We start from the raw sequence: 288358 nt of genomic DNA on the forward strand, positions 1-288358 counted from the left end.
TCAGAGACTTCCTTTTGTTAGCTGCAGTTTACAGTGAACTATTAACTGTCCTCAAAGAACTGCGTACACACTTCAAGGTATAGATCAGAGTGTATAGATTTTTTCCCCAAACTTTCATAATTCTAATGTTGCACTGTTCTAATGTTGGGTACAAATCATTTCTTGTTAATAAAGAGAGCCCCAATCCATTGTGTTACATTTTAAATTCAGAGTTTGAGCTTCTCCAGACCAAATACTCTTCAACTATACTGTCTTCCTGTATGGATGATATGTGCATCCACCCCTTGTTTTCCTCTGTCTTATGTCACATTTTCTATACACTGATTTACACACCCATGATTGATTGTCTCTGTTTAATATGTGTGTTATGTAAAGTTCTCTGACACCCTTTTAGTGTTATGAGTGATGCTATAAAATTAATGATATGCATCTGAGAGAGAGTGGTTATGGAGACTGTTAATGGGTGGGGGAGGGAATCCAGGGAGGAGGTGGTCATGGGGGGGGGTGGCGCCAAAAAACATTGTCGCACTGGGCGCCATAAGTGCTAAAGCCGGCCCTGATGACTACTTATCTAATATTATACGGAAAGCTTGTGTCCTTTTTTTCTCACGTTTCTTGTAGTGTGAGGAAAAGTGTGAGGAAATTAAGGTAAAACTGTCTGCACTATCAATAGCTTTAAGACAGACTTCCCACTGCTAGAGTGGGATTGGAGAAGTGGAAAAATGTGGTTGGTTGGGATAAAGAACCTTCCTGTTTACCTTCTCAAATTAGACTTCAAAACATACTTTGTCAACCCGAAAAGGACACTCGAAATCAAAACATTCTGAAAGTTGGTGAATTATGCAGAAAAGGAAGAAAGGAACCCTGGATAGTTCTCAAGTTTAGGTGGAGAGCAGCTCCTGTATACAGCTTTCTACAACACCAACGACACTCTGCTCACCTCAAATGTCTGGATGCAGGATTAGATAACGAGAAGTGGATGTGTTACTTTGTTCTAGACAAGCTTTTTAAATGTGTTATGACTATTGGTTTGCTTTTTTCTGTTTTTGGTTACAACAAGAACACGCACTTGCAATGCAATAGGTCTCACATTTGCCAGAGTTTAAGCTATTGGCATTGTAATGACAATGCCTTTTATGTATTTGTTTTCAAAACCACACATAAATAAAAAAGCATTGTAATTTACAATACCAATTGCTCAAACGCTAGCAAATGCGAGACCTATTGCGTTGCAAATTCTTGTTTACTTTGAATACAGAAAATTAAACTAGACATTTTAGATACAGGTCTGTGGGATGGGGCACTGCCAGGCTCTGAAAAGGCACAGACTATCGCGCAAACAAAACATGGCACGTTCCCTTTGAGTACGATAAGGAAAATTACCGTTTGCTTTTTCTTTTATTCATTTAATCTCTTTGTTACATTTACAAAGGCCTGTTAAATGATACGATAAGATCCTATGTAATTATTGCCACTTTACATGTTACAAACCGAGTGGTCGAAGTGGGCGGGATCAACAAGACTCAACATTCAGCAAGTAAACCGGGCACTTTGGTTAGATTTTCCATTATCTTGAATGTGCCAGTATTTAATTTGGAATTCATGTTAGAATGATTTAGGTCACAGAGCTGAGCTCAAAGGCACATCCGAAAGGAGGGGGCGCTATACACATCAGAACGGTCCCGAAACTCGGATTAGCATGTTAATACATTTGGAATAATTTGAATTTTATGGGAATGTTGATATAAGTTATATTGAAATTAGTTTTTAGAACGTAATAACAAATATGATGAACAATAAACACAAAGCAAATAGCAAGCAAATACTGTACTGCCCAGTTCTTTCGCACCTCTGTCTAATATGGAGCATGTCATATTTTAAGCAGCATCAGAAGCAAAATGTCAGATACGATTCCTCAAACTGATATATGTTTCCATGAAGCTACTATTGACTGGCAAGTCTTGTAATAAATGTAATAGAGTATGTGTTTTTTAGCTGGCATTATTTCCTGAAAATGTTCAATGGTGATGTTCCACGATATGCTGGAATTTGTTTCGGATGATCTTGCCAATTATTTGCATTTGCACTCCTAAGAACAGTGGAGATCTGAGACTAAGTGAAGAGATGCCCTGAGGAGATCCGGCCAAGGGGCGTGAAGCCTGTCATCGGAATCACGATTACAGATAGCGCCTGGAGAATGAGTGCTCAAAAACCAGGCACTGACCACCGACACGAATGGCCTCGGGTGTGAGTGTGAAAGGAGAGGCCCGACTGCCAGCACTTATTTCTTTCAGGCCACAGAGGGTCGGAAACACAGCCACAGTCCAGGTAGTAGGGCCCGACTCCCAGCTGCACAACTCCCTGCCTGGATATTAATAAGCCTTGGGCAGTGCTGAAAGCGGCACTGCACGGGCACACACAAGGAGCAGTGCACAGACAGGGGCCCGCGCATCGAGCCGTACATCATAATGGATGGATGTCGTTACAACGCATGCTTTTACCACGCATGCCTTAACAACGCAGGTTTTACAACGCAAGTCGTTACAACGACTTGCCTTGGGGGGTGCTGGATAGTGAATAGTTTAATTTACTATTCCAACTCCAGTCCCCGTGGATAGTAGGGAAGGTTTTGGATAGTAAATTAAACTATTACCTATCCTACAGCGCCCTCCAGCGCAAGTCGTTGTAATGACTTGCGTTGTAAATCCTGCGTTGTAAAGGTACTGCTTGGTAAAAGTTGCGTCGTAAAGGATGTTTCCCATCATGATGTGGTCCGGCAGCCCATCTGCTTGATGACTGACACCCACCCCTGCACCAGTTTTGTGGAACAGAAACGTCAAGGGGGGGCTGTGCCCCGCTTGGACCATCGTATCCTCTGACTGGGAGTTGTGCACCACAGGAGCCATCCCTGAACCTCTGTAGAGCGGGGGGAATGTTGTGCCTGGGCAGACAGCGGTGTACCTGTCCCTAGCTGAACCCGAACAGGGAACTGTGTACCGGAGCCTCGCTGCCCGGACAAGGAGGTGTGTACGCAAGCATCACCCTCTGCTGACCCGACAGAGAGGCAAGTTAAGTAGCTGCTTCTGCTGCCCGCACAAGGAGTGCTCTGCGAGGGATATCGCAGGAGCCGGCAGCACTCTCCCTCTCTGAGCAGCCCGGCCGGGGGCTGCACGGTTTTATTCCTCTCCCGCCTGTGTCTTATCCCACGCCCGCCGTTGCAGCAGCTGGCAAGGTTGTCAGTCTCCCAATAAGTATGTCTACCTCCGGACAGGCGGCAGAGGAGGCGGTCGAGTGAAATATTAAGCACGGCTATGTCTTTGTGCTATGTGTCTACATGGGAAACCATTTGGTTTCGTATGAAGGCCCTTACCCACCAACCTAGTTGGTGGCATGCTTCATCATCGGGCCCCACCCGAGGCACCGAGTGCGCCTCAGGTGTGCTGCGATGCCAGATTACTGCAGAGCGGGTTTTTTGGAAGGTGAGTGTGCTGTGCAGGTGTGTTGAGTGAGATTTTAAAATTCTGTCCTTGGGGTCCCTAAAGGTTACTTTATTGGTGGGCCCCAGGCAGAAGCTACAAAACAAAGGCTTAGGACGTGTAGGGTTTGACTTATGGTCTTCCACATCCAGTGTGGTCGACTAGTTTCAGCCAGGCCTTTTTATTAAACTGGCTTTCTTCAGGAACTATGTGTGGGGGTGTACCAGGGATCTATGTGATTATCAATGCCCTGTATGTTATGTTATGTTATGTTATATACATTTGTAACGCACACAGCTACTCATGAGTATCCCGGCACAGAGCCTAGTGGGGAGGGAAGGAAGGTGAACTACTTGCAGGAGAATAGATGTGTTTTCAACTTCCTCATGAACACAACTGGATCTTGGATAGTCCGTAAAGCGAGGGGAAGAGCATTCCAGGATGCCGCCGTCCTCACTGTGAAGGAGCTGCCCCCTAGTCTCTGAAACTTAAAACGAGGGGTCATAGCATAGCAGAGGGACGAGGACTGCAAAGAGCGTGCAGGGACATAAAAGGAAAAGCGTCTCTGTAGATATGTATGTGAAGCACGCGCTAAGGTTCTCATATATGTAAAAGGTATTTCCTCTCAGTTTGTACCTGTAACGAAAAAAAAGACAAACAAGAGACACATAAAGTTAAAAACGCAAAATTGTCAACCACGCACATGGGTGGGTTAGCGCCTGGTGCCTAGACGTGTGAGCGAATAAGGTGCGGGTGTAGGCGCTTGTGACGGAACGTGGCAATTGCCGGTTTGGTATATGCGCTACAGGTGCTAGTACCTAAATGCGTAAAATAAATGTGCAAGTTATCTACAAGTAGGGTGCTTACTTCTGTCTACAGAGGACAAAACTCCCTGGACTTCCGCCGGAGGGTCGGGACTTATTAGCACTCTGGAAGTGGAGAAAAAGGAGAAAAAGCTAATGTCTAAAAAGGAGGGGAGGTCACACGCTGCTAACGGTAAAGTGCTGCATGCTCAGTTATTTTTACAAAAAGACAAAGGAACCCCAAAAGGTATGCCATAGGGACCTTGGGCAGTATCATGTTACACATACCAGTGGTCCCTATTAACGGACACAATAATATGAAAAAACAATAATCACACACTTAATAAGTGATATGTCTTTTGTCCAGCCGGACAAGAAATTTATTTTTCGTTCAAAGGAGTGTTAAGAAATGTGAGAACCATTAGATGCCAAGCGGGCACAGCCGTGACCCTTAACATTCAAGACAAAACAACAGAACTGGTGGCCAAAAGGGCAAAGCAAAAATACATCTGTTTACTTTTAGTCAGTGTTACAGACTTAAATTGTTTACAACACACCACTGCATTTTTCAATATTTCATTCATATATTGCATATGGGGTTTTTTGGTCGACGACGTTTCGATGCCGTTTTACATGTGGGGCATCATCATCAGGACAAGGAATGAAATGAAATGAAATGAAAATGCGTCTTATATAGCGCGAAGTAGCTGCCCGGAGGCGTCCAAGCGAATAACATCATTGTTGTCTTAAGCATGAATTTTTTACACTATGCCTTTTGTCACATTACTTCACATAAAATAATTACATGGGAACAAAAAGAGGGGGGGAAAAAACAAAGGATAAACGTCAATTTTAGGCATGTTACTTCGAAACTCCAAGGTCAAGGTGAAGTGGTGAAAAACGGCGAGTGAAGAGGTGAGGACCATAACGAAATAATTGCGCCGGAAGAAGTCGTGAGGTCGGAGTCGAGTGATTGGTGAAGTGTATGGATATCAGCAATGGTTCTAGACCCAAGAGCTCTGTTCACAAAGGGGCGAAGTGGGTGTTCTAACAAAGCGCGAGAGAGGGATAAGGGTGCAGGTCTATGAGTGGTAAAGGCAAGCACTGGTAGTGTTGCCGTCATTGTGCAGAATTTAAAACTTATGGGTGGTGGTTTCTTCGAACTGTAGGGTGGAAGTTCATGGTCCGTGATGAATGCTACATGTGACATGCAGACTAAGTTTTCGGGGGGCAATCGGGGTCTCTTTAAACGGTAGCTAGAGTGACATGCACCGAGTGGAGGATCAATTGGCAGAAGACCTACGTGCGTGGTTTCCTCGTGGTCTAATTACTGCGTACAAAATTTCATGGCTTCCTTAGTGTTTCTGAAAAATTAATAAATAAGGGAGACAATAAGTCAAGGTGCCCGTGTCACTAGCGTTCCGAAGTGAGGCAATCAATTCGGTATATTTACCATAAAGAAGTGTGTCTGGCTGAGAAGATTCTCTCCGTTCAGTCAAAATGTGAGCGCGATCACTCAGTTCGACATGGTTTAGGCACAATGGCTGGATCTAGAAGAGGGGAGGCGAGGCTGGGTACCAGGGCAAGCCAAGAGGCGATGTTTTAAAAAAACATTCAGTGCCACAACTCGGAGTGGGGTTAACTTACTTTCAAGACATGGCAACGCAGCGACAGTGGCGGCGGATGAATGAGGATCCCAGTCGGTACTGAAGGCTATCAAGCCTCGTGGGTAGTAGAGAGCGCAAGAGGACTACAGTAATGCGTGTCCAGTGAAGAGAACGGGTGAATGCGGCGGCCATTTTACAGTGGTGCAGTGATAGAAGGTGGTGGGGGTGCCCATGGACAATAGTGCACAGGACGGCGCATGTGACTTGACCAGAATACATTATAAAAATTGCAGATTACGGCGCATTTTAAACAGGAGCTACAATAGGGAGGTCCAGTCTTCAAGGCGGTTTAAGCCATTCCGAGTGCTGTCGCATTTCAAAATCCAATGGAGTTCTTCCTTGTTGAGCAATTGTGATACATCTGCCCCTCTGGGGGGTGGTTTGATGATGGTAACCACTGTCCAAAGGAGGTCTTTTTCTCTATGGCCCTTTACTGTGAAGTGCTCCACAAGGGGTGCATTTGCCGTTTTACACCTGATCCTGCTGCGATGCTGTCCCATTCTGAGTTTCACCTTTTGGCTTGTTTGTCCTATGTAGATAAGCATGCAGGAACATAAAATGGCATACACCAGGTTTGCAGAATTACAGTCGGAAAAATATTTGCGATCAAACTTAATGGTGCCATATTCAAAACGTTTACCTACAATAGTAGAGTCACAACAGATACAATTTCCACATTTAGTATGGCCTGTAAGAGGTGGGAGACCCCATGCATCATTTATTGTAGTTTTCAATGGTTGTTGGGGAGAGCTGCCCTTACCAGATGATCTTTAATGTTCTTAGCCCTTTTAAAAGCGAACATTGGGCGATCTAGTGTCAATTGACTCGCGTTAAGGACTGGCCAGTGTTTAAGCACACTTTTTCTGATGGCATTAGACACTGGTGAGAATGTGGTGACACAGATTAACCTGTCTTGGTCTTTTTTTTCGTTAGGCTCCAAGAGAGTTTTCCTGGGGCAATACCAGGCCCTTTTGAGGGATCGGCGCACCAATTTGCGCGGGTAACCTCTGCTCCTGAGTTTTTTACTAAGAGTTTTTGCCTCAGTAAAATAATCCTCCTTAAAATAGCAATTACGCCTGATGCGTAAAAATTGGGAGAAGGGGAGGGAATCTCGTAAGGCTCGTGGATGGTTGCTAGTGTACTCTAGCAGAGTATTGCGCTCTGTAGGTTTGCGATGCAGCGAGGTGGTTAGGCGGCCTTCAGTATGTTTTATTTCTAAGTCTAGGAATGGAATAGAGTCTTTACTGGTGGACAATGTGTATTTTAAACCTCCACTATTGTTGTTAAGCCAATGTTGGAAACAAGCAAGGTTGTCAAGAGATTCAGTCCTTAGCAGGAAGATATCGTCAATATATCTTTTCCACAAGGAGATGCCATTGAGCAAAGGGTTAGACGTATCCAAAATGCTGCTAGTCTCCAGGTGGTCCATGTACAGAATAGCCAGATTAGGGGCAAAAATAGCTCCCGTGGAGGTCCCCCTAACCGGCCATAGAACTGTCCTTCGAAAAGAATGAAATTGTTCGTCAGGCAAATTTCTAGTAGCTGGATGATGATAATGGATGGAACATTATGGGGACGCGTGCGTGTTTCTAAAACCTTTTCAATAACACGCAGGGATTCGTATTGTGGAATGTTAGTGTATAGTGATTCCACATCCAGCATGCACATGGTGCTGGATGTGGGATCAAATGGGTAGTCTTCGATTAAATATATCATGGCCATACTGTCACTGATATAACATGTAGTATCAGGGACAAACGGTTTGATAAAAAAATCTATGTAGTGACCCAGTGGTTCTAAGACAGAACCACACCCCGAGACAATGGGGCGGCCTGGCGGTGATTGTGGATTTTTGTGGATTTTAGGGAGGCAATACATGACGGGGATCCGGGGTGATTTGGTGTTAAGAAAGTTGAACTCTTTTTTGGACAGGAAGCCTGAGTCAAGTGCCTCCGTGGTGACACTAGTAATCAATTCTTGGATCTCACCAGTGGGATTATGTGGGAGTTTGCAATAATGTTCACTGTTGTTGAGTTGGCGTAATATTTCATTTTTGTAGAGTTCGACATCTTGATTTACTATGCCCCCTCCCTTGTCTGCAGGTTTTAGAATCAGAGACTGGTTGTTTTTAAGGGAGGTGATGGCATTTTTTTCATCGAGAGTGATGTTATAGGGCGTAAAGGACCTCTTATTTTCAAGTACAGTCAGGTCCTTGAGAACCAGTTTCTCAAAGGTAGGTATCTCTGGTGGAATCATACCAGCTGAGGGAGAGAATTTGGAGGGGGGCTTGAAGGGGGTGTTGCAAGGTTTAGATGGGGTGGGATTAAGACTGAAGAAACTGTGTAACCTAATCTTCCTGAAAAATCTCAGGAGTTCTGTTTGTGCGTCCTGGAAATTGGGGCGTACTGTAGGGACAAAAGAGAGTCCTCTACTTAGGAGTGAGACTTCATTACTGGACAAGATATGCTCAGTAAGGTTAAAGATTGGGAGAAGGCCATTCTCCAACTCATTATTGTTGTCACTAGTAGTGTGGTCAGATATCGCTACCAACGGTAGTGCTGGCGGCGTGTGAACCGTTCTCCTGGGGGGTTCGGTGGTTTGGACCATGTTTGGGGCTGCTTGCCCCTGCCTCTTGGTTGGCCCCGGCCTCCTTCTAAAAGATTTCGATTAGAAGGACCCGGACTATCACTTTGATCAGACTGTCCAGACGAGTCAGCTGAGCTGTCAGCGAATCCCATGTACTGTTGTTTTCTATTGAACCTCCCCCAGGGTCTTTGGTTTTGAAGACCGTTATAGGGGTGATTGGTATAATAGTCCTTTGCCAAGTAAGGGTACGTTCTTTCCTGATTAAAGTTCTTGATGTCTTTCCGTACTTTAATCGTTTTTTTGTTCAGTTCAATTTTATGAAAATCTTCTATAGTTTTATTTATTTGGTCAAAAAGTTTGCTGGTTTCAGAGCTGGTATTATTGTCTTTAATCTGCTTTTCAAGATCAGTTATTTCTGTATTCAATTTTTGAAGCTCTTCTGCAGGAATGTCAATTCCAAGCACCATCCAGTGCCTGGAACATGTTGTGCTAATATAGCTGAAACCATTCAAATATTTAGGGTTGCTGGTAAAGACCCCTGGTACATTACGTACCTGTAGCCCCAATGGAATAGTATTGAATCTTAGGTAATCAGTTAATAATCTGATCATTAAAGTTAAGCGTACCTCTTTTTTCTTTAGTTTCTCTAAGTCGTCCACAAGTGATGTACTAGACCCAGATGGTGTTTCTGCTGAGTCTGAAAGGAGAGACGGACCTCCTAAAATGTTGTTAATGTATTCTAGATTGTACAGTGAAGGGTGAGGATCAGACATGCCTGGAGGGGGAATACAAGGAGGAAAAACTTTACAGTGCGGAATTACAAAACAGGGGTGGACAAGGTGAACCCACTTGCGAGAAAGGGGCTAGGATTGCCTGAATCCCTTGCAATCCGGCGATTGCGCTAATTACTTTTACAAAAAGACAAGGGAACCCAAAAGGTATGCCATAGGGACCTTGGGCAGTATCATGTTACACAGAACAGTGGTCCCTATTAACGGACACAATAATATGAAAAAACAATAATCACACACTTAACAAGTGATATGTCTTTTGTCCAGCCGGACAAGAAATTTATTTTTCGTTCAAAGGAGTGTTTAGAAATGTGAGAACCATTAGATGCCAAGCGGGCACAGCCGTGACCCTTAACATTCAAGACAAAACAACGGAACTGGTGGCCAAAAGGGCAAAGCAAAAATACGTCTGTTTACTTTTAGTCAGTGTTACAGACTTAAATTGTTTACAACACACCACTGCATTTTTTTATATTTCATTCATATATTGCATTTGGGGTTTTTTGGTCGACGACGTTTCGATGCCGTTTTACATGTGGATATCCGACCAAAAAGACATGCCTAAACTGATGTGTGGATTGAACAAAAACTTTACTCTGTCAGGTAGAAAAACTCATTTCAGCCTGCAATATTTCTAGCAAATAGCGATTTATTCATTCAATTTGAAAATAATTTTTTTACAAAAAGTTTTTCATTTTATATACAATACTACACCATTATTTCATACAAAGGCTCATTCAGCTAATCATCCATATCACACTCATACAAGACCAAACATACATATGTACAAAAACCAAGGAATGACAAGGGAAAATTAAAGAATTACCATGGGGAAAAAGGGGGGGAAAAAACAAAGGTTGCTCAAAACATAGGGATCTGTAGTATACCATATATGTATATATACACCAAGAGATTAATCATAATCAGCTTCAACGATGGAACACAACGTATATACTCAAATTAACATCTACAGGTTGTTACTATTTAGATTTCTGATTATGGAGAGCAACACTTTGTACAAGGGCCTACGCGTTTCGAGTCCTATAAAGTGAGGGGACTCTCATCAGGGCCAAAGGAAAGATCTGGAAGAAAAAGATATATATCTCCATGTAAAATTTTTAAGACCTTTAAGGAAATATTTGAGCAAAAACCAATTTCCTCTAACAGCTTACCCCACTGGTCTGCAAGGCCACTTAAAGGGTGTAGAAAGTATGGGCGCAGCTGGTGGTGCTCTGTTTATGGAATGGCGGGGTCACACTGAAAGGTAGGTAGCAAGCATTAGCCTCCAGTGTTCTCACTGTACCAAAATGTAGTGAGAAATATCTACAAGGAATAGTTCTTACCTCGCTCAATTAAAGTGGTTTCCCGGGGTCGAATGCGGAGTCGTTCTCCCCTTAATCGTCGAATAGGTGACTCAGACGAAGTCAAGGCTGGTGGCCTAAGAAGAAACCCAGGGAAGGGTCAGGGGCAGTGTCTTAACAACGGACACCCACCCAAAGGCATACTGTCGCCCAACAATCATGACAACATGGCCCGCTAGTTGGGCATTCAAAAACCGGTCGGTAAAAATCACCTGTGTTAGGACAGCACCCGGGCTCTGTTGAAGGGCGTCCCCACCGTATTTTTGAAGAGTTGTACTGATTCTGTACTTGACTCCTGTAACAGAGTCCAGGGCATTAGTATTTACAATTGCCTCAAGACACTTGTAGAAAATCAGGCATTAGTCTCAGAATTAGGCTCACCAACTAGTGAAAGTATCCTCGTCTTGCTCGGCGTCTCCCCAAACACTGCTCCCTCGCGCATGCGCCGTAAATCAGGGATCAGATGGGAGCCGTCTACTGAAATAGCGGAGTCCGCCCGGGGAACTGGTCTCTTGCGCGTGCGCACTAGAGTGAGTCCGGGGCTAATAATAGATACAGGAACATTTCGCTGGCAGTATACTTAACATTCAATGGACAAAATCGCCGTCCGTGGGGAAACTGATCTCTCGCACCTGCACACTAATAGGTGTCAGGGAAGGACCAGCTTTGGCACGACGAACTGAGCTGCCCCTGCGGGCAAGTCACTGGCGTATATGCTTACCATGAGCAAAATAGATGGTTAAAACCTCTAATTGCAGCCCATGATGGCGACAGGCCTAGGTAGAATGTGATCATATGCAATGCAAAATAGTTGCACAAAAAGGATTGGAGGAGGACCAACTTGGGCATAACGTCCTGAGCTGCCCCTAAGGGCAAGTCACTAGCGTATATGCTTAGCGTCCAATGGGCGAAATACATGATTTGCAACATCTAATTACAGCCCATGTCGGGGACGGACCTGGTTGGAATCTGGCCATATGCAGTACAGAAAGGTTGACCCTGGAGTTGATCAGAGTTTATAAATCTCTGAGAGTTCATTCAGGCCTATGACGGCCGTATTGAATTTGACAATAAGGAGTGCTTCCCTTTTGGAGAGCCTGGCATCCCAGTCACCTCCTCTGGGGTCGCACTCAACCTTGGAGATTATGGTCCATTGAAGATCCTTAAGCTGATGGGACATTCTATTCCAATGGTTAACCAATGGTGCTGTCTCCACCCGGTTTCTCAGTCTAGATTTATGCTGGCAAATTCTTTTTCGGACCTCCTGATTCGTTTTCCCAATATACAGGAGTCCGCAAGGGCACAAGATCCCGTACACCACATATTTTGATTTACAATTAGTATGGGTGTCATGTTTCCACGAGATCCCTCTGTATTGGAACAGAGAGCCCTCTATTGTTGACTCACAACAGGCACAGGTGCCACATTTATGGTGCCCTGTGATGGGAATTAACCCCATCATTTGTCTGATGGTGGGAGGTGCTTGTCTCGGGGTGGCTGCTCTTACCACAAAGTTAGCGATGCTCTTATCTTTTTTGAACGCAAAAAGGGGGGGTTCCTTTAGGCGTTCTTGTAAGTTCCTTACGAGGTGCCAATTTTGGTTTATCACTTTTTTTAGCTGATTGGCATTGGGACAAAACGTGGTAACGCACACTTGACGTTTAAGTTGTGGTTTATTACGTCGTTCCAAGAGGGTTTCCCTTGGGGTCCAACGTGCCCTTTTCATACAGTTGGAAACCAGTTTTTTAGGATATCCACGGTCACATAGCTTAGTCACTAGGTTGTTAGCATGATATTTGTAATCGTTACTCATAGCACAATTTCTTCGGATGCGAAGAAATTGGCCCAGCGGTAAATTCTCTCGCAGACTCCTCGGGTGATTGCTTGAAAACAACAGGGCTTTATTCCTGTCGGTTGGTTTGACGAAAAGGGATGTTGATAATTTACCCTCATTGGGGAAGACTTCCACATCCAAAAAGGATATTCTTTCTTTGGATGATGATATGCTGAACTTAATGTCCACTGTCCGTGCGTTCAACCAATTGTAAAAACATTCCAGTTCGTCCTCATTGCCCCTCCACACCATAAAAACATCATCAATGAAGCGTAGCCACGCCCCAATGTGATCTTTAAAGGGATTATTGTCATAAACAAAGGTGTCCTCGTAAAGGGCCATAAAGAGAACAGCCAGTTCTGGGGCGAAGGGACACCCCATCGCTACTCCTTTTGTCTGAAAATAAAAATCTTTCCCGAAACAAAAATAATTCTTTTTTAAAGCAAAGGATGCCAGATCAATCAGAAATTTAGTTGGTACCTGTACTGGTCGTGTCCTTAACTCCAAAAAATGTGTAAGTACTGCTATGGCTTCATCCTGCGGAATCTGAGTGTATAGGGCATTGACATCCAGGGTTACCAGGATGTCGCTGCCTTTACAAAACTCTATGGAATCCAGTTTATTAATGAAATCCGTAGTGTCCTGCAGGTAAGATTTCACTAGGCTCATGAATTCCTTCAGGAACACGTCGACATATTTAGCAACGGGCTCAAGTAGTGAATCACAGCCCGCTACAATCGGTCGCCCGGGAGGTTTGTTGGCGTCTTTGTGTACCTTTGGCAAGATATAGAATAAAGGTATCTTAGGATGTTTTTTCTGTAAAAAATCCAGTTCTTTAGGGCCCACAAAACCTTGATCGTGCCCTTCCTTGATAATCGAGAAGAGTTGGTTCTGTAATTCAGATGTTGGATCTTTTCCAATTTTCCTATAGCATTCCTGATCGTTTAGTTGCCTTAGGACTTCCTTATTATAGTTGGTAGTGTCCCATACCACTATAGCACCGCCCTTATCGGCTTGCTTTATGGTGATAGTGGGATCATTCCGTAAGTCCATCAGTGCTTTCGTCTGCTCTTTCGTGGTGTTAAATTTGACATATGTTTTCTGCGATTCCATAGCAGAAATTGCAGAAAGTACAGTTTTTTCAAAGACTACTATCTCCTTTGGTATTTTATGCCCAGGAGGGCAAAAGGAAGATTTATTACGGAGCCCTGTAACTTCAGGACTCGCAACAGTGGGATTATCCGCAAAGAAAGTGGCAAGTCTTAATTTGCGGCAGAACTCTATAAACTCAGTTTTCATTTTAGTGAAGTCAGTACGCTTCGATGGAACAAACGAGAGTCCCTTGGAAAGGACACTCTCTTCTGCTTCAGTGAGTACCTTAGGAGAGAGGTTGAAGATGGGTGACACTACTGATTTTGGTAGTGTTGGCGCAGGGTTTTCATTTCCCATCTCACTTTCGCCCTCGGGCGTGTTTGACCTCTCCCTAAAAAAGAAGGATTCTGAGCATTGGTCTGTTGTTGCTGGTTCTGGTTCCATTGTCGGTTTCTGTTTGACCCGCTGTTACTAGTGTTCCCACTATTATCACTTTCGCCTCCTGATGAGGAAGTGTCTGAGAAGGTGATGAATTGATTTCGTGATCTACCCCGGTTCCCTGGTAAAAAACGCCTTGAATCCGATTTGGTGTAAAAATCGGTTTGTAGAAAGGGGTACACGTTTTCGAGGGAAAAGTTCTTTTTGTCCTTCTCGAACTGATTGGTTTTCTGAGTCACACTGTAATCTTTGAAATCTTGTATTTCTTTTGCAACCTTGTCTATTAAGGCCTTTGCGTCAACTATTGCAGGATTGCTAAGTATCTCAGATTCAAGTTGGGCTATTTGTTCTAGTTCTTGTCTAGAGATTCTGACAGCTGTTTCTACAGTGAGGACCATAAGATCTCTACTGCATTTGGTCTCTATTTGACTAAAGCCTTTTTTGAATATAGGGTCTTCCGTAAATATAACCGGAATATTTTTAATTTGAAGACCGCCCGGGATCGTACCTTCCCGTAAATGTTGCAGAAGGAAATGACCATGTAGGTCAGTTCTAATTTGTTTTTTTCTCAGCCTAAGTAATTTGTCTGTCTCGTTTTGTGAAGTGGCCGAGACACTGAGGGTCACTGAGGAGAAAACTGGCGGATTACTCAAAAGATCTTTTATATGGTCTTCAGAAAAGGCTAAAGTATCCTTTTCTGCCATGAAGAACTGGAAATGACAAAAGATGACAACAAATTATACCAAATTACAACAAAAGAGGGGTTGAAACACTGTGTGCGTTTTGTATTCGGACGCACGAGGCAAAATTTGCCTGTTGTCCGTGTGGAGACTCGAAAACAGTTTTCAAGTCATTCACAATGAATGTGACAAACAATAGAACTTCGCGAGAATTCTCCCGCTACAAACTGTATAAACAAAAAAGAGTTGGCTCATAATCAGTTAGGCTGAGCACTTCTACACATCCGACCAAAAAGACATGCCTAAACTGATGTGTGGATTGAACAAAAACTTTACTCTGTCAGGTAGAAAAACTCATTTCAGCCTGCAATATTGCTAGCAAATAGCGATTTATTCATTCAATTTGAAAATAATTTTTTTACAAAAAGTTTTTCATTTTATATACAATACTACACCATTATTTCATACAAAGGCTCATTCAGCTAATCATCCATATCACACTCATACAAGACCAAACATACATATGTACAAAAACCAAGGAATGACAAGGGAAAATTAAAGAATTACCATGGGGAAAAAGGGGGGGAAAAACTGAGCATGCTACACAGAACAGTGGTCCCTATTAACGGACACAATAATATGAAAAAACAATAATCACACACTTAATAAGTGATATGTCTTTTGTCCAGCCGGACAAGAAATTTATTTTTCGTTCAAAGGAGTGTTAAGAAATGTGAGAACCATTAGATGCCAAGCGGGCACAGCTGTGACCCTTAACATTCAAGACAAAACAACGGAACTGGTGGCCAAAAGGGCATAGCAAAAATACGTCTGTTTACTTTTAGTCAGTGTTACAGACTTAAATTGTTTACAACACACCACTGCATTTTTTAATATTTCATTCATATATTGCATATGGGGTTTATTGGTCGACGACGTTTCGATGCCGTTTTACATGTGGGGCATCATCATCAGGACAAGGAATAACATCATTGTTGTCTTAAGCATGAATTATTTACACTATGCCTTTTGTCACTTTACTTCACATAAAATAATTACATGGGAACAAAAAGAGGGGGGGGGAAACAAAGGATAAACGTCAATTTTAGGCATGTTACTTCGAAACTCCAAGGTCAAGGTGAAGAGGTGAAAAACGGCAGCTAGAATTACAGACATTGGAAATAACATTAGCGACTGCGGATTCAAGACACACTGCGGACCCAACCCATGACACTACACGCCAATTACATGAGGCACAACAGCAACACAAAGCGCACTTGGAGGAACTCACTAAACAGCAATTATTTCATACGCGACACAAAATATACGATGTCGGCCACAAGGCAGGAAAATTATTGGCGTGGCTAGACAAAAAGGAAAGAAAGGATAGATGGATAGCAAAGATTATCACTAGAGCGGGGCAATCCTTGATTGAGCCCCGCAATATAGTGCAAGAGCTGGCACACCACTTCCAGGCCATATACTCGTCGAATTCAGACATGGATGTCGATGAAGCGCTAACCTATATCAAACACCTAGACATGCCCACATTGACACCTGAAGAAATGAAGGGAAAAGAGGCTGATCTCATGGAAGAGGAAGTGAGGGCTGCCATTGGGGCACTTCAGCCGGGCAAGGCGATGGGTCCCAATGGTATCCCTATTGAACTTTAAAAAAAAAAATTCTGACTCTGTGACACCACATCTGCTACAGATGTACACTGAAAGTCTGCAGAAGGGAGAACTTCCACTGGACCAACGCACTGCCACCATAGTGGCAATTAGAAAGTCTGCGGATGACTGCGCCTCATATAGGCCTATCGCCCTCATAAATGCAGAGGCTAAAATTCTCGCTATGGTGCTAGCGCTCAGACTCATGCCACATCTCACAAAGCTAATACACCCGGACCAATCGGGCTTTATACCTGGTAGGAGTACGGTGCTCAACCTCCGATGGTTACACGGGGTAATTGCACGTTCTGTATGTGTACAGGAGCCAGCAGGGGTGCTATCTCTGGATGCACATATGGCATTCAACATGATACATTGGCCCTTCCTTTTTGCGGTGCTTCGTCACCTGGGATTTGGACAGAAGTTCTGTTCCTGGGTTCAATTGCTCTATACTAAACTGATAGCGCATGTCACTGCAAATGGTCACTTCTCTGAAGATTTCTCCCTGGAAAGAGGTACGCGTCAAGGCTGCCCTTTGTTACCACTGCTATTTGCGCTGGTACTGGAACCTTTGGCAGTATGGATACGGTGGGACCCGACGATAAGAGGTCTTAGATGGACAGATACATGGGAGGACCGTATTTCCCTCTATGCAGATGATATTTTATTGTATTTATCCCAACCCAGACGTTCCATAATTAGCCTGTTGCACATATGTACGACGTATGGTTGGGCATGCGGGTTACACCCTTAATTGGTCCAAGTCTCTTTTATATACATTACACGGCCCGCCACTGCAGATGCCTGAAAATTGCCCGCTTAAAATAGTCGACAACACGTTTAAATATTTAGGAGTCCATATTACGGCAGCCCCACGGGAATTCTATACTATGAATTGGCAACCCCCATTGGACTGTCTCAAGATGGACATACACCACTGGGAAACATTGCCGCTGACCCTGTTGGGGAAAGCAGCCCTTTTTAAAATTATGGCCCTACCGCGGTTCCTCTACATCTTGGAAAATACCCCATATATGGTGGCACCCTCCTATTTCAAAGCCATTGCTGCTCAGGTATCCAGTCTACTATGGAGCAATAAGCCGGCGCGTAATGCACAAACCAAACTGGTGCGTAGTTGGTATGATGGTGGGATAGCGCTTCCAGATGTCAAACTTTATTACTGGGCCACCCAATTAAAAGTGTAGAATCAATGGGTACACCTACCACTGACAGACCCGGCGCTGCAGGCAGATAGGGCGCAATTGGGAGTGAGGGAAATGTTGGCACCCCTTTACGAAAAAAAAATTTTGTTTGGCCCGCTGCGACACACCCTAGAATTGTGGCATGCAGCACAGGCAAGATTAGGATGGCAGGGAGTAATAACCCGGCTTACTCCATTATGGGACTTGAGACGGTTGGGAAGCATCAGACACAGTAAAGGATTTGACCATTGTGATGACATTGGGATATCAACGGTCGGTGATATGTGGCAAAAGGGAGAGGTGGTGTCCTTTGACAGCTTACAACGACAGTACGCACTAGCCCCTTCCGAACTGTTTAGATACACGCAGATACAACACGCCCTGGTGCAGGCCTTGAAAGCTGGCTCTGATTTCCTGGAAGCATCTCCAATGGACTATTGACAGATTATATGCCGAGGAGGGCCACCTCTCACACTTATCGTAAACTTGTAAATAACCTCCCTGATCCAACGGGAACACTGAGGGATAAATGGGTGTATGGCCTGACTGACATCGATGAATCTGACTGGCAGGAGGCACTGGCATCCCCAAGGGAGGTGGGTATCCCCTCACAACTCCGACTTGTACAACTACGTATTTTACACTGCTCCTATTACACCAGACATACCCTACACAGGATGGGGAAAATTGCACACCCCTATTGCTTGAGAGGCTGTGGGGAGGAAGGGACCTTTTTTCATACCATATGGGACTGTCCCGTGCTCATGGACTACTGGACACAGGTGATGAGGACAATCTCCCAGGTAGAGGGGGTGTCACTGATACCGGAGCCCAGACGATGCCTTCTGAACATATGGGAGCCTAATGACCTTACACGTATGGGACAAAGTTGGGCTACCCTGGGCATGATGGTGGCAAAAAGAAATATAGCACAGAAATGGGGAGCCGTGGAGGTACCGACCCTGACACAGTGGAGTAAGGACATGGATGCAGCCATGGTACCTGAGAGGGCAGTATACCGTACTAGAAGGTGCCCAAAAAAGTGGGGAAAAGTGTGGGGTGCAAAGAACACATACAGGGGTGAAATTTGTGATCCTCCCTCGGATTCTGAAGACAGTGACACTGACTCGGATGGTGATTGATAATCCAAGGAAATGTCTCAATGGTAGGGATTATGATGCTATAACAATAGAAATTGTGATGTATGTTCGTAGATAGGCGATGTCTGCTGTTGACTTTAAATTCAATGTATTGCAAGGTGGGCTCTCAATGTATTCTAAGATGTTTTATTTTGTTTGCACAACGAAAATCACCAAGCAACCCATTTTGAGACTCAATGGTTTTCTGGCGTCGGTACATCAACGACATCCTCATGGTATGGACTGGCACTGAGGGGTCCCTAAACCATTTCCTAACCTGACTGAACACACGGGACCCATTTCTGCGTTTCACGAGCACAAGCAGCAGTAACCAATTACCTTTCCTTGATCTAATGATCAACTCAAAAGGCGGCAAGTTAACCACCACCACGTATTACAAACCAACGGCAAGGAACTCGTTACTCCAATTTGGAAGCTTTCACCCGCTCCCCCTCAGGGAAAACTTGCCCTTTGGGCAATTTCTGCGCATTAGGCGAAGAGGACTATAACAAACAGGCAGCCGACCTGGCCCAGAAATTACACCAACGTGGTTATCCAAAGAGAATAATTGCCAAGACAAAGAAACGCGCTAAAAATCAAAACCGGGACGCCCTCCTAGAAGTGTATGAACACACTGAGGCCAGCCCGCCGCTTACCTGTGTCACAACTTACAACCACATCTCAAACCAAGTGGCCAACATAATAAAGAAAAACTGGAGGATCCTAAACACAGGCAGTCGTGAATGGCCACAACCACTATTCGCCTACAAAAAATCCAACAGCCTGAGGGACCAACTGGTGTCGACACAACCAAGAACCAATGAACGTACAGCAAGCACCACACTACACACTGCCTGGGGCCTGCCTAGAGTGACGGGACACTACCCCTGTGGAGACTGCAGCATCTGCCATCTGACACAGCACAGCAAGACCCTAGACTTGAACCCAGGAAGGACATGGCATCAACTGAAGCATACCAATTGCAATTCCACAAATCTAATATACCTCATTGAGTGCCCGTGCAAACTCTGATACATAGAGATGACAAGGAGAAAAGTGCGCACGCAGATCACAGAACACAAAAGCACGATCCGGTGCAAAAAGTCCAATAGCAGACTCTTGGAACACTTTCTCATTACAGGTCACACCCCTAACGATATGCGGTGGACAGTAATTGGACAAATTCCGGTCCACCCCACTGACAATGAGAAAACCTCCTCACCAAAGATCAGCGCTGGATCTATAGACTGTCAATACACATCCAGGGCCTAAATGACAACATTCCTTGGAACAGCCTAAAGAAATAATCATCTTGCCTCGGAATAGCTTAAAGAAATCATCCCTTGTCCCCTCCAGCCACCTCTACAAACCCAGCAAGGACTGTGCCAAACATACATGCCTCTATTCCATGCAAAGCCTAAACACTACCAGTAACCACTGATTTGCCCCTTTACCGAATACCAGAGCATAGCTCACATGAGCGCAACACCGACCACCACACTGCACTGACTAGGGGTTCAAGTCAGCACTTCTGCCCAGTCATACACTTTTTATTTTATTTTTTTATTTTGTTATCCCTTATTCTTTAGTAACACACAAGGCAGCAAATCCCTTTATTGCTTAAAAATCCTTTATTGCATAATTTTTTTTATTATGTAACCATTGTGGAGATTTATTCTTTACTACTGTCACGCCACCGTCTAGGGCACGAGCGCGTGCATCTTTCTTCTCTGTCTATCCCACAGATGCTGGCTAGAGAGAGACACGCCCACTGAGAGTAGCACTGGGAGCACCCTACTCACACAGACCACGCCCATCCTCAATGAGCTACACCTGTGATCAAGAGAGGGTATTTAAAGCCTCCTTCCCCAACCACTCAGTTCCTTCGCACCTTGCGACCGGATCACAGGTGTTCCATTGGGCCTGGAGATACAGCCCAATAAGTAAGGAGGACGGTCCCCGCTCGCGGTACAGCCGCCAGTCATGCTTCCTTTGGCCATAACTGAGCATGCAGCACTTTACCGCTAGCACCGTGTGACCTCCCCTCCTTTTTAGACATTACCTTTTTTCTCCTTTTTCTCCACTTCCAGAGTGCTAATAAGTCCCAACCCTCCGGCGGAAGTCCAGGGAGTTTTGTCCCCTGTAGACAGGAGTAAGCATCCTACTTGTAGATAAGTTACACATTTATTTTACGAATCTAGGTACTAGCACCTGTAGCGCATATACCAAACCGGAAATTGCCACGTTCCGTCACAAGCGCCTACACCCCGCCTTATACGCTCACACGTCTAGGCACCAGGCACTAACCCACCCATGTGTGTGGTTGACAATTTTGCATTTTTAACTTTATGTGTCTCTTGTTTGTCTTTTTTTCCTTTACAACTGAGAGGAAATACCTCTAACATATATCAGCACCTTAGCGCGTGCTTCACATACAGGGCATTGATAATCACATAGATCCCCGTAGCACCCCCACACATAGGTCCTGAAGAAAGCCAGTTTAATAAAAAGGCCTGGCTGAAACTAGTTGAGCACACTGGACATGGGAGACCATAAGTCAACCCCTACACGTCCCAAGCCTTTGTTTTTAACCTCTGCCTGGGGCCAAACAATAAAGTAACCGTTAGGGACCCCAAGGACAGAATTTTAAAATCTCACGTAACACACCTGCACAGCACACTCACCTTACAAAAAACCCGCTCCACAGTAATCTGGCATCGCAGCACACGTGAGGCGCACTCGGTGCCTCGGGTGGGGCCCGATGATGAAGCATACCACCAACTAGGTAGGTGGGTGAGGGCCTTCATACTAAACCAAATTGTTTCCCATGTAGACACATAGCACACAGACATAGCTAGTTGTCTTTTATTAACCACTATATCCCAGGGGAAACGAACTAGCTACTCTAGTTCCGCTCTCTCCCCTTGATTAACATAACATTAAGCACGGAGCTGGGGGCGGGATGGGGGTGACGGGCTGCGAGCCATGGGCGCATTGTTAAAAGTGTGCGCCTGTGTTATTCATAAAGCATGGTATGCTTCCTGGTTATAAATGAAAAGTAAAACATAAGGCGTGCCCACTGATCTAATAAACAAGGAGCGAGGGGCGCAAACCAGGCGCCATGGAAAAAAGTAGTCCCAACATTAAAAGATACCGCCCTACAGCGTATGTTAACTGTAGTTGGTCGCTACTGCTTCCTCCAGAAACGGAAGTAGCCTATCAGACCAATAGTCAACCATGAGCAAGATAAGAAGAGAAATGCCTGATTACACCAATAGCAAGCTGCAAAACAAAGAGAAACTCAATGGGTGGAGTTTCACTAGTAATACTTATTAATTAATGCCTCGGAGAGGCAGCTTGCGCTGCCTATGCGAGACCTAAAAATAGTTCCCATGAACAAGGAAATATCTCTTGACAATCTTGGGTGAAACTAGCATCTGGATGCTCCTGCACATAACTAAAAAGCCAGATCATTTGTGTTTCAAGTCGATCCAATTTTTTTTACCCCACTGCTTACATTTGAAGAAATAGTTCCTTGATCATGTGACCCATAGTTAGAGGTTCCTACTTGAACAGTCCTGATGAAGACCCCTTTGGAAATTACTTTTATATGGATCAAAACTTTGCTTGTATGTATTGTACATCAATGAAGCTTCGGTGAACAGAGGCATATTTATGTGGCACTAAGTCACAATGCTGCTGTTTCTCGTATTGAGAGCACATAAGTAGTTTTCGCTTATTGCAAGAGTTTGTGGTTTTAAGCACGCTAGAAAATCAGTGAGTTGCAGTGAGTTCCCAGGTGTCACTGGTGGTCGTGTCAATGTTGGTTCCTTTGAGTTATGCTAATAATGTTTCGGTTATCATTTGACATTGTTATTGACATTTTGTTTCTATGTTTATTTAAACATAGTGGCCGCAGAAGAAGGGACCTTGAGTCCCAAAATGCATTGGGCAACGAAAATTCTCTAATGTGGAACATACAGATGAAGATGTATGTACTTAATACAACCAACGGAATGATGTTAAAATTATGATGTCAAAATTATATCAGACATTGTAGACTTTTATTGATTTTGAATACATCAATCATGTTGAAAAACAATTCATTGTGAGAAAAATTCTTATAATGGTGTACACTGCATGGTGCTTCTCTTGTTGACACTGTATGCTAAATACACTCAGGCTTTTTAGGCATTGTTTGTCCTGAACACTCCTACTATTATAAGATAGGGATACAGGAAGTTCCTCAAACCTGCCTTGCACGCTTAATTTAATTACATTTATAAAACTGATTGAGAAACATAGAAGGTGTGCGCCACTCATCGTACAATTGATCAAAATGTTGACCCATTTTTATGTTTACTTTAACTGACATTGTATGTAGTATGTTGAACTTGTACTCAAATTTTGAGTCCTTGCGTGTGAAATTTAGGGGACATTAAGTCAACATTATCTGCTTCGCTGCATACTACTTGTGCACCTTTGTCACAAATCACGATCACTGCGCTGTTTTCTGGCACACCCACTTTTTACACTGTTATATTGAATAAGTGTAAACAAAAATTAAATAACTGTTTGAAAACAAAGTTTTCACATGTCTTTTGAATAGGAAGCCGAAGCTAAGAGCTTTCTCTGAAGGAACCATTTCTTTTTGTAACTATTGTGTACCCAGGTTCTCAGGAATATTGGGTTGCACTATAAGATGTATTTTGCTTTGGAGGTGGTGTCGGATGGGACTTTGTTGTTGCCGCAATCCAAGAAGATAGCGATGTAACTGCTCGTATGGGGTTAGGTGCAGTAATGTTCAGATTACTTTAGGTAATCTGATTACTCTGATTTGCTCTTCCTAGTCCTAGTCCTTATATTAAAGGAGGCCCGGTCTCCATGTACACACTTAAATAAATACATAAAAAGATCAAAACTAGCACGTCCCATAATATCCAATATTTGGGTGCATAGCCCATACCCTTTATTGTACAAGTCGAAGGACAACGCTGGATGCAATAGGAAGGGCGGAGGAAGTAAGGCATGGAATAAGGCAGAGAAAATCAGAGAAATGGGAATACCTAAAAAAACTGAACATTACCTCCTAATTTCACTTCCTCATCCCCCTCATTACTTTTGAAGGACATTCCCAAGCCTCACTCAGTTTCGGTAAAAAGAGCAACGCAAAGATGAAAATCAGATAGTAACACCTGTGTGGAAGTTTGATGAAATCACATAAAACACTTCTACCAGACACATTTAACGGACCACTGTTGTAAGGTATTTTCTTGTCTTCCTCCTTTTCACCCTGTCTTTCCTTCTTGTTCAGTCTGGGGACATGAAGAATGTTTAACGATGTCACAGAATGTGGGGTGACTCATGTTTGTCAGTTGACTCCTGGCTGCGCTGAAGGAAGCAGCTCCTGGTGAGGCCTTCTTACCAACTTACATCTTGGCCTACCTACTACTCTGGCCTACCTACTTACCATCTCTGTAACTACATCCTAAATAAAGATACTTCCTGAAATTACTACTTGGACTCCTGTGATGTATTTACTTTCAACAAACACCAACATCAAAGGAAAAAGGATTCTGACACTGACAATTCAGTCTGTAATGGGCACAAAAGTAGAGGATGCTGCCCAACTAGGAGCCGTGTTGATGTCTGTGAGAAAGATTGCTTGTAACTGCAGCCATGCCCTTAGTAGGACGTTTTTTAATATGACTAGTCAACGTCTTATCTAAAAGATCATACACCTTAGAGATGGTAGATTTAACCCAAAGATTCACGGTGGAAGTAAAGAGAGCTAATCTCCTACCAGCCAAATCAAAATTAACAAACAGATTATCCTACTGACTGAATCAGGATACGTTATCCATATAAATGGGCACTGCTCTTCAAACGTTCAAAATGTGCACAGTTTCTCTTTATCAAGAGACTTGGCTAGGATAGAATACTGGGAGACTATTTTAACTTCACTGTGAAATCCAGACAACATTTTGGAAATGTACCCAGGACCTCAACAAAGAACAAGAGAACATTCTGCCACAAAAGATACAAAAGACACCGAGGATCCCAAAATCCCTAATCTCCTGGCCAAGGTGATAGTGACCAGAAACAAGATCTGGAAAGTTATACACTTAAGAGTTACCTAGTTTAAAGCTTAAAAATGTGCTCCTTGAAGCCCAGCAAGGCCATGGGTTGGTGTCATGGAGAGCATGGGCCAAAACGTCCCTTCAGAAGATGAGAATCAAATATCTGCAAAGATTGAACCCTGCCAAGAGATTCTCCAATGGCTCTGATGGCTGCATACTGGAAGAAACAACTCCTGAACAGAACACAGGAAGAAAAGCATTGGTTTTGGTGATAAATAGGTTTGCCACAGGATTTCAAATGTTCCTGCAAATCTGATGAAACACTGACTGAGCTAGAAAAAGCTTCCAGAACAGGGAGATGCTTTGTTCAGGGAATCTGTTTTCTCAATGTCCAACCCCTTATGTGAACTTCTGACAGTGCTAACAGATTCACCTCTGCCCACTGTAAAGTCTGGACTACAATTCTGCCATATCCCTGCAGTGAGTGCTATCTTGATGGTTTACATAGGTCCTGGACATTGTGTTGTTTTTTTGCAGGATCACAGAGTTTTCCTGAACTGAGAGGTCAAAGGCATTTAGTGTATGGAGATCACCAGACAACTTCGTCACTTTGTAGACATTTCCTAACTCCTCCTCCTTCCACAAGCCGTGACCACAGGCCCAGAGATTACATCCCATCCTATGCCTGAGCTATCCATGGTCAGAAGGACTGCTACAAGGAGGCCAGAGTAAATCCCTTCTCTAGATGTGATGAGATCAACCATCAATGATGTTCTTGGGCAATTACCTGAGTCACTTGAATTCTTGAGCTCATAAAAGCAATCCCACCAATAGAGAATGTGTCTCAAAGCTGAACCTAAGTGGAAACATGCCCCTGGAACAATACAGACAGGGGAAGCCTGGAACAAGAAGAGAAGTAAATTGTTAGAATATTTTGGTAAATAAATGAACAATTCTATACCCTCTAATGAAGGGAGAGTAACTCATCATCTTTCCATGGATCTGCATCCAAATTTGAGCGGGACTAATTTGAGAACCAGTAAGGGCATCAAGTGGGAGCAAAATCGGCCAACGCAGTCTGCGGTAAAGACACCATTTCCACATCTCTCTGGAAATGAGCTCGAATAAACTGAAGGCACATCATTGAATGCTGTCTGGAATCGAGCTCCAATAAATTGAGGTCACTGCTTTGGATTCAATATTGCTTTCTTCAGGTTGATCAGGAAACTCGGGAAGAGACAGAGATTTCAAACCAACTCCACATCTGCCATTAATGGCCATCTTAATGGTGCATGAATTAGATAGCCATCAAGATACAGATGTAGGGCTATCTTGTTGTTGTGCAAGCAAGTGAAACCGGGTGAGTAACTTGGAAAAGACTCACATGGCCAAATTCAGATTGAAGGGAAGAACTTCAAGCTGCAAATGGAAATTCTGTTTCATTGCCTGGATATCAAATAGCAGATACTTGTGATGAGATCTTGAGATATTTATGAGTAGCAGGTAGAAGCCCTTATATATAGGTTAAAGCCTGAATAGGCCTTACTGAGAAATCCAGTCTCCTTTCTCTCTGTGACACTTAACGGAGTAGAGTCTTCAATAACCACTGTAGATTTCCCCACCACAGACAAGGGCAGGTCTGTATCCACCACAGGATACGTCCTCGTTAGGCAGTGAGGAACAGATATTTTTTCTATCTCTTCCTACACTTGCAGAGTACCATCCTTAGCCACGGGAATAAAAGGCATGAATCTAAGAAGCAGTCCCTGGAATGGAGAAAATAGGGCAAAACTGTTCCTTTTCTAGTTCCTAGGGAAGTCCCAAATTCTCCCTTATGTGTGAATGAACCAAATACAAACCCTCTTCAGCCACGAACCTTCCCCTAGGAAGAGGCAAGGTTGAAATGTCCAAATCTTTCATATCATCTATGGTAGTGGACAGTGAGAGGTTTTTGGCTTGTGACCCAGTGGTGATTGAGAGGCAGAGAATGCTGTATACCCGCTGGAAGAAAGATTGACGATGTTTGGAAACATTTATTGGAGGGGCTGTTTAAAGGGGTCATAGAAGCCTGAATGAAATTCTGCCTTTTCAAAGCAATCCAAGACCAGTACAGGACCCCAACAAAATTGAATACAGTGGCTGTGTTATACCACACATACTGCTGAAGATGTGGGTAGGCAGGACACAAAGCAGAGGAATGTTGCTGCTTCCCCACAAGAAACCTAGTTGACTCCATAGACTAGAACAATGAGTGTAACAGTAGCATCCACAAGGTAGGGGACTGATTGATGCATGTCCTGGGATGGATTTGAAAACGATGGTGGCCTTGTCTATATAGGGTGCCCAACTTTCCATTATCACTTCCCTGCGGATGTATGACGTTACAACGCATACTTTTACAACGCCTACCTTTACATCGCAAGTTTTACAACGCATACCATTACAACACATAATGCTTTTGGGCGCTGGATAGTGAATAGTTTAATTTACTATTCCAACTCCAGAACCCGTGGATAGTAGGGAAGGTGTTGGATAGTACATTAAACCTATTCCCTATCCTAGAGCGCCCCCCAGCGCTATGCGTTGTAATAGTTTGCGTTGTAAAAGTTGCGTTGTAATGGTATTTCGTTGTAAAAGTTTAGTTGTAAAGGCTGTATACCCTTCCCTGCACACTCTGCACAGGAAAAGCCACTTTAATGGTCGGATACACCGGAAGACGTCTGTTGGTGTGTGAGGGTGGCTGAGTCTAGCGGTTCTTTTTTGGGGTTTCAATCTATAACCAGTGCCTCTTAAAAAGGCCCTTTTAAAAGATATATCTAAGCTGGATATTGAGCTTAGTGAGTGCAATATACTGCATTTGAGTTTCAAACTCTTTAACTCCTTCTGGAGTAAGCATTAACTGCTTAATATTTTTTTCCAAAAGAAATTACTCTGTTAATAATATGTAATTAAATAATCTTCACTGAAACACCAAATGTAAACAGCAGTATACATCATGGTTAATGCCCAGTAACCATCTGTCATGAGGCCTTCCTGGGCCCACTCTGGTTCGCCTATTTATATTTTATACATTTTTGTAGAAATCCTTTTAGCAATGTTATTTTTACATGTTTGTCTTGCACAATATTATTCTAAGAGGATGCTGTACATGTTTCTAGTTTTTAGAAAGCCATTCTTGCTATGCAATCAGTACACTCTGTACGAAGGTAGGAACATAGAACAAGACATCCTAGTGCTTGTATTGCCCGTTCGGAGGCAGCTTCTAACATCAAGACATATCATTGCATCAGAGCTGTACTTCTAACACAGTGTGGTTTTTATTATATAAGCGGTGCACTGCCCTTTTACAGGTCAGAGGAGCACCTCAATAACTGTACTGAAACGAATCCTGTGTTCGACATGCAGCACTTCTGACAATGATCTTCCAACCTGCAAAGAAGGATTGCCAATTCCACTTCAGGCCCGTTCCCGTGAAAAGTTATCCAGGTAAGGGGGCTCAGGCTAACCTTAGAGATCGGGCAGAGGGTACACCTACTATGCTCTCAGAGTAGGGGGTAGTGATAGATAGAAATATATAGAAATCAGACTGCCATGGTTGGACTGTTTATTCTTTTCACCATGTGCATCATGCTATTTACACAGGTTTTTTTCTGCCTAATAATCTCTGCTCATTCTTTCTATGTAAGACTACAATTGTTTCAATAAATGTATTCAAAACTTTATTTGTATCTTTCTTGTGTTTACTCTGGGCAAGCATAAGTAAACAACGAAAGGGATAAGATCTGTTCCCACAATTCCCTTAGAGATCAGAGTGTCATGTTCGAGGTTACCAAAATCACCTACCACCCCAGGAAGGTTAGGGATTCAGGTGAGGCACTGTGACCTACCTAGGAAGTAGGCCAATATTCTCTGATGGCGTAGTTGGGCTCAGCCCCTGCATTCTGAAGTTCTGTCATCCTAATACCAGTCCTACATTTTTAGTGGGACCTGTATAACACACCTACTACTCGAGGCCCTAAAGAAAAACTCTCACGGTCTGCTTCTGCCTTTTTCCCATGATGTGAGCATATTGGGGAGCTTAGAAATAGTCTCATAACAGGGAGTGGGTGCTGGAAAAAACCTTGACAGCCCACTAGCAAGGTGGGCAATTCACCAACAGTGGACTGACACCACCATTGCACGTGGTTCCGTTTTAGCTATGGAACTATGAGACTTGACATCTAATCTTACCACTTTACATAAATATTCTGAAAATAAGAACTGTATTACAAATCTAGGCAGGGCCTACAAAAAAATACACTTCCCTGGAAAGGGTAGTCTCCTGGCCTTGTCATCAGAATCAATTCTACCCAAATAATGGTTTCCCCTTTTCTAACTGTATTTGTAGAGTAGTTATATTTAACCTAAACCCTCCTGTTATGTAGGAGTGTGCAACATTTGCATAATTTACTTTTAGATATTTATGTGATATCTAAGGCAAAATCGTGAAATGCAAATCTTTCATTTGCCACTATATTTTAATGTGAAATCAATCAATCAATCAGTCCATTTGTAGAGCGCACTACTCACCCATGAAGGTCTCAAGGCGCTGGGTGGGAGGGGCTGCTACTGCTCGAACAGCCAGATCTTGAGAAGTCTCCTGAAGGTCAGCAGGTCCTGGGTCTGTCGTAGGCGGAAGAGGAGGGTGTTCCAAGTGTTGCTGGTGAGGTGGGAGAATGATCTGCCTACAGCGGTCGCTCGTCGGAAGCGGGTGACGGTGGCGAGCGCAAGGTCAGCAGAGCGAAGCTGGCAGTTCGGGGTGTAGAATGAGTCGTTCGTTGAGGTATACTGGTCCGGTGTTGTGGAGTGCTTTGTGAGCGTGGGTGAGGAGTTTGAATGTGATCCTCTTGTTGACGGGGAGCCAGTGCAGGTCTTTCAGATGGGCTGTGATGTGGCTGTGGCAGGGGATGTCGAGGATGAGGCATGCAGAGGGGTTCTGTAAGTGTTGTAGTCATTTCTGGAGTTTGGCTGAGGTTCCCGCGTAGAGGGGGTTGCCGTAGTCCAGCCTGCTGCTGACAAGTGCCAGGGTGACCGTCCTTCTGGTTCCGCTGGGGATCCATATGTAGATCTTACGAAGCATGTGGAGGGTGTTGAAGCAGGAGGAGGAGACGGCGTTGACTTGCTGGGTCATTGACAGCGAGGTTGACCCTGAGAGCCCAAAACAACTCAGTCTTGGAAAGAAAGGCCTCTTTTGTGGATGATGATTGGAGGAAGCTGAGCCCAAAATTAGTGGAGCCTCACTTCAGTACTCCATCTCAGCACCAGCCTTTCTCTTTGACAAAACACACCACAGGTAGAGATTCCCTATGGTGGAGACCCTCAGACACCCTTAGGGTGAGGGATTGCTTAGTGGACCATGAGATAGGGGGTAACCATGCCAGTGCTGGTACTTCCTCATATGGCCACTCAGGCAATATAGGCTTACCTGGCAAGGCTAGCCTTATCTCCTTTCGTTTGGGGGGGGTTATGTAGGAAGGTAGATCCCTGACTATGGTTGCCCCCAACTTTTTGCCTGGTGTTTTGCTGGTTTTCTGACTTAGTTGACCTGGGGCCCTGCTATTCAGGACCCCAGGCCTACTGCTCTCTCTGTAAAATGGATTCCATGTACCCTAGGTACATATCCAATTGGATACTGAGTCACCTTATCAGTCCCTGTACAGTGTACCTTAGGTACCCAGGGCATAGGTGTACCCAGGGCCTACCAGGGGCTGCAGCATGTATTATGCCACCCCTGGCTGGCCATCCAAATCTGACACAACTGGCTGCTTGACAGCTGGGGCAAGGTGGTGTAGTCACCCTTTGCTTTAGATATAGTATACCTATATCTAACCCTAAAATGGACACACAGATCTCCTCTCAGTCACTCCTATGGCAGGCCTTAACAATCCTGAAGGCAGAGTGCTTGGAATCGTGTGAGATGGTGCTCTGGCATGAGCTGAGCCTGTCTACGGCTTTCGGGATCCATCCCTTAGCCGTTTCCATGATATCGCATACCATATACTCTTAAGTGCATTATAATCCTCGCGGTTATATGCCAACTCTGGTATCGCTTTATCAAAACATGTCGAGTAAGGTGTCATACGAATTGGAATACTAACCCCTCGCCAATTCTGGCGACGGGGTTAGCATTCCACCCTTCTAGAGGGACACGACATGTATGTAACCCCTAACCCCGGTTAAAGTCAGACAGAGCCTTAGCATCCACAAAATGGATGCTGCCACCGAGACACAAGTCTGCCCTCCTGCTGCTGGGAGTCCTCCCAGAGCAGGAGATAAGGACAAAGGGTTTCCTGCCAGGGGCGGTGCCAGCACCGTCCCAGACAGGATTTTGTGTATTGTAGGTAGGCAGGGCTTCAGAGGAAGGTGACTGCACGTGGCACCCCGGTGCTCACTGTGCATAGGCTGGCTTGAACCAGTTCCAGGGACACTCCAGACCCTGTGCTGGGGAAAAGCCCGCCAAGGAAGTGGGTGTAACCACCCCCCTCCTGGTCCCACCCCTAGGGCAGGACTTAGTCGCGTGCCAGCCCCCTTTTCCCAGATAAAGGTAGGAGCAGGCCCCCTTCCAAATGAGATCATCTTTGAATCCTGAAACTACTTTCTACGAAAGGAACTCAAGACTTCTTCCTAAGATTTCTCCCTTGTGACTAAGGAGTAGTCACCCTGCATCCGCAGGCACCACCTTAAGAACACTGCGGTCTGCTGCAAGTCCTTCCTCCGGAAGCCGACTGCCCAGCTCGACGAGAACCGGCTTCCCTGGCACCTCTGACCTCTACCCACCTCTACAGCCCAGCTGAGAACCGTGGGTGCGACGAGACCTCGAGGGACCGGCCATCTGCAAGACTGCACGACTTCTGCACAGCAAGCCCGCCGAGTAATTTCCTGGTGAGTGCTTTGGGGTCCGAGAAGCCCCGACCCTGAGCAGCTCCAGCACCGAAGTGCAGCCTCCCAGCATCTCCACGATCTGCGTGGGGCCCTTCTGCTTTTTGCTGCTCACCGCGTTGTTTGGCTACTAGCCCGCTGGCTTGTGGCCTTCTGAACGACGCCCGATGACATCACTGCTGCTGGTCTGGTTGCTCCAGACTGGCCCTTGCTCCCTTCCCGAAGAGGAGCACCCAGGACCCTCCTGGTCCACTCAAGACGCCATTTTGAGTCCACCGCGTGGGCTTGAATTAGCCAAGGCTTGTTGCCCAATCCTGGGTAACTTCGACGCCGACAGCTTCATCCATCGTGGGACAGCTCGCCTCTCCATCCTGGTCGCCGACAACGCCTCCTGGTCCGTGAGATCTGCAGAGCCAGCGTCGCCCACTCACCTAGTCGAGGTGACTACCATCCGGTGCCCTCCTGGTGCCCACTGACTACTGGCTAGTAGTCACGAACTTGGTCCCCTCTGCTTTCAGGTGTCATCCATCTTCCAGATCCAGGCTTGGATCAACTCGAACTATCTTCACTGGTCGCCTGCCAGCATCTTTCTTCCAGGCTCCTGGTCCGGCAACGAGGATTCCCGACGTCTTTTGAGACCTATGCAGCTGCAGCCCCTGGGCTAGGTAACTTCGGCATTTCGGTGCCCCAGCATAGCCTCACTATCCAAGGGTCAGGATCCACTGTCGTTTTCTCCCTACCAGGTCGGGTTCGCCCGTGAACACTAACTTTAGCGTTACTAGCTTCCATAGACTTTGTCCCGCATCCCGCGTGAGAGTGCACACTCTGCACCCGAGTCCCCTAGGTCTCCTAGAAGTAATCTAACGATTCCCTAGTCAAGTCCTAGCGATTCCAAAGCCTATTAGTACTGTACTTACCTGCTAGTAATTTCGCATTCCACTTTTAAAGTATATGGTTTTTCGTGCCCCTCGGGCATTTGTGTATACCGTGCTAACTTAAGTATTTTCGTAAGAGTTTTGTTGTGTGCTTAGCACCCTGTCCTCATAAAGAGTACAGGGTTGTTGTGATTCTAATAAATACACTGTTTATTTTCATAACACTTGTGTGGTGTCCTTGGGTGTTCAAGGGGTAATGTGATGGTAAAACAGCTGGCTTAACACGCCCTCTAGAGTCTTAGCCTTAGACTGCTCGTATCCATGCTACTAGGATAGCTGGTCTATAAGGTTGACTTACAACCAATCATCAATAAGGGTTGTTTGGACTGATATATAGTGATCACTAGAATAGTGAACACTGCACATCAGGCCAACTTCTCACATTGGTGGCAGCGGTGGGATTTGAGCTTGCTGTTGTTTTACCACACATATCCTAAGAATATCTTGTGAAAGATCACATAAGTACTAAAGGTACATATAACTTAGCTTAGAATACTCTGAGTTCTACTGAACCAGCTGTTGTAGCTCCTAGGGCCTAGCACACCCTAAACTACAACTCTAGCAAGGGATCAGTAGGCAAACACATAGTGTAGGTAAGTGCACCACTTACACCTCACTAGAAAAGCATGTCTACCCAGGGAGAATCTACTGAGACTCCCCTGGTCAGTGTTGACCCTCCACAGGTCACTTCAAGATATGCAGCTCTCAGTTTTCAGGAGATGAGACAAGTCTGTACCTCCAGGAAACTGAAGCAGGGGTCTAACCCCACCATTCCCTTTCTGATAGGTCTCTTAGAGACATATGATGCCAGAAAGATTTCTCAGTTACATGAGAATATGCCAGCCTTAGAGGGAACCTCTGGGGATCCAGACCTCCCCAACACTGCTACTGCAGTTGAGGAGGAGGATCAAGAGGAACTCTCTGGGGATGAGGTAGACAAAGGTCTTGAGGTAGTCAGAAGGCTAACCAGGGCCAACTTAGACTTACTTGGGCTAGGATCTGGGGGCCCCCCAGTACTAACCCGAAGTGGGCCTAACCTTGGAGTTAGGAGAGATAGATCTCTTTCTAGGGACTCCAATAGATCTCTGCACTCTAATGCCTCTTCCCAGAGGAGGAGAAACTCTCCACAGAGGAGAGTGACTTCCCCTCAGAGAATAGAGCATGAAGCTAGAATGAGACAGGCTGCTCTGAGGATTGAAAGGGAAGAACTTGCCCTGGCCAAAGAAAAGCTTGCTTTTGCTAGAGAGCAGCAGATGAGTGGGCTAGCTCCCACTGGTGGCAGCAATCTCCCAAGAGATAGAGAGAAGGGTTTAGATACTAAACACCTGACTAAAATAGTGCCCCCCTTTAAACAAGGGGATGACATCCAGAAATGGATGGCTGCTTTGGAGAGGGCCTGCACTGTACAGTGCATCCCCCAAAGTCAGTGGGCAGCTGTACTGTGGCTCTCCTTTGATGGTAAAGGTAGAGATAAGCTCCTCACTACAAGAGTGGAGGATGCTAATGATTACCAGGTCCTGAAAAATGCACTGGTTGATGGGTTTGGCTTAACCACTGAGCAGTACAGGTTGCTGTTCAGAGACACCCAGAAAACTCAGTCTCAGGACTGGTCTGACTTTGTTGATTGTGCCACTAAGGCTTTGGAAGGCTGGCTACTGGGTAGCAAGGTTACTGACTTCACAGGATTGTATAATCTTATTATGAGAGAGCAAGTCTTAAATAATTGTCAGAACCAGTTATTACACCAGCACCTGGTAGACTCTGATCTGACCTCTCCACAAGAATTGGGTAAGAGGGCAGACAAATGGGTCAGAACCAGGATTAGGCCCAAGAACCAAGGTGGTGACCAGAAAAAGGAATCAACCAAGCCTCAAGAGAAGGGTGGGAATAAATCTCCAGATCAAACCACATCAGGGCCCCAAAAATCCTCTGAGGGGGGTGGGTCCCAGAATCCTTCCAATAACCAGAAAAGGCCTTACTGTTATCCCTGTAAACAGGTGGGTCATTTAAAAACTGACAGCAGTTGCCCAAAGAATAACAATAAGGAGAACATACCCCCAGGTAACATTCCCAAACCTCCTGTTACTACTAGTAGTAATCCCCCAGGTGGTGGGAGTGCCCCCAAGAATTTGGGTGCATTTACTTTGGGAGTTCCTGGGGACTCTGGCCTAACCAGGTCCCCAAACTTAGATACTCTTGTCTGTGAGACTGGCATGGGGTTTGCCAACTTCACAACTTGTCCCAACACTTTGGGCAAGTACAGACAGGAGCCCCTCATCAATGGAATGAAAGTTGAGGCCTATAGAGATACAGGGGCTAGCATCACCATGGTGACTGAGAGTCTAGTCCCCTCAAGGCAACTTTTACCTGGTGCCACATACCAGGTGGTAAACATTGATGGAGTGAAGAAAACTCATCCCATGGCAGTAGTAAATCTCAGCTGGGGAAGTGTCACTGGCCCCAAGAGAGTGGCAGTGTCATCCAACTTGCCTGTAGATTGCCTACTGGGGAATGATTTAGAGACCTCAGCCTGGGCTGAGGTAGAGCAAGAAACCCATTCTAGAATGGTAAACCCCCATGGTAAGGTTAGTGGGGCAGTGATAGCCACAGCCCCAGTCCAAGATGTCCTCCCTGAACAGGTCAGGAGGGCTGTGCCAGTCACAGCCCAATCTCAGACAACTTCCTTCCCAGAACAGGTTGTCAAGGCTGTGATGGTCACAGCCCACACCCAAACTGAGCCCCCTCCTGAAAAGGTTGGGAGAGTTGTGATGGCCACAGCTCAAACTCAGACAGATGATAGTGTTGTGAAGCCTGAAACTATGGATCACTCCACTCAGACAGAGAGCATTGAGGAGGAAGAGAAATCTCCCTCCCACCAGACTTTAGGAAAAGATCAGCCTCCTCAGGGAACTGATCTGACCCCTTGTGAAGAAACTGCCACAGAGGTAGTCAGGCCTAACCTGGCAGAACCCCTGATGCCAGTGGACCCTTCCAAGGTGGGACCCAGTCTGGAGCAGGTAACCTGCCCCTCTCTACCCTACCTCAGTCAGCCCAGGGCTGTAGAGGTCAGGGAGGCCAGTGTTGGACCCCAAAGGGCCCCCTGTCCAAAAGAATTCCCCAATCAGCAGATTAAGGGCACTGAAGCTAGTAATCCTAGCCAAGTGAAAATAAAACACACTCCTGAGGGATCCCCCTTAAAATTAGTTAGGGACCTCCCCCAGATGGACACTGCTGGGCACAGCCAAACTTGGGACCTGAGGGCCCCAGACCTGACCTGTCCCTCCAGTAACCCAAACAGAGGGACCCAACCTCCAGCTGTAGGTAGTCAGAGGTTGACCCTGAGAGCCCAAAACAACTCAGTCTTGGAAAGAAAGGCCTCTTTTGTGGATGATGATTGGAGGAAGCTGAGCCCAAAATTAGTGGAGCCTCACTTCAGTACTCCATCTCAGCACCAGCCTTTCTCTTTGACAAAACACACCACAGGTAGAGATTCCCTATGGTGGAGACCCTCAGACACCCTTAGGGTGAGGGATTGCTTAGTGGACCATGAGATAGGGGGTAACCATGCCAGTGCTGGTACTTCCTCATATGGCCACTCAGGCAATATAGGCTTACCTGGCAAGGCTAGCCTTATCTCCTTTCGTTTGGGGGGGGGGGGTTATGTAGGAAGGTAGATCCCTGACTATGGTTGCCCCCAACTTTTTGCCTGGTGTTTTGCTGGTTTTCTGACTTAGTTGACCTGGGGCCCTGATATTCAGGACCCCAGGCCTACTGCTCTCTCTGTAAAATGGATTCCATGTACCCTAGGTACATATCCAATTGGATACTGAGTCACCTTATCAGTCCCTGTACAGTGTACCTTAGGTACCCAGGGCATAGGTGTACCCAGGGCCTACCAGGGGCTGCAGCATGTATTATGCCACCCCTGGCTGGCCATCCAAATCTGACACAACTGGCTGCTTGACAGCTGGGGCAAGGTGGTGTAGTCACCCTTTGCTTTAGATATAGTATACCTATATCTAACCCTAAAATGGACACACAGATCTCCTCTCAGTCACTCCTATGGCAGGCCTTAACAATCCTGAAGGCAGAGTGCTTGGAATCGTGTGAGATGGTGCTCTGGCATGAGCTGAGCCTGTCTACGGCTTTCGGGATCCATCCCTTAGCCGTTTCCATGATATCGCATACCATATACTCTTAAGTGCATTATAATCCTCGCGGTTATATGCCAACTCTGGTATCGCTTTATCAAAACATGTCGAGTAAGGTGTCATACGAATTGGAATACTAACCCCTCGCCAATTCTGGCGACGGGGTTAGCATTCCACCCTTCTAGAGGGACACGACATGTATGTAACCCCTAACCCCGGTTAAAGTCAGACAGAGCCTTAGCATCCACAAAATGGATGCTGCCACCGAGACACAAGTCTGCCCTCCTGCTGCTGGGAGTCCTCCCAGAGCAGGAGATAAGGACAAAGGGTTTCCTGCCAGGGGCGGTGCCAGCACCGTCCCAGACAGGATTTTGTGTATTGTAGGTAGGCAGGGCTTCAGAGGAAGGTGACTGCACGTGGCACCCCGGTGCTCACTGTGCATAGGCTGGCTTGAACCAGTTCCAGGGACACTCCAGACCCTGTGCTGGGGAAAAGCCCGCCAAGGAAGTGGGTGTAACCACCCCCCTCCTGGTCCCACCCCTAGGGCAGGACTTAGTCGCGTGCCAGCCCCCTTTTCCCAGATAAAGGTAGGAGCAGGCCCCCTTCCAAATGAGATCATCTTTGAATCCTGAAACTACTTTCTACGAAAGGAACTTAAGACTTCTTCCTAAGATTTCTCCCTTGTGACTAAGGAGTAGTCACCCTGCATCCGCAGGCACCACCTTAAGAACACTGCGGTCTGCTGCAAGTCCTTCCTCCGGAAGCCGACTGCCCAGCTCGACGAGAACCGGCTTCCCTGGCACCTCTGACCTCTACCCACCTCTACAGCCCAGCTGAGAACCGTGGGTGCGACGAGACCTCGAGGGACCGGCCATCTGCAAGACTGCACGACCTCTGCACAGCAAGCCCGCCGAGTAATTTCCTGGTGAGTGCTTTGGGGTCCGAGAAGCCCCGACCCTGAGCAGCTCCAGCACCGAAGTGCAGCCTCCCAGCATCTCCACGATCTGCGTGGGGCCCTTCTGCTTTTTGCTGCTCACCGCGTTGTTTGGCTACTAGCCCGCTGGCTTGTGGCCTTCTGAACGACGCCCGACGACATCACTGCTGCTGGTCTGGTTGCTCCAGACTGGCCCTTGCTCCCTTCCCGAAGAGGAGCACCCAGGACCCTCCTGGTCCACTCAAGACGCCATTTTGAGTCCACCGCGTGGGCTTGAATTAGCCAAGGCTTGTTGCCCAATCCTGGGTAACTTCGACGCCGACAGCTTCATCCATCGTGGGACAGCTCGCCTCTCCATCCTGGTCGCCGACAACGCCTCCTGGTCCGTGAGATCTGCAGAGCCAGCATCGCCCACTCACCTAGTCGAGGTGACTACCATCCGGTGCCCTCCTGGTGCCCACTGACTACTGGCTAGTAGTCACGAACTTGGTCCCCTCTGCTTTCAGGTGTCATCCATCTTCCAGATCCAGGCTTGGATCAACTCGAACTATCTTCACTGGTCGCCTGCCAGCATCTTTCTTCCAGGCTCCTGGTCCGGCAACGAGGATTCCCGACGTCTTTTGAGACCTATGCAGCTGCAGCCCCTGGGCTAGGTAACTTCGGCATTTCGGTGCCCCAGCATAGCCTCACTATCCAAGGGTCAGGATCCACTGTCGTTTTCTCCCTACCAGGTCGGGTTCGCCCGTGAACACTAACTTTAGCGTTACTAGCTTCCATAGACTTTGTCCCGCATCCCGCGTGAGAGTGCACACTCTGCACCCGAGTCCCCTAGGTCTCCTAGAAGTAATCTAATGATTCCCTAGTCAAGTCCTAGCGATTCCAAAGCCTATTAGTACTGTACTTACCTGCTAGTAATTTCGCATTCCACTTTTAAAGTATATGGTTTTTCGTGCCCCTCGGGCATTTGTGTATACCGTGCTAACTTAAGTATTTTCGTAAGAGTTTTGTTGTGTGCTTAGCACCCTGTCCTCATAAAGAGTACAGGGTTGTTGTGATTCTAATAAATACACTGTTTATTTTCATAACACTTGTGTGGTGTCCTTTCACTGGGTGTTCAAGGGGTAATGTGATGGTAAAACAGCTGGCTTAACACGCCCTCTAGAGTCTTAGCCTTAGACTGCTCGTATCCATGCTACTAGGATAGCTGGTCTATAAGGTTGACTTACAACCAATCATCAATAAGGGTTGTTTGGACTGATATATAGTGATCACTAGAATAGTGAACACTGCACATCAGGCCAACTTCTCACACACAGGTAAAGTTGTATCTTTTACAATAAACACAAGTGTGCTGCAGTCTTGGAAGTCCTACTCTACTAAAATATTTGATATTGGGTAAATCAGACTCTTTCTGCTCCTATGTGTTGTAATCTGACAATATGTAAGAACTTTGAAGCAGCCTGAATGGACAAAATAAACACCATGTTCTAAGAACCAATCAATCAATCAGGAGTTTGTTAAAGCGCGACTACTCACCCGTAAGGGTCTCAAGGCGCTAGGGGTGGGGGGGGGGTTGGGGGGGTGCAGGTTCCATTCCATCAAGGAGGGGGTCTGTCGAAGAGCCAGGTTTTGAGGTTTCTTGCGAAGATGGGGAGCGATGTTGTCTGTCTGAGGTGGAGCGGAAGGGCGTTCCAAGAACTGGATCCCAGCATCCTTTTCAATCACACATTCTTTGAAAATGCAACTTTTATAAAGTTGGCATTTTACTGCCTGACCCATTTATGCCTGCAGCCTGTCTCTGGGTCACATAACTGGGTGTAGTGGACGGTTGGGCTCTGTGTACTTCTCCTAGACAGCCACACACAATAGGGAGCTTAAGTGTGCCTGGATGGGCCATTACTGGCAGGATGGAAGGGAGGAGCTGGGCACAGCCCCACTTACACTTGAATAAGCTCTGTTCTGCCTCCACACAAAGAGATGTATACTTCCTGTAGCTAGTCTGGAGCCCATGCAAGGAAGGCAGGGCATATTTGCACTTCAAATGCATTTCTCCAGAATCTTCTCCCATCTATAAAGACGGAACTGGGTATAAATACTGGACCTCAACCACCAACTCTTCAGTACCCTTCTGTACCTGTGGATACTTTGCCAGAAAGAAGGGCTGCTGTGCTGCTAAAAGGACTGCCACTCTGTTGGACTGCTGCTCTGAAAGAACGTCTGACCTGCTGTGCTGACCTCCTGCACTCTTGCCAGGGTTAAAAGCGAACTGGACCCGCAACTTCATCTTTGAACCCAGGTCACCAGAGTGACTTCAAGGGCTAGTTTTCTGGTCTCCTGATATGAGCCTCAGGGAAATAAAAGGCTCCCCAACATCCTTCTCCAGCCCTCGGAACCAGCTGAAGTGAGTTTTTTCTAAGTTGGTGTGGGATTTTTGATGTGTTGCTTTTTCACTTTATTGCTGTGTTTGTACCGCATACATACTTTACACCCGCGTCTCTAAGGGATGTATGTCGTTACTACGCATGCATTTACAATGCATGCCTTTACGACGCAACTTTTACAACGCAATTCGTTACAACGACTTGCGTTGGGGGGCGCTGGATAGTGAATAGTTTAATTTACTATTCCAACTCCAGTCCCCGTGGATAGTAGGGAAGGAGTTGGATAGTAAATTAAACTATTCCCTATCCTGGAGCGCCCCCCAGCGCAGGTCGTTGTAACGACTTGTGTTGTAAAAGTTGCCTCGTAAAGGCACAGCGTTGTAAAAGTTGCATAGTAAACGCTGTTCCCCGTCTCTAAGTTAAGCCTGATTGCTTTGTGCCACGCTATCAGGCACAGTTTAAAATTAGGGTTGGCTTGTGCCTCAATCTGACAAGGATTGTCATTGCTGCCTGACCAGGGCTCACATCCCAGTCAACCAACAATCACATTTCTTGCAGGCAACATTTGTAATCTGATTTGAAGCATCAGTCATTGCACACTATGAGCAATATTACAAGTCAGCATTATTTTAATACTAAAGGAAGTGCATACTAACGTGATTTTCAGATTTAATAACGAGGTGGCGTTGTCAAATTTCAAACTCAGCACAGGGATACAATTTTTAAGTAATATCTGGATTTTCCGACACTGACATAGATGCCATTTAGCCTTGGTTAATTTTAAAGTGGGCTACGGTAGCGTGAAACATTTTCCCAAAAATGCTGTCTTGCCTCAGCTCAATGAAAACCTCTTTCCACAGTAGTCTCCTTTGGAAATTGTCATCGGATCATCAAGAATCCCCACCAAAAAATGTGTGCTAGGGTCAATGCAAATGTACTCACCAGACCCATTTCTAAGCGCAGAGTCACTTTGGTGTTCAAATATTTAATCTATGAACAAGTTTATCTTCAAGGGAGTCCAAGAAAGACCAACTAGCAATGCTCACAACCTCTGGATAGCCTTTGACTCGTCTAGCCGCGCTTGTCCTTTCACTTGAACGTTCACTGACCTGTGGGTTGAGCAGTGCCGAAACTCGAGAGCTGAGGTGTACGGCGGGCTGGTAGAGCCGAGAAACAGCTGCCGGAGCCTGGAACCGGAGCCTGGAACTGGCGCCGCGACCTGGGAGCGGGGAGCGGGGAGCGGCTCCAGCGTACAGTGCAGTGTTGAACGGTGGCGAGGAGCCGCAAATCAAAGCCGCGAGCGGTGGTGAGGATCCTCCAGTGCCGAGAGCAGTGGCAAGCGGCGGCGAGCGGTGGTGAGGAGCCGCGGGAGCCATAAGTGAAAAGTGGCCTCCTTCCTCCTCTGTAGCATTTCTCTCCTTTTTGGCGTGGCGGGAGCCTCGAGCAGAGTGGAGCATTTTGACTGCTGATTGCTATTGATTCACCAGAGCTGGGCAGGATAGGAAAGGCGAAGTGTGGAGTCCAGGCCCTACTGGTTTCTCCCACCGCTTCCACTGCGCCTCTGCATTTGGATCCATTTCGTGTTTTCGCAACAGCCAGCCACCCCAGGCGCTGGGCAGTGTGAGCGGGTGGAGGGAAGGAGGAGGACGCCTCGAAGACGCCGGCAGCCCGCAGCAGCCTCGCAGTTCTCTACACCACGGTTTCCACGGTTTTCTATACAGACAAACCACGGGGGTCTACTCAGGCGTGGAAGGAAGGCACTCCCCGCAGAACTCGGAGCATGGAGGACCGGGAGACCGGGGGCCGTTAAGACCATCTCACGTTGGCTGTATCAGCTTGGAGTCCTCGGGCTGCATAGGAGACCGCTTATACGGGTGAGTCCCTGCTCTGGGACCGACGAAGATTGAAACTGCGAAAAACAGAGACACCAGGACTGTGGGTTACGTGATACTGGAGCGAGAGGCTCGAGACTTGAGTCAGGGGCTGGAACCCTGGAGAGGCTGAGGGAGTGGAGTGGTGTGGCTCACTGGTTAGAGGCGGCAAACCCGGAAGCAGAGAATGGCCCGGGACAAGGGTTCAATTCCCGATGCGGCAGGGTCGTGGACCAGGGTCAGCGGACTCGATAATTCTCGCCTCGGTGCCTACTCTAACCAGGGATCACACTCAGCAACTCTGAGCATTAGCTTGCCTCATCTCTACAACGGCACCCCACATTCGCCGGGGATGCCTGGTTTCACCTTGGAGGTACCCAGTAGGGACCATCTCACAGGGGTAGCCAGGACGAGTTCCCCAGCGGTCTACAGCGCCACGACACCTCAGGGCAGCAGTGCGCTTTACAAGACACATACATTTACAGGGGGTCGTATAAAAGGGGTGAAAGGGGTGAAACTGCTGCAGTGGCAGTTCGTGTTACAGTTGCAGCGGGGAGTTACTAACTCTTGCCGAATCCCACTCTGAACTCCCGCCAACTCCTACCAACCCCTTATAAAACCAAAGCAGCTGAGAAAAGAGGAAGAAAAGGAGACACAAGGAGATATAAGGAGATAAGGATACGAAAAAGGACAAAAGGACAAAAGACAAAGGACAAAAGGACAAAGAGAAGAGAAAATACGCGAAATGAGGTCTGGGAAGCCAAGGAACAACGTGGCACCTACGAATACCCCAAAAAGATTAAGAAAAGCAAAGAAGAATCTTAAGAGGGATTTAATGGATGTGTGTAATGAAGGTACTGGAAATGGAAAGGACAAGGGAAAAAATGAATGTGGGGAAGGAGAACCCTCCCTGCTTTCCCCCCTGTTCACCAGTCCTGGAGGCTCTAAAGCTGGTGACTATACATACAGCCCTTCCAGCAAAAAATCGGGCTTTCAACAAAAATTCTATACAAAATTTGCATTCATTAAAGATCCCAACACAGTCTTCTACTTAAACAATGCTAGCACTAGCGACCTACCAACACCGCTCCAACCAATCAAAACAAACAGGACAATTTCTCTAGAGCAGGAGCTAGAACGAGTGGCGAAGGAGGAAATGAACCAAGCCATCCCCCAAAAGAGAGAACACATCTCTGAGGAGGGCGCATCTTCAACCAGCGGAGAAATGAACAATGGATCCCCAGGGGACCAATCATCACAGGCCTATGGCTAAAGACAAGAGTGGGCTGACCCAAATGCAGAAATAACAGCAAAAGGCAATGTGCAAGACCACTCAAGAGAAATCATAAAAGCGGACCTAAGGGTGAACCCATCCCCCAACCTCCCACCAAACCTCCCACCAAAAGCAAACCGGGAGAGGCGTTCCACAACCCCAACAAGCTTTATGAGACAAAACGAAATACACAATGGCACTGAGGAGGTATACCATGAACGCCCAGCACCCTAGGGCAGAAGGCAAGGCTCTCCAGGAACCTCTGCGGGCTACGGCGGACCAGATAGGTCAACAAACTGGGGGCCCTAGGATCTCCTCTTGAAGGACGACACGTAGGTGAGTGAACTCACGCAGAATATAGACCAAGCAACACAAAAAGAAACATCAACCCACAAATACATAGTGACAACGCCAGCGGACAGACAAGTAATGCCTGCATCCAGGGACATGAGAGAATCAACAACAAGGGTAGATTCTAACGCAGCAGGGCAAAAAACCACCATAATACCTCAGGAAACAAGAGACCAGGGCCAGTGCTCACTCCAACTTAATGACCAACCACACGAGAAACTCGACAAACCCGAGCTGCAAAATGGCGGCACTGAGCAAGGCCGTGCCCCAATAATTACCGGAACAAATATCCTGAGTCAACTAACTGCCTCTAATACACAACCCAGCACAGGACTTACAATACCCAGGATAAACGACCTTGAAACCTCGTACCTCACCCCGGAAGAGTGGGAAGAACTGGTAGCATCCTACCCCGTGGAATCGAAGCAGGAACTGCCAGGTGAGAGTATCTGCGAAAATCCGGGGAAGGAAAGACTAAATGCCAAGGTAGATATCTGGGCATCCCTTCTGCACACAATGCAACTAACAGCAAATGCCATTCAATACCAGTCTGATAAGATGGACTTACAACTCTCTGTCCTTAACTCCCTGTCAATATTCGTTGCTAATATTGACGGTAAGTTAGCAGAGCTGAACGGCATGATAAAAAGGGCGCAAGCTGAGACACAATTAATAGAGCCGCACTGCTCTTGCATTACAATAGTGGATAAACTGGTAACACTACCAACAGCATTGGATAATCTCCTCTCCGACATTAAGGTCGTAGTCAAAAATAACTATCCAAGTAATCATGTCAAGAGCAGACAGGAAACTGCCTTGTCCTCGCAAGCTGAACCACAGTCTCTAAATCAGGAGAACCCAAAGACAATCTCAGACCCACTTCCGCTTAGGGAAAAATTCGACGATAAGATCATAACGGCCAATAACAAACAACAACCCGTAGGAGCCGAAACTTCCCCTACAGAGAGCACAGCGCATCCCAAAAAAAACTGTCAAAAAGACGGAGCGTCAACCCCTCTCCAACAAGGAAAAGCAGGAAGAAAACAGAATAGGATGGGAAGAAATCAAAGGAAAGCAACAGGGGTTATAGCATGGTGCAAGGGCTCCATTAGTGAGAAAAACCAGCAGCAAATCCACTACAATTCAGGCTGACAGAAAGGAGAGACGCACCAGACCACGAGCCCACCAACACAGAAAACAAAAAAGGAGCAGGGAAAAAAGACGTTTCAAACCCATCATTAGAGAAAAGGCCAACCAATAGCCCGCTACCAAAAGCGAGAAACCTACACCAAACTCGCCACAAGCACTGAAGAAGACCGGCAAAGACGATATTGAAAAGGGGCACAACCCACAAGTAGCTACTGATCCAATTGACAGGGAAAACTTCGAAAGAATTCGACCGTGCGATCAAGGTCACACCAAAAATCCCCCTCAGATAAGGGAAGACAAACAACCTCGAACAAGCACCTAGTTGGCCACGACAACCAGGGAAAACACCCCTAGACAAGAACTGAAGAAAAGCAGTAAAATGATAGACAAAGGCAACGCGGTAGGATCCAAGGAATCTCTCAGCCGAGGGGAAGCCACAACCAACAACACCGACAATATCCAGACATACGATAGGAGGCAAGTCAGTACGACCATAGTAATGTTTCGCCCAGAGTATCAATCAAGAGGCCCAATGGATATCCTAAATAGGGGAAACATACTACGGCTACTGAAAACCATAGTGTACATCAAAGGGAAGGGAGTAAAAGTAGTTGATCAATGGATCAACGGACACGGTTATCCACACAGAAGGTGGGAGGTCCAGTTACAGCTTGTGTCCGTGTCTTGCACTAGGAAAACAAAGGGGGGTTGCTGCACTGTTCCTATGGTAAGTGAGGGAAGTGTTTAGCTGGCATTACCACAGATGTTAGAGTAACATACTGGGGCATCCATTTTGTTGGATGTGATTGCCTCACACACCCCGAAGGATGTCATGCTTCATCATCGGCGGTTGCTCCTCGTCGGGGAGGCGGTGCAATCCCCGACGGGCTCACCTCAAAGAGGGGCTCTTTGGCGGAGATCTTTTTCCAACTGCCTTATGGTGAGGTGGGGGTGTGTGGGCTGGGCTAGATGTGGTGGTGTGTGGGATATTAAAATGTAGCAAGGGGTACCGGAATTAAGTTTATTCTGGGGGTCCCCTGGCTGCCGTTAAAAAAGTGGGGTTAGCTCACTAGGTGTCAGCAGGTTAGGTCAGGTGAACCTAGATGAGACTAAAGGTGATGTTGGTCGACATGTTTCACGCTGTGGGTATAGTCACCCGCGATTCATCAGGACCTAAATAATGTGCAAGGAAAACATGCTAGTGTCATGTATGTTGTTACCTCTGTGGGTTCTCCTATGCCTAATGGTTAAGAATTACATGCCACATGAGGGGTCGGCGGGACTAGACATCAGGGAAGAGCCCAGGGGTTTAGCTCCATTTCACCGTGTCCGCGCAGTCAGACCTACCCTTCTCCGCCGAGCTCCTACTGAAAACCATAGACAGCCTCAATACCATATCATCAACTGACTTGGAATCAGTCGAATTTATGGAACCCTTGGAGTACCCCGGAGTAGAATCAACAAAAACGGTATGGGCCACTGCAGAATTCCCGGAGAGACTACTAAAAGAAAAAGCAACGTTCTACTCCTGAGGAATAAAATTACAGCCCATCTTTCAATCAAGATATCCAGACCCTCTCCTGTATGACAGTCAACAAAAGGGAAAAACAAAAGAACTGTATGACAGTCAACAAAGGGAAAAAACAAAAGAATCATCTCTTAAAAAACTGTCCTAAGAGGAGCTCGAAGCAAAACCCCAGAGAACTTAGTGCACAGAGATCAGCACGATAACAGAACAAGGGTTAATGACAGTCTGCCCTCGCCTAACTGGAGCTGGCTCTCTAGGACCTTAAACGTGAAAGAGTCAAAACAATGACAAAGCAGCACAAAATCAACAAACACAACCAGTACCCTAAGCTTATGTTCATGGAACATCAACGGCTTAGGAGATAAATTCTCAGACGTGAACTTAAATAACTACTTGCAAAAATGTGCAATCATTTCTTTGCAAGAAACTTGGTCTGACTCTCCCCCAGTGCTGTCAGGATATAATTAGAATTTTCTACCGTCCACACAGAGCTCATTGTTTGGCCATAAGAAAGGTGGTCTGGCCATTTACAGTGAGTTATCAATGATAACGGAAGCAGTTCCATTAATTTACAACATAGACGCCCCAAATGCAATACCAGCACTACGATTGTCACTCCGTGAGCAAGAAACAAAAGAGGATATAATTTTAATACACCTCTATTTGCATCCCAGGGAGAAAATGAAAGGAGCACAACAGCTGAATGAAGAACTCGTAAAACTAATCAAAACCGAGAAAACAAACAGCATAATCATCACAGGGGACTTCAACCTAAATATGCTTAGCATCCCAGCCCCGGACACCACCGACGAGGAGGATCCGTTTGTCTGGGAGAAAAACCGTCAAGACTGTACTTCGGGAGGCAGAAGGAGAAAAATAGCCAGGAGCCTGCTGGCCAAACTCGAAGAGCTGGGCTTCAGGGCACTTAACGGCAGATTTTCAGGTGACAGACCACACTCCGCAACATTCCACAATACACTGGCAAGCTCCACAATTGATTTTACATTCTTCTCTCGCAGTTTGTACCACAGGATAAGAGACTTTCAAATCTGTCCGATGGACTACAGCGACCACCTGCCCCAGGAAACGATAGATACAGCGAAAATACCAAGCCCGCCATGCGCCAGCAAACTAGGCTTGCACTTCACAATAAATGAAAGACGGATAAAATGCAAAACCACCGAACCACAAAACCTCTTAGCGCAAGCTCAACAAGCTCTTGTTGAGGCACAATCCGCATCCCCAAATCTAATTATATGCTGGGAGTTATTCACATAAAAAAATGAGAGACACAGTTGAAAGAAATGGGCACACAAATCCAGATGGAAAGGGCAGCACCATGACACACAAGAGTCATTATGATGTCAGAAAGGACATTAGGCTAAAAAGACAGAAGACTCATATCAATCTCACCCTGCGAAGAGTAAAAACAGACCCTACCACCTGCCAAGCGCTGAAACAGCTAAAAGGCAACCGCAGGAAACTAACATGGCAACTAAAAAGGGACGCAGACAAGGCCTTCTGGGGAAAACTCCTACACGATGCCAGAACAAACAACAGCGCACAGTTTTGACAAAAGACCAACAGTGTGATCAATGAGCAAAGCCAGGGGATCGAATCGAACATGACGGAAGAGGCCTGGACAACTTACATTAGCACCCACTTCAGCGACACCCAAGAATCATCGAAACCACACATAGAAAACCCCAGAAGTAACAGGGAACTACTAATCACGAAGCTACAAATAACCAACAGAATCTCGAAAGGGAGAACAGAGGGAGCCCCTGGCCCAAATGGCATACCCCCAGTCATATTCAAGCAAGAACCAGAATATTGGGCCACTGCCTTCAAACCCATGTTTAAAAAAAATGGCAGACCTCAATAATTCCACAATCATGGAGGGGGGCAATAATCTCACCAATATTTAAAAAAGGTGATAGAAAAGACCCTGGAAGTTACTGGTTAATAGCCTTATTAGACAATGAGGCAAAGTACTATGCGGGCCTCTTACTTCAGGAGCTGACATCGTGGGTGGAAGAAACATCAGCAATCCCATTCAATCAAACTGGCTTTAGGAAAAACATGGGGACGACCACAAATACTCTAGCCTTGTCACTTCTGATTGACTCAGCGCTAGAGGGAAAACAGCCCCTATACCTGTGTTATATCGATTACAGCTCCGCCTTCGATCACGTAAACAGAAATCTGCTGTGGCAAAAACTAGAGAGAATGAAAATCCCTTCAACACTGCTGAATCAACTAATCCTCTTGCACAGCGACACGTGGGTCCAGGTTAAACTAGGAACCGGTGACTTCTTAACTAAGAAAATCCCAACCAGCACTGGAGTAAAGCAAGGATGCGTGCTAGCGCCAAATTTATTTAACCTCTTTATGGCCGAATTATCAACCACACTAAATGAAAACAACTCACACGCACCAAAATTAGGGGGCACCCAGTTGTGTAATCTATTCTATGCGGACGATTTTGTGCTAATCAGCCAGACTCCGATTGGCTTACAGCGGCTCCTTGACATCACCTCGCAATACTCCAAAACAAATAAACTCAGCATCAACTATAACAAAACAAAAGTCATGTGCCTTAACCATCGCAAAAAGACATCAACATTCAGCTGGTACCTGAACACAATGAAATTGGAAGTTACAAATAAATATTGTTACCTGGGAGTGATTATAGATCATAGGGGAAGCTTTACACCACAGCGCGAGGAGATAAAAAAGAGAGGCCTAATGACAGCTGTATCTCTAAGGAATCTGAAAAACAAGATCACTGGTCCAACCTTCGCCCCACTACTAAAACTGATCCAAATAAAATTTATACCATCTATTACATACGGAAGCGAAGCAATGAAAGGCAGGGACGCCGGAACATTAGAAGGAGTAATAACAAGAGCGACACGGATGATGTTTTGCCTCCCGAGGTACACTTCTCCGGTGCAGATCCAACTCGAATTTGGGTTGGTAAAGGAAGAGCTTGCATGCAAGGGAGCATACCTCAAAAGCTGGTACAAAATCAGTAGGGGATTACCTTTCCACACCCCTTGCCTGCTGAACTGCACCTGAGCTGAGCGCTGGAGGACTGTCATACAGCGTCCTGTGTTCGTGCTGAAGCGCATTTGAAAGCGCTACTTTTCGCCGGACCCGCTTCGCGGGTCCCGCTTCACTGGGACAGCTCCTTGCTGCAACTGTCATCTGAGGAATAAGGGCTTGAGGCACTCAGGGCTGCGAGCGTGCAGACTGCTGGACTCCAACTCCCAAGAGTCCCAGCAGCTGCCTCACCGATCCCACCTGGTGACGCTCTCCCTCAAGGCCACGCCCCCTTCTATCCTGCAAAAGGCGCCAGATTCCAAACAGCAGTGATTACCTTTCCACACCCCTTGCCTGCTGAACTGCACCTGAGCTGAGCGCTGGAGGACTGTCATACAGCGACCTGTGTTCGTGCTGAAGCGCATTTGAAAGCGCTACTTTTCGCCGGACCCGCTTCGCGGGTCCCGCTTCACTGGGACAGCTCCTTGCTGCAACTGTCATCTGAGGAATAAGGGCTTGAGGCACTCAGGGCTGCGAGCGTGCAGACTGCTGGACTCCAACTCCCAAGAGTCCCAGCAGCTGCCTCACCGATCCCACCTGGTGACGCTCTCCCTCAAGGCCACGCCCCCTTTTAAGGGCAGTCAATAAAAAGAGTCTTCGAACCCCGCTGCGCGGGAGCGCGCGGGTAGCGCCCGGGAGAAGCCCGGGACAAGGGCGGGCCCTCAGTGGCCGAGGTAGGCCGGGCTGGGCCCCGGTATCTTGACTCTTCAGTCGTATGTGTATATATACTAGTCTGCGTTATTATATTGGTTGGTAACGCTAATGCTGACAGAAATATTGGCATAGAGTAGTAGACTGTTAGTATCTCTCTCACTTCATTTCATTTTGTGTATTATTTTTAACTGTTATTTTATAAGTTTGGGACCTTTATTGTAGGCTTTGTTATATCTTTAATAAGATGGAGGCTAAGACATTACGATCTGGGAAGGTTGTAATGGAGAATCTTGGTACAACACACGGTCCGATTCATTTGAAAAAAAAAACACAAACTAACGGTGCTATTATGAAAGGTCAGTTGCATTTAAATCAAATTTGGGAAAAAAGCTTAGATAGATCGCTTGAAGCTTCCAGGAAATTTGATAATGATTCAGTACAGCAATTAAATCCCTGCATAAGTAAGGTGGAAGGTAGTGAGGTGACTCCCATGGTGGAAATAAAGAGATCATTAAGCCAGTCTAAGGTGGCGGTTCTGCCAATTAGTTCTGAACATATGGCTGTGGTTGATCCCCTGTTAACATCGCAATCACTGATACATGATGTCTACAAGGGGAATGATATTTTGGACGATGATAAGGGTGATGTGTCCATAGCCACTAGTATTGATCTTGAACTCTGTGGAAGATATGTGGAAAAGTCATCTCTGCCTCCCACTGTAGTTAATAAAACGCCAATTGGAGAAACACCGTCTGGTCTGCTATTATATAGCAGTACCCCTTCTGTCAAATCCACAGATAACTTATCTCCACTGAGCAATGATCAATCCCGTCATTTTAATCTATCGGGGATTTGTCCTCTTACATCTTCAAGTTACCCAATGAATGATAAACCCATCTCTGAGTCACTCATAGCCTTGGAGCAAATTTTGTCTTCCATTCTATTGTTAATGGGTAAATTTGCTGTAAATTCTGATTGTATTCTATCCTCTGTTACTGAAATACTACAAGTATTGTTGGCACAAAATGTGAAAAAGGTTGTAAATGAACCTGTGTCTTTAGTGGCCCCTTCTAACCCTGAGCCTGTTGTACATCAAGAGGCTATTTCCTCTACTGAAGGGAAGGGAATTGCGCCATTGGGATTACCAATGGAGCAGGAGACTTGTAAGCCCACTATTCCATGCTCTTCATCGGTCCCGCTTTTGGGAACGGAAACATCCCTAGTTGAGCAGGTAGAGAATGTGTGTCAAGAAGCTCAAACGGGGGCCCATGATCTCTTTCCCATTTTTGTGCCAGATAAAAAGGTGCCAGAAAGTCTCTCTGGGTCTCCCCGAGTTTCCAAAATGACAACAAGAGTAAAAAAGGGGAAACCGATGCGTAAATACAAAAAGAAAAGACCTAGACAAATTATTTTTCCAAAACATGTAATAACTGAAATGCCCGCTTCCATAGGAAGAGGGCATAGTCCCCGTTCTGTTATTCTGGATAATGTAGAGCCGGAAGGTATCCTAAATGACTCCAATGATACCCCAGCTGAAGTAACTACGAATGGGGTGATTTTTGGATTAGTAACTGAGGCCACAGATGATGCAACTCCGAATTTGTTGATTTCTGGGTCTGCAAGTGGTGCCCATGTTTCCCAACCTATGAATGTGACTGACAGACATTCTTCAATAGTAACAAGAGTATTTAATCCCACAGCCCCTATTTTTCTGCCTCAGGTGGAAGTACCCAGAAATGTTTCTCAACAGACATCTAAGGGTACTACTTCCTATGTGGATACTTTGTTACTGGATTTTTTGCCCTTACTTGATTCTGATTTGAGAATGAATAGATCTTGGCTACTAAGCTGTTTTAATGAAATTGAAAGCTTAAAGTTGGTCCAGACAAATGATATTGATTTAGTTTTTCCTATAAGAAATATAAATGGCCAACGAACAAGGGTCAAGTTTTATTCAAAAATTATTGCTAATCTGGTCCTTCAACAAGCAGAAGCCTTTCAACGTAGAGGCATTGACGTGTTACCTTTTGTTAACAAAAACATATGTTATTCTTTCGTTGAAGGAATCACAAGGTTATCCTCTGGTCAGGATGATCATCCTGTAGGTAATAATGACCTGAAAATTTGGCTTTCCAGAGGTAAACGTATGGTTTCACAGGTTTTGCCTTTAACGGGTAACACGGATAACCCTCTAGATGAAGATGCTTCAAGGTGGAACTGGTTACCGGGAGTTCTCTCAAACACCACCTCGAGAAACCCACGATCATCTTCATATCTTTAACCAGTGTTTAAATATAGTGTCTTGGAATGCTGCTGGATTGTCTAACTGTCCGGAGAAATTTGATTATCTTCTTTCTCTGAAGGCAGATATGTACTGTATACAAGAAACATGGTGTGATACTCTCCCGTATGGGGGGAATGATTACTTCATCCTAGAAGCCGCTGCAACGTCTTCCAAAAGGGGCCACGCTAAAGGTGGAATTGCTTGTTTGCTATCTAATACATTACAATGGCAATTCTCACACCAAAAGGATGAAAGTAATCTATTTCAATCTATAACCATTTCTAATCTGGATACTGTTGTACAACGGTCGTCGTTTATAATATTAAATGCCTACATCCCTCCTGAAGATATTTTTACTCCAGTGTTAAAACGTATGTTTGCCTACATAAAGCAGGTATTAGAGGTGGATGACCCACCGTACTTATTACTGGTGGGGGACTTAAATTGTAAAGTGTCCAATACTTCCCTAGACCTGTTTCGTAACAAAGTAAAAGAAGAAGTTTTTAATATTCCCCAAGCTTGCTTGCCTAATAATATAAAAACGAATAAAAGGGGCAAGATCCTTCTTGGGGAGCTTAGTGCTATGGAGGGAATTATTATAAATGGTAGAATGCCCTCTGATTCCCCTGCTAATTATACACATGGCTCTATCAGGGGTGAATCCATTTTGGATTATGCAATAACAGATTTTGATACGTTCTCTTGTTTTAAAGATCTGGTAATTACACATACCCCTCTGAGTGACCATAAAATTATTAAACTAACTGTCTCATTAATACCCCCGGAATCTGACCGCTGGTCTCTAATGAATAAAGGCTTTTCTATCAATTGCGTTTCTGGGAGATGTTATTGGGGTATCAACTCTAATAATAATGTACAAAACATCCTTATTCAATTTCTAACTAATCTTGACTCTTGGCAAGGTAGGGAATTTATATTCCTTGAAACGCTTATCCTAAAAATCACTGAAATGGCTAGGAGTAAAGGAAAGATTAAAAAGAAATACTTCTCTCCTAGTCCTTTATTAAAGTTAAATAAAGAGATTAACAAACTTGTTAGGACGCAATATCTATTCAGATCAGGAGAAATTGGGAGACAGCTAGCGTTACTAAAGCGAAGGAGGGTGAGATTGAGAGCCAAATTAAAAAGAGACAAAGAAGATATGGTATGGATCAGTTTAAGAGAAGCATCTTGGTGTAAAAACTCTAGAGCTTTTTGGTCCATAATAAGACAAGGATGTGGGTCTGTTAAAACATCCACTCCCACTGTTATTACTGAAGATGTCTGGATCCAATATGTGCTCACCTTATATGCATCCAATGGAGCAGGCGGGGACACTTGGGTTCCAGACGGTAACATTGATGATAAAATGGAACTCCCCACTGAGTACTCCATAGCCACCGCAATTAAGAGCATGCGTTCTTCTGGGGCTATGGGTCCAGATGAAGTGCCCATGTCTATAATAAAGCAAGACGTAACAAATTGGAGCAGGATCCTGCTTCCTGTGTTTCAGGCATGCTTCAAAAAGCGAACAGTTCCTGACTCTTGGCGGGGAAGTATTTTAATCCCAATTTTTAAAAAAGGAGACCGTGAGAATCCTGCTAATTATCGCCTAATTGCGTTATTAGATGCGATTGGAAAAATCTTCGCTAAACTGCTATTAATATTAATAACAGACTGGGCTTTTGTAAATAATGTTATTCCCAGGGAACAGACAGGCTTCCGAAAAGAGCATGGAACTTTAGATAACCTAACTATGTTGCATGTAATTACGGACAAATACGTGCGTGTTCGTGGTGGGGGCATATATGCAGCATTTATTGATTTCTCCGCAGCGTTCGATAGGGTTGACCGACCGACGCTGTGGAGAAAATTGATGTCATTTGGTATGCCGCGATACTTATTGGAGTTAGTTATGTCCCTGCACTGTAACACCTGGTGTAAGGTGCTACAAGGCGGAGAAAGGGGTCTTACGCAAGCAATCCCCTCACGCAATGGGTTAAAACAGGGTTGTATACTAGCACCCACATTGTTTTCCCTGTACATGGCCGATCTGCCTACGGTAATTGCAGAAAGTGATGGTTTCGCCCCAGTAATTGGAGGGACTGCCGTATCTATTCTAATGTATGCTGACGACATACTAATTTTAGACTTGACTCCTAAGGGTCTCGCTAATCGTCTACATACTTTGAATGATTTCGCGGAAAAACACTGTATGAAAATTAATAGTTCTAAAACCAAGATCATGTGCATCTTTGGTAAAAAGAAGTGCAGATCGAGGAACTATAATTGGTCATTAAGCGGAGAAAAACTTGAAGTAGTTAACTCCTATACATTTTTGGGCAAAATTATATCTTCTAACCTTAGTGAGAAGCCTCACATTGAAAATAACTCTAGAAAGGCAACTGCCCACGGTATGGGATTATGTTCATTGTATAATGCGACAGGGAAGAGGCACTTCTCCTCTTGCTTGGAGGTGTTTCGTGCGAAGATTCCTGCCACCCTTCTTTATGGAATAGAATTGGTGGATCTAAAGCAATGGGATTTTATGCAAAAAGTGGAGGGAAAGGTATTAAGGAAAATCTCCTCACTTAATTCAGCCTGCTCCACGACTTCCTGCAGACTAGAATTTGGTCTGCGAAGTTGCTGGGCCCAAGGGCTGGCTGCTCTTGTGAGGTGGATAGCTTCCCTGGCCAGAGCTAAACCAGGAACCCTACGTGAACTCATAAAAAAAGAGCTTTTAGGTACCTTTAATGAGTTTTCGCAGCTGGTGAAAAATTTTAGAAAAGCTGTTGTACTACTGGAATTAGATGAAAGTATGTTATTTTCTATTTCTCCATTAGAATTAAAGCAAAAGCTAAAAAGTAGGTCCTGGGAACTATGCTTTAAGATGGATATACTGGCCCAACAGAAGTATAAAGAAAGGGAAGCTCTGGTCCTAACTTATACACCTAAACTTGCACAACAATATTTAAGGTGGAATATACCTCATGGTGTCCGTAGGATATGGTTCCTCTTACGCCATAACTTGCTTCCACTTAATACACTTCTTGCAAAATGGTATGATGTGACACCTTTATGCAATCTATGCAATAATGCTGCTCAAGACCTCAACCACGTATTGTTTGTTTGCCCGATATTACATGTATGGCGCAAAAAATGGATAAAACCTATCTGTTTACAGTTGGGAATTTTGAATATAAAAATGTTTTGCCATGCTCTGTACTGCCCGCCTAACGAAATGTTCTGTTCCAGATTATTTAATTATTTTAAAGGATTTTTAGATATATATTAATATGAGTTTGGGAGATGCTGCGGAGTTTATTATTTGCTTATATTTACTTGTTACTTCTGAAGTTGTCTGTATCGTGTCCTTATTTTGTTATTTGATATTATGTATGTTATTTTATGTGGCCCTCGATGAGAGCCAAATCATAATAAATAAAACTTGAAACACCAGTAGGGGAGAGGCAAACACCCTCAACGCACTCCTATGGAGAGGCCTACAAAGAAAAGCCAACAGCCCAGCAAGGCTTTTTCTGGAGGATGCAATAAAACAACTGGGGGTGCAACAATTGTGGGATCTGCAAGGGAACCTGGCAGGCTTTACAAAAGCAGTAAACAACATCGTCAGGAAAGAATCTCTCCTACAAGACAAAGCTTCACTAACGAAGCAAGCACATGGCTGGCTAACTGTACAAACTTACAATAAACTCACACCACAGACATATCTTTTGAATAGTTTTACCAAAAAAACAAAAGAGTCATTCCCAAAACATCGTCTAGGAGTATTGCCCTCAGCAGACCACATGGCCCCTTGGCTACGTCCCCCAAAGCCAGCAAAATGTCGCCTGTGCGGGAACCATGAGGAAAACATCGTACACCTCATCACCATCTGCAAAGAGCTGCAGCAAGACCGCAGGAACCTGTTGAGACCCCTATTTAATAAAAAAGGAATCAGGTCATGCAGACAAGCACCCCTGGCCTGCTTTTCGGGCGATGAAGTCCAAATGGCCTGCCGACTGGTAAAATACTTCGAAGCCGTAGAAACCAGAATCAACACAATGAAAGAACAAACAGACAAAGGCCGTGCTCCCTCCACAACCCTAGAGTCAAAACATTAAGGCTGCTCAGAGTCACAAATGGCTAACAAAATTAAACAACAACGGATCACTTAGAGCCATGAGCATACAGGGAAAATGATGGACTTACCCCCATAAGCAATGGAGATTGCAAATACGTCCCGGAATGGGAAAGGAGGCCAGGATAGACAAAAGAAACCTTCTCTGAGGAAATGCAAAAGTACTCAGTGGCAGACTAACACTTCCTTTTTAACCATTTTTTATCCTAATTTTTATTACTGTCCAAACTGAAAATCTCTTTTCTCTTTTAACTTACCTCAAGGACCACTTCCTTTGCTGCTATAAATATTCATAATTGTTTTTATGGTTTCCGGTTTTGTAATGGTTTTTATTAACTGTACAATAAAGTATAAACATTCAAACATTCACAACCCCTAAAGCATAAAATGAACAGGGAGAGATTTTTTGCTGGTTTAGCTGAAGAAAGAAAAAGTGCCTACAGCCATGTATGTTATAAAACAATCTCAGCCTGTTAGCATGATTCATGGCTTTGATGCGCACGTGGTCATAGTTTATGTGCCTTCGCTCAGATAAATTAGAACTAAAAAAATTCCTAGATCGATATATAGCTTTACCTCTTCTAGGGCCAGATGTGGGTAGCCCAATAACGGTCGGTAAAGGCCGAATTTTTTGAATTTCGGCCGTTACCGACCGGTATTTAGGGTTTGAGATGTAGGAGGCAGGTATAAGGATTCGGTAATTTACCGAATGGTAATTTAAGGAATCGGTAAATTACCTGGTAGGGTTCCCTACAGAGCGAGGAAGACACAGGCGCCCATGGGGAAGGGGAAACCTCGAGGTTGCCATGGCACCTGCTTGACTCCCGCCTGGCGCAGCAACGCCGGATAGGGAAGCAGGCATGAGGGGGTAGGTGGGGTCACCGACGGCGGCTTGGGGGAACCCAAAACATACACATGGCCCTCGCCAGGCCTGGTGTCCCTGGCCACCAGGGCCACAGGATTAGCAAGTCTCATACCGTTAGCTGTCAAAGAGAGAATCTGGTGGAAGGAATTCATAGACATAGATACAGCTAGAAGGGCTAGACTTGACAACTTGTGACAAAAAAGAAGATAGGAGGGAAAGGAGAAGGGAGAGGAAAGGGGAGGACCTTTGATAATTGGTTGGATGCATTCTGGATCATGGCATGCATCATAGTAGAAAAGTTCCCGCGCTGCGTAGCCGACCTACGGCTATATGAGGCAAACATACACAGCGCACAGAGGCAGTTCCAAGGTGACGCATGGGTAGAATATGATAAGGGGTTTTGGCTAAAAATGCAGACGCACCCAGAAATGGAGAGGAACGAGGAAGATGTGTCTGGTTTCATCCACAAGATGATGGTAGCGAGGGAGGTCAGGACATGGGGGGAGGAGCGGGCATTCCTTTCGAGGGCCCTTTCAAAAAGGGAAAGGGAGGTCTTTTCAAAGACACAAACAGTTCAGCACGGGAAGGGAGCACACTCCAGCGGCCCACCGGTAATATGTTGGAAATTCGAAGGCAAAAAATGCACCTACGGGGCAGCATGTAAGTTCCAGCACATATGTACAACTTGCGGGGGAGGACACCCGACTGCAGGACACAGGCGCAAAGATGACCCAAAGCGGGAGAAAAGGGAGAAAAAGAAGCAGTGCCCCAAGCATAGGGGACAGCAAGGGGACGGCAGGACAAGGAGGTGCCACACTAGAATGGTCCCCCATTGACACGAAAATACTACGCGTGCTAGCCAACGGGTACCACAATAAGACAGACGCAGAGATATTAGTACACGGTTTTGAAAGCGGTTTGTCCCCCCCCGCCACCCCCCTCCCCCCCGGCTGCGGGAGAAACCTAAAATCTGCAATGCAACACCCAGGAGTGGCAAAAAAGATTGAGCAAAAAGAAGCGCTTAGGCAGGATCGAAGGCCCCCTACCCACCGCAAAAGTCAGGGACATGGTTATCTCACCATTGGGGGTAGTGCCAAAAAAGGAGCAGGGCCAATTCCTGTTGATCCACCACTTATCATTCCCAGACTGCATGTCAGTAAATGATGGAATCAATTCAGAGGTTTTCTCAGTGAGCTACTCCACAATTGATGACGCAATAGACTTGGTGAGGGCGACTGGCCGAGGGACCCTCATGGCAAAAGCAGATATCGAGTAGGCGTTTCACTTACTCCCAGTACACCCCAATATCTACCACCTGCTAAGTTTCCAGTGGGAAGGGAAGTATTATTATGATAAAGCTATGTCAATGGGGTGTTCAGTATCATGCGCATACTTAGAAATATTCAGCACTTTCATTGAATGGGCGCTGCACAACAGGCACCCGGCGGGTGGAAAAACATGGCTTGGCCGTTCGGGCTGGACTGTTCCCATGAGGCACAGGGTCAAGACTGATTTGCATATGTACATGTCTGAACTGGGGCGGCTTGGTGAGCAAAATAACGATGGATTAAACCCAGATCTGTGACTGGGGGTGAATGTTTTGCCATTGTGCAACATTCAGTCCATCATCTTGTGTGTTTTACTTAGAGATATTCAGCACTTTCATTGAATGGGCATGCACAACAGGCACCCGGAGGGTGGAAAAATCCATTACCTAGACTATTTCCTGTTTACTGGCCCAGCAGCGTCCCCGGAGTGCAGAGATACCCTGAGGGCATTCATAGGCCTAGTGGGTGAACTAGGGATCCCCCTGCAAAAAGAAAAGACAGAGGGGCCAACAACAAAAATAACATTCCTAGGGACCGACCTAGACTCGGTCGCCGAGACATCCAGACTACCCCCAGAGAAAGTGGAGGATTTAGACCTACAGCAGCTCATAGGGAAGTTAAACTTCGCAACCAGGGTCATCCCAGCAGACAAGGTCTTCGCCAGGCGGTTGACACAACTGACACGCGGCCTCACCCAGAAACACCAGCACGTCAGGCTCGGGGCTGAGGTAAAGAGGGACCTGGTGATGTGGGACACATTCCTGACAGACTTTAACGGTTTGCTGATCTGGAGGGAAGGTTGGGTGACCAGTAAACAAATCGAGCTATACACTGATGCATCAGGGAGCACAGGGTTCGGCGCAATCTTGAAGGGCAAGTGGTGTGCAGGGCAGTGGCCCAGCAGCTGGCGCAGACAGGGCATAACAGGCAACATTACCTTTTTGGAGTTATTCCCGATCATAGTGGCATTGACAATCTGGAGGAAGGAGTTACAAAACATGAAGCTAACGCTATGGTCAGATAACAAAGGCATAGTACAGGCCATTAACAAAGGGTCGGCCAGGTCCAAGTGCCCAGACACACTGCGACTAATGATCCATCTGGTTACATTGCAGCTGGAGGGCAACATAGACCTAAAAGCAAGGCATGTCCAGGGGTGGAGAATAAAATAGCAGACGCCCTATCCAGGGACAAGATGGACAAATTCAGGGAACTGACGCCCGGGGCGGAGCTGAACATGACCCTCTTCCTGAAACAGCTGTGGGATCTGGCAGGGTAGACCTATCGGAGTTGGTTCTCCACGCGCTCGCCCCGGCAGCGGCAAAGAGATATGAAAAATACATAGCAACTGTGATGAGGGTGGGGGGCATCCAATCACCAAACAGTGAGAGAGACACACGCAGGACAGCGGAACTGTTCATTGGATGGGCATATGAGGGCAAGAAGTCCATGCCATGGGCGCAGGCCCACCTGGCCGCCGTGGCTCACCACGCAAAGTTAGAAACAAGACAAAACCCAATTGCATCCCACTACAACAGGGCAGCAATGAAGGGGCGGAGATGGAAGAAAGGCAAGAAGGCTGACACCAGGCGTCCGATAGATTTCAAGAAGCTGGGGTTGCTACTTAGGGCCTTGGAGGGAATAACAACAGACGACTTTGAGCTGTTAATATTTAAAGCGGCATTCACCACGGCCTTCTTCGGTGCATTTTGCCTCAGCGAGTTACCAGCCCCGGCTAGGGAGGGCCAGGCAGAGCACTGCTTTCAGGCGAGCGACATAACACCCAGGGCAACGGGAGTGGAGATTGTGCTAAGACGGTCAAAAACAGACCAAGCTGGCAAAGGGACCGTAGTGAGACTACAGTGCATCAACGACCAGGGGTGCTGCGCAGTATGTTGTCTGCTCGCCTTCATGGCAGTGCGTCTGGCTGTAGCGGGCCCTCTCTTCAAACACAGGGACGGCACCCAACTGAGCAAGTTTCAATTCACATCAGTCATATGCCTCGCGCTCAGCAGGGCAGGCTTGTACCCGAGAGGTTTTGGGTCCCATTCATTCCGGATAGGGCGGCCATGACTGCGGCACAGCATGGGATGAGCGGGCAGGAACACAGGTAGTAGGGAGATGGTTGTCACAGGCATACAGCACATACGTGAGGCCTCAACTGCTATGACCAGAGTGGCACAGCAAGGGAGCAGTGAGCCATCCCCCTTCCCGGGGCAAACAAGGGAGTGCCTGGTCATTTTCCATTACCTTGACAGGAAAGAGACCACGCCTGGTATGGGTGGTGGGGCACTCATTTATCAGGCGAATGGATGCCTGGTGGAAACACGGGGCCGCACGCTCAAAGACCGGCCAACAAGCACATGCATCCTTTGGTTCAGCCTTTCAGGCATGAGATGGGACCAACTGCTGACCACACACAAGGACCTATGGGAGGACTCAGGGTGGCACCCGGATGTATTGATCATACACCTTGGGGGGAACGATTTGGCCAGTATCATGCGGAGAGCACTCCTCTATGGAATACAAAACCACCTAACGGAGGCGGCCAGAGCCTTTGGACACACGGCAATTATCTGGTCCGAGCTGATCAGCAGAAGGGAATGGCGCTGGGCAGAATCTCACAAAGGCGTTGAGAACTCGCGGAAAAAGTTAAACCTCACAGTGAGCAAATTCTGCAGGGCAAACGGCCTGGGAACAATCAGGCACGGGCTCATCCACACGGGCCGCCCGGAATATTATGCCAGAGATGGGGTGGCACTTCTCGGAGGAAGGCATGGGTATGTTCTGGAACAACCTGTGGGGCGTGATGGTATTGGCTGGCTGCCAATAATGAGTTCAGGGTGTAGTTGGGGGAGCCGCGAGGAGACGGCAGCCTCACCGATGGCGTGGCGAAGAACTATCGGCTGGTACGGAGGCAAACCGGAGCGTTGCGCCAGAATAGGTCCACTCAACTTCAGATGCCTCACGGCTGGGTGAGTTGGCCTAAGGACAGCGACTCTGGGATGCCTCACAGCTGGGTAGCCTGGCCTACCAAAGGAGAGCGTAGCAAATGGAGACGGCGCTCGCAGCCCAGCCCCTGCTGGGTGGCAGGGCACAACAAAGTTGGACAAGGTAGCGAGTCGGCCTAACTCCGGGACAGAAGCTACTCTCTTCCCGCGCAAAACGGGCACAAAAAGCCAACCTACAAAAAGAAATGGCCCAGAAGGGCCAAAAAGACAATACCAAGGAAGTGTGTGATGACATAACATGCAAAGCGCAAAAGTATATACCTGTTTCCTTGTATTCCTAATAAAACTGCCGCCAACAAATGACCACCACAAGACAAAAATGTGTAGTTGGCTTTCTTGGCGGCAGAGGGAGTACTGAAAAAGGAAAGATGTTATTGCATACCTATGGGACTATGGGAGTGGGGCAGAGTGTGAGGGTTATTGTTTAAACAAAGGTCACCGGCCAGCTTCTAGTAGACAATGTACAGAGTACATGGGGTGAGATACGGTAGCTCCCTCGTGTGGCTGGGCAAGGTGTTGCATAATGCCAAACGATGAGTCACTGATTAAGCTTATACTAAAAAAGCCTTCGAAATTTTCCTGAAACCTCCCATGTCAAGTAAACATTGTAGAAACACCAGAATCAACAATTTCAAACAGAGGGCAGGAACAGCTGAGATCTGATCAAGAATGTGCTAGTGAGCTGGATACGTTGCAGATTCAGCATGAACTGAGCAAGATGGACGGAAGTGTTTTCTCGATAAATTAGATTATAGTTAGAGACAGGAATCGTCCATCCAGTGAGTCACAGAGATGCAAAAAGTTGCAAGTTGATCCAGAAAAGTAGTACATCAGCGACCAATTTAAAAATGTGCAAAGGGACACGTAAAAGTGCAAAGTCTATGTGCAACAAAGCAAGATTTGCAGGAAAGTCTTCCCCGTAAATTTAGTTTTTTGTTAAGAGCTAAGATCACCAGCCTGTACCTTAGAGCATAGGTCTTCAAACTGGGGGGTGCGCCCACCCACCCAAGGGGGGGTTCCTTAAGTGATCTCAGGAGGGGTGCAAGGCTCTGGCCAAGAGAAGCATCATACTTTGTTTTATCATACTTGGTTTTAAGTGATAAAAAATGAGTAGCAGTAAGCCATGTTGTAATGGGCCTCACTAACATCTTTTAACATTTATATCCTGACTGTGAGTGTGCGCAAAAGGGGTAACAGAACGTAACTGCAGTGTTTAAATATTTGTAGACATATTTAAACATTGCCAATTTAACAGAATAATTGTGAAAGATTGAGGGGGTCCAGATGATTTTTCTTTTTAACACAGGGGACGCAGCATTAAGAAGTTTGAATATCTCTGCCAATGTGCAAATTAGCAGGGTAAAGTGTGGGCTCTCCCTCATGCAGTTGTACAAAATGTCACATCCGTCATGGGGTTGCCCACTGATTCCAATGGTGCAAAGAACACAGGGGGAGCTTTTGCAATAGATTTTTATATCATTTATGCATTAGACGAGGGCCAGAGTCAGCATTTTTAGGCAGAAAAAGAGGAACAAATTAAACCGTCTTAAAAGGATGTGCAAGTGAAAAATACAAAGTGCAAAGACTGCGTGCAAAAGTGTGATATGGGCAACAGAGTCTTCCAGGAAACTTGGGCAGGTGTTAAACTTTTGTCTTTATTGACACCTTGCCCCATATACAAATTGACCTCTTGTTTTCACACATTTAATACTTTTGTGCAATTGCCTAAATTATGGAGATTTAGGGCCCGATGTAGGTAAATATGAAATACCGATTCCTAAATACCGAATTTTACCGATTCGGTATTTAGGAATCGGTATTTCATATATAGCTAATAATTCGGTAAAAAATATCGAATCGGTAACATTCGTTATTACCGAATCGGTAATACCGATTCGGTAATAAGGAATCCGCTTCCCATTCATTCCTAAATGAGAAGCCATTCACTATTACCGATTCTGTAAATACCGAATCGGTAATAGGGGAAGCATATTCAAGGGTGGCAGGGTGTCACATTGACACCCTGTTGCACCCCTGAATCGTGCATGTGTGCACATGTGGCGCACATACATGCCCTAAGGGCATGTATGTCTGCCACATGGCACTGAGGAAAAAGCAAAAAATTGCTTTATTTAAGGTATTCGGTATTTACCACCAACTTGTAGTTGGTGGTAAATAACGAATCCTTAAAGCTAAAATGCACTCACTTGAGTGCTACCTACATTGGCTTTAGGGAATCGGTAATTTACCGATTCCTTAAAATAAGGATTTCGGTAAATTACGATTCCTTATTTATAGCCTCCTACATCTCAAATGCCTAAATACCGGTCGGTAACGGGAAATTTACTGCATTTCGGCCGTTACCGATAGGTATTTAGCTACCTACATATTGCCCCTTATCAAGGGTAGAACAATTAGCCCTAAAGCCAGCTTGTTCTCTTGGAAGGATTTCCTTATCAACTACACATTCTTGTAGATGTTCAAATAAGCTCTTGGAAAAGAGCTTCCCCGCCGCATCCAGGAGTGATATTTGGCAATATCTACTATGAGAGCCTGTATCTCCCTTTTTAACCGGCATTTGCAATGCAATTGGTCTCACATTTTTTAGAGGTAGAGCTATTGGCGTTGTAATGTAAATGTTTTTTACTTATATGTTTTGGAGTGAAGAATATGGTTGTGATGGCAATTGTGTGTGTTACACTGCATCTAAAAGGAAGGAACCTGGGAAATTGCATGTGGAAAGATGTGCCAGGCTCAGATTGCAGCTGTCCAAGGCACAGTTGATAAACACCTTTTGTCTTTCACAATACCTTTTACAGGGAAACATAAAACGAATTCCAAAAGAGAGGCATGAAACCAGAACAGGTCTGAGCAAACCACAAGTACAGGCATCAACTGTAACAGACTGGTTTACAGTGCCACTTGTATGCCTCTATTTAGGATGACAGAGCTATGGGTTTTAAAGTGCAGTAGCATACAGATCCGAATAAGGTTTTAATCAGAACTTGAGTTTTTGTAAAAAAAAAAACATATTCACCACAATAGAGTTTCTTGACACAATATAACCGCTGTTCGTATTTATACAATTCAATTGTGCCAATTTTACTGAAAGATGAGAGGACACATCAGGATTCAAACCCATGCCCTCAGGGTAAAACACTGATGATGGATGCTGGTGCATTCATTTGATTCAGTGGCCAGGCCCAGCGAAAGTGCAATACCTTGAAGAATAAAAAAACAATTAAAGGGAAAAATATCTAGATATGCACACATAGACGCAGGCATGTATGTAAAAATTGGAGGTTGGAAACACAAAAAGTTCAATTTCCCCTCTTTGAAAAACATTTTGTGAACAACATGAGGGAGGAGGGTGGTAAGCCATCGGAGGGCAGTGGGGGTGTAGACTTAAATTATGGGGAGTGGGGTGCAGGGATGCAAAGCACAGCTTGTTCTGAAACTTCCAAATAGAAAATAAACACAAACAAAGGCAGATTCGCGAAGCCACAAGTTCGACAGATTGTGCACGTAAAGGGTGCAGCAAATATTACATTTGACAATAGACTCAAGTTGCTGTAGACATTTTGCCTGGCTCTAGTAAGTCTGCCTTTTCCTGATGCAACGCAGTACGCAAGCGCAGTTCAGTGCATGTTGATGCTTTTGTTGTTGTGAGCTTTATAACTGAAGCAACACAAAAGAGACCTTAACAAGATGTGCTTTTAAAGAGAAGCGTATTGTGGCGAACATGTTTAAGAGTTTAAATAATTGAGGATTGAAGGAAATATCTACAGGAGCAGTAGAGTACCAGTGACATGCAAAAGGTATTGATGGATGGCACTGGGAGATATGGTCATTTACAAAATACATGAAGGGCAGCGTCCGCCGTGCTGATAAAAGGCTTGCGGTGCACACCCGAAGACAGAAGTGCTGTCAGTACCAGAATCCAAATTGGATGCCGTTGGAGCAGCAGCGACTTGCGGCAGTTAGTAGGAGGCAGCGCGGTGAGATAAGCTGATTAATGCCAAACATGAAGCGTGGTGACCCTCCTGCTGATATAAGGCATGCGCCCACACACCCGCAAACAGAGGTTCTAGTTGTAAATAAGACCATTACAAAAGCAAAACTGGGGGCCGTCGGAGCAGCAACGATGTGCAGGAGGTGGTAGTGGAGGTCACAGTGAGATAAGGTGATTAAGGCCAAATATGACGAAAAAAGTAGAGCCCACGCTAATACACATGGCAGATAGTGAAAGGATCCATGTAGCAGGGGCGGTAATCAGGGCAGGAACAAAACAGTCAAAATGCGGGACAAATGTAAGCTATCACCAATGAAACCAAAGGAATTTCTAAAGGCATACAAAACAACCAATCAAAAGCAGTGGCGTGGTCAAAGTCCTGAGAGTAAATACAGCATGTCTTGCAGACAGTGCATGTGATATCTAGTCTGGAAAAAAAGGGGTGAAATGATATTTCCTTTTCATGAGGGCACAAATGCTCCCTTTTCATAACAATATTGAAATATTGAGGTGAGAAACTGGGACCAAAGTAAAATTGAGATCTCATCTGGCCCTATAGCACTCGAACGCCATGATTTGAAAATGTAATATTTAATCTGGGCAGCTGAGGGAAGGCAATACTCACTAGAGACACTAGCCTCAAGGTTTTCTACTGAAAAAGCTGCACTGAAACTCTAAGCATTGTCTGCATACAGTTCTTTTGGATAATGGGCCTACGTTACACTGCTAATAGAACAAGACACAGCACCCTTTCTAATTGCACTCACTTCTGCTATCAAAGCTCAGAACTTCCTGAAGTTCTTAGTCATCTCAGGTTGTTTAAGAGATATCTATTTTCAATCAACTTACTTTTTTATTAAAAATTCATCTAGATCTTTTCTTTGTCTTCTTCGGTGTCTTCATTATTTTACCTCTTATGTAGGAGTAATAAAAAAATTGACACCTGGTCAGCTGATTTACAGTTTTAGATATTTCCTTGGCTACGTTAGGGCCTTTGTTGAGTTGAGTACGATCTGTTTTTCACCTTACAACAATGCCCTTCCACTTGGTTATATTTCTCTTAAGGGTTAAACCTCAGTCTCTTTAGATCTTCTAAAAACTGTCTAAGGAAATTATTTATTTCAGCCAGTCTTCCCTCATCCCAATGTGTGCGCCAGTTACAGATGTTCAACGAGAGATGTGCCCCTTATTGGATCCATAATGAAGGTTCCTCAATGGTAATACCTACTTTAAAGTAAATTATTTTATGGCTGCTCAACGAGTTATTAATAACTTTGAGATTCGAAAGAAGCCCAAACATGGAGAACGAGGCTATTACATAATCAAGGGTAGAGAGAAAGGTGTTATATATACATTTGTAGCTGGCTGGTATATTATTTTCCATTCTAGGGCGCTCGACCTCAGACCTGGGGATCTGGGTTCGAGTCTCGGTAACGACGCCAAAACCTCCTGTGATTCTGGGCAAATCACTTAATCTCCCCGTGCCTAAAATGAAAGTGTGTCCTCATGTAACGTAACTGGAAAATATGTAAAGCGCTCCGCTACCTGATTCGGTTCGGGTCTAGTTCGCGCTATATAAAACTCTGAATTTTTTTTTCAAAAAATTAAAAAAATTAAACACTTCCTCACTTTCCAGTTTAGCCTTTCCAAGCGTGCATGCTTTGTTGTCAGGTGGGCAGCACGTTTGGGAGATTATGTCCATAAATTCCTGTTTGATTCAATATACAATATTATATCTTTATGCACGAGTAATGACTTTGTCGATACATTCATAGAGTAACATAGATCAATGGCTATTGGGGGTTTCTTTATGGTATGCAGTTGTTAGCAATCGCCCTTCCCACATGGGCCTGAACAGGATCAAACCCCATCTTGTAAAAAAAGAAGAAAAAATGGGAATTCCTTGATTGCCTCCTCAACAGTAACTCCTGTCCATAACTCCACTGCCTACAGCCCAGACCTGAAGAAACTTGCAAAAAAAACTCATGCCTAACTCCAGCAACCGCTGTGTGTTCTGCCTAACTGCAGCAACCTCTGTGTCACTGGCCCAGCCTTACTCCCCGACCTTCACTTTTACCTTAAACCCCTAAAGCCCCGCCCCTATAGCAGACTGACCAATTGCTATTCCCGAAGTCTCTGGACAACACCAACCTGCCCTCACTGTACATCTGGCTCTAAATATTATCAGCATTTTACTCTAGAAACCGCTCTTACTGTAAATTGACACTTCTGTATGTCTGGTGTGCACAGGGCCGGCTTTTAGCACGTGGCACGAGCCCATGCCATGGGCGTGGACCTCCATAAGGGCGGTGCAGCTCCCTGTAGCCAGGGGTGTTGGGACCATTTTCAGGTGGGTGGTGCTGCCATCAATGGTAGATCACAGAAGTCATAGAGTCCGGTGGCATAACACAGGCCCCCCGCAGCCCCTGCAGTGCATGGGGGGCCGCCAAGCTGCAGGGGGGGCCCTCACCACAGTACTCTGGTCAGAGAGCTCATGAATAAATCCGGAGTGGGGCCCCTCCATGTACCTTGCAGGCGGGCCCTCTCAAGTTTCATTATGCCACTCAGGGCCGGCGCTAGGCTTGGGCAGTGTGGGCAGCTGCCCAGGGCCTGGCACTCTGCCTGCCAGGATGGGGCCCCCCAGAATGGCAATTAACACCCCACTAGTCTTCGTGTATGTCTGCCGATCAGAGTGAAAGAAATGCTTCACAAACGGGCTCATGGGAGGGCCCACCCCCCCCCTCCTGGGGCCTCTAAGGGATGGTGTGGGAAGGCCAAGGGGAGGGTACACCTCTCAGGCAGCCAGTTCAGAGACTCGGCAGGGCGCCCATTGTCAGCACTTTAGCCCACACAGGTTTAACTCAGCGCCCAAGCAATTCTCACACCTTCAGTTCCAAAGGGGCTGTACAAGAGTTGCTTGGGGTGGCTGAGAAGGGGAGCTGCGGCCAAAGTGGAGTCTGCACAAAGCAGCTTCCCTGAGATCAGAAGGTGTCACTTATATAGATTTCAGGGGCCTCCCACATTCCCTTTTGCCCAGGGCCCCGAAAATCCTAGGACCGGCCCTGATGGCACTGATAGAGTGGTACAAGTGTAGCAGTTGAGCCACACCCATTCAGTGAGAGAGCTGTAAGGGTGTGATATGTAGCCAATGATGCACTATGCAGCATACGTGTAAATATATTACCAAAGCATGGTGTGATAGTGCACTCTCGTTTACAGATAGCACACTTTCCATTGAAATGGCCACTACATTTGATCAGTTGAAACTATATAGTGCAAAAACATTCAAATGTGGAAATAGGGTTTTAGTGAATATTTATCATTTGCGCATCACAAAGTTAAGTGTCTTAATTTGTTTTGAGTCCATTAAAATCTTTGTTTTTTCATCACACATCAGAATTACAAGAAAATGTGCTTCAATTGTGCTTTCCTAACTGCTGCTATATCTTGAAATGTTTGTACAGGTCATTTATAGGCATTTAAATGTTGTTGTGTACTAAAAACAAATTACATTCTACAGCCTACTTTTCAAACTTCCTGTACCCCAGCAAGATTGTCACATAGTAAACTTCACAAAAATCCTCTCACTTTAAAGTCAGAGAAAGAAAAGCAAGCACCAAATCCCCATGTTAAAATAATAATCAGCAAATTGTCAAAGAGCTATCCTGACATTTGACCTCTGTCTTTGAAGGTACAACAAAGGTGACAAAATAAAAACAAAATATGAATGCATTGTTACTACTTAGCCACCTTCTGAACTCCAGCATCATTATTTCAGGGGTGCTGCAGCAGCTCCCTGTCCCCCACCACTACTTCCAGCGCCTACGCCTGCAGCAGTCTCCTTATGATTTAGGAACAAAGAAACATGTTTAAACACTTCTTCTAAAGGCTACTGGCGTAACAGTCTTCTTTTTCATGGCATGATGCTCCTCAATCTCTTCTCTCACACACACCCAGTGCTTAATTTTCATAATGAGGCAAGCGTGCCAGGAGCTCTGCTCAGAAGAAGACATCAACCCCCACATGCATCAACCTATTTAGGAAGTGCAAACGGTGCGAATCGGTAAATTCGGCCGTTTGCGCTTCCTAAATACGTTTTTGGGATGCATGAAACATTTTTTCAAAATTCGGTTTTTTTGCATTTCCTAAAAATGCAAATGCATTTAAGGAATCGCATTTGTGCGATTCCTTAAATGCAATGCATCAATTTTTTAAAAAAAAAAGCGAATTTCGAAATAGGAAGTGCAAATTAACACGAGGTTGACCCTCGTGTTAATTTGCGAAATTGTTTAAAAAAGCACAAAAATGCATTTTGAAAAGTGACATGTTACAGACATGCATGTCCTTAGGACATGTGTGTGTGAAACATGCACTTTAAAATACATTTCAGGGGTGCAGGGGGGGTCCTTTGACCCCCCTCTGCACCCTTGCAATGCATCAACAAATTGCGATTTCCTAAAAAAAGAAATGCAAAACGGCATTGATTCCCATGGGCCTCTAAGCCCATAGGAATCAATGTAATGCCATTCCTTAATTGCGATTCGCAATTAAGGAATCGCAAATTCCAAAATTTAAGAAATCCTAATAAACTTTAGGATTTCTTGATGCATAGGATTTTGCAATTCCTAAATAGCGATTCCTTAATTTTCGCTATTTAGGAAATGCAAAATCCTAGATTGATGCATGTGGCCACAAGTGCCTAAAATCTATGCTGGTAGTGTTAAATCCACGTCATGCCACTTTAATCCATCAGACCAGTGCTTATTTCGAGCAGGTGGTTTCCAGGACTCACGGGCATTTAATTGTCAGCACCAGTTCTAGTGACAGTCCACCACACGGTTGCGCTGTCACTTTAATTTAGAGATTAGCACAACAACCGGTGTTTATTAAGGCAAATCGCATTGAAAATGAATAATACCTGCCTCTTCCGGCCATTATTATAGTTTTGTCTAGCCTGAAATAGTTTGAATTGTAACTCTTGTAGGAGTGCGATGGCTAGGTGGTATGTTGGTACTGTTATTGGCAGCGCTGGCAGGGGCAATAGGCTGTAGTGGCCAACGGAGAAGGGCCCTGACACTTAACTTTTTACAAATTAAGCACTCCAGCAGACTTCCCTTTATCTCACTTTTGCAGGCCCCTGACTTTTCTTTTTGCTGGGGGTTTGTTGTCTTTCACTTCCTCCCTCATACCGATCTGAGTACATTTTCCCTTTCTAGCACTGGATAAATGTCTGATCATGTGACAAAATAAGTGCCGGTACCCAAATATAAGTGGCGGCACCACCTCCCCCACCTCAAATTAAGCACCGAATTCATACACCTGCCCAGAATCACGACGCCAGGACTCAAACATGGTTCCCTACTTTCGACGCTTATAGCACTTGCTCTAAGAATCTTCTGCGTGTCCGCTACCCGGGTGTCACAACAGAGGCAATTACGTCACGGGAAGAAGTGAGTGGAGGTGAAGCAACAAGTGTAAGGAGTGGGGGTTTGGTTAGGGGGAAGGAGGGCAGAGGGCACATGAAGGTCGCGGCACTCGGGGAGGTATAAAAGAGAGTGTTCTCGGTCTTTGGCTGGCCCCTACTCCTTATTTGTGCACTGCATAGACGAAGGACAAGTCCCAGCCAGGCCTCTCTTAAAGGCGCTGGAAACTCGTTTCTGGGCGCACAGAACGGCTTTTATGGACCACAGGACGATGAGGTTCTTGTACTTTGTGGCAATTCTAGCCCTTGGCCGAGGTGAGTGGCTATAAAACATGTATTCGTTTTTGTTAATTAATTCTTGTTAAAAAGTGTAGACCAGCAGAGCGTAAAGAAATGGACACGGCCGCGTACTTGTTCGCTTGGTTTTTATTTGAACACCCGAAAACTGACGTAAGCATGTCAATGGTTTAAAAATAGGATTAAATACGTCTAGGATTTATGGTTAGAGGGAGACCAGACAACGCCCCCTTTTACGATTGCAATATTATAACAGCCATGAATTGTTTGGTACAGTTAATTTTTCTATCCGACATACCGCTGGTGGCGTGGTAGAGTGGGCCCTCCGACAGGACTAGCCCAGTAAGTTTACCATCCCCCCAGACTACTCTTGTTTTTCAGTGTTCGACATGGGTCATCACACCTGAATTCTCCATCACGAAGCCGCAGACGTAAAGGGAAAACAATTCTTACAAGTTCACCAAAACGTAAGGTCCTGGCAGAGCAGTACCTCGACATGTATCCTACGCCGAGTAGTGTCGACGTGGAAGAGGGACGGGCACCAGTGCTTTAAATGAGCCGGTAACGGCAGCTGTAATCAGGCCCTTGGGGGGAGGGGTGGGCGCCATACTACCCTCAGGAAGCGGTGGAATGGATTCAGCGGAGGTGGTAGGTCATCGCTTCCTGCGAGTAGCAGGGCGTCCACACCTCCCCAAAGGGCCCCCTTCTTTTTCCAGATGTATATAGCGCGAACTTGACCCGACGGTATTGGGGCGCTTTCCACGAGGACAGTTTAAGAGCCACAGTGGTAGGTAAACAGAAGGAGGGTGGGAGCACCCAGCCTCACATCCCAGCTCTCCGTTTGCCCCAGTGCATCATGGTAAATGTAGTGCGTGTTAACACTTACCTCAGTAGTAGCCTTCAATGTTTCACTCTGGTTGGTGCAGCCTGCGCTGTGTAACTCTAGACACGTGTTCTAAATACAACACCATATGGGGGTTGACGTACTAGTCCTATTATCAAACCAGGGATGTGCAACTTGCACACCAAATGGGAATGCAAATTGTGATGCAATATTTGTGGTAATAGGCTTGAAGGAGGTCACAAAACAAGCAACCTGATGAATATTAATAAGGCAGGTCGTAGTTTATGACTCTGTGATTGGCTACAAATGCAGGAAGAGAGGCCGGCAATGGACAGCAGACCTCCTCCACCCTGCATTTGCATTCCTAAATGTTAAACCTCCTCTTTTTTTTTTTTTTTTTTAAGCAGCCCGTGTCCCTTAAAGAGTGCTGCTGCTTTTGTTTAAAATAATATATATATTTCAATTTCTGGAAGACATTATGGGGATCAGGCAGTGGTCCTATGTAAGTGAGTCGTGGTCATATAATATTGTATCCTGTTTCCATTTATTTTGTGAGCGCATGATGTTTACGTAATACTTTACGAATCTATTACAGAAGCAGGATATTGCTCTATTTTACAGCCTTCTGGTCTTGTGTGCGTGCATTCACAGTTGCAAAAGAAGTACATGGGATGGGGGAGGGGGTCAACCATGGCCCTGCCTCTTGCATATGAACAGAAGCTGTGCAAAAGGATGCAGTGCTAGTATATATGGGAAATTCTCGAATTTAAATGTGATATTCATCTGACCGAGTGGACGACTTTATTGCGAGTATTAAAGATATAGGGCCATCAAGACTGACACATCACTTTCTTACTATGGTGTGGTGTTTGTGTGTGTGGTCTTTTTTTTTTGTTGTAATTTAAAAAAAAATATTATTTGTAATATATCCATTCATTCCACACTTTGCTATTTCCTAGCAGGACTTCCTAATGGTCAATTTAAAGAACAGTTTACCGTCCTCAGAAGGATGGGAGGCTGGGTTAGCTTTATGTAGATTTGAACCCATGATCTGCAGAACAGAGCTGATGTCAGTTGCAAGGGTTTATTAAGTGATTCATCTACCTGGAGTGCAGATGTCCCCTTTATTGCTTATCGCTCATGTCATATACAACAAGTTTTGACCCCTGTTCTATCTCGTGGTAAGCAGAGAATGTCACTGGACAGCTGTTAGAAGGGCGATCCCGGGGGAGGCAGAAGATGTCTGACTGACCACCCCTAGGTCCACCCCTCCGTCGAGAAGTAGCCGAGCGTTAGCGAGAGGCCTCCTGGGGGAGGGTCCTCTCCTAGGTTCGTACAGCAGAGTAATCACACCACTACAAATGGACACCACACCAGAGGATAAGTTCTTAGGCTTTTATCAAGAATAAAAGGTTGTTTGTCTGCAGCGATATGCACAGGCAGATCGGGGGATCTGTAAAGTCTCGTAATTAAGGGACAGGGTAGCGGGACAGTCTTAGTACTGAGGAAGGAAGGGATACCCTGCGCACAGCTCTCAATCCTCGAGCCGGGGGGTTCCGAGAGGTCGGGCCGCGGCAGCGCCAGCAGGCCTCGAGGTGGTTACGGCGAGGATGGACGGCGGCAGCGCCAGCAGGCTCCAAAGATGGTTTAGCGAATAGGGGCCGCGGCGACGCCAGCAGGCTCCAAAGATGGTTCAGCGAATATGCACTGCGGCAGCGCCAGCAGGCTCCAAAGATGGTTCCGCGAATATGGACCGCGGCAGCGCCAGCAGGCTCCAAAGATGGTTCAGCGAAGATGGACCGCGGCAGCGCCAGCAGGCTCCAGAGATGGTTGCAGGTTTCAGGGAATTGAGTTCGTCTCTGGGTCAGCCGCGACAGCGTCAGCAGGGCTCTCGACTCCAGGATACAACTGCCGTCCTACTCCGGGGCTGGCCCAGATATAGGACTGGAGTCCTTTGATGTCCGGACCCTCTCGCCTGGGGGGGTCAGAGGGGCCGGGATGATGGGGTCTAGACACCCAGCAGGGGGGTGGAGCCAGCGCCCAGGGAGGCCGGAGGGCGATCGATACCAGGCGTCCGGGGACGGCTGGAGGGCCATCGAAACTCCCCTCCTCTTGGATTCGTTGAGTGGCCACTCTGTCACCCGGGGGGATCTTGGTGCCTCGATGTCGGGGCTTCGCTGGGGCCTTGGCCGGGGCCGAGGCCACGTGCTCGGGACGTGATGGGCTCAAGATGGAGTCGGGCGAGGCCTCGTGCTCGTAACGTGATGGGCCCAAGATGGAGTCGGGCCTGTAGGGGTGGTCCGGAGCGGTAGCCGGACCGGCAGCGTTGGGGGCGTGCAGGGTCCGCCATGTTCCAGGAGAGGAGAGCCGTGGTGTGTCAGGGGGGTTGCTCTCGCCGGTAGTTCGTGTAGGGTCGGGCCAAGGGGGTGCCCGTGGCCCGATGGAGGGCCGATGTCGTCCTGGGCTGCCATGCGGGGAGGGGTAGGACCACGCCATGGGGCCGGGTCCAACACGCGTTCCCCCCCAGCTGAAGGCAGGGGAGAGTCACCCATCTTCTTGGGGGTTCTCCTCGCCGAGGCGGAAGAACCGGGACAGGCCATCAGCATTGGCGTGGTCGTTGCCAGGGCGATGCTCCACAGTGAAGTCCATCCCTTGGAGGGAGATGGACCATCGCAGTAGCTTCGGGTTCTTGCCCCGCATCTGCATCAGCCACCGCAGGGGCCGGTGGTCGGTCTGTACCCGGAAGTGGGTGCCGAAGAGGTAGGGCCGGAGTTTCTTTAAGGCCCACACGACGGCGAAGGCTTCTCTCTCAATGGTGCTCCACCGTTGTTCCCTAGCCAGCAGGCGCCAACTGATGAAGGCCACGGGAAGGTCGATTCCCTCAGGGTTTACTTGTGATAGGACCGCCCCAATGCCGTGCTCTGAGGCGTCTGTTTGGACCACAAACTCTCGGCTGTAGTCGGGGGCTTGGAGCACAGGGGCGGTGCACATGGCAGTCTTTAGGGTTTCAAAGGCTGCTTGGCACTCTGGGGTCCAGTGTACCTTCTGTGGTAGCTTTTTGGAGGTCCGTTCTGTGAGGGGCCCCACAATGCTCCCATAGTCCTTTATGAAGCGCCGATAATATCCTGTGAGCCCCAGGAAGGCTCGGACTGCGGTCTGGGTGACCGGCGGCTCCCAGGCCCGGATGGCGTCAATCTTTGGCTGGAGGGGAGCCACCTGGCCGCTCCCTACTTGGTGCCCCAGATAGGTCACGGACCCTTGGCCGATCTGGCACTTGCTGGCTTTTATTGTCAGTCCGGCCCGTCGGAGGGCCGCCAGGACCTCCCAGAGGTGTGCCAGGTGCTCGTCCCAGTGGAGGCTGTATATCGCAATATCGTCCAGATATGCGGCACTGAACTCTTCTAGCCCCGCCAGCACTCTATTCACGAGTCTCTGGAAGGTGGCCGGGGCGTTTTTAATGCCGAAGGGCATCACTTTGAAATGGTAGTGGCCATCAGGGGTCGAGAAGGCAGATCGCTCTCGGGCACCTGGGGTGAGGCCGATCTGCCAATATCCAGCCGTGAGGTCGAAGGTGCTGAGATACTTGGCGGCCCCCAGGCGATCGATCAGTTCATCCGCCCGGGGGATGGGATGGGCGTTGGTCCTGGTGACGGCATTCAGCCCCCGGTAGTCGACACAGAACCGGAGCTCCTGGGGTGTGCCGGGGGCGGCGGCTTTAGGGACCAGGACAACAGGACTGGCCCAGGGGCTGTTGGAGGGTTCAACTACCCCCAGAGCTAGCATCTTGGCAACTTCGGACTGAATGCAGGCCCGAACTCGGTCGGGAACTCGAAAAGCCCAGTGTCTACATCGTGGACACACCACCGGGTGACTCCGGGAGTGAGGGAGAATAGGTCTGCAAATTGCCCCAGCAGCTTCCGGCAGTCGTGGCGCTGTTCGGGGGTCAGGGTAGAGGAGAGCGTGACCCCTTCGACGGAGCCGTCCCTCTCGGTGGAGCTCAAGAGATCTGGCAGAGGCTCTGAGTCGTCTTCAGCTCCGTCATCTGTAGCTAGCAGTAGGCTCAGTTCGGTGCGGGCAAAGTGAGGCTTGAGCCTGTTGGCGTGTAGAACCCGTAGGGGATTCCGGGGGGACTCCATGTCCACCAAGTAAGTGACGGGGCTCTTGCGCTCCACCACTTTGATGGGCCCCGTCCATTTGTCCTGGAGGGTGCACGGTTCGACCGGGGACATGACCCAGACCTGCTGGCCCGGCTCGAACTCGATGGACGAGGCGTTCTGGTCATACCAGCGCTTCATTTCCTCCTGGCTGGCCTCAAGGTTGGCCTCGGCAAGTTCCCGGAACTTCCGAGTCTGGTTGCGGAGGGTCAGGAGGTACCGGTAGACGTCCGGGGGCGCATCTTAGACAGCCGTCTCCCAGGCTTCTTTGACGAGGCTGAGGGGACCTCGGACGGGATGCCCGTACAACAGTTCGAAGGGGCTGAACCCCAGGGATTTCTGGGGCACTTCTTGATAGGCGAACAGGAGGCAGGGCAGCAGGACATCCCATCTGCGTCGTAGCGGCTCTTCTAGGCCCTTGATCATCCCTTTCAATGTTCGGTTAAACCATTCTACCAGTCCATTTCTTTGAGGGTGATACGGGGTGGTGAACTTATGTGACCCCGCACGGTTGCCACAGGGACCGCATATATTTAGATATAAAGTTGGTGCCCCGATCACTCACGACCTCTCGGGGGAAACCGACTCTGGAGAAGATCCTCATTAGCGCTCGACCCACCACGGGGGCCGTGATGGTGCGGAGGGGGATGGCCTCCGGATAGCGGGTGGCATGGTCCACCAGGACGAGGATGAATCGGTGCCTCTGAGAGGTGCGGGGGTCCAGGGGCCCCACGATGTCGATCCCCACTCGCTCGAAGGGGGTTGTTACCACGGGAAAAGGCTGGAGCGGGGCTTTGACTTTCCCCCCGCTCTTCCCGCTGGCTTGACACGTCGGGCAGGTTCGGCAGTGATGGTTCACTTCGTTGCGCATTTTCGGCCAGTAAAAATGGGTCACCAGGCGGCTGTAGGTCTTGTCCTGCCCTAGGTGCCCGGCGAGGGGCACATCATGTGCCAGGTTCAAGAGAAAGTCTCTGAATCGGGAGGGGACGACCAGCACCCGGCTGGCTCCCAGTTCGGCAATCTTCTGTTCGCTATAAAGGAGGTCGTGCTCCCAATAGACCCAGTGGGACCCCGAGGGGTCTCCGGCGGCTTGCATGGCGGCTTGTTGTCGGATTCCCTCGAGGGAGGGACACGTTTTCTGTTCCTGCCGGAACTGTTCGTGGGTGGGGCCACCTTCTTGGCGCCATTGAGCTAGTTCTGGAAGGTGGCCGAGCTCGGTGAGGGCTTCAGGGTTGGGCCCCTGGGGCCCGGGTTCAGGGTTGGCGTCCTCGGAGACGGTGGGCGGCGGAGGTGCGGGCCACTCCGGTTCTTCAAGCGGGATGCCTTCGTTCGGGGTGGAGGCCCGGGCGGTCATGGAACGAGTGGTTGCACAGACCCACTCGGGAAGGCCTAGCATCCCCAGATGCTCTCTCCGCTCGACATGGGCCCAGGGGGAACTTTCCAGGTCGTTCCCGAGGAGGCAGTCCACGGGGGCATCGTCCCGGACAGTTACTTTCCGCATGCCCGACGCCCCTCCCCACTCGAAGGGAATGCGTGCCATCTGGCACAAGCTCTCGGAGTTGTCCGCCGACCGTACTGGGCTCAGGATGTTGGGCAGGATTTGTTCAGGGGTCACTAAATGGCAGCGGACCGCCGTCACTGAGGGCTTCGGCCCGGTGTCCATTAATGGTGACCCACTGGCGGTACTTCTGCGTGTTGTCTGGGATCGGGGCTCGGGGGACCATGTCTCTTTCGCCCAGGCACACCAAGGACATAGCGGCGGCCTCCCACTCGGTCTGTTCGGGGACTTCGTCCTCTTCCTCGCCTCCTTCTTCACCCAGGGCGGCGGCCATGATCTGGCGGTTTGGAGGGCCGGTGGTGCCGGGTCGCTGGTTCATCGGGCAGAGGGGGTCATTAGCATAGTGACCCAGCCGCTGGCATCTGTGGCAAGTAACGTTCGGACGGGGCCCCGGTCATGCTCGAGGGGCCCCCCTTCGGCCTAGGGATGGCGACGTGGAGGTAGGGGAGGACCCCGTGGGGGCGTCTCGGCCCCTGCTCTGACCTCCTCCGCCGCCTCGGGGTCCGTAGTTCCCCGGGGATCCCCGGCCGTAGTCTCCCATCTGGCTCCGGGGGACTCGGGTGCTCGCCCATCCATCAGCCTCGACAGCGAGTTTTCGTGGCTCTGTCAGTTTGCTGTCGAGGAGATGCTGCTGGAGTTCGATGAAGCAGTTGTTGGAAAGTTGTTCCCATATGATGAGGTCGACCAACTGCTGGAAGGTGGTGACCTGACTGCCTTTGATCCACCCCTCGAAGGCTCTGCTATAAAAGTTCAAGTATTCCACCCAGGTGGTACCGGGGATTTTTTTACAGTCTCGGAATCGCTGCCGGTACATTTCGGGGGTGAGTCCGTAGTGAGTGAGGAGGGCGGTTTTCATGTGTTCGTACGAGGTCATCTCGGCATCGGGAAGCTCTAGCAGAGCGTCCCTCCCTTCGTTGACTAACTTCTCCCACAGGCCGGCGCCCCAGTCCTTGAGGGGTACTCGATGGGCGGTCATGGCTACTTCATAGGCTTTGAACCACTGTTGGATGTCGTCATTCTTATAGTACTCCTTGAGGACATCCTTGGGTATGTGCACCTTCGTGTCCACAGGAGGGGGCGAGGTCTTGCCCCCGGAGGCGCTGGCCTCGCTCGTTTTGGCCTTGATCTCTAGTTCCTTTAAGCCACGCTCATGCTCGTACGTGAGTTTCTTTTCTTCGAGTTCTCTTTGTCTTCGTTTCTCCTCCAGGTCTCCTTCTAGCCGTAGTTGCTCGAGGGCTATTTTTCTCTCTGCCAGCTGTAGTTCTCCGTCTAGCCGGAGTCGGGCTAGTTCTAGTTCGTGCAGCCGGTTCCTCTCTCGTTCTCGGGCGTCTTCGTGGGAGAGGCCCGTGTCTAGGTTTGCGGGTCTTTACCCCGCTGGGGTCGTGTTGGTCTCCGGGCGTCCGTTCGGGCCCGGGTTATCTTCATTCTGGGGTGGCGTGTCTCCGGCTTCCACCCATGCTTGTAGGGCCGATTTAAAGTCTTCCTTGGTGCTTAGGCCAGTGGTAGCGATGCCTAGATCTTTGCAGAATTGTTTCAACTCCTTATGACTGTACTCTTCCATTTTCTCTTTCGGGAATTCTGCAGTCGGTCTTGTTTCTTGAGTAGTCATGCTCGCGGTGTGTTTTTTTCTCGGTAGCGGTTGACTCACTCTCTGTACGAATTGCGTTAGCTCTGATCGCACCGCCTGCCACCAATGTTAGAAGGGCGATCCCGGGGGAGGCAGAAGATGTCTGACTGACCACCCCTAGGTCCACCCCTCCGTCGAGAAGTAGCCGAGCGTTAGCGAGAGGCCTCCTGGGGGAGGGTCCTCTCCTAGGTTCATACAGCAGAGTAATCACACCACTACAAATGGACACCACACCAGAGGATAAGTTCTTAGGCTTTTATCAAGAATAAAAGGTTGCTTGTCTTCAGCGATATGTACAGGCAGATCGGGGGATCTGTAAAGTCTCGTAATTAAGGGACAGGGTAGCGGGACAGTCTTAGTACTGAGGAATGAAGGGATACCCTGCGCACAGCTCTCAATCCTCGAGCCGGGGGGTTCCGAGAGGTCGGGCCGCGGCAGCGCCAGCAGGCCTCGAGGTGGTTACGGCGAGGATGGACCGCGGCAGCGCCAGCAGGCTCCAAAGATGGTTCAGCGAATAGGGGCCGCGGCGACGCCAGCAGGCTCCAAAGATGGTTCAGCAAATATGGATCGCGGCAGCGCCAGCAGGCTCCAAAGATGGTTCCACGAATATGGACCGCGGCAGCGCCAGCAGGCTCCAAAGATGGTTCCACGAATATGGACCGCGGCAGCGCCAGCAGGCTCCAAAGATGGTTCAGCGAAGATGGACCGCGGCAGCGCCAGCAGGCTCCAGAGATGGTTGCAGGTTTCAGGGAATTGAGTTCGTCTCGGGGTCAGCCGTGACAGCGTCAGCAGGGCTCTCAACTCCAGGATACAACTGCCGTCCTACTCCAGGGCTGGCCCAGATATAGTACTGGAGTCCTTTGATGTCCGGACCCTCTCGCCTGGGGGGGTCAGAGGGGCCGGGATGATGGGGTCTAGACACCCAGCAGGGGGGTGGAGCCAGCGCCCAGGGAGGCCGGAGGGCGATCGATACCAGGCGTGCGGGGACGGCTGGAGGGCCATCGAAACTCCCCTCCTCTTGGATCCGTTGAGGGGCCACTCTGTCACCCGGGGGGGATCTTGGTGCCTCGATGTCGGGGCTTCGCTGGGGCCGAGGCCGGGGCCGAGGCCACGTGCTCGGGACGTGATGGGCCCAAGATGGAGTCGGGCCTGTAGGGGTGGTCCGGAGCGGTAGCCGGACCGGCAGGGTTGGGGGCGTGCAGGGTCTGCCATGTTCCAGGGGAGGAGAGCCGTGGTGTCAGGGGGGTTGCTCTCGCCGGTAGTTCGTGTAGGGTCGGGCCAAGGGGGTGCCCGTGGCCCGATGGAGGGCCGATGTCATCCTGGGCCCGCCATGCGGGGAGGGGTAGGACCACGCCATGGGGCCGGGTCCAACAACAGCTAAAGGGCGAGCACATTTTAAGTGGGAGCACTACACCACCCCAGTCTGTAGGAGGACTGGAGTATAGTTAGGGAGAGAAAGCTGTTTTGAGATTTTGTTGGGGAGAAGGTGAGTGACAAAGGACTCAGATCGCTTTGCTTACTGGAGCTGACTCCCCAGGAGGAGAGGGGCTGCCTGATGCCGGGGTAGGCAGAGTCTGGTGGCTCATTGGACTAATGCATCCACTGTAGGGGTCTGTTCAGCCCCATGGGCAAAGGTTCAATTCTAGGGGATGGGGGTCCACTCAGCTTTTCATCCTTCTGAGGTCGATACGAGTACCATGGAGTTGGGTATCAACCATCTGTTATTCAGCCCCCAGATACCCTTCTGGGTGAATGTGCGCTTTACAAATACACGTCATGCTATGTTAGGAGTGAGTGGTGCATATAATCAGTGCCTGCAGTGGAGTTTGTTCCGTGTTTCTCACCTTGGTGATGGTTCTGTGCTTCACTACAGGGCTTTGAACCCTTATGAATTCTGAGGATGAGCTAGGAATCTGATGAGGCACCTGATGCATCAGGACGGGTATAAACCTGCCAAAACACAACAATACCATAGATGGTAAAAGGCTACAACAAACACCATACGCAAGTTAGATAAACCACCTGCATCTTTAATCACCAACCTTCGGAGGGAATCCAATGTTGCTGAATGCAAACTAGGCCTGGGCAAAGCACTTAGCTACGCTCGCGTAGTTTGTGCAACTTCACACTACGCGAGCTGCACGTAGCACAGTGCGAACATGCATAGCAGTCCTTTTTTGCTTGCTCGCGGTCCTCAACGTCAAGTGGGTGACCGCGAGCAAGCAAAATGACATCCTGGCGAGACTTCTTCCTCGTTCGCGATCAGCAACAACAAGTTGCCGATCACGAGCGTGTAAAATAAACCTCCTGCGAGATTCTCAATGCAGGGAGGTCTGTTTTCTCATTGAGAGTGGTCACGTATGCTCGCGACCGCTCGCGATGAGAAACTACCAGTCCACGTTGAGAAAGCTGCCGCTCGAGGAAAAATCTCCTTGAGCGGCAGAAAACTACAGCTCTCACTGTGCAAGATGCCGTTTTCAATGATTGCACAGTGCAGGATGCTTGTCCGCACTGTGCAATCATTGAAAAAGGCATCTTGCACAGTGCGAACCTACTACTACGCAGTTCGTGTAGTGTTACGCGTAGCTCGCGAAGTGCACTTCACGTAGCTTCACGAAGCACTACTTCGCAAACTATGCCCAGCCCTAACAGACCACCAGGGAGGTAGTGTTAGGTTAGGACATCAGTCAGTACACAGTCATCGAGACACACACATGGCACAAATCCCCACAGGATTGCCCACCAAGCTATTCATCTAGGGTTAGCCGACCACAGTTGGAGTGCTTCGGAAGGAGGAGGTCTTCTGATGGTCTAAGCGGGGTCCCACGTCCTGACACCCCTCAATGATAGATGAGCTGGAGAAAGGTTGTACAGGGATGACAACAACAATGTAAGGTTGCAGAGATGGATAGGTTGGTAACCAGATGTTGGAGTGACGAGAAGCTTGTCAGAAGCCCCGCAACATGCGGGGCATCCAGATATGGGCAGGACCAGGGAAAAGACTAGAGAAAACAGGAAGCTCTGCAATGAATCTGGCTACATCCAATTGGGCCGTCTGGAGATCCTCCCGCCTGTTTGGCATGCCCCGTCGGGTGAGAGGGTTAAGGGTTCCATTTCACCCTACCTCGCTGAGCAATCTTACCATTCACTTCAAGGGAAACTCCGAGCTCTTCAGAATGTGCCTGAACAGGACCTCTAGGTTCATTATTAACAAAGAACCGGATCGAGCCTTATGACTATGGGAATCCCTACAGATTGTGGTGTGGCGAAGATTTGCGCTGCACAAAGCATGGCTGAATCTCTGACAGACGTGCGACCAAGATACAAATATCTGGTGCTGGGTTGGCCTGCTGCACTGCATTGCGAAGCACTGCCCAGGAGCAGAGATGGACTGTGAGCTGCTCAGCCCACCCAGTTGAATGAATCCAGAGAGCCTGTTTGTTCTACTCCTCTTGGCTCATGTCTGATAGATCATGAAGCAACTGACTTGCCGCCAACTTGCTCCATCGTTTCCCTTAGGAAGAGACTCTACGTTTTTGTAAACCTTGGGCTGGTTAGTTCACACAGCCGTATACATTTTGTGTAACCCTTGGGCTGGTTAGTTCACATAGCCGTATGGGGACCTCTTTTTAGGGTTTACTGGAGTACCTACACATGTAAAGGTAAATCCCCAGTTCTCAACTGTTGCCCCCATCTTGCTAGTGAAGAACAATACAGTTGCATGGGTCCTGCACTCTCAAGTACCAGCACTAGCATCTAGAAGTCATATTATTTAATCTCCAACCCTAGTTAATGACCTAACCTAGAAAATCATGATGATGATCGGCCTAAGATGCCGTGTCCGTGCAGGAAGCATCACCCCCTACTCCACCAATGCAACCCTCTGGCAAAAAAACGAACCACTCTAAGGCTCGTCTGCCATTATTTGTTCCTGACCTGGGTCTCCCAGCTTAGTTTGCAGGTGGGTTTTCCAGGGGATGGGTGTCTGCACTGGCTGTGGTTACCTCCAAGAGCTCACACTATCCCTCTGAGACAAACTTGTGCATGGCTGGGTAGCCGGATTGCCTTGTCCTTGTCGTTCCTTGAACTGTTTAATCTGAGCCTCGATGGGAAACATATTCTGTGAGCCCACTGGATTATGTGACAAGACTGTGAATGCATCTGGAACCCAAACTGGAAGTGCCACACTGACCACAGATGCTTGTTGTGTCAGGCACACAATGTTTTACTGGTGGAGGGATCCAATGGTAAGCCTTCAATGGGTGCTTCAGATCTGTCGAAGAGGATTCTTGATTTGGAAAGGAACACCGCCAACAAACTACTAAAGTACTTTGCTCAGATCCCAACACAGTTCTAAGAGAATCTTTGCTTAGATGACCCAGCCAGCAATAGCACACGCGGCAGGTTGTTTCCAAGAGAAATACGTGCTAAGTTTAAGCAGGGCTGAATAACCCAAAATTGAAAATCACTCAATAACATTAAAAAAACAATTTTTCAAAACAATCTTAAACTTAGGACACAAAGACAGCATCAGGTTGCACTATTCTTGTGCTCAACTCAACGCAAGCAATGTTCTTTGAAGTCTCTCCCCATCCCCCACCAATCACAACTTGTGCTTAGAACGAGGACCAGTGGTGGAATAAGAGAAAACAGAGGCCCAGGACTCCATACTGTGCCTCTTCACCTCTGTGGTAAAGGATGTTTACATATCTCTACAAGATAAAGAGATGGCTTAAGTAACTTGTTATTGGAATACTAAGCATACCAGTAAATGTGAATAGATACACTATACCAATATCTCTGTATAACCAGCTCCCTATGCTTCTATAGGTAACTGGGATATCCTGTACACTAAACACAAGGACGCATAGATATCTTGCATAATACCTGTAGACTCACACCTCTCCCTATGTTTAGATTAACTACATTAAGCTGTGTTACTATGCATCCTTTGTGGAAGATGAATATAGTTTCCACTTAACTTCAGTAAAACTGCAAAAATAAAGAATGCCATTAACATCATGTAAATCGATACTCTTAGAAATATATACACAAACTGGAAATCTAATACCTTGTACACCAAAGACTTTAATATAAATATGTACAATGTCCTCTTAAGAATCCACCCTGTTTCTTTACAGGAACTCATGGCGGAACATACAATCCCAGGCTAGAGATAGCAGATAATTATTACCCAGAGTTCAAAGTAAATTCATCAGGGATTAGTTCAAAGTTTGTTTTCAATCACACACGACTACAGGATACTTCTCTGTAATCTAAAATGTCTATAGAAGAATCCTGTTGGAAGCAAGAGGCCGTGTACCTTCACCACAAGGTCATGCTTAAGCATTTTATTATGCAGCTAAGAGTGGGACAGATCTGTTAGTCTTGACTGCCAAGTGGGTACCATCTTTCGGGTAATCTTAGCACCATATTCGGTCCACTGCAGGTCAAATTACGAGCTAAGGTGCAATAACGTCTTGATGTTGGGAGCCGCTCCTCCTTTACACTACAGCCATCCGGTCCTCAATGCTTCCAGGTACCAGGTCTCTCTGTGTTGTCCACTGAATTTTACTCCAATCACGAAGCCCTTCTAAATGTTGTCTCTGTATGCCAACAGGAGGCCAGCCAGATGACACCTGGAAAGTTGGCACCAGCAGTACCAGGAGGGGTGTTTTGAGAACTTAAATCTTCTCTTCTAAACACTAACCATCCTATTTTTCTTTTAATCCTGGCTGTGGAACCCACTAATAAAGGTGCAATTGGTATCCTCAAACCAGTTTGAAACCACTTCCCTATTAACTGCACTTTGTCGCATCACTAGTCCTAGTCACAGGGTGACACTCACTGATCAATCACTAGATATATGTTGTGTTTGTTTTTGTATTGTGTCTTTTGGTTTTTAGGTTTACCCCCTCCCTTATGCTCCGTCCTGAGTGTGGCTACACCAGGGCGTTTTGTAAGCAGACCCAATGATGAAGCATGTCATACACTTCGGTGTGTGAGTTTTCCAAAACAGTTGTATTTTTTCAGTTTTGTGGTGTTATATGTGTATTTGAGTCTCTCCACCCCTTCTTGTGTGTATAATGTGACTTAGGGGGTTCGGGGTGGTAGAGTTGTAGATACGGTTGACCCTCTTCCCCTCTATTGTGGTTAGTGACCTGGAGAGTAGGCCCAGTCCCTGGGTGCCAACAGGAGTCCTTCAGGCTGCTTTCCTCAGGAGTCAGTAAGGCTGTTCTTCTTTCGGGTGTTTTCTTGTTGCAGAAACATTCTGAGGGAGTTGCAGTGAGGTGCCACTCTTATCCTGTGCACTAACCTGTGACTGAGAGAGAGAGACTCATGGCCGTGTTCCAGCTACAACTCCGCTTTCTTTTGCAGCTTTCTATGTTTACTGCAATCCATCCCCAAATCCATCATTTAAGATGCTCCTAGTCTTCCTCCTGTAGGAGCCTGGTGTTCCAATTTGGATACATCCCTGTTGTAGGTAGGGGGCATCTCCTCTCCCTCTAAGGAACTGGGGTTCTCTTCTGTAGCGGGCAGAGATGAATGTCTTATTTTATAATATTTATTTTATTATCATTTATTTTTTATACAGAAAACAATCGCAACCGCTGTTACAGGGCTAGCATAGCTTGAAAAGTTGCCGTTTACACATCGATGTTTATACGGCTAACCCACAGATGTCAAACAAAGCTTTGAAAGTTAACATTTTTAGTTCCTGCTAACCTTATTTTGGCTCTCCTCTGTGCAGCAATCTGTTTGCATCCCCTTCCAAGTGGTCTCTCTTGGCACCAAGGCAGCCTTCCTGCTCCCAAAGATAGGCCTGTTGCCAGTGCTTAATTTGAAAAACATTAAGTGCCAGGGCCCTCATCCGGAGGCCACTGCAGCCTTCATCACCCATTGACCCTGCTGGCGCAACCAATGGCAGTAACAAACCAGCTACTACAAGTGTGACAGTTCAGACTATTCCAGTCCATAAAGTTGTAAGATTAGCAAGCGCGGCAGGTAATAGGCATTTTTTACTTGTATTAAGTTAGTAAACAACTGCTGTGCTGTCTGTAAATCAGACTAACAGCCGACCATGTGACAGACTGTCATAAGTGCCGGAGCTGCCAACTAAGTGCAGGTGCTGAGCACCGGAAACCACTGGCTCAAATTAAGCACTGCCTGTTGCCCTCCAGAAGGACAGTTGTTAACAACGTCGTTCCAGTTACTGGAGTGTGGCACAAAGTAAAGTTTTTAAAAGTCTCTTTTCCATTGCTTTCATTAATGAACTACATGTTTGGTTAAACGTGAAATTGAATTAAAATGAAATATCGAGCATTTTCACAGGATCAATTGTGAAAATTGATCTTTATTCACAATCTGGCCTGCTCAAGGAAAAATGAGTTTGGCGTACAGACACAGTGACAGTCTCTGGCACAAGAGTTCACGTTCTCTGTGGTTATCTACTTTTGCTTAATATTTAGTATGTTCCACTTTCCCTGTGGGCGAACAAGGTGACTTGGTACTTATCATATGCATAAAAGTAGGTTCTCTCCATTGCTAAGCACTTTCTATGCTATGTTTCACTGCAGAGGTTTTGAATAGCAGGCAGCCGGACCACAATCGTGTTCTGTGGGTCAATGCACTTCAGTCAAAGATGTGAATGGTGCAGCCCACATATGACATTTAACTTCTGCGCCTTTGTGTAAATGAAGGGCAGTGTTAAAGAGCACAGTCTTAATACATTTAAAAACAGGTCTATACCAGGTGAATTATCAAGGGATGTAAAAACCTGTTTTGAGTCGGGGACAATCGAGATTTGCCCGGCGGTATTGCCTCTGTGACCCACGAATTATTAATTAATGAAGAGGCAGGCGCTGGAGGCTGGAAAGCAGGAAACGAGTTTTATTCTCTCTGGAGGAGAACACAGCAAAACAGACAGCAGGTATCGTTCTGAGGTGCTCTAACTTATTTCTGGGGCCTGGCCCTTATATTCAGTCTTTAGCGGTTTTATTACAGTTTACATACTCATGACAATGCTTTGATGTACGGAAAAGACATTCCCGGAATCCCCCTTCGGGCCAGTTCCCACACATATTTACAGTAGAAGTCCCCACCCTGGTCACAGCAGGTGATGACTATTGCGCAGCTGGATATTCCGCCAATTCATGGAATGCGGGGTTCGATCGGATCTCATGGGGTGGGGGCTTTGATCAACTCGGGGGTCCTTTGATGAGGGAAGCTTTCTATTGCACGGGGAGGGGTAAGGGATAGTATCGGCAGAGCTGGGTGTCGGCCTGGGAACGAAGAAGACAAACGGGCACACGGGGAAAAAGGATTTGCATCAAAGGGCCGGGGACCAGGAAAGGGAAGAAGGGAGGTGTTGCGCTGGGAACAGGATGGGGGTCTGAGGCAGAGCAGCGCTGGAGAGGGGTTTATGATTCAAGGCAGGTGCAAGCAGGGGGTTGGTCAGCGTGCAGGCTTGGTGAGGGCGAAGGGCCATGTCGGGGGCCAGTGGCATAAAAAGGGCTTGTTCTGATCAGGGCATTTAAAAAATGGCGGGTGCGCACGAAAAGTGTGGCATCGGGGGAAGAGGCAAGATGGCGCAGATAATGTTCACCAAACCGTGCTAATTTTCCACAGTCCTCCCTTTAACATATTCAAGACATCTTGCTGATTCATTTTCTACTCAGTTCTACTCTGCTAGGCATAAGGAAAAGCAGTAGGAACCCTAGGTGAAGGAGTAGTAAACATTACATTTAAGATCTCTAGTTTTAGGAGGCGGACCTATTGATAAACTTTGATAAACTTGTGTAGCAGGAAAGTCATAGTAATGCAATACAAAAATGATTCGAAGTGCGTACATTTCATAAGGTGAACTGATGGATTGTTACATGATTAATACAATGCGGGCTGGGAAAGAAACGAGACGTAGCAGAAATGATAGTGAAGGAATGTTCGAAGTTTAGTAAGTTGTCGGCAATCTTTCGTCTTCTGTTGGCACTGTGGAGTACCGGCGGTGGAGCTACGAGTCCAGCTCTATTCTGAGTTCCGTGTTGCAGAGCACGACCTTTTCCTCGCGTTTCTGGTCAAAAAAAGGTCCTTTTCGCCCTGCGTCCTTTGGGATCAATAGTCAATAAGTTCAGGAGGAAGAAGAGTGCTCAAATAGTCCATAGGGTAGGTTGGAGGAAAAAAGGGGGGGGATGGAGCAAGGCCAGATCGGGAACAAATTAGGGAAACGAGAGATTCAGGCGAGTGGGCTCATGACCGCGTCTAGAGAGCGGGGACCTTTCGGCACACATTCGAACATGGAGCGGGGGCATCAAGTTAGCCCTTTCCTCTCCTTTTGTTGTAGATAGTGCCTCGCCCTGTAGCTCTGTTCTGTCGTGGTCTCGCCTTGGCCCATGTCGCAGACGTTCCATAGTCCGTAGTCAGGCCACGTGCTCCCACATCCGGTCCTTCTTTTCCTCCGGCAGCCGTACCCTTGCAGGAGTTCGAAAAAGACAGTCTTTTAGAGAATTGGTAGAGGAAAGTAACCACATAAGTCTATTTCTCTCCCAGCCCCAAGTAAATGAGAATAGAGACGTCCGTTATGTTAGGGTTCACAACTGACATATAAATGATCGATGGTGCACCTGCCGGTTTTACTATGACTTTTCTTCACGATTGTTTAATATAATCATGACAGTTCATCTGAATACAAGCCTGACAATGCGATACCGTTCTCTAGGGGTCTATATTTAAAAAGGGTGTCGTGAGCTATCAGCACAGTACTAACAGGCATCTCGATGTGGGACGAACATAGGCAAAACATTTTTTTCTATTATCACTGCCTCCTGCCTTTTACCTAAACATTTTCGCTTTTCGACAATGTTCATTGTAATGGTTATCTTTGCTTCGGTCTAATCTTTGACTTTGTAAAACATCATTCTGGTTCCTATGCGGCCTCTCACGGCCTAATTACAAAATTAGAAAAGACAGGGATCTTATGGGAAAACACCTAGGGACATAGAAAACGGTGGTGGGGGATAGTCAAAAACTCTTATCGGGGGCAACTGAACGCAATACTGGGCGCGTCCTGGGAAGATGGGGGGTTTCAGTTACTTTTATGGTTTGGGTATCGTGACAATTCGGAACGGGGAAGGTCGCGCTATCTGGGGCACTCTATTCCATCAGGGGAGCCGCTGACGTAGTTCCCTTATTACGGGTCAGATTAGGGAACCTCAGTCGTCTTACCCGTCCTTTCCCTTATGGCCAATTCAAAATAGTTTTCGGAAAGGAGAGGTAGTGACACAGCGTTAGGGCGATTGCATTAATGACAAGTTTGAGCAAATACTGGCGGTATTTGAAGCCAATTGGGTGGTGTGCTAGGGGTGGTAGTCTGCCAATTTCGGAGCTAATCGTTTGGAAGAGTGGGAGTGTGAAAGAGAGAGAGAGAGAGAGAGAGAGAGAGAGAGAGAGTGCAACAGCAGGCTAAATAGTACACGTGCGACAGGAGGGTAGCAGTGTATTCGAGAGGCTATTTAGTGCATTACACAGCAAAGGACAGTTATGGGTCTGCGTTAGAATCTTGAAAGCATGCAGTTTGAGGCGGACGAGCATTAGACAGGGTAGAGGGGGCATGCTTTGAGGAAAAGAGGAAAAAAAGAGGAGGTACCGTTGTGTCGCACTTTCTTGCACTCTTGGTCCTTCGACCAGTTGAGTCAACGCTTCAGTCACACACACACATTCTCTCATAGTTTTGAATCATACGTGACATGGGTTCATTCGCGCAGCCTGGTTTAAGGGTGATCATTTTTCATCAGATCATACTAGTTTTACGGGGGTGTGCTACAATGAGTAGTTTGCAGGCGTGCTTATGTGCCATCTTGCAGCGTTGGTCCGCTTCGCGTATTAGACGGGGCAAGGCTTCAGATCCTCGTCATACCTCGGTTGCGGCCCCTGATGTAACCTGTAGAGGGAGGAAAAAGAGGGGAAGGGAGGGGGACAACATTCGCGCATATAAAATACATGGATTCGAGAGTCCTTTACTGACCTCATACTCGTTTTTCCTCATCGGGGTAGAGTCCCCGGGGATATGGTTTCTGGAGTCGGGGGGGGGGGGGGCAGTGTGTCCTTATAGGTCGTGTGCGGGGAAACGTGAAAAGGGAACCAGAGGTGCCTAGTGCGAGGTGTCTAGTTAGCAGATGTATCTCACTATCGGGGTCCTTAAAATCTCCTTCAACGCTGTGACGTTCTAGGGTTCTTCAGTTCTAGGGTCAGCTCTGTTCCCTAATACCTTTGAGTCGTTGTACTTTATAACATTTACATCGTTTTATTTTACCCTTTCTTTTACATTCCCTCATTTATACCGTTCTTTTTACCCATCCTTGGAAGTCGAGGTCTTCCTCCATGCGGGAGTTCATGAGTCAGTCGCGTACCTTGAAGGCAGAGTGTCGTGTCGTAGACCCGATCCGCCCTCCAGGGCTGGGCAGCCATCTTATTAATAACCTTAAAGAGGGAGCATAGTAGGGTGCACAGAAAAGAACTCTCCCGCCCATCCCATATTTTCAAATAAAGCATGCAATACCCGTTCATCATTTCGAAGACCTTTATTTTTGCAAAATCATAGCACGTGGACTTATGAGGGTGCGTACAGTGGGGTGTCGTCTTGCAGCAATAAGAACGTTAGAAAGTTTTAGCAATTCATTTGTAGCAAGCTTAGAACGTCTATCAGTTGGCCGGGGGCTCGGGGGCGTTTATTTCATAATTTAGAAGCATAGTTCAGACTAGTTGCAATCAGATTTTCCTATATGCATACCGTGTGCGTGCATCATAAGCGAGGTTATACATCGGCTATATTTATATAAAAAACATCGTACATTTATAATCATCATTTTTAACGGGACCCGTTTACATGTTCCCCGAGTGAGCTCTCCTTTCTTCTTGTCAAGTGTACAAAAAGGGTCATATATGTCTCAGAACATTAAGTTTGTATAGTACAAAGGGACACCACGAGGTGTTCGTAAGTTCCTATCGATACCGGCGCCATTTTGGGCGGGGCCGGGTTAGTCCGGAAGTAGCATCAGGGAAAATGTTTCCTACAATCGGCAGTTGGACCAGAGTCCTTTTCGGCAGTTCTAGAATTCATGCTAACAGAAGGAGTGGCAATGTCATGTTTGTTTCGTTGGCGATCAAGGCAGTTGTCCCTTACCGGAGGCCTGCAGTGGCCGAGGGTTCCTCCGGGGACCTTTGCAGAATCTTCAAGGCTGTGGAGATGTTGTCGGAGGTGGGGGCTCGTGCTCCGGTGGGCGAGCGACCGAGTTACATTGCCGTTCAAAGTTACTCTAGTGGCCGAGGCCCGCCTTCCAGCGGACCCAGACGCCATTTTGAGGCCCTGCAGCGGTCCCCTCTCGTCGAGTCTGCAAGAGTGGAAGTATGGCCACCTGTGGCGCACATTCGGTGCTGCGCTAGTATCGGTGCAGTCATTGCATATTCGGTGCTCCGAAAATATGGGTACCATTGCACGTTCGGTGCTGCGCAAGTATTGGCGCACCATCACCTGGCTGGGGGTGCTCGGTGTTGGGCCGGGGGCTGGGAGACCTCCTATCCGTGGAGGTGGGAGAGGCCCGTCCGCGTCGCCTCTCCCTCCCAGCCCAACTTGGACAAATTGTTGTGGAGGTACGTGCAGGACATCCCGCCGCCCCAGAGCTGCTGTGGCTGTTACGGAGGGGAAAAGAAAGAGGTGTCTCGTTCTTCTCTGGACCGGGCTTCCTTAGGTTATCGGCTGCAGCCGGACTCAGTTGGCCCCGGTCCCTGGCCATTGGTGGCCGGACCGGGAGGACATGTGGCGGGACTGCCTGCAACTATCCAGGGCCGTTGTGGCTGGGCCGGGGAGGCAGGTGGCGGGACTACCTGCAACTATCCAGGGCCGCTGTGGCCGGACTCCGCTGGCCCCTGCCTCTCCTCCGGCTCCCCCATACGTTAAGATTTCCTGACCAAGTGTTGGCAGCAGGGCCCGCCTTATATGGGTTGCCGCCGGTTGGGCGTAGCCGTAGCCCTGCCCTGCTTTGGAAGGTTCCAGAATGTGGGGGGTGGTGTTCTGTTGGCTTTCATGTTCTACAGTTTACCGTTCTTGTTTTTCTAGCGTTATTGTGTTTTTCTTTGCTTGTTATGTTAAAATAAAAGCTCATGTTCATCAGTGGCTTACTGATTTCGTTTCCCATTCCTTTCTTTCCAGGTTGCTTCAAGCTAAATTTCTGTTAACAGAGTTTATGTAACATGGAAGCACGTGTAGAGGGATGACGCAGATTCATACATTACGTACACACAAACTCAAACGGGGGGTGCGCGGGACAGTAAAAAGCATGATACACAAGATTCAAAGACAAACATAGAACAGTGATTGGCCATAATTTTTCTCTTTCTGTCTGTTAATTTAGAACTAGGCTGGGTTCCCGTCTTTACATTGTCCGGTCCTAGGAAAATTCGAACATGTCGCTGAAATCGTTCTGGCGAAATCTGTGCCATCGGGCATAATCAAACGTGGTGGTTCTATCTGGTCTGTCCATGTGAGTCTGATTCTTCTTTGCCTCGCGCTTTTTCTCATTCTGCCGGCCTGTCGATCCTGTCGGCCCTCTGCCCCTACTCACGCTCAGTAGAGTCGGGCATTGGGCTTTCCAGTGTCCGACGTATCTACAAAAAGCGCATTGGTCTTGCCCTAAGTCTGGCCGTCTTTTGCGTAGTGTCGGGGGATAACTTTTGGGTCGTGGTGCCTCGGGGTTGTCCTGTCGGTATGTTTCTCTACCTGATCTGTCCTCGTCTTTTCTCTGTCGTTGCATAGCCTCTCTGCGCCACATACCGAGACTGTCGAGCATAATAGGCGTTGTCTTATTATTGCGAAGGGCGATTTCCAACGTTTCTATTTTACCAAGGTCAAAGGACCCTACCAGTGGCCACTGTTTGTCTTGACATTCTTTGGTATACCTGTGCCACAATTTATTATAGGCTATGGTGACTAATCCATAGTTTATGAACATGTCCTTATTAGGGGTGCCTTCCAGTGGAGCTATATGGTCCACCTCTAATACACGGTCCGGGCTGAACCAATTATCAATCAGTGGGGAGAAGACAGACATGACGGCTCGTAGTGAGGGACAAAAAGTCAGCACTGCCTATCTTATCACTGGGCGCAAAGACTAGACAGAATATTTCTATTCTACGTTGTTTGCGGGCAGTGAATACCTCATGAACAAAAAATAAAAAGGAGTAACCAGTAACGAGGAACAATCAATAATAAATAAGATAGAGTAGGATCAATGGGGAGAGTAAGTAGGGCGCAAAAGTCTGCGTCCTCTACCCTTTCACTATCCACAAAGAGGAATCTGTTATTTCCGGTTTGCAGACAGAGAATCTCCAGAAGACAATCTGCGACCAGTAGTTCGGGGTCAAAGAACCCAGTTAATCAGTGAGGGAGAGGGAATCTCCCAAAAACCGTTTAAGAAATAATAGAGTCAGTGGGGGAGAAAAATAGGCACGACGGCTGCGTTACCTATCCTTCACTGTTTGCAAGAGGGAAAGAGCCTACTGTTTCTCCGCGTGCAGACAGTGAATCTCCAAATAAGTTAACAAAGAGTAATACTAGTATATATATATATATATTTTTTTCTTTAAACAATCAAGCAATCATTTCGCAATCCGTCGTGTTTACACGACCTTACCCGGACCGTGTGGACAGTTTCTTGTCTTCCGAATCCAGCGCCTGTTCGTCCTCTTTTTCTCGTATTTCTCACGGCACTCCTAATGGTCCCCAGTCAGGACCGTAGATCGCTCGAGAGAGAGGTCTGTTCGGAACTAGTGAAGTTCGGATGATCGGCTGCCAGACGAGGGTCTATTGGGCAAGAGCTCTCCCGATCGTTGCAGTCGTTCACTCTGTCGTCGGGACCTCTCCCACTGGATCCACGAGTCGCTGATGGGCCCCACGCTTGGGACGCCAATTGTAAAAACCTGTTTTGAGTCGGGGACAATCGAGATTTGCCCGGCGGTATTGCCTCTGTGACCCACGAATTATTAATTAATGAAGAGGCAGGCGCTGGAGGCTGGAAAGCAGGAAACGAGTTTTATTCTCCCCGGAGGAGAACACAGCAAAACAGACAGCAGGTATCGTTCTGAGGTGCTCTAACTTATTTCTGGGGCCTGGCCCTTATATTCAGTCTTTAGCGGTTTTATTACAGTTTACATACTCATGACAATGCTTTGATGTACGGAAAAGACATTCCCGGAATCCCCCTTCGGGCCCGTTCCCACACATATTTACAGTAGAAGTCCCCACCCTGGTCACAGCAGGTGATGACTATCGCGCAGCTGGATATTCCGCCAATTCATGGAATGCGGGGTTCGATCGGATCTCATGGGGTGGGGGCTTTGATCAACTCGGGGGTCCTTTGATGAGGGAAGCTTTCTATTGCACGGGGAGGGGTAAGGGATAGTATCGGCAGAGCTGGGTGTCGGCCTGGGAACGAAGAAGACAAACGGGCACACGGGGAAAAAGGATTTGCATCAAAGGGCCGGGGACCAGGAAAGGGAAGAAGGGAGGTGTTGCGCTGGGAACAGGATGGGGGTCTGAGGCAGAGCAGCGCTGGAGAGGGGTTTATGATTCAAGGCAGGTGCAAGCAGGGGGTTGGTCAGCGTGCAGGCTTGGTGAGGGCGAAGGGCCATGTCGGGGGCCAGTGGCATAAAAAGGGCTTGTTCTGATCAGGGCATTTAAAAAATGGCGTGTGCGCACGAAAAGTGTGGCATCGGGGGAAGAGGCAAGATGGCGCAGATAATGTTCACCAAACCGTGCTAATTTTCCACAGGGAGACCACAAAGACAGAAGCGAATTGGTACAATAATATTATCCTTGACTGTACTATGCATTCCATTCTTGTCTTGTTTCTGCACATAAGTACACAAAGGAGCACGTACCCGAACACATGCCATTGTGCATGACTGATACGCCTCCTATGCCCTACTGGTCACTTATTTATTTGTCGGATTTATAATACGCATAGCTGCCCCAGTGACGGGGCGTCCCAGCGCAGACCGCAGACTCCAGAACAAAAACCAGAGGTCAGAATAAAGCTTAGGCAGGAAAAAGCCAGGCCTTTATGGCCGTCCGAAATGCAAGATGGTTCTGGATTGCTCTGATGGGCACAGGAAGTGAGTTCCAAAGTTGTGCGGCCAGGCTGAACTGGGGTGGCAGAGTGGGCTAAAGAACGGTGATGGATTAAACCCAGATCTTTTGACTGGGTGTGAGTGTTTGATTGGTTCAGATGCTCCGTCCATCACCACCCCCTTTTGTACCGCTTTTGGCCGCCATAAGTGTGGCAAGGTATGCTCAGACGTGAGTCCCTTGCTCACTTTACCACTGGATTCAAGCAAGCCGGGCTGAGGACGGCTGTAATGCCAGAAACCGGTCCTCGGAAGCATGGCTTGGCAGTTCGGGCTGGACTGTTCCCATGAGGCACAGGGTCAGACTGATTAGCATATAGCCATGTCTGAACTGGGGTGGCAGAGTGGGCTAAAGAACGGTGATGGATTAAACCCAGATCTTTTGACTGGATGTGAGTGTTAGATTGGTTCAGATGCTCCGTCCATCACCACCCCCTCATGTACCGCGAAAAGAACAGCCACCCGCTCTGGCTTTCCAGACACACGGGGTGCAGACCAGAGCTAAGGCGGCAGATCTTAAAGGACGCCGTGGCACGTAGAACTGTGGAGAAGTGTGGCTCAGGGGTTAGAGGCGGCAGACCCGGAAGCTGAGATCGGTCCTGGACCAGGGTTCAATTCCCCGCCTCGGCGGGTCTTGGACTAAAAAAAAATTCCACAGACTCGATAATTCTCGCCCCCGTGCCTCCTCGACTCACGGGTTCACACTCTGCGACTCTGGGCAATAGCTTGCTTAATCTCCACAACGGCCCCTCGCGGCGGGATGCCTGACTTTCACCTTGTGGATACCCTGCTATCTCACAAGGGAATATCAGGACGGGTTCCCTAAGCAAGCGCCGGGACACCCACTGCGGGTAGCCGTGCGCTATATAAGCACAATCTACATTTACATTTACATTTACATTTACAACTCAAGCAACCCCGCTAACCCCACAGGTGCCTGAGGTGATAAGATCTTATGCTTCAAACAAAGCGCCTTAAATTGAATGCGCTTCTCCACTGGTAACCAGTGGAGTTTCTGAAGTACGTGGGAAACAGAGCAAGGGTTCGGGAGGGCCACCAGCATGCGGGCGGCTGCATTCTGTGCTCTTTGAAGACGCTTGACACTGGCCTTGTACGCGCCCACATATAGGCAGTTGCCGTAATCCAGTCTAGACAAAATTGCAGACTGAAGAATGATTTGGCGGACTTTTGGAGGTAAAAAACCCAACAGTGGCTTCAGGCCCCGCAGCAGCCCAAAACTAGCCCCAGCCACTGCCTTGGATTGGGCGTCGAACGTCAGGCCACTATCAAACCAGATGCCTAGGTTTTTCACTGTCTCCTTGGGCAAGGGGGCAGGTTTCAAGTGGTCCGGCCAGCAGTGCTCGGACCACAACCCCAGATCCTTCCCAAACAACAGAATCTCAGACTTGCTGGCGTTGAGCTGTAAGCAGTTCGTCACCATCCAGTCCGCAATCGCGGAGAGGTCCTCTTTGAACGTGATCAGATTAGTGCACCTTTTTTTGGAAAATGCAATCACTAACTGGGTGTCGTCGGCATACGATACCAGTGACAAGCCCCTTCCCTTCGCCAACAAAGCCAAGGGCTGGACGTAAATGTTAAACAGTAGGGGGCTTAACACTGAACCCTGAGGTACACCCTGTCGCAAAGCAAGCTCTTGTGAATGGAAAGGAGGGACATAAACTTGGAAGGACCTCCCCTCCAAAAAAAACGGAGCCACTCCAGGGCCGCGTCCTTGATGCCAATTTCCTGCAGGCATCTTAAGAGTATCGCATGGGAGACGGTGTCAAAAGTGGCACTTAGGTCCAGAAGGACCAAGGCCGCTGAGTCTCCGATATACAAGTTCGACCGAATGGCCTCCGTAACTACCAGCAGAGCAGACTCAGTACTATAGCGGGCACGGAAACCATGCTGAGATGGATCGAAGATGGCATTCTGCTTGGAAAACTTGGAGAGAATGGAATTCACGTAAGATTCTGCCACCTTTGCTAAGAACGGCAATTGGGAAATAGGGCGATAGTTGCCTGGCTCTGCAGGGTCCAAAGAGTGTTTTTTAAGCAGAGGAATAACCTTAGCATGTTTCCAAGTCCTCGGTACAGACGCTGAGGCCAAAGAAAGATTGACCAGGTTGAAATTCAGCAGAGAGAGGAAAATGTGGAACTGACGAAAATGAGCAGGAGTCAGCGGGTCCGCTGGCGAACCCGATTTGATCTTTGAACAGAGTGCCTCGAACTCCATCTGTGACAACGGAGGAAAGGATGACAGACTTGTTGCTGCATGACCGAGTGCAGGGAGCAGTGACCTCTGATCCTCAGATTTCCTCTGGCAATGATGTGACTGGAGTCACAGTTGGGGAGTGAATGGCGCAGAGTGAAGGCTGCTGCAGCCTGCTGAAAACCACATGGGACACAGGATGTCTGGTCCAGTCTTCTTTGTAGCATCATGGACGCTGGGAGTTAAGTCATTGGAGGACTTTGTTTACCATATAAAGTGCATGATTGAAGATAGTGGTCTGTCTTTTTGGAGTCATTGGAACTTCCTGATCCATGATTTGGCATGAGGCCAGTTCCTGTTTAGTCTTGGAGCATTACCTGGCTGGTGCTGCGAACGACCGTTGGCCATGGCAGCCCCGCCCGTTCTTCGAACGTTCCGCACTGGCGCGGAATGTTCGAAGCAGTCTAGGGGTTAATGCAGGTAAGAGGATAAAATATGCTGGTGTATGATTATGATTGGCAGGTCAAAAACATGTATCTATAAGCTAACTAAGCATTAAGGCATTGCACTGTACATATTTACTCAGATTGTATCAACAATTGGCTCACCGCCGGCACTGACGTCCTGTCCCCCCTCAAACATAGCAATACAATAAGATCTAGACCCCAGACCCGCTGTTACACAGAGGAGCTCTTATTGATGACACTCCACTGCAAACAATTGGGCCATAAATAGAGAGTGAGCCAGTACAATGCAGACAGGAGCACGTTCAAATCGGCCCCACCCACTGTGCCCCGATCAACAAAAAACTGAACAGAATGCTGCAGACTTCTCAGAGACAGAATCTCTCTCAACCTCCCATGCTACACTCTTGTTTCCTCACACCACACATGGAGCACCATTGGCTTCCAATACTTAAACCAGCACATTTCAATCTCCCCACCCACCCATTTAAGACCCTACATAACACTGGCCCAGCATACCTCAACAATCGCATCTGCTTTCATAAACCTTCCTGACCCCTCCAATCGTCTAGACTCTTGTTTGCACACATCCAATGCATATGGAAAACCAGATCCAGCGATGTAGCCTTCTTGTACATCACTTCTAAAGCATGGAAAGACTTGTCACTACACATAAGAGCTTGCTCCTTACTACTTGACTACTGCAAGTACCTGCAGACCTGGATTTTTGAGTAGTCCCACTCGGCCATAGGTTTGACTAGATGCACTCCATCTCAATGCCAGCATGCCCTCCCAGGTGGTAGTGTGCTCTACACATCTGCTTAACATAAGCGTGTCAGTACCATTCAGCTCTTTCCAGTTGTATCATATGACTTCAGTGCCATTTTAAAATCTTGGAGGGAGTTCATGGCCTGAATTCTGGGTGGTAGAGGTACTAAAAGGTAAAAAGGCATGAAACTTGGAAGCAGCACAGTATGAATTTGGTGTTGCTAGAAAGGAATGATTTGTAGAACTCCAGTTCTGATGCGGTTTGTAGCATGATAAGGTGTAAGAGGTAATTAACTGCTCGCGCGCTAGCGGTTTTCCCGCTGCGCGCTGCGATTTTAAAAATCCCGCGTTACGTGACCAGGTCAGCTCGTCATCCGCGTAGCGCAGGTAACGCTCATGATGAGCTGACCTTGTCATGAGCGTCGAAGGGGTTAAGGGCCAGGTAATTTACTGTTTTCAACTTGGGAAACATTAATTTCTATAGGCACCGATGTGTGGTGGACAGGCAGCTGTCTTGGTGCATTATGATGAGATTGGGATGTGCCTAGGTGAGTCGAGCAGAGTTTGGGTAACAACGTTTAGAACCTTCTCTAGTGGTGGATTGGAATAATTGGAGAGGGTTATCAGCATACGTTACTTCTTACCCTACATAGAGCCACCAATGACACAGTGAATCTGATCAGTCTCCAAACGAGAAACTATTACTCCACTAATGCTCCCATTGACAACTCTACTCAACACAACCAAACCTATGCCCAACCTAGTATAACTACACCCTATGTCTCCCTCCCGATCAACTCCATTCATGATAGTCTATCCTCCATCTCTGGGTCAAAGAGACCAAGCGATCATCTTTCCGACAGTGACATTGATGACCTTCTTACATCCTATGCTCTGGATTCTGACAATAGTAAGTCTCATTGCAGCGCAATTCAATCCATTGTAACCAACCCCCTCAGAGAACCTACACTTAATAACAGAGCGGTTAACAGAGATAACCTCACACACATCAATTTAGGACTGACTGCCTCAATCCCCTCGTTCAACAAACTGAAGTGTGGGCTTTTAAATTGTAGATCTGCCAGCAAACATGCTACTGATATCTTCAATCTCATTTTAGATGACAACTTAGACATTCTGGTCCTCACAGAAACTTGGCTAACAAACTCCTCATCTCCCATTCTCGACCTACTGGTTCCTCCCTCCCATGATCTAATTCGACTTGATAGGATTGGGAAAACTGGTGGAGGGGTAGCCTGCATTTATCGTAACTCTCTATCAGTCAAACAAGCAGACTCCTTTGAACTGACGTCGTGCGATTATCTTTGCATCAATATCTCAGACTCTAAGCACATCACTTGTAAGTTACACATATTTTACCACCCTCCTGGTGATAACTTGACTTGTATTGATGAGATTATGGAGATCATGGCATCCAATTCCAACTCCCTAGTTCCTCATATTTTCTTAGGCGATTTCAACCTCCATTGGAATAATTCTAGTGATCATATTGTAGGCTGTTTTAAAGAATTTCTATCAGAGCAGGAATTATCCCAATTCTGTGACAGCCCAACGCATAACAAGGGAGAGACTTTGGACCTCATCATTGCAAAATCTAACATCATCCTACTGGAATCCATCACTCCCTGCGATTGGTCTGATCATTACCACATCCTCTTCTCCATCAATACTGAAGCAATGCATAAAAGGGGACAACCGTCAAAGTTAAAGCAATGGAAACGGAATCTACAAAATATAAATCCCATCTCCCTAGTAAACCAGCGCAACTCCGTGCTGTCCCTAATGTCTGACATAACTGATGTTCATGAGCTTACAACCTTCTACAACGACAAGATGCTTGAAACTCTGGACTCCACAGCTCCACTACAGGAAAAAAAAAAAAATTCCACCAAGAGGTCCAAACATTGGTTCAATGAAGACCTGAATTTGGAGCGTAGACAGCTAAGAGCTGCTGAACGTCTTTGGAAATCAGTTCCTAGCACTTCCAACCTTGATCATCTTAGAAAATTGAGGAACTCATACAATAGGAAGATTCTTAAGGCAAAGGCAGACTTCTTCCAAACTCAGCTGAACTTAGCGAGCAACCGACCAAAAAAACTCTTTGAAATCATCAAGGAACAATCTTGCAATACAACTAACTACAGTGAGTTAAATGACCTGGCCACTCCTACATGTGGTGTTCTTGCCAGTTTCTTCCATGAAAAGACTAGAACTATTGAGCTAGACATCCAATCAAAGCTGGCCACCCGCCATCCTATGGCTCTAGATCCCAAATTGGACGGTTTATCTGAAGACCTTATTAATTATATTAACCCAAGGGAAGTACCAAAAAACAATGCCTCCTGGCACACCTTCTCGCCAATCTCTCAACAAACTATTTACAACACTCTACAAGCAATCAACCCTTCCAATCACTTTTCGGATCCCTTGCCACCTGCCCTATTCAAGATTTTAAAAACCGCTATACTACCTTTATGGTCTAAAATTGTAAACGCCTCCTTGATTCAAGGTGTCATTCCGGATTGCCTTAAAATAGGACAGCTCACTCCTATACTAAAGAAGGCTGATGCTTCTCCAGCTGATCCTAACAACTACCGTCCTATAACAAATATCCCCACCTTGGCTAAACTATTGGAGAAATGCGTTCAAATCCAATTATGCAATCACATTGAGAGTTTCAACCTCTTAGACAGTCACCAACCGGGCTTCCGTAGTGGGCACAGCACTGAATCTGCACTCACGCACATTATGGATGATATACTAATCATGCTTGATCGAAATGAATCATGCCTTTTAATACTCCTTGATCTGTCTTCTGCCTTCGGTCAAGCACGATAAGCTCCTAGCCCTATTGGAAAGAAGGATGGGCTTCTCGGGCGTTGTGCTACAGTGGTTCTCCTCCTTCCTGAATAACAGATCTCAAGATTGAAGATGAAGAACTCACTCTCGCAACCATCCATGGTCACTCTTGGTGTACCTCAGGGATCTGCCCTTTCACCCATTCTCTTCAATTTGTTAATGGAGCCCCTGGCGAATGCTCTGAATTCTGCGAACATTCTATATCACCTTTATGCGGATGACACGCAGCTATACCTTAAAATCACCTCGCCAGATGACTTTGTTGCGCTTAACACTACGCTTCTGAACACGCAAAGCTGGCTCACCAACAACCATCTCATGCTAAACACCAAAAAAACGGAATTCATCCTCATCTCACCACCAAACTACACCCCAAAGATAGACCTTTGGTTAAAACACCTAACCTCCTTTGACTGTGTCCCCCTCATCATAGACTCGGCTAAATCCCTAGGTGTCACCATTGACAAACACTTTCATATGCAGGCGCACATCTCTACTGCCACCTAGGGAGCTAATCACAAAATGAATATATTAAGAAAACTTAAACCCTTCCTCCCCCAGGCTGACCTAAAAGTTGCTGTACAAGCTCTGGTACTACCAAGACTAGACTACGGAAGTACCACCCTCGCTGGTCTCCCGAAATACAGGCTTGCACCGTTGAGAGCAGCTCTGAATGCTGCGGCTAGACTGGTATCAGGAACCAAAAGAAACAATCACATCTCACCAACCTTGAAAGCACTGAACTGGTTGCCTTATGAAGCAAGAATACACCTTAAAGTGGCGTGCATGACGCACAAAGCAATTCACAACAATACACCCAGCTACTTGGCGCTAAAGTTGGAAAAATCAGGAGGCTGCAGACAACTACGAAGTGCGACCACTCTACTTCTGAAACCCCAATCCTTCAGAAAGAAGAGAACAGGCTGTAGAGCCTTTTCAGCGATTGCTCCAAAGATCTGGAACTCTCTACCACCCACAGTGCGTGGAATCACATCTCTTACTGTATTCAAAAAGGAAGTAAAAAGTCTATTAATGAACAAACTAGTGTCCTAAATCCAAGTATGGGACGTATCTGGCTGCATGTCTTTTATCACATCCCCTGTTGCTCCACAATTGTTTGCTGATTAATGTTTTTCGTGGGATATAGATCTGTGCGGCTGACAGCACAATGTCTAATGTAATTTGTTCTGCAGATGCTATTGTTCTATTATGACAATTTGACATGTTGTTTGTATTGACTACCTCTTCCATGGCTTATTCTTCTATTGTAAAGCGCTCTGATACCCTCGTGGGTCACGTTTGCGCTATATAAGATTTTATAAATAAATAAATAAATACGAAGTCTACTGAATACTGATGTGTTTGTGTGCCTTGACAGTACACAATGGTATGAGTGAGTGTACCTTGTGATCAGTAGACAGAACATGCTAATGAGGCTGTGTTTTGATAAAGATTTGCATAATTATGGATGGGGAAAAAGAGAACACCCAAAGGTTTCTAGCCAATGGGATAAATATCTGGGAGACAATGGGAAATGGATGGAGTCTATACAAGCAATAGGTTCAGTAATGGAGGAAATGTAAAGGGCCTTTGTTTTAAGGTAGCTATGCATGATTGACTGTTGTGCCTTGTATATTGGATGATGGTGAAGCCGTTTGAAATGTGTGACTGAACATTAGTTGTAAATGTCGGAAAAGAGGTATCACCTGGGTATCGTCAGGGTAGAGTTAATAAGATGGCCAATGACCGAGCCTTGTGGGATGCTCATTGGAAGGTGTGAGGTGTGAAGGTCTGGAGTCCTATGCAACTGTGTAAGAGCATCCAGAGAGGTAAGAAGAGAACTTGTCTTGTCCTATTCTAGTGATAACTTAAGTGTAAAACAATGAGCAATGATGAAGTTTGATGCATGTGGCAGTGCAGTGTCCATGGAGTAGGGTGAATGCAAGCCTGAATGGATGGAGCGGAGTAGGTTGTTTGAGGTGAAGTGTGTGAAGTGATTAAAAACTAATTGTTCAAGTATCTTGGAGAAGGATGGCAGATTTAGAACAAATGGAGATTTAACACATGTAGGGTACATGTTGGCAGCCGCGGGTGAAAGGAGTGGTTAAAAAGAGTACATCATTGGAAGTGAGCTAGAAGCTTGATGGCCTGAGGGTTTGAAAAGGTCAGATAAACCACAGGATAGGTAGGCACTTTTGTTATTGGAATGTGTTTGAGGATGTTTTTGCTAAACGGGAAGATTCAGGTTAGTGTGAAAAGGGTTGTATTGTACGTGTAGGAGTGTGTTGCGGGAGCCATGACTAGTATTGTTGAGGTGTTCCTCCCTGAGGAAGTACATTTTTTAGGAAGAACAACAAAGTGAAGTTGTTGCCTGATGATGCGACAATGTTAGCTGAGGGAGATGGAGGGTCTTGATGGTGTGTGCTAGACGTTGTGGATGAAGCTGGAGTGAGTTGATTACGGTCTGGAAATATGAAGTTTTTGCACTATTGAGTGCGGAGATAATGAGATCAAGCCTTGTTTGTACTTATGGGAGAGAGGCAGGGGAAGTGATTCTGTCATCTTGTCCCCATCACCTGTTTCTAAGAGAAGGCCTAGGCTGCTGGACCACGTTATCCCCTGGGAGTCACCACACAAATCCGCTGCAATGGAGTCAATGTATCTAGACTGTCCCAGTGACCGTGGTAATTGTCAATATGTTTTAAGTATCTCTGGTGCCTTTGAAGACCTTCAGAATCCATGGAATTGGACTAATACCAGCCCCCAAGTTACATGTGAAGGGTTGTAACTGTCAATCTGAGTGTTGTGCCAGATGTGCATTCAGCACTTCCAGGGCCTCTATTATAAATATTATTTGAATTTGGCATTGAGTAGATGTGGCATTAGTAAGACATGGACTTTTCAGGTTGAGGGCTGAGTGACCAAAGACCAGTGCAAGAGCTATGGCAAAACATCCACCACCCCCTGTCTGGTAACTATCTCAGAGGCAAACCAAACACCGCTTAATAGAAAAACTGTCACTCTTGGAGAGTGGGCCTAGCACTAGACTTATTTTAAGGGGGGTAGTGTGGATTTCAAAGATCTACACAGGAAACAAGTAATAGAATGTAAAAGAGCTAAAATAATAACACCGAACAGCAAAAACTCAGTTGATAATTTGGTAAAACATTTTCCCTTTTTATCAAGAAAATTTGAAAACTCAGTCTTGGGTGAGAAACATGTTTTTAACCATTTCAGTGACTTGGGCCTTATTGAACTCCATGCATATAAATAAGTAAATGCAACTAGCGTCTGAGTTCAAATGTGTCCTAGCGCTTCAAAGAATGTAACCACATTTAATAAAGGACTACAAATAGTCAAGTTTTCAGTGCCTTCCGAAAGGCCGGATAAGATAATGACCAAATGGAGATTGGAAGGGAATTCAGGTCTTGATGGTCAAATCTGAAAATAAATCTGGTGCAAGTACTATTGGTGTGAAAAATAAACCATAGGAAAAAAGCATTTTGATGGACTCTGTGATCTTTCCAGCAGAAAATCTACCTGGCCAGAGAAGGAGATAGTAGTTCTTTGAGACCTAGATGAGCAGCCCAGATTGAAGGAAATGGACCACGTTGGGGTCCTGATGCTTTTAGAACCAATCCCATTACGTCCTCCTTTTTTCATCGAAACCAAGACCACTAAAGTGATTCCAGTGGGGATCTACGCTTTTATCTTTATTTAACCTGCGAATGAGACCTCTTGAGAAATCGTTCCATCTGCACAGAGCATTCAATATGTATTCTGATAAAACAACATTTACTTGCACCATATGCTGTTGCCAAAAACCCCAATACCAGTATAATTTCAATAACTGATTTGCTGTCACAAACAGGCGGATGTCTGCCAATGGCTCTGCATACAGCCTCTGATATGAACCAGTGAAATAACATTTCATGGCCCACTGTCATGGGTCCATGCCGCAATCCCGCAGCTCCTGTAAGGAATCTGGGAATGTATTTAGGTACCTCCCTCTTGCTGGTTTACAGGCTCAAAGGTGGCCAGAAGCAGCTGAGATCAGCTTTTGGATCTGAAAAGATTCCTTTGTTTCCTAGATTCCCATATTCAAATTCAGTTGAATTCACTTATCCAATCCAGGCTGATGGAGGAAAATGAATAACTCCAAGTAGGGCAAGTGGACGTTGGATGCTCTGAATATATTATCAGTAGATTCTTTTTTGGAGGGGCATTCTGTGCCTTTTCACTTTCTCACTTGCAGAGGTTGAAGCTAAACATGGCCGCCACAACCTTCAAGAGCTGTTTGAAGCTCAAGGACCAGAGATTCAGAAAGCTCTAACCTGTTCTTCATGCTGAAAGTCCAATAGCGAAGCGTCTTCTTGGGATTGGAAGAGGCACTACAGCTTTCCCTTTTGAATCTTTCCATGGTTTCAGAGATACTGAGCAGCATTCTTTGGAAATATGCAATTGGCACATAGTGAACTTTGCTTTCTTTGAATATGTCCCTCACTCCTTTACAAAGCCAAGTACAGGGATGAGATGAAGAGGTTATAAGGTTCCCAAGCATGTCCCCTCGATCTCTGGCTTCTCTGTTCCCTATGGGTTTCAGGTCAACATGTCCCACTGAGCATCTTACACTTGGAGGCTGCACAATTCGTTGGCAGTCCATGCAGCAGGCAGAGTGCCCGCTCTGGAACAGGACGTGTATTGGTGATTGCCTCGTGTTATCTTGGTGGGTACATTCTGTGAAGGAAAGACCGTGCGCTCAAGAGAATATGTTCTTTGCTCTTGATTCGCTAATCAATCAATCAGGGGTTTATAGAGCACGTTACTCACCCATGAGGGTCTCAAGGTGCTGGGGGGGAGGGGCAGATCAGTCGAAGAGCCGGGTCTTTAGGTCCTTCCTGAAGGTGTGCTGGGTTGGAGAGCATCTGATGTTAACGGGGAGCTCGTTGCAGGTCTTGGCTGCGATGTAGGAGAAGGCTCTCCCTCCTGTTCTGCTTCTGTGGATGCGGGGGACCTCCTCCAGGGCGAGGTCTACGGAGCAGAGGTTCCTCTTGGGTATGTGGAAGGATGGTCTCTCATTGAGGTATTTGGGTCAGATGTTGAGTGCTTTGTAGGCGTGGGTGAGGAGGACCGGGAGCCAGTGGAGGTCTCAAAGGTGTTGGGTCATGTATTCGTGGTGTGGAGTCCCGAGGGCGAGTCTGGTGGCGGCATTTTGGATGGTCTGGAGTCTGTGTGGGAGAGGTCTGGTGATTCCTCCGTATAGAGTGTTGCCATAGTCCAGTCTGCTGGTTATGAGTGTTTGGGTGACTGTCTTTCTGCAGTCAGGGGGGATCCATTTGAAGGTCTTGCGGAGGATGCGCAGGCAGTGTAGTGTAGTTCCTATTATCCCAATAGGCTCTGCGCATTGGAATAATACCTTCAATAGTATAGGCCTAGACCAGACGTTAACTAGGTCTTCTATTGTCGATATTAGACTTAAAGTTTTGGGTTTGCCAGCTAGCTCAGAGTTCACTAGAAACTTTCTCGAATAGGCAAGGAGGAGTTGAACCTCCCTGGATAGACAAGAAGGGATTTAGTTTCTGACAACCATAGAACATGACAACTTTGCTCTCCCCTAATCAAGAGTGTATCTCTAGAGTCGTGTGAAAACAAAAGACAACTTATTTTACTCAGTCAGTACGTGCATTCTTAGTCTCACCTGATTGTAGAGAAAAGGAAGAGACGGGCGTGTTCAATAAAAGATGGTATTTATTGATCAGTCTCTTTTCTCATACAAGAGAAATGAATCGATATTATCGCAATACTTATGGTTAAGTAAAGTGCATACAATAAAAGCAGAAGTATAAAATAGTACTGTAAAAACATTTATATGGTTTCTAAGCCATATGGTGGTTTAAAATGGATAAAATAGATACATACACATATACATTTGACTAATCGTACTCAACTGGTGTTTCTAACTACGCCTACCCCGGTGTACCTCGCCTAAGCCTAATACGTGGGCGGGAATAGAAAGTAGCAGTTTAAGTTAAGTTTGTTTTGCCAAGTGACTGACTCAAGAATTCTCTGCAAGGGGTTATTCAGTTCTGTACCTGGAATCTAGGATGGTTGAGGGATGGTATCTCTCGTCTTTGGTCTCGATATTCCAGGCTGCCTGCAAGGGCTGCCCGGAAGCGCCGGAGCTGGATTTCTCGGCAGGAGAAAGCAGCGTCTCGTTCTCAGCGCGTCAGGAAGGCGGGGCTGCGCCAGCGGGGTCTGCTCTGCTCTGGGCTTCGGCAAGTCTGGCTGCTCTGATCTCGTCACCACCGCGTGTGTTTGCTTAAGGCAATATCGGTAATATTTATACCTGTAAGGTGCCGAGATTGACGTAAGGATGGACATAGATACGTCAATAAGGATGTCATACGAACTGGTCGTTAGCACATTCTTTTGCTGAAGTTCTCGGTGAAATCAAAACAATGGCCGCAGGGTTTTTCCCAGGTTGTCATAGGTTTGATTTGTTTTGAGAACTCCGTATGCCTTATCAGGGGCTGGAGGAATATTGCTTTGCCTAATTAGATGGCAAGCGTTATGACCTAATCAGATAACGCGCTCCTGTGCCGTGGTCTGGCGTAATCAGATAACGGTTTCTGCATCATGGGATGGCTGCTAGTTAACTTGTTAACCAGAATAGGGTCAGGAATAGGGGGATCGATACAGAACCTATAGGAATACATCACACCCACTCCACGCTAACTATGGCCATATTTACAAATCTAGGCATAGTAAAACATACTGTAGAGTATCGTGTATACCTTACCACCCCAAAATACATATAATGCATTTCGAAATTATGTAATATACGGAAACAAAATAGTCACATGTACTATATGCACTCAAGCTGTAGAATAATGCTAAATTAATCGCGCATATGTATACATTATTACTAATTTGAATATGAGAATTACACATGAAATGGCTCTTAATACAGAAGAAAAGTTCGAGACCATTTCATCACAGAATAAAACAATTATGAACATACCAGCGGGCAGCTAATGTCTATAAAGTTTCTAAAAGTAGAAATTTTAGTTCTCTAAGAATAGTTCTTACTTTAAGCAGAAGATAAGTGTCCCGAAAAATCGTAAAAATATTTTGGGGCTGCTGAAAAAATTGCTGTCCGTGAACTGGAGGGAAAATTGTTCATGTCACTTTATTATTAAAGTTGAAGGCCAAATTCAGGGTGTTGGGAACGCCGTGTGCTAGCTTGCTCAAAAGTTATTATTTCTGCTCTGGTGAGAACATCATATCATTGAGACTGTCGAAAAAGCTGTCAACCGCTTCCTGTGAAAGTTCCACTAACTCGGAAAAAGATGTAACCATGCATTCGTGTGCATGATTGTCTCCATTGACGTTTTGATTAGTATTGCTGACAGAAGGTCGTACCTGATCGATGCTGCTTTCATCTTGAACTTCACTACCCCTTAATCGTAGTGGTGAAGTTTCCACGAATGCCGTCATCAGGATTGGCAGCCGTTGAGGGCAGCACAATGCATGGGCCGTTACCGGACCCAACAATGCTTCTGCATCCATTGGCGCATCCGATTGTAGCGTCAGACAGGTGTCCAACACGCATTCTTCTCCGCACAGCAAGCACCTTAATACAGGTAAAACACATCGATGCCACATTGGTCGAAATGAAAGAAACCAAGTCATGTTTAGGTCTCTAAGCCGGGATAGTCCCAGGATTTTCGATATCCGGTCCCGGTATCCAATGGCTCGGATTGTTTCTTCCCTTGTCGCAGGTGTTTTGTCTGTGACATGGTTTGCCATAACGAAATATAAGGACCAAGAATAGGATTCCTGCAATTAGTCCCAAAATGAGGGGAAGTCCGCCAAAAATCGAATGGACGAAGTCTGGAAAAATACCCAGTATGGCTTTGAATGGTGTTAATGCCATCGAAAATACTGTCTTAAATACATTTTAGACTCCACTGGTATCATAAATATTTAAGATTTCATTCAGGATTTCTGCGAAATGTATGGGGGAATTAGTTGATAGCAATGAGTGAATCTCTGCAGTCGTCCTTTCGACTAGGAGATCATACGTTTCTTTTGATGACGTGAGCCTGGTCAGCGTCTGAAGAAGCACTGTTTTCATTCTGCTTAAAGTATCTATTCGAATAGAAGTAATTTTCAAATTAGGCCATGCCCTTGCCTCCCTGTCTGGAAAGGAGCTGGGGAACAATAAGCGTCCACAGCACATGACCTTCGCAGTCGTACTTATGAGATAAGGAACCCCGGGCAGTAAACTACAACATCTGCGATCCACAATTAGAATGTAACTCCCGTTATAGAGTCTTTTAAAGAATGGTTCTATCTCTGTTGCAGGTGCGCCTAGCTAGTGACATGAAAGGTTATTTGAGTTCCCTTCACAGGCTCCATGCAAACTAATTCCATTACACAGAAGTGTACCGCTTAGTGACATCGCACAATTATTGCCACTAAGAAACACTTTCTGTCCTTTATTACTGACACATGCATGTGAATAGGGCAAGTTCCATGTTGTCTTAATGTACCCTTTTCCCAATTTTTCGTACATGCCAGCCTGTATATATTTTTGGCAGTATTGAAACCTGAAGGTTGATATTGGAATATTAATTATCCCATGTATTATCCATTCACTGACAGGTCGTTCTGACATTGTCACTGGTAATCTCTCGAGTTTCTCAATGCTCAGGATTGTATAATCAGCACCCTTTTGTGCCATACTGATTTGTTTATCAGTAAGGTTAAAGATATTGAATAGTGACGTTGTGTTGATTAAACGCCAAGGCACATAGCCTGAACGCAGGTTTTGTAACGTCCAGCCAAGCTGTACAATAGAACGCAATTGAGACTGACCGTGTTGTAATAACAGTAAGTCTTGCGATATTATGTCGATTGCTGAAGACAATGCTGTCCAAAGAAAAAATTCTGGAGGACAGAGTCATTAACCCATTGTCCACTACAGAAAGCGATTTTTCCAAATTAATACGGTCAATTTCTCGTATACTTTCTGCTGTCTATCTCTTCATCTGTAGAGCTATTGCTGTTCATTGTTGGCTTTGGAATAGACGGTTTATTTAAGTCTTTGATTTTGGCTAGGCCAAGACAGGTAGTTTGTTGAACAGTGTCATTCAAAAATATAATTTGTTCTGGGATCATGCAGGCTCTAAACAATGATTCTATACCTTGTACTTGCCATTCTTTTGTACCCCAAACACTTTTTACTTCAACATTTTTGTCCCAATAATCAAAACCAAAAGTATTCATTTGTTCAAAAAATGAGTCTGAATATATCAATTTCGTGTTTGTAAGCATGGTTTTTGTTCCTGTCTTATTTGACAATTTGAAATAAAATGTTTCAGCATTACTTGTGTTGAACCCTGAAAAGTATGAATATTTGTCATAAAAGGTTCTTGAGCTTCCTTTTGGAGGGGTTGCACAATGTTCCCATTGATTATAATTTAAAACATTTCTAGGTTGTGCAGATTTATGTAAAAAATGGTTACCATAGTGGTTGTAACAGTACATACTATCATAATTAGACGAACCCTGCAAATAATCATGTTTGGTAAATTTAGCAGACATCACTAGGTCAGACATCATATTATTTATACTTTCAAAATCCCAATCATCAGCAAATGAGCTTGGTTTTACAAAGTCACTCAACGAGTTCTTGATTTGGTGTGGATATTTGAGGATTTCGACCGGACCATAAATTTCATAGTCCGTGTTGTCCCATGCTACCCCACCCGGTATAGGATTAGCTGTGAAGTTGACTGAAGAAAGTTCTCTTTTCTCGATGTGTGAAGATGTGTGTGGTTTGAGGATCAAGTAGATTTTCTGGCTTGCTGTGTCCATTTTAGCATATTTTCCCTCAATGAAGCGTCCCAAGCATAGTATCATGATGAGCCAAAGTATGAGGATAAATGCACCAAAGGCCACCCAAAATTCAATCCATGGAGAAATCAGATAGGTTTCTTTCAGTTGTTTCAAAAGTGCCTTAGCTTTATCTTTAAAGGTTTTTGTTGATGGCTGTGTCTTTGATTCACTGAGGTCTTCAGAGGAATCATCGAAGTTTATGAAGTAGCCGGATGCCGTTCTGTCAATTGTTCCAATTGCTTCAGGATTACTGTTTCTTTCATATTCGTTTGTTACTTCATTGTAGGTTGGTGTGTCTCTACTAAATGTTTTTATTTGGGTTTTCAGAGGTGCGAGTTCCATTGCATTGTTGCATAGTCCTTGTTGTTGTTCTGTAGGCGTTTCGAATGTGATTAGCCTTTTAGTTGGCACCTCTGTATTGGTAGCAAATCTTGGTGTTCTGCTACTTATTGGGAGTCCACTTGGCCTACTATTTGTTATCGGCCACATGATTGTGGTTTTACCAGGTCGATGGATACAACTCGGTCCTCCTTTTTACCAGCAAGTGGCGGTAGTACAACTGATCTTGTCCCGTTGACAGACAAGACAGGAAGTGCTTTTCTGTAAGAAGGCCCAAATTCCTTCTTTACCGCGATCTTTTCTCTGACTAGATCCCCGACTTTTGGAATCCAGACAGGTCTTGCTGGGACAGGTGGTGGTTCTTCAGTGGTTGTTGGCTGCTGTTTCAACTTTATGTTGCTCAGGTCTTTTCTTGTTTCGTTTAAGTCCTGCAAAATAGCCAAACGATCTTTGATATCAAAGCTTTTTTCCTTCACCACTGAAGTCTGACTGTCAAGATCTAAGACCAACATCCTAGTTCCAAACAATAATTCGTACGGACTGAATCCCTTCAGAGAATTTCTTGGCAGGTTGTTTAGACTACGTTGGACACTTATTAGATGTTTGACCCACCCAGCTCCCGAACCTAATATCCTTTCCGTTATAGATAGCTTTATGCCTTGGTTTTTTCTTTACACCATCCCGTTCCCTCAGGTGGGAAGTGAGAAGAGTCCCGCCATGCTATGCTCATTTGACCTTGTTTTTCCATGCGCAAATAAGGCACGTGGAAAAACTTTAGCCTAACGTAGCATGCTTCTAGCGTATATGCCATTATAGACTCGCAAATCTTTTTATAACAGTTCAGACGTCAGCCGAGTGTTGGGGATCTACATTATAAGTGGAAACTAGCCTGTATATGTTAATCGGACGCTATGCTTTTTACTGTTGATCCTTTCTGGAGTGAAACGCCACGGTAGTATGCCGTTTCTTTCGCCACTGCGATCTCTGTTGCAGTTTGGGCAGTTTTTTACAAAAATGGTATGATGCAGGCTCATGCCTGGCCACCAGTATACTGATTGTAATTCTTCCAGAGAATCTTTTAGTTTGAGGTGTCTGAGACCCTCACCCATATGTGCGTCTGCTATTAACAAGCTTCTCCTGTCCATGTTTGGAATCACTCTATCCCCCACTCCAGGGATTCGAGCAAAAGGGACGGAGTTTGCATCGATTATGTATAATTGAGTGGATAGTTGATCGGTAGCGCTGAGCAGTCGCCTTTTGATGACGTTTTCACCGCCAGCACTGTTTCACCGTCAATGTATTTCACTGTACGCTTTTTTTCTAGCTACGGAAGCCGATTTAGCTGCTACCGCTGTGGCTGTCTCAGCCAATGAATTCCCTGCAACGTGAACGCCATCACGCTGATGACTCAGTGAGTGTGTCACGTGAGTCTTTGGTAGTTCTTTTTGTAAAAGAGCTACTTGTTCCCAAAGCAGTTTTTGCTTTATTGTTGCACCTGTGTCATCTTTGTAACCGTTTTGAATCCATTTCTGTAAATCGTTGTTATATGATTTGACGCAGTAATATGAATCGCACACTATAAGTGTCGGGAATTCGCGATCTGCATTATCTAGCGCCATTTTCAATGCTATTATTTCAGTCTGTTGTTCTGAATTAGTTTCTACTGAGTGTGTTTTTGTTAATAGAGGTCTTAGTTTACCTCCGCGCCACACCTCTTTTGTAATCTCACATGTGGGGTTGTATGCTTGTTCTCCCCAAGCGGAGGGTTGAGCATGTCCGTCTGTATAGATTACACACGCGTACTGTCGTAATGGCAGAATGTCGATTGGCAGAGGGAATGTTCTTTCATATTCTAGATTTTTTAATTCTTTTAATTCTGGATCAAGGTAGTATTTTACTCTGTCCGTTGTAATTGAATTCACCCATTGTATCCATTCCGGATTCAATGCTGTTGTTGGTAAATTACACGGTGTTGTTAATGCCTCAAAGGCTGATTCTGCTGTTCTGACTGTGATATGTCTACCGTCAGCTTTATCTTTTTCTCTAGCTATTGCGGTTTGAACTGCATGAACAATGTTTTCTTTAATGCTGAACTTCTTTTCAGCTTCTGTGTACAAGTGTGATTTGAATGCAATTGGTACCTTTTCTCCCTCATTAGAGGTCAGGTATGTGAATCCGCATCTTCCTGGGATGACTCGAATCACAAGATTGCGTGTGTTATCACGTGTTTCTAATTTTGTTTTAATTAACATGTCTGTTTGTAAGGATCTCAGAATTTCTGTGTGGATTTGAATCCAATTCGTTCTTTTAAAATCTGGTTTTATTAGATCATAAAGGGGTTTCAACCTTTCTGCGTAATTTGCAATGTATGTTCTTCCGAAATTTAGGAAGCCTAGAATTGACTACGTTTTTTTAGTGTTCTAGGTGCTTGGAGTACGGCACATTTCTCTAGGAAATTGTCAGCCAGGCTTTTGCCTTCACTTGATAATTCATATCCTAAGAACAGGACTGTTAGATGGGCTATTCTAGATTTTTTAAAGTTGAATTTGTAACCCTCTGCTGCGAACCCAAGTATTATGGTGTTCACTCTCTTCAAGTGAGTATCCAAGTCATCGTCTGTTAGGTATATGTCGTCGACATAAGATAATGCTTCGTCATCATATGTTTGTAGTAACTCTGTTACTCTCGCTGAGAATAATCCTGGGCTGTTCTTGTACCCCTGGGGTAACCGACAGAATTGTTTTTGAGCGCCATTTATTGAGAACGCAGACAAATATCTGCTCTCTGGTGCTATATTTTGACAAAAGAATCCATTAGAGATGTCTAATGTTGTTTTGTATTTTTTGCGCACTATGTTATTCATTAGTGCAGCACTATGCGAGTTTTGCACTGCAAAAGTTTTGCAACATGAGTTAAGGTGTCTGTAATCCAAAACTAGACGATATGAATTGTCTGGTTTGGAGACAGGAAACAAAGGGTTGTTCATTTGTGACGTGCAAGTTTCAATCACCCCCTGGTATTCTAATTGATCTAGGATTTCTTTTACCTGTTTTTTAGCTTCTTGCTTAATTGGGTACTGTCTTTGTGCAGTAGGTTGTGATTTTAACTGGATTTTGTGAGGAGGAGAGTCCTCATCCCATCCTACATGATTTTTATATAAAGCAGGAGCTTGAGCTACTGCCCACTTTCTAGCAAGTGTGTATTTTTTATGAATTGGGATATGATTTGAGAAGGCAGGCATAATTATTTCTTCGCCATGAGGACAGTCCCTGACAAACTCTGGTGGCCAGTCTTTTTCAGCTAGAAGGATGTCATAGCCCTTGGAGAGATTATCCCAAAATAGTCCCCTTATTTTTCTAGTCTTATCCCCTTCTATACGTAAAGTTATTTCATATATTTTGTGAGGTTTGCTAACTCTGGTGTCTGCAGTTTCCACTTGAAGATATTCATTCGTGTCCACTGTCTCCAAATGATTCATAAGGACTTTGCGAGCTATGCTCACTTCTGCTGCGCTGTCTAGCATTGTCTGAGCCCATTCTCCGTTTTTCAGTTGTGTCCTCAGTATTCTCGGCATTGTTAATTACTTTAATACTGGCTACCTTCTTTTTTGGAAATTGTAATTTCTTTTTTAGATGAGCAGGTTCCTTGTCTTTGGACTTGACGTGCTCTTCTCTTTGTTCTGATCGTCCTCTTCTTTCCGATTTCTGCGAGGAAGTCTGAAAAGATTGAGAGGGGCGTGTATCAATTTCTTGATATCTATCAGGCTTCTTTATATTATCCCTATTTCTAAGGTTGTATCTTTTCCCAGAGGGCTCACTTTGGGGAGACCTGTGTCCTTGGTTTGGAGATCTTTCTCTCCGCCGAGGAGACCTTCCTCTGGACTGGAATTTCTTTTCTTTAGGATTGGATTGTTTGTTTCCATCCCAGCTCTTTTTTTGTGATGTTAAATTATTATTAAAAAATACTTTTTCAGGACTTTCAATCAGTCGGGGTTTTACTGGTATTCCACCTAAACTATCTCTACCTAGTTCCTCATAGGATTTTTCTATAATTCTGGCAATTTCAGCTGGTTGGTCTGCTAAATCAGTCTCTTTTAACCTTTGGCGGATCGCCACGTTTGCTGCTTCTCCCTTTGTTGGCTAGTAGTATTGCCGAGACCTGCTTGAAGTCTTTTAGTAATTTCATACCAAGAGTTAAAGCGGGTTCTGGACCGTATTCATCTTGAATTTGTTTTAGCACATCTGGTATTACCGAGATGGATGGAACACCATGCGTTTTTGTGTAAATGGAAGCAAAGACTGTACCCCAAGTGTCACAGTCCTCCACGTGTGGTGCAATTCCCATTGGAAGACAGATAGTCCGAATCCTGTGTTTTTCTAACGGGGTGGTGTCTGGAAACACCGCCTCTATTTGGGTGATTTTTTGTGCTAACCAGAATGGTATTTGTTCCCGTTTAGCTGGTACTTTACCTAGGCAGGACTGTATGTTCTGTGGTGTAATTTTATTTGTGTTCCCCTGATGAGGGGTCAGCTGTGGAATTTTAATTGCTGGTTGTATTGTTGAAGTCCGCATTACATATTGGACTAATTGTCTATGTACTTTTGTTAATTGTTTTAGTTGTATTAAAAGATCTGCTGCAGACATTCTTTCGATGTCTGGATGTGGTGTGTATCCGGCTAGGACCGGCCTCGTTGCTCCTGGTCTACCTAATGGACCGAGCCTGGTGATGTGATTATTATGTTTTAGGGCGCCATTAAACAAGAGCAGGTGCTCTTGAAATTTAAGTGGTACTTCCACCTCCTCGAAAGGAGTGTATTCATTAGGAGGTTCCTCTATTTTGTAATAGTGGAAGTGCTTTGTTACAGCGTTTGCTGCTGGAAAGTGTATCCATGAATAGAATACCTCTGTCTGCCGATATTCGTGTGCCTCTATTACGAATATGACTGTGCCACCTCTAGGTGTCAGTCCATTTTCTATAAGTTTTAAAGTTATAGATTTTCTTATGTTGACCGGGATGAGTATTATATCCGGGTCTGCTTCCTGCATAGTATTATCAGCTGCTACGAGTTCAGCTGCTAATCTAGCTGTCTCTCTTTCTTCATCACTGTCTACCATTTTACCGACAGGAAGGTTTTACCGTTTGTTTGCAGATCAGGTTTCTTATGGAAACAAAGATTAGATGCACAATATTTTGGAACAGTGTATCCTTCAACGTTGACTAAACCAAGAACCATACATAGGAGTTTCCTCCTGCGAGGTTTGGCGGATATGACCTTTCACCCACTCCAGACGTCTTTGGAGTATTATGGGAAAAAAAGGGGTTTCTGTGTGAAAAAGCACGACTGAGTTACTCTAATGTCTTGCGTTAGTTTTATCGCCTTTCCAAACGTTTGGGCGCCATGTAGTGTAGTTCCTATTATCCCAATAGGCTCTGCGCATTGGAATAATACCTTCAATAGTATAGGCCTAGACCAGACGTTAACTAGGTCTTCTATTGTCGATATTAGACTTAAAGTTTTGGGTTTGCCAGCTAGCTCAGAGTTCACTAGAAACTTTCTCGAATAGGCAAGGAGGAGTTGAACCTCCCTGGATAGACAAGAAGGGATTTAGTTTCTGACAACCATAGAACATGACAACTTTGCTCTCCCCTAATCAAGAGTGTATCTCTAGAGTCGTGTGAAAACAAAAGACAACTTATTTTACTCAGTCAGTACGTGCATTCTTAGTCTCACCAGATTGTAGAGAAAAGGAAGAGACGGGCATGTTCAATAAAAGATGGTATTTATTGATCAGTCTCTTTTCTCATACAAGAGAAATGAATCGATATTATCGCAATACTTATGGTTAAGTAAAGTGCATACAATAAAAGCAGAAGTATAAAATAATACTGTAAAAACATTTATATGGTTTCTAAGCCATATGGTGGTTTAAAATGGATAAAATAGATACATACACATATACATTTGACTAATCGTACTCAACTGGTGTTTCTAACTACGCCTACCCCGGTGTACCTGACCTAAGCCTAATACGTGGGCGGGAATAGAAAGTAGCAGTTTAAGTTAAGTTTGTTTTGCCAAGTGACTGACTCAAGAATTCTCTGCAAGGGGTTATTCAGTTCTGTACCTGGAATCTAGGATGGTTGAGGGATGGTATCTCTCGTCTTTGGTCTCGATATTCCAGGCTGCCTGCAAGGGCTGCCCGGAAGCGCCGGAGCTGGATTTCTCGGCAGGAGAAAGCAGCGTCTCGTTCTCAGCGCGTCAGGAAGGCGGGGCTGCGCCAGCAGGGTCTGCTCTGCTCTGGGCTTCGGCAAGTCTGGCTGCTCCGATCTCGTCACCACCGCGTGTGTTTGCTTAAGGCAATATCGGTAATATTTATACCTGTAAGGTGCCGAGATTGACGTAAGGATGGACATAGATACGTCAATAAGGATGTCATACGAACTGGTCGTTAGCACATTCTTTTGCTGAAGTTCTTGGTGAAATCAAAACAATGGCCGCAGGGTTTTTCCCAGGTTGTCATAGGTTTGATTTGTTTTGAGAACTCCGTATGCCTTATCAGGGGCTGGAGGAATATTGCTTTGCCTAATTAGATGGCAAGCGTTATGACCTAATCAGATAACGCGCTCCTGTGCTGTGGTCTGGCGTAATCAGATAACGGTTTCTGCATCATGGGATGGCTGCTAGTTAACTTGTTAACCAGAATAGGGTCAGGAATAGGGGGATCGATACAGAACCTATAGGAATACATCACAGCAGTTGAAGCTAGTGGATGCGATGGCGTTGACCTGGTGGTTCATGGAGAGCGAAGAGTTGACGATGATGCTGAGGTGTGGGTGTAGGAGTGGGTGGGTTCCCCAGGGTGGAGGGCCACTAGGAGTTGTCCCAGGCGGAGTTGCAGGGTCCGAGGATGAGGACCTCATTTTTTTTTCTGAGTAGAGCTTGAGGCAGCTGTCGTTAATCCAGGGTGCCACATTCTTCATTCCCTCGTGGAAGCAGAATCTGGTGTCTTTGGGGTTCTTCGTGAGTGAGAGGATGAGTTGGGTGTCGTCTACGTAGGATATGATGCTGAGCCCATGCTGTCTGGCAATGGCTGCGAGGGGGGGGGGGCATGTAGATGTTGAAGAGCATGGGGCTAAGTGATGAACCCTGGAGCACTCCACAGTTGATGTCGGTGGGTTCGGAGAGGAAGGGAGGGAGTCTGATCCTCTGGGTTCTGCCAGAGCAGAAAGATCAGATCCAGTCAAGGGTGGCTCCTTGTATCCCTGCTAAGTGATGAACCCTGGAGCACTCCACAGTTGATGTCGGTGGGTTCGGAGAGGAAGGGAGGGAGTTTGATCCTCTGGGTTCTGCCAGAGCAGAAAGATCAGATCCAGTCAAGGGTGGCTCCTTGTATCCCTGCTAAGTGATGAACCCTGGAGCACTCCACAGTTGATGTCGGTGGGTTCGGAGAGGAAGGGAGGGAGTCTGATCCTCTGGGTTCTGCCAGAGCAGAAAGATCAGATCCAGTCAAGGGTGGCTCCTTGCATCCCTGCGTCGTGAAGTCTGGCTGCAAGGGTGCGATGGGAGATAGTGTTGAAGGCTCCGGAGAGGTCTAGAAGGATGAGGGCAATGGTGTGTCCCTGGTCGAGTAGCAGGCGGATGTCGTCTGTGGCAGCGGGGAGAGCGGTCTCGGTGCTGTGGGTGCTGCGAAATCCGGACTGGGAGGTGTCTAGGATGGAGTTCTCTTCGATGAAGGTGGTCCGCTGAGTGTTCACGAGTTCTCTGTGACTTTGGCTGCGAAAGGGAAGATAGAGATTGGCCGTTAGTCTTTCAGGTCTGTTGGGTTGGCCGTGGGCTTCTTGAGGAGGGGTTTAACCTCCGCCCGCTTCCAGTCGACTGGGAAGATGCCGGACATGAAGGAGGTGTTGATGGTCCATTCTAATTCGGGTGCGATGGTGGTGGCCCTGTGGAATATGTGAGGTAGGCAGGGGTCCGTGGGGGCTCCTGAGTGGGTTTTATGCAAGGTCGCGGTGATATGTTCAATGGTAGCCGGCTTCCATGGCGAGATCGTTGGCTGATCAGCCGCGATGGGGGGGGGGGGGGTGGTTGATCTGCGTTGATTCACTGTAGTTGTCGTAGAGGTCCTTGGTCTTCTGGTGGAAGTATGTGCTGAGCTTGTCTCAGAGTTGCTGGGAGGGTGCGACGTTCGTGGCTTGGCTGGGTGACTTCGTGAGCTGCTGTACTAAACTGAACAGTTCCTTGGCGATGGTCGCGTTGGCCTGGATTTTGTTCTTCATGAAGGTCTGTTTGGTGTCCCTGATGTGCTGGTGGTCCTCCTAAGGGCACTCCTGTGGGTATTCCTGGCTTCTGCGGTTTTCTGGTTTTGCCAGGTTTTCTCTTCATGTCTGCACAAGCGTCTTTCTTCCTGTAGTTCCGTGGTTAACCAGGATGTCTTCAGCGGGCGTTGCTTGGTGGGGTGCCGGAGGGGTGCGAGTATGTCGGCGCAGCAGGCGATCCAGTGATGGAGTTCTGTGGCTGCGGAGTTAGTGTCTGTCATAGCACTTGGGGGTCTTGGAGGAGGGTGGTGGTGAGGAGTTCCTCTGTGACCTCGCTCCAGTTTTTTTGTGTTGAAGGTGAAATGGATGCAGTGGTGGTCTGTCCAGAGGGGCTGGGTGGTGTGACTGAACCGGATGTTTGTTCCTCCTGCGAAGATGTGTGTGGGTGGGTCGACCAGCTGTTTCAGTCTGAGGTTGGTGAGGCTGTCGAGGAGGGTGTTGGAGTGGGAATCGTTGCGGTTGTCGAGGTGGAAATTGAGGTCCCCGAAGATGATGTAGTCTGTGGAGGTGATTGCGTGAGGTGCGGTGAGGCTGTCGAGGAGGGTTGCGGACTGGGTGTGAGGGCCCGGAGGTCTGTAGATGAGGGTGCTGCGTAGCGTGGTCCTGGGACTGGGCTGGATCTGAAAGTGGAGGTGTTCCGTGTCGGAGTGGGGGTCACTTGTGCTGGAAGTGGAGAGTCGTATGGGTGTCTTGTGTGCGATGGCGAGTCTTCCTCCTGGGCGGTGGGTGGATCTTTTCTCTGGACACTGTAGCCATCAGGGATGGCAGTGGTGATGTTGGGTCCGGAGGTGGCGTTGGTCCAGGTTTCCGTGAAGAAGGTGACATCAGGCGAGAGGGTATCGATCAGGTCCCAGAGCTCTATGGTGTGTCGGTGTGGGGAGCGCACGTTGAGGAGGATGAAAGTCAGGGTGTTGGTGGTGTGTGCATCGGGTGGGCCTTCGGTGGTGGCAGGGGTGTTGTCGATGGTGAAGGATCTGTGGCTAGCTCTGCACGCAATCTCTACATGTGTTGTGTTCGGGAAGGCTCCTGCGCAGTTGGTATGTCTTGCGGGGTTGAGTGCGTTGAGGGTGGAAGAATTGTAGTGGTGGGTCCTGGGAGAGCCAGGGTTCCTGGCGCTGATTGCGTCCGGATCGCGGACGGGCGCAGACTGGCGTGCCTATCTGCGCGTCAGCGGTGCGAATGTGCAGCGGTCTGCATTATGGAGGGGAGGGGTGGGACACTCGGCTGGGAGACAGGAAAGGGCACAGGGAGAGGGGAGGGGATGGGTGTGCAGTGGCAGGAAGCATGGGAAGGGGACGGCGCAAGGGGGCAAGAATCTGGTGTGGGCAGAAAATAAAATGGAGGCTTACAGGTAAAGCCTCCAAAATCCAGAACTACTAAAAATGCAGCAGTCCCAGCTCGGCACATTCTGAAATGCTATGGACGTCAAAGTTGAGGTACAGAAAAATGTAAACGTTGTGGCAATCCTTATGTACCCATTTTCTGCCCCACAGAACATCTATAACAACACTGCATCTGCTCAATATAAAACATTTTTCAATATCCCCACAATATGTATCCTCCAAACTCTGTACAATACCCCCATAAAGCAAGCGGTAGAGCTACTGGAAAAGGTTCTCATGGTGACAGAAGGGTGGCCTGCAGACTGCATGTGCAGGGTCAGGTAGACTGTGTGGGCAAGATAAGAGAAAGGTGGGCAGACGTGAACATTAGATGAATGTTTGTGAGAATGAGAACCATGTCAATGGTTATCACTGCCTGCACTCTTTGGAGTACTCCGTTGTAGGGCTCTTCCAGGGAGGAGTCCCTGCATATCCTGTCGTGAAGCCCAAGAATAGGGCCGGGCAGGAGACTACGGCGCCATTGGCACAGCCTTGTGACTTCAAAGGAAGTTTGTGGCCAGAGTCCAACTGTCAGGACATCCTAGACTCTACAGGAAGAGCAAGGATTGGGCAAGGATTGGGCAGATATATTGGGTCACCACTGTAGGGTCACTACGCCCGAAAGTGTATTTCCCCCCCTCCCCCCCTACCAAAAACATTGCAATAGGGCTAGTCTGTGTATTGACCCCAAAGAATCAAGTATGTAAGCCTGGTACATTATTACCACGCATGCAAAAAAAGTCATCAGAGGAATAATACAATTTCCAGCATAAGACACCCCCAAGTCAGAACATTGGAATGTTGAGGGGTGTACTGAAGTTGAAGTGGAGAAGGGCCTATAATGGCTGGTATGGACCTTCTGCTCCAACATACCAGTTTTTTTCTTTCTGTTTGTAAATGTTTAATTTAGAACATTCTGCCCACAGTAGGCTGAAGATTCCAACAGCCTCGGACTATGCTGGTCAATAAAGGCCCTTTCCCTCATTATAGGCCTGTCATACTCACGATAAGGGCCTTTAACGACTGTATTCCTTGACAGTGGGCTACTATGCTGTATCAGAAGACAAAACACCACTTGGAAACCCTTCGGAAACTTTTTATTTTATGTTTTATGCCACGAATTCACGAGTCTTTTAATACAATTTCCCTGCACGTTCATACAAAATGCCCCACAAAAGCAATGGCATTTGACCACACTTTCCGGTACTTCAGCCATACCAAGTACCAATATCCCTCGTTCCTGGCATCTTTCTGCGATCTCCAGGTCAGAAGTTTAAATTCCTACAGGCTACAGCGCTCTCCTATCTATTCATCTTTCTAAGGTAGATACATTTGGGGCCATAAAGTCGTAATACAGGAGCACCGGTTGTTTACAGTGCTTAAACTGTAGGAAACCAGCAATGCGTGGGAAACTAACCATTGTCATAATATTACCTTCACAGATATTATGACACTGATTCCACGCGAGTCGTACGCATTGATCTATACAAGTCATGGTGCGTCTCCCAAATAAGATAAAAGGTTTTCCGAACAAGTTCCAAGGCACAAGGGAAAGCCACAACCGTGTTATATTCAATTACGTTGAAAAAACTGCATGGTCAGCGACTAGCTGCCGCCTCCCCCCCAATCCGGCACCCAACACCCAGGAACGTGGACACGAGACGTGTTTTACTTTTTGGAAGGCGGGCGCTAGTCGCCCGGCCGTATTTATTAAAGTATGAAATTAAAAAGGTTTTAATTGCATAATCAACAATGAATACAAAAATCAGCAGGACATTCAGTTATACAATTGTTATCAACAAGTTTGAGAGCCTGACCTTAACAAAACTCTAATACAAGTTGTTCCTAGCTTAAACTAAACATCCTACCTTGATTTTTGTACATTTCTGGCCATATGGCAGGGTCACTACCGGTGTCAGGTCCTACAAGCTGCGCCTTCCCCCTAGAAGTGCGCATGCGCAGTGTTACCCCGGGAATTGCCCGGTCTACGCCCCAAACTCCATTTACCCACTAAAGGAGGGCCCTTACTCTGCGCCGGTGGCGTCATGAGTCCACGCGCGCGGGGTGGCTACCAGCCTAAGGAAAGCGTGAACTACTCCTACCCGCGCTCCTTTGCATATTACCTTGCCCCTGGAGTACTGGGAGTGGCCCGCAGGCCCCTCCCCCCGGGCGGGAACCTCCATAGGATGATGCCCGCCCCCTCAGACCTCAAATATGTGCTCACCGATAATGACCTTACCGCATGTCCCATACCTAATAAATACGACGACCTATGGAGAAATTCTAAAGGACAACTACACTGGCTAATAAATAACAGTATCCACGCATAGCTAAAAGGGGAAGAAAGGCCTAACGACACATGGCATGACATTACAGTTTGGTTCACTCATGTTACTCAAAATTACAATATCAACGTATAGCTACAAAGGGAAAAAAGGCCTAAAGACACATATCTTCAAATACAGTTCACTTCACACATCACTTTTCTACAAAGGGGAAAAAGTCCTAACAACAGATCACAAAATACAACAACAGCCTACTCTCTACCGCGGTCCATACCTTTGAAACTTACCATTAAACCGGACCTAAAGCTGCTTAAACTTTGTACCAAGGGATGGTGGGTGGGAAACAAAGAAGCCCCGAACGCGGGGCACAGCGTTCAGCGAGGGAGCGTCCAGGGACAAGGGGGTCTCCTGGGCGCTCCCCACCTCTTATTCCCGAGGGGCCGGGTGGCCCCTCCTATCGCCCGCCCCCCCCGACCCGGAACCAGTCCATTGAATCCGGGTCAGGAGGGGCGCCGGCCAATCGGCGGTGGGCCGCGCCCCAGGGCACGCCCCCACCGTCGAAGGACCGAGGGGGAGAGGAGGTGAGGCGGTCGCCGCGCCGCCATGCGTGCGGGGGGGCCGAGGGCCCCCCCTTTTCACATGGTCAGCGACTAGCTGCCGCCTCCCCCCCAATCCGGCACCCAACACCCAGGAACGTGGACACGAGACGTGTTTTACTTTTTGGAAGGCGGGCGCTAGTCGCCCGGCCGTATTTATTAAAGTATGAAATTAAAAAGGTTTTAATTGCATAATCAACAATGAATACAAAAATCAGCAGGACATTCAGTTATACAATTGTTATCAACAAGTTTGAGAGCCTGACCTTAACAAAACTCTAATACAAGTTGTTCCTAGCTTAAACTAAACATCCTACCTTGATTTTTGTACATTTCTGGCCATATGGCAGGGTCACTACCGGTGTCAGGTCCTACAAGCTGCGCCTTCCCCCTAGAAGTGCGCATGCGCAGTGTTACCCCGGGAATTGCCCGGTCTACGCCCCAAACTCCATTTACCCACTAAAGGAGGGCCCTTACTCTGCGCCGGTGGCGTCATGAGTCCACGCGCGCGGGGTGGCTACCAGCCTAAGGAAAGCGTGAACTACTCCTACCCGCGCTCCTTTGCATATTACCTTGCCCCTGGAGTACTGGGAGTGGCCCGCAGGCCCCTCCCCCCGGGCGGGAACCTCCATAGGATGATGCCCGCCCCCTCAGACCTCAAATATGTGCTCACCGATAATGACCTTACCGCCACAGGCCAGTATTGTTAACCGACGATCTGGCCTCCCCCTCTATCCCCTGCCTAAGGACACACTCCTCCTATCCCAGCCCTCTAGCCAAGCCCAGATATTGTCAGACCATAGGACATTACCCTCTTCTGTCAAATGAACCCCGTCCTTCAAGTAATACTTGTGACCCCAGATGCACCCATGAGGTATTGACTGTAACACGGGGGTTCGAAACAACCTATCCAACCGTGTGTTGATCCTCTTTACCGAGTGATTCAACGCCCTGACCGAATGACCCCCCCGCCACTGAAGTCGAGGTATGAGTTGTGACCATACTAGCGTGCACCCGGGGCAGGTCCTAGCTATCCAACCCGCTGTTGAGATAATCTCTTCAATCAAGATGCGCCTGCCCAGTGTTGCCAAGTCGTTCTCCCCAAGGTGAAGTATCACCACTGACGGTGGAGACCGCTGGCGTGCTAACAGCCCTTGGAAGAAACCCCTAAACTCGTGAAGACACAACCCACCTCTGCCAAAGAACGTGATATTCAACCCTAGTTGTGCCGCCCTTTCTTTCTTATCACCTGACAGGAATACACATTCCGCTCGCTTCACATATGAATGACCGACAATCCAGACATTGTTCTTTGTTGTTTCCTGTTCGCCGCTCCGTGCCGATGAATCTTGGCGGTGCCCGACGACAAATTCCTCCCCTGCGTAACAGGTCTGAGAAACTGTAAGAGAGCGGAAAGAGACCAAGCGTGAGTGACAAGTAATCATAGCATGTCAATCCGAACATAACGTTTATAGCAGTCTGATGACCACCTTCCAATTGTCTTCACTCTTTCCACCGGGAGGCCCCCCGCCACCGCCTCAGTTGCTGCCCCAATCCTGAAGGAATGAGATCCAAAATCTCTAGGATCAAGACCTGCTTTTGTAACCCCTATTTCGAACACTCTCCTGAATTGATACCTGGTCAAGGGGCTCCCGTCGGCGTGACAGAGCAACGCCCTGCCTGCTGAACCGACCATCCGTCCCCTGAGTGCTTCTACGTGCCTCACCGGGCAGCACGGGTTGGCGGGTGCCCGTTGCAGAACTATGGTGTGACCCCTAGCCTCTTGATCGGTCTTTGATTTCTGGATAATCACCCACATGGTGTCACCCCTTATCGTCACCCCAGCCTTCTGCAAGCCACCTAATATGTCAGACTTGGATCCTGCCACAAGTTCACTAATTCTCAGCGCCCCATAAAATGCCAGGGAGAATGCCGCCTTAAAAAGAAGCACTTCCCACTCCGAGTTACAAACAACCTCCAGCGTGCCCAGTAAGGCTGTTAGCCGGGCCAACCCCATGGGCTTCCTCTTATCCTTCTGGTGTCCCTGAATACGGCGCCATCCCCTTAAAGCCTTGCGTATCATAAAGGTATTAGTGGGATCCCTGAAGCCCCTAGCTTGAGCGAAGAATGACACTGCTGCCCTATGTCTGGTCGCCGCTGCCACTGAGCGCCCCTCTTTGTGCATCCATTCTAAATAGGCTGCAAACCCATCCTCCTTCGCCCAAAGCACTTCCCACTGTGGCCCCAAGAAAGAACAATAAGACAGAAACGCCCCTTCGTAAGCCGTCTTGGTCCTGGGGGCTAGGCTAGCGACCACGAGGTCCTGTAATCTGGGGCACCAATCTGCCAAAGTACTGCTGGGAAGTGTGCTGGCGAGGGGTCTGCCGTGGGGAGATGTTCCCTGAAAACCTGCATTTTGAAGCGAGAAAGGGAGTCAGCAGCATTGTTTAAAACACCAGGGACATGTTTGGCTCTAAAATTAGCATTCAGTTTAAGGCACCGCAGAACAATTTCTTTGATCAGACGAAGTATGAAAGGACACCGCGCCCCCTGCTGATTGATACATTCCACCACTGTCATGTTGTCTGACCAAAACACCACTGATTGGTTACATAGGTGTTCGGGCCAAACCATCAGTGCCACCCATATTGGAAAAAGTTCCAGGAAGCCAATGTTGCTGAGCAAGCCCCATGTGTTCCATTCTTCTGGCCATTGTTGAGCGACCCACCTATTCCCTAGGATGGCACCAAAGCCCACACTACCGGCCGCATCAGTCCATAATCCCAACTCCGCCGATGTCGTGAGCGGGCCGGGCCAGACCACCCTACCGTTAAAATCCTCCAGGAATGCCATCCAAATGAGCATATCCTGGCGAATTTCAGACGATAGGCGCGTGCGGTGGTGCTTTTCCTTCAGCCCCCCCATCGCATGCGCGATGGAGCGAGAGAAGGGGCGAGCCATTGGGATGATTCTTAGTGCGAAATTCAATTGCCCTACCACCTCCTGTAATTGCTGCAAAGTGACCTTCTCCTTCCGGAGGCATAACTGTAGCGATGCCTTGAATTTGCACACCTTGTCCCTGGGTAGTCTACAACATCTCTCCATTGAGTCAATTTCGATGCCCAGAAATTCCAAGCAGGTGGTCGGGCCCACCGTCTTCCCAGGCGCAAGCGGGACCCCAAAAGCCCGCATGAGCACGCAAAATTCCTGCAATGCCAGTGCGCACTCCTGAGATCCCGCTGTACCGAGGAAGAGGAAATCATCTAAGTAATGCATGACCCTTTGATGGCCCGTCACTTGTCTCATGGCCCATTCAAGAAATGAACTAAACATCTCAAAGTAGGCGCAAGAAATAGAACAACCCATAGGCATGCATTTGTCCATGTAGAACCTATCTCTAAAGGTGAAACCTAAAAGATGCTGGTCCGCCGGGTGGACTGGGAGGAGGCGGAAGGCGGATTCTATGTCTGATTTCGCCATCAGCGCCCCGGGTCCAGTGGCCTGCAATAAGGTAACAGCCTGATCAAAAGAGGCGTACTTAACACTACAGATACCTTCGTCAATGGCATCATTCAGTGACGCCCCCTTTGGCGCTGACAGGTTATGAATCAATCTGAATTGCCCCTTCTCTTTCTTGGGGACAACTCCCAGTGGGGAACACACAAAATTGGGTACTGGCACTGCGGGAAAAGGGCCAGTTATCCTGCCTAAGGAAAGCTCTTTGTCAATTTTTGCGGCCACAACAGCCGGATTGTGTTTGACTGATAATTGATTTCTACAGTGCGCACTGCCTGTGTATCCCCCGGCCGGGATCCTAAAACCTTTAGAAAAACCTTCCTGGAGTAGGGTGGCCGCTTTGTGGTCAGGGTATCTGTTCAACAATGGAATCATTGCCACCACATCCACTGGAGTGGGGGGGCGTAACCTGTCTGACTTATAGTGGCTTTCCTCTACCCCTCTGTCCTGTGTTACCTTGCTTGGACCTACAGGTAGTTTCTGGATGAGAGGGGTGCCCACAGGAGGAACATGCATGCCTAAACTTACACGCGGCCCTTGCGCAGGTACGCCTATTAAAATCCCAGCACACTCCTTTCTTCTCTGGCCCACCTGCCCTAAATTTCCCAGGTATTTCACTCGTTTGGGGGGGCCGAAAGGGCTGCTGCGGTCTAGTGAACGCCTTGACTGCACCGAACTGAGGGGGCGGTGCAGTGTCAGAGAACTGTTTGTGCCAAGCCATGGAATCTACCGAGTCCCATGGCAATGATCTATTGAATTCCAATGCCTTCCTAAAGTTGACATCATAACCCTTCCATGCTTCCCCAGAATACTGTTGACTCCACCCCACAATCCTGCTCGAGTAGCAAGCCAATGCAGCCTGCAGATCTGGAGGACGCTCAGCCTTAACTGCAGTGAAAACAGCCCATGCTTGCATCCAATTATTGAGATTTTCCTCAACCCTGAATCTAGTACACTGCGCCCTCCATTCACTTGGGAGCATCCACTCTTTCAGTGCTTTTGCCTGCTCCATTTCCCTATTATCCAACAATAAAGAATAAATGTACACGTATTTATCCGCCCAAATCATTTCTTTCACCGCTAAAGACACATGCTGAGCTAGATTTTCGCTCCTGGAAGGTATCACACCGTCCCCCAAGAGCGGCAATGCCACTTCCTTACCAAGTGCGGGCACCAGGGGCGGCTGCCCTTTTACTCCGTCCAGCTGGGGAACACTTGGACCTGCAAGGGGAGAAGAAATTGGCAATGCAACACTGTCGGCGCCCGGTGCCGATCTGATTTTTTCTACAAACCTTGCCGCCTCTGCCGCATGGTCTGCAGAATTCGGGAAGGCTCCCCCTTTTTGGAGCCATGGCATCATGGCCGTTAACTGAGACAACAATTCGGGTGGCATTGAATCTACATTACCCCCCGGGACAACAGGTACCACTGGGGTTATGCCCAGTGGTCCTGGCACAGCTGGCAGGGCGGGCGCCGGGTGTGGCCCGCCTGTACCCGGGATTGTGGGCACCGGTGCGGGAGCAGACCCAGCGTCTACTGGTTGACCTGCCGGCACCGGCACCACAGGGGCAATGGGTGTAGGCACATGCGGGGGTGGGACCACCGCAGGCGGTGCGGCGGGTAACGGATCCACTGGGCCTGGGGTGGGGACCGCCTCCTTGGGCCGTTTGGACCTAGGTTTCCCTTGCGGGGTGACAAATTCCCCTCTTGGCACTGGTGCCACCCTCTTGCGGATCGGTCTCCCGGACGGGCCCGGTGCCTCGCCCTCTCTATCCTCCAACCGAGCTTCCCGCTCCTTAATTTGTCCTAGCTGTTGCCTAATGTCGCTCATCTCACGCATCATAGCCCGCATCATAGCCTCCATGTTGGACCCCCTTTTTCCACCCCTTGGACCTGGCATGACGCTTACCCCAAAAACACCCGCTGCCTACTTAGTTCCCAACAGATCAACCGTGTGTACCTTTCAGATGGAGGGTCACCAGGGGGCTTTCAGCACCATGCAACGGCGACCGCAACACTAGCGGCTTGTCCGCTTATGTAAGGGGTGAGTAAACCTAATGTAGACCCACCCGGCGGCCACCAGGAGCGATGAGTGCTAGCCCCCCGTACCCCTCTTACCGACCAGTCCCTTGTCCTCGCCTGCGATAGCAGTCCACGGCTCTGGTCCACACCCCCTTTGCGTGCTGGATGCTCTTACGTCCTGTCCGCTAGTGAGTGGCCCAAAATTGCCTGGAATCAAAAAAGTATGTTATCACCGTGTACATGCGATATTGAAAATAACACTCCTTTGAATAATATCAGCACAATCAGCCCAAATCACCACAATATCCCTCCTAAAAAAGACCTATTGCACCATTAATGTCGTTAAATGTCTGCAATATAGCTACGTATCATCAGCATGTAATAAAGAGGTGGGTTGATTGTAGGGAAAACAGAAACCTCGTTTTTCAAAACAATGGAGGCTTGCAATTGAAAAAACCGTGTCAATAATGCAGATCAAGCAGCATATATAAGGCAATTTATCAAATTTAGGCAATTACAAGTTTATATTAGGCAATGCCATGCACCTATAACACAGTTTTTGTATGATATTGCAATTCATCAGAAACGTGCACCACTGCAACAGGGTAACTCCTGAAATACAATTGTCCTTAATACCTGGGAGAGCACCATTAATCACACATAATACAGTGTATTGCCTTTAAAAAATTCAACCACACTTCCTGTGCTCCCCCCCCCAGCAAAAAACGGTTAAATTTCACAATTTGTACGAAATGTATCAGGGTCTCCCCTCCAAGTCCTGCCCTGTTTGATCCTGCTTCGCTTTCCCCCGTGTGAATCACACCCTTCCGTTACCTGCGCCCATATATGCGCGCCGCTCGATCACCCTACCCGCTCCGCTCTAAATTAGCGGGAAACCCTTCTTGGTCCTGAACCGATCGCTGCCCGGTTATGTATGCACAAGAACCCCCAACACGCAGCTCGCACTACCTGCCCGGTATATGCGGGTGAACCGGCGGTATCGGGCCCGCTGTTTGTTTCCGCCCGGCTCCTCTCCGCACGACTGGCTGCAACCCCCCTCCCCCTGCACAATACCTCACAGCGGCCCGTGCCCGCTCCCCTGCTGCTCCGGACACCGGCGACGGGTCTCCTCTAGCTGCTCTCCGGCGGTGGGAGGTTTACCGCGGCAATCCTTTCGCGACGCGGCTGGAGCGCGTTCAGCTCGGTAGTCCTGAAACTGCAACAAGACCTGGAATAGAAAACGAAAAATTCAAAAAAAACAAAGAAGCCCCGAACGCGGGGCACAGCGTTCAGCGAGGGAGCGTCCAGGGACAAGGGGGTCTCCTGGGCGCTCCCCACCTCTTATTCCCGAGGGGCCGGGTGGCCCCTCCTATCGCCCGCCCCCCCCGACCCGGAACCAGTCCATTGAATCCGGGTCAGGAGGGGCGCCGGCCAATCGGCGGTGGGCCGCGCCCCAGGGCACGCCCCCACCGTCGAAGGACCGAGGGGGAGAGGAGGTGAGGCGGTCGCCGCGCCGCCATGCGTGCGGGGGGGCCGAGGGCCCCCCCTTTTCATTTCAGAAGTAATAAAGTTGAATTCCAGTTAAGATTGTCTGCCAAATATTCTTATGTAATCAAATATATTCTCCTTAAGCAAATATCCATAGATAACTCTCCAAATTCTTGCTTTCGTAATCGGTCTCTGGTATTTATTTGCTTCTACAGTTCAAGGAGTTGTTCTGATCCAACTTTCCTTGCTAAGTACACTACTGTAGCAAACTGCGTGTTGCTTCTGGTGCTGTTATTATAGCCTTATAGCCCTACGTAGAGGGCTATACCGGCTATTAAAGGCCCTCTCCAGCAAGGCGAGGGCCTTTAAGAAGGGAGAGGGACTTTAATAGCCGGTATAGCCCAGCTACGAAGGGCTATAAGGCTATTAGAACATTCTGCCACTAGAGGGCAGAATGTTCTAACAAAAAAGAACAAAGCCTTATGGGAGCATGACAGGATTGGAATCCCCTCAGGCTCCCTGAAGCCTTTGTTCACTGCCAGAGCTGTGAATAAAGAAACATTGGAATGTTGGAGATCATGGCTTACACCAGCCATTATAAGCCCGGAGCACTCCATTGTTTCAATGGAGCTCCCAACATTCCAATGTTCTAATATTACTTAACATTCCTGATGTACATGTCCTGTTTTATGTCAAATTCAATGATGAGGTCCCCCTATAAAAACATCTGAAATCCATACATAAATACAAACCTCCCCATTTCCATGTTAGGCTTCTGAATGCCCCCTCTGATCCCGGGGTGAGGGATTCGCACCCTTCTACACTGTGGGCCAGCTTTACTAACCATTTGCGTCATGGTTGCACCAATTTTGTGACGCAGCCTTGATTGAAAATGCCGGTAGATATTTACAGAGCCACGCAAGGAGGCGATTTGCACCACCTTGCGTGGCTTTGCAAAGAAATGTAATGCAACCCAGCGACTTGCTCTGTATTGCGTTACTTTTCATTCTGGGAGGTGTTCCATTGGTGGACCATGGGCGTATGGCCAGGGACTGCCAGAGGACCCCCACCCTTCCGTTAACAAACATTAATAACAGGATATGAGAGGGATTTCTTTGGAAGGCGGGGGATCTTTCGACCCCCCCCCCCGCCCTCCGGACGTATTTATTAAAACATACAAAATAAATCAAAAATTTATATAAACAATATTTACACAATTACGCAGAAAACGTTTACAATTGATATATACAGATATCAGATGGCTAACCTTAACATACTTCTAGTACAAGGTATTTCCTATCCGAGACTAACAAATCAATCACATACAATATTTATTTTCTGGGTACCTATTTGGGCCTCCCAGAGGAGGGCGGAATGAGGAGAAAACATTTTTTTTTCTCCATGTCATTTCCTCTTTATGTGTGCTGTGCCTTGTGGGAATTATCCTTGTACCGCAGGTGCCTTGCACTGTAATGCAAGGGTGCCGATGTTGGCACCGGTCTGCTTAAAGTGCACCAGAGCTATGAGAGCAGAAGTGTGCCCCATAGAAGAATAGCCAGTTTCCTTGCAGCACTGCATCACGTGAAAGGTTGGTTAATATGGCCCACAATATATAACAAACATTATTTTTGTCCAGTGCTCCAATCTCTCCAATTCCAACTAGTCAAATCCTTAAATTAATGAAGAAAAGCTAAATGGCTTATAAAATGTGGGCACAGAGCATAGGAGGCACAGATCCAATGTAGGTAAGTGATGTTGGCTTCCTTTGTTGTTCTCCATCAAATATGTTGACTACTTCGAACACGCAGGGCTTTAGCTTAAAATTTCTGGGTAAGCAATAATGAAACGCCAGGTCGACATTTTTTTAAACCCTTTTCGTTTATTTGGCATTACGAATCTATTTACGCCTAGCACTTTCAGAGGAGAAGATGCCTTCCATGTCAAAAAGGGAGTCCTTCTTGCTTTTGGGCCAATGAAATCCCGAATTATGGATTTCAGATCTGAGAGCAGAGTGGCCATTGGGATTCGCAGCATTTGTAGCAAACGACCACTGGGGAGTGGTGGGAAGACTCTAAAAGACACTGAAGAGAAAAATGCCGGATTATTCCGAGTTTAATGATACCATCACAGCTTCAAAACTGGAAGTCCTAGTTGAAACACCATGGGCTAGATCATGTTTGAGATGTGGGTTATTTATTTATTTTCCTTTTTTGTTATCTGCCTTAAAAATGCTCAAAAAGACCTACAATGAAAGCAATATATACCTATCAATGGAATAGATGGGGGCTCAGAAACATTCCCAACTTTCTTTCAAATGTCTTTAGAGGTAGTACTTGTGGCTGGAAGTGAAATGGAGGTTAGGCTGCTGTTCTATGCCATTTCCCTTCAGCCACTCAAGGCTGTGCTTTCCTTTAAGTTAACACCATGATTGTGTGTTACAGTGAAAAGACTCGCTTGATTGAATATTCCACAGACTCAGCCACAGCCCGTGGAGGGAGTTGCGGTGGGGCAGGCACGTGGGGCGGGGGAGGGGCAGGGTGAGGGGTGATAAACACCGGAATATGGATGATTGCAGGTAAGTAAACAATTAAATTAATAAAACGAATTTCGTAGCGCGCCCTGCATCGCATTTTAGACCCATTCCATACCCAGATCTAAATTAAGGTTCCAAACGGATTGATGAACATGGGGCAAACCTTCTTGGGTAAGGAACTTGCATCCGTAAAGGCTTTACAGTTTAGTAGCATCTGTCTTCTTTTATTCTGTCACACATGCTAGGTGTTGTGCTGATTATGTATGTCTTAATATCCACCAGTAGCAATATTTATTTCACTATAAACTATCATTATAATGATGAGGCAGGTATCTATAAGGTTGTATAGATTTACAGGTCTTAACTCCACATCTACTTATTGTGCTGGTATAGATGTAGTTGATATACTGGAGTTAATGTTTTGTAGGTTGATATTTGGGGAACATCCTTTACAATGCAACTTTTACAACGAAGTACCTTTACGACGCAACCATTACAACGCAACTTTTACAACGAATTGCGCTGGAGGGCGCTCTAGGATAGGGAATAGTTTCCAAAACCTTCCCTACTATCCACGGGGACTGGAGTTGGAATAGTAAATTAAACTATTCACTATCCAGCGCCCCCCAACGCAAGTCGTTGTAACGACTTGCGTTGTAAAACTTGCGTCGTAAAGGCATGCGTTGTAATGTCATACATCCTTGATATTTCGACCACGATATTGCAACCCTCACCCTAACAGGAGATGGGGTCTCCTGTGCCAATATAGCTGAGTCCATAAACTTTAAAAAGGCTCACTTTTTTCTTAAAAGTTCTAAATGTGTGGATAGCTATCATCTCAGGTCCTAAAAAGGTTTGACCCCAGAACTTAGAAATTTATTGACTTTAGTTTTTTTGCTCGTTTTATCAGTCACCGATGATTCCTAGGGCTGACTAATAATCTACAATTTATGTTAAATTACAGCTGAATTTAACCTGTCTGTCCAGCAAGATGTTCCTGGAACCTGGAGAAGTTCAGTTGTTCTTCCGTGCCACTACTTGCCCGAATACTATACACCGCAAAGCGTCACATGGCGAATGGATGGACAGATGATCTTACTAAGAGATAACACAGGAGACCACACATTTCTGACTAAGGACAGAGGCCGGCTCAGCCTCCCACAGAAGCGTCAAGGGGGAGATGTCTCTCTCACTATCGAGAACCTCGAGGTGGACGACGGGGGACAGTACTCCTGTGAAGTGTCCCTGATGTTGAATGGAACCAGGGACTTGCTGAAAAAGGAGGCATTCATTAACCTGGATGTAAGAAAAGGTAAGAAAGAGGAACAATGTTCACATCTTCTCTTGGTGCTCTAAAACTGTTCTCCAGGGTCGGACTGGCCTATCAGGCAATGCCCGAAGGGCTGGTCTGACAGGTCATTGTGGGGGCTTTCTTTCTTTTTTTTTCCTACCTACGGGCCTGTTTTCAGTCGTGGCTACTCCAGTGAATCAGAAGGGGGTGTGTAACTTTAGTAATGTTTGACGAATCTTCTTTAAATGTGGCAAGCAGTTAGCAAATTAGACCCAGTGCAGGTACATCTGATTTCGTGTATATCCAATGGGGAAGGTCTTGGAGAGTAACAGCAGGAGTGTAAGAAATTTGAATATTTGGGGTATGTAACTACCCACCTCTAGAAATATATGCAACCTTTATCAGGGTGAACCCTCAAAGGCTCTAAATTAAATTGAGCAGATAGGCTTAACTCACACACAATGCATAAAGCATGTATGCCGTACCAAAACAGTAATAAAGTCAAAATGCTAAATCACTAAAATCACAAACAAAATGATAAAAATCCAATAAGAGGTACTGGAGGTATGAATTTTTAGGTTTCTAAGTATGAATAGCGCCAAGAAGCACAAAGTGTTATTGATCTTCAGTGGTTGGGGCAGACTGGGACATAGGCAAAGTTTGAGGCTTACCGCGATGGAGCACGGGTAGGATACACGGACCAGATTTGTCCTGTTCAAAGTGTTTACCTTTTGACTTTGTCCTTCAAGTACCAATCCACCACAGGAGTACACTTCTAAAGCCCTCCCAGGGCCTCATTATTTAATATGAGTGTAATAAAAAATAGAGTGCGATTAGCTGGAACACGGCCTTCCCCGGCAACTGAGGTAAGAATTTTTTTTATTTTAAATGTATGTATTGTGTGCATGCTATTGGGTGAGTGTGTGTTTATGCGAGAGAGAGTGTATGTAAGAGTGAATGTGTGTACATGTAAACGTGTGAGTGAAACTGAAGGTCAAAGGGCGTGTGAGGTACCACGAGACTCTCCAGGTGGTACTGTGGCCAAATGAATACATGTCTCCCTTCGGTAGCCTGAAAAGAGTGGTAAAAACTATAAAGTTCATAGCCAGGACTAGTGTGGTCGTGAGGACCAAACTATGCAAGAGGGTTAATTAAATTATGCAGCAAGTAAAGCCAAATGATGCTGCACATTCTGTTACTATATTTTACTATTTAGTCATTTAACATACATTAATAACAAAGGATACACAAACACTGTATGAAATTCTACGGCTTCTTAAGAAAGAAAAGTAATTATCCCCCAAAAATGGTTTTGCTTTTAGAAAAACCCGTTTATAAACACCATACCTTCAAATTTCAAGAGTAAAATCGTTTGTGTCACAAGACGTGTGCACATGTTCTCTTGATGGGTGCAGAGTAAAACAAGTCTACATGTGACGGTTGTACCAGTACGACGGAACGAAAGAAGAAAAGAAGATCGGAATGAAAGAGCAACAACTGGATTGATTTCTGTACCCTGAACTACCAGTACGACGGAACGAAAGAAGAAAAGAAGATCGGTATGAAAGAGCAACAACTGGATTGATTTCTGTACCCTGAAATGCCTCGCGATCAGACCATCGACTTAGACACCCTCATCACTGACGCGAGAGCCTGCTGAGCCGACACGGAACACCCTGCCGGCATCGCGGACCACCCTTGCCACCAGCCCGGCACCGGATCCAAGGCATCACAACTTCACACCACACGGGCAGCTGAAACTCCAGGTGCCTAGTCCCGACAGCTCGACGACTCCGGAGGGCTGGAAGAGGTCCCCCGCTACACAGCAGAGGAGGGCACTGGAGCTCGATTGCTGTCTCGTCCCTAAACTGCAGCTGAAACTGCGGCTGAAACGCCAAGAGCCTGTTCCCGACAGCCTGACGACATCGGAGGGCTGGAAGAGGTCCCCCGCTACACGGCGGAGGAAGGCACTGGAGAGCGGCTGCAAAGGAAGCCATAAGGACTACACGGCAGCATCGGAGGGCACCCCCGGCAACAGAGGAGGGCGCCCCCCTAGAGCCTGCTGTGCTGGAACCGCCCGCCCGCTCCACCGCAGGGATTTGCAGTCTCTGCGAGCTACAGCGAGCGACGCCAGAGGACTGAGAGTACCCCCCCACCATCCGCTCCGAGGTGGAGGACGCCGGCTGCTAACAAGGAGCAGTCCCCCCCCCCCCCCCCGCATCGCACCGCAGCACCGGAGACAGGTCACGGGCTCAGGAGATGGATGAGCCTGGTGTGTATGACACCACCGCTGACCAGGGGAGCGACTGAGCCCTGAGACCAACAACAACGGGACCGGCTCGGTGACAGAAGGCTAGTGTCTGCCCCCATCGGATCCGTTGGAGACCGGGTGTTTACCTACGCGGTGTAGGACCTGAGGCACATTGTGGATTAATGCAGGACTACTGAAAGATTCTACGGACGGACTCAGGGGACACACAGAGACTTGAGGTATTTGTTTGTCTCCTTCCCGCCTGCTCACTTTTTAATCTACGTCCTTTGTTCAAAATGGCTGGAGCCATAAACCTGTAACAATAAATCCCCCCACCCTCCCCCGTACCTCTGTCCACGAGGCTCCTAACTTTAACTTTAACTCCCCCACACAGCATTCCTCCCAGATAGCTGTAGCAATGCGGACTCGGATGGAAAATGAAACTCCTCCCCCTATGCTGAAAGCAATAACAACAGACAGAGGACTAATATTTACACCTCCCCTGCAGACATGAAGGAAAAGGGAAACTGCAACAAACAAAGGACTGATGTCTCTATCCCACCTACTTGGCGGACATATTTGACTAGTCTCTTTCAGGGACGGACTTCCTGGATTATTCATTCTCTGCCTTAGCTGAACACTCGCTAAGAATTTTACACTCTAGAATAATCACAACTACTGAACACTTGGCTCAGATACGTATCTACACCTTCTTGTGATAGAATGTCTGCCTATAATTGTATCATTTTTTCATTTAACTATATTCTGAACATGTGTAATGCCCAGAATGCTACCTCATACATGAAAGAATGTCTGCCCACTATTGCAGCGCACACCTCCCCGCCCGACCTCTCTCACTCAACCTTTCATTACTATTATTAATTGCCTGTTTATTCACATGTTGGTCTTTGTAGCCTTTTCACCTGCGCTATTTCATACACAGGCTGGCCTTATAGCCACTTATTTGTACCATTTATACTATGTGAACTATTGATCTACCTGTCCGACTATGCTCCCCCATGTACTTCTCTTGTAAAGCGCTCTGATATCCGCGAGGATCATGTCCGCGCTATATAAAACTTTCAAAATAAAATAAAAATAAATAAAATAATGAAAGTTGTGTGGCTTAAATTATGTGTGTCCTGTTATCATTTGGAGCTGGTATTCAGTTTTGGGTTTACTCTGTATCCACAATCTTGCATTTTGAAACCAATTTTATTTGGGAAGGCCCTACCGAGCAGTATTGAACATTACATATCTATAATGTAAATGTCTTGCTTAAAGGCACTGCAAGGTTCGGAACATTGCACCTTTAGAAAGAGAAACAGGTTTGGGATTTTTCTATATTCTAATGGCCTGATTACAAGTTGGGCGGTTAATTCTGTCCCATGCGTAAACCCCTGTTTACGCACGGGACGGAATTACAAATTTTATTTAAGGCATCCGCTATTTCTCCGATGCGTTAAATAACCCAACATTAGTTAAACTTTGGCAGCTCAAACCTGCCGAAATTTAATGGGGGACAACATATGGTATTTACTGTATTGGGCAGATTGTGGTACATTAAACACCAAAATCCCCAGGCTATTTCCTCATAAATTCATAATAAGTGTTATTTGTAGCACTGATAAATAATGTACCCCACTTTATCGTTCTTTATAGGGGGCGATAAATAGCGCCTCAACACGTAATCAGGCCCTGAGTGTCCTTTCAAAAACCACTGCGGAGAACAGTGTCTCTGGTTTTGAAGAACCGGGTCTTTTTCAGACCCGGCGGTGCCAGGGACACACCCGATGTCTTCGAGTCCACCTGTCTTGGCAATACAGAGACACGGAATACTTCTAGGTGGCGTCAGAGATCAAATTTATTAGCTGCAGCTAGTAACAGTGAACCAAGCAATACAACACGGTGTACAACTCAGGAACCTGCTCAATTTTAGTAGAGCAAGACATCTTCTTTTATGCTCAGTTTCAACCCATTACAAATGCACACCCATTGCGGCAAATTCTGACTAATAGAAACACATTTCTATACATTATCACATTCCAAAAAGCTCACTTTACATTGTACCAACCCACAAGTTAATTATTAGGACTGTCCCAAATTCGATTACCAAAAGCCGGACAAACCCATAATTGAAAGCACTACCCATGTATTGAAAAGACATAAAGAAAAGAGCAATTCAGATGTAGTGTAGGATAAGATATGTGCAAGAAACTAACAACTAACGATATCCTGAACAATGATTGGATTCCCAGATTACTATCAGCTAACGAAACTAGCTTCGAGGAAGAGTCAGTTTCAGGTGAAAGGGGTCAGCATCTTGCAATTCACTCACAATTTGAAAAGGCCCACGTTAATATGTACATGAACAACGAGGCCCATGCAACTTCGTTCGTTCGTTTACTATCACGGCCTACGTGAGGGCAACACAAAATGGTGTCTCGAACAACGTAAAACAAAATGGAGTCCGGTCCCGAAAACCACGGAACCTCGGAATACAGTGCTTAATTTAAGTCTGTTTGCCAGTGCTCAGCACCGGTACTTTTGACAGTTCACCAAAAGGTGACACTGTCTGTCTAATTTTAGGATGAGATTAGCACAGTGTTTGCTAATTCAGAATGTTTTACAAATTAATAAGGCTCCATGTTTTCACAGATTTTTTTTTTTCCAGATCAATACAGAGAGAACCATTTATTTTCTTGGCTGTATTTATTTTTAAATGTGGATAAAAACGGAAATTGGGTACTTTTTGAGTGATTCATAACACTTTGCCATGAATGCCAGGCAATAACTGTGGATTGATAGGTAAAGGGGTTTAAAAAAAGGAATTTTAGTAAAGCTTCTTAAACAGCAGTAGATCTGCACAAGGCTGATACTGAAATGTTCATATTTTCGTAAAAGTACATTGATTTATCTTCTGCTGGTGTTCATATCACTGAAACCTGGCAGGCATTCAAACGTGACTGCATATTTATTGGTTAAATAAATGCTGGAATATACCAGTTTCAGCCTTTTTTTTTTTTTCTTCATAAAACCCATAATAAATACAGCATGAAGGGCCAGATGTAGGTAGGCAAATACCGGTTGGTAATGGCCGAAAATCGGTAATTTCGGTCGTTACCGACTGGTATTTGGAAAATGAGATGTAGGTGGGCATTTTACTGATTCGGTAATTTACCGAATCGGTATTTTAAGGAATCGGTAAATTACCGATTCCTTAAAATACCGATTCGGTAAATTACCGATTTTGCTATGTACAGAGCACTCAAATGAGTGCTTTTCCCCTTTTAGGATTCGTTATTTACCACCAACTACAAGTTGGTGGTAAATAATGAAAACCTTGGAAAAAGCATTTTTTTTGCTTTTCCAACAGTACCATGTTGCAGACATACATGCCCTTAGGGCATGTATTTCTGCAACATGTGCACCCATACACAATTGAGGGGTGCAACAGGGTGTCAAAGTGACACCCTGCCACCCTTCAATGTTTCCCCCTTTTACCGAATCGGTAAATACCGATTTGGTAATTGGCATTCATTCCTATGGGCCTCAAGGCCCATAGGAATGAATGGCAATTACTAAATCGGTATTTACCGATTCGGTAATTACCGAAACTTACCGATTCGGTAATTTTTTGGGTAAAATTACCTACATCCCATTTGCCTGTTCTTAAATACCGAATCGGTATGATTCGGTATTTAAGAATCGGTAATCTGGGATTACCTACATCGGGCCCGAATTGTCAAAAAAATGAATACCATAAAACGGGAAGCCCTACAAATTAATAATGTCTTCCGCAGAGGCCATTCTTCTGGCTTTGGGTGGCATGTGGAAGTCTGATGTGTCGCACTTGAAACAGTGCAATTATTGGTTGTTGTATTAGTTCTGACACTGGCAACGAAGGATGCCTGCACATGAATATTACATTGATTGCATCATAGCAAATGACTGAACACTGCTGCCCATCCTCTGAGAGACCACATCTACCTGACCATTACACCCGCAAGTCCTCTAATTATACATGGCAGGTGCCTTAGGGTAAAGGTACTGACGGTAACCATAATTGGCACATTACTTGGGATTTGAGTTGCTGAATCGAAGCAATCATAAAGGTTCTTACCTTAAGTTTTGTCGCATGCATTAAATATTCAGTGACGCTCCGCCAATTTGCAGTGAATGATTGAAGTTGTGGTTGCTCAACTCATGGGCTCAGAAAAGCAGGATAAAATGGTGCAGTAAAGTTGGTCACATTCAATCAATGGGATTAAGTGTGATGGGGTGCTGCAGGCAGTTAAGCCCAACCCTTAAGACAGAAACAAAGTGAGCTATCTCAGCACTGTAGCAACCAAGCATAGGAGCTCTGCCTTAGTGCCATGCTGCCCTCAGAGCCCTGCTCAGTGGTTCCCATTTCTGTGCAGCTAGGCCCAACTCCAAGATCAACACTCAGGAGATGCAGTCCCAGAAGGCCAGAGTGGAGTTGAGGGATGGAGTGGGGGAGTGTGAGGGGGGGTTTGAGAGGTTGAGAGGCTGTTACTTGTACCATAAAATGAAATCTAGTTTCTACTTTAACTCCAATGTTCTTTGCATTCTAGTTGCAGTGACTAAGCCTTTGATCCAGCCTGAAGGACCCTTTCTTGAAGTTTCTGAAGGAGCCACAGGGGACCTCACCTGCTCTGCGGAAGGCTCACCTCCGATTACTTATAGATGGTACAAGAGGGACCCGGCACCTGGAAGCCGCAGAGTCTATCAGTCAGGAGTTGCTTCGCTCCTTATCGAGAACTTTCAAACATCTCATTCTGGGACCTACTATTGCGAAGCGGAGAACCGAATTCCTGCGAAGACAACGCAGCAAAGTGAAGAGGTGCATCTACGCGTCACACGTCAGAAATTTACTACGCGAGGTACATGTGCAGGAAAAGTCGTTTTAAATGTATAGAATTACCTACCAAAAGTGTTTATATGTGTCAGCGTAGCTGACTCGCTGTAGAAATGAGACCATGTTTCAATCCGTTTTTTTTTGTTTTTTTTTTTATTGGGGTGGAGTTTACAAAATAATAAATCACTTGCAACTAGCAAGATGCGCTTTATCTTAGAGTTTGGAATGGTGCTACTTGATACTCACAAGATGGCTGACACCCCGTGAAATTTTTAGGTACTTGAATATTGCAGGAGAGACATTTGTGGGGATCATAGAGTTCTTCTGCAAGGAAAAGAGATGTCTGGGTCAAGCCCCCTCATTGGTTGAGCACCAACCGCTCATAATTTGGTGAAAACTGGGGAGTATTCTGGTTATATCAAAGTGCTTTTAGTTATCTAGAATACGCGTTGCCAAATAAGGGAACCGTGCAAGAAGATGAAGTGATATAGCAAGAATCACAGGTTTTTCAAAAATGCGATAATAGAACATAGAGTAAGACTTTTTTCTTCTATACAGGCACAGCGCATAGATCCCAATATAATGGTCCTAGTTTCTGTATAAACATTCTAAGCCTACATATAATAGCCATGATGTAAATAGTTTCTAACTAAAGCTAAACGGGGGACAAGGGTACAGATCTAAGGAAGAAAGCTATTGAATAACACGATAATAAAATAAGGCAACAAATTGTCTTTCTTTAAAATGAAAAAACAAACCTAAGAAATAAAAGTCAAACAATTGGAGATTGCACCAAGGTGGCTAAGAAATATCATTAAACAATGATATCGGGTCCTGGAGCTGCATTGAATGTTTCTGAAATCTACCATGTTCTCCCCCCTCCCCGAGAAGTCGTCCTCTCTTGTTGTCACATATGCATCCTTTCACCTTCACACTTGGCACCGAATGACATTCTATCACATTGCACACCATCTTCCTCCAGAACATGCAAACCTCTGCCACCCTCCATGCCAGACCTATCTGTAACATCCGTAAGGACCTCCTGACCATGCTTCCATCTCCTAAACTCAACAGCCCCCTCGCCGTCCTTACCTCTGATGGTCTTTTCCCTTTTTTGTTACTACACTTGGGCACTCGCCTCATATTCCAGTCAACTCCATCTTTGGTAATCACGTTGGAGGCGTTCAATTTCACCACACTTATTGGCCGGCCAACACTCGAATTGCATGTTTTAACCAATCCAGATCAGCGAAATCAAACCAAGCCTCATCATGCAATCAAGAACAGACCTAATCCTAATGCTCCTTGGACCAATGTTGCTTTAAAGCTACTTGTTCTGCCACAATATACCTGTGGGTTTCTTTATTGTTCACATACTTCCTAACCCACCATGGGTGCAACGTAGAGGCAGGTTCTCGTCCTTTTAACAAACTGAATAGACTTTCTCTGTGGTACTGTGGGGTGTAATTCTATAGAACCACACTTTTTCTCGAAGAGAAATTCTCCAAGATAAATCGTGAAATATTCCATTTGATATTTCCTTTAATGACCCAATTAAACATTCTATTTGCACATTAGCTTGTGGACAGTGCCAACTTAATCTCAAGAATTTATCTTAAGAATGTATGAGCACCAGGCAAGCTATATTTTGGGGTCCCGTTTGGCTAGTCTTTGAATTTATTGCACTTTTGCGTCTCATTCAGTCCTTCGTGATATCAAACAATATTGAATTATATGTTAAAAATTAGTAAAATGTACACAGAAAAAGACCCGAAAGCTCAAGCTACCTGGTGTCTGCCTGCCAAGTGACACTAAAAAAAACTTGAACAGGTATTGATAAACTATTTCTTTTGGAACTTGGATATCGATATATTTATTTTACGTGCAACCTCATTTTATGTGGAATCCAGTGGCTAAGCTGCTTGCTACTCTCATTGTAGCTCTGCTCTGAGAAATGTCCCCATTCTGCTGGCTAAAATCACTGCTTTGCCCCTTTTCTCCAGTTATTAGTGCACACTTTTCTGGCTACTGTCGCCGGTGACCCTGTTGAGTAAGAGCAGTGGGACAGGGAATGATACTGGAGAAGGCTGAGACGAAAAGAGCACAGTATAGGAAGAGGGGGGAGGCAATAGAGTTAGATATGATTTAGAAAGTTATTTGAGGTAGAAAAAGAAATTGGGAATAGAGAAACGTGGGATAGCCAGAAGGAAAGATAAAGATAGGGAGGAAGATGCAGGTAGAGAAAGGGAGGTACATATCTTGGGAAGGTTTTGGAGTGAGGTAGAAGGAGATCAGGAGAAGAAATGTAGAGAAAGTTCGAGAAATAAAGCTATCCATGGAGTTAAGTAAAGAGAAAGGTAATTTAGAAAATGGTGAATTAGAGTGTGATAAAGGCAGTGATAGGTAGAGGCAGACGGAGAGATGAGGAAAAACAAGGATGCAAAGTAGAGAGTGAGCAAAATGAGACCAGGTTAAAAAAGGCCAGGTCAATAGAGTAGAGAAGAGAGCTATACGTGGAGATAGATAATTGAGGTGGTGGGGTTGAATTGAAAAGAAGAAAGGTCTTGAGGAGTAAATAATTGGGAAAGAGAGGTGGAGAAATAGAGATAGTCATCAAGAGTAAGATATAGAAGAAGCAGAAGGACCAAAGTTAGAAAGAGCAATCCAGCCCTAATCAATATAATGATATATGAAATACTCCATGGCAAGAGGTAAGAAATACATACACTGCAGCCTTTAGACCACTACAAGATGTAATTGACATGGTCTCAACGCATTGGCTATAGAGGGATGACTCAAACCAATGGCTGAAAGGGGCTGACCCAAATCTCTACCTACTGTTTTTTGTAAACTGTATGTCTTGCAGATAGTGGCCGAGAATTGCGATCTTGTATTTCGGTCTTGTCATCCTGGTGAAGTTGTATTCATTGCAATTTTCAGAAAATTCAATAAACGCACACACTTCCACCCCAGTGTATTTTTTTGCGTAAAAGGTGGAGACCCCAACAAAAGCCCTTCTTTTCTCAAGTGTCAAGGCCAAGAGGCCAGTTATCTTCTCCTTGCTGGTGGCTATTCTAAATCATTGAGTGATGTACAGTCAGTGAATTGGAGGGGTGGTGAGCTGGATTCTGCTGTTAGGAAACTTCTCATTGTCTTCCAATACTTTTACTTTGTTAACCTCGGCTTACAGTTCCCTATGACTTCATGTATTCAATGAATGTTTTCCACTGGCAGAAGAATTGCTGGGACGGTAAGAAAAAAGGTTAATGGACTTCTTGAGAAACTTATCATTTTTTTTGTTTTTTTAACAGATGATACCATTACACAGGTAACCACAGGCACGGTAACCACAGGCATGGTTAGCACCGGAGCTACGGTCCCCAAGGAATGGCTTGGCAGTACACACCGCACCGAAGCATCATCCTCTGCAAACGGTACAATTTTGATATAGTTAGTGTTTTAATAATTAAGTTATTAGAAGCAGTTGGATTTGATGAATGCTAGAATTTTGGAGACACAAGCATTGCAAAATATGCAAAAAAGAGCAGGGACCCCTGGGTAGTTCCAAGACTTATGTGGAGAGCGGCTCCTTAATATGCAATACTCTACGCACCCACCGACACTCCAAATCTGCTCACCTCAAAGGTGCGCTTTCTACCAGAGTTTTTTTAATTTTTTAATTTCAAATGATTTTATTAGAAAAAGTTTTTTAGCATATTCAGTACAGAAAGAAAGAAGGCAATACTGGTCCTGTTATAACGCCGTTGTGGTCCAATTGGCGTACACTATAGCTAGAGTGCCCAGGCTGGTGAGGTGAATAGCGCCAGAGCTGCCAGTTCACACGGTGCTACCGTGTGTCACTCTTTCGGTTCCCTTCACAATGTCATCCAGCAAGAAGCCGAAATCACACAGTGGCAGGGGGAACGAGCTGAAAACCACTGTAAACTATGAATTTCCATATTGTTTTCTTCGGCAGTAAGCAGCAGATGTCCATTAAGACGGGGTGGGAGGCAGCCACGGTCGGTAGTGAGAGTACCTGCTGGGCGGTGACGTGGGAAGGGGGAGGGTCAGGGGGGGGGGTAGTAAACTATTGATTACAGAGGTTTACAGGTAAGTAAACATATAAATAAATAAAACTAATTTCGTTGTGCGCACTGCATCGCATTTGGGGATGCAGTGCATGCAACGAAATTTTATTTATTTATATGTTTACTTACCTGTAAACCTCTGTAATCCATAGTTTACTACCCCCCACCCTGCCCCTCCCCCCTCCCCAAGTCACCCCTCGGCAGATACTCCCACTACCGACCGCGTCTGGTGGGAGGCGTGTTGGGGCTCAGTGCCTCATAGGTAGCTCTCGGCACGAGGCTCCACCCATTCCTCACACAGTGATATTTATTGGTAAGTTGGCAGGTATGTAACCCCTATACTTAAGTGATCATTTGGGCATCCGGAATACCAACACTGAGGGAAATAGTAAATATACTGGGAAGTGTGCAGGCTTCCAGGATAATGCAGCATCATGAAAAATGCTGAGTCATGTCAAAATATAGTAGCACCATTACTCTAAATCTCACCCAACACAGAGAGCCAAAAAGATCAAGGGGCAGATTTACTTGCCCCATGTGCCACATTTACGCCGCCGTTGCGTCACTTCTGTGATGCAGCAGCGGTGTAAACCATGCGCTACGTTGCGCCCTATGGAGTCGATGCCCATGCGCACTGTAGTCCAGGGGAGGAGCCACCTATCTCGTGATACTTCGAAGACTCTTCCAGGACAACAATGTGCAATCATCCGGACCCAACACTAGGCGGCGATCTATGCTATAGATATGAATGTCAGCAGCCCTACATGCCAAGAACAGATGCATACTGGTAAGTAGCATATTCATTGCAAGGCGACGCATCTCGGGAGATGCTTCATGTGGTAAAACACTGCGCCACATGAAACCTGCGTTAGGTTGGGGCAGGAACGCCTCGTAAAAGTCACCCACTGAAATCTACAAGATTTCACTGAGTCACTTTTACGTCCATGCTACGACAAAATCCTATTTGAAGCAGGTGTAAGGAGTGATGCAGCATGTTAGGCATAGGGCGCCCCTGAGCACTGCTGGAGCCGCGTCGCGCTTGCGACAGGACTCCAGGAATGCGCCGCCCTTGCGCCACAGGATGTGAAACGCATCGCCCTATCCTTGTGCCACAGTGCGCCGCATTGTAAATGCGACCATTCGTGGTGGCGCAAGGAGGGAATTGCGGGTCGCATCTTTTCTGGTGCATCCCAGCCGATTTGCAGAGATGCGCCAGAACTCGTAAATCTGCCCCGTATGTGCCTGTCCGTCTCCCTGCATCACACCCTTTGAATGAAGAATCCATACAACAGTGGTGACAGAGGATTCTGGTAAATCCCGGAATTCCAAACAGGGGAATAATGATTTGAGTCCGTGTTGTGTCTGGAAGTGCACAATATTTCCATGATATGATTGAATTTAAATTGACACATCGAATATAGATTTTAACATTTTCGCACTGTTACATCACGGTTTCACTAATTAACTAGTGCAAAACTTGTACATTCTTTTAGCCAACGAAGCTGCAAGTCAAACGCCTCCTAGTACCTGGATTCCAAAGACTGTCATCTACAATACTGGATCATCTGGTAAGAACAGACGACTGCAGAACCCGGATACCACGGAAACGCACACACCTGTCAATAACACGACAGCCACGCCCACTACAGGTCAACACGTGGAGGGAAGTGGGCTCGTCAAAGAATAGTAGTTGTGCCCACTCTGCCCCCTCATGACGTGTGCGCCCCCTCATGACGTGTGCATTCATGTCTGTTGCACAACTGTTGATTCTACCTGTGCTTGTGTGTGGTGTCAGTGTTCATGCTCTATGCACAGGATGTGAAACCTGGTGATGCTTGCCTTCTGGGTGGTCCTTCATCTAGGGACCCTGATATTGCATCACCTACAGTGCACCCTTTTTGGGTACGTTGTGCGTTAACTGCTGCCTGCGGGCCCAATTCACAAAAAATGGGTAAGACCAGGCATCCATGAGTTATGAGTAATATTTCATCCTTTTTCTGATTCACAAAGTAACAGGATACACAACCTGGCGTGTGCCTTTTAGCCCTCGGCCTCCAGTTTACCACCCACCGAGCAGAACATTCACAGTCCTAGTTCTACCAACATTGTGCAGTTCAACTTCATTCTTCTCCATAAAGGAAACCGTTTCTCATGCGGAGATTGCCCTGCCAGACAAAAACAGCATTGGCTAAGCCAATAGATCTGGTTTTGGCCGCCTGACTTATGCCAAGTTCTGTTTTGCCATGGTTTTCCCAAAACTTTCTTGTCTCCTCAATAAAAAAAAAATCATTTGTTTTTTGGGTCTCCATAAAGCATTACCATAGTACTCCCCCTGGCACTTAATAGAACTACTTATCAATGTGTGTGTTCCTTGTGAAAGGGCAGCATACCACAACACACAGTGAAGTCAGCCAGTCTCTGAAGTGGGCTTATGCATTGCTCCTCAATGCAGGATACAGTGGGTAGAAGTTAAAATGTGAATAAGTGAATAACACCAGCCACTGACTAATGGATGAAGTCTGGCTGAGTCCCCTACATCCAACTGTTATACACAACATTTTAGTTAAATCGAAAGGTCTTGGCTAGCACGACCTAATACATTAAATCTGTTTGGCATTCGCTGCAGGCCTCTTGCCTTAAAGGAAGAAAGATAAAAAGCCAAGCACGAAAAAATGTAAGTGGGCAAGAAGGCGCAAAGGAGAAAGAAAGAAAATGGAAGAAAAGAAGAGGAGAGAATTAGAGAAAGGATAAAGAGAACTGGAAGGAGCAAATAGGAAAGAAATGGAAGGTAGGAAGAAAACATGAAGAAACGAAAGGTAAGTAGTGAAGGGAAATTGGCAAAAGGGAAAGCAGGGTAGAAAACTAAAGAGAAAGAAAGGAGAAAAGACAGAAGGAAAGAAAAAGAAGGAATTAGAAGGAAAGAAAGGGGACAAGGCAACAATCGGGGAAAACAGGAAGACGGCAACAAGTCAATTTGGGTTTACAAAGCACATGGCTACTCCGGTGGGGATTCCCAGTGCCAGCAGAGAGAAAAAAAACGAGTAGAGCAGATTTTAAACTCTAGAAGAGCCAGATCTTCAGCATCTTCCTGAACAACGCATGAGAGTTCCATGGGCAAAGATTCAGTGGCGGCGAGTTCCAGAACTTTGGTCCCAAAAAGGTAAAGGCCTGCCCTACCTGTATTCCCGGCCTCCCTTTTGGAATAATGGCCAGATTGGAGTTACTGGACCAGAGCTCCCGTTTAGGATATAGGGATGGATCAAAGATCAAATGTATAAAGAACCAGCCAGAAGCATGGTTTATATACATCGCATAATGCCTTCAGCTTTGTGTTTAGCTATCGGAAGCTGGTGCCGTAGGCGAAGATGTAGAGAGACTGAAGCACAGCAAGGAATATGGCATAGAAGATGGGCCACCACATTCTGATCAGTCTGCTGCTGCTTTCACCGGGAGTTAGGAGTGCCCAGATATAACAGATTGCCATAATCCAGTCTAGAGGTTATTAGAGCCTTCACAATAGGTTTTTGAGTCTCCAAAGTTGGGAACCATAGAACTTTTCTGAAACATCTGAGCATGCCAAAACAGTATGCTACCATCTTGATGATTTGCTGATCTGTGGTCTGTATCATCCAACCAAAACCCCAAATTCTTAATCGCTTGCCTAGGAGAAAGGCAAATCCCCAACAATGAGGTTACCACAGCTGGGGTTGATTACCAGTATTATCGGCAAAGATGGAGGAGGGTCGTCCCGCTGCTCTCGGAGCAGTGAAAAGGAAAAATAAACTGATTATAACAATGTTCATTTTATTTGTAGTGGCACTTGGAGCCGGGTTAGGGCCAGGCAGGGCTGGGCTTGCCGCATCAGAGGTAGGAGCAGTGGTATGATGCGCACCTCAACTGCGCATGACTGTTTGGCCTGCTGTCTTAAATCCAGGTGAATTAGAGCTACAGTTCTTCCTCTGTCCGACTCCTGCCTAAGATATTCAGTGACTCCTTGTGCTCTGGTCGAAATCCAGACTGGGAAGGATGCAGTACAATATGGACTTCCAGAAATGTGGAAAGCATTAACATGCTTCTCCAGGATCTTGGTATAAAGATAGTAGAGAAATAGAGTGATAGTTGGCCCAATCAGTAACTTATTAAGTGTTCTGTGGTACTACCAATGCTTGTTTCCTTACTCCAGGGACTTTACTGCAATGTAGGGAAGTGTTCAGCAACACAATTAAGATCGGGGAGAGTGTAGTACTCATTGTGCTTAGCTTATGCGGAGGTAGAAGGTCTGAAGGAGAACCTGGCTTAATAGCCTTTGAAAAAGCCAGAAAAGTTGTGGCCTGTAAAGGCTGAGGGGAAAAGGCAATCTCTTTAGGGATACTAGTTGCAGTAGTTAGAAAAAGAGTTCTGTCATATTATCTGACAGATTTGCTTACACCGACCCTCATTATGAAAGCTAATTGATTAAAGGTTTGATCTGAGTTTGGCCCCATACCTTGGCATTCATAGATAGTTATTCTACATCCCAGCTGATGCAGCTCTGTCTCTGGACCTTTGCGTTGTCTGCCATTCTCCACACTGTGTCTGATTAGAATGATATATCCTGAGTTATATAACAAAATACATTTTTAAAAACAGTAGCTGGGTGTCTCTATTATGTCTAGGTGCCAGTGTTCAACCACAGAGAATAACAAAACGCAATGTTTGGCCTTGCCTAGGCTGTGCATACTAAATCCCAGAAAAGGCCAAAAACATGTGCTAACCATATTTGAAAATACAATGTAGCACAAAAACAAGCATTCTAGGAAGGAATGATGGACATAGCAGCCTGAATGAAGGACAGCTGCCTAAGCTCAACTCCGAGAAAACTGAGGTCCTCATCCTCAGGCCCTCCACCTCCGCCTGGGACAACACCTGGTGGCCCCCCGCACTTGGGGAGTCCACCCACCACTACAGACCACGCACGAAACCTTGGCATAATCCTCAACTCCTCCCTCTTGTTGACCCACCAGATCAATGCCGTCACTTCCACCAGTATCAACTGCCTGCGCATCCTCCGCCAGACCTTCAAATGGATCCCCCCCCCCGAATGCAGAAAGACCATCACCCATGCGCTCCTAACCAGAAGACTGGACTACGGCAACGCCCTCTACGCTGGAATCAACAGAACTCTCCTACACAAACTGAAAACCATCCAGAACTCTGCAGACAGACTCGTCCTCATGACTTTGCGTCACGAACACATGACCCAACACCTACGAGACCTCCACTGGCTCCCCGTCGAGAAGAAGGTTACTTTCAAACTCCTCACCCATGCCTACAAATCCCTCCACAACATCGGACCCGAATACCTCAACAAGAGTCTCCTTCCACGTACCCAGGAGGAACTTTAGCTCCGCCGACCTCGCCCTGGCAGAGATTCCCCGCATCCACAGAAACCGAGTAGGAGGGAAAGCCGGCTCCCACATCGCAGCCAAGACCTGGAACAAGCTCCCAGTGAACATCAGATGCTACCCTACCCTGCACATTTTTAGGAAGGACCTCAAGACCTGGCTTTTCGACTGATCCACGGCTGCACCTCCCCACTGCCTCAAACGGTGGCAACCACAGGAGGCAATGTAGCCACAATTCACAAACTGTTCCTTCATTTTCGAATTTTGTTTTACTTTTGATATATTTTTGCTTTCTAATCCTAAGCAATTGGCATAGACAACAGATGTTATACTGACCCCTTCTCCTATATATTAACATAGGTTCAGACATAGATCCATTCCTATATATGCATTGATGCAGCTATAATTCTGCATGTTTCACTATCCTACTGGACTGAAGCCTGGCATGTTGATATATTTAGAGTTCCTATCACGCAGAGATCTGTGCTTACAGAAAAACGTTCTGAAGTTACTGAAGCTTTGATGTTCAGTGCAGCCTCAGAGGAACATTTTTTTATTGGTTTTTTTTCCCATTTATTTTCTTTTGCAAAACAAACTCACAAAATGAAAACGTGTCACTTCTCCTATAGGAAATCCACTCCAGATTTTTCACATTTTGCTGACCTGTATTATTGTTGCTGACTTCAGAACTCTGAGCACTTTATCTATGCTAAACAGTAGTAAAGTGTGGAAAAGTAAATTTTGCTATGTTCTGTGTCCCTACGTGTCATCCATCATATGTTATGTGTGCATGACCAATATGCATATGTTATTCCCCATGTCCGATTCAAGACGCAATTATAGTTGTGTCCACCTCTGATATGCCATTTCCTAGTCCTCATGAGTAATATGAGTGTCAGGCCTATGTAAAATGATGTTGCCACGCTTCTCAGTGTGCACGTTATTTCATTATAAAGTCCCCGTTTCCAGGCCTCAACAGGGCCCGGACATCAGATTCAGCTCCTGTCTCCTGAGCCTCGCTGAGGAGTGATACAGCCCCCACCTGTATCCTCGACCTTTCACTTACTTCCTGCCTCGCAGTGCCCGGTGCAGCTTGGCTCTGCCTCTGAGTCTGCCAAGACTATGTTATGATTCCAGCTATCAGTTTAGTCCTCCTTCTCTGCATTCCTAAGCTACTGAACTACATCAATAGTTTCCGTCATTGTCTAGCCTATGCGGCTCCACGTTAGAGAAATACTGTATTTAATGGTCATTTAATATTCTTCATCACGCACTATATGTAGAATAAATGCATGGTCCAGTCTTAGAGTCAGTTAGCCTTTTCCCTCCTGACTTCTAGTTTATATCAACATGTTCCCTAAACATCAGATACCAGATAGGGTTTAGGTACATGTCGCTCCGACCCTCCAGACTTTAGTCTCTGCTTCTAGCACAGAGTTCATAGCCCCCAGCTTCTCCTCGTAACACGTCATTGCCAGTTTGCGCGCACTATCAGGTTAGAGGTCCCGGCTCCTTAGGTAGCCCCCTCCTATGTTTCCGCCCCATTCATGACATATTCTGTTACGTCTGCACCACATGTCTATGTATACGCCCAGTTACACCTCTTTTTACTCTTATCTTTCGCGACTGCTACGCGTCACGCCTTCTGCTCCACCCACTGCTACGCCTACTGCAATGTAATGCTATGTGTTTGCGTTATGTATATATGCTCGTGTATTGTTATTAAAAGTCAGCGCGCGCTCATCCCAGACCCAGCCCCAGCAGCCGCTGGGCCCTGTCATCCTATTCCTATGCAGGTTGTCCTGTTCCTGTCCTTATGCTGTATTAAACCTGCAAAACTCCTACTACCTCGAATCTTGACTCTTATTTATTGAGCTATCTGTTATGATATATGTCTAGTCAAAAATAGGGTATTATTTATTTATTTACCACATAATGGCGCCCGAATAGGGACTTGCCCTTTCCCCACGCGTCGGTGAAGCCACGCCGACCCCCTGACCCTCTGCAGTCGTGACGGAACTCTTCTGCGCAGTGGCAGATATTTCTGCTCAAGTATCCCTCAGGCCCACGGAGGAGACGGAGGAGGCGGTCCAGCATCCAGACGAGACGGTGGAGGAACGCGGCGAGTCCCGACCAGAGCCCAAGCCAAGAGTCCAAGGTCCGAGGTATCCGGAGGTCCACCCGTAACTGAAGTCCGAAGTTCGTCGTCGTAGCAGTCCAGTCCAGTCCGAGGCCTTCCGTTCTTGCTGCCCGGTGAGTACCGTTACTGGGGTGGTATCTAGACAGGGTCAATTTGATTGACTCTGGTCTGTGGGTTGGTGGTACACAGTCCCACAAACGAAGTGTTCACTTCGGTGGATGCGGGTCCTGACGTGTCTCTTTATGAGACCGGTAAGTTTCGTACTGTTTCAGCAGTGCATCTAGTTTCTGTTCTAGTCAGTTCTGTTCTCGAGAAATTTCAAGTATTTCCAGGTAGTATTCTGTCCGAACTGTTATTTTAAATGTTTTTCATGTATTCTAATGTCGTGGTATGAATGGGAAATAAGTATCGTGTTTATTGTGTATTGTATTGTGTCTAGATTACAGTTCAGTCATGCCCATATTTTCCAAATTACGTCAGTTAAAAACTAGAAAGGGTCTGCTGGAAGCAGCAGTTCCCGTCCCGCCTAGGGACAGTCCAGGTCACTTTATGTATCAGAAACATGGCATAAGCGCCATATTGTATCTAGATTTATGGGTAGAGTATACCAAACAGTTAGAAGAAAAGTATAGATGGCCCGTATCGGGTACATGGGATGCCGAATGCATCATGCGAGTAGAGGAAGCATTATGGAAAAAGAAAGCCAGACAATCACAGAAAGATGCCATCGAGTTATGGCGCAAAGAAGCTCATAAGAGAACCGAAAAAGAAATCAGAAAGTCAGAACTAAGTAGAGAATCCCAAGAACGAGCCCAAGAAAGAGAATTAATCGAGATAGGTGAACGAGTTAGAACTGAGCAATTAGACAGACAGAGGAATGCCCTCATTAAGGGTATGTATCCTCTTCTTGCTGAGGGCTTGCCAAAAGCGACCCCAGAGGCATCCAGTAATTTCCCGCCACCATTAGTTCCGACCAAGCTACGTCACAAACCGACCGCAGCTGATATTTTTATTTCGTCCTATCTGGACGACACAGTCCCCGAATATGCAAATCCTGTTCGCACTCCGCCAGTCCCTGTAAACCAGGTAATTCCTGCTCCTCCAGACACCGGGGTGCCCTTAACAGCCCCCCTGGGTCAGCCCGCCATACAAGTCCAGCCCACGTTACAATTACCCACCCTGCCAGGACGAAAAGCATCAGTTGATGATTCCAGTTTAGGGGCCGCAGGAGGAGGTCTTCCTCAAACTCCGCCGCCATACAAGCGTTTATCAGCACTCGAATTACATGCTCAAGCATCACAGCGTACTCCCAAGAGTAATAAGTCTGTTGCAGAAATCAGGCAAACCCTTGGCGAATGTGTCTATGACCCAGTTCCAGGCGAGTTTAATATGGTTTTATATTCCGTACGCGTAAGGAGAGTGACCGAGTATCTAGTCACCCTGCCGAATATGAAAGAAGATCTAGACAGGATATATCGTTTCATCCGTACAGGGGATGACCCACAAAGTATTAGTGATGCCATGTCTCAAAGGAAAGCCGAGATTCAGCGCATGATATTAAAGTTCTTAATTAACTGTCTAATAAGAGAACAAGATTACCCGTCTAAAGACCCGGAAGAAATGAAAACTCTAACAAAGTGGAGTGATAATATAGCCGAAGGAAAGCACAATACCATTGGTGCCATGGAAAGTATGTACAAGAAAATCCGTAGAGAAATAATAAAGATACACGAACAGCGTAAAGCAGCACAAGTAAGCGAGAAAGAAAGTACCTCTGATCCTGAAGAGGAAGACGACGAGAATACTGCCAGAATAGCGTATGTAGGAAAATCTAGATTTCCAGATCGCCATTTACGTCTAGAACCCAAGTCTATTTTCCATCATCCAGCACCAGAACAAGGTTCCCTAGAACAAGTATTTCAAGCTACCGATCACATTCTGAAATCACGAATCGGTTATAGTGAGTTAAGTACCATGCATGAACAAGAAATAGCCCGATCAGCAGTCAGATGGATTACTGATTCTACCACTTTTCCAGACGAAATAGTGGCACAAATGTTTCTGAAAATGCCCCCAGCCGAGCAGCGACTGGTGGGTATGTATATGATCCAGCACCTCATTACTCTGTATGAGGGTCAGCACTCTGATCCAGGCCCGTTACATGATATCCTGAACGAGTTACTCCAGTACAAATGGAGAGGTCTAGGTACCGATTTAATTAGTGTCATTTTAGAACAGCGTCACAAATATAGAACATTCTTAAACCCGCATTTTGTTCATGTCTCACCCCCAGAAAGTAAATCATTCTACATAGACAGACAGAATCCGTTACGAGAAGTCCACCCAGTCAGAGGAGCGGGTGGCGAAATGCAGCGAGTGTTTGTATACACTCCGATCACAAAGATGGAACTCCTCGAAATGAAGAAATTAATTCCCTGTCATGACAAAGATCCAGCAGGGTTCCATAGAGAATTAAAAGACATGCTCCGTATGGGAGAATACACTTACCCAGATATCATTAAAATGTTAAAGGTTCTGTTGCCCGCAGGGGTGTATGAAAAGCTAAAGGAAAAAGAATGGGAGGTGGGAGAGAAAAAGATAGATTGGGCAGTCCTAGAAGTAGAAGATAAGATACGAGTACCAGGTACCGGTCTTGGAGAGAAATGTAAAGAATTACCAGAATTATTAATTCAAGTTTTACCCAGATTATTAACAACAAGAAAAGAAGACTGGGATGCAATCTCAGCCTGTAAACAGAAACAAGATGAAGATATTAGTGATTTTTATTCTAGGTTTGAAAAGTGTTTCAGTATCAACAGTGGCCTCAAGACAAGTAGTGAGTCATACCCTCACCTTTTTGTTACTAAATTAGTCGAGAATTCGAGTCCACCAATTAAAAACCGAGTTCTGAAAGTCGAAAGTACCTGGCAAGCTAATACTCCGTCCCAGATGTTGCAAATGCTCCAGTACCACCAGAATAGAATCAGGGAAGAGCAAGAACACGAGAGAAAACGTATGAAAGACACGAAAATGAAAGTGCTAGTTGCACAATCTGTTCCTCAAGACAGTCAGAAGAGGGGTCCGAATCAAGCCAGTCATCCTGCAGCTCCCGTTAAAGGGAACTGCAATTATTGTAAACAGCCAGGTCATTTCATAAATGAGTGTGCAGTCCTGAAACATAACATAGCTACTGGTAAGACTAAAGAAAGACCACGTCCGCCTAGACAAGAACAAGTTTCACAGACTCCTCCGTCACAGAATGCACCACAGACAGTTACAGCACCGCAGCCTATTGCTGCAACACAGCACGTTACATCGCAGATGTACCAGTATGCACAGTCTGAGTATCCAGAGTACCAGCCATATTCATGAAACAGCCTAGAGAGGGAGGTAGGCTTGCCTCTCATCGAGATACCTGTAGATCAAGAAGGTCCCTATGTTCACAGTCAAGTATTAGGGAAAGACAGAAAGTTTTTGATTGATACAGGGGCAAGTAGGACCACAATTAGTCATGCCGAAGTTCCAGGGGCTCCGCTCTCAGGCTCAAGAAATGTTTCCCTTGGATTTTCAGGAAAGCCTATCGTAAATGAGATTTCAAAGCCAGTCACTCTAGAAGTAGGTCCATTGTCCCGCACTACTGATCTGTTACTTACTAAGTCATGTCCAGAAAACCTATTAGGCATTAAAACACTGAAAGAGTTAGGTGCCGTTATATGTTGTTCCCCAGAGGGAATACGTCTGTTCCTTCGTGACTTTAAGCGTCACTATGTATTACGAGATTTTGATTCCAGACTGTCTAAGGTTCCGCAGCATTTATGGGCGCAAGGTCCAACTGATGTAGGTTACATGCAAATCACACCCCATCGTGTGACTCTCAAACCAGGTGTAGTGTTACCACGAATCAGACAGTACAGATTGCCACCCGAGGCTGTAGCAGCCTTATCCAAAATTATAGACGAGCTCATCGCTCAAGGAGTAGTTGTAGAAACTGACTCCAATGTATGTAACTCTCCGATCATTCCAGTCATGAAACGCACTGATCCAAATGCACCCCCAGTATATCGATTAGTGATTGACTTACGAGAACTTAACAAATGTATTATTCCTCAGTACCCAGTTGTCCCAGACATCTCTTCCCTATTGACAGCCATTGATTCCGAAGCCACGTTCTTCACTGTCATAGACCTCAAGAACGCATTTTTTAGTGTTCCCATCCATCCAGACAGCCAGTTTCTTTTCGGATTCTGTTTAAATGGAAGGAGCTATATGTTCACACGCGCTCCTCAAGGTTTCACAGAAAGTCCTAGTATTTACAGTCAAGCACTCAAGAGACAACTAGACAACATTCACATGCCAACTGACACTGCCCTGCTCCAGTATGTCGATGACCTACTGATCACAGCCCGTTCTGAACGTGATTGCGAGCGAGCGTCACTAACGGTTCTGTATTTCCTGGCCGAGATGGGGCACAAGGTGTCCCCTTCGAAGCTTCAATTCTGTGTCCAGCAAGTGGTCTACTTAGGACACTTACTGTCCAAGAGGGGTAGGCAGTTGACACCAGACCGTATCCAGTTGATAGCGAGTCTTCCTCAGCCCAAGACCCAGAAGGAGGTACGTGCCTTTATCGGCCTTACTTCTTACTGCAGACAATGGATTCCCCAGTATGCATTTCTAGCCAAGCCACTGATACAGTTAACGACACAGGAGGCAGCCGTATCGACTGTCCTCCCTTGGACATCTGAACATACACTTAGTTTCAACGAGTTAAAGAAAGCTTTATGTCAAGCTCCAGTTCTAGCGACACCGAACTATAGTAAGCCTTTTACACTTTTCGTTACTGAACGTGAAGGTACAGCATTATCTGTTCTCACACAAGATCAAGCAGGTCAATACAAGCTCTGTGCTTATTTTTCGAGCACACTAGATCCAGTCGCCCAGGCGTTGCCTGCGTGCCTCAAGTCAGTTGCAGCCACAGCACTAGCTATCAGACAAAGTGATTCCATAGTTTTAGGACACTCCCTGACAGTACACGTTCCACACTCCGTGGAAGTTCTTTTAAATCGAACACAAACACAGCACTTGACAATTGCACGTTTAACAGGTTATGAATTGACACTGTTCCAGCCACACATAGAAATTAGACGCTGCAACGTCCTGAATCCTGCTACACTATTACCATCAGTTAATTCAAATTCTGCCACACACGATTGCGTGGAAGTAGTTAACATTACGACAAAACCAAGACAAGATCTGACAGACATTCCGTTACTAGATCCCGACCTGACACTTTATGTGGATGGTTCATGTATGAGGACTAGTACAGGAGAACTAGTAGCCGCGTATGCAGTGACTACTGACACTGAAGTTATTAAGACACACCGTATTGATACCCTGTCCGCTCAAGCAGCAGAGCTAGTTGCTCTGACACAAGCCTGTATACACGCCAAGAACCTGAAAGTTAATGTTTACACAGATTCACGCTACGCATTCGGAGTTGTACACGATTTTGGAGTGCTCTGGCAGGAGAGAGGTTTCATGACTTCTCATGGAACCAAGATTCAACATGGTATCCTTATCCAAGCTCTGTTAGATGCCATACATTTACCGACATCCATTGCTATCATGAAATGCAAAGCACATACGAAAGTTACTGACATTATTTCTCAAGGTAATGATCTAGCAGATCGCACAGCCAAGCTTACAGCACAGACTCCAGACATTCCAGTTAACATGACACACACTCCAGATCCGACTACATGTATGACAGTTAAGGACCCTACTCAAGATGTCATAGATATCCAGTTACATGCTACTCCCGAAGAAATCAAGAAATGGTCCGAACAAGGAGGGGTCCAGACAGATCAAGGATGGTTAACGAAGGGTAGGACCGCATGGTTTCTCCCCGACTCTATGGTTCAAGTCATCATTAATACCGCACATAGTCCAGCACATTTAGGAGAAAAAGCTATGTTAGATAGTATCCAGAACATTTGGTTCAACAAGCATTTACGAGCTGCAGCCAAGCAGAAAGTCCGTACCTGTATGATATGTTGTCAGTTTAATCCAGGTAAAAGTGTCCCGGTGGAACAAGGTGGTTTCCAGCCCCCTGACCACCCTTTTGAAGTCCTCCAGATGGATTATATTCAGATGGAGCGATGTCGAGGTTTCAAGTATGTCCTTGTAGTTGTATGCGCTTTGTCCAGATGGACAGAAGCATATCCAGTCCCAGATTACACAGCCGCGACCACTGCCAAACAGTTGGTTCGTGAATTCTTCCCTCGATATGGACTCCCTAGAGTCGTATATTCTGATAACGGTCAGCCATTCTCATCTGAGTTGATGAAGCACGTTTCCCTGTTGTTAGGGTACCAGTGGAAGTTTCATTGTGTACGCCATCCTGAAGCAGCCGGTCTAGTCGAGAGACATAATCAGACTCTGAAAATCCGAATTGCTAAAATATGTAAAGATAAGGGTGTGGACTGGCTAGTAGCTCTGCCAGTTGCTTTGTTTTATATGCGCATGGTCGCACATTCCAGATCAGGTCTGTCCCCGTATGAGGTCGTTTTCGGCCGCCCCCCTAACATGTGGGGTACTCCTAGACCCCGAAGTATTACTGATGTTTCATGTAATATGCTGACAGATTACCTAGCTTCCTTGATGTCTGCCCTCAACTCATGTCGTTCACAGGTTGCCGCCGCATTTCCAGACAATACCGAGGTGGCACCGCATGAAATCGTTCCAGGTTCCATGGTGATGGTCCGTAACTTTGACAGATCAAGTCCGCTGGAGCCACGTTGGAAAGAGCCCCGTCAGGTCCTCCTCACCACCCGTACAGCTGTGAAATTGGAAGGACGCCGCGGCTGGGTGCACCTTTCGCACGTCAAGAAATTCTACGGATTAAAACCGGTCTCTAAAAACATTTCCCAGGATATCAAGACTTGTCAAAACATTGTTCCTAAGGACTGTCCCGCAAATGACATTGACACAACCCCTCCCTTGGTAGAGAAAACTCCGCAGCAGGAGTATAAACAAAAGCTCCGGTCTAGTAAATTGAGTCAGCCAGTTTGATTGTATAAGTCCTCCCCTAGGTGAAACGGTTAGACTGTTTCTGACATGTATAAAATAGACCCCCATAGTGAGAGAGTTAGTAAAAACTCAATTCGATGTATCGTTTTTCTAAGTTTCATATTATTTATCAGCATAATGATTTCCTGCACTAGTTACGCATTTTTCCTGTGTTTTTCAGTTCCTCATGTAAATAAGCATTCTAATGTTACAGCAGAGCACACGTTTAGTGATCTGCCTCCTCACGAATATTCATACCGCCTCGCTATGCGCAATAACTCATTTATCCGCATGTTACATTATTCACACCAGACCAGCAATGCCACTAATTGTTGGGTGTGTGGTCGACTCCCCCCTTTCCAGACGTCAAAGGGAGTTCTGCCACTGTTTCCTTATCCTTTTTCACATAATGGTTCGTGTGGAGCATGGTCCACGTTAACGTCATCCTCAACAGATATGTCTTTTCTTAACAGTACATGTTTCCCAGACAAGCAAGGTCTCCCTCACCGAACAGGTTTAGATCTAGAAAATGAAGTGTATAATTTAGGTAACTATTCGTCGAATTTCATGGTCCTGAATGTTCAGTCTGATACTACTCCAGACTCACCTGCCATTTCAGTACTACCAGTTAAAGGCGAATTATGTGTCCGTAATAATGGTTCTGTACACGTAGGACATAGTGATTGTACTACTATTATCCAGTATAGTGACAGTGGGAAATCTATTTTTAAAGCTTCACGTCATTCTTATTTTGTTTGTGGTCAAACTGCATATGTTCGTCTGCCCCTCGATTGGGAGGGAACCTGTTACATTGCCTTCCTACTGCCACCTGTTTTTCTAGCCCCACCTGACTACCATAGGAATTCCTTCCTAGTACATACTAGACACAAGAGAAACCTCCCGATTGTCGATTATACTGAAACCGCTGCAGAGCAATTCATTGATATTGATAAAGGTGTGTTCCCTTATTTAGGTACAGTCGTAAACAGTAAGCTAATCCGTAGGTTAACAAGAACCCTTGAAGCAGTAGTAGATGAGACTGCCTCCGCTCTAGGTAACTTAACCGAAGAGCAATCCTTTATGAGAATTGTTGTGCTCCAGAATCGTCTCGTCCTTGACGTCATACTGGCCGATAGGGGCGGGGCCTGTAGTCATCGGATCTAGTTGCTGCATTTTCATTCCCAATAACGCGCCGTCTGTTTATTCAGCTATAACCAGACTTCATAAAATTGCCCATCTATTACGCCAAGATCCAGGCACCTGGACATGGTCCGGTTGGTTCTGGAATATAATTTCCGCCTGGGGATGGAAAGTCCTGTCCTTTCTAGGTATCGCAGTAGCGATCATATTCAGCTGCTGCCTCTGTATACAATGTGGCCCTGCGATTTGCGGCAGGTGTGCTACCTCTTGTATTCCTAGTCCCAAGCCCCGTTCTAAATCTCGTTCCAAGACAATTCGAGATGAACAAATGGTACTGTATGAAATGATAGATGGTATCATGAATATTGATGTTTCCTGATGGAAACGTAGTGACAAGGAGGGAATGTGGAAAAGTAAATTTTGCTATGTTCTGTGTCCCTACGTGTCATCCATCATATGTTATGTGTGCATGACCAATATGCATATGTTATTCCCCATGTCCGATTCAAGACGCAATTATAGTTGTGTCCACCTCTGATATGCCATTTCCTAGTCCTCATGAGTAATATGAGTGTCAGGCCTATGTAAAATGATGTTGCCACGCTTCTCAGTGTGCACGTTATTTCATTATAAAGTCCCCGTTTCCAGGCCTCAACAGGGCCCGGACATCAGATTCAGCTCCTGTCTCCTGAGCCTCGCTGAGGAGTGATACAGCCCCCACCTGTATCCTCGACCTTTCACTTACTTCCTGCCTCGCAGTGCCCGGTGCAGCTTGGCTCTGCCTCTGAGTCTGCCAAGACTATGTTATGATTCCAGCTATCAGTTTAGTCCTCCTTCTCTGCATTCCTAAGCTACTGAACTACATCAATAGTTTCCGTCATTGTCTAGCCTATGCGGCTCCACGTTAGAGAAATACTGTATTTAATGGTCATTTAATATTCTTCATCACGCACTATATGTAGAATAAATGCATGGTCCAGTCTTAGAGTCAGTTAGCCTTTTCCCTCCTGACTTCTAGTTTATATCAACATGTTCCCTAAACATCAGATACCAGATAGGGTTTAGGTACATGTCGCTCCGACCCTCCAGACTTTAGTCTCTGCTTCTAGCACAGAGTTCATAGCCCCCAGCTTCTCCTCGTAACACGTCATTGCCAGTTTGCGCGCACTATCAGGTTAGAGGTCCCGGCTCCTTAGGTAGCCCCCTCCTATGTTTCCGCCCCATTCATGACATATTCTGTTACGTCTGCACCACATGTCTATGTATACGCCCAGTTACACCTCTTTTTACTCTTATCTTTCGCGACTGCTACGCGTCACGCCTTCTGCTCCACCCACTGCTACGCCTACTGCAATGTAATGCTATGTGTTTGCGTTATGTATATATGCTCGTGTATTGTTATTAAAAGTCAGCGCGCGCTCATCCCAGACCCAGCCCCAGCAGCCGCTGGGCCCTGTCATCCTATTCCTATGCAGGTTGTCCTGTTCCTGTCCTTATGCTGTATTAAACCTGCAAAACTCCTACTACCTCGAATCTTGACTCTTATTTATTGAGCTATCTGTTATGATATATGTCTAGTCAAAAATAGGGTATTATTTATTTATTTACCACAAAAGTACCTGTGTTCCGCCTTTAAACATGATTCAATTGGCATATTCCTCATTGGTATATTTAACTTACCTGTAAGTCCCTAGTATATTGTACAAAGTGTACCCAAGACCTGTAAGTTAAATGTCACTGATGGACTGCCGCACCTATTGTGATGGCAGTGCAAACATGTCTCCAGGCCTATTATGTAGTCGGACTGTAGCATTGTAACAACTGCAATTTGACGGTTTGAAATAAATCCTTTTGACAGGTCAAAACCTCCCTCCCTTTTAAATATTAATAAGTCATCCCTAAGTATGTTGTGTCACACAAAAGGCAAGATGCATGAAATTTAATAGGACATGTTGAAATCTAATGTTATGTTGTCCTTGCAGTAACAAGCACCTAAAAGCAATTTTTCACTGTGGCAGGCCAAGCTGTCCTATGTAGAAAACCAGAGTTCAGATTAAAAATCATCATAACACTGTATCTCTGAAATGGGACTAGCTGGAAAAATAATTAAACCACTATTTTTAATTGAAGAATAAGATTTTTTAGCAAATATTGAGGAAAATTAACTTTTAGAAATTTCCATTTTGCCTGCCTTAAGTTTCCGTAGGCTAATTTGGCATTTGCTCTCTAACTTCTATCAGCCAGTAATTAGTATTTAAGTAGGTGTGAAAATGGTGCAAAGTGCCTCCAGGCGCAAACAGTAGCCTGACCTGAATGGGCAGAGAGGATTCCTCTGACTTGACAAAATACGCAGGGTGCAGTTTGAGCATAATTTTTGACATTAGTGTAAAATCCTGTTTGAATGCCAAATTCTTCATGACAGGTGTGCTGGCTTTACATTTAAAACTCTAGTGGACCACTTGAAAGGAATGGAAGCAGGATGCCAAAACAATTCTTGTATATCCACTGTCTGTCTGCTGAAACCCCTATTTTTGTTCTACCAGATTCCTGTCTCTCAGTTTTACATGCAGCACTGGGGTGCATTTAAATTGAAGCAAAACAGGATGCAAAAACAATTCTTGTATATACAGGGTCTGGTAGCTGGAAAACCCTACTTTTGCTCTACCAGACATCTGTCTCTGGGTTTATTGTGGTACAGTGACTACCCCAAACTATATTTTTCTCTTCTGTGTGGGAGGACGCTGGGATTACCATAGTAGTACACTACAGCCACAGCTTTCAGTGCACTAATTTCATGTGGCCGATGACTTCTGCCATCTTGAAAATGCCCGAAGTGAGTGGGGTTGGCCCCAGGAACTATTACCCTATTGGTTAGGGCATTCCCACAAGTAATTTCCATCCACAAGCTTGTCAGGTAAGCACCCACTGCAGAACACTCCTGGACCGCGGGAAGATCAGAAGAGGACTGAACCTGCTGTCTTTAACCAGAGAAGAGCTCTGGAGACCAGGACTTGCTCTCTGTGTACCCAGGAAAAAGAATTGGACTCCAAGCATGATTAAGCAGACCTCCTGTTAAAGGTACAGGGACACAACAAACTACAAGAGGTTGTTTCCTGCTTTGCCCCAGATGACCAGTGGCAACTGGACCTGAACCATACCCTACTGTTTGGACTCCCCTGGGGGGCTTTAGCAACATACAGCTGTGATGAATTGGGACTTAAAGCTTTAAATCAGGGGGTAATATTTTTGACCTGGATGAATCGTGCTACTGTACCCGAGTCGCACTTCATCGCAATCAGCGTAAAATTTCATTTAGTTCCCGTTCTACAGCAACCATTGACTATCATTGGCACTTTATGCTTATTTGAATTATTTGTATGGAAAAGTTTAAAAATGCATATATCTGGTTCTGTTTTTGGATTTTTGTTATTTTGGTATTGTATTGTTTAATACATTTTACTCTATTTTTCTAATTCAGTTTGGGATTTTCATTGTTTTGGTGTTCGACATTATTACTGTTTTTGTCCTGCAAAATACTTTACGCATTGCCCAAGTTAAGTCTTTCTGCCCTGTGGCATTGCTACCAGGCAGTTGAGCTCAGCTTAATTTAGTGATTGTGAGGGTTCCCCTTGACAAGGGTTTGTGATTATTTGTTGAGGTGGGTAGTTACCCCTCCCAAATAGTAATCCAATGTCTTAGATACCCTGACAATCGAGTAGAGCAGCTGCAAGTTTGGTGGACAGGGTACTCTGCTGTGCTTGTGGCCGAGTAGTCCGTGTACCAAACTATAAATAAGGCCCTATTGGCTTGTCATAGCTTGGAAAACATTCACACATCTGGCCACAATGTCCGCAGCACAGGGTCCTTCGCTCATATTTACTTATCCATATGCTCTGGAGTACTGATTGCTTTACACCACAATGGCTCATGCTTTGTGGCCCTTACTGCTTCACACCTGAACATCCGCACGGTCATCCCTGCTCTCTAATGATGTCATTGGCCCTACTCAAAGTTGTTACTTTTTTATGAAGAACATTTCAAGCTATCCCACTTTATCATAGCGGCCATCAGATGCATTTAATATAATTCTCCGCCTTTTGCCACAGTCACTCTGCACTTGAGACCTTGCAGTTCTCACTCTGCTTTCAAGCTTTTTCCCAAATTTTGTAATTTCCCCTCCAACTTGGTTCCTGATTTTCTTAAAGGTTTTTGCTGGCTATGTACTTGCCTGAAGTCGTTGCCCTTATTTGCTTCATAAACCAACATAAGCCAGGTCAGCTGTTTGAGAATTTAGATGGCGAAGAAATTATTATTCGGTAGCACTTGAACATATAATTAATATGTTACTCTATATTTATTTGGCTCTGGTGATTCCCTGCTTCTTCATCAAACTTCATCCCAACTTTGTGATTAATAGTTACACCAGCACCCATATTTTGGCCATCCTGCTTGGTATTCTGGAGCGGCTTACATCAGCACGTCACTACGTTCTCTTCTGGTCTTATATTTCCAGAGTAGGGGTTTATGATGGTATTCGATAAAGCACTATCATCATTTTTGCAGTATAAGGTGCTTAACTGTACCGCTATAAGAATACCATGCATACAAGACCAATTTAGCAAGACAGCTCTTCTTAGGGACCCAGAAATGTAGATGTCTTTGAAGCTCGTGTTAAACTACAGTCCTTTCTTGAGTTTTTGGTACCGACTGGCAGCAAAAATGTTTAAAAAGCAAACAAATAAGGGAGTTTGGGGCCCATAGGAAGCTTGGTGTGGGATAGACCTGGAGGTAGAGGGAGGGGGAGCAGGGAAACAGGAAGAGAAAATAGTCCCTCCCATGCTGGGAAAACCAGGCCTGGAAGCATACCTTTTCCAAGCAGAACACAGAGACCAACATGCTCCTGGGTGGGACTAACACAGGAATAGGGAGGACAGCCGTCGAATCAGAAGCAGGCAGGTCAGAAAATGCAAAGTTTGTAAAATTGCTAATTATATGTAGGACGTCATTAGATATGAAAATGAATGTGGAAAAACTGTACTTGGTGACCATTGCATTGAAATATGTATAAATGCATGAAAATCAATAAAGGCAGGTTGTAAAAAGGAGGTGCATGAAGGCAAAACAGTCCAAGTCCTCTCCTCACAAACAAGAAGAACGTCAATTACAACCTCAGTCACATGGCTAAAACAACAAGCATTGACAAAGCCACCACTAATAAGCCGAGCTACTTGCTGTACTATTGTCTTTTATTTTTTATACAGCTATCATCTTCCATGGTCAGAATGCCTATAGACCACAGAGAGACGCGCCTTAGAGGACCATGCACTCTAGAACCCTTTAGTCTAAAGCCCTCCGTCTGGGTGTGATTGAAATATAGAGACGGTAATCCTTTGTCACTGTTTTTGGGCCCTGAAACATGTAGGGTAGCAGAGTGTTAAAGAAGAAGAAAAAAACGCTGGGGGGCACCGCACAACAGTCTCCAGAATTGGTGTCCTCTTCAATGGGCACCCCCTGCATGAATATGCAGATTAAGCAACCCCCTGAAAAGGCTGATGGGTTCGTTTTTCGTGGACTGTGACGCGCCCCTTTTTTGATTTTCTCCTTTCTTTTCTTTGTATTTTTAGCACCAGCAGGCAGGAACACTTTACTGGAGCAGATTTCTCTGCATTTTTTGGGGCACATTACTTATCATGCTACGGAATAATCTCTCACCATTTGAGTTGAAAGAATACAAGGGAATAATATTGGAGCCGCCACTTGGGGTGTCAAGCAGTACAGCCAAGTTGTACGAAAGCATCACGGACACCTGTTCTGCATTACTTTTTTGAGAGCTGTTTTTTTTAAGTCTCGCTGAGCCAGGGCATGCGCCGCTCTGCGAGACTTTTAGTGTGTGGCTCCAGAAAATGCTACCACACGTGTTTGTTTGTGGCAGCCTAGAGTTTGCGATTACGCACACGCGCCTCGTGCCCCTCCCCCACCACAGACCACGTTTCGCAGCTTGTTTTAAACTTTCAGTGCGTGTGCTTGTTTCCTCATTCATCCCCAGTGCCTCTCTTCCTCCTCCTTGCTATATTTACTGTAACACTCCTGCTCGGCGGTCCTCGTGCATCAGTGTTGTGGTGCAGCTCCTCAACCTTTCACCCTCTCTATGCTCCTCGACCTCTTGCAGCGCCTGGCCGCTCTCCGGCTCCTCACAGCGCCTGGCCGTTCTCCGGCTCCTCACAGCGCCTGGCCGCTCTCGGGCTCCTCGCATTGTTTGTAGGGAAGCCTGCTCCCTCGTACTGCAGCTCTCCTGGCGCTGGGTGAACATTTCCACATGAAGCCCCGGCTCTGCTCGGGCTGTGCTACAGCTGGAGCAATGAATGCTGCATGCGGTGACATCCCCGCCTAAGATGCTGAAAATAAGACGGTAGAACCCACGAACTGCGAGACCAGGATCTTATCGCAGGAAAGCTGTTGTTTTCATCTTGCATCCAGGAAAACCCAATTGTCCAATGGGTCGTTTAATATTTGTCTGACCATAGTGTCTATACTGTGGGATTTGTGGCATATTTGTTTTCTGCATAAATGCCCAAACAGGCTTTCCGTACCCTGTTGTGATTCAGTCCATGCATTGCAGCACTGTGGACTTGCCAGAACTTGTTATCCTTATATGTTGTTTCCCAGAAGTGGCTGGTTTGTTTGCCAGCCGGTGCAGGGCCAAGGGTTGCACAAGCATTGAGCAATATGGTTTCATAATTCACAATGTATCCTGCATATTCCTTTGGGCTGTGAAAGGTTTTATGTACATGATACACGTGCCGTGTATGCTGCCGGCCTAGCAGCCTCGCGCTGTGTATTGAAGTTTGCGTGCCAGCATGATTTGGTCTTCAGGGATGTGTTTCAACTTTACTGATTAATCCTAAAACCATTAACAGGTCAAAGGTGAAAGCATTGTGTATTTCCGTGCAAAGTAGCTGGAACTAAACCCCCGCGTGCTGGTTTCTAAATATGCAATGACGATGTCCAGCACAAGTTTAAAAGTCCCGGTTTTAATTAAATAACCCAGGGAGAGATCAAATGAGTAATGTGCCCAGGATCACACATTTTTGGTCCAAGTGCGCAATAATTTAGTTCTCCCCATTCCTTGGACAGCTGTTTCTCCCTGCTTCATGCTATGTTCCTATAGCACGGCAGGAGAAAGGCATCTTCTTTCTTATTATGTATAATACTGACTATACCATGTTTCTCACACTGTCCAATGCACCCCCAGAATCCCCTCTACTGCTCTGCCAGACGTTTGCGCTGTAAGTAGAACCAGCAGTGGCAAAGCTAAAAGGCTTGAGTTGTATATAAGCATAGAGGCAGAAAGACATGCACACATTGACATAGATCACACATGGCAACACCTGCAGACAGACACGTGTGCACTAAAATGGGTTAGCACACTTACAGAAAACAATAAACCGACTACTATTCATATGAGTACCCCTGTACTTAGACCATACATACCAGTACTTCGGATTTAGGCATGAAAGGCTGTCATTGTTTTTCTTTTAAGTCTGGGGGTAAAAGTCATTTGGCGGGGCCTCTGCATCCCATTTTGTGAAAGATATAGGGTGAATTTCTTAAGTGTTTAAAATTATAATTTTATCCTCTAGGTTTTTTTGTTCCCAAACCAAGTAGCTGTGTGTTTTGTTCTCTATTATTCCCATCAGTAATTATTAATTTATTTTGCATGACCTCTTATTTGAGTCACGGTGTAATAAGAGTCCAACCCTAATTTGCAAATCCATAGGCGTCACATGGACAGCTCCATCTCCAAGCCTAATGAAACAAACTCTGAGTCATTGCTTAATCACAGCTGTACTAGAATAGATAACCCAGAGAACCAAAGCCTGAAAGAAGTCTAGGGGAAGGACATTTGGCCCCTATTTTACTAAGTTAGCGCCTCAGCTAATTTTAAAAAACAGACAAATGTGTCCTCCCTTTGTATTACACTAAGACTTTCTGTGATGTGATGTTGGCAATTTGTGGTATCTTGTGTTCAGTGCCATGCATCTTTCCTACTTCCCTGCCTTGCTGCACAGCCAGAGTGCATGTGTTGTGGAATGCTGGTGTATGTGATGTAATGGAATGTTGGAAATGCCTGGTGGATGAGTGTCAGTTGGGTGTATGAGCTGAGCAGCAAGTGAGCTGCTCCTGGTGGGGCTCGCACTATTATCTTCAGGACTCTTTAATACTTGATTATCTCAGTCTTCAATAAATACAATCTTCATCTACTCCTCGGCATTTATGGAATTATTTACATTACAACATAATTATTCAACATAAACACGCCACGTTTGATGAACCCACTGCTGCCACTGTTTTGTCCTGTCTGGCGATGTCCTACACACGCCATTAGCTTGGTTCCGTATCACTTCGAGCTTTTGCCTCAGATGCTGGCTAAGGGCTAAGTTGTGGCTTGGCATCGTTAGCAACTTCTTTATCCTTTAACCCCTTCGATGCTCATGACGGAACGGTTCCGTCATGAGCTACGGTTGAGCTGTGCTCATGACGGAACCGTTCCGTCATGACCACGCCCGTTTTTATTAGGGCCCAGCACCGGAGGGGGAATCGCGGTCGCGCTGAAAAGGTTAAAAAAAGAAACATCTCATGTCAGTCTCCACTATGGCTGGGTCTGGTTCAGTGCCTCCTCCTGGAGTCTACTCTGCAGCTGACTCATGTGGAAGATACTGTTTTACTTAAAAGCGAGAAAAAGAGTTGGTTGCTTACCTGAGGATATAACAGCTGTCATGAAAAAGTCTACCTGACCTGAGTCTATGGTTTTTATTTTTTTTTAAGTTCAGAAAATTTTTATTGAAAGAATATGACATAAGCTGACAAAGACAGAGAAAATAAGCAAAAGTATACATCAAGAAAATTAAAGGTATTAATATAAGCTACAAAGAGAAATATCAAAAAATTAAGAATAAATATAAGCAAAATTGGCAACTGGTATGATACAAGGTAATATAAGACGTACTAAATATACATTGTAATTACAAGAAAAGCAAAAATAATATTAATATGTTTAACAAAGTACAGGAATTCATGGAGGTTTAGGAACTTCTTGTTGTAACGGGGACTAAGGCAGAGAACTCTGAGCACTTAAATAAAAAAGTAGTGTAACTGGACTCCACAATTCTTTTCGCTTGGCAGCTAAAGCCAAGGGGTATACAAAAGTCGTATCTAACCTGTGATTATAGCAAACAGCATACCACCAAGCCTGATACGATATTTTGGTAAAATCCTTCCAATTTTTTGTTATTTGCTGGAAAGCCACTGCCAACAATAAGTCAATTATTCTAACACTAAAAGTGTAATGATCCCAGATGGGGGAAACGCTCCCTAAGAAAATGTGAGATAAAGAGAAAGAGTGATTAGAGGAAAAGATCTTGTTAATTTGAGACCAAACTTGCCGCCAAAAATTATGAACATGAGGACAACTGAAAAGCATGTGGAAAAGATCTGCACATGGTGAGGAGCAGGACCAACACTTATCAGAAGTATCTGGGTATTGTTTACTAAGAACTAGTGGTGAAAATAATAAACGATTATAAATAAATAGTGTTTGAGTAGTATTAGCAGCTCTAGAAGATCTACGAATCTTAAGCCATAATTTGTCCCATAGCTCAATAGGCCAAGAGACTTCTAGGTCTTTTTCCCAGGATTCCTCGTGCGAGATGAAGACTGAGTCTGAAGAGAAGCGTAGATTTTTGAAGCTTTAGGTTGTTTAAGAAGTAAAGAACTCAGTGAAAGACATATCGGAGGATATGTGATTTGATGAAGGAGGTGCAGCAAGGGAAGCATCGTAGACAAGTTGTAATGCGTGTGACAATAATGAATATTTAACTCGAAAAGCGGGAGGTAGATTGAAAGAAGTAGCAGCTAATGCAAATGGGATGATCTGATTTTGGTGAAACAATTGATATACCCAGATAAGGCCACGTGATCTCCAGGATTTCCAAAAAATAGGCTTATTATTAATTCATATAGATGTATTGTGCCAAATAGGTTGATCAAAAAAGGATGAAACGGGAAAGGAAGGAAGGATTTTGGAGGTATACTTAAGAATAGGAGTAGATAAAGATTGAGGTTTACGAGAAAACATAAGATATTCTTTGAAAGAAAAGGGAGATCTAAAAGACCAGAGAGGAGAGGATGATGCGGAATCCGTAATCCAGTTCGAGACTTGATTCAACAAAAAGGATTTATGATACAAGGCAAAATTCGGAAAGTTTACCCCACCCTCTCTTTTAGAACGCATTAATTTGGACAAAGACATACGAGTAGCCAGACTGATAACCTACTTCCATCTTCTAAACAGGATAAGGGACTTTAGATAGATTTGTAATAGTCTGGATACATTGTGTGTAGTTTACATATTCTGAAATGCCCATGTCTGAGAAGCTTTCTTACTTCATTGTTTTTCGCAAGGCAACTCATGTCATGGAGGTGGCGTTTAAATGTTTATAGGCCAAGTCTAATTTTTAAATGAGATTATAGTGTTGAAACAGTAGACTGAGCCTTTTTCTTTTTTCTTTTTTTTTTTAAGACCTTTATTGCATTCTTCCACAATACACAGCTTCCAGCCTACAACCCTTCGGGCTGGCCGCACATTACTTAATTTATGCATTGCTTCCAGAGTACACAGCCCACAGCCGTCAACCCGGGGGTACGGCGGTGTCATAAAGTGCTTGTGGTCCTGAGTCCAATGAGGATAGCTAAGGTCTGGTTTTTCTTTTAAGAAGCCCTAAATCGGAGCATATTTCCAAATGTTTCGTAAATGAAGGCTAACAATCATAACAAACCCCCCCCCTTAATACGGTCACCAAGTAAACACAGTAAAGTCCACCGCTGTACCTAAGAGGTAGCAACAGTGCCACACGCACAAGCACCTAGAATCACTGAGCCGTTGGGGTCCTTATGTCTCCTCTGAGCTGGTTTGCGTGGTGGGAGGAGGCTTGCAGATGCCTCCCCTGAAGTCGTTCCACTTGGTCCACACTTCCACCCACTTCCGGGGACACCCTCTCGCTACATACACGGTCTTTTCATGCAGCATACACCAGTCCATGTCATTGCGCCAGTCTGCCAATTTTGGTGGGTTAGGGCTCCCCCATAGTCTAGCAATGTTTCTTTTGCTACCATTTGTCCGAGCGTTACCCAAAGTCTCCCTCTCGATGGCAGGTCCATAGGCTCCCGGATATTGAGGAGACACCTCTTGGCCTCTAGACGAATCTCCTCCTCCCATACCTCCTGCATACACTGCACCACTCTTCTCCAGTAACGTTGTACCTTCGGGCAATCCCATAGTATATGGAAGAAGGTACCCGTGCCACCACAACCCCTCTTGCAGAGTCCAGTGTCGTCCCTCCCCATCAATTGTAACCTTGTACATGAGATATATATTCTATGTAGTATCTTAAGTTGGATTAGTCGCAATCGGGCTGACATAGCGACCTCACGCGGTGAGGCCAGAGCATACAGCCATTCTTCTTCGCCAATCTCCAACCCATCTGCGACCCATTTATCCCTCAGGGGAAGGAGCATGTCGGGGGGCGGGGTGGTTGATTAGTTTTTTATATGTAAGCGATATGGCGTGTTCTGTCATGTGTCCATCAAGCAGTCTGTCTTCGAGCGGAGAGGCTTGTGGCAGTTTCGTCTCTGGTGGTATATTAGCCTGTAGGGAGTGTCGCACCTGTATGTACCTAAAGTATTCAGTTTGTGCCAGCTCATATGTGTCTTGTAAGTGGGCGAACGTGTGGATCCCTGTAGGGCCCCAAATATCCTTGATTTGGGAGATTCCGATCAAGTCCCAGTTACGGAACCCTTTAATGCGTCACAGGTTACCTAATTTTTCGGAGGCCCAAAGTGGCGTGGCCAGTGTAAGGACTCCCGACCATCCGAGTTTCCTCTGAGCAATATGCCATATTTGTACAGAGTGTTGTGTAGGTCCAGTGAGTTGACGTGCGCCCCGCTTAGAGTAGAGTGCTATCTCATAGTTCCCCCCCGGAAGTAGCCATCTGTCCATTCCGTAGGCGGGGTCATTTCCATCGCCATACGCCCCCTGATTAATCCCCGAAAGGTGGGCTGCCCAGTAGTATTTACGAATGTCGGGGAGGGCTATTCCGCCGTCATACCACCCCTGCGTGAGTTTGGTCAATGCGATTCGGGGCGACCCAGCCCAAAGGAGGTCACGTGGGCGCCGCCTCAATTGCCCCGAAATAGGTATTAGGTACCAGGTCAGGATAATTTTGTAGTGCATAAAGAAACCGTGGCAGCGCTAGCATCTTAAATAGGGCTGCTCGGCCCAATAGAGACAGTGGTAGGTGCTGCCAGGATTTGGCCTCCCTTTGAAGCCTGCTTAACGGTGGTTTGAGGTTTCGATCGTACATTAGAGCCTTGTTTGTGGTAATGTACACTCCCAGGTACTTAAACCCGTCCTCTGCCACCGTGATAGGGCATGTGTCAGGGAGCCTAGGCGGGTCGCCATGTAATACATAAAGATACGATTTGCTCCAGTTGACTCGAAAGCCAGAGTTACGACCGAAGCTTGCAAATATATCTAGCACCGCCATTATCGACCTGCGCGGCCTGCAGAGGTACAGGAGGATGTCGTCGGCGTAAAGGGAAATTTTGTCTTCCCATCCTTCCGCCCAGACTATACCTTTCAAGTAAACATCCTGCCTTATCCAGGCAGCGAGCGGCTCGAGGGAAAGGGCGAATAGAAGGGGAGAGAGGGGGAGAGAGGGGGCAACCCTGTCTCGTCCCTCTCTCGAGTGTGAAAACCTCAGATATCTTATTGTTCACCAGTACCTGCGCCAGGGGCTCTGCGTAGAGCAGACTAACCCAAGCAATAAAGTGAGGTCCAAAGCCCATTTTGCGTAGCACTGCGAACGTATACGGCAATTCTAGGGTGTCGAATGTCATGGTGGCGTCTAGGGAGACCACCACCGCATCCTCCTGTAACCTGTGGCGTTGCCCCAGTACTCCATTTAGCCGTCGAATGTTAAGTGCCATATTGCGGTGGGGCATGAACCCTGATTGGTCAGGGTGGACCAATGTAGGCAGCACCGACTTAAGCCTTTTGGCAAGAGTTTTCGCCAGTATTTTGGGCTCTGCGTTGAGTAGCGAAATTGGTCGATATGACGCGCAAGACTCTTTGGGTTTCCCTTCTTTCGGTATTGCCACTATGGTCGCTATGCGCTGATCCCTTGGCAGCACCCCGGTCTCCCTACTTCTCTCGAACATGAGTTTCAGATACTTACTGATGGCGTCAGGTTGCAGCTTGTAAAGCTCTATTGGGAGGCCGTTGGGGCCTAGAGCCTTACCAGGGTGGGGTTCTGCTATTGCACGCTGTAGTTCAGCCTCAGTGAGCGGACTATCAATGGCCTCCCGATCTTCCTCTGACAGGGAAGGCATTCGGATATCAGTTAGGAGGTCTATAGAGTCCTCCTCCGGACGGTCCGTCTCTCGTCTGTAGACCTGTTGGTAGTGTCTCGCAAATTCCTTAACTATCTCTCGGGGCTCGGAAACTATGATCCCTGACTCCGTACGTATCTCTGGCACCACCTTTCTGGCCTGCTGTTTTTTCTCTAGCCAGGCTATAAGTTTCCCGGCCTTGTCTCCCTGATCATATAGCCTACCCATCTTATGCCGGGCCACAGTCTAAGCCTCCTGAGTAACCAGCGCTCTGTACTCTGCCATCTTTAACTGCAGTTTGTGTCGGACTGCCTCCGCCCCTTTTTCTAGCGCCTCCCTCTCTAGATCCTCTAGATCCGCCTCAAGTGTGGTGACCTGACTCCGTTGTTCTTTTCGCCTAACTGAGATAGCTGAGAGCGCCCCCCCCCTCCTAATCACAGTTTTAAATGCCTCCCACAGGTGACAGGGGAGTCCACTGAACCAACATTATTGTCGAAGTACTGTGTGATCGAGCTGGATATCTGCTCCCTAGTGTCCTCATGTTTTAAATGCCAAGCATTTATTGGTGCTATGCAGCCCTCACGGCTGTTTCCAAATGTTATGTGCGTAAGAACAGGGGAATGGTCCCAAAAGCCCCTAGGCAGGAGTGTTGCTTCATGTATTGTGATATCGTGTTGTAGCAAGGTAAGGATGTAGTCTTAAGCGTGAGAAAGAATTATGTGGCCCAGAGAAAAAGGTAAAGTGGCTGTCAGTAGGATGGAGCAGGCGCCATACGTCCGTGAGCCCGAAGGCTTCAAGAAAGTCCGCCAACCACTTCTGCCCTTGGGGCAAGTCTCTGGGGGGTCGCCTGTCATGGGTCCCCAACACTTCTGCGTTGAAATCCCCTCCCAGAATCAACTTTCCGTCGGGGAGGGAAAGGAGTAATTTGCCCAGGTCTGCGTAGGCCCGAGCTTGGAGGCCAGGCGGAATGTAGACAGAGAGTACGTTAAGTGTGCGGCCCTCCCACCGTCCAGAGATAGCAGTAAAGCGTCCCTGCGGGTCAGTTTCAGTCAGGTCTATATGAAGGGGCAGTGAGCGACGTAGGAGGATCCCCACCCCCCTAGAACCGGAGGTGAAGCCAGAGTGAGCTGCAAGAGTGTAGCCCCACCTATTGAGGGCCTTACATACATTCCCCATCAAATGTGTTTCCTGCAATAGAACTGCGTCCGGCTGGTGCCGCTTAATGAATTGTAGGACTATAGTGCGTTTAAGTCTGTCACCCAATCCGTTCACATTCCAGCTGAGAATTTTCAGACTCTTCTCCCTCCTCCTAGCCATAGTCGTTGCTTTGTAGGGTGCTCCGTCCCATCACCCCAGCACCTCGGCAGACTCCATGAAAGCGTATTCTGTGTGACCGTAATGAACCCTCAACTCCCCGTCCCTCCCTGGTTCCCACCCAACCTGTGTATTCAATGCAAACGTTAAAGGTTACATCAAACAGTTGACTCTACCCTCCCCCCTCACTTGACCCCAACATCCCCACCCCCTCCGACAAAACAAGCCCCCCCCCCTCCCTGCCCCCTGCTCCGTGGGTTCCGAACTACCCACCACCCCAATTAGCAGAGCGCCTGTTGCCCAACCCTACCCCGGGGAGACCCCACCGAGGAAACTCTACTCGGGAATTACGTGGGCCAGCCCCGTCCTGGCTGCTCTCCCGAAGTGCCCGAATTCGCTCGGCCTCTCAAGCCGGTAGTGCATCAGGTAAACAATTAGCCCGGTCCAGAGACCCTGGGCTGTCAGTCACGTTGCCCCTTGGGCAATCCAGTCTTACATGAAACATATTTTATACATTACTGTTCGACGGCTTCTCATTCGAAGTTCGTGGCCATATCTCGCTGTATTGTCTCTGGCTGAGTCCCAGCGGGGACGGTTCGACCTCGACCGCCAGGACCGCTGGCTCTGCTCATCACCCTCCGCTCTCCCTGCCTCTGACCTCGGGGAGGGTTGCCCAGTTTCTCGCCATTGTCCGCCGTCCTGCAGGGGGAGGGCCTCGAACTTCGCTGTGTCGAGCCACTCCTGTACCGCCGCTGGCGAAGTGAAGAAGTGGGATTTACCTCCAGTTATGATTTTCAGTTTCGCGGGGAAGAACATCATGTACCAAATTCCGCGGTCTCGAAACGCCGCCTTGACCCCTTGGAACGAGCGCCTCTCCTGTTGGACCTGAAGTGTGAAATCAGGGAAGAAGCGAACTGTGTCCCCCTCGTATTGTAGATCACCATGTTGTCTAGCAGCCTGGAGGATTGCGTCACGCTCCCGATAGTTAAGTATTTTTGCAATAATTGTTCTCGGTGGGGCTCTTGGCTGGGGCTTCGGGATCGGGCTCTGTGAGCCCGCTCGATAGTGAATATCTTCGATAGTCTCTTGGGCTTCAGGTGGCGGAAGATCAGATCCTCGAAAGAGCTCCATACTGTCACCCTCAAGTCCTTCCGACACACCTACCACACGTATGTTGCTCCTCCGAGCCCTGCCTTCCTGGACCTCGAGCCGTAGGGCCATCTGCCGGTGTTGGTGTACAAGCTCGTTTACCCTGCCCTCGAGCCGCTTCTCCGATTCCTGCAAGGCTTTAATGTCCACTTCGTTGGTTTTGGTTCCGTGGTTTTCCCCAAGTCGGCTCGGAGCAGATTCACCTCGATAGTGATCTTGTCCATCTTGGTCTCCAGACTGGTACCAAGGGTCTGGATTGCAGTCATTATAGACGTCAGGGAGGGTTCCGCCTGACCATTGCCCTCTTTTGCCGCCCCCCGGGCTGCGTCGGCGTTTTGGCTACTGCGTAGTTGTCCAGCTTCTTGGTCTGGGTCACAAGACCCCCTTTGGGCCGCATGCTTGATCTGGTGCTTCTGGGACCGGGTATCTCTCCGCCTGCTCTGAATCTAGAAAGTCCGCGGGTCAACTCAGGCTCCGGTCTCCCCCCTCCGTCCGGAGCGCAGCAGCCAGCACCACCTGTCTTTACCGGGATATCTCTCTGAGCGGGGGGCCCCCCCAGGGGCTTCTGAGGCGAGCTTCGCGGTTCCTCCGCCTCGTCCTTCAACGTACCAGGGCCCGCGACCCTCACCCACCGCCGTATGTTGGACCCCGCGTTGCCAGCAGGGCCACCGAGTTTCGGATCGCCGCCTTCTCTGTGCACCCGTGTCTTCCACAAGGCGGGCGCCCCGGGTCACACCACAGAGGCCGCGATGGCCAGTCCTCTCATGGGGCCACCGCAGGGCAGTCTCTCTCCTCCCCCCCCGCTCAGGCGGCGGTGACACTGGGGAATGGCTACCCCCTCCTTCCGTCCCGGGACTTCGCTCGGTAGTACCTGTATGTCCGGTCTGTGGGCCCCTCGGAGCCGCAGGCACCTGTAGCGGCTCCGCTAGGCAGCACCAGAGCAGCTGTCCCCTGGCGCGGCGGGCGCGGCCACGTCCTCCTTCAAAATGCGCCAAACAGGCCGCGCTGGGCAGCAGGCCGGAAGCCAGGGCCTCGAGTGATGCAGGTAGCGGCTCCGGGGCTCCAGTCGCGAGATGTCGGGCAGCCGCCGAGAGTTGCGATCTCCGCACGGAGCTTCCGTGGGTCTCCGGTACTCCCTCCTTCCTTCCCCGGGTCTTCACTTAGCAATACCTGCGCGGCAGGTCTGTAGGCCCTCCGAAGCTGCAGGCTCTTGTACGTTGCTCCGCAAGGTAGTACAGGGCAGCAGTACCGTACCGTAGCGCCGCGGGCGCAGCCACGCCCCCTCCCAAAGTGCGCCAAACCGGCCGCGCGGAGCAGCAGGCCGGAAGCCGGGGCCTAGATTAAGCAGGTAGCAGGTAGCAGGTAGCAGGTAGCAGGTAGCAGGTAGCAGGTAGCAGGTAGCAGGTAGCAGGTAGCAGGTAGCAGGTAGCAGGTAGCAGGTAGCAGGTAGCAGGTAGCGGCTCCGGGGCTCCAGACTCGAGGTGTCGGGCAGCCGCCGCGATCTCCGCCCGGCGCTTTCCGTGGGTCTCTGGACTCCGCAAAAGCGCTCCGATTGAGCACTGGGCCTGAGGGAGCTGATGCCTCGATGGGTGAGCCTCCAAGCTAGGAGATTGTGTGGATTTCTTAGGGACACCAACGGTCCCGGCGGAGCTCGGGAATCAGGCGGCCACTTCCTACGGCGCCTGGCCATGCCCCCCTGAGCCTTTTTTTAAACCTTTTAATAAAGGCCTTCTTGAAATAATGCATGCCATGCAGAAAGACATTCTGGCTGGCCAGTAAAATATACCTAGAAATTTAAAAGCCACTACTCTAGCCAAATCATTTTTGTGCTTGCTCTTAGTACCAGAGATCCTGAATGTGCTGGCCTCTGTGGCCAGCTTAGGCCAGATGCATTTCTCATGACCTCCCTGAGGAGGAAAGATTTTTGCCTCAGGTCCTAGGGTTCTTCTCAACAGCAAGATTCACCAGCAGTATTTGAAACTCAGGGACTGTGACTTGCAGCACAGTAAACCTTGTAAGCCTTAGTCAGCGCCACATCAGTCTCTTGCTCATGCTGGGAGCATTGTTTGGCTCAAGGCTGCAGCTGAAGCACATTTTCTCATTCTCAAACACCATGATCTCGTAAAGCTGAGAGAAAAATTACCTCTAACCAATGGGTTTTGGAGATAACATGCATGGTGTATTCCCTTCTGTTATGGAGGAAGCCACTACCTGTCCTTCCCTCCCTGCACACCCATTAAAGAAACATCCTGAACAAGTATTGGCATAGCCAATAGGTCTTGCTTTTGAGACCTTATAAGTATTTAGTTATGCGGCACAATATCCTTGTTTCAAAATCATCAACTGTTACATGGCTAAACACTTTTAAGGTCCCAAAGGCAAGACCTATTGGCTGTGCCAATGCTTGTTCTTTTTATCACTTCAGTCAGTCAGTCAAAGATCTTTATTCGGAAAAAATAAATCCATAAAAGTACACAACAAATGCAATGGCATACAGTACAATACAAGAATTAACAACCGATAAATATGATCTGTCTAATGTGCGAAAATACAGAAACAGGTTAAAAAGACAAGACAATATATACAGTATTTTTTTTTAAATTCTTAAAAAAAACGACAACTATCCGAACAAGTATATGTGTGCAAATTACAATGTGCAAAAAAGAAGATGATATAAAGTGCAATATGCAAATTGTGGGTTCTTATCAATCAATGTGCAAAGTAGCTCGTGAGCGAACAGCAGCTTTAAGAAAACAGCTCACTCTAAATATTATTTCATCAGTACCTAACATTAGCAAATTCCTCATTACAATCTTAAAATCTAGGAGATCGTGTTTCCTGCAATATGGCATTAAAAAGTGCACAGTAAACAATTTATAAAAATCACAGAAAAACATGAAATGCATAAGGCTTTGTTTCATAGTCTGGTTACACGGACAACCTAACGTTTCCAAATGTTTGTTATAACCCAGTGGAAAATTTAACAGATTTACTATGCTCCCGTCCCGGAAACGGAATAATAAACTTCTATTCCACCTACCAAGATTTAAACGTAGGTATTTCTGGGGCTGGGCAGAGTAACTAAAAGTGAGCTCTAAATGGCCCATATATTTTGCGACCGTACATTTTGGAAGATGTATCCTTTCCCGTTTTTCTCTGTACAGGTTGTACAAAGCCCTTTTAATACACTTCTTATGAGAACGATCTATAAGGTTAGGGGATGTGAACAAATGACCATGCCCTACATTTGTTAGACTTTCATTTACTGCTTTCAGCCATGGTATATAATGTGCCCTATCACATTTTAAGCAGTCTGATATTATATCTTGGGTCAATATGGCTGCCGGGTTCGTCCATATCTTTAACCAAAAAAGGGCAGGCTTGATCTAACAAAGTCCTCAATATAGGGGATGTTTAATTCACTATGACATATGTAATTTGAAGCACAGATAACTCCACCCAACACTTTTCGGCAAAATCTGTTTTCTTCCGTCTGGATATGGAGACAATTTGTATATCCCCATACCTCTGCACCATAAGTGCCGGTAGGGATGCATTGTGTTTGGTAAATCATAATTAATGGTGTTATCACATCCGCATGGTTGGGTTGGCGTAGAGAGATTATTGAGTTAATAGCTTTACCCAATTTGTTTCTTGCATGAGAAACATGCGGTTGCCAGGAGCCACTGTTTTTCGAACAGCCCCAGATATGGGAAAGTGCATGTGCTTTGTAGAACGTCCTCCCCTGAGATTATCCTTGTGAATTTATGCTTTTTTGGGCAACAGGACATAATAAGGGATTTTTTGAAATTTGTACTTAAGCCCAAATCAGCCATAAAACTAACGAAACCTGAGATTAAAATACGCAGTGCCTTTGGAGTGCGGCCCATTAGGACCGCATCATCAGCATTGAGTAAGGTGGGTATCGACATGCCGTTAATATACGGTACATCTTTAGTTAGGGTACTTAATGAGCTACTCAATTCATTAATGAATAAAATAAAAAGCAGAGGGGCCAGAACGCAACCCTGTCTGACCCCCCTGCCAATTAAAATGTCACTTGATACTTCGCCAGTGGAGTTAATACGCACACGAGCTCTTAGATTGCTATGAAGATAAGATAAAAAATGCACCAAATTTTCATCTAAACCATAATTAAGAAGGACGGTCCATAAACGGGAGCGGTTTACAAAATCAAAAGCAGAACTCAAATCCATAAAACCAAAATATAAGGGGGATTTTTTGGCAATTGTATATTTGGCCAATATCAAATTTAGGTTTAAACACTGTTCTACCGTGCCCACCTTACTACGGAACCCTAGCTGGCTTGGGTGTAAGATGGAACTTTCCTCCGCCCAGGTTCTAATTCTTTTAAAAATTACCCTACCCAAAACTTTCAGGGTGTTATCAATTAATGATATTGGGCGGTAACACCCGGGGTCCAGTCTGTCACCTTTTTTAAAAATGGGGACGATAGTACTGTTTGACCATGTTTCAGGGATGGATTCGTGTGTTAGGTTATTAAATACATTGCATAGTATCGGTGCCCAGAAATTAATTTCACATTTTAATTGGTCGATGGAAAGACCATCTGGGCCAGGTGCTTTATTACTGGCAGATTCGGCAATAGCATCCTCTACCTCAAGCAATGTGATGTTTAAAGGAGTTGGGGGAGGAAGGTTTACTACAGGGTGATCAGATACAGCATAAATCTTTGAGAAGTGCTCCACCCACACAGGTCCCAAGATGTTACAGTTAATTGATGTTATATTTGAGCCAAGTGATCTTAAGTTCTTTACCTCCCTCCAGAACCCTGGAGTGTCTTTTAGGGCAGCTGTACATACTAGGGATTCACAATGATCTATAACTAGTTCATTGGATCTAGTACGCAGGGTGGATTTATACCTTGCTCTCAAGAGCCTTACCTGGGAAATATCCCGTGGTTTGGCCGTGAGAGCAGCCCTTAGAACCCGATTTGCCTTCGAGCAAGAGGCATCAAACCATTTTGGGGCTTCCTCAACTTTCCTTGATGTTGGCTTGGAAATCTCGCTTTTTATTGCGAAGCAGAGTTCACCAAATGATTTAATCAAGTTACCCACGCAGCTGTCAATATCTAGACTATTCAAGATCAATGCAGGATGTTTCTTAATCACGGTACCCAAGACACCCCTATTATCCACCCCCCTCCAAACAACCCTTAATCCATCCGTTGTGGCAGCCAAATTTGCTGCCCCAATTTACCTATGTGATTTTTTTCTCCCCTAACAATTTTAGATAAATCACAATTGGGTAGTGGTCACTATATACATTACACACTACCTCTGCTTTTGATAAAACATCGGCAAGGGAAGGTGAAACAAATATATAATCAATAGTTGTTGCACATCCGTGACGGATGTAAGTAGGAGCCTGTTTGGTGCTTATGTCATTGCCAGCAAACTCCATAGAGTTTATAAGTTCTCTAGTTGCAAGGAGATCAGATAGTTCTACACCTCTCCTGCAAGGGGGATTCCTTAAATGGATGTGAGCATTGAAATCCCCTCCTAAGCAGATCCCATCAAACTTCCCGTATTTACGTCCCTCCACTACGTCATCAAAGAAATTAAACAAGTCTAAAAAATTACAATTAGGATAGGATAAAAAATCATTATTATAAAAATTAATCAGACATAATTTCACATCTCTTGCATATACCAGTGCCATAAAACTTGGGTTATTGGTTTGTATTACTTCTGTTTTTACCTCTGCTGTTATCTTTATCCAAATTGATGAACCCCCACTTGGACGGCCTAAGGGTGGAGACGGCACAATACTTCAGATCAGAGGCCACCGAAGTCATCTGCGGCGTTCCTCAAGGCTCCTCGCTCAGCCCAACACTCTTCAACGTCTACATGAGCCCCCTCGCAGCCATCGCACGCCAGCACAACCTCAACATCATCACCTACGCCGACGACACCCAGCTGATCCTCTCCCTCACCAACGCCACCGCCAGAGCCAACCTGCACGAAGGGATGACAGACGTAGCCATAATGGATGTCGAACAGCTGCCTGAAACTGAACTCGGACAAGACGGAAGTCCTCATCCTGGGATCATCACCCTCCGCCTGGGACGACTCCTGGTGGCCCCCCGCCCTAGGCAGTGCACCCAAACCCACAGACCACGCACGCAACCTGGGCTTCATCCTGGACTCCTCCCTCTCCATGACCAGACAAGTCAACGCTGTCTCCTCGTCGTGCTTCAACATCCTGCGCATGCTACGTAAGATCTTCCGATGGATCCCCACCGAGACCAGGAAGACGGTCACCCAGGCCCTCGTCACCAGCCGTCTGGACTACGGCAACTCCCTCTTCGCCGGAACCACCGCCAAGCTCCAGAAGAAAATACAGCGGATCCAGAACACCTCAGCACGACTCATCCTGGACATCCCCCGCCGCAGCCACATCTCCGGACACCTGAGAGACCTGCACTGGCTCCCGGTCAACAAAAGAATCACCTTCCGGCTCCTCACCCACGCACACAAAGCCCTACACAACCAAGGCCCAGGATACCTCAACAGCCGCCTCAACTTCTACGCTCCCAAACGCCAGCTTCGATCGACCGGCCACGCCCTCGCCACCGTCCCCCGCATCCGAAGAGCCACCACAGGAGGAAGGTCCTTTTCCTACCTGGCTGCCAAGACTTGGAACTCCCTTCCGACCCACCTCCGCCTGACCCAGGACCACCTCGCCTTCAGGAAGCAGCTCAAGACCTGGCTGTTCGAGCAGTAGCGGACCCCCCCCCCCAGCGCCTTGAGACCCTCCGGGTGAGTAGTGCGCTATATAAATGCTTTGATTGATTGATTGATTGATTGACTGTGACAGCTATACCCTTCTAATAACAGATTAGTTGTACTCCAAGTTTCCTGGAACATTAAAACATCATAACAATTTACCCAATCCTTCCAGGCTTTAATTTCTAATTTTGCCTTTAGCCCTGCAATGTTCCAACTTATAATGGACAAATTCTCATTAATACGTGGGCAAACATCATAAGTGGCAATGGTTGTCAAATTAGCCGGTTGATCACATTGAGGGTTTGATGGCAGAGAAGGATGAGGTAATGTCAAAGCCACCTCGGAATCTACAGTCTTTAAAAGATCGTCAGCAATGGGCACCGCTACGACAGAGTCTTCCCGAGTTACTGGCAGTCAGTCTAAAGTGCCCTGGTCTGATAGTGCTGAAAATCTGTTATGTAACGGAAACATAGGTGATGATTGCAACAATCTGTTAGGGGGTCTGTAAAAGTAACTCGGAGGTAAGGGGGTCACCACGGTAGATGGACCATTCTGAATATTCTTCCTGTTTAGTAAGCATTTTACTACGCCCGGGTTCCTAAAGTTGATTGTAATACAATCCCCGTTGATGTTTTTAAACAGGGGTCCGACCCAGGTCACCCGGCGGGCAGAGAGAATTTCATTTGATATGTCGTAGCCGACCCCCTTGTGTTTGGTTAACCAGTCAATGCATTTGTTGTGTAACTGTACCCAAGATTCACCTTGACCCTCCCTAAGTGGTGGTATACCGGCCAAAACCAAAACATATGGGCACGACTCAGGAGGAAGGTGTAAAGCAGGACCTTGGTGTTTTATTGGTCTATTATCCTCCGGTTGGCCTCTGTGCTGGCCTGGCCTGGTAGGTACTTTCTGCTTAACTATACCACTGGAGGGGTTGCTCTTTTTGGTAATATTTGTGGTATTAGGCAGACCGGAAGATGGTGGAGGAGTGGGAGGTGGTATTGGAGAGTCATTTTGCCTTGTATTAACTTCCACTGATGGTTGTGTCAAGGGGGCAGTATTGACATTTAATGCCCCTATGGCCCCTTTAGATGTAGCTAAATTGCAATTTTTATTAGGCTCTCCGCTAGATAGGGTGCTAGTGATAGACTCTAAGTCTTTTAACAGGCGATCACCTCTAATTTGATCTAGGCAAACCATACCTTTCCTCTTAGCTTCATCATTTTTCACAAGAGTCTCCAGTCTGTCAAACCTCTTAAAAATAATATTAAATTGTTTGATCATTTGACCTTCAAGTTGTTTAAAAATTGTATCTGCAATAGTCTCTATAAGGTTTCCCTGTGGTTTGAGTTGATGAACATTTTCATTAGGGAAATCCGTCTGTGTGCAGATTGAGTTAGTGCCATCATTTATTATCACAGTATCACAATGATCCCCAGTGTCAGAGCAAACTGTTGGGACCTCTATTTGACGCTTCTTCCCCCTAGACCACATGCTCTGTGGAGTTGGCTGATTAACACTCCTAGGAGGCTGCTTCCTCTTGTTTATTACAGTCTTTGCTGGGCCCCTTTTACGTTTCGCTCCTGTGATCTTAGTGTTTGCAGATGGAAGCGCTGATAGTAATTCAAGATCACTAGCAGCGTCAGTAGCTATGACAAGGGTATTTCCTTCTTGTGATGCAACAGATGAGCTCACCGCAGAGGTAGATTTTACTACAATTACCTCTGGCAGTAGGGGTGTAGTATGGTTAGGACTAATAATAATGGTCGGTTGGCCGTTGCTTTGGGAAGCCAAAGACAACCTCCTTTCAGTCTCTGCAATCTCATTGAAGGCATTATCCAAGAGACTCTCAAATGAGAGTTGTAGAGATGCAGGGACTTCAATAGCCTGAGAGTCTATGTTGATTGTACTGGTGGAGATATTATCGCTTTCCCCCATGATAGACAGTAAGGCTCACCTTCCAATGGAGGTTAGATGTTAGATGGGTGGCCCGCCCGACCACTGTTGACCTCTGGGGGCCTCAGAGGGCCCGCCCTTTGCCCGGGCCTAGCCCGGCGCACGCCCGCGACGTGGACGGAGCCTACGCCCTTTGAAGCGCCTCCGGGCGCGCTGGCAGGCGGAAGTGGGCGGGAGTGCTTGCCGAGCACTCTGGGAGCTGTAGTCTCCCCGCGGCGTCCACAGGCTTCCCTGGACCACTGCGGCGGGAGAGAGCTGCAGCGTGAGCACCCCAGAGGCGGCGAGGAGAGGCAACGAGCAGGTGAGTGCCCCCAGGACTGATGTCAGCCGTCCGCTCCTGTTCCGCTTTTGGAAAATGACTTAATTGCATTAGAAACCGGGTTTATGCTAGCACAAATCCATGTTTATACAGTCTTCCATCTTGAATCTGTGTCCTAGTATGTCACGGGAAGACTAGTATTACTGTTTATTGTTCGAAATAAAGAAGTGCATGTTTGCTATACTATAAAAAAGAACATTTCCAGAGACTTTTCCTAGCGCTGTGCAAAACCAAGGACTTTCAAGCTGTCCCAAGATATTGGATTACAATGTATCAACTAGTATTCTTGTACAAAGCTTTGAGAACAAGTAAATCCAATGTAACAAATGAGAGAATCCCCAAATGGATTCTGTAGTAAAACGTTTCCTTTTACTTGTCCCTTATTGGGGCCTACCCAGAGACCCATGTAGGTGTGTAGCATGTAACAAAGTCTTTGTCTAACGTTCTATAAAAGAAAGTGCATTTCTCTGTACACCAGAACCCCTATTCCCCACCTATAGAAGGTGAGTCTATACCGGATTTCATATAAAAGTTCACTGAGTTCTTGGTACTTACAATCTGTGCACTCTGCTGCTAAACTTACGTATGCCATTTTCATGTACCTTGCCTGTTCATCCTTTTATATAAAACTTCAAACTAGATCAAGTATCTGTCATTCTTATTAGAATGTCTCAGTATTGATTACTGAATTCGATCATAAATTCATTATTGACCGGTCCAATCGGGGAGCACCAAGGTCCTTATCGGGACTACACTGTTCCAGTTCTAGCCATTGGCATTCTTGTGGCATGATGATTTAAGACAGGTTTGCGTGTTGACACTTAGAAATATGAATACTTGAGTATTTGTGGTGCTCTGTAATCATTTTACTAACCACTTTAAAGAAAACTTACCTGTTAATAGAATGACTGAAAAAGATCTGCTATTCAAGATTTGTTTGGGCAGGGGCATGGTCTTAAAATGTGTGGACACTTCTTACAGCTCACTAGAAAATAATCATGCATTGCTATATTCCAGTTGGGATTACTGTTTTAATACTTTTTTTCCCTGTAGATTCCAGTGCCGGCAGGGGCTTGCCTCTCTACTACATCATCCTCATTCTTGTCCTCAGCCTTGCATTTGTTTTAATTCTGATTATTGCTCTAGTGATCCAAAGACGGAGAAGGAAAACATCCGGTAGGTAGACAAGAATAATTTTTAAATTTTTGCATAAATGTACCCCTTTTTTAAAGTTTAGGAATATTAGTCACCTTCATGAATTTGTAGGCAAGCTATGAAAAAGTAGGAAATTCAACATTCGGGTCCAGAGGTGCTAGGTTGGGTGACAAATGTAAGGGATATACTTAAAGGTGGAAAAACACAAAAGTATTATTGTATATCCTCATTACGTATATCAACTGGTATCTCGAAATAATTGTTCTCATAAGGAGTGGCATATAAAGTAACAGAAAATTATCGATTGGTTTGATCCATGAGCCTTTTGGGTCTGGCCAAGACCGCTGTTGCAGGGATTCTGCACATACACAGAACTATGCGCAGGATTATAGGGACCTCAGTGTATAGGGCTAAGCCTTCCTCCCACCTTAGTGCCCAAGAGCCCAGGACCAACCGCTATAGTGTCTCACTCGCTTTCCTACTCACAAACGGAGAAACCAGTGATTAGACACCCCAGAACACAATACTCCCAGATCTCTCAGGAATCGCGGTAACAAGACACACCTTTTTGCTCACACTCTCATACTTGTCGAAAATAAGATCTGACACAGACACGTAGATAGTTTAAAATATTTATTTTAACTAACATGCTCTAAAATGCAGTGTACGTGCCACAATAAGCATAAGGATACATACCACCAATAGTGTTAGCATTGCAGTAAGGCCATATATCATAAAGGGAGACGTCATTATACAAAGACGATGGAGAAAGGACTACTGTGCCTATGCTCCCTCCCCTTGGCAAGGAGAAGTATTATTATATAATAGAAGATCTCTGGCCTTGCAAGAGCTAAATGACTGGTATGGAGTCATATAAGTGGGGAGAAGAGACCTCTCCTTTCGGAAAAAGACCCTCACACACCCAGCCAGCTAGGTGTCTTGCTTTATCATCGGGTCGGCACTGCAATACCCGATCGGCACCCATGATGGGGCCTTCTTGGCGAAGATCTTTTTTCCTTATGCCGGGGGGTGAGGTGCATGTGAGGGCCCTAAATTGGTGTAGGTGAAAGTGGAGTGTAAGGAAGTGGATTAAAATAGGGCAGGTGGTCTACTCAAGGATAATTTTAATGAATGTGGCCCCTACCCCAATTAAAAATAAAAGAAGCCGCGTATCTTCACTCTAAGGATGTGGAGTTTATGCGCTTACAAGAAAGGTCAACATGTTTCTTGCCTAACTTACTAGTTGGCAATTCATCAGGACCAGGACGATCTACCTACATTTTTTGGAAGAGGTCAACAAGGGTTAAAGTGTATAGGGACTACCCGGACCGGCTTCATGGGGGGTAGGGCTGATGCCTCCCGTGTACTACGGAACCGGCACTAAACTTGAGTGTCGACACGAGCCGGTACTGATGCCGAACAGTTGTGACCCTAATGGGGCTGTGTTTTTATGATCTACAAGGTACCACTTTTTAGGGTGCTGTAATGGTGGTCACATATACACTTTAACCCTTGTTACACGCACCTCACTCACCGGCATAAGGAAAAAAGATCTCCACCAAGAAGGCCCCATCACGGGTGCCGATTGGGTATCGCCCCGCCGACCCGATAAGGAGCAGACCCGATGATGAAGCAAGACACCTAGCTGGCTAGGTGTGTGAGGGTCTTTTTTCCAAAAGGAGAGGTCTCTTCTACCCACTTATATGACTCCATACCAGTCATGTAGCGCTTGCATAAACACACTTTAGCCTCTGCTTTTTATGTCAGGAACTGCATACTAATTTTGCATAGTTTGGATTACAGACATGTATGCTGGACCTGGTTAAACAATCCATTCTGCCCTCTCTTTGTCTCAACATATTAAAAATGGATCCCACAGATCTCCATGACTTTTATTTACTTAGACACACCATACATGTGCACCACAAACATGCACAACATACACTGGGGACGTTAACACCAGGATCCTGGTAAATGCATAGAAACAGAATTTACAAGAATGTGACAGAAGCCCCCAAACCAGTGACGCAGATTAAATAAAAAAAAGTCTAGCCACATCTGTGGATTACCAAAATCTGGTAGGCTGCCACCACCTCTCCATGTGGTTTACCCATGACAGGAACAGTAGTCCACTGTCAGTACAATGAGGGCATGCTTGATGGACCCATCAAGGTCACCCCACTGATGTAAGTGGACATCCTAGGCATCTGCACACATACTATATTAATGTGAGGCAAAGCCTAAAACCAGGAAACCAGATACATACATTTGGGCCCTCTGGGCATTGAAACATGTCTGCACTGCATGCTGGGACATTCTGGTTCCAACATCTATACTTGCATATATTCACAATATTCTGATTTTTGGAGAACAATATTAAAAATATATTACGTCTGGTAGTGAACCATTTGTATTTTCAAGGCTCTTTCAATACCTGTTTATACTTGAATGTGTGTATATATTAGTTTATGAACGCACTTTGAAACAATGTTTTTTTTTATCTCCTTAAGGTACTTCTTCTGTTTTGTGTTTTTATCATATAACGGCGATTTGCGTCTGCTGTGTTGAATGTATTTCTTTATTTGCTTAACTGTAGTCACCTGAAAGTATTATTGGTGTTTTAAACTAGGATATTGTTTTCGCTTTGTAATGGGACTATAAAACATAGTTTGAATATCACAGTTACGACATTTTAAGGATGTCCCGGTGAGGGATCTTTTCCACATTCACGTGCCACTCAATAGATTGATGGGACCCTTTCACATCTTCGCATTGGTCCATTCCAGAGCCTCTGGCTGTTTTATAAATAGTTGTTTTCAACCAAAGATGAATCTACCAACCAAGACAAACTGGAAGACAGTAAAGGACTTGATGGGACATCTCTCACCGTAGAAAATGTCTAGAGGAAGAGTCTTCCAGTTGTTATGGCTACAGCAACGGACATTAGTTAAAAGATGCATCTGCCATTCTCCCCAGTAGAAAGTGGATATTAATGGAAAGGAACATTCTGTATTTACTATGGCTGGTCCCCCTTGTTTTAATAAAGTACATTACAGTACCAACTGTACACCTCAATAGAAGCAGCAATTCAAAGACAGTGTGCATCACTGAGTGTATGTTTCTGTAGTGGGCTGGTCCCACAGGTTCAGGAGTCATAAGTAGACGCTGTAGACGTGGGCAGGTAGAAATAGATGTAGTTTATTAAGGGAGTAAAGGAACATATGTACAACCTGAGGATACTACAGTTTCAGTTTGCTTTCTTTTCTTCCTTGTGGTTTTGTTTGCTTTGTGTCCTGTTTCCTGCTTGTCCCAGCCACTGCCTGTGCAGTCTGTTCTGCTAGAATGTTGTCAATGTCTGAGTTGTCTCATGTCTGGAGTCTTGCAGGGCACTGCTTTAGATTCTTACATTGTGTGTTTGATTAGCAGTGTGCGGCAAAGGTATTTACTAAGCCGCTTGTGATCAAAGATTGCTTTTGCAGGCATCTGTTAAATCCAAACTGTTTAGGTCTCCGCTACAGACAGTTCTAACTGTCTGTTGCCAAGACCTTTTTCTTCTGATACATATCATATACTTAGAGTGCGCTGAGGGTCAGCCATGGCTTAAAACATTAAAAATGGCCTCGGTGGAAGCGGATCCAACCTGAATGAATTTTATTTTGTTTTACACATCCAGATTGAGATGGCCGCTGCAGATAACTCACTGAGTCATGTTATTGGTTGAGTGACGTGGCTCCAGAGTCACACTGACAGCCATTAAATCCATAAAACCACAAATCAAACACAGCATCTAATGATACATTGATAAAATGCTACAAAGGTGCACTACTGAAACTGCCCACTGAGCACACTTTCAATTTGCTTCGGGCTCTCTCTTCCCTCTCATTGGGGCATATTATCAAGATTGGAGTTAACATTATTGCCGGTTTAGCGGCAGAAAACTGCCTCTAAAACGGCGATAATGGGCTTGATAATATGCCCTGGAGAATTCCAATAGAAGTCCAGGTTCACACCAGAACATGGGCTTCTATGGGAATTCACAAGGGCATATTATCAAGCCCATTATCGCTCGCAGTTTTCTGCCGCTAAACCGGCGATAATTCTTAACACCGTTCTTGATAATATGCCCCATTGTCTCTCTTTGTGGTCTTCTCTTAAACTCTCTCTGTTGCACCCTACCATCGATCTCTTTTGCACTTTCAAACTTCCCCCTCTCGCTCTCTTTTTCTCTCTTGGTACAACTCCCTCCCCTTTCTAATGACCTCACCTATTTTCTTTCACCTCTGCTCATCCCTCTTTTCTCACTCTAATTTTCTGACTTTTCTTCACCCAACACACAACTTAGTACATACAACCACTAGCAAAGTCAATAGGTGTCTCTAAAAAGAAAACACATACGGAAATGCTGTTTGAATTGCCTTATCACATTAAACCCCTGACCTATTGGCTTTGCCAATGCTTATTTTCTTTGTGTTCCAGCACTCCAGGGCTGTTCAGGTCTTTACTTGGTCTCCCTTCTTCTTGCTACAATACACAATAGCGCCCCTTCCTCATCACTCTTTAATCCCTTCAGTCCCCAACTACCCATACCCACTCAGCCGTTGAACATGACCCACTTTGTTGCTTCCCGATGGTACCCATTCTGCTGTGTTACCCGTTTTCAATATTTTTACGTGCACTTTTATAAGTTAGCAAAAGCCTAGCAGCTGCAAAGCCTAGGCCCAAGCTCACTCCTCTACTTACCATGGACTTTTCCTCTGACCAGTCTAGGCCCTCTCTCTCTGGACATCAAGGAAGAAATGTTGTGCTGTTCCTCAGGTAGGAATTGTAGAAGTCACACGAGAGCTGGAACCCACTGTGTCTCACTGAGATCTACAGATGGAAATCCATTTGTCTCTCTCTCTCTCTCTCTCTGACCCGGCCTTACGCCACGAAGCCCTGCCTGGCTCCTCATGCAGCCTCCTCGTTCCACTCTCTTTCCTTCTCACGCCTTCTCTCTTGCCTCCTACTTCTGACTTTTTCCCTTTGAGCTTCCAACTCTTGTGTCTTCTATGAACATTTTTACTCTTGTGCCTTTTCTATGCATTACTCTTTGTGCCTTTTTCCAAACTCTATTGCTCCTTCTGAACTTTCCCACTCTTGTGCTGTTTTCAGTCCTTTCATCATTCCTTTCTCATGCTTTTTCATGCCCCCACCGCCTTCGTGGTTTTGGCTCCTCCTGACCTGCTCTCCAGCATCTTCTTGCTTCTTCCAGTGTCTTCTTCCCACCATCCCTAGCCTTACCGTCAGCCCCTCTGCGCTCCTCACCCCTACCAGGACCTACCTAAATTTAGCCCGAGTGTGCCAATCTGCTTCTGGACCATGCCCCGCACCAGGGTCCCACGTCGGGTCACCTTCTGCCCCTACTCTGCAGCAACCCTTTGCATGCTCAACCTACGACCCATAACTACCCGCTACTTCTACACTACACCACTCAGCACGGTTGGACTTTTTTTTTCCTGCATTCACTGTTGCTTCACCAGCAGAATCCTACCCTCTTGCTCATCCCATACTCCCACACCCCCCTCTCACAACCTGATCTCACCAAACACTACAGAAAACCAACCGCTAACACTTACATCCATGCTTATCAACACCCACTCGCTCAAAAAAAAACATGATTGAAATCTGGGACCTCCTCTGCAACAGCACCCCAGACCTCCACTTCCTGACAGAAACCTTCGCAGCAGGATGCAAGATTGTATGCCAAGATCACATTCACAAACCCGGATGGAGACTTTCCATCATATACAAAACACTCTAAATTGCTGACTTCAATGGACCCAGGCACCACCCCCCTCATGGAAAACAGGCACCCCAGCTTGCAAACCAACAACAGCTCTACCCTTAAGGCCACCCAGACCACAAAGTAACTTCAGAAACCCATCAGTGACTGCATCACCTCCCACACCATCAACTCCAAGTACTTCCTACTTCTTGGTGATTTCAGTTTCCAGATATAAGACCACTCTGAACACTGCTCCACCAATCTCCTTGAGAGCCTGCGCAACATAGGACTTTCCCAGCTCAACACGGACCCCGCACACAGTGCAGGACACACTCTAGATGAAGTCTTTGCCTCCAGCAACAGCAGAAAAAGCTCTGACCCTAAGAATTGACTCTAGTTTCAACAGGTGGCAAAGGAACTTTTCACTATTGTCAAACAATTTACCAACTCAAAGCAGTAACTCAAACCATCACCCCTACACAAGAACTCTGCAAGAAACTCCAACTCCTTGCATGAAAAAATCTCCAAACCAAAGACTACCAACTGACAGCATGGAATGTCCATAAAGGACATCGCAGCAGTAATGAAGACCGTCCACTCAGGGGTTCACACAGACATCCGCCCCACAATATCTATAACATGAAAAAAGACCAGATCAGTGCTTCACTCAGTTCTATATTCAATACCCCCCTCAGGACATCCGCCTTCCCAGATAGCTGGAATCTAGCCTACATTCCTGCCCTCCAAAAAAAAAAAACAGCTGAGCCTGAACTACTCTGCAACTACTGACCCATCTAGCTGTTCTCCTTCCCAGTCAAAGTCATTGAGAAGACCATGAACAGACCACTCTCTGGCCACCTAAAACACCAGAAACTCCCGGACAACTTGCAGTCAGTATTCTGAAACAACCGCAGCACTGAAACAGCTCTCCTCACTGTCACAGATGACATGCGCACTATCCTCCATCATGGACAGATCGCCACCCTCATTCCCCTCTGCTTTCAACACTGTTACCCACAACGCACTTCTCACCAGACGACACACAGCAGGAATACAAGGACCAGCACTCCAATGGAAAGGTTCCTTCCTCTCCAGAAGAACACGAGTCAGACTCTCGCCGTTCACATTAGAACCCAAGGAACTCCTCCGCGGAGTCGCGCAGGGATCATCACTCAGGCCCACACTTTAGCATGTTCATGACTTCTCTGGCAAACATCATCACGCCAAGCCCACATCACACCACTCCTCTGAGAGCTCCACTGGCTCCTCATCCAAAAGTGCTGCCAAACTTCTCACACATGCATTCAACCAACTACAGAACACTGGACCTGCATACCACAATCACCCGCTTGTCTTTAACCAACAGACCACAAAACTTTGCTTAGCATCATTTTTACTTGCACATGCACAAATCCCTCATCCACAGAAGCAGAACAGGAGATCAATCCTTCTTCTACCAAGCCGTCAAATCCTGGAATCATCTCCCTCAACACATCAGGGCCTCTTCCTCACTTTTCTGCAAGAAGCTGAAGACTTGACTATTCAATTAGTCTTCTTGCAAGACCACCACGACTGCCTCTATTCAGGCCCAGCCTCACCAAACGCCTACACTCACCTATTCAACACCTGGATACCCTCACGGGTGACAAGTGGCACTCTACAAATCCATCTTACATTACATCAGCTACTGCTCCTCTTTACCGCTCACTTGAACTACCACTTCATCATCCAGCGCCACGACACCTCAGGGTATACTTGCGCTTAACAAGTTGAAATAACAGAACAACAAAATCTTTATGCCACAAGCGAAAGCTCCCATCAGCACCAAGCTACCTAACTTGAACAAAGTATCAGAAACTGACCTGCGCAGCGCACTCAAAACATATCAACCCAACACCACCAACAAACTAGTCATGGACATCCCAAATTTCAACTAGTGGACCTCCAGCTGTGCAGAAGCTCTTCACTTATCAAAACTCATAAACACTGCAGAACCAACAAACGGGCCAACTGGTAAACTGAATATCTCCAGGACTCCAAAAGATACTGCAAATAGCTGGAAATGAAATGGAGAGCCAACCATGAAACCTACGTCAGATCAACCAACAAGGCTCCTCTCAGGCACTACCAAGACCTTCTGAGAGGCACCAAGAGAAGATCCCTCACCAACCAGATTGAAGCTTGCTCCAACAATGGCAGCTCACCATGGAGTTTACTACCCCAGAAGCCTCCGCCAAATCCATCTCCCCCCTCCCAGGAACTCTGCGACATTCTTTCCAACTTTCCCCACAGCAAAATTGGAAAGATCTAAAATAACTTCGAAAAAAAACGAACCCAAGGACATCAACAACCTGCCCACCTCTTATGCTGACACACACCTAACCACCTTAAGAACACTCACAGAAGAAGACACCACTTTGATCATAAAAACATCCACTCCACTGCCTCAGATACCTATGTCCACAACATATCTACAACCTAGGAGGACCTTGATCAGCAAATTCCTCACTCACATTATCAACTCCTTCATTGTTAATGCATTCTTCCCCTGGGCCTGAAAACTTGCTGCAGTAATGGCCCTCCTTAAGAAACTTTTTGCAATCTCCAACAAGATGAGGAACTTATGGCCCATCTCCCTGCTATCATACCCAACTAAAGTTATAGAGAAGGCAACTAACCATCATCTCACTAACCACCTGGTACTCACTATCTTCTCAAGCACACCAAATCTGGTTTTCCAAGCTACCGAAGCATAGAGACAACATTCTTTGGCACCACAGATGAGATCTGCACCTTACTAAACCAAGGAGAAACCGCCAGTGGCCACCCCTCGAATGGATATGAGGGAGAACACAGAGTGTCAGACTCTCACCCTACACATTAGAGGCCACAAGCGTGATCTGCAGAGTACCTCAATGATCATCTCTCAGCTCAACTCAATTTCTGACAAGTCCTCCACGACTAGATCTAACTTCATCAAATGCATGGATGGAAACCAACTGCCTCAAACTCCACTAGGACAAGTCAGAAGTGCTGATTTTAGGGAACACGGACTCCCCCGGGCCTCAACCTGGTGGCCATCGGAACTTGGCCCAGCACCTTTACCCTCTAACTGTGCAAAAAAACTGGGAATCATCTTAGATGACAGACACTACACAGCCTCACAAGTAAAAACCGTCAGCTCCTCTTGCTGCCACATACTACACATCCTCAGAAAAATCTTGAAAAGGATACCAATGAGCACCAGGCGTACCGCCACTCAAGCTCAAGTCACAAGCAGACTAGACTACGGTACAGCACTCTATGCCAGAATCTCCACTCACCTCCCCACCTTCAGACCACCCAGAATGCTGCAGCAAGACTCATTCTGGGCCTTCTACACGCACTTCACACCACACCTCAAAAAACTCCACAAGCTGCTGATACATAAATGCTGCCAATTCAAACTCCTCACTCATGACTACAAGGCACAACACAACATATGGCTAACATATCTCAACTGTTGTCTCACTTCCATCTACCCACCAGACTGCTGTACTCAGCCTAACTCTCCCTCGAATTCACCCATTGTATCCGCAAAAGCAGAACAAGTAACTTAGCCTCCTCCTACATCGCTCTCAAGACATCCCTTCACACATCAGGGTCTCCTCATTGTTTCTTGAATACCTCAAGAGGCTCTTCAAGTAACCCCCAGCAGACAAGCTACACACCTGCTCCAGCACCGAGATATCCTTTGGGTGGAAAGTAGCGCTCTACAAATCCATATAACATCACATAACAAAGTTCAACAGGGCTTTTGCTTTCTTTTTTGCACAACATTGCTCTTTCTTAAACTCTTTTAATTTACCATTTTTACAAGGCCGTCAGCAGTGTTTGAACGGTAAATTAAAAGTTGTAAAATGGGCACCAGTACATCACAACAGATATGTTGCAATGCATACCAAGGTCACTGCCTATGCTTGTGTAGATGTGCACATGTATCCTGATGCAGTAGCGGCCATTTTAACATTAGGTATTGAAAACAAACATTGGCAAACACAATATCTCGGCCATTTACAGATAAGACGTTTTGGATTTACCACTGCTGGTTTACATTGTTTCTGCACAAGCAACTGCAAGCATTACTGTTATTCAAGTGTTTTTATATAGATGATTGTCTCACATGTGGGTTAATTTGATGCAGTTCTATAACACTATGTATTTATTTTGTGAGTGCATGTTGGTATTCGTGTCCCCACATGGGGGTAAGCATTTGGAGGATACAGTCACCCGTAAGGTAAGTAGCCCATTGGCTAGTACCAGGCACTCCCTTTTTAAATGCCTCTAAATGTAGTATTTAGGTGCCCCCCCCCCTGAGCCTGAACTTTAGTGCCTGATGACCTAAGAAGAGCTGGACACTACAGAGCTGCACTAGCAGAGAAGACTGCAGAGACCAACTGACGTGACCCCAGCCCTACTATCCTGTCTGCAGCTCTGACGATCCTGTACCAAAAGACAGCTCATCCTGCAGCCCAGTGACCTCCAGAAACCTAGGAGGATTGACTGCCTTCAACAAAGATCAAGACTCCAGAGAAAAGCAGATCCGTTCACCAAGCAACCGTCTTCAAGGTAAAGACTCTGAGACATGTAGAACTGTGAAACAAGCCCCCAGTTACTCCTCTGCACCAGACACCTACGACCTGAGACCAAGTGCCCCACCACTTCCAGCAAGGTTCCCCAGCACTCCAGAGCTGTAATCCACCGTGACATGTCGACATGTCCTGGACTCCTCAACATCGTCTGCAACCTCTACAGAGAGACCACCTAATCGTGACCTGCTCCGGTAAGCCGTTTCCGACACCAAAAGGCACCCCTGCACCCATCCGCCCTTGGCCTTTGTGAAGAGGACCAAAGTGTTCCCTACATCCCTGAGCATCACAACGTAACTGCCCAGCTGTTACTTTTGTTCAACTGGCCTGAGCATGCAGCCCTTTTTCGATTTTGTCCTTTTCCATTGCCTTGAATTGGGCACTCAACGCTGTTACCACTCTGCACCTGGCCAGCCCTGTGTCACTGGTGGTGTAGTATTGGTGCTGCTTTGGGCCCGTCCATTGCTTGCTTCAACCCCCAGAGATTGGTACTCCAAGCTGCTGCTACTTACTAGCAAGCAGCCTCTGTCCAAATGACCCCAATCCCCATCAATTTCCATTGTGCATCCAACCTCGAACTTGCACCTGGCTGCCCCTCTGCTGTTTGTGGTGCGCTGTTGGTGCTGAACTGAACCTTATCCAATACTGACCTAAACTTCCGAAGACTGATCTTGTAAGTTGATGTTATCCCTATGTATGCTGAATGTTTCATTACTCCCATAGGTTAACATTGCAAAGTCTGAAAATTGTGCTGTGTCCATTTTTGAAACTGAAAAGTATTTTTATTGAAAACCTTATTAACCTATGTTGAATTTCTGTGAATCTGCAAAATAAATATAACCAAGTATTATTTTTATAAATTGATCTCACATGTATTCATTGTGTCGCATTTATTGCCACTGTGTGCACAACAAATGCTTATCACTGCCCTCTAATAAGATTAACTTCACACCCACACTACTACAAAGGACAGCAGTAGTATTCTCAACTTTAGCCTCTTTAAAGTGTAATGGGGAATCGATTGGACCCGCTGCACACTATATCTTATTTTGGTATAGTATACATACTGTCAGCTTCTTACATATGTGTTATATTAAAATTACGCCACACTTTGGATACTCTCAGGATCTATGGCCGGCTGAACAAAGGTGCTTACTTTGTCAGTTACCCCATCATAAATATCTAATATTGGGCTCAACCTCATGGCTCAGCACACCGTATCCATATGTTCAAGAGGACTGGTCTGTTTTAGTCCTTTGGGTCTGCATGATCTCTTCTTAAAACCTATCATGTACCTGCACGGCGTGCTGAAGAGCCGATTCTGGCAGAGAATGACGTTTCATGCAGCTCACTGAAATTATTCTACAGCGAAACCGCGTAAAGTGTACTCTGTAACCGAGTCTACAGATATTGGTCTGTACTGACGCTGCATACACTGTGGGCACCTTATTAGCAACTTTAGGGTGTACTTGACATTGAAGATCTGTAGTCTGCACACTCATGTTCCTCATCTCTCCTGGGCACCCACTGCCCTGAGGGGTGTCACTGGCTTTCTTTTCTCATGCCTGTCCCAAAAATGTCCAGACAGTCGTGTTTTGCTGAAGCGTTATCAGGAGAGGCATCATGCTAACCAAGATCCTGACCGAGGTTACGGCTTTGAGCACCAAGGTCATATAAGGTGACACTACTATGATTAATTTAGCTGCAGGTGTTAAGTCTCTGTTTGGCTTTCAAGACTGTCCACCTGTGATTGGATACCTGTGATGAGCACCTGGATGTAGACATATTATTCAGCCTCAATACAGACTGGAATATCAATCTTGAAAGATTACACAGAAAAGTGACAGATTTCGAGGACCACTCACGGTGAGATAATATGAGACATTATGGCATACCAGGGGAGATGGAAGGGGAAGACATGGTTGCTTTTCTGGTATCCTGTTTTTTTTTTTTTTTTTACTGAAGTGATTTCAAATCACATGATACAGTGATCAAAAAAAGTACATTCTTTGCGTTCAGACTGCAGAAGGACGGAGTCAAGTTTGGCTTACTAGACCCAGTGACAATGATGAACTAGTTACTTACCTTTTGTAAGGCCTTATCTGGTAGATATGCTATCTAGTTACAGATTCCCTACCTTAGAATATTCCTCAAAGGTCAGACTAGATCTGGAAAATCTTGAGCAGTAGCTCTGCGTGGCGCTGGTGGTATTGATCTGCTCAACCCTGGCGTTGTCTGCCCCGGAAGTGACGGACACTGTGCCTGTATAGATGCCATCCCAGCGCACTGCCATCAGTTTCTTTTCATTTCATGTCCATGCCAGAAGCATTGAGCCACTTTAGAAAGCCGATGTACCAGTATGCTGATCAGGGGCCTAGAGGGGCATTCTTGATTTGACTGTCAAAGCAGTAGTGTTTAATAAGCATGTCCAGAAACACCAACATAGCAGCCTGACAGATTTCCAGGATGGGCACTCCACGTGCTAACTCGGTGGTCACTGCCTTGGCTCTCATGGAATGAATCCAGACGCCCACAGGGGATTGCCCCTAGGCCAAAGCGTAGCATATCTTAATGAAGACCATAATCCAACTGGAGACAGTCTTTTTTCTGAACAGTTTTCCCATTGTTAGTACTGGTGTACCTTACACTCAGTTGATTGTCAACCTGGGACAATATTATACATAGTGCTCTGGGGGCGTAACAGGTGTGTGCACCCACTTTGTGTGTTCCCTGGGAACAATGGTATTACAGAGGGGGACTGAGATGCTTGCGCGTCCCCTTCTGTAATACAGATAGCATTGGGGTACATGTTGCATCGGTGCTATCATAAGAGGATATTCCCTCAAGTGCATGAGGCATAGCCCCATGCAATTGAGGGAATCAGTTTGCCTTTGAGCCTGCACCTTATTGTGGTTGGGGACGCAGAGGCAAGCATGCCTTTAGTAAGTTCCCTGAAAGTGTGCCCGAAAAGGTGGTGCACTTTCAGTGCACCTCTCATAGTCAGCCCTCTGGAAGGGATAAAGAGGGTACTGTGGACCTCCTGAAGGAAGGTGCAGCCATTCACTGCGCTCGTTTGAAAGAGGATCTCTCTTCCCACTTAAAAGTGCAAGCAAGTTGCAACCTGAACTGTGAAACACGAAGCAACTTTAAAACTGCTGTTCCATATTTCACTTGAATGTGCTGCTGCGGGGACAGCGCAATTTTGCGGTGAAGAAGGTCAGCAATGTGATATTTTTGCCATTGTAAAATGGCTTCACCACCTTTGGTAGGGAAGAGGCATGGTTGTAGGGAACCAGTTGCTCTGGAACAAAATTTGTGTATGGAGGGTGCACACAGAGTGCTGGAAGCTCGCTAACACTCCTGCTGATTCAATGTCCACTAAGAAGACTGTTTGTTGATCAAGCAATGTAGAGAGCAACTATGAGTGGGCTCAAAGGGCAAACACATACAAAATTTAAAACCAAATTAAGGTCTCATTGGGGGACAATGCAGGGTTGTGGAGGAAACCTGTGCTGAAGTACTTTCAGGAAATGAATCACCACTGGTGATTTGAACAGGAAGGGCTGATCTGGCGACCTCAAGAAAGCCAATATGGCTGAAAGATTTAATTTAACTGTGCCCAAAAGAAGGCCTCATAGGGCAAGTGATAATCAAACAACAACATCTCGGGTAATTGTGAAGAGAGGATCAGCATGTTTGGTAGTGCACCAAACCACAAACCTGTCCCAACGTGAAGCAAAGATGGCCGCTGACTGGTGAGAAACTCAAGAAGGGAACTCCGAGGCTGGGATCACAATACTGTACAATTCCCTTGTTAGCCCAACATCAATGGACAGACTTAAAACATTGGAAAATCAGAATATCAACAGTTACGGTGAACAAGGAGGACGTTGGAAAAGCATAGGAATAACTACATTGTATGAGGGCAACATGACAAAAGATTTGTCTTTCCCACCTTCCCTTACATTCCCTCTCTAGGAGCTGCACTCCCTTTGTTAAACATGCCCTCTTCATTAGTCATGAACTTGACAATCCCTACTGAATCATGGCTTACAAAATCATCTTTCCCTTCCATGGATCTATTGGTTTCTCCTAACTATAACATTGTGAGACTAGACAGACTGAACAAAACCGGGGGAGGTATCGCTTGAATACACCATTCGGTTCTCTGTTACCCAATTAAACATTGATCCACTTGACTCTTGAGAATACCTTGGACTTTCTATAAGTACTGTAGATAACCAGCTTTGCGCACAACATGCATTCTACCATCCCCCAGGTATAAGTGCCCATTTCGTATACCAGTGTATGGAGATCATTACTGCAAATACTTCCCCAACTCTAATGATATATCCTTAGGTGAATTTATTCTACATTGGGACAACCTTAATCATAAACAGGCCAATATCCTCAAAGATTTCCTGGTAGAACTGAATCTTACACACACCTGCACAAAGCTGACACATTCAGATACTCTAATTAGACTGGATTATTTCTAGAGACTGGGCTGTGAAAATAAACCTAATTGATCCATTCGATTGGTCGGATCACCACGTCATCAAGATCCTAATATTGGCCATTAAAAAGTAAAACACTATGCAATATGTCAAACTCAAGCAGTGGTTATTAGACAATAGAGACTTAAGCAATGAGCAACTAGTAGCACGGTGTGAGGAGGATCTACACCCGCCCAATAACATGGTAAACATTAATGAACTCATGGAACACTATAATTCAACAATGAAAAATATAATCAATATGATTGCACCTTTAAAACTTAAAAGAATACCAGATAACGTTAAAAAACCTTGGTTTAATGGGTCGCTAAATGAAGAAAGACGAAGTGTGAGACTAGCTGAAAGGAAGTGGAGACAGCACCCTTCCTTCCCACAGCTAAAATTCCTTAGAAAGACTAGAAATGCATACAACAAAAGTGTTCTCAGATCCAAAAAAGCTTTCTTTAGAACTGAACTGGATAATCAACAGCTTGTTAGACGAAGTCCATTTTGTTTTGGAAGAGGGTTGCATTGTTGCCTTGTTTCCGAGTTATGTTAGGGGGTAGGGGAGCAAAAACATACTGAGTGGAAACAGGAGCCTCCGGAAGCGCTCAGTTAGGCAGTGTGGGAGCTCAGTCCCAACTCACATCAAAATGTGAGACCTGTCTGTCCAGCGGCCAGCGGAAGCAATCCTACTATCCAGTAGCCACTCTTTTCATCCAACACCCTTGTTGCACTCATCTTCATCAGTATAAAACCAAACTAACTCACGCTGGGCTGAGTGTGGTGTCTCAGCCCATCACATGCTTTCCTTCCTGGGTTTGCCACATTCAACTGGGAAGATTTAAATAATGATTATGACCAGCTAGTGGGGACAGGAGGAAAAAAATAATATAACGAAATGAGAGAAGGGAGAAAAAATATCTATAATAAGCAGAAAAGAAGAGTGGGACCAAAATGTTGCTATGGGCAACATCTGCAGTTAAAAGTATTTTCATATTTGCATGGGGCAACCTAATGCTTTTTGATTGACTAACACACCGTGCAATGTAGAATGCATAATGTCCGGGTGGTGTTAACGTAGAGCGAGGACGAGTGGGGAGGCATTCCGTAAAGCTCATCTTAATACTAGGATTCTACAGACAGGCAAGCTTTTTTTTTGTTTATTTTGCACTTTTATACAGCGGGAAGTCTGCTTGAAAGTATTTTAGTGCTTTACAGGAGCACCGTTTACATTACACAAGGACACATGCATGTTTTTTTAGGCATGGGGAGACCGAGAGTAACTGATTTGCCCAGAATCACAGGATGCTGAGCGGTCACAGAGATTTGAACATTGTTCTCTAGTTACAAAGTGGACAGCTCAGGCCCTAAGCCACATCCTCTCCTGGTAACATTTGCAGGAGGCGCGCTTAAAGCAGAGAGTTGTGGCTGGAGTCTGCTGTTTTCATTCCTCGCTGCAGACAGACGACCACTGTAACTTATTGACATCGACAAAAAATTAAATAAAGTACACACCTGCATACAAGGTCCCTGGGTGGCTCAGGTTGGGAAACTGTCAGAGAAGTCGCCCATACACTATCAAGGAATCTTAAGAAATAACCTTGAAAAACGAAACATTCAGTACATGCTTCTGGGACTGGTGAGGATGGCGTGTGAGAATATAACAGGACAAACAGGAATGTTAAATGCAGCACACATAGAAAGAGGAAAAAACGAGGAGAAATAGAGACACTTCTCCTTCTTATGCCTCCCCTGAGAAGGCGTAGCATATCGGGGCACTCCCAGGGCTGGCAGAGATGGTAAATCTGGGAATGCATCAAAACTGCAACACAAATACTTGCTAAATATGGCCCCATGTTTATTGGTTTAAACAAGCTTTGTTCCACAATTTTTGATTTTGCGTTGGTGTTAGATTTTAGTAGGTGAAATTTGCGCCGCTTTACTTTCCTGACCGCTTTATACAGATCTATTCTTGTTGCTGCATAATCCATATTGATATGGGGTGCAAAGGAAAGGCCTAATTTGAGAATGTTTTCTTCATCATTGGAAAGCTGAAGAGGGGTCAGGTTGACGATGATACGGTTAGAATCCCCCAGTGTAGTTAGGTCTTGGCTGGCCATTGGCCTCTGCCCTTCTTTTTGTATTGCACCCTTCTTCCTTGCACTGTACCTCTACCTGCGTAATTTGAGTGCTTTCGTTGTAATTCTTTTGCACGCGAGGTCTCAATCAGTGCATTCTCTCGTGGCATAAAAAAACAATTTCATCACCGGGAGAGGGCTTTGCCTGCTGGCCCTGCGCATCTGCTCCTCGAAACTGGGGGCCTCATTTATGAGACCTTGCGTCAGTTTTGCGCTTCCGAGGCGTCACTTTCTGTGATGCATCGGTGGCGTAAAACATGCCTCCTGTTGCGCACTATTTACAAAGTGACGCATCTAAGCAGATGCGTCACTTTGTAAACCCCAGCGCTACATTATACCTGCGCCAGGTATAATGTATGCAGAGGGGGCGTTCCCCCACAAAAAGCCTCGTAATAGTGACGCAGTGAAATCTATGAGATTTCACTGCGTTACTTTTAGGACGCTGTTGCGTCAAAATCTTGCGTCTGCCTCACAGCAGGCGTAAGACTGACGCAAGCCCTTTCACATGGGGCTTTCCCCATGTGAAAGGACGCATTGCTGGAGTTGCGTCACTTTTGTGACACACTCCAGCAATGCGTAACTTTTGTGCTTACAGATACGTCAGAAATACTGACGTATCTGTAACTCCTTGCGACATGATGCATCATACATTAAATATGACGCATCAGGTATGTTGCAAGGAGTGCGCACTGAGAAGTGACGCATCGCTGCTTTCACGCAGCGATGCGTAATTTCTCATAAATTAAGCCCTCGGAGTTGGATTCGCTACCTCCCCCAGATCTCATGTCCGACATTGTTGAGTTGGTCGGGTCTTTATTTCTCATTGCTGCCCTGGGCTTGACAGGTTTTTTAGTTGTTGCTGGCCCACGTAAAGCATCATATTTTTTCAAAAACGTAACGGCATAGACCCTCCGTCTGCACATGTACATGTGTATAATATACGGCATTCTGCAATCCCCATATAAAAACCTGTCTCTACTTTCTTTATAATACGGGACTTGTGACCCACACAGTCACCTATTATAAAGCAATGATGTCGGAACTCAAATGTAATGACTTTAGCCTTGTTCCTCTATATGGTCATGGAACTCCTCCGTGACTTGCAATATTCTTAATAAAGTAGGGCATGGGGTACTTTACCCCGTATATATCACAAGCCGAGCTGGAAAGCAAGAATGCAGTTATATATGTATCTAGGTTATATTTCCGCGCCTGGGGAGAAGTGCCCTTGGGATATGTCACATGACATTCCAAGTAGTGTGCCTGGAAACTGGGACCACGAACAACTTTCCAGGCGCCTTAGTGGGAATGATTGTAAATTTCATACATAAAAGTATGTCTAGGCAGAGATGTAAGTCTTTGCATGTACTTTTACGATTTGCTTTGTGAATCGAGCCCTTTATATGTACAATTATTAGGCACAGAGAAATTAAGCGACATGCGTTTGCCCAGAGTCACAAGTGTTTGAGTCGAGTGCCAAACTCAGGATTAAAACCCAGGCACCTAGGGTCCAAAGTTGAGGGCATATTATCAAGCACGGCGTTAATATTATCGCCGCCTTAGCGGCAGAAAACTGCAGCTAAAGCGGCGATAATGGGCTTGATAATACACCGTAGAGAATGCCCATAGAAGCCCATGTTCACACCAGAACACGGGCTACTATGGGAATTCACAAGGGCGTATTATCAAGCCCATTATCGCCACTTTACGGCGATAATGTTAACACCTTTTTCTTGATAATATGTCCCATGGTTCCTTATCCATAAAACCACATATTTCCTACAAGTGGTGTCAGAGCCTTGGGGAAGAGCCAATAAGGTCCAGAGAAAGTGGGATGGAAGAGGCACACCCATCTTAGGCGCCAAGAAGAAGCAACAGTCGTCAAGGAAATAAGAACACTAGTGTTACGTTACGTTACGTTACGTTAAAAATATTTATATAGCGCACTTTCACCAGCGGTTTCATGGCGCTCATTGACAAATACAGCAACCCAGGGCGAGGGAGTTATTGGTAAGCGGATTGGAAGAGCAGGGTTTTAAGTAGTCCGCGGAAACTGTCATAGGTGGGGCATAGACGAAGTGAGGGTGGCAAGGAGTTCCAAGTAGAGGGGGCCAGAACCGAGAAGCTCAAACCACCATGCTTTTTCCGTTTAAATTTGGGGACCACAAGGAAGTTGAGAGATGCTGAGCGGAGAGCTCTAGTGGGAATATGACGAGTCAAGATCGAGGAAATGAACGCGGGGGCTGTGTCCGAAAGGGCCTTGAAGGCTGAGCATGCCAGCTTGAAGGTGCAGCGTTTGGAGACAGGAAGCCAATGCAAACTACGGAGGAGGGGAGTGACGTGCTGATGTTTAGGCTGGCGGAAGATCAGGCGAGCAGCCTGATTCTGCACCAGCTGCAGTCGGTGGAGGTGGCAAGCCGGAATCCCCGCATACAGCATGTTGGCATAGTCGAGCCTAGAGGTGATAAGTGCAATGATGACTTGAGTCAGGGCTTCTCTGGTGAGAAACCTGCTGATTTTGCGAATCCGCCTGAGATGGAAAAAACAGGCTGAGGTGACAGAGTTGATTTGCGGTCTCATTGAAAGGTCTTCCGAGATGATCACCCCCAGACTTTTCACTGTACTCACATGTGTGATGTTTTTCAAATGATGCCGCTGTTTCTGGGGTGAATTCTGACATATGTTGTGAATCATAGGGCTTCTTTACTCCAGAAAAGTCATGGTTTACAATTCACAAAGCCTGAAATGGCTGACTTCCAAACGCAGAATGGAAAATATAAATGACACAATGTTAATTTAGGGACGAATTGCCTACATTGTTCAAGCAAGAGATAGATACACATGTGGATGGTTTTTTTTTTTGAAGGGGTGTAAGCAAGAAAAAATGAAATGGTAGAGGTGTTGTCTGGGACATATGAAGCACATTTTTGAGCTTCCATAACTTACTGATGTTTGAAGGCACTCACCAAAGTTTCGAAAAAGCTTGCACTAGTATTTTAAATTTACACCTGTGTAGACATGGAAAACTTTGTTTGAAAAGGATTGAAATACCCCAGTTAGGTGAAAATTCTCGAGTGGTCTACTTTCCAACCTATGAATGAAAATAAAAAAAATCCACTTTCTAGATTTCTTAACTATTCGGTTATTATCCAATGTGTACAATACACATTTGTGGACTTACATAAGTAGATATTTGTTGCTGTTATCTGAACAGGTAAAACAGCTCATTGGACTAATGCATATGCTGTGGAAATCTGTGTGTAGTCTGAAATTCAGGGTTTGAATCCCAGTGGGCCCACTCAGCCTTTCATTCTTCTGGGGTCGATCGAATGAGTACCATTGAGTTGGGTAATAATTCTCCGCTGTTATCAGTGCCTAGAGAAGAGACAAAAGGTAGTGTGTGCTGCATAAATATAGTAATTATTTTTCAATTTTTTATGCCATTCACACAAAGCCTAAATTAGGTTTGTGTAAATAAGCTGGCAAAGGAAATCCTTCCGAATTAACCAAAAGTCGGAGCTCATGCACGTATGTTTACTTACTCATTATGAAAGTTCAAAGTTTTTGCCAATGTTTATGAATTTGATTCTTTATTTACATTTGACGCATTTCACAATCTCAATTACCTTTAATCAAGTACTCGACTTAATTTAATTATTTATTTTCTTGCAGGACAGATCAGTGAAATGCCAACGTAAGTTACAGAAATATATTTCTCAACTATTGTTACATTCCATGACATTTCATTACACCGTTCTGTTAAGTCATGTTTCCAAAAGTCAGGTCTTGTCCAAGAGAACGTGACTATTTCCCAACAGCATGTTTCAAAACTTTCCTTACTGGTATCAGTGAATGTTTTAGGAGTTCAAACATTACAAAGTGAGTCACTTTCATCCTTGAATTGAGGAACCTAATGCAAGAGGAGAATTTTAAATATAATTATATTTCCCATTGTGAAAATGTTGCAGTGTTTTAAGGAAGCAGAGGATAGCATTTTCACTGCGTGCAACAACGTCTACGGCAATTCAGTCAGTGAGAACAAAGGCAAATATGATGTCATAGTTTGCACAATAAATTATAATTTCCTTTCCATGTCTCATATGTCCTATTTTTTTTAAAGTTCTTGAGGATGAACTCTTTTTTTTTTTATTGTAAACACCTGTCCTCTCTTTCTACTTTACGGTCCTTCGGAGCATCTTTTTCTGCGCTGCCCCTCTCTGCCTCAAGCCTTCCTCGTGATTCGCCGCCATTTTGACTTGGAAAGCCCTGTATTAATCAAAGAGCAGTCCCGCTGTTCTTGTTAGGACTCCTCCAATGTAGCCTACAGTGCCCGTCCTCTGTCTCCTTGTAAAGGTGACAGTAGGGCGGACAGACGACATGGACACGTAGTTTTAAGGGTGCTGGCCAACTGATGCACGAGTGCCTCTGGGCCCTTTGTTTATGTTTGGATACGCGACATATAAATTCCTCTCCACCAATAGTTTGACTAAGAGCTCTAATCGTAAGTAAATGTAGTAACAATGTAAGCCTTGAGAGTTCATCTGTTATACTGCAAAAAATAGTCTTTAAGGCGCTGTGTTGGCTGAGGTGGGCTGAAGATAGTATTGACCTGCTTTACTCCCTGCTGGAACCTCTTCTTGTCACCTGCCCGGGTCCGTACTGGTTGGCTGGCTCGTTGCTGACCCACAGGTAACCTCAGCTATAGGTTGTTACTTGGTGCTCGATGTCTAGTTCTTCTTCTAGAGGCGAGAGAGTTCGTCCCCATCTGATATTTTAGGTGAACCCTTCGCTTCCCACTTTTTGAAGGATACTCCATTGTATATGATACTCTCATACTTTCATTTGACGGTGACCATTGTTCCTTTTTGTTTTAATGACCTAACACAGTCCTTTCTGAACTGTCATCGAGAATGTTTCTCCTAACTATGGTTTCGTACTGGTGCCCAGTCTCCTGGTTGGAGGTTGTAGTCCTCCCACGCCTCTTCCAGCAGGTTGCTTCATTGTTTAGCTTCTCTTTTGCCTGGACAGTGGATCCAAATAACTGGGGGGTGTATCCAGGTACCGGCTGTGGGTATGGTGTCAGTGATGGGCCATCCACACATCAGTATATCAAGAGTAAAGTTCATTGCGCAGTGCGGGTGTTTCGATATGTCCTGAGGTATCGGTGGTGTATAGCTATTTCTAAGTCTCTGTTCTGGTCAAGGCAGATGCAAATCATTTTGTTCAGAGTCCTTGCCTTGTGGCCAACATGGATTATCTTTGAATGGTGGGCACCTAGCAATTTGAGGTACAGGTGTAAGTGTGAACCTTGAAATGGGGGCCGTTATCTGCTTTTGATGGTCTTTTGTAGGCCTAACCCAATAAAAGCTTTTCTCCCATTTAGGGAGAATATGTTTTGCCAACACAATCGTGTTTGGAGACCCAGGCAAAAGCTACCGGGAATCTCCTCAGGGCTGCCTCTTAGTGGATATGAACGTTTTCCATAGGTAAATAATTCAGAAACTCCATATCAGAAACCCCATCTCTTTCGAGCCACTACAACTGGGGTATATAAAGGAATATATATTTTTTTTTTTAATGGTTACCTGGGAACCGGCTTTAATGTCTGAGTCCAAAATTCTTTGGAAGGAAAGGACTTTTGACAGCTGTACGTGAAAGGCACGCTCTGCACCGGGAACACGGCCGCACCTTTAATGCCAGAAATAATTCCAATAAGTATTCAAGGCTTATCTTAAACTGGCGACCAACAATGTCAGAGGCAACTAAATATAGGATTACCTTGACTGTGAGCAGCTGCACCGTCCGGCCAGCGCCTATGCGTTACCGCGCACACTCGGACCCTGCGAAAAGTGAAAAAAGCACTTATTGGCTAAGCAACTATTCAAAACTACTGCCCGGGTCTCGAACTGCGTTGGCAAGTTTTCCATGGAGGATTAAAAAAAACTAATTAATTTGTGCATTCTGAGAGGAATGGTGATGAATTTTATTTCCCAGTTGCATTGAAGATTATTTCCCTTTGTGTGATGGAGTGAGTGGATGACATTGGATGTGTTAGCTTTAGTTGTAGGGTGGAAGATGTTCATGAATGAAATGTGTGAGTGGAGGTTGTGAATTATTGTCTGTATTAATGTAATTTGTGTTGTTATGAATATATTGGATGGTTGATGAGAAATGTTAATTGAAGCATTTTCCTTTCGGTACATTGAATTTTTTAAAAACATTTTTTCCTGAGAAAACAATTTGAATAAAAGTGGAGCAATAAATGATCCATGCAAACAGATATAGTAGTTGTCTGGTTGTAGCTCGTAAGATTGATGAGCATAAAGCAGAATGGGGCCAGGTGCTTTTTTGTGTTTGTAATTTAAAATGGCCCTACCTGTCCACTGTCCAATTTGGGCCTATCCCCTTTGGTGATTTTCTTTAGAAAAGTAGCATTTTAATAATTGTGATTTAAAATCAGATTTTACCCTTAAAGAGGGTGTTAAATGACAATTCCTCTGACACCAAACATGACATTTACCAGCTGCCACACAAAAGTTATCACTTACTAAGTGTCCTAAGGTAACCCAATGTTATTTTATGGGAGATGTTGGCCTTGCAATAGTGAAAAATGAATTTGAGAGTTTTTTACTACTAGGACATGTAAAAAGTACATGTCAAACATTTTAGAATACAATGTACCCTGCCCTATTGGCTCTTTAGAGCCTATCCTATGGGTGACACATATAATACAATTGAAGGTTTAGTCCTGGTAGACGATTCATTTTGCCAGGTCGAAATGACAGTTTCAAACTGCGCACACAGGCTGCAATGAGAGGCCTGAGACATGTTTTTAAAGGGTCACTAAAGTGGTTGTTCTAGATAAGTGCTTCAGGGCCACTAGTAGAATTTAATTTACAGGTCCTGGGTACATGTTGTACCACTCTACTAAGGACTTACAAGTAACTTAAATGTGCCAATTGAGTACAAGCTAATTTTACCATGTTTAAAGGAGAGAGATCAAGCACTTCAGCACTGGTTTGCAGAGATAAAGTGTACAGATTCCTAAAACCTAACAACAACTAATTCAGCAATACATGAGGGCTGGACGCAAAAAACATGGGGGTCATCCTGCAGCGAGGTCCTGGTTCAACAATGTCCATGCACAGCACTCTCTCATCCGCCCAGAGGATGAGATTTAATTTGTTCTTGATCATCCCACAGGATCAGATCCAGGAAGGGGTTGATGTTTGTCATCATCTGGTGTTTGTACCTTCAAAGAATGGCCTAAGATGTTGCTGCTGTAATTGAGAAAATGTTTTTTCCAAAACTGCCCATCCTACTCTCTTCCTAGTTGGGGCGGGGTAGTATAGTACAATGCAACATTGGGCTCCCTACCTCTTTGCCACTTTCATCATCACTTATGAACATTTCAAGAACTTTCTGTAAGCAAAACTCAGAAGATCCTTCGCTACCTTAGGTATGGACCAACTAACAATTCTGAGCTGGAGGAATAGACAAGTTATGAGCCAAGGACTCCCAACTTGGAATTAATGCTTATTGGCTTTATAAAACCTGCCAGGGAATGTCAGGCATATATGATAGATTGTTGTGCGTTCTGGCAATCTTACACCACAGTCCACACAAGAAATCCACACCGTTATTTTAATGGTTTTATTTTAAGCCATTTTTTAATGTAGAATAATGAAAAATTGTAATTACAGAAACCAGTTAAGCCACAGCAAGAGTGTAAGTAGGCATTATAAATATTATGAAAGAAGAGAATATTTTATACAGGAAATATTCGAAGACCCCCTACATGTCTAGCCTTCAAGTATCAACAGTTTTGCCATAGTAAGGGCTAGTATTTCAACTGAGTCAACACACATTCGTACCTGAACTTCCTTTATTTGCCAAGCTTCTAAGCTGCCTGTGAGACAAGGCTAAGTTAGGTCTCTACTGGAAGCAACAGCCCAGATGCCTTGGTGTGGCTCAAGTCAGAGCCGTGCTGCTCTGCTGTCTGTAATGTTGTCGAATACCTGATTTCTCTTTCTTGTGACAATCCATGATATACTCTGTAGGTCATTTATTTATAATTAAATGTCTGAAATAACGCAGGAATTCCCTGGCACTCTCATGTGAATGTCTAATGCTCTTTTAGTTTTTCCATGGCATCAATTAATCAAACGAATGTATGATCTAACAGCATTATAACAAAACACACAATAAATGTATTTTACATTGTTGCACAAGAAGGAAAATAAATGCAATAGCTATTGCAAAAAAATAATGACTTATTTGGTCAAAAGCCTAAATGAGCAACTGATCCAAACACACAACATAGTAGGCAATTTAAAAACATATAATTTAAACTATATGACACCCTGATTCAGGATTTTTGTGGCCTGCTAAACAAGAGATGTGTCCTCATGTTACTTATACTTCTTCTCCACATACAGAAAGACTGCAGCCATGGTTGTCGTCTGTGGGATATGCGTGATTTGTAGGAGGGCTTGTAGGCAGCAGTGGTGGTTGCTGGGAGAAGGAGGTCGCAAAGACAAAACTTTCCATCCCTCACCGAGAGTGTCCAATTAAAGTCCCTGGTTTCCAATTTATAGCTGGCGATGATCAAATCCCAATCTGTACAAAGAGGTGTGGCAAATCCTGGATGGCAAGGGTCTTTGGAGGCTAGACAGTCTAGTCATTACAGCTCTCTTGTAGTCTTGGGTTTCTACAGAATAAACAAGCATTGGCATAGCCAATAGGTCTTGCCTTTGGAACCTTATAAGTGTTTAGCCTTGCAACAGTTGATGTTTTTGCACCAAGGATATTGTGCTGGATAACTAAACACTTATAAGGTCCCAAAGGCGAGACCTATTGGCTATGCCAATGCTTGTTTCAACTTTCTCTTTCCATGACGCAGCAGTTCTCGAAGACGTTTTAAAATATATGCTTTAAAACTCGACTAACAAATACCTAAAAAATTAGGTGCATAATTCTGTTTAGAACCTGTTTCAGAAAAAAATCTTTTGATCAATGCCAACAAGCAGCCCGATATTTACGTTTAATGGGGGTTTTAACTGCCTGAGAGCTAAGTGGCCTTACATCTTTCTGTGTTGCATGCCGTGTCACCACTTTAGCACAGCTCTTGAGGCATCAATGGGCATTATCCAGCTTCCATGAAGTAGCGTGTGAGCTGAAAAATGTGCGAGTTTGTATGGCACTTCAATCTTGGCACTCAACTACAGGGAGCAGAGGATCTGTTTTCTTTGAATTACACTAACACAAGTGGCTTTACAACAATGAGTTCCTCGCCATGAGTGCCACAGAATAATATGCAAATGTGTCCTATCATTTCAAAACAAATTTCACACCCTTCGTCTTAAAATTAAGAAAGCATAAATGTCACAGGTTTAGATCTGCATTTAAAGCAGTGGCAGGCCTGGGCGTATTATAATTTCGAAATATAAATTGATGTGATTGTTCCTTTCAAAATGTAACTTCCTCAAGTACCATACCATCATTTTGGAAACTCGTCAAAGACAGTGAGCCTAACTCTTCTACAATTTCAAGCAGTTTATTGATTGAGGAGTATGTCTGATACTTTAGAAGGGTGACACACTGCATCAGCATCATAAGAGTGTATTTCTAGCAACATGAATGATTAAGAATACTATCTTGAGAGGTCTCTTGGCATTGGTCACCTAAATGATCGAAAGCAGAAAGGTTTTTAGTGCTGCCTTTCACACGTGTTAAGGTAGCACAAAAATGTATCTGAGAATTTCATGTACATCACAATCGCATCACATGGAATAAATACTAATACTTAAGGGTGTGGTATTAACCAATGCAATATTACCTACATATTCCATGTCCCACAGGCATCAAACTTTGGACAACCGATTAAAGTGTATTTCCAACTATTCTTCCTCCAACAAATTTCCCAGATATTTTCAGGGGCTTGCAGGTCAAAATATCAATTACAAAAATATCAACTGACTACAATATCGACTGCAAAATATTGGCTTTGCACAGTATCATCGAGGACATTGGATAGTGAGTCTGGTGAAGATTTGATAATGTGAAGTTACCATAAAATTCAAAATCCCGATTTGGGCAAGGACTCTTATTGGCACTAGAATCGGGATTCACCTAGGAAAAGTAATGAGTTCCAATGTTAGTTGAGTTCCTGGTACAATTGTTGAATTTAAATTAAGGTACATACATCTATGAGGGTTTACAAATGCTTAGAAATCAAGTCAGTGTTGGATTAACACGTGGGCGGGTTACTATTTCAAGAATTAGAGAGGATTCTACAGATTAGCTTGTTTTCTAATAAAGTTCTTATTAGAGTTCACAATTGTACCTCAAAACACAGAGGCACACATTTAAGAAAAAAGAGAATAGAAGCAAATCAGACAGAAAACAGTCTCTTGACTTATTTGCACTCCAGTTATTATGTCTTATTCACATTTTGGCAGACAGAGAAGTAATAATAGTACAATGCTTTTTCGGGCACTGTTATTTTACATCCTGCTATTTTTGCTTCACACACTGATACACTTACTAAGCATACAATAAGATAAACCTCGACTTTCATTTAACTGGAAATGAATTGAGGTATACTTTATGCTTACCAAGCTAATTTTATGGTTTAAGGGTATGGATATACCTGATAATATGAGTAATCCCAAGTTTCGGGCACTGTATGTCTTTTACTTATCACATTTACTCAATGAGCACAGGATTTGTGAGAACACTCACATGCATTATCACATAAGCAGATCCGTTGCATTTCCTGACGCTGCTTGTGCACAACTAGGTAATAGATACATAAAGTGCCTACTCTTATATTTTGAGTTACAGTTTGATTTTTCCTCCAAATATATTATGTACTCTGCATTACCTTAGTAATCTTTGGTGTGAATGATCACAAATTAAACTTGCAGCTATGATTGCATGCAGGCTTTGACAACTAAGTAATACACTATTTTCCTCATGACTCATTCTCTGTCACCATTTACATGTAGGAAATAAGAATCAATATGTTTCTCCATTGAGAGACTTTGGATGATAATCCTGAACCCCACATATACGTAGTGGACGTTTAATACACTTTGTGATATGTAGGTGAGATAATGACTTCTTCTAGCACAGGAGGCGGCTTGTGCTTGCATTTCAAGGGCAGGTGTGAGCAGAGGCGATGAGCAAGTCTGACCATTCGTCTGGGTGAGTATTGAGCAGTGGTCGAAATGGGCGGGATCGGAAGGGCACAGCGTGCCCCTACTTCTTTTATTAAAAAGATTCCATTCCCCTACTTTTTCTTTTCAAACCTGTGTCCCAGGATGGCAAAAATAGCAAAGCCATTCAGAAAAGGCTCTGCGTAGTTTCGTGGATGTTCGGGACGGGCAGAGAAGGAAAAGTAGTCTGTCTTTTCCTTACTGCCCAGAGCAAACACGGACAATGTCCTTTTCTTTTCTGTGCTGGCAGCTGCCCCCACCCCCTCTCTCTTCCTATCATTCCCTCTCTTTCTGTCTTGCTCCTCACTTACTGAAAACCGTGACTTGAAGAAACGGTTCACAACCTCTCTTTCCTTCTTTCATTTAGTTGCTGCCCTGTGAAATGGACCCAAAAAAGAGAGGCGCACGCCTCGTACTGGCAGCAGGGGGAGGGGCGAGAAGATGGGGCCTGCGCCTGTTTCCCTTGTGGGAGCGAGCAGGAACCATATGGTTTCAAGGCTCGCTCCCGCAAGGGAATCGCCAAACGTGCACGTGTTGCCATTGAAAGCAATGCAACACGTGCACGTTTTTGGGGCCAAAACAGAATCGATCACTAAAGGTCTCCTATGCAACCCATGCGCGCTGCATAGGTGAGACCTAAAAAGGGATCTCTTCAGGATATCAGAACCTATTTGCAGTGCCCTCTTTACCACCTACTCCTTTTTACTATAAAATCCCCATAATCTCACTTGTATCCCACTTAAGTGCAGAAAGAAATATTGATCCTTTTCCGAGAGCTGCCACCATATTAGGACTGCCTCTTTTCTTTACCCTACTGCATTGCCTCTTATACAGGAGTTGGTTGTTGGCCTCCTCCCCCTATCTCAGAGTGTGGTGGACCTGATGGCAAAGATAGTGGTGTCTCCCACAGCAGCATGTCTACTACAATGGAGGCAACTCCTAATTGTTGTCTAATCTCTGGCGACTCCAATTTGGGATCCACCACTTTCCTGATGGATCCTCGAATACAGTCCTACTTTAAATCAGACACATACTCGCTTTTGTAAACCTTTTTTAAAAAAAAAAAAGATAATTCCAATTTTCTGACCTTTTATAAAGTTGGCTAGATTTTGAAAAAAGCATCAAACATGGACTGAAGCAGAGTTGCTCATAATGGCAAGTCATCTCATGTGTGGGTGATTTTTCCGAACCATGTAGCTTTTGTAAGTAGGTTCCATGTTAAATGGTAAGAATTTAGACACACTGCAAAATGATAAAAGGATTTTTAGTCTATTAGTAAAGGACAATGCTTAACCCCATGTCTGAGTGATCAGCACTAGGGACCCTGCAGTATCACTGTTGTAGAGGTTTACTTTAATGTTTTGCCAGATGCTTCAAGAAGCAGTGTATGCAGTGGTTTTCTTTAGGAATCTGCAGAAAGACCACAGACTAAACCATAAAAACATATTATAGACCATGTTTGGCTACCATGGCTGACCCAGCTTCTTTCTCTTGCAGCATGGCTATTCTGAATGCGCGGGCAAGCCAGGATTTCTCATCAGCCAATGTATGCCAGGACAGCACAGCCCAGGGCAATGCATGCCAACAAATCAGCTGCCAGGATGGGACCACAGCGATGCCCAGGAAGGAAAACGACTATCAGCTGCCAGCGGCTAAGACCAGTGTTTACCAGGCTATATCGCCCAACCCAAGGAATGAATATGAATTGCTGATGCACGCAAGCTAGGAATGAATGGCTGAAACTGGACATGGGCCAGGCACCAATTTCAAGAGGGGGCCAGGCCCTCCCAGAAGAGCCCCTGGACTCCCCAAGGCTATTTACAAGTGAACAGCCGCCTTGATATACTAGTAATGATTCATGGCGCCTGCAATCGTCTTTCTCTTCCCACATACTTGCAGGAAGGACTGGGCCTTGCTGCAGGAGTGAAATCTAAACACACAACATTAGTTCCGTGAGAGGCTTTTCATATATATTCAGCACAGCTCTCTCTCCTGGTTTACAGAATGTATTGCTCTTTTTATTCACATATAAATGTCAACAAAATCAATTAAAGTGCAGACGGGGCAATGCTCAAAAGGTCCAGTGGAATGGAGAATTGACAATGATACATATATATCCTGGGATGTTTGGTAAACAAGGAATAGTCCAAAATACATTCAGAAGTTCCAGTCAGCATTTTAATTGAACAGTCAATCCCTTCTAAAATTATTGTCGACGTTTCGACCCTCCAGTCAATTTATAAGGGTCTCCTCAGGACAAAGCACGCCTTCTGGCATTTCAACTACCAAGGAAACAATGTAGAGAGAGGCTGACTTATTATCAATTATATCAGACAAATCTGTTCTAATGAGGATCCCCTGAACAGTGCTTAATTTGTATAAGAGCCAGGGCTCTCGTCAGGAGGCCACCTCAGCTTCCACCACCCATTGCCTCTACCAGTGGTACCAATGGCAGCACCAACACAGCTACCAACCATCACACTGCTACCAGTGTGACAATTCAGACTCCAAGACCCCAAAGCTATAAGAATGGCTTATGTGGCAGGCATTCATTTTTTTAATGTATATTGATTTAATAAACAACAGTTGTTCAGCACATCTGTTACACAAATGGCGCCCCCATATGGCAGCAGCCATAAGTGCTGGTGCTAAAAATTAAGTGCCGGTGCCGAACACCGGAAATCAATGGCTCAAATTAAGCACTGCCCTGAATGAGTTAAAAATCATACCTCCAAGCAGAGTACATTCTTCGTGTGCTGTGGTATTAACAATTCATAGTCGATGTCTGCATCAGTACTGGAAAGATTCCAACGAAATGTGTATGGGAAGCATATGAGTTTCATGCATTGTCATTTAGGGTATTATGTTCCTTGTTTACCAAAAATCTGAGACATCCCAGTGTATATATGTATCATTGTAAATACTGCACTCCACTGCACCTTTTGAGCACTGTGCCGTCTGCACTTAAATTGATTTTTTTTGACATTTATATGTATGTTTCTGAATAAACAGAGCAATACATTCTGTAGACCGAGAGAGAGGGAGCTGTGTTGAATATACATAAAAAGAGTCCCACGGAGCCAATGTTGTCTGTTTAGCCTTGAGACCCTCACGGGCGAGTAGTTGCGCTTTACAAGCACCTGATTGATTGATTGACTGTTTAAGTGTGGTACCAGGTTCTGATATTGGGCACAAGGGGTTGGTCCTGTGTTTTAATACATGCAGGTATGAAATCAGAAGAATGAAAGAAGTTGATTTACTTCACATATAAACAGCAGGGATTTCCTGCTGCACACCCACTATAGGCGAAAAGACGAAGGACCTCTCACAACCTACTTAAACGCCAAAACTGTGATATAACAGAAACAAACTGGAAAATAATTTGCCTTTCCCAAAAAAGTAAATGAAAATGTGCACACAACAACAAGATATGTAACTTAATAGTATTTTAGTTTAGTTCTTCCTACTTCGCGGCAATAGCTAACTTGCTGTACATTGCTAAAAATATGTTAAATTAAAAAAAAATGACCTGCGTTGTATATGTTGCAGTAAATATCACACTTTTAGCTTTTGTAAGTGCTATAAAAATAAAAGATGTTACTATTTCCCAGTTTGTGGCACTGTATTTACCTCCAGTCGGAGGCAGAAAAGCTGAGTTAAGTATTTTCTATATCACGTCTATGCATTTTTTATTTCAATGCCTTCTGTTTTTTTAAGAGTTATACTCTGTAGCCATAATACCCTTTCTATGAGTTAGGTGAGTGACAGTGATTAGCAGCAGCACATAGCACACATTAAGGAGTTATCTTTCTGTGTCTTCCTAGTCAAGGCCATGCCCTTACAATATTATGGTCAGTTCATTTGGTACAAATTAAGATGAATTCTGTTAATTTGAGGTGTCGATATTGTTCGAATGTACATTTGTTTGTATGAACATGCATTCATTGCTCTAAACATAAATATATTGGTGTGATTGTACAATTGTAGGTTCAACTTTACATTGTTGGTTCAAATGTACATTGGTTAGGATGAAAGTGCACTTGTTTATGCAAATGTACATATATTTGGTAAGCCTCAGTTTCAAATGTTCGATAAAGTTAATGAATTGAATTGTACACCAGCTTCTTCAAGGAAGGCCATTTAATTTCTCCACTTTAGATAGGTTTCTTTGGCAGGAGGCAGGACGTTCATTGTGTCTTATCATATCCAATTCTTAATCTTTATTTAACATCTTCGCCCTAGATAGGGGGTCTAGGCCTTATCTTTCAGTAACATTCCTCATTCCTACTTGCAGGATAGATTAATTGATTTCATGTCACTCACATTTCTCTTATATTTTTATGAAATTGTATACATAAAAGGAATTAGTTATTTGCTGTGGTAAAGGAATTATATTTGTATCCATTTTTCATTGCATTTTAGATCTTTATCTTTTTTCTGTTGTTATTCTAGTATCCCTATTTTATTTACAGGATTTTGCAATTAATGGTTGTTGCAATATTGAATGATGTTTCTTTTATTTATGCATTTGACTACTTTGATTTAACGTCACCCATTTTCTTCTTGTATCATTATGAAATGGTGTACATAATCACTTATTTTTACCTATTGCAGTTAAAGGATTTTTTAACTGCATTTCAAAATACAACTTCATTAAGCTTATTGTTCCCATCTTTTGTAATATTGGTCCCTTTAGTATCTTTGTACAACCTGCAGAATTTTGCACTCAAGTGTTGCTTCTAGGTTGAATGGTGTCCCTGTTGTAATTATATATGTTATCCAGTGCTGTTCAAATGGTTGAGCTTTTTTCTGTACGAATCAACAATCTTTAAATTACGTTTTGTAACTTTTATGTGTTCAGCCCCATGCAGCACACATAGAAGTTGCAAAACGTCATTTTCTTTTTATTGTCTATGTGCAGGAAGTGTCACCTTGCTGTTTCTGTGTGGGCTGCACAATGCAGTCACATGGAAACAGCAAAAACGAGGAGAAATAAAGCATTTCTGCTTGTTTCGCCTTTTTAAGACCAGGTTTTCCCTGGTTCTAATTTTGGTGCTGCCTCCTATTTACGGTACTCTTGAAATAGGGCACATCGTCAAAATCAATGGGTGTTGCGGTGGAACGCCCACCGCAACACCCACTACCCTGCCCTTTCACACTAAGTATAGCGTGAAAGGACACCTTATTTACAAGGCAGAGTTTTTAACACTGCCTTGTAAATAAGGCAAAACCCCTATCGCCACCACAAAGTGGCCCGCACCCACGCCTTGTTGTAAATACTCCTCCCTGCTTTACAAATCAGGACATGGCTAATGATCTTATACTGCAACATTACAATAATAGGGGACTTTCTAAATTTGTCAAAATTAGGCAGATGCTATTGCCTAAAACAGTAGATGTTTTCCATGGTCTGCCTGTGTTTCCTCATAGCCCTCCCAGCTATAGGATTCTGGAACCGGGCCTGGCATGACTCTGGAAAAGGCTGTCTTATAAACGTTCCAAAATAGATATATATTTTTATAATTGCCACATTTTCCACAAGAGCTGTAAAAACTGTTTCTGTAAATTCGGTGTATGGAAGATCCTTAAAGCAACATGCACAGGGTCTTATTGCTTCCTTCTGGCAGGGAATAACAATCAAGTTCTTAAAATATAGTTTACACATTGATATTGTCCTAAGCAGCATAGACTCGTCATGGAACCAGACACTTCTTATATGCACATTACATGCATGTTAATGGAGCAATGGCCCAGGTGAGATTGTCCATTATTGATTTTGGAGAAGCAATGCCATCAACCTCCTAATACATCTTGCGAGATCAATAATACAATATCTTGCTAGATTAAAACACAGTTACTGGAGAGAAACTGGGCTGAACCTCAAGTGGCTGTGGCCTAAAGCAGCAGGCTAGGACATCCATTCATTTACTAAAATGTAAACCAAAATGGGCACAAAGTGGTCACATTTGGATGGAGGGAATCACAGATAGAATTGGTTTAGAAGTTGTTAACTTAAAAATGCCTATAGGAGCAACACTGTTGTAATATGTATAGCTGATGCAAATGTTATGTATAGCACCTGATGTAATGCAGTTTGCATAGCTGATGCCAATGTGAATGTACAGTGACTATATCTCTCTCTTGTCTGTCCTATTCCTCTACGGCTTCACCACTAAGTTGTCTATCCTTTCCTCTTACATCTCTTTCTCTCTCAAAAAACAATCTAAAGGGGCCAGCTATATGTACTCTAATGCTTAAACGACTATTACCCAAGCTGGGCTAACCCTGCAACAGTGGCTATGATTGTATTCTATGTAAAAGCAAATAACAAGCATTTACAATGCAATGGTCTCGGCATTATTAAAGGTAGAGCTATTGGCATTGCTCATGACATTTTTTTTATCATAAATAAATGGCATTGTCATTTACATTGCCAATAGCTTAATTGTTTGCATATGTGAGACCTATTGCATTAGCACCCACACACAGAGTAAGTTGTAGAGTGAGTAGTTGATAGTGAGTAGGAGGGGTATTATTAAAGAGCGTATTAGAGAGCGAGTAGTAAAAAGTGAAAGAGTGAGTATTATATAGTGAGAGAGTGAGGCAGGATATAAGTCCCTTGTAGGTTTATATTAAATACAATCGTTTTCTCAAGCACAGTGCAAGCGCTATACAGGTGAAACCTAAAATGAGTACCAGGCATTAGCAAACGATCACCTGAATGGAAATGTACAGATTTGTTTAATCCTGCACTTTGGCCCTGACAAATTTTGTGGAAACCGGATACTGTAAAATATTCAAAATATATATGTTCACAAACCGACGCACTTACTGTTGACATTTGTGTTTAACTTTTAGGTTGGTTTTGAATCCTGGTGTAGCTGGCACATGCTTTTATCTTTCTAGGGCTGATAAAATGAGCATCATTCAGTTGGGCATATTAACATCAGTTTTTAAAGGCTCTAAGAATCTGGGGAGTTAGTGTTATACATAAGATCAATGCTGCTGGAGATCTAGGTTTAGAATGTGGCTGAATCGATCAACTCATTTATTTTTTCTGATGTTAATAAACTTAGCAGCAATGAGTTTGAAAAGACTATAATCTCTTATTTACAGTGCTTATAAACAGAAAATGTGAGGCAGAAGTTGATATATAGACAGCATTAGCAAGCCAGTTGCTGTTTGCCAATGCTGTGTAGTAGCCACAAACAAAAAAGCTTTATTCCCAACGCGGAAGAGTTAAAAAATAAACTAAAAAGAAAATCCCAATATGGTAACAAATGATTGTGTAGAGCATTTCTGTATCCTGACGCTACGGCTACCTCAGCATGATGACATATACACATGCATGCACCATCACGTCTGCACCTCAGAGTTTTCTTTTTTTTTTTTCTTTTTCATATTTTTATTTGCATCAAGGGGAACAAAAAGAAAAACCATAATAAGCAATAATTGTCTACATACAGTTTAGCAAGATCGGTAAATTGACATTTCCAATACAAAAAAATACATAAATCATAAGCAAAGTAGAGGCCACCCAGAAAAAAACCCAAAAAAGGAAGAAGAATATACTGTTATTGCGACATTATTAACCCCCAGATTCTGTCGACTTTCCACAGGCCCCTTGTAGCAGCAAGAGCAAGCTCCATATTATATATTTCCTTAACCAGGCTCCACCACTCCATAACCGTTGTGTTTTTTTTTTAATCCAAGCCCTAGCAATAACGAGCCTTGCACAAGTAACTAAAATGTTCAACAAGTCACAAAATACCCTAGTACCCCCAAATATACCCACCAACACATCTATTGATGAAAATGTAATAGGATGAGCAAGTCTATCAGAAACAACCTTAGTTATTCCATCCCATAATTCACTAAGGTGAGGGCAAGAAAAAAACATGTGAACAATATCAGCACCACTTTGGTCACATTTTGGGCATTTCGTACGCTCGCTGAAATTATTATTTGTTGCCCATTTAAGAATTCTCTCGGGGGTATGATACAGTTGACATATGGTTTTAAGCAACTGTAATTTAAGACTAGAAGATTGAACTGACACATTTAGGCTATTAAGAGATAAAGTAATCAAATCTGATGGTACATTCATCGCCAGTTTTCTACTCCATTTCTCGGTTAATTTTATGATGTCATTAGTATTGAAGCCAGAAAAGATCTTATACCCAATACTAATCATGGCTTTATCAGCTTCTCTATAAATGCAATTCCAGACCTCAGAATCTAATACGGTAGTAAGCTCTAATTTCCTCACTAGATATTCTCTGATCTGATAGCATTTAAACCGAGCCACTTCCGGCAGATTGTAGCATATCTTCAGTCGTTCATATGCCATGAATCCCTTGTGATCATATAAATCACCCAAAAATTTAATACCAGAGTCTAACAGTAAGCGACAAACTGAGTCATGAAAAATTGCAGGTAGACCCGGATTACCCCACAGGGGTGTTTTATAATGTAAAAGAGAGACCTTACTCTTAACCAGAATGGAGCGCCAAATATTAACTGTATCTCGTACCGTCTTGAATTTAACCCGTTTGAAGTAATTAGGGTCATTTAGCCTATAAAGAAACATATTAGCATCCCATCCTAATAGAAATCTATGAAAATATAAGCCTTTATCGAGGATCAGCAGGCTACGAAAACGAATCAAAAAGGCCGACCAATAATAAAGTTTAAAATCCGGGAGAGCCAGTCCTCCTTGATTAAAAGGAAGTTTAAGTGAGGACACAGCCCGCCGGGATTTCTTATATCCCCATATAAAGCTGCTTATAATTCCCTCTAATCTGAGAAAATAAGAATTGTTTACCCGTAAGGGAATTGCTCGAAATAGATATAAGTACTTTGGTAATATTTTCATCTTGACCAAGTTTATTCGGCCAATAATGCTAAGCGGCAGTTTATGCCATTTCTTAAATTGCATAACAGTCTCTTTTAATAATGGTTCATAATTTAATGCCACAATTAGATCGATATCCGAGGTGATTTTAACCGCCAAATAAGTTGCTACACAGCAAATTCCTAAAACCGGAGTTGGCGGTTGATGGTTCATAATGATCTGAGTTTTGGTGGTGTTGAGTCGATAGCCTGAGACTAAGCCATATTTTCCCGCTTCTACTATAATACCCTTCAAGGCTTGAGGCACATTGGAAGAAAAAACTGCAACATCATCTGCATACACAGTAATATCAAGTGCATTTGAACCATTAAAAAAAGGACAAATTAAAGCCTGGCGTTGAAGTGCAATCAAAAAAGGTTCCATACCCAAAGCAAATAGCAGGGGTGACAAAGGACACACCTGCCTTGTCCCTCTCCTAATTGTAAAAATAGAGGAGCATTTTGCCATATAGCATACCTTGCCCATAGGATTATCATACAGCGATTGAATCCATCTCAGGAGTTGATCTTTGATGCCAAACGCCTGCAATGCAGCCCATAAGAAGCCACACCCCACTCGGTCAAATGCCTTCTCAGCATCTAATAAAATCATACCGAGTGGGGTAGACTGAGTCCGAGCAGCATCGAAAGCAGAAATAGCCATATTAATATGTGCTGTAGTATCTCGTTTTGGGATAAACCCATGTTGCTGGGAGGAAACAAGCTGGGACATTACTGGCGCCAACCTAGTTGCCAATATTTTTGCAAAAATTTTAGCATCGCTATTAATAAGCGATATTGGTCTATAAGAGCCTCTCTCCTGAGGTGGTTTAACCTTTTTAAAAAAATAATGATTTGGGTTAGGTTCCAAGACTTTGGTGCTTGCTCCCCATTACCAATAGCATGGATCACATCAGTTAGTAGTGGTATCAATTCCTCCAAACAGCCTTTAAATAATTCCAAAGGAATAGAATCCTCACCTACAGCTTTGCCCGCTGCTAAGGAATTGATAGCGCCTCTAATTTCTGTCGCTGTAATATCTGCCACCAGTAGATCAGATTGTTCAGGCTCCAGAGTTTTAACCTTATTTACCTCTATGTAATTTTTAATATTATTATCCGAAACTACGGTTTCTGGTGTATAGAGATTTTGATAAAACAATGCAAACTGTTGCAAAATTGATTTGGGATCTAAAAATAATTGGTTGTTATCCCCTTTAATTTCTTTAACAATATTCTGAGATCGATCTTCAGCCACTTTATAAGCTAAAACTTTACCAATGGTATGACCATTTTCATATTGGTCAAGTTGATAGTTCTTTAATTTGCTAATACTCTTAGCCCTGAGAAAATCTTTTAGTGCAGCTTTGAGTTCAATTAATTTAAAGCTTAGTACATCCAGATTCGTTACCCCAACTGCTAGAGCCTCAGATATTTGATGTTCAATATCGAGTATTTCTGCAAGCATTTTCTCATTTTGACATCGACGCTCTTTATTTTGCCGCCATATAAACTGTTGTGTGAATCCACGTTTTCCCAAACTATCAAAGATTGAGTAGAATGTATATTTATATCGATAAATTCCTTTATATGATCTTTGAGTTGGTTCACAAAATCAAGATCCGTAAATAAATATCTTGGAAATGAGAAAAGGCGAGGAGAAGATTCCACAGTATTAACCTCAAAGGTTAAAGAGATCGGATTATGGTCCGAAGTTACCCTTGGACATATAGCCATAGAGCTAGTTCCAAGAATAAAATCTGAGACCCAAACCATATCTATGCGTGAGCATAGTTTATGTGCTGCAGAATAATATGTATAGCCAGCCAGTTTAGGGTATAAGCATCTCCAAGCATCTTTAAGAAGGTGTATTACTGCCAGATCTAAAATTGCAGCCCTAGTTTTCCTCATTCTCTGAAATGAGTTTTTTCTAGTAGTATCTAGATTATAATTCATAATACAATTGAAGTCACCCAACACAATGTATTCCCCATCCCATGCAAGCAATTCCATATTAATCTGGTCAATAATTATTGGCTCATCTTGGTTTGACGAATAGACCAACATATTGTATATTTACGACCTTCCAATTTTATCTGTACGATTGCCCGTCTACCCGCCTTATCAGTTAATGTATTAAGTATTTCAACCTTTAGGTGTTTATGTTTTAGGATCGCCACCCCCCGAATTGAAGCATTAAATTCGGTACAAACCATAATGTCATATCCCAGCAGTTTTTTAGCCTTATATGCTATGTGGGTTTCAGTAACGACCACAATTTGAGGATTATACATCTTAAGTTCCTCATATACAAGATTCCTCTTAGTCCTACTATTTAAGCCCGCCACATTCCATACTAAACATTTTATTTGATGCATTTAATGAAATATATTTTCCTATCTGTAAAGCCTCTACAACAAATAAAAACAGCCTTGTAATTCTTCACATTTATATAGATTTTTAGACCCCTGATGCATTTTTTACCCCAAAAAATATCTCCCTGTTCCCCACCCCGCACACTATCCCTCCCCCATCCTCCCCAATTGCTACCTGCAGGTCCCCCCTTTAGATCGGCTGCCGCTATACTGGCAGCCAACGAGCGGAATCAACCGCTTAAGGGATCCGGGCATTCGAATAACATTGTCAAATAAACAAAACCGTGCTTAGCGATCACTATTATTTTATGCTTCATACTGCCACCTGGCCCGAAAAACTAGACTAGAGAAAATAAAAAAAATGGGAAAAAAAGCAATAAATCCTTGAATAAACACCCAAATTTTTCACGCATATATTCCATGCACAATCTCTTGTTATAGCATTATTGAAGGAAACAAAGCAAGGAAGAGATTGAAGTGTTTAGAGCAAAACATTATTCAGTGTCCGTTTTTTTCCAATCTCCAAGTAGCCAAGGCTAATTCCACCTCATTCTCTTCCAAAAAATAGTAAGAGCGACCATTTTTAATTACTTTCAGCTTAGCTAGCTCTTGTAAGAAAGCTTGGCCACCCAGTTCCTTAATCGGGTCAATAAATTGTTTATTGCTGACAAACACAGGCTGAGGGTCCAAGATGGCGGATTGACACCGCCAGTGCGGAGGAACGCTGGCTGAGATCCGGACTGTGAACAAGTCAAACCGTGCTTTTTCCTGAGTTTGCTCGTGATATTACATTTTACCGCTAATGATTTCTGCCTGGTGATGTACTTACCATAGCGGGAGAAGAAGATTGATGCCTGATACTGCTTGCACGCTGCTGACTCGGTGCGAGAGAACACATTTCGGATCCGGTACGGCTTGGTGCAGGGCAGCTACGGAGGCTGAGGGATAGCGTGGTCAGAACTCGGGCGGATGCTGCAATTTCGGATGATCGAGAGCCGAGTGTGGAACTTACTCTGCTTTATTCAATTACCGCGCCTTGCATCTGAGGCTTCGAAGGGCTGGTCGGCGGTTAGCTGGTTTGGCCTGAAGGTCTATCGGCGCTCTTTCTCATCAACGGCTACAGTGGACTACGCGGGGATGGCGCCGAAGCCTCTAGCACGAAGCACCCGGACAACAACTACAGCGACGAAACAAGCGCCGACGATGACGACGACTACCAATTCCATTGACCCGGCTCCTGTGGGAAATGCCGCCGGCGTGTCAGCGCTATTGGGCTCTCAAACGGATACATCTGAGCTGATTCCGTATACAAGCAAGAAACTTACGGGTAGGCAAGAGAAACTGGGGGAGAAAGTGGGGGGCTCTAAGACTAACTCAGCATTTGACGATACTTTGTTACAAACAATGGAAGCTAATTTAGTGCTGCCTGAGACAGGGAGCAACATTGTAGATAAAGGGGAGAGTCAGAGTATCAATGCTGCTACGGGAGTTAAAGTGGTTAATGCTAATGCTGAGAATACACTAAAAGGCTGTGTCCCTTTGATTGAAACTGCTATTAACCCTCAAACTGGACCAGTTACACGCTCTCTTGCCTCGACTACTAAAACTGTATCTTCTGCAATAACTATCAGTATAACCCCAATTCACTCTGAGACACATTCTGTGGAAAATTTTTGTCTAATTGATAAGCAACTTACACCATCTACTCAAACTTTTTCTATCACATCAGACGAAGTCCTAGTTGAAGTGGGAACGTTAGGGGCTGAGGGTTTGGAAAATGCTGATGGTGCTGAGACAGATGAGGAATACTTTGACTTTTATGATTTGGGTAACAATACACCATCAGTGTCAACTAAAGATAAAGATAAAGCTATCAGTATTAAAAGGCTTAAAAATAAAATTAAGAATAAGACTAAGAACATTATAAATAAACCTAAGTTTACAACCATGAAGGCGATAGCTGAAAACAGCCCTATCAGACAATGGGTACAAGCTAAAGGAGGCGTTAAATCAATGGCTATGAGACTCTCAGCAAATAGCCCTACTGACCCGGGTGCTTTCGTGGGTGATGCAAGTGGTCTTAATACTGTGATGGACATACCTGGCTCAGTGGGGCCTAATAAGCAGGTAGCTGAAGTACTTATTGTAACTCAGAATCCACAAACCACTTCCACTCTCCTCTCTCCTCATGTGACTGGTACAACAATTCCTATAATGGGCGGACAAGATCTACCGGGTCCTATTATGGAAGCTTTAATGGAAGCCTCCTCTTCTTCTCCTTTACCAACTCTTCAACCGGCGATAATTCTTGCACCAATAGCATCTGTGGAAAATCCTGGTACACTCTCTTCTACTACCACCACTATATTACAGAGTGCAGTGAATATAGAAGATTCAGCAGAGGCAGGTATCGAGATGGCTTTGAGTGCAGGGCTAACAAAAGAATCTGCTTCAGATGGGCTGGGGCACTCTTCTTCCTTGCTGGTGGATTGGACCCTTCAAGGGGAGGTGTCTGCATCATTTCAGACGATACTACAACTACTAAATGAACAAAAACAGGAAGCCAAGATTCATTATCAGCAGATGAGGGAAGATAGTAGTAAGACTCAATCTTCTTTGCAAGAAATTTCGTGTAAACTTGGTGCTGTCTCCCAGGATATGGAAGAATTACAGCAAAGAATGGTTCTAACAGAGGAAAAGTCACTTCGCTCTGAAATAGCTGTGAATAAACATGCCGCTCAACTATGCCAAATGCAAGTTAAACTTGAAGACTTAGAAAATAGGCAACGCAGACAGAATTTACGCATATTTGGTATTGCGGAAGGGGCCGAAGGAGCTGACCCTAGGGCTTTCATTGTTCAATTATTCCAAAAAGCTTTTCCTGATTTATCAGATTGGGATTGGGATTCGCAGATACAACGTGCCCATCGGCTCCCATTATTTCAAAGAAATAAGGGTGGTAAATATCCCCGCCCAATCCTGATATGTATAGGTAATTATCTGCTCCGCCAAGCTATTTCAATAAAAACGCAACCAAATACTCCAGTTACCACTGATCTAGTTACCTTTTTTGTTAGATCTGATCTGAGTAAACTCTCTTTGGAACGACGTTGGAAACTGCACCTCAGAGTTTTCGCAGCAACATTGAATGGTTGGGGGATCAAATAATTAGAAAACACACATGTATATACGTGCGCACACACATGCATACACGGGTGAACACACACTCTCTTGATGGGGAGGAGTGAGGAAAGCAACGGATTAGCTTAAGGAAATGAGAGGAAAACAGCACACAAAAGAAAGAGCAAAAATATTTGCACTCCCAGGTAGCGCTGAGGGAAAAAGAAACCAGATATATGATACATGATCTGAGTCTACCCATGGACACCTCAAACAACACTCCAGGCACAATGGACCTTGCATTGTGCCCATGCCAAACCTCGAAATGAAAGATGAAAGTCGAAGAATAATAAAATGTAATGATGCCATGCTTATGTTCCCATAGTTTAAAAGGCTCGATCTATATGATGCACAAAAGCTAGAGAACCTGTGGCAGCAAGGGGGCTCCCCCTTCATCTATCGGTGTCAGTCAGGCAGTATGAAGGCCGTCCGGGAGGTCCGAAGACAAAAAAGAGTTGTGCATCTGTAGTAAAGATCAGAGACGAGACGATCACAAATGAAACCAAAGATTCCAGAAATCAGGAGTTTGCATCTGTAAGGAAAGAGTGACTGATCTGTTATTGTAGTATTCACATTAAAATCTCATGACTCAATGCATGCACGTCCCTTACTGCTCTACCCATCAAGCATTCAGTCCCACAACATGTTTAAGAAAAGTTATGGCACTATACCAGAATCCATGAGCTCCCCCTTGCTGAACTGCATCTTAGGAGCGTCCGAGTGTCTTTCCCGCATGCGCACTGCATTGTACTGCCTGGCTCGGTGTCCTCTGCCCTCGAGAGGCGCTTGGAAGGAGCTGTACTTGTCTCCTTAAATCCCACGGCCATTTCCCCTGTGCGCGAGAGCTGGAAGGCTCCAGTGAGCCTTGTCTCTGCATTTAACACACTGCCATGACGTTGTCTGCTCCAATCAGAGTCACTCTGTCAGTAAACACTTCACACAGGCTGACTTGCTGCTACATAAATGTAATAATTGTAACAAAAATAGTTTGATCATTCAGCAGAATCGCATGCAAAAAAATGATTTACAAAAATCATTAAAAAACAATGACATTTAATGTAATACCATCTGGTCGGATGCTTGGTGTGGTGTGACAGGTTATATGCAATGAAATGGGTGACTGGCTTCCATTCTCACACTTCTAGAAATTACTAATCCAGACCGCTTCCACAAAATGCCCCTCTCTCAGCAGTGACATGGAGTCCAGGTGAGTCCATCCGAGCCCTGGAGTACACCAGCAGAGACTTACCGGTGTCCAATGGGGTCCGAGCCCAGCTGCACTCACCAGACCATGGAGAGCGCCATTGAAACTCCCGGGGTCGGCTGTCAATACCAATGTGACGCAGAAAGCAGCCTCATAGTGCCTTTTCTAGATGAGTTTTAGCGCTGCCTTTTTGTGGGAAGCCTGAATAGGCAGTTAATCTGCTCCGACGCAGGCGTGACTCACAGGTACACCCCCTCTGGTCCAACATGGAGGGCTGGGGAGTGTCGAGCAGGAGGGCACTAGCTCGGCATGGGTGCCGGGGGGCCGGGGCTGTCTCCGCGTAGCTGGTGTGACTTATGCGCAAATGCTGGGGTCACCTCGGGGCTCTAGAGGCCGATCACGGGTTCCGATCGCGGACAGGCACCCCGGAAAGTGGAGAGAGTGAGTGCGTGCACAGTCCCCACAACCAGCATTAGCACTGAGAGAGCAGCCCACCTATAAACGCGCATCATCACCATGTTGGCGCCCACCATGGACTTGGCGGGTGATTGCCCATTTCCATGTTAATCGAGCCGTTACCTTTTTTTATGTGCCCGCCTTCACACCTGACGTGGGCAGACGCACTTGTCTTAGGCGAGTGCTGTCTAACTTTGTCAATATGTTAACATCTCTGGGCAAGAGGAAAACTCGGAGCAGCATGCCACTGAACTGCAACTGCTCCTTGCACCCTTTTGGACGAACTGCTATAGAAAACAAGAAAAGCGAGGCAGAGTCTGCTCACGCTGCCTGCATGCGCCAGTCGGCCCTCTGATTGGGTAATAAGGAACACCAATCAGAGAGCCGACTTGAGCGTGCAGGCAGCGTGATGAGGGGCGTGCTCTCTCCCGATGACGTCAGGGAGAGAAAGAAGAGAGAAAAAATGCCCCGGGAAAAGACGGGGCTTAAAGGGAGTGACGCCCCTCTCCTCCAATGGCTGGCCAGCATTGAGGAGGCCAGCCAATGGAGAAGAGGGGCGGGTTCAAGCCCCCTAACTAAGAAACGTTAAATCTTCGGACCGAACTGCGCAAGCGCAGCCTACAGTCCTCGACCTACAAATCTATATAAAACAAGCATTTACAATGCAATAGGTTTTGCAATTACTAGATTTTGAGCTATTGGCATTGTAAATGGCAATGCCTTTTATAATATTAAAAGGCACTGTCATTTACGATACCAGTAAGTCAAACTTTGACAAAAGGGAGACCTATTGTATTGCAGAACGGGGTGTCCTTGAAGCGGGTGCCATGCTCACCAATAAAGTAAAAAATAAAAAAAATTAAACTGAGCGTAGTGTCCCTAAAGTGGGTGCTGCGCTCAGCATGCTCGTTTATTTTTAAACAAATAAAAGATAAAAGAAAGTGCCTCTCAAAAAGAATAACTGTCCCTAGGAAGCTTCAGGTGATCATATGAATTAAAGCATTGACTGGCTCCTAAGGAACCTTTAGAACTACCAATTAACTAACTGCACACATTTACATTTCTTTCTGGTAACAGGACACCCTGGAGAGAAGGCTTGTTTCTTCTTTAGTTGTCTGTTTGCTCTCTCTTGGCAGTGCAGGGGACCTATGTTAGCCAGAGGTAACTCATGCTCAGCACTGACCATACAAAACAAACGTTGTCTTTTTTTCCAACAAAAAGTATGGGAACTGTTTTGGCAGCATTTTAAAAGCTTAGAAATGTTGTTGCCAATAGACCCTTTCCACTTCAACCTTTGTGAGTGGCTACAGCTTGTCACCAACTTCTATTCGCACCCATTTGCCATCATTTTGCATATTTAACAGCATCACTACCTCAAGCATGTTGCCATATGGATTACTGGGCCTTCTCCAATTACTCCCAGCCCCTTTTTATGCGCACACACAATGCATCCCACTGACCCTTTGGATACCTGCCTACATATTTTAGTCTCCACATCAACGAGAGTACCTATAACATAAACCTCTAGTATAACAAAAACTTAGAAACATAACACTGGACTTCTAAAGTAAATTATAATCATCAGCTTATTACAAATATTTTTCCACGCCTATGCATCGCACCTCCTAGTACATCACACTGCTAGGCAAGACAGGAAAAAAGCACACATCTGATCACTCTTTGGTGGCAACATAGGTGTACAATAAACACTGTTAACAACGCGCTCTTCCCAGTGTCGCCTGTTACCCGTCAGAGAAGGCGTTCCACAACTGAGTCTGAAGCGCTATTTAAATGCTCAAATAAAATCAGTGCTTGAAATGGAAAACCAAAAGCACCGGTACTCACTATCCCAGGGTACCTGTTTGCTACTGAGAAGTACTGCTTCTCTCCAATTAAAAGTACAGCAGCCGTGCTATGAAGTGCAGGTACTTAGCAACTGTTCATTCAAAGCACTGACTATAATGCATCTACCGAGAACAACAACACACTCAAATTCCCATATCTGGACCACGCTCCTTACCTTCTTTGTCCTCCTGTTCGGAAACCCCCCAGTCCCGACCTGATGGAGAGCCGCCCGCTTCGTCCTCGCCTCCGGACCCCGTGCTGAAGTCGATGTACCCACCTCCTGCATCTGCTGTTCGCAGGCCGACTCAATGCTGATCCGCACAGTGGGCATGGACCCTGGGCTTGATATGATCCCAAAAGTGGTGTTTGCTAACGGGGTCAAGAAGAAAACTGCACCGAGGACCACGAAACAAGAAGGTGTGCAGATGAAGCCCAGTATGGATGCCCCGCCAGGACAAAATGCTCATGCTGCCTTTACTTCTGAGTAGTTCACTGTTAACTAGCACAGTATTTCAGATGGCGGCGTTGAAGCGAGGTGAGGCTCCTCGAGCGGCCATTACGAGCGTGCAAGACAAAAAAAAAAGAAAAGAAGGGTGAATCCACAGCATGCGAGGAAGTCCCCCCGGCCTCAGTAAAAAACAAAACAAGTCAGGTCCCGGGCCGCGCTGTGATTGGCTGACGTCACGGGGGTGTCCCGGCCGGCAGCCAATCACAGCGCGGCCCGGGAATGACGTCACGGGGGTGTCCCGGGCCGGCAGCCAATCGCAGCGCGGCCCGGGACAAAGGGGCGGGGCTTAAAAAAAGCACCAGAAACGCCCCCGAATTGCGTTTTCGAGAGAAAGCGCGATTGACAGCCTCTGCCTCCCAATGGCTAGCCTCCATTTATGGAGCTAGCCAATGATAGGCAGAGGCGGGTCATCAGCCCAGATAGAAATCAAGAGGTTTTGCTAGCGGATGCGTACTTCGTACGCATGGCTAAGGCAAAACCTAAAAAATAAAATAAAAGTCAGTGTTTGTCTATGAGCATTACTAAACGTGGCCACTGGGGACTACTCTAGCATCAACAATAAAAACAAATGAAGGGAACTGTCATTCCTCTTAGATGCTTGAAGGCAGGTAGAGAAGTCAGTTACCTTTCACTATGGTACATTCATTTGATTCAAGTACTTGTGGCGCATGGGTGAGACTGGCCTCTCTGGCTCTGCTTCTTAATACATTCAACAGTTACAATTTCCTCATTATGCTTCAAAGCTTCATCCTGATGGCTCCAAATAGCTGAACAGGCTTCTGGGGGCCAGGCTTCAGTACACCTTTGGGAGGCAATTTCGACAACTCTTCTACAACAAGGGCTTCAGTAATGTCCAGACTAGATCACAACCAAATGGTCAACTGGTGCTGTATTGCAGAGAGTGTACCGGGGACGCAATAGGCATATTTGGCCACTTTGTGCACCGCTGGGGCACTTTGGTATTACAGAAGAGGGCACAGACGCTTGTGCGGCCCCTTCTCTAATAGCGATAGCGCTGGCACTACATCAAGAAGGCATACAATCATTTGTACAGGGGCATGACTGCATGCAAATGAGGGAATTGCTTTGCCTCTGTGCCGGCGCTGTGTCATGGATGTTGGTGCAAATGCAAGGAAGCTGTCAGGAGGCACACAGAAAGTGTACCACAAGAAGGTGCACACCCTGATGGCAGCTCTCTGGAGGCGCGTTATAAGGGGGTCCCTTGAACCCAGCAGGCATCCCCTTGCAGGCAGTTGCAGTCATTTCCTGCACCCGATAGCAAAGGGATCTCCGATCTCTCCTTAACGTGCAGGCAGGTGCCGCCTGCACAGTGAAACATGGCCCAGCAGGCAGCCGCTCCATATGTCACTTGAGTGCCCTGCCCCAGGGCAGCACGAGTTTGCAGATACCCTGCAAACAGCACATTCCCTGTAATAGGGCACATTTTTTCCTGTGTGCGCACGTTGCATCTATTAATGGTGCAATAAGGGCTCTGATTCTTTCATAGAAGAGCCCAATTGTCATCAGTGTTGCCTGTTTCTCAGGTTGCAGGTGGCTAGCCAAACGGATCCTTGATAGCACTTTCAAAGCAACAGTGCCTTCAAACACAATCAGAATCCCTTTTTTCCTCTACTGGTAACTCCCATGTTCAGTTGTGATCTGAGCGGCAGTAGTTGGGAAGCTAATTTTATAATGCAGAGAAATTGGTGAGAGCTTCTAACTCAAACCCCAACGGATTTCCACAGACAAGCCAGCCCACTTTTTCAGCATTTACTGTCTGCTTTCTTACAAACTACCCAGAGTTGTTCAGGGTGCAGACCATCTGCACTCCACTCCAAACTGTGAGCAGAGGCAAGATTACAAGGAAGGAGCCAGTTCAAAACTCTTCATCATACCAGACCTTGATTAGTGTAAACTTGTGGAACAGGCCAGACCCTGAAGATATGTATGTCCTGTCCACTCCAAAGTGCCACATTTTGGGCAAGGTGGCCAAGGATTATTCCTCCCATTTTTCCAACCAGTTCAGTCATGTTGGTCAACTTCCAGACAGACCATGCAAGTGCCACCATTGAACTACATGTGTGAAAAATATTTAAACAAAAGAATATCTTCTTAACTTGACTCGAGTTCCACATGAAATACTGACTGATGGTTCTGTAAAACGTATGCTTTACAATTCTCATTGAAAAGAGAATATCTTCTCCAGCATTTAAGCAGGCGTACTTATATAAAAGTGACTTTGAAGGATAAGTAGGCATTCTCCACAGAACAAGCCATAGTAACCAATGCAACAAGTATAGTATTTTGTAAACAAACACTGTTTGGACATAGCAGTGTAAATATTTAGCATTTCCAACTTTTATAGATTAAGCAGCCAGGACTCTGGGCTGCAATGCACACTAGGGGCCTGATTACGACTTTTGACTGTGCGGGGGCGGGCCGCACACCACCTCTGCGCCCCCACCACCAAGAGTCGCTGCTGCCGGCCAGATTACACCTTAAAAGTAGTCTTGGGGGAGGGGGTGGCGTGGCAGTTGCGCGGCGGCGCCTCTTTCATATGTGACGCGTAACCTTCATGCCACAGGTACATTTCTTGAGCCACGTTACTGTGGTCCAACATAAAACACAAATGAGCCAATTAAGTTTAGCTAATACCTCTGAATGCTTTAATTGTGGAACACAAGCACATGGGATTGTTCAGTAACCCAACGCTCAGAGTCAATATATGGCAGTAACATCAGTGTCCTAAAAGCAAATGTCCCTGCAGAAGGGCATGATTGCTACAGTCAATAATGACACAGATACTTCTTAATGGCTTTAAATTCTACTACTTAATAGTAGAATAACAATAATCCAAGGACATGAAAAATAATATCACTTTGTAGTCCAGAAGTCTTCAGTCTGTGGGGCGCAAACCCCAGGGGGGCTGTGGAGTCCCCGTAGGGGGGTCACGCATTCCCTAGCCTCACTTGTGCCTGGAATACAAAATGTTTGCTTTTGTGTTGGAAAGGACAGCCACCCTAATTTCGATTTTTAAAATGCTTCATTGAGTCTGCTGTGCTGTGAAAAGCCTTAGTGCCAGGGTGCCTGCTCGCCTGAATGAAACGCAAATGTGGCTATTAGTTAACCTGCAAGTGTAATGGGGGTTTGGAAGCAAGTTCTAGCTTTAATTGATAGAATTACTTTAAGTTTTGTGATGACAAAGATTTGGGTTTTTTGAGTGGTAGTGCAAAGAGTCAACAACTGGTCTGTGAAGTCTTGCTTTTAATCCTAACCGTATTTACAAAGCCCTTAGTACCCCTCAAGGAGGTGTTGAAGGGACAGTTATGTAGAATAAACTTGCATTACATTTGCTCTGGTATTACTAAAATCTACATTTTGAAAGTACAATTTGATCATAAACTTATTTGCACATTTTGTATGTCTATCTAACACTGTGTGTAGTCTAAGTATAAAATAATGACTTACAAATTCATAGTGCTTTCTCAAGGTCGATAGTAACCATGTGCAACATTTAAAAAATGCACTTTAAAATGCATTTTTTTAATGTGACATGAAGGCACATATGCCCATGGAGCATATGTGCACTTACATGTGCACTAAGTCATTCGGGGTGCCTTCAGGGGGGCCTTCAGCCCAGAGGCACACTTGGGCTTGGATTTCCTAAATTGCGATTTCCTATTAGGAACTTGCAATTTAGGAAATACAAACCATTTCTTATATGGCCTATAGGTGGAAATGCAATAGCATTTCCAATTTCCGATACCATCTTGCATTTCCTAAATAACGATTCCTAAGGAATCGCTATTTAGGAAATGCAAAATAGGAACTTTGTACATCTGGACGGTAATGCTGTCCGTCTGTAAACCATTTTCTATTTGGCCCATAGATGGGAATGCAATAGCATTTCTTATTTCTGATTTCCTACTAGCGATTCCTACTCTTTAGGAATCGCTATTAGGAAATCGCACATTTTGTACAAATGTTTTACATACCATCTTGCATTTTCTAAATAATGATTCGTAAGGAATCACTTTTTAGGAAATGCAAAAATGCAAAATAAGAATTTCGTACATCTGGTTCGTAATGTCCGTGTGCAATGCCTAATCACAGGCCAGTGGCACCTGAAAGTTGAGGTGTTGATCAGTGTTGTATCATCATCCGAGGTGGTACATTTGAGGAAGTCCTTGTGGATGATGGCAATGCCTCCGCCGTGTCTTCTGAGAGGGTCGTGGTGGATCTACTTGCATTCGGGAGGTGTCGCGGTGGCAATGTTGGGTGCCAATGAGTGGGTGATCCAGGTTTCTGTGATGAACATCATGTCAGGTGATAGTGGTTATGGTGTCCCAGATTTCCATGGTGTGCTTCCAGAAGGATCGGGCATTGGACATTCTGCAATGGAGCTGATGTCTCTGGTTGAGTGTTGGATTGGTATTGATCGTGGGGGTTCCAACGTTGTAGGTGAAGCAGCCGTGTTAACAGGTGAAGGGCCTACCGTGGAGTGAGGTGAAGCATGTTCGCAGCTGATGTCGAGGTTCTTGGGGTCGAGGGCTTAGAGATCGCCAGAGGTGTACCAGAGATAAGTGGTGGAACCAGGGTTTCTGGCACTGGGAGCGGACCAGGCGCAGATGGGCACAGATGGGCTTGCCTTTGGCATGCCGGCAGTGCACCGATGGACGCATCCACTGCAGTAGGGCAGTGGTCGGGAGCTGTGGGGGTGGCTAACTGGAGAAGACCGGTTGTCTGAGGGCCCGGGATGGGGGAGAGGGAAGGGAGCTAGGAGGGGCGGAGAGGATACCAACAGCAAGAGGCTGCGACGAAGAGGATAGAAAGAATAAAGAAAGTGAAGGAAATAGGAGCCAAAAACAGGTAGGGAAAAAAGGGAATAACGAAGGGAATCAAAAAATAGGAAAGCAAATAAAATTAGAGTGAAAAAGCACCAGGAAGCGGGCAAGGAGAGTGTAAAGGAACAAGAATTAAAAAAAGGATGGGCAAGAAAGGCGATGTTAGATAAAATTAAAAGGTAAATGGGGCAAAGAGGTGTGCAAAGATAGTATGAAAATAAATAAAATAAGATAATAAAGGCTAAAAGAAGGCAGGGGGCAGCTCTGGAGGGACCAGTGCTTGAAGAACAGGTGGTAAAGCTGGAGGGCCAGTCCCTCTGTGCTACTGCAGCTGCTTGGTGGTGGAGGGGGGGGGAGGGCGACCTGAGACCAGAGGAGGTCTAGGGCTACTATCAAAATTATTTGTTCTGACAAGAACTTGTTTTGTGAGGGTGGGGTTGAGGGTTTTTCTGTTTGGTTTCATTTGTTTTAATAATGAAAAAGCTGGAGTGGCATACATGCATTTTCCAATAGGAACTGTTTTTCCAGATTTCATTATGCATGGGATTTGTTACAGTGTTATGCCATTTTGTATTTGTGAATACTAGGATTACGTTCACCACACAAGATATTGTTACAACTCTATGGCAATGTTAAGAGTTGTCCGCGAGGCCTCCCAAACCTCAATCAGGGCATTTATTACTTGTGGTGAACTACTGTTCACTCCAATTAATAATTCACTTTCTTACAATTTATATAAATATAATGAAAATAAATATAGCCTGATGAAACATAAAAGTGGTAGTTTCAAGAAGTGTACAAATAACCATCTATTTGCTTGCTTATTAAAATAGTAAAGATTAACTGACGTCAGAAAACACTTCATATTGTCTCACAGATGCAATTCTATAACAATTGTATTGCTCTTGGCCCTTTCTGCAGGGTCATCTCAAACATTTTGCCTTTTCTGTCCTGTTGTTACAAAACACTTTTGTTGGCGGCTAACCAGTGATGAAGTGCTGGTGCCATCTCCCTTAAACATGGTAGAGTTGGCTTAACCCAAATTGCACATTTAATTTCATGATATGTCCCTCGTAAAGTGGCACTTCATGTACCCAGGACCTGTAAATTTAATGCTACTAGTGGGCCTGCAGCACTTATTGTGCCACCCACTTAATTAGCCTTTTAAACATTTCTCAGGCCTGCCATTGCAGCCTATGTATGTAATTTTAAACTGCCTTTTCGACGTGGCAAGATAAACCTGTTTGTATCATGTTTAAAATACTGTTGAACCAATGAAATAACAATTGATTCAATGAATATTGAGTACATGTTTTAACTTTGGAATAACACTATAATTATTCTTTAAATATTTGAAGAAACTTCGGGCACGAAGCTGTGCGTTGTAACTTGAGACAGAGTTTCTCTATCTTCTATATTCATAGATTCTCTAGGTAAGGTTAGTGGCAGACCCTCATCACAACAGCACACATGGTTAAACAAATTACAGAGTAAACATACAGGCATACAAATATAAACAAGGTGTGCAGGTTGACAACACTTTCATAAGATAAACCTTTTGCCAGACCTAAACCATTCTTTTCAATACACCTAAGTCAGCCTTAGGGTGGTCCCTATACAGCCCTAGGAGCAGTGCATGTAAACAGTGGGGCATGTACTTGTAACTTTTATATGTCCCGGTCATCAAAAACCCTTCAATCTGTATTCCACTACTGAAAGGTCTGCCTCTCCCATAGGATAACATTGGATTGACTCATTATATTTAATAAGTGATAAGGTTAGATTGGGAGAAGGTAGGATTGTAGAGTGTAGTGTCTAAACAACTGTAATTTTAAACCCCATTTATTGGTAAAGTTGGATTTTAAGTCACAATTATGAAAATGTCACTTTCATAAAGTTGGAATTCTTTTGTCCTAACCATTTGATACCTGCAACTTTATCCTGAGTCACATGACAAAGTGTTTCTGGCAGTTGGTCTTTGTGTAATCCTCCCAGACAGTGAGGCAAAGCAAAGGGGACATAGGTGTTGGTGGGATGGGCCATCTCTGACTTGATGAGGGGGGGAGCTATCACCCACCCTACTTGCACATAACAAAGGCTCTGCTTGAGTACACTCTCAAAGGGTTTGACACTAATCTTTTGTGCCATCAGATAAGATGGGGCCAGGGAAGGGAGGCAGGAAATTCCAAACATCTTTGGGGTTCGAAACCTCCAGAACCTTCTCCTCCTTCAAAGTGGGCAGCAGGTATAAATATTGGACCCTCAGACACGACTCTTCAGTACACCTCTGGACCTGTGGATGACTCAGAAGGACTGCTCTGGAAGAAATACTGTTTCTCTGCTGCCTTAGTGAGAAGGACTGGGCATGCGCCTTGAACCCAGGACCACCAAAGTGACTCCAAGGGTTAGTTGTATAACCTCCTCAGGGACACAAAACCATCTTGAAACCAGCACCTGGACTCTACGTGCTGTGAATCTTGCCTCAGGTGATGCCAACCCAGTCTTGGACCCTTGCAAGTGGGCCTGAAGGTGCTCTGTCTGAAGACGCTCTGCCAGCGCACCTGTGGTCCAGTAAGCAGAACAGACACAGCATGACGCATCTCCTCACAGCCACATCGGAAACGCAGCAGACCGCTACATCCCCGATGCCGGACCTCACATCACAGCATGCATTCGCCTTGGAACCGCAGCTGCGTGATGCATCCTCAATGTAGGCCTTAGAATCACACGCCCCTCGTCAAAAGCATCCTCAGTGACAATGCAGAACTCTGCATCACAGCCTGCAACTTCTTCAGAACCTCCAATTTGTGACACCTCTTCGCACTGCTCCCCTATCCAGGATTTAAGGTACTTTGTTCAGTGGGTCTAATTTGTGTCTGTCACGGTCTAGCTTGACCAGAAAACCACAGTTGTCGCTTTGTGCGTTTAAGCACTATTTTCACTTTAATCTTTTAAATTGTATATCTCCGGTTCTTTTAATTGGATTTTTGCCATTTTGATCTCAAATAGTTTAATAAAGTTTACTCTATTTTACTAAATAGGTGTAAGATTTTTCTTGTGGTGTGTTTTCACTCTATTACTGTTTGAAGTGCTGCCTAAATACTTTATACATTGGCTCTAAGTTAAGCCCTACTGCCTTTTGTGCCAAGCTACCAGGGAGATAAGCACAGGTTAATTTGGGGTTTGCTTGTGAATTCATACTGACAGAAATTGTGACTGCTGCTTGACTAGGGTTCCACTCTCCTCAACCAGTCTCCCAATTTCCAACATAGTTTGTATTAGAAACCAACTGGAGAAATATGTATTGTTATCAAAAAAACATGGCCCTGGGTGATGAAGTGTCCAGCGCCTAATGAGGCTTGGGAAGGGGGCCATGTACCCGACCTTTATAATACATAAGGCCCTGGGGGATGGGATCCCCAAGGCATAATGAGGCTCTGGGAGTGGGGTCAAACAGCCCCCTCCTCTTTTTGTATTGGTTTAGCCCTTGGGGATGGTATCCTTGGGCGTAATATGGCTCGGTAGGGGGCTTGGTTTGGCCCTGGAAGATGTGGTCCCTGGGGGACAAGAAGGCTTGAGGAGGGTAGCTGCTCGACCCCCTTCAATTTTTTATTTTATTTGGCCCTGGGGATCTGGTACCCGTGGCCTACTAAGGCTCAGGGAGGGGAGCAGTACACCCTCCTCCACTGTTTTATTGTATTTGTCCCAAGTGGATGGGGTCCCCTAGCGGAATGCAAACCCTACGCTGCACACGGAAAAGGCTGTGTGGGGTTGGCAGCCTGCTGGGGGTTTTGCCACAAGGCCTGGAGGCAGGCCCAGTCCCGGGCTCTCTGTGTCACTGGATTTAACCTAGCTTGGCTGATTAGGGGTGATGCCCCGAAACCCATCATGGGATGCTTGTTTCTGGTCCAGGGAGGACCTGGCCCGACAGTTCGCGCTGCACTGTTCCCATGAGGAAGAGGGTGAAGACTGATTTACATATGGCTGGTTCTAAACTGGGGTGGCGTGGTGAGCAAAAGAACAATGGATTTAACCCAGATCTCTTGACTGTGAGTGAATGTTTCATTTGCTCTGCATTCCATCCATCATCTGTTTATCTTCAACCCCCCTATGCAATGCGCAGGGTGAGGGTTGGTTGCCTGCAGGTAGTTGAAAGCAGGGCCTGGCTGCAACATAGGCCCTGCAGCTAACCCTATGCAAAGGCCATGCGTGACTTAGGGTTGGCGGCCTCCAGATGGCTGCCAGTGGGGTGCTGGATGCAGGGCCTGGATGGAAGCCAGGCTGTGCGGCCAATCCCACACCGCATGCAGGGGTGTTGGCTGCCTCCACTATGTTGACAACAGGGCCTGGACTCAGGGCAGGCTCTGCTGCCAATCCCGTGCTGTGCACAGCTAAAGGCTGTGCACAGTTTGGTGTCGGCTGCCTGTAAGGGGTTTGTAGCCGGGCCTGGCCGCAGGCCAGACCCTGCAGCCAACTTCCCACTCCGGACAGCCAGACGCCATGTGTGACTGGGGCTGCTTTAATGGAATTTATTTTATGGATATCAAATATTACTTAATGTAAAAAATAAAAAAAAATAAAAAACAAAGGTCAAAGTCACATTATAGTTAGGTGTGAAAAAAAATCTTTTTTTTTTAACTTAGAAATTCACTGAAAAAAACAAAGGTTAAAGTAATGTTATCGTAGGTGAAGAAGTCAGTGACAACATTAATGTTTTGAACTAAAAAAAAAACACAGAAATTCACCAGTTACAGTTTGCAGGGCTATCTACAACTTGCACCTCCGCAATCAATTGCTTCTGACCTCTTATATTACATCACTGATTACATGTTCTATGACATCACTGATAACCAATATGAGGCATCATTAATGCCATCACAGATACAACTCCCTTAGGTGTAGCAAGCATGTGTTATGTGTAACATTGACCCTAAACCATACACTTCACTGGTGGCCTAGTTCACATTAGCAATCAGCCATAGATATATGAGAAACCGTCATTGCACAGTGTTTAATATGTATACAACTGGTCAGAGAAAGACAAGTTCCTCAAGTTATGTAATATCTATTCCATAATTAATGCCCTACTACAGACATCTTTTATCTGTAGCAAACCCCTCACAGTCACCGCACCTACACTGAAAAAAGAAGTTGATAAGAGCAGAAAAGTTTGTATTGTAAATAATGTTTACTCAATGCATAGTTTACTTCATCCCACACTGTTTATAGACAGGAACTCTCATGAGAAATACACCACAGAGTAAAATGTCTCAGCTATCTACTACGAACAGTGTACACTCTATGCAACACACAAAAAGACCGTATTCACTTAAAATAATTAAGGAGATAAGATCATACTACCTACAGCCTTCATACTGTGGTGAAAATTACAGATAGCCCGTCTTCTGAAGCAAAACATGCACCTCTACAACGATTAGCATGATATGTAGAAATTGTCACGGTTTGTTGATTCTATCTAAAACCGCAAGGCTTCATACAATACTTAGTATCTCCTACGCAGATACTCTACCCTGTTGGCAATTTTTTCTGCAGAATCAAAAAACTTGTGGCACATACTGGACACAAGTCATTAACTATCATCTGGACACAGTGTTATTCTTCAATATCAAGGTTTATAACGTGTTCAATACATTTACACACCAGTGCTATATTAGAGCACATGAGTTTTGTAAACACAAACACCCATTAGCTGGACACAGGCTGTACAAAATTATAGAGAAAAGTAATCTGGTAGTTGCTCTCCACTATGCAAATTATAAAACAAACTAACACACTCATTGGATAATGTTATCAGGGATGTCATACATTTGGGGAAGAAGGTTTTGATTAAAACATACCATAAACTCCTTGTGGGTGTACTATCACCATGGGAGGTTAGAATGTAACAGATTTGAAGTTTAATTTATCCCTGGAAAAACAAATGTTATGATGGACATTTTGTTCCGATTACCCATTAGACCCCTAGAGGATCTTGAAAAGTTTCATGAAAAGCATTGTATCACCACTTTGACGAGTGTTGTGAGCGATGTCTTTTGTGGACTTTCAGAACCAGACTGCCTTGAGGCAGATGAGGGTGATGCAGTACTGAATTGTCTACAAATGTGGGTAGTAAAGGGTTGGCCAAAATTGAAAGAAGTTCAGTGGAGAGTCTCCCTTTCATGTTGTTGAAGAAAGATTGGAGATTGAGGGAGTGCTATTGTTCAAAGATGGGAGAGGCCTGCCTCCTTTTGGGTTGAGGTGAAGGGTGTTTGAGGCAGCTCTTGAAAGTCACCCTGGGATGTCTACTATCAAGAGATTGTTGCCTGTGCAATTTTGGAGGCCTGGGATGGATAGAATGGCTGATCATTGGGTACGATTGTCCTCCGTGTACCTGCATTGAGGTTGGATTTTTTACTTCAAGTCTGTTTCATTGTCTTCCAAGTTAATCACAGTATGCAGTAGAACTAGCTGATTTACATTACAAATGGCCCCCAAAGCCATTATCATTGATAATGGTGTGCAGCTCACTTCTCTACAGTTCAAAGGGGTTCTGTCCACATTCAACATCAACCATCTGACCACTGAACTGTGTGATACACAGTGCAATGAACAAGTGGAAAGTTTCAGATAAGTACAGAAGGAAAGTGTGATGACGGTGAGAGTGAATGGACTAAACTGGCAAGTTTTGTTTTTTTTGCAATCTAAATTGATTGTGGATGTGCCACATTAGACGCTAAAGTACCACTGGGACCAGTCTACAACTATGCAACATATTTACAATGTGGCCCATCTAGTGAGATGCGTCACATTGTAAAGCCCTGAGCTACATTATACCTGCATCAGGTATAATGTATGCAGGGTGGGCATTTCCACATAGGAAAGCCTCGTAAAAGTGACGCAGTCATTTTTACGATGCCACTGCATCAAAATCTTTCGCCTGCTTAAAGCAGGCGTAAGGAGTGATGCAGCATGTTAGGAATAGGCATTCCTAACCATTGCTGGAGTTGCGTTGTACTCGCGACACGACTCCAGCAATGCGCTGCCTATACGCCAGAAGATGCGTCATGCATTTTTCCATCTTTGCGCCACGGTGGGCTGCATTGTAAATGCAGTGGATCTATGGTGGCACAAGGCTATTTTTCTGAAACGCAAAATAACTGGTGCAACTCTGCTAATATGCAGAGATGTGCCAGTTATGGTAAATCTGCCCCGAGGTGTGTTAAAAAAGCTTAAAAACTTAACTTTGTGGTGAGGAATTGCATCAGAATTTGAACATCAAGATTTGTGAAAAAGCGATCTTCCAGATATGGCAATTCTCTGAATGTTGAAAAGGTTCATCCACAGAGTGTAGTGACTCAGGATGGTCTAGTTCAGTGTTTCCGAAATAATTGTTTGCGACCCACGGGTGAGTTGTGCGCCTATTTTGGTGGGTTGTGAAAATTCAAGCTATAAATAAAGATGGCTTTAATGTCTGTATTTATCTTGTCACGTTTGCTGTGCTTCAAAGACAGAGGTCAGATGTCAGGCTATGTCTTCTGACAAACTGCTGCTTATTTTTTAACATGGGGATTGGTGTTTACAAAATCTTCACTTTGTAGTCAGAGAAAAAAAAGTAAAGTGAATTATGTGACAATCTTGCTGGAATACAGGCAGTGTCAATGGAAAGGCTGTAGGATGTAATTTCTTGTAAAACACAACCAAATGTAAATACCTGTAAATGACCTGTATACATTCAGCGGTTAGGAAGGCAACAGTGAAGCATTTTTTTGTATTTCTGAAGTGTGATGGAAACAAAGATTTTTAATAGGTTCAAATCAAAGACATTTTACTTGGTTATGTGCAAATGATAAGCACTGACTGAAACTATGGGCGTCATTGAGGGATCACCAGGGGTCGCAGATACGACCTCTGGCTTCACAGGTGGAAAAAATAGCGCCAGGAACACAGTGGCAGACCATCCTTATGGACATCGGTTGGGGCTTTGTTTTCTCTCAATATATATATTTTTTATTACACTAAAAGTGAATAATGGCTACAATTTGCTGGAATATGGCCTTCCCTCGCAGATGAGGTAAGTAAAACAAAATGCATATAAGTGTATGTTGTGCCTGTGCTAGTGGGTGGGTGTGTATTTACGTGACAGAGTGTGTGTGTAAGTGTGAATGTGTAAGCATGTGAATGTGTGAGTGAAGTTGAAGGTCATAGGACATGTGATATCACTTACGCTAACCCTGGCATTTCGGTGAATTCATGACTGAAACCCGATCTCTGCACATTATCATTTGTGACCAATATAGCTTTAGCAGTAAAACTGTAAGTCTGCACACTGTTAGTGGCCATTTCAATGCAAAATTAGCTGTCTGTAAATGACAGTGCACTGCCACGGGATGCTTTAGATACATTAAAATATCCCTGCCTCATGTCCTTTAAAGCTAGGCGGTTCAAGAAAGTTTGTCAATCTAAAAAAAAGGGGGTCGAGGTTCTAAAACGTTTGAGAAGCATTAGGCTAGTGTGGATTGTGCACAAGGATATAAAGTGTGCATATGCACGTGAGCCTTCGCCTTCCGAAGTGTATTCTGTAAAAGTGTGCGAGGTAAAAGGGGACATTCCTCTTGAAGAGTCACCACATGCTGTTATGTTATATTGATTTGTATAGCACACTAATCACAAGAGAGGGTTTCCAGGCGCATGCTCCTCCTGTTTTCGATGAACTACCGGTTGTAGTTGATACATTGGAACATGAGTCTAAAGAACACATTTCAGGAGCTCCCATTGACGAAAGTGCTAAATTGATGGCACGCCACTGAGCGTCGTCGTCAATAAGTCTCCTGTTAGTTCTCACTCCTTCAATGTTATTTCCATTTTCCATTTGTTTCTTTGTTTTCCTATAGGGGAGAACGTGTTTCATATACTTTCTATTGAGTGTATTTTCGATGCTATTCGATTGTTGAGGGCTTGGGGTCCACACATGCTTCTGCTGCTCGAACGGGCACGAAAGATTCGGGTGGATTTTTCCTAGCACGGTTGTTGAATGCTCAGTTTAACCAGCTCTCCAGTCTCTGTGTATTTTGCTAACATAACAACCGCCACAGGGTGGCAGTGCTGCATAAGAAACATAAACCTTTCCCTAAGTACCTCCGTATTTTGTATCGCATAAGGAGGCGAAGTTCCATGGTCAGTGCTCAGTCATCACAGCTGTAAAGAGAAAATTGTAGGGTCCTCATTTATGAGGCTGTACGTCACTTTTAAGACACTGGTGCGTCACTTTTTGTGACGCACTAGTGGCGTAAAAAATGCGCCATGTTGCGCCATATTTACAAAGTGACGCATCTAGGTAGATGCGTCACTTTGTAAACCCCTCCGTCACATTATACCTGCGCCTGGTATAATGTATGCAAGGGGGCGTATTGACGCAAGAAAGGGTCATAGAAGTGACGCAGTGAAATCTATAAGATTTCACTGCGCCACTTCTAGGACGCAAATGCGTCAATTTCTTACGCCTGCCTGACAGCAGGTGTAAGACTGACACAGGTCACATTGCTGGAATTGCGTCACTTTTGTGACACACTCCAGCAATGCGTCACTTTTGCGCCATACAGATACGTCAGAAATACTGACGTATCTGTAACTCCTTGCGCCATGATACGTCATTGTTGGACCTGGCCCTTTTTGGCAGGTTCACCCCGAAACTTTTTGCTTTTTCCTAGCCTGTTGCTGGAACCTGGTGTTGGTGATTTTAGGCCTTTGCGTACTTTTTCACTGTGGTACAGTGTAAAGTGCTGGAGCTCTCTGTGTATGTGTGGTGAGTGACTTGCCCTCCCATAGGAATACATGGGGAATATGTGTGACCATGGTAGTTCCTGATGTGTGGGGAGTGCAGGGTCGAGTTTGGTATGTGCGAACTCGTGAGATTAAATGCTACGTAATGATGTATGTGGCATGAATGTGTCTAGTGTTGAAGTGCCACTTCTAGACATGGGTGTGCATGTGTAGTGAGTCTGCTGGCACGTGATTAGCTGGAGCCTGGCTCCAGGAGTGCCTGGGCCTGCTTGTGGATTGACTGTCTGGTTTGAGGGTGACAGGGGCTGGGGAGCCCCCAGGAGGTTGTCTGAGTCAGCCCTTGGATTGAATGACTGCATCTGCAACTAGGGAAGTAGGAGCAGGTAGCACCTGGGAGTGAATAGGGCTGTGCTTGCCTGCCACAATGCTGGCTCCACCTCCCGCTGGGCGGCTGTCGCCTCTGCCCCTCACACTGAAAGGAGTTCCCTATAACCAGTTGTAGCTGGTTCTCACACTGCCTGCACCCTGCTAGACAAAGGATTTTATAGTATAAAAAGGGGCTGTGTCCCCTTACAAAATGTTCTTGTTTCTGACTTGAATCCTACCAGGGGCGTGCTGCTGCTTGGCCCAAGGTGAAGGCTTGCCTCCCTGGGCCCTGCCCAGCCCCTGGATACCTGATGGACTTGGAGACTGATGGACTTTCCCTGGGGACCTTTGCCTGTGGTCCCCTGCTTGCAGACTCCTGGGAACTTTTTCTTGCTTTTGACAAGGCTTATTTTAGCCTAAAGCGCCTGGAAGCCTTGTCCTGTGATGTCCTGCATTCCTTGGAGGACCTTGTGGCTGGACTTTTTGCTTCTCTAGCGCCTGGGAGCGCTTCATTTTTGCCCTAGCGCCTGGGAGCGCTTTATCTTTCCCCTGTAGCGCTTGGGAGCGCTGTGATCGCCCCTCTAGCGCTGGGAGCGATTTGGTTGCTGGGGCCGGTGCCCACCCGGCCTCTTTGGTGTGCTGTGGCTGCATGGTTGCCGCTATTTTATTATTTAATTCGAGGGAGCCCACCCCTCATCATTTACCGAGTAAAAAGCACCGCCGCCGGCCCGGAGATCTTGAAGGAGGCGCTGCGCCCGCCTCCCTACCAAGGGCCGCGCTGACATTAGCGGCCCTCGAAACCGGAAGTCAGGCAGGCCCGGCCGTGACGAAGGCGGGGCCTGCCATCAGGCAGAAGTGCAGCGGGGAAAAAGGGAAGAAGCATGGCGGCTGGTCTACAGGGCTCCCGTGAGCTGAGGGAGCCCTGCAACAAGAGGAGGAGAAGCTGGCTGAGTGAGGGCCGCCGCGGCCCGGGGCTCCCGTGAGTGAGGGAGAGCCCCGGGGCCGCCAGAAAGAGAAAGCCGGCTGGAGAAGAATGGTGCCAGCCTGTGCGTGGCTCCCATGCGGAGGGAGAGCCCCGCAGGCGCCAGAGAGAGAGCCCCGAGATGAGAAGCCGCCGCCTATGTTGAAGCCGACCCGTAGAGTCAGGTCTGGGCAGGGCGGCGTGGGGCATATCTGCTTTTGCTCCCCGGGGGAGCAGAAGGAGCCTAAGGGTACCGGCGGGAGACAGAGTCAGGGCGGCCCCGGTTGTGTAGTGGGCCGCCCCAACGTGGCACAGTGAGATGGCGGGAGGCAGTGCTGTACCCTTCACCAGAGCAGCCCCGAATTGCAGGGGGCTGCTCCAACGCTGTGCAAGGCCCAGTCTAGTTAGTAAGAAGGAGGGCGTCGGGGCACATTGCGGTGCCCGCCCCTCCCCTCAAGCGTGAGGACCTTTTCTGGGGCACATTTGTATCCCAGAGCCCTTGTGGGCCCAGCAGTGTTTTGGGGCATGTTCCTTTCTTGTTGTCAGAGCCCGTATGGCTCCAACGGTTGCACAGTCTGGGTATTCAAGGAGCCAGAGTGCTCCAGAGGGCATGTGGTTATTGCTAGAGCCAGAGGGCTCCAACCCTTTGCACATTTGTGCGCAGACTTTGTCCTGAGGGCTAGTGAGAGCCCTGTCGCAGTTTTGCATCCCAGCTGCCCAGCAATTAGTGGGCAGCTGCACCGTTTAGGCGCTTGGGATTGTCCTCAGGTACACAGCAAGTAGTGGGCACCTGCAACATTTAGGTTTTGCGCCGGTGGCGCACCCCTGACTGGCCCTGCATTGGTAGCGTGCCCTGACATTCTGGAAACAGGGTTTTTTGAGTCCCCTTGTTGGATGGCCAGTTGGCCAGGGGGCTGGTATGTGATTTCTGCGCAATGTGATTTCTATGTTTTTAATAGTAATTGCTAAGGTGATGTTTGCGCAATGTGGTTACCTGCTATGCTTAGGATGGTAATTGCCTAATGTGAGTTTTTATGCATTATGTGTCTTTCCTACACCTCTGAATGTTTTAGGCATCGTTTGTTTTTCTTTCCTGCACCTCTGAATGTGTTTTTGATGCATCATGTGCCTTGTTCTTACACCTCTGAATGTTTAATGCATCATGTGTTTTTCCTTGTTCTTACACCGCTGAATGTATGTTTATGCATCATGTGTTTTCTTTTCTTACACCTCTGAATGTTTTAGGCATCATGTGTTTTCCTTCCCTGCACCTCTGAATGTGTTTTGATGCATCATGTGTAATATGTTCTTGCTGATACCCCTAAGTGTATTTTATTCTTAGGTGGTTGTTCTTTCCGGTACAGGTGGTCTTAGTGAGGTCCTGGTTCCCTGCGTTACATTCTCCTAAGGTGGTTAGGGTTGCGTAGGTGGTACTTACCTGTTACTAGTAGTCACTGGTTGTGTGCTATACTTGCTAATTTGTGCTACAGTGATTTTATATCCTATATTCTATGTTCTAGAAGTGCTATTTCTACTAAGTGCTGATTCTGACAGTGGCCCATGTGGCCCTGTCTTGTAAATAATCCCTTGTGAATATTGCCCGTGCCAGTTGGCACAACGTACATGTGTGATTCCTATCTGATGTGTTTTTGACAATACAGAAGTTATTTTTATATAACCTTGTGTGGAGTTCCTTTTGTGGTGTGCCTAGGATGTTGTTGCTGTTGTGTGCTGGCGCAAATGCTTTACACATTGCCTCCGAGTTTAGCCTTACTGCTCGTGCCAAGATACCAAGGGGGTGAGCAGGGGTTATCTTGGCGTGTGACTCCCTTGCCCTGACTAGAATGGTGGTTTCTGCCTGGCTTTGGCGTCAGCCTTAGCCTACTAGAAATCCCAGTTCTAACAGTCATACTGTAAATATGATGCATCATTGTTGTCGCAAGGAGGGCGCAGTGAAAAGTGACGCATCGCTGTTTTCACGCAGCGATGCGTCACTTTTCATAAATGAGGCCCTAGGTTTCTAGGTCTCGCCTAGGCCGCGCTTGCGCTGTTTCTTCGAGACTAGCTGTATTCTAACAAAATGGTAATAAAGTTAATTTATTACCACTTTATTTTTTATTCACCCATCCTGAACCCAGTGTCAGAACGGGCAGGGCTTTCTGAGTGACTGACAGCAGTAGGAAAGAGGGTGGGCTGCCTGAGAAGTTCAAAGTGTGCGTGTCTCTTTGGACGTCTGTCTTGTGAACTTTTACATCACTAACCCCAGACAGCTGGGTTAGACCAAGACCAAGCCTCCAGTGCCTTCGGTGGCGCAGAGAAAGAGCTCACCCTCCAATCCTTGCACTGCTCTCATGCTGGTTAACAGCATGAGAGCAGCACCAGGATTGGTTAAGGGAGTTGTTGAGGGTCCTGCGCTGGAGCCAGAGCCGATAAGCCGGAGCAAGGAGGACGTTTGTTGGGTGAGTGCCTATTTATTTATTTTATTTGTGTAATGTGTGCAGTCACCCATCACCACTCATTTGCCTGCCCCACCACTATCTAGTGCTACTAGCCGCGGCTGATACAGAGCAATGATCAGATGTGCCAATTGTGATTGTGTGGTGGGTGAAGATGCAAAGAAGAGAGGGCATGTCAGATATACAGATTAAGTGTTTCAGAAAGATATGAAGAGAAAAAGACAGACGAGTGGTGTGAAGAGGAAAATGGGAGGGATTGAGACACACCAAATACGTTGCCCCCCTCCACAGATCATAGTAATTTTTAATTTACACTCTGGTAAAAAAAGTTTTTTACCTGTGGCCCGTTCAGTGCCCCTTTAACAATCACATCTAGGTATGGTACTGCTCCTGCTTACTTGGATGACAAGTTCACCATTTCTGGTGGCTCTCCGCACACATACAGCTAGGACACCTTTCGTCAAGAAGATAAAGAAGTGCAAAAAAAAAGAAAAAAACAAGCCAGAAGGCTTTACAAATCTATGCACCAAGTTTCAAAATATTAGTAAATGTACTCCAGCTCGAAAGGTGCTAGCTGTATTTTCCATGGGAGTGTTGCATTCTTCTAATGAACAGCTGAACAACTAGAGCACCCAGATTCTAAATTTATGACAGAAGTGTGACACACCAGAACATCATCTTAATGGAATCGAAAGGGGATTCATTTTGTCACTGAAATTCAGGTTTGTGTTCTAGAAAGATAAAACGAGGACACATTGTCTATAAACTCCCAAATATCTTCCTCATCAATGTCAGAAAAAAAAGGCTGGGACCCAAATTGAAATTTACTTCTAACACCAGGAGAAGGTCGTCAGTTGATTCCTCAGTGTTCTACTGCGGCTTAGCCACAAAGTTCTAATACCAATTAGACTACTAACGTCCTGTATTTATGACAAAAGTGTGGCACACCTGAATGCCACCTTCATGGAATGCATTGCCTACAGTAGAGACTACAGTAAAAACACAATGAGGATTTTCTTTTTGTCATAGAAATTATCATTAGTCTTCTAGAAAGCTAAAACCCTATGTAGGGTAGTTTATTTTGATACATTTAGGGCCTCATTTATGAGGCCTTGCATCAGTTTTGCGCTTCCGATGCATCACCTTTTGTGACGCATCGGTGGCGTAAAACATGCCTCCTGTTGCGCACTGTTTACAAAGTGACGCATCTAAGCAGATGCGTTACTTTGTAAACCCCTGAGCTACATTATACCTGCGTTAGGTATAATGTATGCAGGGGGGGGCGTTCCCCCGCAAAATGCCTCGTAGAATTGACACAGTGAAATCTATGAGATTTCACTGCGTCACTTTTAGGACACTGTTGCGTCAAAATCTTGCGCCTGCCTCATAGCAGGTGTAAGGCTGATGCAGGCCCTTTCACATGCGGCTTGCCCCATGTTAAAGGACGCATTGCTGGAGTTGCGTCTCTTTTGTGACACACTCCAGCAATGTGTCACTTTTGCGCTTACAGATACGTCAGAAATACTGATGTATCTGTAACTCCTTGCGACATGATGCGTCATACATTAAATATGACGGATCAGGTATGTCGCAAGGAGTGCACACTGAGAAGTGACACATCGCTGCTTTCACGCGGCGATGCGTCATTTCTTATAAATGAGGCCCTTAGTGTCAAATGGCACAGGGCAAGGTTGAAATGGTGGCTTCCTATTAAGAGAGGTGTCTATCCAATTACCAGTATCATCCCCATCGATGCACTGCAGAAAGAAAAGAATGGTCTTCAAAGACCATGAGTTTTGGTGAAGAGGGTTCTTTTGGTCTACACTATGAGTATTCGGAAACATTTTCCCCGGAGCCAAAATGTGTGGTCGGTAGTGTGCCCGAGGGCCATACTGATGCCTGCAGGGTTAAATGTAAATGCCCAGTATTTGTAAAGCACAAACAATTACCCAAAGGTGTCAAGGCGTTGGAGGCCCTCGGGAAGATTAAGCGAGCTATTGCCCAGAGTCACATGGTGCTGGGATGATCTGCTGCCGGCACCGGGGATAGAACCATGAGCCCCCGGGTTCCAGTGTCAGTTGCCCTGGCCGCTGTGCCACACCTCTTCCACGGTTGGAGTGAGGTGTTGTGGGCACTCGGTGTAAGATTGGTGTAGGAGAAGTAAAGAATGTACATGGTGAGGACAATGAGTCAAAGAGACATTTTGAGGGTTTCATTTGGTGCTGCCCTCTAAATTAACGATACTAAAAGGGGGGTTGAACCCATGCAGTCGCGGGGACCTGGGCGTTATGTGATATACTAGAAGGGGGGTCCCCGCAAGGAATTGGTGTTGTGTGTAACACACACCAAAAGGAACAATGAAAAGGACAATTAAAACTGCTCAAAACACAATTAATTATGAATAGATATTGCCCTTTATTTGACAATACCAAATTCCACTTGTAACACATACATTGTATTTTGTAATAAATAGTAAGCCCCAGTCGGGTAGTGAAAGGAAGAAGGGGGTGTGCTCAGGTAAGTGAAAAAGTCATGGAAGAATAGAAATATTCAACAAAATTGCAATAGCTAAAGTTTTCAGAACAATTCAAAAATTATATATAGGACCCAAAAGCTTTAAGGCCTTATTTGAAAACCATTCATTCAAGAACATTCCACAGCAATATACATGATTACAACAATTCATGGGCGTGTGCCGGATGTCCAAAAAATAAGAAGGCGTCGACGTTTCGACCCCTAGCCGTAGGTTACTTTTATGCCTATGAACGGGTCTTCATCAGGACAGTGATAAATGGAGGGATGTTGTGGGGCATTCGAATCTGAAATTTAAAAACCAACATTAGATCGATTCATAACTACGACCTGTGGCATGTCGTGATATTTAACATTCAATATAACACAATTACCATGGTCTCGTGGATACCAAGCTAAATAGTCAAGGTCTCACCAGAAAATTTATCAATAATCATAATGGAGGAAACTGTGGAGGAGAAACTAACCAGCATTGCCTGAAACCAGGCGGTGTAGTGATTTGTCAAAAATGCTAAACGGTAGATAACTACTTGACATTCATAGTAGAATGAACCGTAATGAGCTTAATGAACTTACTTCAAGTAAAAGTACAAAGAAGCGCTGTACGATGGCGGCCAAAATTGCAGAATGCCACCCCCGGTCAGTATTTAGCGCGAAAATCTAAATTCAATGAGAGACTTATTTTAGAAAATGCCATGCATGCTGATATTTACAAAAAGGACCATATATAAATAGATCACATCAGATTTACCGGTTAGAGTAATATCGACTTATACCCTGGGATTATGGATTTTGGAGATGGTAAGATGTCGTCATTTTAGTTGTCTGTAAGAATAAATTGACTCGATTGCAATCTTGTTCAATTACAAAGACTCAGTTGCACTCTAGTGAAAACATGATTATCGAATACATGAGAGCCAAATACGAACTTACATTTGGCTCAGCTTAATAGAACACCGTGACTGCACTTCATATGGTAAGCGCTGTGCGATGGCGGCCAAAATTGTCGTATGCCACCACCGGTCAAACAATCAATGGGTATACAAATCTGATGTGAGTCATTTATTTATTTATATATGTTTCTCTGTGTAAAATCAGCAAGTATGATATGTTCTAAAATGAGTTTCTCATTGAATTTAGAATTTCGCGCTAAACATTGATTGTTTGACCGGTGGTGGCATACGACAATTTTGGCCGCCATCGCACAGCGCTTACCATATGAAGTGCAGTCACGGTGTTCTATTAAGCTGAGCCAAATGTAAGTTCGTATTTGGCTCTCATGTATTCGATAATCATGTTTTCACTAGAGTGCAACTGAGTCTTTGTAATTGAACAAGATTGCAATCGAGTCAATTTATTCTTACAGACAACTAAAATGACGACATCTTACCATCTCCAAAATCCATAATCCCAGGGTATAAGTCGATATTACTCTAACCGGTAAATCTGATGTGATCTATTTATATATGGTCCTTTTTGTAAATATCAGCATGCATGGCATTTTCTAAAATAAGTCTCTCATTGAATTTAGATTTTCGCGCTAAATACTGACCGGGGGTGGCATTCTGCAATTTTGGCCGCCATCGTACAGCGCTTCTTTGTACTTTTACTTGAAGTAAGTTCATTAAGCTCATTACGGTTCATTCTACTATGAATGTCAAGTAGTTATCTACCGTTTAGCATTTTTGACAAATCACTACACCGCCCGGTTTCAGGCAATGCTGGTTAGTTTCTCCTCCACAGTTTCCTCCATTATGATTATTGATTAATTTTCTGGTGAGACCTTGACTATTTAGCTTGGTATCCACGAGACCATGGTAATTGTGTTATATTGAATGTTAAATATCACGACATGCCACAGGTCGTAGTTATGAATCGATCTAATGTTGGTTTTTAAATTTCAGATTCGAATGCCCCACAACATCCCTCCCTTTATCACTGTCCTGATGAAGACCCCGTTCATAGGCATAAAAGTAACCTACGGCTAGGGGTCGAAACGTCGACGCCTTCTTATTTTTTGGACATCCGGCACACGCCCATGAATTGTTGTAATCATGTATATTGCCGTGGAATGTTCTTGAATGAATGGTTTTCAAATAAGGCCTTAAAGCTTTTGGGTCCTATATATAATTTTTGAATTGTTCTGAAAACTTTAGCTATTGCAATTTTGTTGAATATTTCTATTCTTCCATGACTTTTTCACTTACCTGAGCACATCCCCTTCTTCCTTTCACTACCCGACTGGGGCTTACTATTTATTACAAAATACAATGTATGTGTTACAAGTGGAATTTGGTATTGTCAAATAAAGGGCAATATCTATGCCCTCTAAATTAAGCCCTGGTCCCTAGGAGAGTTGTAGATTTGATAATACTGTATTATGGTGTAACCGACTCTCTATCCCTCCACCACATCTTGGGTAAGCCTTCTCTGCTTGCTACCATTACATTGGGAAAACCAAGTGAACAAATGAAGTAACTTGATTATCGAATTGGAATGTAATAGAATTGCACAATGTGGAACTAGAAATCCTGGATTCAGTCCCGGCTTCCCCACTTGACCAAACTGTCTGATCGTAGGCAATTGTTTTATTGCACTTTGCTTCCTTTCTTCTTTATTATCAGATATTAGAGTATCTTGAATATACAAGTTAAAGTGTGCTGTACAAAACCTTCTCTTGTTTTTTGATTTATTAGCCCCTTGAATGCTCGTGACGGAACCATTCTGTCACGAGCCACGGTGGTGCTGTGCTGGTGACGGAATGGTTCCATCACAACCCAGCTGCAGTGCCTGCGCAGCATCAATTTTGTGCCTGCGCAGCACGTTCTATTGAGCGGGCGGGGCCATGACGGAACCATTCCGTCACAAGCACAGCGCCACCGTGGCTCGTGACGCAGTGGTTCAGTAATGAGCATGGCGGCGCCGCATGCCCTTCCCACCCCCTAGCGCCGCGGCAGAATTACAGCCGCGGCCAAGGGGTTAAACTATGATGTCCATATATAATGACAACAAAAGGCATCTATTTAGAGGGGTTCACATCGCAAATGATTTGCCCCTTCAGTTTTGACATTTGTTGTTAGGGTGGGAGGAGGCATGAACAATTCTACATTCATGTTTAAAAACTATCACTTTTGAAAAATACTTCTCAAAGCACTCATACAATCCGATGTACTAATGTGAAACACTTCTGCATGTTAGCGAAATAAACGTTTTAAAATTTTGAAGCGACTTTATCATATTTTTACATGTTTGTTGCAAGATGTCTTCAAAAATGAAGGTGTCCCTAAAGTTAGGTGGTGCAGGACACCTTCTTTGCTGCTTTTCTTTTACATCAATTAGCCTGCATATAAGTGTTGCAGTGTGCTTAACATTTTTGTGGCTGTTGATGCTCTGTCATGTAAACAGCAGCACAGGGCTGCTGTTCACCAGGGCGCCACACATGAAGGTAAGGGGGGCACACTTTGATGATCATTGGTCAACACATTTGAAAACAAAAGGCCTGTGACCACTTCCATTTTGTTCAACACTGAAGTGAAAGCTGCTTGCTGTTCTGCTGTAAAAAACTATGGGGCATATTACCAACGTTAAGCGATATTTATCGCTAACGATGCTTAGCAGCGAATTTTTTACCACTAAGCATCGTCAGAAATTATCGCTGATAAACCTTGCTATTATCAAGGTTTATCGCAAATGCGATAAAAAACGGCCGCAATGCATGAATATCGCTGAAAAGTCAGCGATATTCATGCATTACCGAGCTAATGCTCTTAGCCATGTTATCCACCTCCCATTGGATAACATGGCTAAGAACTGCTCAGGGCAAGTGTTAGTTTTTGGAGATATTCGCGCTTAGCGCGAATATCTCCAAAAGTTGGTAATAGGAGATAGCGATGTTAGCGACTGTTTCCAGTCGCTAACATCTTGGCAAGCCCACTTTGCATGTCATTAGTGATAAATATCACTGACATGCAAAGTGGGGCACAAGTTGGTCGCTATCTCCTACTAGCGGGCGCTAACTGGTGTTAGCGACAGCTAGGTAATACGTAGATAATTTTATCTCCGCTTTCTTGGCTTTTAAAGCCAAAAAAGCGGAGATAAACCCCCTTGATAATATGCCCCTATGAGACTACCTGGCAGTCACCTATCTTTCTTGGGGGAGGGGATGGGGGATACATATTTGATAACCCCAGAATCTTGGAACAGGGTCCAGAAAGTGTTTCCAATCACAACAGCTAATGATCAGAGAAGACTGCAGGCATGTTTTACTTTCCTTTCTAGAGAGTAGGATCAGTAATAGGTTTCAGCTGTACAGGGAGGCTCTGATGTTGTAGCTCCTAATATTTTCCCAGCCCCAAAAGGAAACTGAGACATTTACAGAGCAAAGGAGCATTAGCAGGTGCCCAACACCCCTCTAATTAAGCATTGCTTGTGTGGTAAGGGTGTTAGGAGTCAGGCAAACAGGTCAGAAAATCTCCCACTTGCAGGCGATTATCCGGAGCCTAGCCATGAACCCCGAAATCAGCATACACACACATATTGTAATGTTACAATAAACTAATTTATGTGCTATTTTTCTACAAATGTAGGAATTACCACCATAAATGACTCAGCACAAACTGGATAAAAGACAAAACTCTAGACACATTTTAGCCTTGTATTTTTACACATCTCTAACAAAATAATCTAAACCTTACCCATGTTATAATTAGCTGGTTTACATGGGAGTTAGTTCAGGATATTTTATGCCCAGTATTGCACAGCCTCCTGCATACCTTCATGCCATTATCCCAGAAGTTGGATCCTCTATAGCAACCAGTCCATCTGATTCACCTGATGTAAAACCAGGCAAATGTGTCTGACCTTGAGAATATATCACTAGTTACGGTGAAATGCTAAATTCTACATCCCTTCTCTGGCCTGGTTTTATTAGCAACAGAAAATAATATGTGACAATTGAGGTCATATAATTTTGTATGACATCTTCAAGCTAAAAAGGCCCATGTTAGTAAGGAGTAAGATTGTCTTCTAGGGCTTAAACTCTATCAGGCAGCTCAACGTATTCAATTCATAACAATGTTATTGGAAATGACATTCGTTTGCATGATTTTCTCCCAGATGTTTTTGCCTTCACTACCCTACTTTTGCTGAACCTGTTTTTGTTTTCATTAGGAGGCTGCACACTTTACCCCATAGCTGCGGCCCGTGCAGGTAAGAGCGGTGGGATAGCAGGGGTGGCTGGAGGTGGGTAATGAGTGGAGAGGGATGGACGATGACAAGTGAAAATTAAATAAATAATTAATTAGAGTGACAGCTGTGCAGTATCTTGTCTCACTTTGAATGGCGAGAGGGGGTCCGGTCCTGCTTCATCTTCTTGAACTTCTGAAGTGCTTCTGACTTCAACTTATTGGATGAGTTTGAGTGGGACAGAGGCTTGGTGCGAGAAAATCCCAGTGATCTGGAGCAGCCCTAAGACTTGGAGCAGGAGATGGAAGTTTGCTTCAAATGCACCTCTGCCTGTGCTCTGCTGCAGAGAAAAAGGCTGTGAGGACTCTTGGCGCGGCTGTGGAATGCCATGACCAGGCACACAACGCCCATTGACCTCCAAGGGCTTCAGCCCCCCGTGGTGTTTGGCAGCCCGGGCTGAAACAGCTTTCTGGGGGGGACACACAGCTTCACCAGAGTACTTCACAGGTCTTTAAAAGACAATTTGCTTGTAAATGAGGCTTTGTTGTTTTTACCCCTTGACAGAGCCCCTGCATCTCCACTCTGCCTACTGCTGGAAGAATTATAACCCCCCCCCCTCCAAAAAAAATGTATTGCCCCCTCTCTAGGCCCCCTCCCTTCCCCTGCACCCCCCTAAATTTGGCTCTAGTTGCGCCTCTGGCCATGACAGACAATGAGCACTCTCCTTAAAGTCTTTTGGAGATATGGATGAGTCTACCTGAAAGATAAAAAAAAAAAATATGAGGGTCAGTATCATGAATATGTCTATAATGGTTGGAAGGTGAGGGATGTTTTGAACCAAACGGTATACTAGGCTTTAAATAACTTGTAATATGCCACAAGCTGGAGACTGGATTGCATTTAAGCGGGGTATGTGGTTATGTGTTATGAGGAGTGTAAATACTGATGAGATGCCTGTAAACATGTATATGCCGGCATGGGGGTGGAGATACTGATGGAACTATTATATTACAGATACTGTACATGTCATTGGCATATTGGACTGATATTCGTTGCGACCATGAACGCTAGGTATTGTAAGTCATAAGTAACTTATTGATTCTAAATATGATACAGGAATACGTATTTGCATTATAAAACTTGAGTTTCTCGTTTAGGAAACATATTGGTCCCATTAATATTGTAGTGTTTTATCTAGGACCCTGAATCGATATTCCTATTTTATGCCCTTGTCCGGTTATAATCAATACTATCCATACAACGGCATAATAATCATATCCATAATTCAGTTGTAGCACATGCTGTCACATTAAGCAGGGCTACTTCTCCGGCCCCCTAGTAAGCACACCGAGTTCTCTAAACAAAACCAAGCCTCCAGCAACCTGGGAAATCCCCCTTGCTTTTGTTTTGATTTCGTCCTAGAACTCCTGTAAAGCACTGTAAGAACGGCCAGTTCTTAGTGACATCTTTATTGACGTCTTATGTCCAACCTTACGTCAAACCCAGGCACCTTTCAGGTATAAATATACCAACGTTGCCTTAAGCAAACACACGGTGTTGATTCTGGAGCAGAGCAGCTATCTACTTGCCCGAGAGCCCAGTTGATGCGAGAGCCCACGAACGCTGCCCCTCCTCTTTGACGCACTGAGAGAGACGCTGTCTTTTCTCCTGCAGAGCAATCCAGCTCCGATGTTTCCAGATACCTTCGCGGGTTACTGGGATATCGAGTCCTGAGAAAGAGATACAAGACCTCCTGCTTTCTATTACCCATGTACGGAACTGACTAAACCCTTACAGAGAATTCTTGAGTCAGATTCTTGGCAAAACAAACTTAACTTAAACTGCTACTTACTTACTCCTTCCCACGTATTAGGCTAAGGTCAGGTACATCGGGGTAGGCGTATTTAGAAGCACCAGTTGAGTACGATTAGTCAATCTATATATGTATGTATATATTTTATCTATTTTAAAGTATCATATGGCTAAGAAACCATATCAATGCTTTTACAGTATTATTTTATACTCCTCCTTTTACTGTACGCACTTTACTTTACCATGAGTATTACAATTGTGGCAATTCATTTCTCTTGTATGAGGAAGAAGACTGCTCAATAAATACCACCTTTTATTGAAAACGCCCGTCTCTCTTTTCTCTGCATTCTGGTGAAACTAAGTACGCACATTTGACTGAGTGAAATAACTGTCTATTGTTTTCACACAACTCTAGAGATACACTCTTATTCAGGGAGAGCAAAGTTGTCATGTTTTATGGTTGTCAGAAGCTAATCCCTTCTTGTCTATCCAGGGAGGTTAAACTCCTCCTCGTTTATTCAAGAAAGTTTCTAGTGCCCTCTGAGCTAGCTGGCAAACCTTAAGTCTAATATAGTCAGTAGAGACCTAGATAACCTTAGTCCTACGTCTACACTGCTGAATATATTATTCCAATGCGCAGAGCCTATTGGGAATATAGGAACTACACTACATGGCGCCCAACGTTTGGTAAGGCGATAAATCTAACGCAAGACGTTAGAGTAACTCAGTCGTGCTTTTTCACACCAACCCTTTTTCCCGTAAATACTCCAAAAGACGTCTGGAGTGGGTAAAAGGTTAAAAATCCGCCGGAACTTAGTAGGAAGAGATTTCTATGTATAGTTTTTGGTTTAGTCAACGTTGAAGGATACAGTGTTCCAAAAATATTGTGCACCTAATCTTTGTTTCCTTGAAACTTGATCTGCAACAAAAACCTTTCTGTCAGTAAAAATGTCAGAAAATGAAGACGAAAGGGAGACAGCTAGAATAGCAGCTCAACTCCTAGAGGATGACACAAGTCTCCTACAGAATGACCCGAATGCAATACTCATTCCGGTCAACATAAGAAAAACTATAACTCTTAAACTTATAGAAAATGGACTAACATCGAGAGATTGTACAGTCATATTCGTAATTGAGGCACATGAATATTGGCAGACAGAGGTATTCTATTCATGGATAAACTTTCCAGCAGCAAACGCTGTCACACACGAATTCCACTATTACTAAATAGAGGAACCTCCGGATGAATACACTCCTTTCGAGGAGGTGGAAATCCCATTAAAATACCAAGAGCACCTGCTCTGGTTTAAAGGCGCCCTAAAACATAATAATTACATCACCAGGCTCGGTCCACTAGGTAGACCAGGATCAACGTGGCCGGTTCTAGCCAGCTAAACACCACGTCCAGACATTGAAAAAATGTCAAGTGAAGAACTCTTAGTTAAAATAAAAGAATTAACACATGCATATAGAGAGTTGGTTCAATTGGCAACGGAGGATATAACGATCCGCCAGAAATTGAAAGAAACAGATATAGCGGAACAACCATTTGAACTTGCCAGAATCATAGAAAAATCCTATGAAGAACTAGGAAGAGATAGTTTGGGTGGGAAACCAGTAAAACCCCAACTAACTGAAAAATCCTGAAAATATATTTATTAAAAATAATCTAAACACTCCAAAAAAGAGCTGGGATGGAAATAAACAATCCACTCCCAAAGAAAAAAGATTCCAGTCCAGAGGAAGGTCTCCTCGGCAGAGAGAAAGATCTCCGGACCAAGGACACAAGTCTCCACAGAGGGAGCCCTCTGAGAAAAGATACAACCTTAGAAATAGGGATAATCTAAAGAAACCTGATAGATATCAAGATATTGATACACGTCCCTCTCGATCTTTTCAGACTTCCTCACAGAAATCGGAAAGAAGAGGACGGTCAGAACACAGAGAAGAGCACGTCAAGTCCAAAGACAAAGAACCTGCTCATCAAAGTAAAAAATTACAATTTCCAAGAAAGAAGGTAGCCAGCATTAAAATAATCAAACATGCCGAGGATACTGAGGACACAGCTGAAAAACAGAGAGTGGGCCCAGACAGTGGTAGACAGCGCAGCAGAAGTGACGATAGGTCGCAAGTTCATGATGAAACATCTGGAGACAGTGGACACGAATGAATACATTCAAGTGGAAACTGCAGACAGCAGAGTTAGCAAACCTCATAAAATATACAAGATAACATTACGTATAGAGGGAGATAAGACTAGGAAAGTAAGGGGTCTATTTTGGGATAACCTTTCCAAAGGCTATGACATCCTTTTAGCTGAAAAGGACTGGCCACCAAAGTTTGTCAGGGAGTGCCCTCATGGCGAAGAAATGATTATGCCTGCCTTCTCAAATCACATTCCAATTCATAAAAAATATACACTTGCAAGAAAGTGGGCAGTAGCCCAAGCTCCTGCATTATATAAAAATCATGTAGGATGGGATGAGGACTCTCCTTCTCACAAAATCCAATTAAAATGTCAACCAACTGCACAAAGGCAGTACCCAATTAAGCAAGAAGCTAAAAAACAGGTCAGGGAGATCTTAGATAAACTTGAATACCAGGGGGTGATAGAAACATGCACCTCACAAATGAACAATCCTTTGTTTCCTGTCTCCAAGCCAGACGATTCATATCGTCTAGTTTTGGACTACAGACACCTTAACTCATGTTGCAAGACATTTGCAGTACACAACACACACAGTGCACCACTAATGAATAACATTGTGCGCAAAAAATACAAAACAACATTAGACATCTCTAATGGATTCTTTTGTCAAAACATTGCACCTGAAAGCAGGTATTTGACCGCTTTCTCAATAATGGGCTCGCAGAAAAATTTCTGTTGACTCCCACAGGGGTTCAAAATTAGCCCAGGATTATTCTCAGTAAGGGTAACAGAGTTACTACAAATGTATGATGATGAGGCATTATCTTATGTCGATGACATATATCTGACAGATGATGACTTGGATACTCACTTAAAAAGAGTGAACACCATAATACTTGGGTTCGCATCAGAGGGTTATAAATTCAACGTCACGAATTGCCCATCTGACTGTCCTGTTTTTAGGATATGAATTATCAAGTGAAGGCAAAAGCCTAGCAGACAATTTCTTAGAGAAGTGTGCTGTACTCCAAGCACCAAAAACGCTGAGGAACTTACAATCAATACTAGGTTTCCTGAATTTCGGAAGAACATATATTCTAAATTATTCAGAGAGGGTTAAACCTCTCTATGAATTAATAAAACCTGATTTTAAACCAATCAATTGGACTCAAAAACACACAGAAATTTTGAGATCATTGCAAACAGACATGTTAGCAAAAACAAAATTGCAAACTCGCGATAATACATGCAACCTTGTAATCCGAGTCATCCCAGGAAGATGCGGATTCACGTACCTGACCTCTAATGAGGGAGAAAAGGTACCAATAGCATACAAATCATATTTGTACACAAAAGCTGAAATGAAATTTAGTTCAACGGAAAAAATTCTAACTGCGGTTCAGACTGCTGTAGCAACGGAAAGAACTCTGGCACAAGGTAAACGAATAATAATCGTTACACCAATACCAGCCCTAGAAGCGGTAACAAAGGCAAGCATTCCGAATGCTAAAGCGCTACATCCGAGATGGATCCAATGGGTTAATTCTCTTGTTGCAACAGACGTAGTTTACGAATTTGATCCTAATTTGAAAACACAAGAATTTCTACAATATGAATATGAATGTCCTCTGCCGACTGAAATCCTGCCTCTAGAACACTACGGCTGTATAATATATACAGACGGTTCAGCACAACCCGCAGTTGGGGGTAAACAGGCTTACAGCGCTGCGTGCGTGATTGTTAAAGGTCATTGGCACGAAAGAAAATTTAGACCACTTGTCACTAAAACACAATCTCTAGGAGATTGTACAGCTCAGCGAGCTGAACTACTAGCATTTAAGACGGCGCTGGAAAATGCCGATCGTGAATTCCCCACACTAGTAGTGTGCGATTCATATTACTGCGTCCAGTCTTATAATGAATACTCGCAGAACTGGGTTCAAAACGGTTTCAAAGACGCAAAAGGTGGCACAATCAAGCATAAAACGCTTTGGGAACAAGTAGTTCTTTTACAGAAATAACTACAAAAGACTCACGTGATTCATACACTGAGTCATCAATGTGATGGCGTTGACGTTGCGGGGAATTCATTGGCTGATGAGGCGGCGAAGGCAGCCGTGCAAACGGCTTCCGTAGCTGCTATCACCCGGTCAAAAACAAAAATAGACAGCGATATATTACAAGCTGTCAGTGCTACGGTAAAAGATGATATAATATCACTCCCGAAAGGCTTTCCAGTAAAGTACTCATACATAACTGATGCAAATAATGTTCCATTTGCTCGAATCCCTGGAGTGGGGGATAGGGCAATTCCAAACATGGAACACAGGTTAGGACTAATTACAGCGGCACACAAAGGGCTCGCTTCTGCACACGCTGGTATTTCCGCCACAGTATCGTTATTAAAACAGACATATTGGTGGCCACGCATGAGAAAACAAACTAGGAAGTATGTTTTAGAATGTGAAATATGCCAAAGAATGAAAGTATCAACAGTGAAACGACCAGAACAGACGCCCCTTCTAATCTCAGATAAACCCTTAGCATGTGTTTACCTGGACCACTGTGGTCCCCTACAAAGGGATGGCAACTATAAATATATCATGGTAGCAGTGGATTTCTGTACGAGATTCATTTGGATGTGGCCCCAGCGCTCGGCTGACGCCAGAACTGTTATAAAAGATTTGCGAGTCTATATCAGCACATACGCAATTGGCATGCTACATTCTGACCAGGGTCCTGCTTTTACCTCTCAAGTTTATAAGGAGGCCATGACCAGCATGGGCATTGCATTGCGGTACTCTTGTCCCTTCCATCCTGAGGGAAACGGGATTGTGGAAAGAAAAAAACGAGACATAAAGCGATCTATAACGGCAAGGGTATTAGGTACGGGTGATGGGTGGGTCCAACATTTAACAAGTGTCCAACGTAGTCTTAACAATCTGCCAAGAAATTCTCTAAAAGGTTTCAGTCCGTATGAACTATTGTTCGGGACTAGAATGCACATTCAGGACCTCGATAGTCAGACTTCAGTGGTAGAAGAAAAATGCTTTGATATCAAAGATCGTTGGGCTATTTTACAGGACTTAAATGAAACAAGAAAAGACCTGAGCAACGTAAAGCGAAAACAGCAGCCAACAGCCACTGAAGAGAAACCACCTGTCCCAGCAAGGCCTGTCTGGATTCCAAAGATTGGGGATCTGGTCAGAGAGAAGATCGCGGTGAAGAAGGAATTTGGGCCTTCTTACAGAAAAGCAGTACCTGTCTTAGCTGTCAACGGAACAAGATCAGTTGTACAACCGCCCCTTGCTGGTAAAAAGGAGAACCGAGTTGTATCCATCGACCTGGTAAAACCACAATCATGTGGCCGATAATAAGTAGTAGGCCCAGTGGACTCCCAAGAAATAGCAGAACACCAAAGTTTGCTACAATACAAGAGGTTCAAACTGAGAGACTAATCACATTTGATAAACCTGCTGTGATTAAAAAAGGACTATGCAATAATGCCATGGAACTTGTGCCTCTTGAAACCCAAATTGCAACAGTTCATCAAGAAACGCCTGTCTACAACGATGTAGCCACAGACTATGCTAATGAAACAAAGAAAATTCCAAAAGCAAATAAAAATCCGGAAGCGATTCCAACAATTGACAGAACTGCATCTGGCTACTTCATCAATTTCGATGACTTTTCTGAGGATCCAAGCGAGCCTGAAGAACAGCCAACAACTAAATCTTTTAAAAACAAAGTAACAGAACTCTTTCATCAACTCAAAGAAACCTATCTGATTTCTCCATGGATTGAATTTTGGATTGTGTTAGGTGTACTTTTCCTCCTGCTTTGGCTCATCATGGTTCTTTGTTTGGGAAAATTCATTGAGGGAAAATATAGTACAATGGACACAGCAAGTCAGAACATCAACTTGGTCCTAAAGCCACACAAGTCATCTCACATCGAGAAAAGAGAACTATCATCCGTGAATGTCACAGCCAATCCAATACCCGGTGGGGTAGCTTGGGACAAAACAGATTATAAAATCTAAGGTCCGGTCGAGCTCTTGAAGTATCCCCACCAGTTTAAGATTTCATTGAGTGACTTTGTAAAACCGAGCACATTCTCTGATGATTGGGACTTTGAAAGTATTAATGATATGATGTCAGATTTAGTTATGTCAGCAAAATTTACAGAACATGATTACTTGCAGGGTTCATCTAATTATGAAGACATGTACTGCTACAACCACTTTGCACATCACTATTTGCATAAATCTGCTCAACCTAGAAATTTTTTAAATTATAATCAATGGGAACATTGTGCAACTCCACCAAAAGGCAGTTCAAAAACATTTTATGAGAGATTCCCATACTTCTCAGGGTTTAACACAAGTGAAGCAGAAGCCTTTTATTTCAAAATGTTAAATAAGACAGGAATGAAAACGATGCTGACAAACACTAAATTAATCTATTCAGAAGCATTTTATGAAAAAATGACTACATTTGGTTTTGATTTTTGGAAAAACAATATTGAAACAAAAACGATCTGGGGTACCAAAGATTGGCAGGTACAAGGTATAGAATCATTATTCAGAGCCTGCATGATCCCAGAACAAATTATATTCTTGAATGATACCATTCAACAGACAACCTGTCTTGGCCTAGCCAAAATTAAAGACTTGAACAAACCGTCTATTCCAAAGCCAACACCTGACAGTAATAGCACTACAGATGTTGGGATAGACGTATCCCATATTTTTAACCAAAACAGAACACATCCTGATTGGAAAAAATGGTTGATCTGGCCCACAGACACAAATAACTGTCAAGACAGATTCCTGAACAAAATACAGGGATTCAAATTGACCAGGCCAGACCCTAGATACTCCCAGAGACAACATCCAGGGATAGTTACAACATACAGTGTAGGAAAACTCTGCCTCGAATGGCTACAGAAATCCACACTGGCAGAAATTAAGCAACACTTGACTTTACTTAAAGACGGTGCTGACCTTCGTGATTTCATAATGGGACCACGCAAACAGCGTCTGAAACGTTTCATAGCGGCCGGTATATATGCAGCTTACAACGAAGCTAGGAAAGAAACGCAAATTGCAACAGCAGAAAAAATACGGGAAATTGACCGTATTAATTTGGAAAAATCACTTTCTGTTGTGGACAATGGGTTAATGACTCTGTCTTCCAGAATAAATTCACTGGACGGTATTGTATCATCTGCTATAGATATAATAGAGCAGGACTTACTAATGTTACAACACGGTCAGTCCCAATTACGTTCTATTGTACAGCTTGGCTGGACGTTACAAAATCTGCGTTCAGGCTACGTGCCTTGGCGTTTAATCAACACAACGTCATTATTCTCTATCTTTAACCTTACTGATACACAAATCAGCTTGGCACAGAAAGGAGCAGAATATACAATTCTGAGCATTGAAAAACTTGAGAGATTACCATTGACAATGTCAGAACGACCTGTCATTGAATGGATAATACACGGAATAATAACTATTCCGATAACAACTTTCCAATTTAAATTCTGTCAAGAGTATATACCAGCAGGCCAGTATGAAAGGTTGGGTAAAGGGTACATTAAATCATCATGGAAATTACCTTACACACACACATGTTATAGTGAAAAGGAACAGAATGTATTTCTTAGTGGTAATAATTGTAAAAGGTCACTAAGTGGTTACTTCTGTGTCAAGGTATTAACCTGCATGGGGCCTGTGAGGGGACTTCAAATAACCTTTCATGTCACCAGCATGGCGCACCTGCAACTCGAATAGAGCCATTCTTTAGACGGCTTTCTAACGGAAGCTATATTCTAATAGTGAACCACAGATGTTGTGCCATGGTGCCAGGAAAAGCTTATCTCGTGAGCGTTAGTTCCATGGTCACTTGCTGTATGCAAGTATTGTTTCCAAACAGCACTCCAGACAGGGAGGCAACAATTTGGCCCTTTTTGAATATCTCTTCTATTCGAATTGATACTTTAAGCAGAATGAAGTCTGTCCTTTTGCAGACAACTGTGCCCTTGACGTCATCAAAAGAAACGTATGATCGACAAAGTTGCAAGGACAACGGCAGAGATACATACACTTTTATCAACAAATTGCCCCCTACATTTCGCAGAAATGTTAAGCCAAATCCTAAATATGTCTGATACCAGCGGTATCCCACATGTATTTAAGACAATTCTTTCGGGACTGTTAACACCCTTCACAACAGTTCTGGGCATTTTTCCTAATTTTGTCCATTCTGTCTTTGGCGGCCTACCACTCCTGTTGGGACTCGTAGCAGGCATTTTATTTTTGATACTTCTGCTTCGTTATGGCAAGCCAAAACGCAGACAAGACTCCAGCAACAATGGAAGAAACGATCCTAGCTATACGCTATCGGGACCGCATAACTAAAGTCCTTGGATTAGCCCGGCTAAGAGATCTAAATGTGACCTGGTTTCTTTCATTCAGACCCATCTGTCAGAATTGTATCTTACCTGTGCTTTGATGTATGCTATGCGGAGAAGAATGCGTGTTGGACGTCTGTCTTACACTACAATCAGCAGTACCATTGGATACAGATACCTTGCTAAGTCCTGTAACGGCTCATGCATCGTGTTGTCCCCAGCGGTTACCAATCCTGATGACGGCATTCGTTGAGACTTCACCACTGCGATTAGAGGGTAGTGAAGTGCGAAATGAGAGCAACATCACCCAGGTACGACCTTCTGTGAGCACTGCTGATCCTGTCATCGATGATAGCAATCATGCTCAAAACTGCACAGTTGCGGTATTTTCAAATTTGGTTGAACTTTCACCTGAAGCCGTAGACAACTTTTTTGCAAGTCTGTCTGAAATGATGTTTTCCCCCGAACAAAAAGAATAACTTTTAAGCAAACTAGTACACAGCGTTCCCGGAACTCTGAATTCGGCCTTCGGCTTTGATAAACAAGAGGTACTGAACATATTTGGAACTATATCATTTTTCTGTCTCCCCTGAAAGCGAAATTATTTTTTTCCCCGATTCCAAAATATTTACCCTTTTTTTTGGCACATGTACTCTGCTTGAAGTAGAACTATTCTTAGAGAACAGAGCTTCTATTTTAGGAACTCTTAAAGACAATATATCACGTCAGCCTCTAGCACATTTACAGCAACTGTATTTATATGTGATGGAATGGTCTCGACCCTTTATTCTGTATTAAGAGCCATGTCATGTGTAAATTTCGCAAATCGTTCATGCCGATATATATATATGCATCTGCTTGAAAAACGTACAGTACCTATATATTTTCATGTATTTTGCATACACCATTTCAAATGCAAACATTTATTTTGGGGTGGGTTGGTATACACATGCACCTTTTATGTTTACTATTGCTTAAGTTTTAGTAATGATGGACATTAATTCGTGGAGTGGGTGTAGTGTTTTATCTAGGACCCTAAATCGATATTCCTATTTTATGCCCTTGTCCGGTTATAATCAATGCTATCCATACAACGGCATAATAATCATATCCATAATTCAGTCGTAGCACATGCTGTCACATTAAGCAGGGCTACTTCTCCGGCCCCCTAGTAAGCACACCGAGTTCTCTAAACAAAACCAAGCCTCCAGCAACCTGGGAAATCCCCCTTGCTTTTGTTTTGATTTCATCCTAGAACTCCTGTAAAGCGCTGTAAGAACGGCCAGTTCTTAGTGACATCTTTATTGACGTCTTATGTCCAACATTACGTCAAACCCAGGCACCTTTCAGGTATAAATATACCAATGTTGCCTTAAGCAAACACACGGTGGTGATTCTGGAGCAGAGCCGCTATCTACTTGCCCGAGAGCCCAGCTGATGCGAGAGCCCACGGACGCTGCCCCTCCTCTTTGACGCACTGAGAGAGACGCTGTCTTTTCTCCTGCCGAGAAATCCAGCTCCGGTGTTTCCAGATACCTTCGCGGGTTACTGGGATATCGAGTCCTGTGAAAGAGATACAAGACCTCCTGCTTTCTATTACCCAGGTACGGAACGGACTAAACCTTTACAGAGAATTCTTGAGTCAGATTCTTGGCAAAACAAACTTAACTTAAACTGCTACTTACTTACTTCTTCCCACGTATTAGGCTTAGGTCAGGTACACCAGGGTAGGCGTATTTAGAAGCACCAGTTGAGTACGATTAGTCAATGTATATATGTATGTATATATTTTATCTATTTTAAAGTATCATATGGCTAAGAAACCATATCAATGCTTTTACAGTATTATTTTATACTCCTCCTTTTACTATACGCACTTTACTTTACCATGAGTATTACAATCGTGGCAATTCATTTCTCTTGTATGAGGAAGAAGACTGCTCAATAAATACCACCTTTTATTGAAAACGCCCGCCTCTCTTTTCTCTGCATTCTGGTGAAACTAAGTACGCACATTTGACTGAGTGAAATAACTGTCTATTGTTTTCACACGACTCTAGAGATACACTCTTATTCAGGGAGAGCAAAGTTCTCATGTTTTATGGTTGTCAGAAGCTAATCCCTTCTGGTCTATCCAGGGAGGTTAAACTCCTCCTCGTTTATTCAAGAAAGTTTCTATTGACCTCTGAGCTAGCTGGCAAACCTTAAGTCTAATATAGTCAGTAGAGACCTAGATAACCTCAGTCCTACGTCTACACTGCTGAATATATTATTCCAATGCACAGAGCCTATTGTGAATATAGGAACTACACTACAATATGTGCGGCTAAGACAATTGTTTTAAAAGATACTGGATTTGGTGAGTAGGATGTTTGCTATGGTGTGGTGGCTACACTGTCTGTTAAAATAATGTAGTGTGTGAATTGGCACTGTTTGGCATACAAGCTTTGGCTTAGAGCATGATATTTCTTATTGTCTTCCCTTCACTTACTCATGTGTAGAAATCTTCTAAATCTTTTTTGGTGACTTGACATACTAAACCAAAATGGTTGTATGCGAGGGTGTATGATGTCTACCACCTCTGAGAGGGAAATTTAGTCACAGCACTTTTATTCTTGCTTCGTTCCAACATAAATAGTTTTTACCTTTTCATTTTTCACTTTTCTGGACATAATGTTGGTTTCACAGTACTAAATAAGTTTGGAAATATAACTCTCATGTTTAAGGTTGGATATTTGTCTCTTGTAGCCCTGAGGAAGTCAGTGTTATACATCACAGATGCATAGTGCAGCTGAAAGTATCACCTCAACTGAAACGCATCCCCCAAAGCTCCCCTTCTGATGTGTGCAGTACTGCTGCAATTAAGCATCTTCTGGTGAGGTGAACATTTCCACCCGAGGTGTGCCCCACTGGGAAAAGATATCCTGGACTACCTACAGTAAAAGGCATCACTCTTGGTCGGCAAGATAACACTGGGTCAGGCTATCAGGTCCGGCATTCAGAGACCTCATTATATGATTGACGGTGAGCCAGATCCCTTGCTGTTGTTCCCAAGACCAAAATCCCAACGCTTCCAGGCAAAGGAGGTGAAACCCTACTACTCTTTGTTTAGTAATGCACCACATTACTCTTCTGCTATCCATCAAGATCTGGAAGGATCGACCTTGGATGGAGGGGAGAAAGACCTTTAGCATCAGCTGAAACACCCTCAGTTCCAACAGTTTGATGTGAAGAACCTGTTCTTCTGGAGACCAGAGTCATCTGATCTCCAGATAAGCTCCCGACCCTCAGATGGAAGCATCCGTCACTAACATAGTCAGGGTCAGATGGAGAGTGTAGGTCATACTGCTGCTCATGTTTGCCTCATTTCCCTAGCACACCACATCCACCACAGCACTAAAGAAGATCATGACGGAGTAAGTCAGGTTTCCCCCATATAGTAGCCACTATTTGCAGAGGCACCACTGCAAGGCCCTCATTTGCCAATGAGCATGCATGAGTAGGAGAATGCAGAAATCTGGCAGACCTATTAATCTTAGGACTGTCAAGGACTCATGCTTCTCGCTGGAAGGATGGGACCATTTCTTGTATGTCAGCAGTCACATGAGGTGGAGAAAGGGCATGGAGAAGGGTGGTGTCCAGTAGTCTTTGGGAGGGCCACAGGCAAGATTTGGGCTCATTGATGAAAGTACAAGGTCAAATAAGAAGGATGCTATCGACTACAAATGACACAATACCACCTCTAGTGAACCAGCTTTGTTCAGCCAGTCATCCAGGTCTGGGAAAATGGGAATACCTGGCCTTCTGAGATGGGCAACAACCACCACTATCGAAAGTAATGCAAACTGGTAGTGCACAGAACCTGGCACAAATCGCAATTATTTCAATTGTGACCACAGACATCATCCAGTCACCAAGCTCCAACGCCAGCAACACTTGAGCTAGGGTCAGCATCTGAACTTAAACTTCTTGAGGAAGATGTTCAAAACCCCAAGACTGACGTCCTTCTTGGGCACAAGGAAATAACATGCGTAACAACCCTGGCCCTTTTTCTGCTCTGACACTAGTGCACATCTTGTTTCTGCAGGAGTGCTGCCACTTCTTGCGGAGGTATGACCAGGTGCCCTGAAGAAGGAAGGGGGCAGAGAGGATAGTGGGTGGCGCCCAAGGAAACTGAATGATGTAATATTTTTTAACAATGTGAAGGACCCACTAGTCCGAAGTAATGGCCTTCCAGGTGGGTAGAACACAGCATGCTCTGCCTCCTACATGTTGAGTGTGAATGGGGATTCAAGCTAGGTACGATATCCTGGTGTAGGGGGAGAGTAGGACAAGAAGGAGGAGAAGGGTTGTTGGACCGATCCGTGGCTTTTCCCTCTGCTCTACCACAATATTGCCTAACCGGAGGCTTGGGCTGCTGTTGCTCTTGTGGCTGATATTAATGCTATTGGTGAGGGTGGCAGTCTATGTCTGGAAGCCAGCTGTAGCCTCACTAGTCTTAGCCTTATCACCAAAAAACATGCCCCATCAAAGAGTAGATGCATAAGTTTGAAGCCAGGCATGCCTCCAGACAGAGATAGTGCCCATAGCCCAGGCCACCGAGTCAGCTGTGTTGAACCATGCTTGATAATATGTCAGAAGGCTTTGACTTCTTGGAAATGTGTCATCATATCCTACAGCGCCATCTGTGCCGTAACCCACAAAGCATGGGCATACCGTAAGGCAGCAGTTAGCAGTGATACATTTCAGGGCATGCTCCCTGCCGAGAATTCTTTCTTACCGCAAGCTTTAAAACGCTTCAATTCCCTGTCAGAAGGTGCTGTCGGGAACGTTCCCACTGATCAACCTAATGAGCAAGAAGCTTTTATCACAAGCTTCTCAGGCGAAGGATGGTTGGAGAGAAAGGGCGGGTCACTTGGAGCTGGGTGATAGCGGTGTGCGACTACTCTTCTGACCGCCGGGGCTGAAGATGGCTTCTCCCATGCCACCATGACTGGATCCAGATAGGCATCATTGAATTGGAGTAGAGACTCCGTAGTTGGCACTGATGGCAAAAGGACCACAGTGTGGACATGCATCTTGACATCCATAGTTGAAAGCTGAAGATCTGGCACCTCTGCAGCCTTCTGCATCACTTTATGAAAAGACATGACCTCAGGCATAAGTATAGCAGTGAAAAACTCTATAGCCAGTGTAGGGGAGGTATCCAGGCCAGTGGTGGAGGACTGGCCTTAGGAGTATTCCACTTGAGGAGGACTGCCATTGACAATATTCTCCTTAGTCCACATCCCTACCAGTATCCCTGTAATGGTGAAGATACTAGTGATCAGGGTTAGTCCTGAATATGTAATTGGACTACTATTCTACACTAAGAACTTGGCCTGTCTAAAGCGTCTTCTTTGTTGTAAAACTTTGGGGACCAGCACTGATCTGGTGCTGTAGCTGGAGGCAGAGATGGTGCGGTGCTCGTAGGAGAGGAGCTGAGCCGTCTAAGGTGTCAAAGGCTTTGCCACCATGTAGCATAGCACGGGGTGGGAACAGTATGGAGTTGGTATTGGGTCAGATGCGACAGCAGCGAATTGCTTCTACAACACAGGCATAAACATCTGATATCCATATAGAGTTATCGCATCCGAAAGGGCGCCAGTTAGCATCGATGCCTTTGTAAAAATGGAATACATCACATTAAATAATACTGCCACGTCAAAGCCTGCAGACGGAAACGCTGTTGTAAATACTATGGCTCCAGGACGATGGTCCTGTGGGACATGGAGACTTACCTACAGAGTGCTTCTTGAGTTTCCTCTTTTTCCCTCCTAGCAGAGGAAGACGGTGACCTGGAGCAAAGACAAGAGCATCATCAAATTATTCAGGCATCTATTGCCCTGACCATAAAGAGCTTCACTTCCCAGTCTTTAATTGCCTTTGGGTGCATTCTATTTCAGGTAGCACGTGGCCTGGTGTCACAGTCCAACCCCAGGCACCAGAGATAGAGTGGCGGTCCATAATGGACATCTGCCCCTCAAAATCCCTACAGGGTTTAAACCCTGATTCAGTAGGGAAGACATAGGATACTACACTGAGTTTTTCTGAATTGAGGAAACAAGGCCTCAGAGAAAGTGACCTCTATATTCGCGATGAAGGTGCGGAAAAAAGGAAACTGATGGCTTTCTGCCAGGGTGGGCGCCATATGGCTTCAGGGATGTCAACTGAAGTCACTTCTGGCATTATCCGAAGCCAGCGCCCGACAGGTGATGTAAGAGCTTTGAGGTTTCTGAATCCATTTGGACACATGGGTTTGTTCTACAGCCAATAATCTACAGGTGAAGTATCCATCAGAAAAATGTTAACAGCAAGTCTTTAGGAGTGAGGTTGAAATACAGAGAGGAAGCTTAAGAAAGTTTCATATCTTGCACTGTCAAGCAACAAGGGCAGCACAACCTTGTATGAAATTGTGGAATTTAGGGAATATTTGTTTTTATAACATTTATGAGGAGAATTCTCTCATTCTGGTCTTCATAGAGCAACGGCTTAGTGTGATCTAGTGTTGTGGGCGGGATGTATTTGTAGGGATAGTGTGAAGGGGATCATGTGTATCTAAGGCATGTTTTAGAATACCAGTACATTGATTGAAGGGTGGAAAGAGTTGTAGTGGCTAGAAGGCATTACAGACCTGATTCAGAAAAAGTCAGAAGGCGGTCAGGAGAACACGTCCTTGTGGAAATGGGTATACAGCTACCCCTTGGTGAGGGCAGGCAGGAAAAAGACTTTTTTTTTTAAGTAACCAGGGCAAGAAGCAAATACTTAGGTCAACGCATCAAATAGAAGTACTAAATCAAGTTGGTACTCCTAGTTATAAGTGAGTGTATGGTGACAAGTGAGTGATCAGTTAACTGAATAGCGTGCTATGGAGCTGAGTTTTAAGTTAAATTCCCCAAATAAGTTCAGAGGACTAGTGAGTAAAAGAGATCAAGAACCAATGTCTTTAGGTCAACAGGTACATATTTTGAAGTGGTATTCAAACCGGGATAAGAAGAAGATGATAACGTTTTGATGACTAGGATTGATTGGTTTAGAAGAACACTAACTCGAGTGCATTTGTGGTTATTATGAGATGTATGTGAGAAAGTTTTAAAGTCAGTGAGCGGTGTTGCTGGTGTAGTGGAATGGTTAAGACCGATCCAGCTTTCAAGGATGGCTAGGATGTGTAGTGGACGGAGGAAATCAAAGTGACCTGTGATAAAGCTCACCTTAAGTATATTTTGGATCCACTGAAATGTTTCTGTAACTCCCTTCTGGTATAGTAACAATATATCCATTAGAGCTTGGAACACCTCATCCTGACCCACTCCTATTGTTGGGATGCAATATTATTTTTCCTTCACTCTTTGGCAAAGTATAGAAGAGTTAGCTACAGGGGCAGCTAGTCCACATATCACTCACTCATACATGCACAAACAAGAAACCGATAATGAAAATTAGAGTAGGTCTTTAAAATTTACCCATGGTTCCACTGGTGTTCCAAAAAGGTGTCCCTTTGATTTACCTATATGACAAACAGCATTCAGTAACATTCATTTCACTATGTGGAATGAGTAATAGTTGACCAATGTGTAAAAATAACAAATTACTTACCTTCAGCAATGCTTTTTCTGGTAGAGACTCTATCTAGCCGCAGACTCCTCACCTGTTGAATAACCCCTAGATATCAAAACTAGATTTGGAAACTTCTCAGCAGTACCTGTGTGTACTGGTAGGTAGTGCCATGCAGCTCCACAAAGTTGCCATTCGGCTCTGGAAATGACATGTTTAGCCTATATAGGTGTAACTCCCGCACGCTGACGTCAGTTACTTTTGAGACAGTCCTCGACCCCATATGCAGAGCCCTAATAGCAAATTGGTATGGCCAGTGGGCAGCTTCCTAGACTTGAGATCTTATTAATAGATAGAGTGCAATCACAGAACTGGGAGGGTCGGTGAGGAATCTGCAGCTTGGTAGACTCTCTACCAGAAAGGGCGTTACCAAAGGTAAGTAACATGTTCTTCTGATAGAGTAACTACGGCTCCCCAACAGCTACAGTCAGCCAATGGCCAGACCTCTGCTATGTTTTCTATTTCCAGAGGCACTCAATAGGACTGTCCTCTTTCGCCTCTACTTTTTGTGCTCAATATGGAGCCCCTAGCACAGCGGATTAGAGACAATCCTGATATTAACGGTATACTCTTTGGTGGGGAGGAACACCTCATCAGTCTTTATGCTGATGCTGTCCTAGTCAAATTGGAAAAGCCAGGCAGGTCTCTTTCCCGCCTAATTTGAAGAGCTTTCAGCCTTCGGGCAGGCAGCAGGATTTCGGGTAAAAGTGTATAAACACAAGCCCTGGACTTCTCTCTTACATTGGCTACTCATTTGACTCTTTCAGCCAAATATCCACTACAGTGGACAGTGGTCTCCATCCCCGATCTGGGTATACAGCTGGCATCATCAGTAAAAGCCACAGCGTCCCTCAATTTTTATACTAGCAGATCAAAACTGACCTTGTCATATGAGGCTCACATCGCCTTTCCTGGTTAGGACAGGTGGCGGCGCTCAAGATATCAGTTTTCCCCAAGATTCTTTTGTGTCAAAATGTTTTTATTAAAATTTTTCAAGGGTAACAGTGCCTTGTAAGCCACCAATCTATATGTTAGGTCAATTGCATCCGCTAGCTACAGAGAGTCCCAGCATTCTTAAGACAGAATACCTGGCATAGATCAGCGTGAATATACATAGCATTTAGGCTCCTTAAAATTCATCACATTTTAATCAGATATTGTGCAATACCCTTATTGAGGAAGAATAAAACATCATCATAAGAAATGTATCCAAGTGCATAACTGCGGCTGATGAAACACTGCCTTATTCCTATGGAAGGGGGAGGGGCGGGGGAGTACAAGAGGCCTCCTCATAAGGAGCATCAGATCCAAAGAGTAGTGTGTTTGGTTTCAGGGGCGAGCAGGCGAATCAGGCCCGGCTAAGTCTGGAAACGGTGAAGTGCCCACAGTCGGAGAAGAGTTGGAGCCCCTTGGAGAGATATTGTACTAAGGGGCCCCATCAGGGCACAAGTCGTAAAAAAAGAAGTGGGGGGACACTGTCACCGAAAGTGATGTCACGACAGGAAGTGATGTCACGAAAGGTGCCGAGCTCCTTGTCCCAGAGAGGCCAAAGAGTGAAGTCCAGCTGTTTGGCAGGGGGGGATGGTGTCCCCCCGGTAAAATAAATGGGGGGACGCCGTCCACCCACGTGGTACCCCGACTCGAGCCCTGGGCCCCATATACACTCAAAGCTCATCTGCGTATTGGCGAATATTATCTGTCATGCGCTCCAAAGCCAGTTCCCATCACAGCCAAGAGTACCATTGAGAGAGGGTAGGGGGCTCCGGCTTCTTCCAGGCTGTGTCCATGGCCATCTTGGACACCCCCAAACAGAGCCACAAGATGGAGTGATCACCCGTTGTTTGATGTTTCAAAGCAGGGTCTCGTGGGCACAGCAGAACATGCAGCGGGCTCTCGGAGATTGGATAGCCTAAGAACCCGCAACAGAATCTCCTTCCAAAAAGGTCGAATGACGTGCAATCCCACCAAATATGGCAAAAACTTCCCAACATCCCACAGCCTCTCCAGCATCTCGAAATGGAGGTACCAATTGTAAAAAAATATGACAATGCACTTGCCTCAGGGCCACAGAGCGACTGTACCTAGTGATGTCTAGTGTGAATTCCCAAAAGGACACGTGTCGGGGGCAGACAGGGTCCTAGTGGTGTGTTCCAGGGAATAAAGAGTTTGCCCTAACCGAGACAGAGTGGCTTTGTTATCACCAAATTTGGCACCGGATAACACATCCCATGGTTCGCCCTGGAGCCCAATGAATGCTCACTGCTTTAAAATAATTGTTGCTATCCAGTTCCACTGATAAGCACCTGATTACTGAACTATAAAAGTTCCTACTACAGTTTCCCCCTCAGATTAAACACAAGGGTCAGAGACATTGGGAGATGGTATTGGGCCGGTCCCCGATACCCAGAGAATGGAAAGACATGTATTACTGAGCGTGTCACACTGCCAGCAATGCAGGCAGTATAGAATCAGCTAATACGATCGCCACTTGCCCCACTTACCCCGTACGGCTGCATCAGAGTAACCCCACACGTAAACCGGACTGCTGGAGTGGCTGTGGTTCCCTAGGAACTCTACTGCACTTGCTCTGGGCACCCCGAAATTAACCACTTATTGGTCCTAGATTCTGGATGATGTGGATAGTCACTTTCATACACAATTACCCAGATTACCAGCCTAGGTGGATTTGGGGCTCCCTAACCCTCTTAGTCTCGTCATAAAATCACGTAGGGAGGTGGCTGATGGGCCTGGCCCTAGGAGCCACATTACAGAAGATACTAACACACTGGGGCTCTGACCGAATTCCTACTCATCAGAGGTCACTTTACCACCTCTGGTATATTCTAGTGATGGAGAGAATGACCCTCCCACTCTTGGCACAGGGGGCGTCCTATGCTGAGCTCTGGCCCCCCTTTTATTACTCTATTGTCTTCTGAATACCGAGAACTTACCTGTCCTAAATATCTTCGTCTCCTTCGTTTGGCAGACGTCATGACTACTCCACCCTTAGAGAGTATCAACTAGGTAGCAACCGGCACTATGCATGATCACATGACCCATATCACTCAATATTATCTGGTACGGGGGAGGAACAGGTTTTTTGGGCTTATTAGTTTTCTTTTGTAATGAATAAAATGCTTTATTAAATTGCTACGAAAACCAAAATTAATAAAGAGATTTAAACCATAAAATAGGCCAGAGGCCTCCGTCCTTTTTGGGCACTAGGAAGAAGGGAGGGTAACAACTGCATTATACTTATGGCACAGGAACCCTCTCATTAGTGCCCTTGGGTAAAAAGGCTTGCACTTCTTGCTGCAAAAAACAGAAAGATGGTCCTCAGTCAGTTGTTGGGGAGACAGTGGAAGGTGCTGCAGTGCAGAAAGGAAAGGGAGGCCTTCCGGACAATTTGCAGGACCCACATATCTGATTTTATGGCCTGAAAGCCTGGCAAGAATCGTCAGATTGTGCCTTCTACCAGATGGTCATGCAACACTAAGGGCACAGTAAAGGTGGTAGCCAAAGGGGTGGTCGGCATCACAGCCACAAAACTGCTGGGCGCCATGCTGGGGCTGGACTGGCTGGTGAGAGTGGTACATCTGGTCACCTCAACATGACGACACCCGTGTACTAAAAGTTAAACCAAAACATTCATCTTGTATATTCTCCTCTACCAACAAAGATTCCAACAGGATGGTGGATTCTAAGCATATACTTGTGGTATTATTGCTGTTTGACTCAATCTACAAGAAGTCCTGTGGATATTCAATCCATAGTGGGATTTGGCTGTCCACATCTTGGTTTTCAGTCCTGAGGTAGACTCGCCGTGACGCTTGTTGAATAGCGCATATTTCTGGGTCGAAACATCAATGCTCTTTTTGGCTCATGTCCATCAGTTTCCTCACCCCAAAGCTAGAAAGAAGAACTTTGTTAGGATGGTTGCGGAAACATGGGATATAAATTGTGTAAGTACAGGCGCATATTGATTCATATGATATATGTTTGCCATTCGTATGTTTTTGTTTATATCTCACTCACGATATCACTGTATCACTTTCTTTCACGACTCACAAAAGTCACTTTCTCTGTTGTTGAAATTGTCTGTGCGAAAACCATATACTATAAAACAGTAAATATTGCATTTTTGAGTTAATGAATAGGTACTTTTGGTGTGTTTCCTATGATATATTAATTATTGAGCGCGAAACAATTGGTTTACCCGACAGAACAAACTGTAGATTTTATTATCAATAACCTGGTTTTGAGGGACACAGGATCACCCCATTATTACCAATGGTTCCCTAAGAAGGTGGCAGAACAGGCAGAGGAAGTTGTGCCTCAACTGGCACGGGGAAAGGTCAGTCCGGCAAGGTCACAGTCAGACAGTAGTATAGATAGCTCCTTGCCTGGTTTCGATGGATTTGGGACCTCTGTCAAAGTCACATGGACTGGTGTGGACTGTGGTGCCAGAGGCAGGGTGTGTACAGAGTATGGGCCAGAGGTGTCATAACATACTTAGAAGGTCTAATTTGCTTCAAAAGCGAACCCTCCAGCGATACTCCAGGTGGTTCCTTGGCACCCAGATGTGTGCCAGAGGGAGTCGGCAAGGAGACAAAGAGCCACAGCATGGCTGAGTGGAAGTAGCATACTGCCTTAGAAACTCTGTTGTGGCTGAACCAGTTGCTGGATCAGGTCTAAAGTCAATCATCATCAATCAGTGGGTTTGTAGAGCACATCTTGTCACCCGTGAGGGTATCCAGGGTATAAAGTCAGCAAACTCCTTAAGCAAGATCTAGATCCTTTGCGCCAACCCCACGACTGCTCAAGTGAATGCAAGAGGAGACAGATTTCGGTTCTGATTGGATTTCTTATGATTCTTACTAGACTTACCGGATGTAAGAAAGTGCTTCTTTTGACATGGTTACTCCCCCAACGTTCTGCCTGGTATCCATTGCAACTTGACCAAAAGTGTGCTGGGCTTCTGCCAACCAGGTCCCCAGCACCCATTTTCTTTTCCTAAACTCAGGGCTTTAAGTGGGGGGTATGTGGGGGTCTGAGCCCCCCCCCAGTTTTTTTTTGGGGGGGGGGCAGGGGGTCTCAAAAGGGGGCTCTATTTTCGGGCCTCAAAGGTCGGGTGACCAGACGTCCCAGTTTTTGTTTGGTGTTACTAGTGTGGGTAACATGTCTTGATAGTGAAATACTGCCAATTTCGTTTTTCACGATTGAAAGGCTATCTTGCCCATAGGATAACATGGGGAATGCTGTGTAACTTGTTTACCTGCATATCTTCCCATAACGGCAAGATAGACATATGGAATCTGGTATCCCTGAACTCAGAATTTAATAACACATCCTTTAGTGAAGATGGTTTTTAAATTCTAAGTTTGGAAATAGCACTTTTAGAAAGTGGCTATTTTCCTGTTCAACCTTTCTGTGTGCCTCTGTCTGGTTGTGTATTGACTGTCTGGTTTGTGAGTGACAGGGGCTGATACTTAATAAATATATTTTTTTGACAATTGTATTATCCTTTGCTGGATGCAACTTCATGATTTTTTCAGCACACAATGCTAGTTATCTTGATTTAGACGACGCCCTTACTCGGATAGGCCACACTCCTTTACCTTTAAAACATTTGCCACACCCATTTTAGAGCACCACCAGTTTTTTTCCCACTTAAAGCCCTACCTAAACTGTACCATTGGCACCCGTTTTGGATCCTTATGTCTAGTAAATGGTACCCCTGGTACCTAGTGCCTTGGAACTAAAGAAGGTCCATAAGGGACGCAGCACAAATTGTGCCACTCTAAGGGACCCCTCACCAAGCTCACGCAAACTGCCATTGCAGCCTGCGTGTCTTGGTGCAGAGAAAACCAAAGAGTTAACATGGCACACACCTGTGCGCCATGTCAGCAAAACACTGCATGTGTGATAGGTAAGTCACCTATACGGGAGGCCTTACAACCCAAAGGCAGGGTGCACTATACCAGTGTGCGGTCATATCTTTCTAAGTGGATGTGTCTCTGTGATATCCAAGTATGCTCTTAGATACTACGAGTGCATAGGGAAGCCATACCGAGTACAGGGGCTGGACAACTGTCATTACGAGTTCCCCAGCTACATATTGGCTTCAAAGTATCTAAAGGTGTTCAGTACCAAACCCCTCAATTTAGCCCACACTGCTGCCAGTGCTGGATTTATTAATAGATGCACTCAGAGGACACCTTAGCGGTGCCCCCTGAAAAACTACAGACTTGACCAGCCAGCCACCATGGGCAGGTTTTGGACCACCTGGGGTGAGAGCATTTGCTCCCGGAATTCCAGAATAAAGCCTACACTGGGAAGGGGTGAAAGATGGGCATCCCAGGGTGGGAAGCTTCAAAGGCCTTGCTGCCTTTGATGTGCGACCCCAGGCCTCTCCAGATAGTGGAGGTGCCCCTACCTGTACTGAACCTACTTTTTGGTGGCAAGACACACTGGAAAATTAGTACGATTAGGAGGTGTGCCCACATTCAGCCTGCACCACCCTATTGCAGACCAGCTGATGTAGACGTCACTTTTCAGATTACTGTTTTGGATGGAATTAGCATTCTAGGGTCATGGTTATGCCTACTTTCCACAGGTAGTCGTCAACTAGAGGGTATGGACAACCTTAAAGGTAGGTAGCCCATTGGCTGCTCCCGGTCACTCCCCGTAAAGGCCCCTAAATGAAGTATTTAGGTGGCACCCCTTGACCCCAGAACTCAGATTCGATGGATCAACAGAAGAAGAAACTGTGACTATTTTGATTGAAAGCTGTACTTACCTTTGAATTAAGTTCCTATTTTAAAAATATATACAAAAAGGAGTGTTATTTTTCTAAAATGGTCTTGGATTAATTCTTTGAATAGGTCTCATTTATTGCTTCTCTGAGTACAACAAATGCTCAGCACTACCCTCTGATAAGACTAACTGCTCGCCCACACTACCACAAAAGAGAGCGTTAGTATTATCTACTTTAGCCCCTGTAAACCAATTGGGGACCCACTGGAGTCTCGGCACAATGTATTTCTTTTTAGTACACTATATAGAGTGTCAAGTTTCTACATTAATGGCAGCGGTGGGATCTACAGATTTGCATTTGCTGATACCACTTGGTCAATAAGTAACTACACAATTAAATCCAAAAATTGCCTTTAGATAAAAGTAAATTTTTTTCCAATTGTTGATTTGTTCCCAAATTCTTATAATTAAATGTTAGGGTCTTGGCTAAGTCCCCCAAAATTTTAAACTGTTAACATATTAAACATTTACTTTAGTTAGGACTAAGAAACTTGTGTTAGGATTTTTCTAGCTTAAAAAATATCCTATCTTCAGGACAATAATTGATACTGCAGGGTTTGTGGCAAAGGAGCTTAACCCTACCTCTTATCTGCAGTTTACTTTCAAAAGGTTATGGACCCTCTGCAAAAGGTACAAAATAGAAACCGGCTCAAACCCTACCACTATACCACTTCAAAAGCTGTTGGCAGAGTATGAGTTGGTCCTTCCTATGGGTGAGTCTACTGACTCGGAGAATCAGGGTTGAGCGACTGAGGAAGATGACCCGAATATGCCTCAATTTGGAGGAGAGGACACTCCACTTCTACCTCAAGGCTGACCCAATGTACCAAACGCCCTTGCCGCTAGTGAGAATGGCTTCGGTTGCTCAAGGTACACAGAAGATCTCTCAGAAGAGCAGTGCCTTCTACAGAGATTGGCCTACAGAATAGCCCTGGAGAATAGGATGCTGGCAAAAGAAAGGGAATAGCAGAGATGGGTTTAGGCGCCATCAAAATTGGCAGCAACATAATTGCAAGGACCAGAGAGGAAACCTTTGACTCTAAATTTCTTAAAATGATTGTTCACAAGTATACGGAAGGTGATGACACCACAAAATGGTTCACAGCATTCGGGAGAGCCTGTATTGCAAGGAATGTCAGCCAGAATTATTAGGGCTCTCTCCTTTGGGAACTGTTCTCAGGTAAGTGCATGGATAGACTCCTGACACTGACGGGGACAGAAACGGAGTCCACGACCACATGATAGGGTACCCTGACATAGGGCTTTGGACTCACCAATGTAAAAAATAGAATTAAATTCAGTTGGACCCAAAAACCCGCAAGTCAGTCCTAGGTTGAATTTGTAGACTTTTCAGTAAAGACACAAGGTGGTTGGTTAGACGGAAGCCAGGTGCATGACTGCGATCAGCAGTATAGTTTGATTATGGAAGAAGGTCTGTTGATTACGGTGTAAATGAAAGGTTGTACCAATACATGTTAGACCTAGGTCCAATTTCTCTCCAAGAATTGGGAAAGAAGGCGGTCCACTGGGTCGGGACTAGGGTTACCAAAACCACCACAGGGGTGATCAAAATACAGTAGTTACTGAACCTCCCCAGGGAAAAGAGGGTGAAAAACCTAAGGATAAAAGTAAAGAGTCTTCAAAAGGCACCTAACAACCTGCTAAGGAGGGTGAGCCACAAAACTCTTCACAACCAAAAACTGGGTACCAAGGTAAGAATTGGGATCCCGAAAGGGCATGGTGTCACAACTGTCAGAAAACTGGACACCGAACCTTCCCAAAATGAAACCCCCTAGTACTACTCCAGTTAGCACTGGAATAGCAAGTCTCTGGGTT

The 288358-nt window shown here is 45.4% G+C and overlaps 1 protein-coding gene across 3 annotated transcripts; it reads left to right on the forward strand.

Moving 5' to 3' along the window:
- Positions 1-71022: 71022 nt before the first annotated feature.
- On the forward strand, positions 71023-220745 carry LOC144752026 (uncharacterized). 3 transcript variants are annotated; one of them, XM_078639984.1, is made up of 8 exons: positions 71023-71160; positions 135457-135804; positions 142630-142938; positions 146225-146347; positions 148495-148650; positions 188741-188863; positions 209544-209565; positions 218588-218850. In XM_078639984.1, the coding sequence occupies exons 2-8, from the start codon at positions 135570-135572 to the stop codon at positions 218814-218816; spliced, it is 1197 nt and encodes a 398-aa protein (XP_078496110.1). In that variant the 5' UTR covers positions 71023-71160; positions 135457-135569; the 3' UTR covers positions 218817-218850. The 3 variants fall into 3 exon arrangements, with proteins under 3 accessions (XP_078496110.1, XP_078496108.1, XP_078496109.1); XM_078639982.1 differs by lacking the exon at positions 71023-71160 and adding an exon at positions 71282-71447 and having other exon boundaries at positions 218588-220745; XM_078639983.1 differs by lacking the exons at positions 71023-71160; positions 209544-209565; positions 218588-218850 and adding exons at positions 71282-71447; positions 191353-192072.
- Positions 220746-288358: the final 67613 nt, after the last annotated feature.

Source organism: Lissotriton helveticus, chromosome 4_2 (assembly GCF_964261635.1).
Source record: "Lissotriton helveticus chromosome 4_2, aLisHel1.1, whole genome shotgun sequence".
NCBI lineage: Eukaryota > Metazoa > Chordata > Amphibia > Caudata > Salamandridae > Lissotriton > Lissotriton helveticus.

What these genes read in the sequence shown, in the direction of transcription:
- LOC144752026 (XM_078639982.1), top strand. Translation starts at nt 71,390, where the DNA reads ATGGACCACAGGACGATGAGGTTCTTGTACTTTGTGGCAATTCTAGCC. An exon ending in AATTCTAGCCCTTGGCCGAG is followed by an intron (nt 71,448 to 135,456) that starts GTGAGTGGCTAT and finishes GTTAAATTACAG; the next exon opens with CTGAATTTAACCTGTCTGTC. An exon ending in ACGGAGAAGGAAAACATCCG is followed by an intron (nt 188,864 to 209,543) that starts GTAGGTAGACAA and finishes ATTTTCTTGCAG; the next exon opens with GACAGATCAGTGAAATGCCA.